Genomic DNA, 276,304 nt, shown 5'->3' on the forward strand with positions numbered 1-276,304 from the left:
GTCCCCGCCTGTGCCAGGCACACGGACACTCAGGGCGGCCGAGGCAGCAAGGCCTTGCTGGGAAGCACATCGTTTAGGACACAAAGCAGGCAGAGAGCCAGAAGAAGGCGGGAAGTCTCCTGCACAGGGCCTGGGGGGCAGCCAGGGCACCTGCAGGCGTTCAGTCAATACTTTCCGAGTGAAGGCGTGTGCGAGTGAAGGGCAAGGACATCCACAGCCCATTGAGCAGGAGGAAGATGAACTTTTAACAGGCGGTGTTGGCACAACTGGAGAGTCAAAGAGAAAGAAAAAAAAAGAGTTGATCTGCCTTGCAGACAATGCACAAGGGTAAAGCCTGAACGGTCAGAGGCTTCATTGTAGAAGCTGAAATGAAGCCATGTGGGCTCTACAGGAGGATATGAATGAGCTCCTCAACAAACTCTACGTGCCGAAAACACCCCCACCTGCGGCTGGAACCCGGAGACAAGAACTGAAGTCAACCAAGCAAAGCAAACAAATGACGACCTGGAAAAGAATTTGCGAACAGCAGCGCAGGTCAAGGGTTAAGGGCGCTGGTACCTAAGGAACGTCCAAGACCGGGAAGGTGACCGTCAGTCCCGTGGACAAGCAGGTGAAAAACGTGAGCAGCTCACAGGAAAACGGATTCACGATCTTTGCTCTCGTGAAAAAAAAAAATGCTCAACGTCACTCGGCACAAAAAAATGTAAATTTGAAGGTACACAGAGAGATCATTGCTTTCTTATCTGATGGGCAAAAATCCAGGCATTCCCGCAGGCTCCAGGGGCAGAGCTGAGGGAGAGCAGGTGTTTTTGGCATGTCACCTGCCAGAAGGGGGTCCTGGCAGCTTGAGGACAAGCACTCATATCATTTGGTTGGGCTGCTTGGTTCCACTTCTAGGAACTGGCCCACAGACACACAGGAAAACTAGAAAAGAACACACACATAAGGCTACGAGTTGTGACTTATTTGTATTGTGTGTGTGTGCTAAGTTGCTTCAGTCCTGTCCAAGTCTTTGCGACGCTTTGGACTGGAGCCCACAAGGCTCCTCTGTCCATGGGATTCTCCAGGTAAGAATACTGGAGTGAGTTGCCATTTCCTCCTCCAGGAGATCTTCCCGACCCAGGGATCAAACCTGGGGCTCTCACATCTCCGGCATCGGCAGGCGGGTTCTTTACCGCTAGCGCCACCTGGGAAGCCCTTATTTGTACCAGTGAGAGAATAAAAACAGCCTGCACGTCCCTCAGTTAGCTGAACCACGCTATGGTACAGCGCGCAATGTTATCAATGGTGTCACTAACGCTCCAGGGACAGAAGGAACCCCGAGAGTCACGTCATCAGTGTTGATACCGGCATTGCTGCTTTGAAATGACATATATGTGTAATATAAGCAGAAAATGTGGCATGGGAAGCTTCTTAGAAACCAGGATTTTCAGTACAAGAGAAAAGAGAGAGAAATATGAGATCAAAGTGCAAACCCATCCTTAAATTTGAATTGGGAATGTTAACATAAACTCTTCAGCTATTTTCTCAAAACAAGACTACTTTCTAGTTCTGACTGCTGAAAAGTTGTCTCATCAAAAGGAAGTATGCATTTCATTGCATAAAAATGATACATCAAATAAATGGGGGAGGGGTGGAAATAGTGGCAGATTTTATTTTCTTGGACTCCAAAATCACTGTGGATGGTGACTGCAGCCATGAAATTAAAAGACACTTGTTTTTTGGAAGAAAGCTCTGACAAACCTAGACAGCGTATTAAAAAGTAGAGACACCACTTTGCCGACGGGCTTCCCCTGTGGCTCAGACAGTGAAGAATCCGCCTGCAATGCAGGAGACCCAGGTTTGACCCCTGGGTCAGGAAAATCCTCTGGAAAAGGGAATGGCAATCCACTCCAGTATTCTTGCCTGGAGAATTTCATGGACAGAGGAGCCTAGTGGGCTACAGTCCAAAGGGTCACAAAGAATCAGACACAACGGAGTGATGTTTCTTTCACTTTGCCGACCAAGGTCTGCATAGTCCAAGCTATGGTTTTTCCAGTAGTCATGCATGGATGTGAGCTCTGGACCATAAAGAAGGCTGAGTGCTGAAGAACGGATGCTTTTGAACTGTGGTTCTGGGGAAGACTCTTGAGAGTCCCTTGGACTGCAAGGAGATCCAACCAGTCCATCCTAAAGGACATCAGTCCTGAATATTCACTGGAAGGGCTGACGCTGAAGCTGAAGCTCCAATACTTTGGCCACCTGATGTGAAGAGATGACTCACTGGAAAAGACCCTGCGGCTGGGAAAGGTTGAGGGCAGGGGGAGAAGGGGAGGGCAGAGCACAAGATGGTTATTTCACGTCACCGAGTCAACGCACATGAGTTTGAGCAAACTCTGGGAGGTGGGAAAAGACAGGGAAGCCTGGCAAGTTGCAGCCCATGGGGTCGCAGAGTCAGACAGAGCTGAGCGACTGGACGGCAACAACAAAGATGGCACAAAGTGAGCCTATTTTAGGATAAATATCTGCTTTTAAGTAACTACTGTACAACAGGTTAGATGGAAATGTAAGATGAGAAACCGCTACAGACAGGAAAATTGATGCTTTATATGAAAGGTTGTTATCGACCAAAACTTTCTAATTAACAGTATTATTAACTCAAGTGCTTTTCACTTTAATATAAGACCTTGTGGTTGGGGTCCCCCATGACCATTCTTTTTCCTTTTCGCAGTCATTCTTTCTGCTTGTTGTTTGAAATATGGCAATATGAATTCATTCTGCAGAGATTCTAATCTATGGTGTACATTAACTTTTTGTGTAAAGGCTGCTCTTAGATTTTAGGATGTTTTCAGTGCCAGGATCCACAGACAGCTTTGCAATCAAATGGAAAATGATGATCATTTGAAGCTGATGCATTTTTTTTTCTCTTTTGCCTCATGCTCCAAGTAAATGAGTGATAAAGTAAAAAAAAAAAAAAGTATGGATTAAAATATACCAAATATCTTTAAAGTCCATTTTATTCAAAAGAATACTACAGAATCCTCACTGGGCCTTGGTCAGAGGCTAGGGCTCATTATTTTGAAAAGGAATAAAATAAATCAGAAAGGGACAGAGTCAAGTGTTCGCCCTTCCTCCTGTGCACACACCGGACCTCAGGGTCACCGAGGCCCCATGTGCTCTAAGTATGCACTGAGGGCTTCCGGGCAGACGATGCGGAGTCAGGGAATTGCCTGCAAATGACCGGGAGTGGGGGCGGTGGCCGGAGGAGGCGAGACCAGCCTGCTCTGAACCGGCCCCTGTTGAGCTCGCTGGCGGATTCAGGCTCCGCACTGTGTGCTCTACTTTCGTGCAAGTCTCCGTATTCTGAGAATTATAATCAGTGGCCACCCGAGCACCTGGGAGTTGGGGAGACAGTTCTGGGGGTCCTGGCCCCGGCGTGGGACATTGGACTGAATGGGAGGCCAGACTACAAGGGGTCCCCGCAAGGTTCCCAAAAGCTCAGAGGAGTTGGGGGGCCTGGGGAGGCCAGAAGAACTGGGGGGTTGGGGAGAGGGAAGTGGTTGCATGAAGCGGGGCTGCGGCTCAGGTGAGGAGGGGCTCAGAGGGCAGGTGGGGGGCTGGGGGCTAGGGTGGGCAGGGCCAGCCCCAGGGAAGCATAGGCCTGGGCTCTCAGGGGGCCTGGCTCAGCCATGGGCTCCCCAGCTGCCCTTCAGGATCCCCCTCCTACAGCAAGGAAAGCCCCCTCCCTCCCCAGGGACTGCTCCTTTCACACCCGGGGCTTCTGGAGGCAGAAGCTGACAGGCCCACCTGGCTGGGTGCGGACCCGGAGGCCCCCTCCCTGCTTCTCAGGCTCCATGGGCCAACTCTGGGCCTCAGAATATTCTGGAAACACCACACTCACCTTCCTTTGGCAGCTCTTGGCCAAGACCCCTCAGCTCCCTATACCCATGCCGGGTCAGAAGTGCAAGGAGCCCAGAGGCTGTCAGGGACACAGAGAGAAACTGAGGCTGGGGTCGGGGGAGTGGTCAGTGTCCAGGCCAGGGATCTGCCCCAGAGCTGCCCAGCTGGCACTCCCTCCAGCTCCGCAGCTGGAGTGTCCACTCACCCCTTCCCTCCTGCAGAGCCCTGAGGGCCGCCCCAGGCCCAGGATCAGCGGCAAGGAGAGAGGGGAGGGGGACTAGGGGACGAGGATGGGGCGGGCTCTGCTGCAGGGGTGCCCACCGGCCCGGGACCCGGCCTCTCACCTGCCTCCTTTTCCTCCCTCTTGGGCAGGGGAGGACCCCAAGCCCACAGCACCCGAGGCCGGGTGGAGGCGGGCCATCTGTCTCCCCGCTGCCCCTGGGGGCTGCCAGATGCTCACTGAGCAGCTGGCCAGCCCGGGCGGTCCCGGCCCCGGGGACAAGCCCCGCAGCTCAGCTGGTGGCCCTCCGCAGAGGCTCCCACGCAGCCCAAGGTCCAGGCAGCCGCCACCCTCCTGTCCCAGGTACACGCTGGGAGTGGGGTGCTCTGTGTGGGCACCCTCGGGGGGTGCGGCACACAAGTGTATCGCACACGCGTGTCTGGCCGTGTGTCCACAGGTGGGGCACACAAGCCCTTTAGGGACCACGTGGGCAAAGGGGACACCCCACCCCACTCCCGAGGGCTGCCCAGAGCAGTGGGACCTGGGGGCTGGCAGCAGGGCTCCCGGAAGGCAGACCAGCTGGGACCCTGGGTCAGGGCCGGGTCATCTGGGGCTGGGCCCGCGGAGCCTCACCCCACACTCACCCCGCCCCACCCCGGACTCAGATCCGGCTGCCCGCGTGTTTCCTTTCATCTGAGGTTAGGTCAGCTGATACTACCGAGATGGGCTCATGCTCCCTGTTGTCACAAGTCCCCAGATAGCCATCAGGACTGGCCCCACTGATACAGAGCCCTGCTGGACACGCTCTGGGGCTAAGATATGTCCTCCGAATCCCACGCAAGTTTGGGCACTTGCTTTGTTCCGGGCAGTGGGGCAGGGGTTGGCTTCAGCACAAGGTGTTGTTGTGGTCAGAGCTGCAAGCACCCCAAGGTCCCCTCCGGCCACCCTCCCACTGGCTGCTGGGCCTTCCGCAATTCCAAGAGGACGCCTCAGGGACCAGCCCCAGAACCCAAAGCCCAGTGACCAGGGCCCCAGGCAGCTGGGATTACGCTAGGCAGAAAAGTCAGGCTCGGGGTTCGGGGTCAGCTTCGAGCTGGCAGGGCCACCTTGCGTTATTTTTGCTGGGAATTTGCCCCAACGGCTTATGAAACTGATTTGAATCTGTTCCAGACTGCCCGCACATCTGTTGCAAGGATGCAGGGACACAGCCTGGGCCCTCTTTGGTGAAATCACTCCAAAAAGGTGTTCTCTCAGACACTCACCCTGATCCTTTGGTTTCCTGGGTGACCTGCTGGTATGAAGTCGGGGACCTCTGAGCTTCATGGGATCCCTGGGACCTGGGTCTGCCCCCAGCTGGCCTGGGGAGTGAGGGCTGTGGCCTGACATACCCCGATTCTGATCAGCACGACTTGAGATCTTCCCATCCTCCAGGGCACCTGCATACCACCCACTGCCCGCCACCCTCAGCTGACCCTTTGGGGGCCCCAGGCTACCGTGCACCCCAGGAGCCCAGACGGTGTCTGTGTTGGGGCATCTGAGGAGCCATCAGGACTTTCCTCACTAGAGAGCCAGGCAAACGTCCCTGGACCCTGGGAGAAGGGGGCAGGAGACCTGGGAGGTGGCCTGTCCTTGGTTCTTTGAGGCTGGGGGTCCATTTCCTGGCCAAGGTCCTCGTCCACCTCACCAGCGCTGCTGAGCCGGCTCTTTGGCCGACCTGGCTGGCCCTCCGAAGCTACCCTGATCTCCCCATGCAGAACCAGAGCCTGTGCAGGGCCTGAGCTGAGAGTGGACTTAGAGAGGGCAGATGGGCGGGTCGGGCCGGGGAGGCTGGGGTGGAGGAGCCAACGGCAAAGCAGGGCTGACCGGAGGAGGACGAGGCAAGGTGACTCAGCCAGCCTGGCGGTATCCGAGGGGCGCCTACTGAGTTCCCAGCCTGGCTTGGCCATGGCGTGGGGGAGGCCCTGCCCGCAGGGAGTGGTGAGCGTCTCTGTGAGGCCGGGGGAGACGCCACACAAGGACCTCACACACCGCACAGTGCAGGGCTTTCCCCAGCTGCCTCCTCCTCCCGACCCCCACAGCGGCCAGAGCCTGGGGGAGAGCAGCCCAACCTTCCCCCATCTGTGGGCCCCTGAGGGCTGAGACTGACTCACCCATGGCTGAGTCCAGGCGCCCGGGAGGACTTGACAGGGAGTGAGTGTGTGACTGCAGAGAGGCGTGGAAGCACGGACGGGCGGGTGGGCGGAGGGGCGGGGGGGCAGGCGGATGGACAATGGATGGGTGGGCGGATGGGGTGGCTAAGAAAGGATGATGAGGAGATGAACCAGCCTCTGCACAAGTGTTACCTTCACACTGAGATGTCCCTTGACCATTTAAAAGTAGAATCTGCCCTCCATTCAGATTCTCAACTGCTCTATTTTAATCATTTAATTTTAAATGGTTTTAATTTTAATCATTTTTAAAATTTGTTTCTTACTTCTTTCTTTGTTGTCTGCACGTCGCCTGACCCACAGTGCTGGTGCCCGGAGGTGGCTCAGTAAATCCACGTTGAATGGCTGGACGAGCTGGCGGGTGATGGGACGGTGGAGGATGATGTGGAGGGAAGGCGGGCTTGGAAAAACAGGTGGGGATCGACTGAGGCCTGTGGTTTTGAACCTTAACCAACCCTCAGAAGGGAGAATCTGCTCCTCGGCCTCCTCGGGGGCCAAGAAGGAAGGGGGACAGAGGGACAGCTGAGGACTGCACCCACAGGGCAAGAGCACGTGTGTCCACAGACGCGCGCATGCACACACACACACGGGATATTCTCACACTTGCACGCACTGGATGCACATCTGGTGGTCCTTGCATCGGTGCGCCCTGGTGGCGCCAAGGCCAGCTCTGTTCTGAGTGCTCCCCCCCCCAACAGGTCCTGCAAAGCCATTTGATCATCGTCCCCACTTCACATGAGGACCTGGACCCACAGCTGTCCAAGGACTCAGTGAGGGCCGCCCAACCACCCCTCACAGAGGCCGGGGCCGCCAGCTAGCCTAGAGCTCCATGGTGGGACCCGCTCTCGGTGACTGGAAATGGGCTGCTTCTCGGGCGATGGGGTGATGGGAGGCACTCCCGTGTTCATTTTCATTTATTGCAAGACAATCGCTTTACGACGCTGTGTTAGTCTCTTCTGAACAACATCATGAATCAGCCATGCGTATACACACACCCCCTCACCTGGAGCCAGACGGTCTGGAGCGCAAAGCCAGGTGGGCCTTAGGAAGCATCACTATGAAAAGAGCTAGTGGAGGGGATGGAATTCCAGCTGAGCTGTTTCAAATCCTAAAAGATGATGCTGTGAAAGTGCTACACTCGATATGCCAGCAAATCTGGACACAGGACTGGAAAGGGTCAGTTTTCATCCCAATCCCAAAGAGAGGCAATGCCAAAGAATGTTCAGACTACCACACAATTGCACTCATCTCACACACTAGCAAAGTAATGCTCAAAACTCTCCAAGCCAGGCTTCAACAGTACATGAACCGAGAACTTCCAGATGCTCAAGCTGGATTTATAAAAGGCAGAGGAACCAGAGATCAAATTGCCAACAGCCGTTGGATCATAGAAAAAGCAAGAGAGTTCCAGAAAAACACCTGCTCCTGTTTTATTGACTATTCTAAAGCCTTTTTGTGGCTCACAACAAACTGTGGAAAATGCTTCAAGAGATGGGAATACCAGACCACCTGACCTGTCTCCTGAGAAATCTGTATGCAGGTCAGGAAGCAACAGCTAGAACTGGACATGGAACAATGGACTGGTTCCAAATTGGGAAAGGAGTACGACAAGGCTGTATATTGTCACCCTGCTTATTTAACTTATATAAAGAGTACATCGTGAAATGCTGGGCTGAATGAAGCACAAGCTGGAATCAAGATTGCTGGGAGAAATATCAACAACCACAGGTATGCAGATGACACCACCCTTATGGCAGAAAGTGAAGAGGAACTAAAGAGCCTCTTGATGAAAGTGGAAGAGGAGGGTGAAAAAGCTGGCTTAAAGCTCAACATTCAAAAAATGAAGATCATGGCATGCAGTCCCATCACTTCATGGTAAACAGATGGGGAAACAATGGAAACAGTGAGAGGCTTTATTTTCTTGGGCTCCGAAATCATTGCTGATGTTGACTGCAGCCATGTAATTAAAAGACCCTTGCTCCTTGGATGAAAAGCTATGACCAACCGAGACAGCATATTAAAAAGAAGAGACACTACTTTGCTGACAAAGGTCCGTCTAATCAAGGCTATGGTTTTCCAGTGGTCATGTATGGATGTGGGAGTTGGACCATAAAGAAGGCTGAGTGCCGAAGAACTGATGCTTTTGAACTGTGGTGTTGGAGAAGACTCTTGAGAGTCCCTGGGACTGCAAGGAGATCCAACCAGTCCATCCTAAGGGAAATCAGTCCTGAATATTCATTGGAAGGACTGATGCTGAAGCTGATGCTCCAATACTTGGGCCCCCTGATGTGAAGAGCTGACTCATTGGAAAAGACCCTGATCTGGGAAAGGCTGAAGACTGAAGAGAAGGGGACGACAGAGGATGAGATGGTTGGATGGCATCACCGACTCAATGGACAGGAGTTTGAGCAAGCTCTGGCAGTTGGTGATGGACAGGGAGGCCTGGCGTGCTGCCGTCCATGGGGTCACAGAATCGGACACGACTGAGCGACTGGACGGAACTTAACGAATCCCCTCACTCTCCCTCCCACCCGCCCCCCATTGCACCCGTCCAGGTCATCACAGAGCAGCTGAGCTCCCTGTATTACACAGCAGCTTCCTGCAGGCAGTGAGGGGAGGGGGGAGTGAGCTGGGGGGTGGCTCCTTCCTGGAGCTCCAGAGAACTCCAGAGACAGAATGGCGGGGGGAGAAGGGTCGAGCCCGGGCCGAGGGCTGTGCCTGAGGGTCCGCTCATCCCCTGCCAGCCTCTCCCTGCGTCTGTGATGGGTTAACACTCCCCCCGCCCCCTGGGGGCCCACGAAAGGACTGGCACCTGGCCGGGAGCTGGGTGACTGCAGGCGCTGCGGGTGGGCCCGGGGCCTCCCTGCCACCCCCGGCCCTCCGCATCCCAGTCCTGTTCCCGGGATCAGGGCCACAGACGAGGCTTCGCCTGCCTGATGCAGGGTCCTGGGCTGGGACGATCCTGAGGGTCACTCTGTGGGGAGGGTACTGGCAAGGGGCCTGAGGACCCTCGAGGCACAGCCTCAGAGCCCCAGACATTCTTGCAGGCCTGCCCGTCTCCTGAGTCCCAGGCGGGGAGCCGCAGGAGACCTGGGACGATGGGTGTCAGTGAGGTGGGGAGTGAGCCTGGGCTACTCAGCCTGGAGGGGCTTCCACAGCGTGGCCCACCGGGTCTCAGCCTTCCCCACAGATGTGCAGGTCAGCCCAGATGTGGCAGATGGCGGCGGCCTGCTCTGCCCTCTCCAACCTGGAGTGACCAGAGGTGGTGTCCCCCATGAAGGACCAAGGCAGGGTCCTTCCTATCCAAGGGCCTGAGTCCAGACCTCATGCAGACCCAAGGGAGGACCCCAGGCTGATGGGGAGACGCGGGGCCCCTCTTTGGGTTGTGGCTTCTGTCCCAGGAGACTAAATGCAGAGGTGGCTGAGTCTTCCTGCAAATTCAGCCTTGCGCGGCGCCAGCATGCATGGGCCGGGATGCCCCCTGTCCAGGGCGGGTGTGTGTCCCTCTCTCCCAGGCCTCAGCAGGGGGCACCTCCGTGGAGAGCCTGCCTCGGAGTGGGACCTGCCGTCCCACAGACAGAGGCCTGGGAGCTGGCACTCGCTCTGCCAGGCGAGGCGTCTCCCCACAAATGAGGGGTCAAGCGAACTCAGTCCCATCCCGAGTAGGGAGCCAGGAGGATGGGGGCAGCTGAGAAAAAGCAGAGCGGGAGTCACACCTCGGGAGGCCCCAGCCATGTCGGTGAGCGCAGGTGGCACCTGGCGTCTCCTGCCTGCAGTGGGCGCCCCCCAAGCAGAGCCCTCGAGGGCTGCAGCCCCCTGCCCCCGAGGCTCCCTCATGGCGGTGGCTCCCGCAAACGCCAGCCCGCACCCCTCGTCCACTCACTGGCTGCGTCGCCCCTGCAGCTCCGGTCCTGGGTCTGGGAGACTCCGTGGCCGACGGTCCCTGGCAGGAAGCAGGCAGGCAGCACCCGAGTTCCCCTCGGAGGGCCAGGCCTCCTGCAAAGTCGCGCCAGCTGACCCTGAGAGACCAGGGGAGCTGCTGAGCCTGTGCGGCGGGGGCGGGGCATGCGGGGAGACAACAGGGGGGCCTCTGAGGTTGGACGAGGCTGTGAGGAGGAGGCCAGGTGGCCGGAGAGGTGGGCAGTGGGCAGGCCAGGCCGGCGGGTTCCGGGCTGGGTGTCAGTGCTGAAGCAATAGGGAGCGATGGAGACTTGCAGGCATGGAGGAGCGGAGCCTGGTACTAGGCTGGGGGTGGCCAGAAAAGGGCATCCTGGGGGCAGCGGTAGAGGGCAGGGCTGGAACAGAGGGCGGGAGGAGGGGAAGTACCGTGTGCCTCCTGCCCCACAGGCTCGAAGTTCTGGGGAGACCCCCTCATCCTCCACATCGCCTGGGCGGGACACTGGCAGGACCCCCAGGGGGGCCGGGCCCCAGGCCAGCAGGCGTGTGTGACCCAGTCCCACCCCCTTGCCAGGGCTGGGTCTGGCCTTCTGCCCAGGAACCCCGAGGTCAGCATCTTCCCCCCAGAATCTGGTCCTCAGGCTCCCAGGCCCGGGATCTCAGGCGGCCCCTCCCCTCCCTGGGAGCGGGGGCTGGGGGGCTCCAGGCTACACTATGGCCGCTCCGGACCTTCACAGCCGTCGTGTGCAGAGACACAGCGGCCTCTGCGGGCCAGGCCTCATCTACCGGCCCCAACTCAGCCTGTGGTCTCGGGGTGCCCTCTGGTGGCCAATGGGCCCAAGCGGAGAGGACTTCGGCGGTCCCAGAGCTGGGCCTGGACCCGGCCTCCCACCCAGCCCTGAGCTCAGGGGGTGAGAGGTCCCAGGAGGGGCCCCTCGGGCCTTGGAAAGGGGCGCACGGACGTGTCACCTGCTCCCGTGAGTTACTGCAAACCCTAGAAGCGGAGCTGCTCGGATCCCCATTTTCCAGGGAAACCAACGCCCAGAGTTAGAGAGACAGGATTTGCAGGGCGTGAACCAGGACGTGGGCTCCAGGGCCCCGGGGGCCTCCCTGCGCTGCTCCTCAGTGGAGCGACAGTGTCCGTGCGAAGTCTGCTCGCTGACAGCCGCCTGCCCACCCCTCCAGGACAGCACTCCTGGGGGGCTGACACCTCTCTGCTTGGCGGGACCCAGGAAGGGAGGGGACAGTCTCTGCCCCCTCCAGGGACGGCTGGGCTGCACCCTCTGGGATCAGCCACATCCACCTGCTGGAGAAATGGAGGAAGCAGAGACACAGGAGAGGCGACGCGGCCAACCCCCACGGGACCGCCTCTCGACCCCAGGAGACTGGTGCTGCCCAAGGGGTCCCTGGGCCCATCAGAGAGGGACGGCTGGCCCTTGCGCCCGGTGGCTTGGCCAGAGCAGCCCTGTGGGCTGGGCCGGGCCGAGATCAGGTGGCGCCCAGCTCTGCTCACAGCATTGGCTGCCCAAGTGCCAGGCGTGGAGGGCAGGGAGGGGCAGGCGGGCAGGCTGTGGGCCCCTCCACCCATCCCTTGGCCGGCAGTCACACGTTTGGGCCTCAGGGAGAAAGCAGGCAGGTAGGAGCCCGGCCGCCAGCCCCGGGGGGGAGGAGGGGGTGCCCTGCCCCCCGGTCACTTCCTGCCCCGTGCCTCGGTTTCTCCCCTGGACCCTGGAATGAGTCTTGCCTTCCTGGGGCTGCAGATGGACGGTCCCTCCGTGGGTAAGGCGGGGTGTCTGGGAAGGAGCCTGCAGAGGGCCTGGTCCAGAGGAGCAGCCCCGGGGCCCTGGGGGCCAGACGCAGGGAGCTGGCGCTCATAGCCGGGGCCCGTCTGGTTGGGGGCTGAGTGCTGGCTGCAGAGTGTGGGACCCCTGGGCTCCCCGTCCTGGTCACCACGTTCTACCATCTCGGGAGGGAGGGGCAGGCCCGAGCGGCCAGGGGCTGGCCCCCGTGACGTGGCCCTGGGAGGGCCCGGGCTGGGACCCCTGGGGCCTGGCTGCCAGGTCCACGGCACTGGGGCCGCTTCCAGAGACCCCTGGCCAGGGGTGGCCGTCTGCCCCTCTGCCCGCTCCGAGCACGAGCCCCAGCACCTCCGCTGCCGGAGCTGAAGAGCTTGCCTCCATTCTGTTCTGCCTGTCGGGGGTGGGGGGTGGGGTTCCAGCGGGGATGACTCAGGACCCCCGGGCGCCTGGCCTCCCCCGCCCCCTCCAGGAACAGGGCCCTCGAGCCCGGACACCTGCTCATGCAAATCTGCTATTTGCATGTCCTTCCCGCTCCGGCCCCATTTGCCTGGAGCCCCTCCCGCCCCCAGCGCTCAGTGCCGCCCCCCGCCCTGGTGCTTGGGGCCACCTCCACCATGCTCAGTGACCCCCAGGACTCAGCGCAGGGCCCAATGCCCCTCAGCCCCTGGGCTGGGAAGCCAGAGGCCAGGGACCAGGCTTCGGAGTTGGGGGTGAGGGGTGTGGGGTGAGGGGTCAGGTGGTGGCCCCAGGGAAGGCAAAACTGGGGCTTCGGACCACCTGCCTCTCAGCAAGGAAAGGGCAGCGTGGGCTGGCGGGAGAGCACCACAGCACCCCTCCTGAGACAGAGGCCAGCCCCAGGCCCCTCGCCTCTGGGGGAGCAAGCCTGGGGCTCATGGACCGTGAGCACTCCAGTGCTGCCCAGGCCTCCCACACACCGGGCCAGGGCGCGTCCAGCGGTGGGGAGGGAGGCTACCCCCCACAAGCCCTGCCTTGTCCCCGCCAAATGGTGGGAAGGCTCCCCACGTCACTGCCTGCACTCTGTGGTTGAAGAGCATCCCCCAAGTTCACGTCCACCCTGAATCTCAGAATGCTTGGAAAGAGGGTCTTTGCAGAAGCACTGCGTGATGGTGAGGTCATAGGGAGGGGGGCGGCCCCTCGAGCAGTGACCGGTGTCCTTATAAGGAGACGGGGAGATGGAGGCAGAGACTGGAGGGACGCCGGAGCCCCCAGAGCTGGACGGGGTGAGAAGGACCCTGCCCTAGAGCCTGCTGAGAGAGTGAGGCCCTGTGCGCCTTGATTTGGGGTTTCTGGCCTCCAGAGCCTCCTGTCGCTTTAAGACGCCCAGCGGGTGGTCATTCGTTAGGGCGCCCTGGGACCCTCCAGCAGTTATAACCCCAAGGGTAGTAGGGCCAAGGAGGTGCCCAAGCCCAGGCCAGGCCTAGCCCCCCTTGCCCCTACCCCGGCTCTGCGGTCACATGCAGGCCCCCCACTCTCTGCGTGTGTCCCAGCAGCGGGCGCCCAGTGTGGGGGGCAGGGGGGGGTGCAGTGGGGGGGGGGGCGTGGATGCAAATCCTCCCCCACCCTCTCCCAGAGCTGGGAAGAGGGGAATTTGAATACGGCCTTTCCAAGCCGGTGATTAACGATCTTCTGTCCTGGAGGCCGTGTGTGGGGACGGGGCCTGGGTGTGGAGGGCAACACCCGGGCTCTGGGAGTGCCCCGGCAGCCGTGCCAAGGTCCCACAGGGGGCGGAGGACAAGGGGAGGTGAGTCCCTGCTCAGAGGCCGGAATCCCACCGCGGCGCGGACCGCTCTCCCCGCAGGGCCAGGGTAGCGTCCGCCCTGCTCTTCCCACTGCTGGGCCCGGCGCCCCCGGCCTTGGCCGCATCCCTGCAGCCTCGGTGTCCATCCTCACTCAGCTTCTTCCCCTCCTTCTAAGGCTACTTGGTCAGTGGGTCAGAGCCCATCCCGATGAGCCCCTCTCCCTGATCACATCCGCAAAGGGCTTACTTCCACAACAAGCGCATTCACAGGCCCCAGGAGCAAGGGCGTGGACGCGTAGCTTTGGGGGACGCGTCACTTTGGGGGATGCGGTGGTGGGCCCGTGCTGGGCTGCAGGGGCCCTGCCCACGCTTGCCGGCCCCGCCTGTGTGCACAGGTGGCCCTCTCTAAGAATCAAAGCGCTGGCCTGGCCCCGAGAACCGAGGGAGTCACTCTCCTTTCACAGAGGGCCCATCCTGGCTGGGCCCTGTCCAGGGCACCTCCCAGGGGATGGCAGTGGACGGGGCGGCCGTGGAGCTGGAGCTTCCCAGGGTGGGCCTGGTAGGGCAGGGCCTCTTGGGTCTGCCGGGACCTGGGGTCCCATCGGCTCTGCTCCTTCTGTGGACATAGGAGGGCCGGGGCAGGGGGCGGGGTGCTCTCCCCATGGGTCTGCAGAGGAGGCTGCTGGAAACAGCAGGTTGCGAGGGGCCATGCTGGCTGTGGCCAGGGGGCGGGGAGCTGGGTGGCTGGTCTGCGGTGGGTCCAGGAGGCACGGGGGCGTTTGCCATCAGGCGGGTTGATGGGACCCAGATCCTGTCCCTTGGCCGTTCCTGGGACCCCTCCAGGCACGTGGGCAGTGCTGGGCTGGAGTGAGGACTCGGTGGGCAGGTCTCTGGGAGGGGCTGGGGGTTAAGGAGGAGGCCCCGTCCCTCCACCTGAGCTTCGTGTACCTGTTTGCCTGCCGCCCCCTCTCTGCTGGGCAGCCGGCGCCCAGGGTGCCATGCCTATCCTGGGTTGGCAGGGCTGTGGTATGGTGGGGTATAGGGCGGGCTGCAAGATTTCCACTGCCTTTTGGGGTTTCCAGGACACCCCCTGCCAAAGGCTCAGCAGAAGTGGCAACGGACAGGCTGGCTCGTGGTGCTGGGGGAGGGTGAGTAGAAGTGCAGGGTGGGGAGGGAGCCAGGAGGAGCTTCCATCCTGGCCTGGGGCCGGGAGCTCTGGCAGCTTGAAGAGAGCAATGCAGATGGGAGGCAGGCAGAGACCGAGGGGCTACAGGAGGGCTGGGGTCACGGTCAGGGTTGGGGACTGCAGGAAAGGGCTTTGCGGCAGGTGACCCCCTTTCTGCCTGCACCCAGGCTTCCCTGCGAAGGTGGTGGGGCCTCCATCAGGAGGTGGGCTGGGGCTCGCCTCGCGTGCCCTCAGGGTGGGCTCGCCTCGCGTGCCCTCAGGGTGGGCTCTGTCCCTGCAGACAGGACCCCATGCAGGACGCCGGGGGCACCCGTCCTGGCAGCCCCGGGGGTGCTGGAGACACACGGGGGCCGAGCCTGGGCCGGGGTGAGATCGTCTTCGGAGGGTCTGGGAAGAAGCGAGGCAAGGTGAGAGCTGCCCCCACCTGGGGACTGGCCGGCACCACCCTCTGTGCTACCCTGGGCCCTGGGCCCTGGACGCCCATCTCCTCTGGGCCACTCTCTCATAAAGGGTCTGTTTGGAGCCCCCAGGAAGGCGGAACTCTACAGCTGGCAGCCCCCTCTGGCTTTTGCCTCCTACCCCAACACATGGCAGGTCCAGGCTCCTCCTCCAGCCAGCCCTGGCTGCTCACAAGTCGCCCAGTGGGTCCAGATGGCCTGGGGAGCCCTGGCCTTCAGCTGTGGCCCTGCCCCCACCCTCTGGAGCCCAGCCCACCCCTGTACCTAGCGCCCCTCGCCCTGCCCCCCTGCTCCCACCCTGCAGTTCGTGAGGGTGCCCAGCAGCGTAGCCCCGTCTGTGCTCTTCGACCTCCTGCTGGCCGAGTGGCACCTGCCGGCCCCCAACCTAGTGGTGTCACTGGTGGGCGAGGAGAGGCCCTTTGCGATGAAGCCGTGGCTGCGAGATGTGCTACGCAAGGGGCTGGTGAAGGCGGCTCAGAGCACAGGTGGGTCGGGGGGAAGAGGGTCAGGGCACAGGTCAGGGGGCAGGTGGGTCAGGGCACAGGCGGGTCAGGGTACAGTCAGGGCGCAGGTCAGGGGACAGGCGGCTCAGGGTGCGGGTGGGTCAGGGAGCAGGCAGGTCACAGCGCAGTTGGGTCAAGGGGCAGGTGGCTCAGGGCGCAGGCAGGTCACAGTGCAGGTGGGTCAAGGGGCAGGTGGCTTAGGGCACGGGTGGGTCAGGGCACAGGCGGGTTAGGGGGCAGGCGGCTCAGGGCGCAGGCAGGTCAGGGTGCAGGCGGGTCAGGGGGCAGGCAGGTCAGAATACCTGAGAGGCCCCACGCCAGCCCTCAGCCGCCATCCCCATGGTCGCCCTCCCTCCACGGCGCTGCGGGGCGGTGGGAGCCGCTCTGGGGTACACGGCCAAGGGACTGAAGGTCTCCAGACTCAGAGCCTCCCCCAGGAGAGCCGGGCCAAGTGTGGGGCCAACAGGCCTCAGTGGGAGACCCGGGAAGGCTGCAGCCCCCACAGCCTGCTGCCCACAGCCGGGCCTCCCCGACCCCAGCTATTGGGACAGCACGCTGGCCAGCTGGTTGGTGGGGTCAGAATTAAACTCCAGGACTTTGATTTCAGGGGCTGGGCCTTCAGAAAGCCCAGTCAGGGAGGGGGCTTTCTGCCCTCCTCCACCCCAGAAACGACTGCAGAAGAGACAGAGGCCCTGCTAACTGTCGGGCCAAGGGCTTCATGTGCTAGAAGGACGTCCTGGGCCCTGGGCCAGCACAGACTGGGGTCAGAGTCTCTGTCCAGAGGGCAGCGGGGCCTGCCTCCAGCCCTAACCCTGACCTTGGTCCTGGAGGGCGCCTGGGGGGGCCCCTGTGCTCAGGGACCCCTGTGCCCACAGGAGCCTGGATCCTGACCAGCGCGCTCCGAGTGGGCCTGGCCCGCTACGTCGGGCAGGCTGTGCGAGACCACTCCCTGGCCAGCACATCCAAGGCCCGCGTGGTGGCCATCGGCATCGCCTCGCTGGGCCGCGTGCTGCACCGCCGGCTCCTGGACCACGCCCAGGTGGGCGCCGGGCTCTGGGCGCTCGGGCCGTGGGACAGAGTGGGACGGGGGTGCCCCCAGAGATCGGGGCTGGAGGACGCGCCTGACAGAGGGCACTAGGGCCATCTCACAGGCTGACCACACCACACCATCTGTGACTGAGCCCCTACCTGCCAGGGCAGCAGTGGACAGACGAACCCTACCCTTGGTGGTCGGGGTGGGGGGTGGGGGCGGCGCTCACAGGCCTGGGAGGGAGTGAGGCTGCTCTAAGGGACAGAGGTGGTGCCCTGACGCCACGGGGTGGGGGGCGCTGGACCCAGAGCTGGTGGCGGGGGAGGGAGGCAGGGGGAAGGAGATGAAGGGAGGGGAGAGGGGATCCAGAGGCCTCCTGCCCAGTGAGAGGCCAGCAGAAGGCAGCATCTCCCAGGACCCGAGTGGGGAGGGGGCTGCCAGGCTCCCAGCCGGCACAGGCCTGGAGTGGGCACCTGGTTTCCGTAGACCCCACCCAGACTGGCGCCCAAACGCCGGGCCCGGCCACCACCCTGCAAGCTCTGTGACCTGGGGCTGACTGGTGTCCTCTGCCCCACACAGACGGGGGCCTGAGGCAGGTCCCCAGAAAGCCAGGCAGCCCCGTGAGTGGAGCCCCCTCCACCCAGCATGCAGGGTTCTGTCTGGAGGGTACCCTCCCTGGGCGCCCCCCACAGCAGCAGCAGCCCTCCCTCCATCTGGGGGAGCAGGCCGCGCCTGGGCCTCACGGCGTGTGTGCCTAGGGGGCCGGCCCTGTGCACTATCCCTCGGACAACGGAGGCGGCCAGGGCTCCTTCTGCCCCCTGGACAACAATCACTCCCACTTCATCCTGGTGGAGCCGGGGGCCCCCGGGGAGGGCGACGGGCCCACGGAGCTGCGGCTGCGGCTGGAGAAGTATATCTCGGAGCAGAGGACGGGTTACGGGGGTGAGGCTGCCCGGGGGCGGGGCTGCCCGCGGGGGAGGGGCGGGGGCGGTCCACAGGAGCGGGGGCTGCCGGGAACACCGTGGTGGGGGGTCGCCCGGGTGGACAGGGCTGAAGGACCACCAGCATGGGCTGGGACGGGCATTCCAGGCACCAAACATGCCAGAGCGTTGAGACCTGGGCCACTGGGGGGGGGTCCCGGGTGAGGGGGCTGCTGGCCAGGGTGATGGGGGGCAGGGCCTTGGGGAGTCCCTGCCGGAGGGAGCATTTCCCCCAAGCAGCAGAGTGCTGCCAGTGCCCCCCCCCCACTCCCACCCCACCCGACCAGAGGCCCGGCTGGGGGCTCCAGGCTCTAGCAGGAAAGTGAGACTTGCGAGTTTCCAGGGGCCTGTCTCCCTCCACCGCCGGCGGCTCACTGCCTGCAGGGGGCAGTGCTGCCCGAGGGGCGGGCTCCAGCGTGGCCAGGGCGGGTCTGAAAGCGGAATTTGCCAAAGCCCGTGTATTTATAACTAACATTTACAAACAATCACAATATACGTGGGATCGCTGGCAATATTTATAAGCAGGGTGTGTGTCTGCCAACTGAGCACTCTAGTGAAAACGCAACCTCAGCCGTTTAACCCTCACCTTGAGGACGCAGGGCTGGCCCGGGCTGCTGAAGCTGGGAGGCTCACACCCTCTCTGCCCAGGATCCTTCCCGCTCGGCAGGCGCCTTGGGAGTTAGAGGGGACCGTTCTCTGGGCCGGGGGCCGTCCAGTCTGTCCTGCCTCCTCCCGGCAGTTTGCCAAGCTTTCCCCACACAGCCCACCCGGCAGGTCCGGGCTTCTGGGGCTGCACATTCCAAAGTCTCACAGCTGGTTTTCTGGGGGTAAGTGACTGACCCACGCCCCTCCTCCTTCACCACCCTGAGGTGCTCTGGGGCCCTCGGATGGCCTGGCAAGGGGTCAGTGGAGCTTCCTGCCCTGGCCGGCGAGAGATGCCCGCCTTTGGAACGTGGTTGGCGTGGCCAGGGACCCGATGTTCAACTTGACGTTTAAACAGCCACGAAGCGAACACACTGGAGAGTGGGCTGTGGGCCTGGCATTCTTGTCCCGGGTGACAGGACAGCTGGGAGCCCCTCTGGAGAAAAGCCTCTTGCCTGGAGTTTGCCCAGAAACGCCGCAGGCTGGTGGTCTGAGGCCCGGGGGGTTACCCCACAGGAGGCCTCCGGGCCCTCTGCTCACCCGGGCACCTGGGTGGACGCTGTGCTCCATCTGCCCACAGGAACCAGCAGCATCGAGATCCCTGTCCTCTGCCTGCTGGTCAATGGGGACCCCAGCACCCTGGAGGTAGGGCAGGCGGGGATGGCGCCTGGTGCTGATCAGGCCCGGGATGGCGCCTGGTGCTAATCGGGCCCACTGTGCCCCCTCCGCCTGCCTCAGAGGATTTCCAGGGCCGTGGAGCACGCCGCCCCGTGGCTGATCCTGGCGGGCTCGGGGGGCATCGCAGACGTGCTCGCTGCCCTCGTGAACCAGCCCCACGTCCTGGCGCCCCAGGTGGCCGAGAAGCAGTTTAGGGAGAAGTTCCCCAGTGAGCACGTCTCCAGGGAGGACGTCGTGCGCTGGACCGGGCTGGTATGAGCCGCCGGAGAGAGGACCACGTGCTCGCCCTGCCCTAGACCCCAGCCCCTGGATTGCGTGTCCATGCCCAGCCCTGCTGGCTGCAAAGCCCCTGGGCTGGCCCCCGCTTCAGGCCCTTGTGGAGTGGTGACGCCTGGCTCTGAGGGTGGGGCTGCCCGGGGGACGGCGGGCTGGCATTCTGGCTGGGGGCCGCGGGGTCACCTCCGGGCCTTTGTCCTGGGGTCCCAGCTACAGACCATCGTGGCCCACCGGCACCTGCTCACCGTACATGACTTCGAGCAGGAGGGCTCCGAGGAGCTGGACACAGTCATCCTCAAGGCACTGGTGAAAGGTGAGGCCGGGCCGCGCCTGCCGGGGCCCCGCGGGAGGCACTGGGCGGGGCGGGCGGCCGGCCAGCCTGGCGAGGGCAGCCCCCACCCCGGGCTCTCGGCCTCCAGGAGCCTGCGCCCAGGGTGGCGGCCCTCTGCTGCGATGCTGCGAGTGCCAGCGTGCGTGGCCGTGTGCGAGCGTTTGAGTGTGCGCACAGCCGCTGCTCACTTGGGCAGCAGCACGTGTGACCCGACTGGAGGAACACAGCCTTCCAGGGCCTCCACACGATGATGACGTGCAAGTCCACGAGAGGCTCTGTCTCTGGAGGTTTCATGTTAGCTGTATTTTATCACAAATTCGTTTAACTATTTGATCATTCATCCCTGAGTTTTACTTATTTCGTCTGGGCCGCGCTTGGTCTCTCGCTGCCCTCGGGCTTTGCCCTGGTTGCGGTGTGCGGGCTCTCACTGTGGAGATCCCTCTCGTCGTGGACACGGGCCCCCGGGCGCCCGGGCCTCAGTGGTGGTGCTGCGTGGGCTTCACTGCACCGCGGCATGGGGCAACCTCCTGGAGCAGGGAGTGAGCCTGTGTCCCCCTGCATTGGTGGGCGGATGCTTAACCTCTGGATCACCAGGGAAGCCCTTAGAAAACTACAGTGTTCGGTTAATCCAAGGGTTTCAGTGCTTTTTCAATGTGGGCCACGCCTACGGTAGCTCCCGAGCATGTCCACCACCCAGAAGACCCACTAGGCCCCTGCTCCCCCCAGCCTTTGGCGACCACGAGCCTGCGTGTCTATGGATCTGCCCGCTGGGGGCACTTCCTGGACATGGGCCCACACACCCTGTAGCCTTGGGAGTCCTTCTCGGAGCACGATGCTCTGGGCGGTCGTTCAAGGCGCTGTAGCCGGTATAGGGGCGCCAGCCCTTTAGACAGCGACAGTCCACGTTTTGTTTCCCTGTCCCCCTGTGGAGGGACATTCGGGCGGCCTCCACGTCCTGGCTGTCCCTCAGTGTGTGTCTCGTTGAACGTAGACACCTGTTGCAGGGCTGACCGCTGGCAGGGGACACAGACAGGAAGGGGCTCTGTGGGGCAGGGGGCACCCTTGAGGACGGGAAGGCTCCTCCAGACAGATGCCTGCTCCCCACTATTCCACCCAGCCCTAGGGTCCCCTTGGGGTCCTGGAGCTCCCAGCAGTGGGGCGGGTGGAGTCTTGTGGCTCCTTGCCAGTACTCGGAGGGCGGGGAGGGAACCAGGGCATCGTTTCCATGGCCACACATCTAGGAGACCCACCTTGAGGGACCCTGTGCCCACTGGCTCTGCCGGCGCCTGGGCCCCCCTTCACCCACTCCGCCTTCCCTGCCCGCAGCCTGCAAGAGCCACAGCCAGGAGGCGCAGGACTACCTGGACGAACTGAAGCTGGCCGTGGCCTGGGACCGCGTGGACATCGCCAAGAGCGAGATCTTCAACGGGGACGTGGAGTGGAAGGTGATTCCTGGCTCTGGCCGGCACCGGGCGGGGACCCTGATGAGGGCTGGGGGCAGGTGGTGTCCAGGGCCAGCCTGGCCTGGCTGTTGCCAGGGGAGCCAGGCAGGCCAGGGCACCTCCCGTTGGGCCTCAGTCGTCGGCATCCCAGGCAGGATGGGCTAAACGTCAGTGGGCGCAGGCAAGGCGGGGCACCCAGGAGCTGGGGCTCTTGCGGAGGGTCCCCACGCCCCTCCCGTGGGCTCCCTTCTCCACGGGCTCCCTCTCACCCTCCACGCGGCGCCCCAGTCCAGTGACCTGGAGGAGGTGATGATGGATGCGCTGGTGAGCAACAAGCCCGAGTTCGTGCGCCTCTTCGTGGACAACGGCGCGGACGTGGCGGACTTCCTGACGTACGGGCGGCTGCAGCAGCTCTACCGCTCCGTGGCCCCCAAAAGCCTGCTCTTCGACCTGCTGCAGCGCAAGCACGAGGAGGGCCGGCTGACGCTGGCCGGGCTGGGTGCCCAGCAGGCCCGGGAGCCGCCCGCCGGGCCGCCCGCCTTCTCCCTGCACGAGGTGTCGCGAGTGCTCAAGGACTTCCTGCGCGACGCCTGCCGTGGGCTCTACCAGGCGGTGAGTGCAGGCAGGGGTGGCGAACGCGGCGGGAGGTGGGGGCGTGAGTGCGGGCGGGGGGCGGGCTGGGGGCGTGTGAGTGCGGGGGGCGGGGGGCGGGGGGCGTGAGTGCGGGCAGGGCCGTGGCCGCAGGCTGACACCCCTGCCCTCCAGGAGCGGGGCCCGGCCCGGAGGAACTCGGGCCAGAAGGGGCTTCTGGACTTGAACCAGAGGAGCGAGGACCCCTGGAGGGACCTGTTTCTGTGGGCGGTGCTGCAGAACCGCCACGAGATGGCCACCTACTTCTGGGCCATGGTGCGGAGGGCGGGAGGGGGGCTGGGGGTCCCGGGGGTGCTGGGAGGATGCTGGGAGAGGCCTGGGGAGGCTGGGAGGTGGCTGCACACTTAGGCCCTGCCTCCCAGGGCCAGGAGGGGGTGGCTGCCGCTCTGGCCGCCTGCAAGATACTCAAAGAGATGTCCCACCTGGAGACGGAGGCCGAGGTGGGCCGGACTCTGAGGGAGGCCAAGTACGAGCAACTGGCCCTGGGTGAGCACGGGGGTGGGCACCGGGGGCGGGGCTGGGTGCCCGATGAGGACAAAGCCCCACGTCTCGGGCCGGCCCAGCAGGGACACTCGGGGAGAGGGACATCCCCACGTCCCGACGGAGAGGCCCCCATGTCCTGACGGGGAGGCCCCCATGTCCCGACAGGGAGGCTGGGTGGGGACGGGCATCTCTCGCAGCCCCCGGGAAGGTGGGCGCAGGCGCACAGCCCGTCCTGCAGGTCCAGCTCTGCAGGGGAGGCGCCCGGCAGTCGGGCCTGGGCGTCACGCCAGTGGCCGCCCCCGCAGACCTCTTCTCCCAGTGTTACCGCCACAGCGAGGAGCGCGCCTTCGCCCTGCTGGTGCGTCGGAACCGCTGCTGGAACAGAACCACCTGCCTGCACCTGGCCACCGAGGCCGACACCAAGGCCTTCTTTGCCCATGACGGGGTGCAGGTGAGCCCCGGGGCGTGCTGTGGGTGTGGCCTGGGCAGAGAGCAGGTGCCCCAGCCAGCTCCCTCAGGCCCTCACCTGGCCAGTGTCCAGGCCATCGGGGTAGGCAGGTCCATTCCTGGAAGCCGCCCACCTGACTCCCTCTGCTGGCCACTCTCCCCACTAGCCCCAAGTCCAGCCCTTTCTCCACCTCTCAGTTCAGTTCAGTCGCTCAGTCGTTTCCAATTCTTTGCGACCCCACGGACTGCAGCACACCAGGCTTCTCTGTCGATCACCAACTCCCGGAGCTTACTCAAATTCATGTCCATTGAGTCACTGATGCCATCCAACCATCTCATCCTCTGTTGTCCCCCTCTCCTCCTGCCTTCAATTTTCCCAGCATGAGGGTCTTTTCCAATGAGTTGGTTCTTCGCATCAGGTGGCCAAAGTATTGACATTTCAGTTTCAACATCAGTACTTCCAATGAATATTCAGGACTGATTTCTTTTAGGATTGACTGGTTGGATCTCCTTGCAGCCCAAGGGACTCTCAAGAGTCTTCAACACCACAGTTCAAAAGCATCAGTTCTTCAGCGCTCAGCCTTCTTTATGGTCCAACTCTCACATCCATACATGACTACTGGAAAAACCACAGCCTTGACTAGACGGACCTTTGTTGGCAGACTAATGTGTCTGCTTTTTAATACACTGTCTAGGTTGGTCATAACTTTTCTTCTAAGGAGCAAGTATCCTTTAATTTCATGGCTGCAGTCACCATCTACAGTGATTTCGGAGCCCAAAAAGATAAAGTCTGTCACTGTTTCCATTGTTTCCCCATCTATTTGCCATGAAGTGATTGCATCTGATGCCATGATCTTCGTTTTCTGAATGTTGAATTTTAGGCCAACTTTTTCACTCTCCTCTTTCACTTTCATTAAGAGGCTCTTTAGTTCTTCACTTTCTGCCGTAAGTGTGGTGTCATCTGCATATCTGAGGTTGTTGATATTTCTCCCAGCAACACTGATCCCAGCTTGTGCTTCATCCAGCTCTGCATTTTGCATGATGTACTCTGCATGTAACTTAACTAAGCAGGGTGACCATACACAGCCTTGACGTACTCCTTTCCCACTTTGGAACCAGTCTGTTGTTCCATGTCCAGTTCTAACTGTTGCTTCTTGACCTGCATACAGGTTTCTCAGGACGCAGGTCGGGGGGTCTGGTATTCCCATTTCTTTAAGAATTCTCTACAGTTTATTGTGATCCACACAGTCAAAGGCTTTGGCATAGTCAATAAAGAAGTAGATGTTTTTCTGGAACTCTCTTGCTTTTTCCATGATCCAGCAGATGTTGGCAATTTGATCTCTGGCTCCTCTGCCTTTTCTAAAACCAGCTTGAACATCAGGGAGTTCACGGTTCACGTATTGCTGAAGCCTGGCTTGGAGAGTTTTGAGCATTACTTTACTGGCGTGTGAGATGAGTGCAATTGTGCGGTAGTTTGAGCATTCTTTGGCATTACCTTTCTTTGGGATTGGAGTGAAAACTGACCTTTTCCAGTCCTGTGGCCACTGCTGAGTTTTCCGGATTTGCTGCATATTGAGTGAAGCATTTTCACAGCATCATCTTTCAGGATTTGAAATAACTCAACTGGAATTCCATCACCTCCACTAACTTTGTTCATAGTCATGCTTCCTAAGGCCCACTTGACTTCACATTCCAGGATGTCTGGCTCTAGGTGAGTGATCACACCACCGTGGTTATCTGGGTCACAATGATATTTTTTGTACAGTTCTTCTGTGCATTCTTGCCACCCCTCCTTAATATCTTCTGCCTCTGTTAGGTCCATCCTTTATTGTGCTCATTTTTGCATGAAATGTTCCCTTGTATCTCTAATTTTCTTGGAGAGATATCTAGTCTTTCCCATGCTATTGTTTCCCTTTATTTCTTTACATTGATTGCTGAGGAAGGCTTTCTTATCTCTCCTTGCTATTCTTTGGAACTCTGCATTCAAATGGGTATATCTTTCCTTTTCTTCTCTGCCTTTAGCTTTTCTTCTTTTCTCGGCTATTTGTAAAGCCTCTTCAGACAATCATTTTGCCTTTTTGCATTTCTTTTTCTTGGGGATGGTCTTGATCCCTGCCTCCTGTACAATGTCATGAACCTCTGCCCATAGTTCTTCAGGCACTCTATCAGATCGAATCCCTTGAATCTATTTGTCACTCCCACGGTATAATCATAAGGGGTTTGATTTAGGTCATACCTGAATGGTATAGCGGTTTTCCCTATTTTCCTCAATTTAAGTCTGAATTTGGCCATAAGGAGTTCATGATCTGAGCCACAGTCAGCTCCCGGCCTTGTTTTTGCTGACTGTATAGAGCTTCTCTATCTTTGGCTGCAGAGAATATAATCAGTCGATTTCAAGGTTGACCATCTGGTGGTGTCTGTGTGTAGAGTCGTCTCTCGTGCTGTTGGTTAGGGTTAGGAAGCGGGTGTTGGCTGTGACCAGTGGGTCTCTTGGCAAAACTCTGTGAGCCTTTGCCCTGCTTCATTCTGTACTCCAAGGGCAAATTCGCCTGTTACTCCAGGTGTCTCTTGACTTCCTACTTTTGCATTCCAGTCCCCTGTAATGAAGAGGACAGCTTTTTTGGGGTGTTAGTTCTCCACTTCTGGTCTCAGCAAAAGTTAACCCTGCTAACCTGGAGCCTGGCCTCCCTCCATGGAAGGTGTTCCTTCTCCACCAGGAGGGAGGCTCTGGGGGCTCCAGGCTGGGAGGGCTGATGCCTTAGCTGAACCCTGAAGGGGTTCAGGCTGCTGCGGGCACTGGGGCAGGTGTGGAGGGTCAGGGCAACAGCACCCCTTTGTTTCAGGCCTTCCTGACCAAGATCTGGTGGGGGGATATGGCCTCGGGCACCTCCATCCTGCGGCTGCTGGGCGCCTTCTTCTGCCCGGCCCTCGTCTACACCAACCTCATCACCTTCAGGTCCGTCAGCACATGCAGCAGCCACTTGCCAGAGCTGTGCTGGTGGCGACACAGCCCAGCCTCCCTCCCACCACCCCCGCCTGCATCCGCGTGGCCCCTGTGCGCCCCCTCACCCCGGCATCCTCATGGCCCCTGTGCGCCCCCTCCCCCGCCCCACATGCTCCTGGCCCCTCTGCGTGCCCCCTCCCTGCATCCCTCTGCAGTGCATCCGCTGGTTGGGTGCTCGGGGCCGAGTGGGAGCCTTGGGTGCCTTCCCCACGACCCTGAGGGGCTCCTGTGCTCGCAGCGAGGAGGCCCCTCTAAGGACAGGCCCAGAGGACCTGCAAGAGCTGGACAGTCTGGACACAGAGAAGAGCCTGCTCTGCGGCCTGGGCAGCGGGTAAGGGCCTGTAGAGGGGGCAGTGGTGGGGAGCTGGACTTCCGTGGGCAGGGGTGAGCTCTGGACCCTGGGTGCCCGTCTTACCATTGGCCGTGGCCTCCTTCGGGCACAGGGCGGAGGAGCTGGCCGAGGCGCTGAGGAGCGAGGGTGACCGAGGCCGGAGAGCCGCCTTCCTGCTCACGCGCTGGAGGAAGTTCTGGGGGGCGCCCGTCACTGTGTTCCTTGGGAACGTGGTCATGTACTTCGCCTTCCTCTTCCTGTTCACCTACGTCCTGCTGGTGGACTTCCGGCCCCCTCCTCAGGGGCCGTCGGGGTCTGAGGTCGCCCTCTACTTCTGGGTCTTCACGCTGGTGCTGGAGGAGATCCGGCAGGTCAGTGGTGGGCCCGGCCCGGTTGCAGACGGAGTCCGGGGGGTTGCGGGTCACAGCCCGGCCCAGGAGGGGCCGTGCCCCGCGAGGGGGCACCCAGGCCGCCATCACTGGGCCGTCTGCCCCCGCCAGGGCTTCTTCACGGATGAGGACACGCGCCTGGTGAAGAAGTTCACGCTCTACGTGGACGACAACTGGAACAAGTGTGACATGGTGGCCATCTTCCTGTTCATCGCCGGGGTCACCTGCAGGTCTGGGGGCCCCAGGGCCTGGCGGGGGCAGCCCCAGGGGGTTGGGGGGCAGGGCTGCCTCCAGGATGGGCCCGCCCGGGCCTGGCGCCCGTGCTGTGCGTCCCGGAGGAAGCCCCAGCCCTCTCTGGGCACGGGTGGCCGCCCAGCCTGCCCTCCCGCCCGCCCAGGATGCTGCCCCGGGCCTTCGAGGCCGGCCGCACGGTGCTCGCCATCGACTTCATGGTGTTCACACTCCGCCTCATCCACATCTTCGCTGTCCACAAGCAGCTGGGCCCCAAGATCATCATTGTGGAGCGGATGGTGAGCCCGGGCCGGGGCGGTGAGGCTGGGCCCCGCCCGGCGGGTGCTGACCCTTCTCCCCCCCGCCCCCGAGATGAAGGACGTCTTCTTCTTCCTCTTCTTCCTGAGCGTGTGGCTCGTGGCCTACGGCGTGGCCACGCAGGCGCTGCTGCACCCGCATGACGGCCGCCTGGAGTGGATCTTCCGCCGCGTGCTCTACCGGCCGTACCTGCAGATCTTCGGGCAGATCCCGCTGGACGAGATCGACGGTCAGCACTCAGCCCGGACCGGGGGGCTCTGCGCGGGCCCCCCGCCCCGGGGAGTCACAGCACTGAGACCCCCTAGCAGCACACTCCTTTTGTACGACCCTGGACAGCCGGCCCTTCAGCAGGGCCTCTGGGGGTCACAGGAGACCCTGGCCTGATGGCTGACGGAGGGGAAGTCCCCAGGGCCAGCCCCCAGGCCCGGCACGCCTGCCAGGTCATGTCCGGGCTGATGGGTGCCAGCTGTGGAGGCCCCAACCTCGGGCCCTGGGCGGGAGACAGAGATGGAGCTGTAGGCAGAGAGGGCTGTGGGCAGGCACTGGGCACAGGGCTGGGCGCCCCCCTCACTGGCCATTGCCTGGTCTGGGCCCCAAGCTGGCCCTCCCAGCACGTCCCCACCGACAGTATACATGTGGCCCACCTGCTGGGGAGGCCCTCAGCTGGAAGGCTGCTCCTGAGGGCACCCTAGCTTCTGGGGACCCACCCGACATGTGAGACCAACACCCTGTCTGGCTTGTGTGGCCTGCCTGAGGGGGTGTCTCCAGGGAGGCCCCTGTATAGGGGTGGGGGTGGGGGCTGGTGGAAAGTGAAATTGCTCAGCGTTGTCCGACTCTTTCGGGCCCTATGGACTGTAGCCCACTAGGCTCCTCCGTCTATGGGATTTTCCAGGCAGGACTACTGGAGTGGGTTGCCATTTCCTTCTCCAGGGGACCTTCCTGACCCAGGGATTGAACCTGGGTCTCCTGCATTGAGGGCAGACTCTTTACCATCTGAGCCCCCAGGGAATCCTCCAAGAATTTCCTATGATAGTGCAGTGGCGGGCAGGGGGTGCTCGGGGAGCCTCGAGCTGGACCCAGAACACCTGTGTGGGCCCCGGCATGGCTGGGGTTCACTGAGGAGGAGGAGAAGGGGAACCAGCCCCTCCAACAAGTGGGGCCAGCGTGGGGGCCCAGGGCTCCAGCCATGCTGGGCCCTCCCGGGGTGTGGAGCGGGGGCAGGGGGTCCTTCACTCAGGCGGGTGTCACGGGGCGATCATGGGCGCAGAGCCCCTGAGGCTGACTGCAGCCGCTGATGAGGCAGGTCAGCACCCGTGACCTGGTAAATATTTGTCCATGGGACGAGGACGTGACTGAGACCGGCGGGCTCCGGGCTGAGGGGCTGTGCCGTCACGGGAGCTGCCTTCTAATTAGAGGGTTTTGCGGGCTCATTTCCTGGGCTGTTTTCTTAGTCCCCCCCACGTGTGCTCTCCGTTTTCCAGGCCATTAGTTTAATGGGCCCCTACCTGCCCTCCCCGGGCGGCCCCGCCTGGGGGACGCTGCCATGACCTCCAACTGCCCCAGTCCCACGGGGCTCCTTGGGAGGAGGCGGGACAAGTGGGCGCCCAGGACCGGGCAGGGGTGGGGTCCCTCCCACCCTGATGGCCACACATGGGTACGAGGGGACTCTGTTATGGTTTGGAGTCCCTAGGAGCCCGGGGTCACCTGGGCAGGACTAGGGGGTGCAGGCTCCCAGGGGTCCAGTTTTCAACACCACTGTAGCTGCCAGGCTGAGCCCCACTGTGGCAGTGCCAGCCTGGGCCAGTTTGCTGAGGGTCCCTCCCCCTCCCCGGGTCTCAGGGTGGACCCCCGGCCAGCCCTTCCCTGGGAGCCCACCGCCCTGTGGGCTGAGGGTGGTTCGCTAACTTTCAGGCTGAGAGGGAAGGCATCCGCAGCCTGCGGTCCCAGCTAGGGTCCTGGGAGGCCGCCGGAGCCGGCTCCAAGTGTCCCGGGCAGATCCCCCTCTGGGCCCCAGGAGGCCCTGGGACCACCCATCTCCCAGCTGGGCCTGGCGGCGTCTCTCAAAGTCCCGAGGGAGATGCAGGCGCCTCGTCACCACGGAGCTGCTTCCATCCGGTGTGCAGGCTCTCTAGGCTGCTCGGGGTGCCCAGGGCGAGAACGGATCCACAGGCCAGGAGGGCGGGGGCAGCGAGGGAGGGGTCTCACACAGAGCCGCCAACCCCCATCGAATACCGCACTCCGGACGGGCTCATCCCGTGAGGGAGACACACGGCTCGAGGAGCCGGCTCGTCCTTGAGCCTGCGGTAACCTGTGTCAAGGGCGTTCTGCCTTTGGGAAGGTGCAGACCTGCCCCGCCTCAGACTCCTGTGGCGGGCAGTGAGCCACAGGCCTGAGAAGTCCTGCAGGAGAGACCCCATGCCCTCGCCAAGGCCAGTGCCCCCCACGCTGGCTGTGAGCAGAGCTGTGGGTGGGGGTGGGGTGACACGGGCTGGGCTCTGCCTCCAGAGCCCGTGGGCCGCTGTGACCTCAGCCCAGCGAAGCGAGGGGACGCGGGGCTGGCACGGCCAGGCAGACCACCCAGGACCTGGTTGTCCCAGGACTTGGAGTCTGAGTGCCGAAGCCCGGACTGTGCCCAGGAAAGCACGGGGACTGGCTGCCTCCCCAGCACCCCCGCCCCGGGTGGCCTCAACCGCAGGGACACGACTCTGGACGCCCGAGGGTGCTGGCGGCTTGGGCCCGCCCCAACCCCCTGCGCCCGGCCCCTTGCAGAAGCCCGCGTGAACTGCTCCCTGTACCCGCTGCTGCCAGAAGGCTCGCCCTCCTGCCCCAACCTCTACGCCAACTGGGTGGTCATCCTCCTGCTGGTCACTTTCCTGCTGGTCACCAACGTGCTGCTCATGAACCTGCTCATCGCCATGTTCAGGTGGCTGCCCTGCTGCCTGGCTCTGTCCACTTAGGGGGGGCCTTGGTTCTGGTCTCCCTGGCCCAGACCTGCCCAGCCCCTCCAGCCCGCAGGGGGCAGTCGCCTCTCTGCCCTCAGGAGGGGCTTGGATAAGGGGTGTCACCCCAGAGCTGGGGCTCCCCTCTGGCGCTCAGGGCACCGAGGAGGTGGTGCAGGCCCGGCAGGTGTGTGCGGGCGGGTGCCCGGGTCTGCCAGGCTGCAGCAGAGGGGTGGTGGGGGACCCTGGGGGCGGGGCGGGGATTAGGGCCACGTGCCCACGCCACCCCCGGTCGCCCGCAGCTACACGTTCCAGGTGGTGCAGGGCAACGCGGACGCCTTCTGGAAGTTCCAGCGCTTCCACCTCATCGTGGAGTACCATGAGCGCCCCGCGCTGGCGCCCCCATTCATCCTCCTTAGCCACCTGAGCCTGGTGCTCAAGAGGCTCCTGCAGAGGGGGACCCCGCAGAAGCGGGCACGCCTGGGTGAGGCTCCTGCCAGAACCGCATGGACAGAGGGGCCCTGGGCGGGGCCAGGGGGCAGCGGGCTCCAGCCCCCTCTGCGGCAGCCCCAAGGGCCTACCCACCGCGGGGCCTCCAGGCCTGGGCCCTGCCCTGAGGCTGCCCGGCTCCACAGAGAGGGACCTGCCAGAGCCACTGGACCAGAAGGTGGTCACCTGGGAGGCAGTGCAGAAGGAGAACTTCCTGAGCGAGCTGGAGAAGCGCCGGAAGGAGGGCCAGGAGGAGCTGCTGCGGAAGGCGGCGCACAGGTGCGGGGGCGCCGAGCCCACAGAGCTGCCCGCGAGGGCCTGCGCCCTCCCTGCAGGGCCGGGAGGTGGTGGGGGCGCTGGTGGAGGGCCAGCTCAGGGCGGCTGGGAGATCTCTGGGGGTGGCAGGCTGCCTTAAGGCTGGCGTGGCCCCTGTCACTGGGTCTGGGCTGGGTAGGGACGTGGCCTGGTTCTAACAAGCAGCCTCTCACCCTGGACTGGGCTCTGCTGGGTCAGGCCTGCCCTACACTTGAGGGTTGGTGCCAGTACTCACGGGGTTCCTCCTGCTCTGGGGCGAACCTCACACCCACATGCCTGGTCCTGCCTGCGGGTGGGGACAGTCCTGACCGCCCTCCCACCATGCCCAAAGGGCCGGAGAACCCAGAACTCAGGCGCCCACAGAGGCTCAGTGACCCCCAAACACACCCGAAGGGACTGGGCATCAGGGCAGGGTGATGAGAAGGCCCCTGGTGTGGGGCACTGGCCTTCAGCAGCCTGCTGCCTCCCCGCTCCCGCCACAGGGTGGACGTCGTAGCCAAGTACCTCGAGGGCCTGAGGGAACAGGAGAGGCGCGTCAGGCATCTGGAGTCTCAGGTGGGTGGGCGGGCGGACCAGGGTGCCCTTCTCCCTGGGCAGGGCCGGGCAGGTGGGCGTGCAGTCAGGGCAGGGGCAGGGTGGAGAGGGCCTGGGGCTTCAGAACTTGTGCCTGCCCCTCCGGGAGGAGACCCTGCCGCTCCCTGGGGGTCCTGTGCTGAAGACCCCTCCCCGTCCACTCCTCACACACACACTGGAGCCTCTTCCCCCCTCTCCTCGAGTGACAGCCGCCAGAGCGGGCTTGGGGGCAGCTGGCTGGCAGGGCTGGGGGGGTGGATGCGGGCTCGGCCCCGGAACCCCCAGCCTTCCCTCTTCCAGGTCGGCTACTGCGCGGCGCTCCTCTCCTCCATGGCTGAGTCACTGGCCCGTGGCAGCGCCTACTGGAGTGAGTGTGATGGCCCCCATGCCCTGGGCACTCGGGGGGTGGGTGGGCACGGGCAACCCTCTGCCAGCCTGCAGGCCTGGGGGCTGTGTCCTCTGCCTCACCTTAGGCCTTCGCTTTCCACCTGCCCTGGGAGAAGACAGGCCCAGGTTCTGGATGGTCCTTGGCCATGGTCTTTGGAGTGGGTGTAGCCCTCTGTGGGAACCCACCGACTCAGCCGGGGCGTGGCTCATGGGCCCCACTGGCTGAGTCCCCCACCCACCCTGCCCAGGGCCAGCGCTCTCCAGAGCTGCCCCACCGGGTGCCCAGCAGCTGTAAAGGGGTCTTCCTTCCCCACCCCAGACTCTCAGAACTCCAGCACCGGGAACCCACCAGCCTCTGCTGACCACGGAGGAGCCCTGGGTAGCAGGGAGTGCCCAGAGGCTGGCCAGCCACCCTCCAACCCCTGAGCCACTTGGACATGCGCACAGGGAGCCCTGCATTCCCAGGGGCCCAGGCCTGGAGGGCACGGCCCTCGGCTAGTCATCCTAGGCCTCGTGGAGATGCCGGCACACCCCACCACGTCGAGCCCCCCAGGTGGGATGCACCGCCCTCGCCCTGCCCAGCACCTCCGCAGGCCTGGGAGTGCAGCGGTGCGTGTCACGGGCCCCCGAGCCCCATCCAGAGCCAACCGGCTGGGGCCAGAAGAGCAGGCCTCGCCGGGTGTACTGCTGGGGGGCCTCCTTTTAGGAGGGCAGCTGCCTTGGGGTCCACGCCCAACCTGTGTCACCCACCAAGAGATGTCTTTTTCTCAAATGCTTGGAGTTAGGATCTCTGTCTTTAAGACCCAGGCTGAGCGTTCAGTGTCAGCTCTGCCCCACGCCAGACAGCGCACACGGCGAGTGCCAGGCCATCCCGTCTGGGCAGTGGCGGCAGGTCACCACCCCTAGAGGACCCAGCGCCACCCCTGAAAACTGCTTTACGGTCAATGGAGCTGGGAAAGCACACCCACACCTGGGGCTGCAGTGCCAAGGCAGAGGGGACCCCAGGAGGCGTGTGTTTAGTGAAGCAAGTGACAAGGGACGGAGTCCAGGCCCCTCTGGGAACCCCACACAGGGCGAGCGGGCAGCCAGGCTGGTCTCCCCTTCCCTTGGGGACCTGGAGCCCTGGGGCAGGGGCACAGCGGCAGGGCCAGGCTGGGGCTTGGCAGCAGTCACCGGAGCCACCCGGGCGCCCTCTAGGGACCGGCCCAGCGCCCAGCACAGCGGTCAGCAGCCCTGGCGACGCCGGCCAGCCCCACACACAGGGGTCAGCGCAGCGTGCAGGGCCACCGGCCGCCGCTCCCCGGCCACGCTCCCACTCCGCTCTCCCCAGACCCACATCAGCCCCCGTCCCCAGCCCTCACGCCAGCAGCTGGGAGTCCTCCCTGGGACGGGCTGTGGTCTCAGCCTCTTGCTCGGGACCAAGGAGGGACTCGCCTCGGTCGAATAGAAGGACCTCCTCCTGACGAGTGCGGGACACTGGGGGCTGGAGGGCGGAGGGCCCCGGCTGCGGTCGCCGGGGGAGAGGTGGTCCACACAGACACACAGAGCCAGAGAAACACGTAGAGCCTTTACTGTCTCCCAGGTAGAGAATGGGTTGGGCCTCCATCGCCCCCAGCCCACACCCTGGCGAGGTCTCCATTTCCTGGTGGCACCTACAGGCAGCCGGCGGGCCAGCTTGCTGCCCTGGAGCCCTGAGCCTGCTCCAGCCCTGAAGCCGCCCCGGGGGCAGCGGTGGCCAGCCTTCCAGCACAGCCAGGTCAGGGAGGCGGCTGGGCGGTTTCCCGGTTCACACCTCCGCACCTGGGGCCTCGGGGCTGCCACCCTTGCTCCGGAAGTGGTCCCTGCTCCGCTTCTTGCTGCCATGGAAACCCACTGTCTCCACCAGTGGGGGGCTGCACCCAGAGCCGGCGTGGGCCATGCCCAGAGGTGCACCCACCTCCTGCAGGCCTCCTCGGGGTCCGCTCCACTCCTCAGCTTCGGGGCTCCCGGGCCTGGCCAGGTGAGCCAGCTCCACGGGGCCCTCGCCCCCCGCCGCTCCTGGAACCCCAGGGTCACCCCTGCCTGGCTCCCCGGCCTTCCTGGGTACCCTCCTCCTGTCGGGCCGAGCCTCGCTGGCTCGGGCGGGTTTGGTGAAGACAAGCCGGCCCTCCCCGCAGCTGGAGGGGTCCTGGTTGAAGGGAAGCATGCAGTTGCCGGGGGCGGCCAGGTTCTGCGGGCCCAGGAAGGCCAGGGCGGCGGCCCGATTGCTCTGCTCGCTGGCCTCGGCCACATCTTCCAGGCTGTACCTGGTCCAGCGCTCAGGGTGGGTCACGTAGTCAGGGACAGGGGGCGCCCTTGGGGCAGCAGGGCTCCCAGCAGCCCTGCCTGGGCCCCCCGCTGCAGGCTGGCTGGAGGGTGTCAGCAGCTGCCGGAAGCTGCCCCCGTCACCCGGGCTGGCTGGAGCCACAGCAGGCAGAGCCCGCCTGGCGGCCCCCTCCAGCCCATCAAAGATGCTGTGGCTGCGCTGGGAGAAGGTGGGGCTCGTGCCTCTCAGGTGGAAGGGCTGCACTGCCTCTGTGAGGAGGCCTCTGGGGGGCGAGGGGGGCTCATCGGGGCCCGAATCCCCGGACACCTCCCCAGGCAGCCCCCCCAGGGACAGGGCAGCCGCCCCAGCGCCATCAGGCAAACTAAGGTCAGAGTCCGAGTCGCTGAGGGAGCCAGTGTCCGGAGGCAGGGTGTCGGCCTCCGAGTCAGGGAAGTGTCGGCTGTCCCCTGCCTCTGCCATGTGTCCCCAGACCACGCCACACCTGCACCAAAACAGCCCCGGGAGTCCCCGGACACAAGCTCACACCCACCACCCCAGGCAGGATCAGCAGGAAGAGCAGTGTCCCAGGAGGAAGGGCCAGCCCCCATCCCCACCCCCGCCACACCGACCATAAGCCCTCCTCTTACCTCCCCGTCTGATGGGCGCCTGCTGGATGCTGGAGGGCAGGTGGGTTGAATGCTGACGAAGGTTCTTGGTGGCAAAGGCCCCCTGGTACGGCTCTGCTCAGCGGCTCGGTGACTGGCTAAGGGCAGGGAGGGACAGCCAGCCATCAGACCAGATGGCGGACAAATGGAAGTGGTGCCAACATCCCCGGAGTGGGCCTGGGTTTACAAAGCCCCCAAAACAGCCAGGCCCAGGAGCTGGTCCTTTTGACTTGTCACCTCCCTCAGTCCTCGCCAGGCAGGGTTGACTAGAGCCACTAGGGGACCCGCACGGGGTGGTCTGGTAGAGCAGCCGGCCGGGGTGTCAACCCAGGGTCACCAGCAATCCTCGCGCTCCCTCTGTCGGCCACGTGTGGTAGTGGCAGGCAGTACGCTCAGCTCAGTTGCATCCGACTCTTTGTGGCCTTTTGGATTGTAGCCTGCCAGGCTCCTCTGTCCGGAGAAGGCAAGGGCACCACACTCCAGTACTCTTGCCTGGAGAATCCCATGGACGGAGGAGCCTGGTGGGCTGCCGTCTATGGGGTCGCACAGAGTCGGACACGACTGAAGCGACTTAGCAGCAGCAGCAGCAGCAGCAGCAGGCTCCTCCGTCCATGGGATTTTCCAGGCACGAGTACTGGAGTGGGGTGCCCTTGCCTTCTCCGGTAAATAAGGAATGAATGAGTGACATGCAGAGCATGTAATTTTGTGCTAAAGCAGGCATCACCCTCCTCACACTGGCTAGCAGCTGCAGGGGTGAAACATTAAAACAAAATGGAAACTGAGGGTATTCCGGCCATTAACTGAGTAATTTTTCACTTCGGAGAAAGACTGTCACTGTTTCGTTTTGACACAGCGCCAGTGTTTCCACACACTAGCATATTCAATTACTTTCTAATGGATTACAAGGAGTCATGAAGGGTGATCACTCTTTTCAAAAAGTGAAATTACAGAATCGACACTGTATCAGTCACTAGTCTAATCGTGGTAACTGACACGTCCTGTGGTGGTTCCACGTGATAGCTTATTACGTTTTCAGGTCAGTGAGTGCTCAGAGGGACGGAAAACAGCTGACAGTCATGGCGGGAACTGCAGACTGGCTCACTGAACAGCTCGAACTGACTCAGTCAGACTTCACAAACATTTGCTGTGTGGATGAGGAGTACGTTTATTCACTGTGCTAACAACTGCAATAAAGAATTTTAGAGCTTGCTGCGGGATGCTGCCTGGGAGCAGGGCAGGCAGGAAGTACTCCACAAAGCCGGAGGCACCTGCCGGCTCTGTGGGGAGGAGGTGTGCTCCTGAGTGCAGAGATGCCCTGGCAGCTCCAGAAGGGACTGCAGCCAGGTCCTTGACATCTGAGGGTCAGGCTCTCAGGAAGCTGGCTCAGCCTTGCTTGGCAGAGGCCGGCCCCACAGCTCCTGAGGCAACCTCCAGCGACATCTGTGATCCTCCACACACCCTTCACTTTCCCAGTGGAGCACAGAAGTCCTGCCAACACCTGGTTAGCATTCCAGTGTCACCAAGCACCCTGAAACTTGTTTCCAGGCTCAGAGGACAGGCCTCAGCCTCCACCAACTTCCTCTTCCCACCAGGCCTCCCTTGCTTGCCAAGGGTGACTCTGTTGCTCCTGCACCCACCAAAGACCAGGCCAGTTGGACCAGGAGTGGCTCCGAGTGCCCTGCTCCAGGTCAAACGCAGGCGAGATCTCCATTCCTCTGGGCCTTGCATGACTCCCCAAATGCAGGAACAACTCCAGGAAAGGGGACACGAAGTAAACGCCAACGGTGTCTGTTTTAGGGCTGGCAGGACAGGAGTGGGGAGATAATTGGCCCGTCATTCCGTACACTGGAGGCAAAGCTGGAGCTTCGACCAGCCTCCGGCTTCCTAAATTTGCACTCCCGTCCCCTGGACGCCCGTGATCAGTGGGACACTCCGAGGGGAGCCAGGAATCGCGCCCCAAGATCGAGCATGCCAGGTCTGCGTCTCTTGAGTTCTCTGAGAACTTCCTGAGCTCACTGGAGGGCAGAGCCGAGTCCAGGCTGACGGAGGCGCGGTTTTCTCAGGGCCGGGGTCGGGGCTGGCCAGGTCCCAGGGAGCGCTGGCTTCCTTGAGGGTTGTCTCTCTCCCCTAGGAGGCAGAGCCTTGATTTTCTCCACTCCACGCGCCCAGAATCTCGGCGCGTGCCCAGCAGGCGCTCGTTGTCAGCTGCCTGAGTCCTGCGGCCAAGTCGGGCGGGGGCGGGCCAAGGGTGCGGGCCTCACGAGGGTCTCCCTGGTTGGGGCAGCAGACTACGGACAGTGGCCCGCTGAAGCCGGACGGGTCAGCAGCGCGGCCCTCCCACCAAAAACCTACCGGCTCACTTCGGCCTGGCTGCCTCCATCTTGAGCCGCGCTCAGCCTCGTGGGAAACCGAGTCCCCCGCTGGCCGATGGCCGCTTCTCCCGCGCCTGAAGAACTACATCTCCCACAAGGCCCCTGGCTCCCACGCCTGAGGCCTATCGGGAGTGATGACTTTGCGCATGCGCTGCCTTCCCTACAGGAAACCGTGGCGCTCCTTCGCGAAGAGACCGGAATTGACTCAGGAAGGGAGTCTGGGTGAGGAGGCAGGGCTGCGACTCCCAGAATGCTCCAGGGCTAACGGCCAGAGCCTCGTTCCTGGTACTGTAGCCCACTTTGCCGGAAGCTGCGAGAACCGGAAGTGCGTCAACGCATCCCGCGCGGTTCCCAGGCACTTCCGGTGCTGTTCCGGAGCAGCCGTCCCTGCTCTTTCGGGTCCCTGGAACCGGGCCGCGGGGCGTGTCCCGCGGTGTACATTTGTCCCGCCCACTGGACGACTCGGGCAGGCCGCCGCGTGGCAAGCCTCCTGAGGGAGGCGCCCCGGCCTCGCCTGCCGATCGTGACTGGTCATTTCTGCTCCGAAAGTGAAAGTCTCCCAGTCGTGTCCGACTTTGCGACCCTGTGGACTATTCAGTTCAGTCGCTCAGTCGTGTCCGACTCTTTGCGACCCCATGAATCGCAGCACGCCAGGCCTCCCTGTCCATCACCATCTCCCGGAGTGCACTCAGACTCACGTCCATCGAGTCACTGATGCCATCCAGCCATCTCATCCTCGGTCGTCCCCTTCTCCTCCTGCCCCCAATCTCTCCCAGCATCAGAGTCTTTTCCAATGAGTCAACTCTTCGCATGAGGTGGCCAGAGTACTGGAGTTGCAGCTTTAGCATCATTCCTTCCAAAGAAATCCCAGGGCTGATCTCCTTGCAGTCCAAGGGACTCCCAAGAGTCTTCTCCAACACCACAGTTCAAAAGCATCAATTCTTCAGCACTCAGCCTTCCTCACAGTCCAACTCTCACATCCATACATGACCACAGGAAAAACCATAGCCTTGACTAGACGGACCTTAGTCGGCAAGGTAATGTCTCTGCTTTTGAATATGCTATCTAGGTTGGTCATAACTTTTCTTCCAAGGAGTAAGCGTCTTTTAATTTCATGGCTGCAGTCACCATCTGCAGTGATTTTGGAGCCCCAAAAAATAAAGTCTGACACTGTGGACTATACAGTCCATGGAATTCTCCAGACCAGAATACTGGGATGGGTAGCCCTTCCCATCTCCAGGGTATCTTCCCAACCCAGGGATTGAACCCAGGTCTCCTGCATTGCAGGCGGAGTCTTCACCAGCTGAGCCACCGCGGAAGCACTTGCTGAACCTCAGCTCAGAGCCTTGACTCCCCTGGTGGATGGCCAGAGCGAGCCCCCTCGGCCAGGGCCGCACCCAGGAATCCAGGGTTCAGGCCATGCTGCGGCCCAGCCCAGGGACCCAGAGAGGAAACAGGGCCCATTTTAATGTGTCCCAACCTTCGGGCTTAAGACCTCCCTGGTGGCTCAGATGGTAAAGCATCTGCCTACAAAGCGAGAGACTTGGGTTCGATCCCTGGGAAGATCCCCTGGAGAAGGCAATGACACCCCACTCCAGTACCCTTGCCTGGAAAATCCAATGGATGGAAGAGCCTGGTAGGCTACAGCCCGTGGGGTCGCAAAGAGTCGGACACGATTGAGCGACTTCACTTTAACCTTGGGACACATCTTACGGCAGCTGATCCCATCACTTCATGGCAAAAAGCTGGGGAAACAGTGACAGACTTTATTTTGGGGGGCTCCAAAATCACTGCAGATGGTGACTGCAACCATGAAATTAAGACACTTGCTTCTTGGAAGAAAAGTTACGACCAACCTAGACAGTTTATTAAAAAGCTGAGACATTACTTTACCAACAAACGTCCATCTAGTCAAAGCTGTGGTTTTTCCAGTAGTCATGTATGGATGTGAGAGTTGGACCATAAAGCTGAGCACTGAAGAATTGATGCTTTTGAACTGTGGTGTTGGAGAAGACTCTTAAGTCCCTTGGACTGCAAGGAGATCCAACCAGTCCATCCTAAAGGAAATCAGTCCTGACTGTTCTTTGGAAGGACTGATGCTGAAGTTGAAACTTCAATACTTTGGCCACCTAATGTGAAGAACTGACTCACTGGAAAAGACCCTGATGCTGGGAAAGACTGAGGGTGGGAGGAGAATGGGACCACAGAGGATGAGATGGTTGGATGGCATCAGACTCAATAGACATGAGTTTGATGGATAGGGAGGCCTGGTGTGCTGCAGTCCATGAGCAGTCCATGAGTCACAAAGAGTCGGACGTGACTGAGTGACTGAACTGAACCGGGGACATGTCATCCCTAAAGGTGCCCACACTCAGGGCCTCACCAGGAATGAGGGGGTGCGGCCACCCCAGGCACTAATTCACATCGCAGCTTGAAGAGGGTCTCACGGCACAGGGAGAAGGAAGGAGGAGCAGGTTCCTGGGGCCATTTGTCTCCCAACCCACCAGCCCCCATTTGGATTTTGGAGGAGCAGGCCTACAGAAGCCCTGTGACCCCCAGTGCAGGGCTGGGTCCTAGTTTCCAATATCAGCCCCCAAGAAGGCCACTGGGAACCCTTGACATATGAATCCCAGCCAGGGCCTTGGAGTCTCAAGAGGTCAGTTTAGGGGACATTACCCAGAATTCCTGGTGGGGGCAGCAGCCTCTGGCTGGGCCTCAGCTCCCCGTGCTGGGCCAGGCGGGCTCCCCCAGGGAGTGGCTGAGGGCTTCACCTCCAGCCCCTGGAAGATGGGGCCACCCAGCCCCTTGACAGGAGATTACAACCAGCTAGACAGGAAGAGAAGAGACCCCTGGGAGGGAGTGGTGTGTCAATCTTCCACGGAGCTGACCGTCAGGAGGAAGGGGAGTCTTGCACCAGGGCCCGTTTTTTGGGTCGTCCTGCCCACTCCTCATAGGCCCCCCCTGGGCAGTAGTGCCAAGGAACGGGGATGGGAGTGAGGGCCAGGTGAAGGCTGCTGCTGGTGACACCAGGCCCAAGAAAGGGGCCCCACTGGCACCCACCAGCAGGGTTGGTGGCACACTCTGGGACCAGCAAGGTCCAGTGAGCTGAGCACCACCCATGCCAGGCTCCTCAGCCCCTGAGGCTGCCCCCCGGGTCTCAGAGGGCACAGGTACATGGAGGGGGCCAGACCGTGTTAGCATGCCTGGTTTTTCCTTCTTTATTGAATGACTTTTCAAGATGTAATTACAGTTGAAGGTGACGCGTTAGAAAGGAGAGGTTCGCGTGAAGGCATAAGGCTGCTCGTAGACCCGGCTCCAGAGACAGGTGGCCGGGAAGGAACAAGGATTAAAAAAAGGCTGAGCGTGTGTGCCGCTCACGGGAACGGCCCTTGGTGGCCCCCAGGAGAGGCCTGGCTGAGCAAGCAGAGCCCCCAAGCAGCAGAGGGGGCCCCTGCCCTGCAGTCCCCACAGCCCACTCACGCCCCCCACAGATGATGTCAGCCCCAAAAGGACAATTAACAGGGAGCTTCAGGACAAGAACAAAACCTCAAAAGTAAAAAAGCTGATAAGTGTAGCAGTGATACCAGGAGGTTATATACACAGGTGGCGACGGCCCCTGCTCGGAAGTGTCCGGGTCACTCCGGGGGGCGCTGCCGGGGTCCCCGAGGCCCTCCCTGAGGCCTCAGCGGCCGCAGCCTCAGTACACCGGGCTGTTCCGAATGCCGCAGCAGAGCACCATGCTCAGGATCATCTCGAATATCTGCGGGGAGGGGGCGGGCAGGCGGTCAGCTCCCGGAGACCCCCGGGGGGTCAGGGGCAGGTCAGTCAGCTCTCAGAGACCCCGGTGTTGGGGTGGGGTCCCCAAGCAGAGCCAGTCCGCCCCACTCACCATGATCACAGCAACCACGATGGCCGCGATGCCGATGAGGTACAGCTTCCCCGAGAAGAGCTCGTCAATTTTCCCGTGGCAGTCCTCCTGCAGGGGCGGCCAGGGGGCAGTCAGAGGTGCCCGTCCTCCCACCCCACGAGGCAGCAGCGCGGGGCCCCATGAAGGGGCACAGCCCCGCCCCCAGGGCCCCCCAAAAGAGGTGTGAACAGCGAGCATGCCAAAGGCACCCTCCCGTGCTCAGAGACCACGAGGCACTGTCGGGACAGGGCTGGCCCGGGAGACCAGGGCACCCTCCACGCGGGGCTCGGAAGTGACCACAGCCCCCAGGTAGAGCAGCCCCAACTCCAGCCACCACATGGCCCAGCATGACCGTGGCCCAAGGGAGCCCCGGGAGGCTTGGCCACCACCCAGGACCCACCAAGGGGCGGCAGCTGAACGGAATCACCACGCACCTTGAACAAATTACTGATGACGTTGCCGCCAGAGGGACACAGGCTGTTCTTGAGCACAGAGGTGGTCAGTGTGGTCAGCGTGTTGGAGCCACAGCAGTTAAGCTGCAGGGATGGAGGGCGCCCGCCGTCAGCCCTGGGCACGTGCCCCATGGGCTGCAGAGGCCCCAGGAGCCGCCCTGGCCCAGGAGCTGGGGGCTTGGGGCAGTCCCCTCCCGGGGGAGAACCACGCCGAGAGGCTCACTCCTCCTCACCCTTCCACTCAGCTGCCCTGGCCCACCTAGTTCCCTCCAGGGACCTCCCAGAAGACCCCAGGTCCCTGAGAGTGGGGCTGCCTGGCCCCAGTGCCCCTCCCGCTCCTGGCTCCGGCCCGGGCCTCTCCCTCGGTGCCCCAGCCCCCGGCCCCGCCGCACCGTCTCATGGAAGGTCTTCACCACGGCCTTGGCGTTGTTGGCGTCGTCGTCCACTATGGCCTGCTGCAAGGCCTGGTCATAGAACTGCTTCACGTCCTTGGCGATCTGGGGAAAGAGGTGCTTACAGCGCAGGGGGACTGTCCCCCCCCAAGACGTGCCTTCACCTGGCTCTTTTGGACAGTCAGGATGGACCCGCCCACCCGGAGCTGGGAGGGGGCTCTGCCTTTCACTTGGCCGCCACACCCCCTCCTCCAGGAAGCCCTCTGTGGCTTCCTACCTGAAGAGTCAGCCCAGAGAAGTGCCCACAGGCCAAGCCTTCCCCACAGCCTGAGCCCCTGCCCTCCACCTGGACATGGCTCACCTGGTCCTTGTTGACAAAACCCCAGATGCCAGCAGCCACCTCACAGGCAAAGAGGATCACCAGGCAGGTGAAGAACTGGAGAGGGGAGGGGCGGGCAGAGAGAAGGTCAGAGCAAGCCAGAGGGCCCAGGGCTCCCCGAGGCCGGCAGGGGCTCACCTGCCACAGACGACGAGCACCCCAGGGGCCTACGGGCGTGTGTGGGGCGCTCGGTGGTATCCACCCGCCCCAGCCCTGACGGGATGAACCGTGTGAAGCAGCCACCCTTCTCATCAGCCCCGAGGGACTGGGCTCCGGAGGACAGGGTGGCTGGGTGGGGGAGGGCAAGGCTGGCTCTGGGAGGTGGGAGGGGACAGGGGCCAAAGCCCGTGGGAAGTGGGGGGTCGCTGTGGGGCACCCGGCACCCTCCAACGGAGGCCCAGGCGCAGACTCCCCAGCCTAGGCCGCCCAGACGCCAGGCCCTGGGCAGCACGGCCAGGCCTCTGCTTCCCGAGGACACCTGAGGCTGGCCCTGGGCGGGGACTCACCCTCTACTGTCTCTGCGACTCGTTTTAAGAAAGAAGAGAGAGAAAAGCAACTTTGGGACTTACAACCAGGAACTAGGCAAAAAACTAGATATAGCGGCAGTCTGCCTCCATGGGGTCTGAGAACAAACTGGGGAGATCAGAGCTGGCACTCGAGGGAGGCTCGCAGGGCCGGGCTGGCACCGAACCCCTGATTCTGCCCCCGGCAGCCCCCGACCCCACCCCATACCCAGCCCAGGACCTTACCGTGCCCAGCAGGCACTGGGACTCCTGGATGGCCCCGTAGCAGCCCAGGAACCCAACGAACATCATCACAGCACCCACGGCAATAAGGATGTAGATGCCTGCAGCAGAGAAGAGGTCACACCCTCAGCGACCCAATGTCCCGGAGCCCCCAGCCTCCCAGAAGCCGTCCTGCCCGCGCTGGGCATACACACCACTGCTCAGGGCTCCGGAGGGCCCACCAGGTGCTGGCACCCACCCTGCTGGGAGGAGGTCAGATGCCCAGTGGCTTGGAGAAGAGCCTTGAGGGGGAAGCAGCCTGGCAGGGCCATGTGGGCACCTCTGTGGGCCTCAGTTTCCTCCTCTGTGACGTGGAGGGAGTCAAGCATCACCAGGGCCAGGACCGAACGGCCAGTGGTGAGTGTTCAGGGGCCTTCACCTGCCCCCGCCACCTGTGCGCACTGACCCCTGAGAGCCTCCAGGGCTTGGTGGGCCTTGGAGAGCCACCCGCATCTGAGTGTTCAGGGGCCTCCGCCTGACGCCGCCACCTGTGCGCACTGACCCCTGAGAGCCTCCAGGGCTTGGTGGGCCTTGGAGAGCCACCCGCATCTGAGTGTTCAGGGGCCTCCGCCTGAAGCCGCCACCTGTGTGCACTGACCCCTGAGAGCCTCCGGGGCTTGGTGGGCCTTGGAGAGCCACCCGCATCTGAGTGTTCAGGGGCCTCCGCCTGAAGCCGCCACCTGTGCACACTGACCCGAGAGCCTCCGGGGCTTGGTGGGCCTTGGAGAGCCACCTGCGTCTCGGTGCCAAGGGCCCGGCTGCTGGCCTGGGAGGCAGGGCGGAGCCCGGGGTCTGCCGGCCCCAACCCACCTGACTGGCACACGGGGTCAGCCGTCTCCCTGGCCTGCCCAGCACTCACCGCTGGCCACACGGCCCTTGCCTGAGTCTGCGGCCCACCCAGAAGGGGCCCTCGCCCCTTGAAATGCTGACTACGTCTCTCGAAGGACTTCCCACAACCCTAGTCCTGCCAGCAGACCTGGGCCCACCCCCCCAGTTGCCATGGTTATGCAGCAGGCGGAGCTAGGACACTAGGTCCCAGGGCTCTGGTGCCAAAGGGCCCACTGGCCCTGCCCGGCCGTCTCTGGAGAAGAAGTCTGGGAGGTGGGACCCACTGGCAGGCTTAGAAGCAGCCCGGGGACCCCTCTGGGCCAGAGCCTCTGGGCAACCCCAAGTGGGCCTGGCCGAGGGTAAGCCCTGGGGGCTCCTCACTTGGACATGGCCAGGTTCTGAGACTCCTGTCCCCATGCTCCTCCCTGAGGTTCAGTGGGACAGCCCAGGGTGCCAGGGAGGGGTGTCCTGGCAGGTGCCGGCCCCCAGCCCCCCTTGCCCGCCTCACGGGGCCAGCCTTCCCACTGTAGCAGGCTCTGGCTCTGACCCGTGAGGCTGGGGACCCTCCTGGGCCCTGAAGCTCGGCCCAGGTGCTGCTCAAGTCCCGCTAACCACCCCTCACTTCCCGGCAGTGGACACAGAGCTCGTCAGGGCCCATGTCTGTCCCCACCGCCCTGGCAGGCCCCGTCTGCATCCTTCTGCAGGCCAGGAGGTTCCGGAAGGCTGGCCCCAGGTGGGCAGGGACGCTGCTGCCAGAGGGGCTCTGAGAGGCCCCCACTGCTGGCGGCATGGTGGCACGGCAGAAGCTCGAGTCCAGGGGCTGGTGCCCGGCCTGCCAGGTGGTCCAGCCCTCCTTCACTCCTTCCCCGAGGGGAGCCCTAGGGCCCAGCGACGGCGTGTTGTGGCACGGGCTGGAGCCAGGCCCCCACAAGCCTCCCTGTGGGACCCTTCCCACCGCGGCCTGGGCCCGGCCCCCAGCCTCCAGCCTTCTACCAAGGTCTCCCCAGACCCCCGCGCATCTGCCCTGGACTGTGTCTCCAGGGGGCCACGCGGGGCCACCCAGGTCTGCAGCCTGCTGCCACCCTTGCCCCGTCCAGGCTGAGACAGGCAGCCTTCAGCTCCTCTCCCGGCTGCCAGGCCACACGCTGCGCTGAGAGCAGGAGCCAGCCAAGCCATGAGGAGAGGGACCCCCTTCCCAAACGGTGCGCCCCAGGGAGCCCACACCCCCTGCACCAAGACCTTGGAGAGGGGAACGGGGACAGAAGACCGGGGCCACGCGGGGGCAGGCCCTGGGGAGGGAGAGGAGAGGCCTGGGAGGAGCCCTGGGGAGAAACTCCCCTCGGGCGTCCAGAGGACACCCTTGCATCCTCAGACGTGTGGGCTAGACTGGCCGTGTTGCTCTGAGGGTGCCTGGCGTGGGGACAGTGGGGGCCGGGTCACGGTGCCCCAGGCACTCTCGGAGCATGCACACCCATGCTCTCCACCTGAGACTCAGACCTGAGGGGGCCCCTGCAGCCTGGGGGGTGGGGAGCCTAGGACCCTGCGGACAAGGGCTGGGGACCCTCCCTGAAGGGCTGGCCCCAGGACCACCCCAGACCACGGGCTCCAGCCCTTCCGGGGTGGCCCAAAAAGGACCCCCACGGCCCCGGGGCGGCCGACTGGGATGGTGAGTGTGGGCCACCCCCAGCCCAGGAGCCAAGCGTGCATCTCGAGTGTGGGGGCCCCCGAGCAGCTGGGAGGGACTGGGACCCCTTGCAGGGTCCACGCAGGATGGCGGGTGGTCACTCTACCCATGTGAGCCCTGCAGGCTTCCGGCCTGCTGCTCTGCCTGTGGGGGCGAGAGGGGCCCACCCAGGGGCCAGTCCTTTAAAGGACAGAAGCGACTCTGCACACCCTCCCCGAGCTCCCTGGGAGCCAGGCCCATCCTGGGGGGAGCGGGACCGGAAGGAGGGCACTGCTGCGCATGGCGGGAGGCACCCCTCCCCATCCTCCAGAACCCCTGCCCTGGAGGCCCCCAGCCCACACCCAGCCTGACACACACCCTGAAGGGCCGCGGCCTAATAAGGCAGCCAGTGTGGCGAGGGCCCCCAGGCAGCCCAGGCATCCAGCCCCACCCCTCCCAGGAGCCTCCCTGAAAGGCCTGCCCCCTGACATAGCGGCCCCGCCCCCACCCGCTGCCGGCTCCGCCCTGGCTCTCCCCCGGCCCAAAGGCGATCTGGTGGGGTCCCCACCGGCCCCACAACCCTCCCATCCAGCTTTCCCTGGGAGCACCCCGGCCCAGGCAGGCCCTGGGACAACTGCAGAGGGTACCCAGGCCCCTCAGGGTCCCCAGGCTGACGCAACCCCCTACCCCACCCCTGAGCTCTTCCTGGTGGGCCTCCTCCTCCCTGCTCCAGGGAGAAGCAAGCCCCACTCAGCCGCCTCCTCCTGGAAGCGCTCCCTGTCTGCAGCCTTACTGAGCTTACGATCTCACCCCCAGTGGCCTGTTCCTGCCGGCTCCCAGCCCAGAGCTGCCCAGGGTCTGCAGCCCATCCCCTGTCACTTACCCACATAGAAGGTGTTGGGGGCAGGCCGGTCTCCAAGCTCCAGATACAGGAGGTTGGTGGTCTGTGGGTCATGGCGAAGCCACAGGGCCACGCCCAGTATCACACCTCCGGCCAGCTGGGGAGAGAGCAGGGCACTGGTCACACGCGGCTCAGAGACTGGCCGTGGCGCGCGTGGATCCCCCAGAGAGGCGGGTCCCCGGCCCTCGCTCTGGCGGGTCAGCACCAAGGGCATGGCTTACAGGCTCTGGGCTCACAGGCTCTGGGCTCACAGACTCAGGCCCTGGGCTCACAGGCTCTGGGGTCTGGGCTGCCCACTGCCTCATGCCCCCTTGGTTTTCCAGACGCCCCAGGCAGGCTTTGGTATGGGGGACGGGGGGCTCATCCAGACCCTCCCACCAAGCACCACCGGAGACTGCGGGACAGGTTGCCAGATGAGACTCAGACACCTGGTTATTCACAAACACTTCTTTCGTATCGAGTGTGTCCCAACCACTGCCCGGAACACACTCAGGCCAAAAAAGCACTCACTGTTCACCTGGAGCGGAAGTTTAACTGATGCCCTGTATTTTACTTGCTAAATCTGGCCAGAGGCCACACAGGAGCCCGTGGCCTAGGGAAGGCCGAGCCCTCCTCCAAGGGGGTGGCACTGCCCTGAGCTAGCTCGTCCGGGAACTCCAAGGAGTGGATGCCAAGTCTCTGGTGCCAGGACATGGTGAGGGGTGGCAATCTGATGCCACCGGGCCCTGGCGGGGCTGGTGGCCGCCATCCGAGAGAGGGAGATGGCTGGGGGCGGGGCCGCCCTGAGAGTGGGCAGGAAAGGGGGCTCTGCGCAGAGCCTGGTGTGGGGCTGGGGGCTTCCGGCTGACTCACCCCCAGAGGACGGTGGCTCAAGGGTAGGTGGGGTCTGCCCTTGAGGGCACATCCAGGCCAGGCCCACATCTGAGCATCCAACCCGGCCAGGAAAGCAACCCCGGGCTCCCCGACCAGTGAGGCAGTGACTGTCTTTGGAGCTACGAGCGCCAGCTCCTACACAGACCATAGGCTCTGTGTCCAAAGAGGAAGAGAAACCAAAACACGGGCCCCAAGAAAACCACCTGGCCGGCCCAGTGCTGGCCCCCGAGCGGGGCCCATAGTCACCAGTGTGGGCCACGCTCAGCGGAGCAAGAGAGACTCAAGGCCCCGGCCCCATGGGCTGCCCCCAGGAAAGCCCCAAGCACCCCCAGGGATCTCTAGGCAGAGACACGGGACACTGCTGGGGTGGGAGGCTTGCAGCCCCACCCAGACCCTCCCACACCGGGCTGGCTCTGCGCACGATAAGGTGGGTACCGTTGGGGACCGTTGGCACCTGGCAGCAGCCCAGCTGCCCCTGCCAGGGGAGGCTGCTGGCACCCTCCCCGGAGCGGGCAGCACCCTCCAAACCCCTGCCCCAGGATGGAGGCGCTCCCCGCCCGCCACCACTTCCCAACAGAGGCCAGCACCTGGGACCAGCAGGCCCTGTGCACCCTGTGAAGGGCAGTGCCCCAGCCGCAGGTATCCTAAGGCTGCCCCAGGTGCCCGTCACACCCGCAAGAGGGCAGGAGGGCCCGGGGGACGAGAGCAGGGGAGGTGGGGAGGTGGGAGGGTGGGTGGCTCCGGAGGGAGTCCCGGCTCCTGGCTCAGCCAGCTGCCATCTGAGCCTCCAGGGGAGGTGGTGGTGAGGCTGAGGGTTGCCGTGGCAACTCTGGCTGGAAACCGCCACTTCTTCTGTTTGGAAACCGTGGTCCAGAGAGCGCTTCGGGAAAGTCCACCCCGACTTGGCCTCGGTGTCCCCACGGCAAGGGGCGGCGAACATGGAGGGGCCCCTCCTGCCCCTGGCTGCGCTGGGACCACCCATCTTTCCCTGCAGCCCCTCACCTCAGGATCCCAGGGAAGCCCATGTGGGTGCCTGGTCCTAACGGAAGCAGTGAGGGTCACGCCTGCCCCACCCCCAGACACCGAGGCGGGGAGTCCGGGGGGCAGGCAGAGCCCCCACTTCTCCTGCCTCGGGAAGGACTTCCCAGCACAAACTCCAGGATGTGCAGGGGGGCTGCGGTCTCCAGACTTCCCTGTGCTCCCCCACCCTCCGGAGGGGCGGACAGGGAAGCCCGTCCTGCCCACAGGGCAGGGGGAGCCTGGTGCTAGATGCCTCCTCCTCAGCCATGCCAGGCCCTGCACATGCCCACTCGGAGGGGCCTGGGGAAGGCAGTGGGCAGGGACCAGCCCAGTCCGGGGGGCGGTGAGCGCTCACCTACAGTCACCTACAGAGGACGGGCAGAGGAGCACTGCAGCCCCCCAACCCCACCCCAGGAGGGCGGGCGGGGTCCCAGAAACCCCAAGTCTGAAAGAAGCCTGCTCTTCAAAGATGAGCGTGCACTGGCGCTGGCAAATGGCTAACAAGGACCGGGATCCAAAAGGCATCAAGAACTTCCAAAGCTCAGCAAGAAAACAAATAACCCGATTTTTAAAAAACAGGCCAAGAAACCGCATGAAAACCTAAGCCTGAACACACACTTCACCACAGAAGAAATGCTCACAGCAATAAACACACGGAAAGATGCCCAACGTCACTGGCCCCAGGGGAGATGAGAACGAAACACGGTGAGGCGGAAGACCAGACCAGGTGCCCGTGGGGGCGGGGGACCCAGAGACAGAGCTCCAGCCGCCAGGGCGCTCCCCCCGCAGGCCTGTGCCCGGCCCCTGCACCCCCAGGTACTGCCCTAAGTGGGGGTGGGGGTGGACATTCATGCCCATACACATGTGCTTTCCCGGTAAGCCCCCAAACCAGGGACAACCCACCTTCCGATTCCCTTCATACAAAAAGTACAAGAGGGACTTCCCTGGTGGCCCAGGGGTTAGGACTCCATGCTCGCAACGCAGAGGACACAGGTTCAATCCGTGGTCAGGGAATGAAGGATCCAAAACCTCTTTACAAACTTAAGACATTCAGACGTGGACAACAGTGATAGGCCAGTGGCTGCCTGGAGCACGGAGGGGTGTCCTGGGGGCAGGCTCTGGGGCTCTGCTGGGGTGAGGGCTGTGCACATCCTCCTGGGGGCAGGCTCAGTGTCCACAGGTGCCTCCCACATCAAAACCTACCAGGTCCTGTGAAACTGAAAGTGCCAGCCGCTCAGCCTTGTCCAGCTCTTTTGCAACTCGAAGGACTGCGGCCCGCCAGGCTCCTCAGTCCATGGGATTCTCCAGGCAAGAATACTGGAGTGGGTTGCAAGGCCCTCCTGCAATGCCCTCCTGTCCCAAGGATCAAGCCAGCATCTCCTGCATTGGCAGATGGGTTCTTTACCGCTAGCGCCATCTGGGAAGCCCTACCAGTTCAGGTCAGTCGTGTGTCCGACTCTGCGACCCCATGGACCGCAATACACTAGGCCTCCCTGTCCATCACCAACTCCGGAGTTCACTCAAACTCATGTCAACTGAGTCGGTGATGCCATCCAACCATCTCATCCTCTGTCGTCCCCTTTTCCGCCTGCCTTCAATCTTTCCCAGCATCAGCGTCTTTTCCAACGAGTCAGCTCTTCGCATGAGGTGGCCAAAGTACTGGGAGATTCAGCTTCACCGTCAGTCCTTCCAGTGAACACCCAGGACTGATCTCCTTTAGGATGGACTGGTTGGATCTCCTTCCAGTCCAAGGGACTCAAGAGTCTTCTCCAACACCACAGTTCAAAAGCGTCAGTTCTTCAGTGCTCAGCTTTCTCTACAGTCCAACTCTCACATCCATACATGACTACTGGAAAAACCATAGCCTTGACTAGATGGACCTTTGTTAGCAAAGTAATGTCTCTGCTTTTGAATATACTATCTAGGTTGGTCATAACTTTCCTTCCAAGGAGTAGGCGTCTTTTAATTTCATGGCTGCAGTCACCATCTGCAGTGATTTTGGAGCCCCCCCCAAAATAAAGTCTGACACTGTTTCCACTGTTTCCCCATCTATTTGCCATGAAGTGACGGGACCGAACGCCATAATCTTCCTTTTCTGAATGTTGAGCTTTAAGCCAACTTTTTCACTCTTCTCTTTCACTTTCATCAAGAGGCTCTTTAGTTCTTCGCTTTCTGCCGTAAGGGTGGTGTCATCTGCGTATCTGAGGTTATTGATATTTCTCCCGGCAATCCTGATTCCAGCCTCTGCTTCTTCCAGCCCAGCATTTCTCATGATGTGCTCTGCCTATAAGTTAAAGACCCAGTTTCCCCCTCAGTCAGTCTCTCCCATCAGGAAGCTTCCATAAGCCTCTTGTCCTTCTCTATCAGAGAGTAGGCAGACTGGAAACCACAGTCACAGAAAACTAACCCATCTGACCACATGGACCACAGCCTTGTCTGACTCAATGAAACTAGCAGCCATGCCCTGTACGGCCACCCAAGACGGACGGCTCACGGTGGAGAGCTCTGACAAAGCGTGGTCCCCTGGAGGAGGGAATGGCAGACCACTTCAGTGCTCTTGCCTTGAGAACCCCATGAACAGTCTGAAAAGGAGGAAGCCCTATAGTTTGCCGAGAGAAAATCTTTCAGGAGTCAGTGTAGACCCTGAGCAGCCACCAAAACCCAGGGCTGCTGGGCAGAGCACACAGGTACTCGGCACACAGCTGTAGTCCGGCCTTCCTTGGGGGCTGGGTAAAAAAGAAAGCGAAAGTTTGTCACCAGGTCATCTCCAACTCTTCGTGACCCCACAGACTGCAGCCCACCAGGCTCCTCTGCCCGTGGGATTCTCCAGGCAAGAGTACTGGAGTGAGTAAGTGATTCCCTTCTCCAGGGGATCTTCCCAATCCAGGGGCTGAACTTGGTCTCCTGCACTGAAGACAGATTCTTTATCGTCAGAGCCTCCAGGGACGCCTTTCCTTTTGAAGACACGCTGTTTGCGGCTGCCCTGGGTCTTCACTGCTGCAAGGCCTTCTCTGGTTGCAGGGGGGGCTTCTCATCGCCGTGGCGCCAGCTCTAGGGCACAGGCTCACCCGCCGCGGGCCATGGGCTCCGTGATTCCGCAGCATGTGGGGTCTTCCCAGATCAGGGATCAAACCCATGCACCTCCTGCACTGGTAGGTGGCTTCTTCACCACCGAGCCCCCAGGGCGGCCCCCAGGTCGTAAGCCCCCACACCCAGATCCCTGTCTACTGGACTTCTAAGCAGCAAGTCCCGAAGGATCCCGGCTGCCTTCTTCATCGAGGTCAGGACCCGAGGCTTCCAGTGGCCAGCAGGAAGCATCTGGAAATGTTGAAATCTAGTCCACAGAACTGAGGTTTACTGTCAAACGAGGGACTGGATAACTAAGGACATGCTGCTACAAAACAGAGTCCGGTGTTGACGGAAAGCACGCCGTCTTGGTGTTGCGTGGGAACCGGGACCTCCGGCTGCAGGTCACCTTGGACCCCGGGCGTCTTCCTGCCTCCAGTGTCCTCGCGCACACACTGAGGAATTCACGGTGCACACGCGGACACAGGCAGAGTGTGCGGATGACGCCACTATGTACGGAGCACGCCCGACAGCGCTGGCGACTGCTGCGACGGCCGTCAGGAGCGTTGGGCAGGCCAGTCCCTGGTGGGGTCCGCACGGCCTCCTCTCCCCTCTCCCGCCAGCCGGCCTGTCAGAAGGGCTGCCGCCAACTGCTCTTGCACCTGAGCCGCCCCCAGACCCCAAGATGCTCCTGCCGGGGGCGAGGCTGGGCAGCAGTTCGGGAAGGGGCTGGCTGACCCACTGCTGGGATGACCAGAGGGCTCCACACTGGGGGACGGCACGGGCTGTTTGCAGTGCTTTGAAGGTTCACTTTCTGTTTCTCTCTTCTTCCCTCCTTTCCCAGAATTAATAAATAGCGTCAGCTAGGGAGAGGGGGTGGGGGAGCTGCCAAGTACACTGGGTTCCTGCCCGGCCAGTCTGTGTTTCCAAGAAGCAGCTGAAACGGAGAAGGAGCGGGCGTCTCCCTGCTGCCCTCTCAGCTGAGCCCGCTGCCCCCCACCAACCCCACCAGGCCTCGGGCACCTCGCCACCCCCAGGCACCAGCCACCTGGTCGCCCCAAGTGCTGCCCACACGCTCCAGGAGTGACAGGACATTCGTGCACCCTGCGCCCCCTTAATCGGCGGCTGGGCCCCAGCAGCCCCCCGGTGCTCATGCCCTCAGTCCAGCGCTGTCAGGGAGGATGGCTGTCTGACCCAGGAAGTGCCCAGGCGGCTCGGCACCCGAGAGGTCCTGGGGCCTGGAGACCCGCCCAGGAGGACAGTGAAGGCCACAGGAAGGAAGCGAGGCAAGAAGTGCCCCCGCAGACCCTGGGACAAGTCAGGGGGCAGAGGCGCAGCCCAGACACTGCTCACGGGCGTGGAGGGTCAGCAGGGCCAGAGGGCACCCCGCTCGGGCGGGGCCGGGACGCGGTCCCGCAGGCTGAGCCTCCACCTCCACCCACCACAGGACAGACACGGCGACATGAGGCCTGACTGCCCTCCCAGAGTCCTGCCGTGCCCTCTGGGAACAGGGCCGCCCAGCTCAGGGCAGGAAGGAAGGAAGGACAGAGGAGCAGGACCCTCGGCTCAGCCGGGAAGCGGAAACCCCTCTCCAGCCCCCTCGACCTCAGGAAGCCAAGGGCCGGCCTCTAAAAATAGGCGTGGGGGTGGGGAAGGATTCAGGGCCACCCGGGCCCCACCAGCGGGGGGATCCCAGAGCTCCCTCCTGCTGGGAGGTGAACACAGGGCCTCCACCACCTCCCGGGGTCCAGCAGAGCAGGCCTGGTCAGTTTCTGGGCCAGTTCCAGAGCCTACCACCCACTGAGGGCAAAGAGCCCAGGAGGTGGCCTGCTCCCCCACCCCACCGGCTGAAAGAGCCCCTCGTGTGGGATGGCCCTTTGCCCCCTCGGCCCCTGTGCGGGGGTTGGGGAGGGGCGCGTGTAGACACTGACGTCCCGAGGCTGAGCTGCAGGGGCCACACACCCATCAGACGGATGGGCTGGGGGCCCGCTGCAGAGGCAGGGCAGGTGAGCGGGCCCGGGCAGGGGGCAGAGGCAAGCAGCGGGGCCCTGGGCAGCTCAGGGTGTCCAGCCGGCACCTGCTCGCCACAAGGCCGGGCTCAGCCGCTCGCCCTGGGGGAACGCCACGCCACGCCACACCCTGCCGCTGCCTGGAGACAGCCGGCCTTGAACCCCCGCGGCTGAAAGAAGGGCCCTGGCCTCCAGTCTGCTTCCCCCACTTCCTCACGTGGGCCGCTTGGAACCTCAGGCTCCTCGTCGCCCCGGTGGGCCGCAGGTGTAGGCAAGGGGAAGGCGCTGGGGAGTTTCACATGGGCTAGAGCTGTTATCTCGGGGACAGAGGGGAGGACTGTCCATCCAGAGGGCGGGCAGCTGAGCCCCTGGGCTGAGGAGCAGAGAGGACCTCGGCCGTGTGCGAGGGAGACACCCCCGTGAGCCCTGAGCAGGCAGGACCGCAGAGGGCAGTTCCCAGGCCCACCGCCCCTTGCTAGCCCCCACGTGCCTAAGACCCACACTATCGAGTTCTGGGGCTCGGGTCTCCCAGCACCCAGGACTGGAGGCCGGGCAGGCAGGCAGCCTGGGGTCCTTACTCATGTTCCCCCACCACGATGCCCAGGGCACCTGGTAGCCCCAGAGTCACAGCCTGAGCCGTAGCCGGCGACTGGCTGCAGCACTGAAGCGGATTCAACAGCCGCTGCAGGCGAGGCAGGGCTCCGGGGCGCTGCTGGGCGCTCCCCGAGGGAGAGTTATGGCCCAGGCCGACCTGGGAGTGGGGGTCGTGACCAAAGACTCGCTGTGAGGGCAAGGGGTGCCGGGGGGCCGCCCGCCCACCCCCACCCGCTCCGCACGGGCCTGGCTTCCTGTCCCTCGCCTTCTCCACAGTCATCACGTCTCCCTGGCAGTGGGGGCGCAGGGAGCAGCACCTTTCTGAATGTATAAGGACCACCGCTTCCGTGGAGAGGGGAAGGGGGCCCTGCTCCCCAGGCCTCTGCGGCGACCCCGACCCACACCCAGGCTCTGAAGGCCCCTGCCCGAAGCACCCTCACCACCGATTCAGGCACTTGAGGAACCCGACGCCACCCCCAGCCCCAACTCCAAGGTGCCTCCCTGTCCGTGGAGCCCAGCAGGCCTCAAGGCCAGGGAGGGTGGTTGCCCCCAGCTGGTTGGCCACCACCTGCAGGGCCTCCCCCAGCGTCTGGGTGCCCACCTGGAGGCCCCGGGTGGTCTTGTGGGAATCAGTGCCAGCTTTGCTGTAGGGAGGAGGGGTCCAGGCCCCACAGAACAAAGTGTGTGCAGGGGGGCGGGGGCGAGGGGTGGCACCGAAGTCCAGAGGCTCTGGGAGGAGGCCTGCGGGGTCAAACCACATCTGGCGGACGGGTAGAAATGGCCCAGGAGAGACTCTGCTAACCTGCCATAGTGAATCTGCTCCTGCAGGGTGGGCGGTCCTGGCCACCGGCCGGTGCCGCCTCCAAGGTGGAAAATATCCAGGCCTGGCCGCAGCCTGGCCCACGTCCCGGGGGGCAGGCAGAGCCAGGCTCCCGCACCCCCACACTGCCCCTACCCGGGGCCCTCTCCAAAACGCAGCACCAGTGCAAACGTGCCCTCGGCCCCTCCCTCAGGCGCTGGACTCTAACCCTGACTGACCACGGCCCAGGGTCCCCCGTCATGGCTCTCAGGCGCTGGGAAGGTGTGTGGGTAGATTATTTGGGAGGAGGGTGGTTTGGCGGGAGCTTATTTCTATCTGGCCTTCAAAGCAGTAAGAGATAGGAATCAGGGTGAACTCAAATTTCCGGAGGGAGACTGAGCTGGGGGCCACGGGCAGCAGCCCACGGGGTGATACGCGAGGGCACTGGAGAAGAGCCAGCAGGGTCCCGGGCTCCCTGGTGCCCAGACACTCCCCCTGGGGCAAGCCTGACCTGGGCACAGACCACAGACTTCCTCTTCTTGGCCTGGCCCGGATCGACAGCCGTAGCCCAAAGTTCAGCAGCCAGACGCCCAGGGTCACCAGGGGAGGCCACCTGCCCTTTTGAAACAAGGCGCAGAAAGTCCCTGCCCCCAGCAGAGCCCGCCTGGGTCTGGCCCCTCCCCCGGGAAGGAAGGCGACAGAACCGCTAAGTGACAGACAGCCATGTGCCGTCTGGAAGCAAAAGGCTGGTGTGCAGGGCCTCTAACCAGCCCCGCCCCAGCCTGCCCCGGCCGCCTCCTCTGGGAGGAGGCCTGACTGCATGAGGGCGGGCAGGGGTTGGGGGTGGGGGTGCCAGGTGAGGCTGCTACTGTTGCAGAGGGGAAGCCGTGATCACACCCATTTCACAGATGCGGTCAGCGGGCTACCACGGCTCGCCCAGTCTGGGGTGGGCAGGAGCACAGGGCTGGGAGCCTGCACAGGCCTTGAGCCTCCCCAGCAGCAGGGCCCCGAGTCCCAGCCGCCCTGCTGGGGAGCTCCCAGGTACCCCCACACACGCCCTAGCGGGCAGGAGCTCCAGGCCCCGGCTCCCCCAGCTCGGGCCAGGCCTCTCCTCCCCAAGCCCGGCCACCTCACAGCCCTCGGCCACCTCCACGGGGGCTCGGGGTCTGGTGTGGAGACGTGGGTGAGCACATGTGTGTGTGGGGGTGGGGACAGAGCCGGTGTGTATGTGGGTGAGAGAGAGCCCGTGTGTGTGTGTGTGTGTATGTTTGAGAGCCTGTGTGTGTGTGTGAGCCTGTGTGTGTGAGCCTGTATGTGAGCCCGTGTGTGTGTGTATGTGTGACAGGCCGTGTGTGTGTGAGTCCGTGTGTGACAGCCCATGTGTGTGTGTGTGTGTGAGAACCCATATGTGTGTGAGCCCGTGTGTGTGTGTGAGCCCGTGTGTGTGTGTGAGAGACCGTATTTTTGTGGGTGTATGTGTGAGACCGTATGTGTGGAGAGCCCGTGTATGTGTGAGCTCGTGTGTGTGTGTGAGCTCGTGTGTGTGTGAGAGCCCGTGTGTGTGAGCCTGTGTGAGAGCCCATGGGGTGTGTGTGTGTGTGTGTGTGTGTGTATGTTTGAGAGCCTGTGTGTGTGTGAGCCCGTGTGTGTGTGTGTGTGTGTGTGTATGTGTGACAGGCCGTGTGTGTGAGCCCGTGTGTGACAGCCCATGTGTGTGCGTGTGTGTGTGAGAGAGCCCATATGTGTGTGAGCCCGTGTGTGTGTGTGTGAGCCCGTGTGTGTGTGTGAGAGACCGTATTTTTGTGGGTGTATGTGTGAGAGACCATATGTGTGGAGAGCCCGTGTGTGTGTGAGCTCGTGTGTGTGTGTGAGCTCGTGTGTGTGTGAGAGCCCGTGTGTGTGAGCCTGTGTGAGAGCCCATGGGGTGTGTGTGTGTGCAAGAGCCCGTGTGTGTGTAAGCCTGTGTGTGTGTGAGAGTCCGTGTGTGTCTGTGTGCGTGCACGCGAGCGCTGGCATGTGGGGGCGGGCTCCTTCCAGGACCCCATGCCAGCAGGCCCGTGCAGCGCCTCCCACGGGGACGGCTTTACTCTCTGCAAGAAACTTGCGAAAGTGCCCAAAGTGCCCGGATCGGATCCAGATCAGCAGCCTCCACCTCCCAGCCTGGCGCGGGTCGGGCTGGCCCTGCAGGGTGCTCCAGGCCCCCAAGTGCCAGAAGCCCCCTCCCCGAGTCACGGCCTACACCTGCCCAGGAGAGCGGTCTCCCCTGAGGCCACCATACCCAGCACCCAGCTCCTAAACTAACAGGACCCCCAGTTCAGAAGGGGGGGGCCAGGACCAGGCCAGCAGGCTCCACCGGGGCCCAGGCCCTGGCTCCACACTCTTGGCTGGGGGTGGGGGTGCAGAGAGGGGCTCCCCGCTCCCCACCACGGGTGGGTGGGGCCTCCGTGCCCTGGAAGCTAACTTCTCAGAGCTCTGAAGGGCCTGCCCAGGGAGGGGAGGGGAAACAATTCCTCGGGCCTGAATAGAGTGGCCCCAGGGGAAGTGTCAGGCCTCCACCCCCGCTGCCTGGGAAACCTGGGAAATTACCAGAGGCAGCTGGGAGGAGCTGGGGGTGGGGGGAGTCTGCAGGGAGACCTCCCAGGCCGCGAGGTGGGAGGGGCTTCTCCGGGAAGCTCCGTCTTCTTCCTTGACCACCACCTCCCACCCGGGCCCTCCCAAGCTCCGCACTCAGGGGAAAAGCGTGAAGGCCGCTGGGAGAGGGGGTCTGGTTGACACCCCTTGCCAAGGCCAAAGCAGGCGATTACTAAATCAACACCAAGGCTAGCCCCTCAGCAAAGGTTGCCAAGGCCCCTGGCCCATCCTGCCAGCCTCCCTGCTCCCACCCTCAGGGCAGAGGCTGAAGGCCCTGGGCCCCCACGGGTGCCCCTGCAGGCAGGATGTCACACCTCCACCCCAAGTCCAGTCTCTGCCCTCCCCAGCCAACACCTCAGGGTCCCGGGACCGGACCCCGGGCCGTCCGGAGGGCAAACAGAGGTCTCCAGGCCCACACGGTTCTCCAGGAGCCATTTTAAAACTTTAGCCTCCCCATGTCGACTTGACATCCAGCAGACAGTCCTCGTCCTCCCGGCAAGGGCTGAGCAGCCTGGGGCGGTGGAGAAGCAATGAGGGGCCAGGAGGTGGCCCAGGTCCCTGCCCTGGGACCCCAGAGGGGTGGCAGCACACAGCTGCCAGAGGGGCTCCCGACGCCCATGCCTGGGGGCCGCCGGGACAGCAAAAGAGCTCCACGCCCCTAATTCCAGCACCAACAGGAAATGCAAACAAAAGCCAAAGCTTCACCGGCACCAGCCAGCAGTTAAGGCTCATCAGGAAACACAACCCAGGCTGGCCGCCCAGAGGCCCCAGGAGACCCTCCAGCACCCCTCAGACGTCTCACCTGTGGGCACCTCTTTCCAAGCCCCGAGATGGGCATCCACCCCGCCCCAGCACCCTCAGGCTCGGAGTCGCCCCGCTCTCCGGGCCCTGCCTGTGCCAGCTCGGAACACCGCTCAGCCCCTCGCCCCTCACAGCCTCTGCAGCGCCCCAGGGCGGGGAGGGGCTGGAATCTACCTCTGGGTGACGAGGCTCGGCCCCCCCAACTGGGGACACCACTATGCGCACACTGGCCCGCGGGCCACCCGGGTCCAGGGCGCTTCTTGTTTGCGCTCTGCCCGGGCACGGACCCCCAAACCGACCCCCAGGGTGGCGACAGTAAACAGGAGGGTGAACTGAGCCGGGCCCAGAGTCGGGTGGACCGTCCCCAGGACTAAGGCAAACTGCAGCGCGCCACCCCACCTCCCCCCGCCCGCCCGCTCGCCAGCCACTGCGCCGGGCCGGGCCGCCCATCTAGGGGCGGTGGCCCTGATGAGCTCATGGGGGCGGGGCGACTCAAGCCCCGCCCTCGAGCCCCTCTTTCCCCCAGAAGCAGGGTGGCCCCAGAAACAGCGGTCCGGAGAACTAAGCAGTAGCCGGGCGCTGGGCTCGGGACGCGCACCCACCGCACCACCACCATCACCAGCCGGGAACTGACCCCGGGTCCGCGAAGGGCCCGGCGGCGCGGTTCTGGGTCCCGACGCGCAGAGGCCCGAAACCCGTCTTAGAGCCTCCAAACCCGCCGTCGAGGGACGCGGCGGCCCCGGACGACCCCCACCTTCGCGACTCGCCGGCCTAGGCCCTCCCACCCAGCCAGACTGGGCGCACACAGGTGGCCCCGCAACTTGGCGGCCCGGCTGCGCCCCCTTGACGGGGCCCAGCCGAGCGCGCGGCCTGCCGGGCTCGGGGAGTGCCCTCCCACCCCGGGGCAGGCTCACCCAGAAGACGAAATTGAAGACGAAGAGCAGGTATTTGATGCACTTGGTGCAGCCCTCTACCCCCATGGCGGCGCGGGCGGCGGGCGGCCTGCGGGGCGCGTGCCTGTCCTGGGTGTCGGGTGCGGGGCCTGGGGGCCTGGAGAGCGGCTGGGGGCCTGGCGGGCAGCTGGGGTGCGCAGACGGAAGGCGCGGGTCAGGCGCGGACGAGGGGCGCGGAGGGACGCGGACGCGGCGAGCTGGAGGCCTGGCCGGGACGCGCCTGAGTCTTCGCAGCCACTGCGCGCTCACTCTGAGCTCGGGCGCGCGCCCCGCTCCGGTATTTATAGGGCGCCGAAGCCACGCCCACAGTCTCCGCCCCGAGGCCCCGCCCCCGCCCCTGCTGCTGGAGCGCGGAGTGGACGCAGCCCCAGCCCGCAGCCTGGCTCCCGGGGAAGGGGCGCACGACCCTCCCCCTGTGGCTCGCACACTTCGGGGTGTCAGATACGACAGTCAGGACGCAGGGGCCTGGGCGCGCAGTGCCAGGAGCCGCACGCATCCCTGGGCTGCGGGCACGCTCAATTCCCCGAAGGGCCGCGCGGGAGGACTGGCCTGCAGCCAGGGAAGACTCACTTCCCCTCCTCCAGGCTCCTGGGGACGATCCTAGAAGGCGCCATGGAGGAGGTGATGCACCGGCCAACAGCTAAGCGCAGACAGCAGCGCGCTTTGTTCACAGCGCTTTTCGGGACAGAAAGCCGGGTCGGGTTGGCAGTGAGGCCACCGTGGAGGAGGCCCTGGCGTGAAGATCATAGAAGCCGAGTCTAGGCCGCTGGGCCCTTGCCCCATGGAAACGGGGAATCGCTGAGGGCTGGTAGAGGAGTCTGTGCTGGAAAGGTCACAGAGAGAGTGTCCCCGGCCAGTGTTGCGTCCAAGAGGCCCAGGCCACCTCTGGAACATGCAGCGTGTTTCACACACACCCTGGTGGTGCCAGTACCCACAGCCCTGCTGTCTCCTGAGTTCCCTGCTGCCCTCACTGCCTGAGCTAACCAGGGGGCAAAGAGGTGATTCGTCAAGCTTTCTGCCCAGGTGACCGCAGCTGGAGAGACAGGGGCTCTGCCTCTGCGGTCACCCTGGCACGAGTAACTACTGACCGCTTGAAACGTGGCCAGCGCCACCGCCTGGGGCTGACTGATTTTGCTCATGGTGCAGGGGTTTGCATTTCAGTAGCGGAAGAAGGCCAGTGGCTACTGTGTCGTATCCATCGATACTGTGTCGTATCCATCGAGAGGCTCTGCTAGTCCTTTCTCGGCGGTTTATTTAAAAATTTGTTTCAGCTTCACGCTTCTGGAAGAGCCAGGAGCGCAGGTGTGGGGTTTGTGCGTGATGAAGGTTATAACCAAAAGAAGTAATGTCTTTGAGGGGTCTGCCTGGATTCTTTTTGCTGACCAGGAGGCAGAACAGGGCTTCAGTTTGAAGAGTCACTTGTCTAGGTGGTTTCCCTGGTGCCTCAGATGGTTAAGAATCTGCCTGCAATGTGGGAGACCTGGGTTCAATCCCTGGGTTGGGAAGATCCCCTGGAGAAGGGAACAGCAACCCACTCCAGTGTTCTTGCCTGGAGAATTCCATGGACAGAGACTGCTGGAAACCGCAGTCTGAGGACAGGAGGAGGTGCCAGGAGTCCATGAGGTCACAAAGAGTCGGACACGACTCAGCAACTAACACTTTCACTTTTGTCTAGGTGCCCTGGGCACCCTGTCCTCCCATCCTCTCCCTGCAGTGATGCAGACATTCCCTGCCAACGTTGTGGGCTGTCTCTTCCCTGGGCCTTCTAGGAAGGGGGTGGTGGGGAAGAGAGCCCAAGCTCAGGGAGCCGCAGAACCGTGTGCCTGCGTCCTTGGGCCGCCACCCCGCTTCTTCTGTCTGCTGCTTCAGTCCTGCGGGTGCCAACTATGTGCCAGGCGCTGTGAGCAGCTGGACAGCCAGGCCCCCTTCGCTTGAGGACCTCAGGCCCTGGTGAGGGCCACAGATGCCACCCCACGGTGGTCATGGCAGTGCTGGGAAGGGACACTGTTCGGAGGATGCTGGATGGAAAGCCACTGGGGGCTGGGGGGCGCTCCTACTTGGGGTTCCAGGAGAAGTCAGTGATGGAGCCAGCCCTGTGGGGTGCTTTTGTTGTTCAGCCGCTAGGGCTAAATCATGTCCGACTCTGCAACCCCATGGACGGCAGCACACCAGGCTTCCCAGTCCTGCGCTATCTCCCAGAATTTGCTCAAACTCATGTCCATTGAGTCAATGATGTTATCCTACCATCTCATCCTCTGTCACCCCCTCTTATCCTGTCCTCAATCTCTCCCAGCATCAGGGTCTCTTCCAATGAATCAGTTCTTCGCATCAGGTGGCCAAAGTATTGGAGCTTCAGCTTCAGCCCTTCCAATGAGTATTCAGGGTTGACTGAATGAATTAATCCAATTCAATCCGATGTATATTTAGGATTGACTAGTTTGCTCTGCTTGCAGTCCAAGAGACTCTCAAGAGTCTTCTCCAGCACCACAGTTTGAAAGCATCAGTTCTTCAGCGCTCAGCCTTCTTTATGGTTCACCTCTCACATGCGTACATGACTCCTGGAAAAACCAGAGCTTTGACTAGACAGACCTTTGTTGGGGTATTGAGGGGAGCGTTTCAGGCAGAGGGGGAGGTTGGAAACAGGAAGCTACTGGGTGTAGCAGAAGAATGTGGGGAAAGGGCTAGACTCTAAGGTCTGAGGTGGGGGCTGGTGGTGAGGTCAGGGTGAGGCCGGCTCTTGGTCCTGAAGGATGGTGCTGCCCTGGATTCTGGCCCCAGTGGAGGTGACTGGAGGGTTTCCATAGTAGAGCGTCAGGCCTGGCCCCGGAGGAATTGGCTCTCGTGGTTACAGGGCTGGGAATGAACTGCGTGGGCATGCTGGTGACCCAGGAGGGCCAGTTTGGTGACGTCACCCTGCCTGAGTCTGGAGGCCTGAGCCCCAGCGATGCTGGAAACCGCAGTCTGAGGGCAGGAGGTGCCAGGAGCCTCCCCAGCTCACGGGTGGGGCCGGAGGAGGGCGTGTCTTCCTCTCCCCTGTGTGTTCCGTTCAGGCTTCCGTTCAGCACCTGCTCTCCTGCATCCACGTTCAGTACTGACCCCGCCTGGGAGCACCCCCAGACTCCCCTAGAAGGCGTGCCCCTTCAGGGCGGTCCACATCTCAGGCAGAGGTGGCATGTTGTGTGTGCCAGTGTGAGCTGGGGACGGGGGGCACCCCAGAGGCACGGCCTGGGGAGGGGGCGAGGGACGCCCCGGGGGCACGGCCTGGGGAGGGGGCGAGGGACGCCCCGCGGGCACGGCCTGGGGAGGGGGCGAGGGACGCCCCGCGGGCACGGCCTGGGGAGGGGGCGAGGGACGCCCCGGGGGCACGGCCTGGGGAGGGGGCGAGGGACGCCCCGCGGGCACGGCCTGGGGAGGGGGCGAGGGACGCCCCGGGGGCACGGCCTGGGGAGGGGGCGAGGGACGCCCCGCGGGCACGGCCTGGGGAGGGGGCGAGGGACGCCCCAGAGGCACAGCCTGGGGAGGGGGCGAGGGACGCCCCGCGGGCACGGCCTAGGGAGGGGGCAAGGGACGCCCCGGGGGCACGGCCTGGGCAAGGCTCCTGCCGTCAGCTGGGCCGCAGAGCTCCCATTCCAGCTCTGGGCCGGGGCACCTGGACAAGCTCCCAGATGGGCTGCATTCGAGAATGAGGGGGAGGGGACAGGGCCTGCCAGCCTGGGAGGGGAGTCCCCCTACCCCCCTACCTGTGCCACCCCTGCCCTCCCCTGACTGCCCCAGGACAGACGGGGAGCTGATGGGGGGTGTGGCCAGCAGCTCGGCAGGGCCCGCAGGCCTTACGGCCCAGCTGGACTTGGCCTGGGTCTTCTCCTCCCAGTGACTTGGGACTGGTTCGTCCATGTCCCATCTGCAGTGAACGCGACCACAAGCCCCGGCACTCGGAGCAAGGCCGGGCTCCCGAGAGGCAGGAGGCCAGTGCCTTCTTCAAGTGTGGTTGGCAAAGAGGCTTCTCTGCCCGGGGCTGGTGACTCACAGCTTTTCTGGGACACGCATGCTGTGTGTGTGTTGTGGGAGGGGGTGTGGGATCACTGAAGCCGCCTCCTTGCCTTCATCTCCTGTGGATATAAGCAAAGACCACCTAAAGGAGAAAGGCTGTTTCTGCAAAGCCCGCTTCATAGGGAGTCTGCCACCCTCGCTGCATTTGACAGGGACTCAAGGCCGCCCTCAAGGGAGACAAGTTTATATTAAAAAACAAACTAACAAACAAAAAGAACTTAACCTCTGAAAAAGGTACTCTGCCATATTAATAAAAGAAAAAACAAACTATATGATCATCTCAATAGAAGCGGGAAGAGCATTTGACAAAACCCAACATTCTTTCATGATGAAAACACTCAACACGCTCAAAATAGAAAGGGACATCTTCCATTGGATCAGGGGTGTTTACAAATGACCACAGCTGACATCACAGCTAATGGTAAAATCTGGCCATGTCCCTCATGAGATCAGGGACAAGGGAAGAACTCCAAACCCTGCCACTTCTCTCTCTCTCTCACTCTCTCTTTCTCTCCTTCTTTTTCCATATATATGTATTTTTTTTTTATTGAAATATGGTTGACTTACAATGTTGTGCTGATTTCTGCTGTACAGTGAAGTGATTCGGTTATACGTACATTGAACATATATTCACAGGATGTTGAATATAGTTCCCTCTGGTCTACAGTAGGAGCTTGCGGTTTATCCATCTCACACATAATCGTTTGCATCTGCTAAGCCCCGTCCTTCCCTCCCTGGTCCACCTTCCCCTTGGCAACCACAGGTCTGTGCTCTGTGTTTGTGAGTCTCTTTCTGTTTGGTACGAACTCATTCGTGTCGTATTTTAGATTTCACATGTGAGTGATAACACATGCTGTCTGTCTTTCTCTTTCTGACTTACTTGATCATCTCTAGGTCTGTCCGTGCTGCTGCATACTCCTGCCACGTCTGTTCAACCCTGTCCTAGGAGCTCTGGCCAGAGCATTTAAGCAAGACGAAGGAATAAAAAGACACCCATAAGGGAAAGGAAGGCATAACCTATCTCTATTTGCAGATGACATGATGTCTTGTATGGAAAATCCTAAGAAATCCACATGCAGAAAGTTAAAACAATAAATAAATACGTTCAACAGTTGGCAGAATACAAGATCAATATACAGGGACTTTCCTGGTGGTCCAGTGGTTAAGAATCTGCCTTGCAATGCAGGGGACTTGGGTTCAATCTCTGGTCGGGGAACTGAGATTCTGCACGCCGCAGAGCAGCTAGGCCTGCATGCGGCAGCTCCCATGTCCCACAGGCCACATCTAGAGAGTCCGTGTGCCCAAGGAAAGATCCCACGTGTCGAAACAAAGACCCCGCGTGCCACAACTGAGACCCAACACAGCCGAGAAAAGAGAGATCGATACACAGAAGTCAGTTGTACTGCTATACACGAGCAATGGGCAATCCAAACGTGGAATTAAGAAGACAGTCCCATGTGTAACAGCAGTAACAGAATACCAGGTAAGAAGCGCAGCGAAAGAAGCGCAAGACTTGTACACTGACAACCACAAGACATCGCCGAAAGCGACCAGAGGAGGTCTGATGAAACGCGAAGACGGCCGGCGCTCACGGACCCGGAGCTGCGGCAATATGGTCGCGCTGCTCCCCCAGACTGATCTGCAGCTGCGATGAAACCCCCCATCAAAACTCCAGCTGGCCTTTCACAGTCTGACCCCAACATTCTTGCGGGGATGCAAGGGCCCCAGAATAGCCGAAACAATCTTAAAAAAATAAGACGAAAGCTGTTGGAGCCACATTCCCGATTCAAACTTACCGCAGAGCTACAGAGATCAGGGCAGTGTGGCGCTGGCCGAAGGACAGACAAGCGTGTCAGGGGAACGGCATCGAGAGTCCAGAAATAAACATTCGCATCCATGGCCAACCGGTTTCCACAAGGACACCCGGACGATTCGAGGAGAAAAAGAATAGTCCGCAACCGGTGCCGAGACAGCTGGAAATCCAAAGGAAAAGAATGAAGGGAGCGCCATACCTCACACCATACACACACATCAACTCAAAACACGGACCTCAGTGTAAGAGCGGAAGCTATAAAACTCTTAGAGAAAAACGTTCATCTTCATGATCTTGAGTTAGACGATGATTTCGTATATAAAAGCCCAAAGCACACGCAAAATTAGAAAAAACAGTCGGTAGCAAGTTCCCTGGTGGTCTAGTGGTTAGGACTAGGTGCTTCCACTGCTATGGCCTGGGTTCAATCCCTGGTTGGAGAACTCAGATCCTACAAGCCATGGGGTGTGGCTGAAAGAACAGAAAAAGGAAAAAAATAGGTAAATCGGACTTGGTAAAAATTTTAAACTCTTGTGTATCAAAGGATACTGTGTATTGAGATTATATGATTTCAAATCTACTCTTTTTTTTCCAATCTACTTTTGACAGTTTAAGTGACAATGTATTAATCCATTGATTATGGCAAAGACAAATGGTTTTAGAAGTAAAGTTGTTTGGAGAGGAGGGATAAACTGGAAGGTTGGGATTAACACACACACACTACTATAAACAAAATAGATAACCAACAAGGACCTACTTATAGCACACGGGACTCTACTCAGTATTCTGTATTAACCTGTATGGGAAAAATCTGAAAAAAAAAAAAAAATATATATATATGTATAATCGATTCACTTTGCTGTATGCTCGAACCTAGCACAACATTGTTAATGCACCAACATAACATAAAAATTAAAAACAAAGCAAGCAAGAAAGAAGTAAGGCTGTTTTGATATAAGAATGAGCTGTGTCAGGACGTCATTGTATTTATCAGAGCTCAGCTGCTCAAAGGGCCCCTGGGGGCTTATCAATAAGAACACGTGAAAAAGCCACCGTGGTGCCCGGACATTAGGGCTGTAAATACCAAGAGTCTGTGACAGCTGAGCCAGACTGCTGATCCATCTCTCTGAAGCCCTTGGCTTGGTAAAGGTGACTCCTTTATGAGAAATGGTGACGAATGGTGCAGCTGTCTCGCCAAGGAGATCAGCCTTCCATCCGACAGCAGCGCCGCGGTTCCCCAGCAACAAGAGAGGCTTATTTTTGCGCTGGCAGCTGGACATCGCTCTGGAGGAACCAAAACTTTATTCAAAAGGTACATCTCGGCTGAACTTAGACTTTATGCTTTTTACCGCCCTTTGGCAGGAACAATGGCGTAACCTGTCATTTGCCTGGAGGATGTTATTTCTTTGTTGGCTTATGAAGAGACATTTCCCTGTATGCTCATGACATTATTGTTCCTATGATGGTGCAGTGGTGATGAACCCACCTGCCACTGCCGGAGACGCAAGGAACGTGAGTTGGATCCTGGGTTGGCAAGATCTCCTGGAGAAGGAAATGGCAACTCACTCCAGTCTGCTTGCCTGGGGGATCCCATGGCCAGAGGAGCCTGGTGGGCTGCAGTCCACGGGGTCGTAAGTAGTCAGACAAGCATGGCATGGCAGTGAACCTGTGCTAAATAAAGCGTTGGCAAAAATAATCTCAGTCCCTGGGCATGATCTGCCACCCCCTAACAAGACACCATCATCGAGAAAGTGGGGGAGGTGGGGCACAGCCCGGGAAGTGGGAGATGGTATTGAGATGTCTGCTACCTGATAAGAGACTAGTATCCCCAAGATGTGAAGAATGCGTAGCAACAGCAAAAAGGCAAACAACTCAACTTAAAAATGGACAGAAAATCTGAATAAACTTTTTTTGTTTGGACTGAGCAGCTTGTGGGATCTTAGTTCCCCAAACAAGGAGAGAACCCACACCCTCTTCAGTGAGAGTGTGGAGTCCTAACCACTGGGCCGCCAGGAAATTCCCTGAATAGACATTTCCCAAAGAAGATGGGTCATGTGGCCATAAGCACACGGAAATATCTCAGTGCCATTAATCATCAGGGAAATGCAAATCGAAACCACTGTGAGTCATCACTTCACACCTGCTGGGATGGCCACCACAGGAGAGACGGACAGTACCAAGTGCTTTTAAGAAGGTGGAGCAGCCGGAGCCCTCAGACGCTGCTGGTGGGGATGTGAAACGGTGCAGCCCTTGTGGAGAATAGTCTGGCAGTTCTTCAAAACGCTAAAGAGAGTTCCCACATGATCCAGCAAGGCCGCTTAGGTACATTCCCAAGAGAAACGAAACCACAGTCCATTCAAAGATGTGTCTGGCATTGTTCATAACAGCTAAAGGGTGGAAGCAACTCGTGTGCCCATGGATGGATGAACAGATACACAAGTGTGGACCAGCTGTACCGTTCAGCCATACACAGGAAGGAAGTCGTGACACAGGCCACACAGTGGGCAACCCTGAACCATGATGCGGAGCGAAAGAAGCCCGTCACAGTAGGCCATGGGTTATATGGTTCTGTGCGTGGGTAATGTCCAGAATAGGCTGTCAACCGAAAAAAAAATATTTACCACCTAAAAGCTGAGAGTTATGTTCTATGCTGTGAGTATTTGTAAGACCTTCAAGCCCAGGAGAGGGGGAGACAGTGTCCCCAGTGACCCTGAGAGGAGGCGAGGGGAGGAGCCAGCTTATAGAAAAGGTTTGTAACAAGGGCAGGTGGTGCACGTGGGCTCTTTTCTTGGGGTGTTGAAATGTTACATTAGGTAGCACAGCTGTGTGGGTGTATAAAGACCCCTGAGCTATGTATTTTACAGTAGTGAATTTGATGGTACCCGAATTGCATCTCAATTAAAGCTGAAAAATGTGAGAACTGATCCGTAAAGAAGGCATCAGTTCAGTCGCTCGGTCGTGTCCGACTCTCTGCGACCCCTTGGACTGCAGCACGCCAGGCCTCCCTGTCCATCACCAACTCCTGGAGTCTACCCAGACTCATGTCCATTGAGTCAGTGATGCCATCCAACCATTACCGAAGAACTAACGTTTTCTGACTGTGGTGCTGGAAAAGACTCTTGAGAGTCCCTTGAACCGCAAGGAGATCAGGCCAGTCAGTCCTAAAGGAGATCAACCCTGGATACTCACTGTGGACGTGGGGCTCCTGCTGGTCACAGGCTGAGGCGTCTGGTTACTGCTCGGCCGCAGGAGCCCTGACAGGGTGGAAATCTTAGCCCAGAGGAGCTGAAGGAGGTCCCGCCTTGGGGAGAAGCACAGAGAGGGTCTGTGTCCGGTTTGGGGGGTGGGGGCCTCAGGCGGAGGGAGGCCGGGCCCCTTAAACTTGTCCCCGGCCTCCTGAGCCCTCAGCTAGAGGCCCCTGGGGTCTTCCGCCTGGTACAGTCCCTGGTACCATCTGACCTTCATGTCAGTGAGATCCGGACACAGAGGGGTGGCTGAGTCCCGGCTGCCCAGCTGAGACCCCAGGGAGACACGGGCGGTGCCCACGTTCACTGTCCACCGCTCGCTCCCACATATGTGGGGAGGGGGCCCCGAATCACGACGGGTCGACTGGGAGTGGGACATGTGGTCGGAGGGGGCTCTCTCCATCCTGAGACTGGGAGCACCCAGACCCCAGGGGCCCCATCTGGTGGGTGCAGCAGAGAGTGGGGTCTGAGACGTATCCTGCTGGTGCTTCCCACTGACGAGCTGGTGGGTCTTTCCAGAGGAGGCCCGGAGGCCCCCAAGCAGCCCGCTGTGATGAGGAGATGTTGGCTGGGGAGGGGGGCAGGGCCCTCAGGATCCAAAGCTTGGTGGTAGGGGTGGGGTGGTTAATACGGCTTCCATTCTTAAGATTAAGGAAAATGAATAGCAATCAATGCTGCCTACCGAAGGACTCAGCTCTGGTTTCTAAATCAATACTAAATAATCAAATAAACTGGGAGAGAAAATTTAAAATCAAGACCAGCAGAAAGAGGTGGGAGGGCAGCAGTGGAGGGGGCAGGGGGCAGGGACAGGTCTGGGGTCTCAAGGGCCCCCGCCAAGAAGCTGACCCCAGGCAGCAGGGCTCCGCAAGGACCTGGAGGAGGGTGGGATGCTCCCCGTGTTCAGATGCCTTGGGGATGACTCGGGCTGGATTCAAGGCCGGTGGGGGTCTTCAGGGGCCCAGGTGGGTGGTGAGGAAGAGGCAGTGAAGGCCTGACTATCGGGGGGCAGGCCAGGAGGCTGGCAGGAGGGGCACCGAGGCACTTAGCTGCCCTATGGGGGTGGAGAGGCCGTTTCCTGAGGGGGGCAGGGTGCAGGGCAGGGCCTGGATCTGGGGGCTCGGGGTCCGATTGGGCCTCAGCATTGGGGCAAGACGAGGCTCCCCCTGCCGTCTGTCCTTCCATCTCCCCAGAGTGCATCATTCAGGAGAGGTGGGCGTGGGGAAGCGGGGGTTGGGGGCACCTGCCGGCATCTCATCCACGCCTCCCCCCCATTCCCCACTGGGTGCCCAGCCTCGGGTGCTATGCTGAGCTGATGCCAGGGCCTGGGTGCAGCCAGGTGGCCTGGGACCTCAAACAGCAGGCTCAGGCCAGGCAGGCGGGTGTGAGTCCCGCAGCCCGTCCCCAGGGGGTCCTCCTGGGGCCTGGTCCCTTTCACCACTTGGGCCACGTCTTGCTACAAGCTCCCACTCGGCACTGAGGTCTGGCCGGCAGCCCCCGCTCTCACTGGCTGTGGGAGTGCGCTGCACAGACCCAGTGAGGCTGAGCCCAGGCAGTGCCGGCCCGGTGGAAACTGGCCCCGGGCGTAGGGTCTCTGACTTCTGGTCTCTGCCCGGCTCGGCCACCCTCCCAACCCCACACCCGCTGGGCGCCTTGCGTCTCTCTGGGGCCTCCCTCCACCTTGCTGATCTCGGGGCCACTGGATTGGGAACCCCACTCAGGTCAGCCTCCCAGGCAGAGCAAGGGGCCCAGCTGACCCAGAGCTCAGTGCACTGGGTGGACGGGGGCGGGGAAGGGCTCCGAGCCCCCTCAGCGTGGGGCTAGGGAGAGCGAGGCTGGGCCCCCTCCAACGTGCCGGAGCAGAACCAGGGGAGCAGGGAGGGGAGCCCAGGGAGGCCCCAGCCTTGCCTCCCGACCTGGTCTGGGCCCTGCTGCACCCTGGGGGCGTTCGCAATGTCTGCTGTGGATTGTCGGGGTTCAGCCAACGTGTGTAAATGAGTAAGCGGAGCCCACAGCCCTCCACCCTCCTGGCCTGGCTGCCCAGGGGCAGGTGGGCATGGCCCTGAGTGACTGACCACCAGCCCGCGGGGCCGCCCTCTTCCCTCAGACCCCCGCCCGGACCATGTCCCCCTCCCTGCTCCCTCCACCTCACAGAGCCCCGGCCGTGAGCAGCTGGGGAGCCGTCTCCCTCAACGTGGCCAGCTCCATGCTGAGCCTGATCACAGGTCCAGCTCCGCCTCGCTACCCAGGAGGCCCTCCGTGCAGGGTGCACTCGGGCGCGGCACCCTCTGGGCTTGGGGCGGGGGGAGGTCTTCTCTGTCTCGTTCTCTAAATCCAGGCTCCATGTTCCGCGCCCCCTCACGCCATCCCCTGGGTCCCCTGGGGCCGGGGTGGAACTGAAGGCCTGCAGGTCTCCGCGGGCGTTGCCTGTCTGGCCCACCCATGGAGCTCCCCCCCCCCACCTCCTGAGCTCCGCCAGCCCCTCAGCGTCCCTCCCAGGCCAGGGGACACCCTGCCTCCCCGCACCCCGGGTCCGCTCCGAGTGCGCCCTGCCCTGCTCCTCTGTCTGTGCTGCGGGCTCTGGGGTCCCGCGGAACCGGCCGGGGGGCTTTCTCTTTTCCTCGGCTCCAGGTGACGCCCTGCCAGCACCGCACCCCCAGTTCCCCCGGGTCCTCTCTACCTCTTTGATTTTCTGTCTCCAAAGTGGTTTCTTCATATCACCAGGAGACTAGGTTTCGGTGGTGAGGGAGCTGGGAGGACCCTGTAGTGACCGGGACAGACCTCCGGCCAGAGGCTCAGGGTGGGGGCAGCTCCCAGGACAGACCCGAGAAGTGCAGGGCGCAGAGGCCCCCTCCCAGAGGCCCCCACCGCCCGGGGCGCGGAGTGTGGCCCTGGGGTGCCGCCTCCGGTGGCTTTAGTCCCTTTGCTTCTAACGGTTGGGCTTTCCCCAGACTTCCTGCTCAAAGTCCAGAGACTCGGGCACCCTGTGCCTCCTAGGGTGTTATCTTTTCACCTTTGACCAGATCAAAGGATGCTGGCGAGACCCTGAACCCCTGCAGGGCCCTGGGATCCAGGGTTGTGAAGGACAGAATATGTGTAAGGAAGGGCCTGGGTTCTGCTGCTGCTGAGGCTGCATGGCGCCCCCTGGCAAGGCCTGGACTGGGAGGCACAGGCCTGGACAGCCTTATGGCTCCGGTGCCTCATGCAGAGGAGCCGCCACCTCCAGCCTTGTGATGTCTGCCCGCCTCCCTCTCCAGCCAACCCTCTGCGTCGCACCTGCTGCTCTGCTCCCACGATAGTGAGGGTGAGGCTGTGGGTTGAATTGTGTCCCCGACAAACTTGAATGTTGACGTCCTAACCTCCAGTACCTCAGAATGTGACTGTGTTTGGGAATAGGGCCTTCGTGGAGAGTTATTGAAATCCGAAGGAGATTACTCGGCATTTGGGGTGGATCCTAAATCCAGGGGCAAGTGTTCTCTGCAAGGGATGCAGAGACTGGACCTCAGGGAGAGGGCACGTGGAGATGAAGTTGGAGGCCAGGGGTGGGCTTCTCCAAGCCAAGGAACCCAGCAAACCGTCAGGAGCTGGGAGACAGGCCTGTCCTGATAGTCCCTCACAGCCCTTGGAGGAATCAGCTAAGCCCACACCTTGACCTTGGACTTCTGGCCTCCAGGCTGTGATATTTTGTTACACAGTAGCCCTAGATGACTATGACACTTAGATTTGGTTCTTCTTTTTTTTAACTGGAGTATAATTGCTTTGATCTCCTTGCTGCCCAAGGAACATTCCGTTGTCTTCTCCAGCACCGCACTTTGTCAATTCCAAACGAAATGAACCGTGACTACTCACTGGAAGGACTGATGCTGAAGCTCCAATACTTTGGCCACCTGATGCAAAGAGCCAACTCATTGGAAAAGACTCTGATCCTGGGAAAGATTGAAGGCAGAGGAGAAGAGGGTGACAGAGGGTGAGAGGGTTGAATGGCGTCACCAATTCAATGGACATGAACTTGGGCAAACTCTGGGAGATGGTTAGGGACAGGAATGCCTGACATGCTGCAGTCCATAGGGTCGCAACGAGTCCAACATATTTAACTTATACGCCGAGTACGTCATGAGAAACGCTGGGCTGGATGAAGCACAAGCTGGAATCAAGATTGCTGGGAGAAATATCAATTAACCTCAGATATGGAGATGATACCACCCTTTTGGCAGAAAGTGACAAAGAAATAGAGAGCCTCTTGATGAAAGTGAAAGAGGAGAGTCAAAAAGTTGGCTTAAAGCTCAACACTCAGAAAAAGAACATCATGGAATCCAGTCCCATCACTTCATGGCAAATAGATGGAGAAAGAGTGGAAAAAGTGTCAGACTCTATTTTGGGGGCTCCCAAATCACTGCAGATGCTGACTGCAGCCATGAAATTAAAAGACACTTACTCCTTGGAAGAAAAGTTATGACCAACCTGGACAGCATATTAAAAAGAAGAGACATTACTTTGCCAACAAAGGTCTGTCTAGTCAAAGCTATGGTTTCTCCAGTAGTCATGCACGGATGTGAGAGTTGGACCATAAAAAAGCTGAGCACTGAAGAACTGATGCTTTTGAGCTGTGGTGTTGGAGAAGACTCTTGAGAGTCCCTTGGACTGCAAGGAGATCAAACCAGTCAATCTTAAGGGAAATCAGCCCTGAATACTGCTTGGAAGGACTGATGCAAAAGCTGAAACTGCAGTATTTTGATCATCAGCTGGGAACAGCTGACTCTTCGGAAAAGACCCTGATGCTGGGAAAGATTGAGGACAGAAGGAGAAGAGGGTGTCAGAGGAGGCAATGGCCGGATTGCATCACTGACGCAGAGGACATAAACTTGGGCAAACTTTGGGAGATGGTGAGGGACAGAGAACCCTGGCGTGCTGCGGTCCATGGAGGCGCAAAGAGTCAGACGTGCCCGGGCAGCTAAACAGCAGCAGCAGCTCTTCACATCAGGGGCCGCACTGTCGGAGCTCCCGGTTCAGCATCAGTCCTTGCAGTGAATATTCAGGACTGATTTCCTTTAGGATGGATTGGTTTGATCTCCTTGCATTCCAAGGGACTCTCAAGAATCTTCTCTAACACCACAGTTTAAAGGAATCAATTCTTTGACACTCAGCCTTCTTTATAGTCCAACTCTCACATCCATACATGACCACTGGAAAAAGCATAGCATTGACTCTGTGGGCCTTGTTGGTAAAGTGGTGCCTTTGCTTTTTAATATGCTATCCCAGTTAGTCAGTTCAGTCACTCGGTCATGTCTGACTCTTTGCGACCCCATGGACTGCAGCACACCAGGCTTCCCTGTCCTTCACCAACTCCCAGATCTTGCTCAGACTCACATCCATCGAGTTGGTGATGCCATCCAACCATCCCGTCCTCTGTCGTCCCCTTCTCCTCCTGCCTTCAGTCTTTCCCAGCATCAGGGTCTTTTCCAGTGAGTCAGCTCTTCCCATCAGGTGGCCAAAGTGTTGGAGCTGCAGCTTTAGCATCAGTCCTGCAATGAATATTCAGCACTGATTTCCTTTAGGACGGACTGGTTGGATCTCCTTGCAGTCCAAGGGACTCTCATGAGTCTTCTCCAACACCACAGTTCGAAAGCATCAATTCTTCGGTGTTCAGCCTTCTTTATGGGGCGTGTCACAGGGGAGTGTGTTCAATATCCACACACTTATTCAAATTCTCTGTGAGGCAGCACACTCAAGACCCTCTTCTATGTCCTCTCCCAGTGCCCAGCGAGGTCCTGCGGTTTCCTCCGTGTCTTGTACTCGTCATGTCTGAACTAGCTCAGGGCTTACGGCAGCCTTGGTCCCAAAGTGGGTGGGAGATGGAATTTCACACCATTAAAAGGACAGAAGCCACATGAGGGGGTTCGTGTGTCAACCTGACTGGGTCATGGGGAGCACAGATATCTATTCAAACATTCTCCTGGGTATATCTATGTTTCTAGAGGAACTCAGTGTTGGAGTGTGTAGACTGGATAAAGCAAGAGGCCTGCCCCTGAAGGTGGGCCTTGTCCAATCATGTGAAGGCCCACAAACAGCAAGAGGCTGAGTGAGAGGGAACTCCCCCAGCCTGGTCAGGAGCCCGGACCCAGGGACAGTCTTTGCCTGCCTTCAGACTCAGGCTGAAATGTGGGCCCATTGGCTTTTGCACTAGAACTGGTACCGTCTGCTCTCCAGGTCTCACTCACCGACTCCAGGTCCCGGGGCTTCCCAGCCTCCCTGGTGGTGTGAGCCAGTTCCTTGTCATCAGAACCCTGCTTCTGACGCTGTATCTTTGGGGCTGCTACAGGAGTCTGACGTCAGCCATCCCTGGAGGCAGGTGTGTGGATCTGGAGGGGACCGGCCTCTGGGACTCTTCTCCAGCCAAGCCCTGTGTCCATCCCAGGCGGGACTGAAACAGGCGGGAAGCGGACAGGGCACAGCCTTTGAGAGAATGGCATAGCCCGAGGACGTGGCAGAAACTGACTAGAACCGAATGGGCCCGAGACGGTGGGCGAGCCGACTTCCACTGGACCTGGAGTCTCAGTGCGCTGTTGCTGTTCCGTCGCTCAGTCGTGTCTGACTCTTTGTGACGCCGTGGACAGCAGCACGTCAGGCTTTTCTGTCCTTCACCATCTCCTGGAGTTTTCTCAAACTCATGTCTATTGAGTGAGTGATGCCATCCAACCACCTCATCCCCTGTCGTCCCCTTCTCCTCCTGCCCTCAATCTTTCCCAGCATCAGGGTCTTTTCCAATGAGTCAGTTCTTCTCATCAGGTGGCTGAAGTACTGGAGCTTCAGCTTCAGCATCAGTCCTTCCAGTGAATATCAGGATTGATTTCCTCCGGACTGACTGGTTTGATCTCCTTGAAGTTGTCAACTGAAAATGTACGATGTGAGCATTGTGAGCTGAGTTCTATTTGGGGCAAAACAAGGGCTGCAGTCCAGGGGCAGCACCTCAGAGAGCTCGGAGAGACTGCTCCAAAGCAGCAGTGCGGGAAGACGGTGCCTAAGGTCTTGGTGAAGGGGGGGTTCAACACCACGAAGCAGTCGTTTTACAGAAGGTTTTTGTTAGTTGTGAGGCTCTGAGGTCACCATGAAGGGACTTAGTGCTTCTCCAGATATGAGGAGATGCGAGGATTGAGATCATGAAATCTGTTCCTGAAAACATCCAACAGTCTAAAGACCTGTCCCACCAGATTCCCTGGAGCACAGAGCGCCTCAGCCCACCCTGAACTCACTCAGGGGCCGCTGAAGGTCAGCAGCTATGGCAGCTTGGGGTTTAATCTCCGTAGAGCAGACTGCAAACATCTTTGTTTAGTTGTTGGCAACGCTCTTAGTAAGTGCCAATTTGTAGCTGACACAGTCCAAGGGACTCAAGAATCTTCTCCAACACAACTGTTCAAAAGTATTAATTCTTTGGCGCTCAGCTTTCAGTCCGATTCTCACATCCATATATGACTACTGGAAAAAATCATAACTTTGACTATATGGATCTTTGTTGGCAAAGTAATGTCTCTGCTTTTGAATATGGTGTCTAGGTTGGTCATAGCTTTTCTTCCAAGGAGCAAGCTGCCTCTCCATTTCATGGCTGCAGTCACCATCTGCAGTGATTTTGGAGCCCAAGAAAATAAAGAATGTCACTGTTTCCATTGTTTCCCCATCTATTTGCCACGAAGTGATGGAACCGGATGCCATGAATTTTGTTTTTGGTAATGTTGTATTTTATCCAGCTTTCTCCCTCTCCTCTTTCACCTTCATCAAGAGATTCTTTAGTTGCTCTTTGCTTTCTGCCCCTGCGGTGGTTTCTTTTGCATATCTCAGATTATTTATGTTTCCCCTGGCAATCTTGATTCCAGCGTGTGCTTCTTGTAGCCTGGCATTTCTCCTGATGTACTCTGCATATGAGTTAAATAAGCAGGGTGACAATATTCAGCCTTGACGCACTCCTTTTCCTATTTGGAACCAGTCTGTTGTTCCATGTCCAGTTCTAACTGTTGCTTCCTGACCTGCATACAGATTTCTCAGGAGGTAGGTCAGGTGGTCTGGTATTCCCATCCCTTTAAGAATTTTTCAGTTTATTGTGATCCACACAGTCAAAGGCTTTAGTGCAGTCAATGAAGCAGAAGTAGAAGTTTTTCTTGAATTCTCCTGCTTTTTCTATGATCCAGTGGCTGTTGGCATTTTGATCTCTGGTTCCTCTGCCTTTTCTAAATCCAGCTTGAACATCTGGGAATTCTTGGTTCACGTATTGCTGAAGCCTGGCTTGAAGGATTTTGAGCATCACTTTGCTAGACTGTGAGATGAGTGCAATTGTCCAATAGTTTGAAAATTCTCTGGCATTGCCTTTCTTTGGGACTGGAATGGAAACTGACCTTTTCCAGTCCTGTGGCCACTGCTGAGTTTTCCAAATTTGCTGGCATATTGAGTGCAGCACTTTCACAGCATCATCTTTCAGGATTTGAAATAGCTCAGCTGAAATTCTGTCACCTCCACCAGCTTTGTTCATAGTGATGCTTTCTAAGGCCCACTTGACTTCACATTCCAGGATGTCTGGCTCTAGGTGAGTGATCACACCATCGTGATTATCTGGGTCATGAAGATCTTTTTGTACAGTTCTTCTGTGTATTCTTGCACCTCTCCTTAATATCTTCTGCTTCTGTTAGGTCCGTACCATTTCTGTCCTTTATTGAGCCCATCTTTGCATGAAATGTTCCCTTGGTGTACACACACACACACACACACACACACACACACACACACACACACACACATATATAAAACATATATATACCAGGGCTTCCCTTGTGGCTCAGCTGGTAAAGAATCTGCCTGCAATGCAGGAGACCTAGATTCAATCGCTGGTTTGGGCAGGTCCCCTGGAGAAGGGAAAGGCTACCCGCTGCAGTATCCTGGTCTGGGAATTCCGTGAACTCCATGGGGTGGCAAAGAGTCGGACACGACTGAAGGACTTTCGCTTCACGTCATCTCACGTGTATACAGACGTATACACTCATGTTCCCGTGGTGTACAGTCTCAGTATACACTATTGTGACACCTCAGCAAGACAAGTGACACGCCCCCATGTGCCAGGACAGTTCTAATGACAATCGTCAAAGACCAAAAAGTGGGTTGTGGCGCATTTCCTGGAAATCTCCACCCTTTCCCCCAGTAGAATAACCCTTCCCCTCATTACTACTCTATGGAATTACCCAGCCCAGACGAGCTAGCCACAGCATGTTTCAAGGCCACTCTCACCTCCTGAGATGGCCCGTGCCCTGCCTGCGGAGTGTGTTTCTTTTTGAATAAGTCGACTTCCTGCCTATTACTTTGTCTCTCACTGAATTCTTTCTGAGATGAGAGATCGAGAACCCGAGCTGCATTAACTCCTGAAACCAGGTGTGTGATCTCAGTTAAAGGACGAGTTTTGACCATGTTTGAGTCCCAGCCTCATGGGTTCAAATCCCAATCTGAGTGCCGTGGTCTCAGGACAACACGCTCAACAGCACTGGCCGCCCATCTCCGGTGACCTTAGCCCCACTTGTGAGAGCCCACTGTCGCCCCTCAGACCTCGCCAACCTTGGGCCCGCCTCCCCTGAGGCTGAGGACCCCGGCTCCCCGCGCCCGTCCTGCCCGCCCGCTCCCCGCGCCCGTCCTGCCCGCCCGCCTCGCGTTCCTCTCACGTCTGCTTCGTCACGTGCTCTCCTGCCATTTCTTGTCCTCACGTCTTAGTCCCCAGCCTACAACACCCGTCCTTCACGCTAATCCTGCCCTTGCTCCTGTCGATGTCGAAAGCTCTGCGTCTGTGCCCTGGTGCCAAATTGAACTGCAGAGACAGAGTTCTGGGTGACGTAGAAAAGAATGGCTTTACCAGGCAGAGGGGGACACATGGGCTTCTGCCCTGAGAACCTGTGTGCCCCCACCCTGGGGCGATTTGATGAGGAATTTGATAGTGATGGTTCAAAGGCAGGGTTGCTAATAAGGATCAGGGTGTGTGCAGGCCCTGCACTCAAGTGGTAAAGAACCTGCCTGCCAACGCAGGAGATGCAGGTTTGATCCTTGGGTCAGGAAGATCTCCTGGAGGAGGGCATGGCCATCCCCTCCAGTGCTCTTGCCTGGAAAATCCCATGGACAGAGGAGCCTGGTGGGCTGCGGTCCAGGGGTCACACAGAATTGGACACGGCTGAGAAGCTGAGCACAGGGACAGGCGGGTCTCCTGATGAGCTTCTCGGGTTCTCAAGGTTGTCAAACTGCAGCCTTCTCTGGAACGAAGGTGCTAACGCCTGCCATTTGTTTGGGGTTTAAGAGGTCAAAGATACTGCTCTGTGTGTCTCTTCGGGTGGAACCAGGACCCTGCTCCAAGCCTTCTCCATTGTATCTTGGCTGCTCCTCCCTAGTCTCCGCATCCCTGCCCTTCCCTGATTAGCAACTGTCCAAAAGACTTCCAAGCCCAGGATCCCCGCAGGGGTCTACAGGGCGGGGTTTCGGTAGCCATCACATTCCCCTGGTGGGGGGACTTTGTCCGAACACAATCGCTGGACCCCAGACTAGCGTTTCTGAGTCATGAGGTCAGCAGGGGTGGGGGTTGGGGGCGGGTTGCCCTGAGGATCTGAATTTCTACCCTGTTGAGGGGCTGCTTGCTGGTCCAGCCACCACTCTGAAACTAGATTCTGTTGCAGTAACAAAGACACCCTAAGCTCTCGGCGCTTTTCTTTCCTCCCACACACAGTCGTATATGGATTGACTCTTCCTCATCTTCTTTCTTTTGGAAACTTGTGGCCTCCAAGGTCACCTTGCAAGGGGGGACCACATGGGAAGTAGCTTGCTTCCCTTCCCCTGCAATCCCACTGGTTGGAACACAGTCACGTGACCCCGAGTGACCGTACTGGAGGTGGAGGATTGCAGTCTTTCTGTTTGCCCGGCTCCTAGCCGTACCTCTTCCCACAGGGCCCCCTGCCCACCAGATGGCTTCTCACACGCACAACACGTCCTCGCCTGCCCCACCTGCAGCTGTGGCCACGCCAGGTCTAGGCCACCAGCTGGTGACATGTCAGGTTGGCACGTGCCTCCTCCTGGTCCTGCAGCTTTTGACTTGAAAGGTTGACATCGTGTTGGTGACCCCAGACCCTCAGCCTCATCTGTGCTCACACTTCTGCTATGGGACCTGGGGGTGCCTGCCCGCTGTCGTTGGGGAGTTTTGCCCTTGACTCTAGTCTTAGTCATATGACTCACTTTTGTTCTCATCAAGATGACACAGCCAGGCTGGCCTCCAGGAGAGGCACACGTGGCGTGGAGCCAGGCCTGAGGACAGCAGCCGACGCCCCAATGGGGCCGTGAGCCCAGGCAGTCTGAGCCCTGCTTCAGGCACTGCAGAGCGCGCCACCCGGCATCCGGGCGGCCTGCTGGGTATTTGCTCATTTTGGTGTTCTGCAGCAACAACAGTCAGAGAATTTTCCCGTATTAGTCACGTGGGAGGTGACGGAATTCCAGTTGAGCTGCTTCAAATCCTGAAAGATGATGCTGTGAAAGTGCTGCACTCAATATGCCAACGAATTTGGAAAACTCAGCAGTGGCCACAGGACTGGAAAAGGTCAGTTTTCATTCCTATTCCAAAGAAAGGCAATGCCAAAGAATGCTCAAACTACCACACAATTGCACTCATCTCACATGCTAGTAAAGTGATGCTCAAAATTCTCTAAGCCAGGCTTCAGCAATACGTGAGCCGTGAACTCCCTGATGTTCAAGCTGGTTTTAGAAAAGGCAGAGGAACCAGAGATCGGATTGCCAACATCCGCTGGATCATGGAAAAAGCAAGAGAGTTCCAGAAAACATCTATTTCTGCTTTATTGACTATGTCAAAGCCTTGACTGTGTGCATCACAATAAACTGTGGAAAATTCTGAAAGAGATGGGAATACCAGACCACCTGACCTGCCTCTTGAGAAATCTGTATGCAGGTCAGGAAGCAACAGTTAGAACTGGACATGGAACAACAGACTGGTTCCAAATAGGAAAAGGAGTACGTCAAGGCTATATATTGTCACCCTGCTTATTTAACTTCTATGCAGAATACATCATGAGAAACGCTGGACTGGAAGAAACACAAGCTGGAATCAAGATTGCCGGGAGAAATATCAATAACCTCAGATATGCAGATGACACCACCCTTATGGCAGAAAGTGAAGAGGAGCTAAGAAGCCTCTTGATGAGAGTGAAAGAGGAGAGTGAAAAAGTTGGCTTAAAGCTCAACATTCAGAAAATGAAGATCATGGCATCCGGTCCCATCACTTCATGGGAAATAGATGGGGAAACAGTGGAAACAGTGTCAGACTTTATTTTGGGGGGGTTCCAAATTCACTGCAGATGGTGACTGCAGCCATGAAATTAAAAGACGCTTACTCCTTGGAAGAAAAGTTATGATCAACCTAGATAGTATATTCAAAAGCAGAGGCATTACTTTGCCGACTAAGGTCCATCTAGTCAAGGCTATGGTTTTCCTGTGGTCATGTATGGATGTGAGAGTTGGACTGTGAAGAAGGCTGAGTGCCGAAGAATTGATGCCTTTGAACTGTGGTGTTGGAGAAGACTCTTGAGAGTCCCTTGGACTGCAAGGAGATCCAACCAGTCCATTCTGAAGGAGATCAGCCCTGGGATTTCTTTGGAAGGAGTGATGCTAAAGCTGAAGCTCCAGTACTTTGGTCACCTCATGGAAAGGGTTGACTCATTGGAAAAGACTCTGATGCTGGGAGGGATTGGAGGCAGGAGGAAAAGGGGACGACAGAGGATGAGATGGCTGGATGGCATCACGGACTCAATGGACGTGAGTCTGAGTGAACTCTGGGAGTTGGTGATGGACAGGGAGGCCTAGCGTGCTGAGATTCATGGGGTCGCAAGGAGTCGGACATGACTGAGCGACTGAACTGAACTGAACTGAAGTCACGTAGGCCAGGTTGTGCTGTGGTGACAAATAGGCTCCAGACCTGAAATGACGTGGCCCTGGCTTAGCAGACAGGCTGCTGGTGTTACCAAACCAGACCTGCGTCCACCTGCCCGTGTGCAGTACGGCCAGTCTGCCCACACCGCGTCACGGTGGAGGAAGGAGCAGCCGCTATTGCAGGCTCCGAGCAAGGAGTCCAGGCGGCTGCTGCTCAAAGGCCCAAACTCCCCAGAGGCTTCCAGGGTGAGGGAGGGGGTCTTTGGGGAGGGTGGTCGGCTTGTGGACACTCTTCCGATTGGTTGGTGGTGAGATAACTGGGAGTCAGCATCATCGGCCTTTGGGTTCCAACGGGCCTGGGGTCTCCATGCAGGTGGGCAGCACCCAGTTAACTTCCTCCACCTGGTGGGAGTCTGTGGGTTTAGTCACTCCGATGTGTGCGACTCTTTGTGATTCCCTGGGCTGTAGGCCGCCAGACTCCTCTGTCCATGGAATTCTCCAGGCAAGAATACTGGAGTGGGTTGCCATTTCCTTCAGGGGATCTTCCCGACCCAGAGATTGAACCCAGGTCCCCAGTGTTGCAGGCAGATTCTTTACCATGTGAGCCACCGGGGAAGCTCAGTATCCGCAAAACAGCTTAGAGGATATGGCTCAGCCCTGGAGGAGGGGCTGAAGGTCCTTGACTCTGTTTAGTGGCTGAACTATTATTATTTTGTCTTATTTGAATTTTTCTTTGTTTCTACATTTTCTCGTTTCTCTGATTAAATTTATCCTGTGACTAAAGTTTCTCTATAGACAAAAGGCAGGTGGAGGACATTGAGGCGGGGGGCAGTTCTGTTGTGGGAAGCCCCCTCGGGTCCTGCTCAGTTACGGTGGCCGTGAGAGCTGACAGCAGAGGCTGGAGCTATGGTTCACGTGATCCGGGGCATTTGGTAAAGAGCACCTCGTGGTCACTTTGCAAGTGGGCCGTGAGGTGACCGAGCCAACAGCCAAGGGTGGAGGTTGGAAACAGAATGCTGTGTGTGTGTGTGTTGGGCACGGTGTGTGTTGGTCGCTGTTGGCCTTGTGTGTACGAGGAAGAGGTGGGTCCACTTTGCAAACAGAAATGAAAGTGAATGTGAGCACATATCCAGAAATTCGGAACTGGGCAAAGTCAAAGCTTGGCAACAGAGGCCCAGGAGAACGTCTAAGCTGGGGCAAGCGGGACAAAGGTCAGAGGAAGGCTCGGACCTGTGTAGCGAGCCTGAGGGCCCAGGTGGCTGCTGCCAGGGCAGAGAAGTGTGAGTGCGCACGGCCCCACGCGCTCAAGGCTGCATCAGCAGCTGGTGGCAGCCCTCCTCCACCTGCAGCTTGGCCGACAGGACAGGCGCTGGGCAAGGGGACGGGAGGGCCAGGCCTGGGTGGTGGGGTGCGTATGTCCCGCCCACCCACACACACCAGCCTGGAAGGGAGAGGGCGCCGTGCACACCCATGTCTCCTGTCGCATCTCCCTTTCGTCACAGCCTCACACTCCTCCAGCCCGAGGCCACAGCCGACCCGTCACCCCTCCCCAGCCGGGACGCTCAGGCGTGCTCGCTCCCGGCACAGGGCCCCACACCTCCCAGCAGCTGGACGCTTGGTTTCTTCTGCTTGGAGTGTCACCCTCCTCGACGTGCACATACACCTGCAAACACAGCCATGTGCCCACGCGTGTGCACACAGATCCACGTGTACCCCCCCACACACCCCGTGTGCATACGTGCCTGTGTGCACGCAAGCAACCCACCGATGTGCACACGCACGTCTGTCCACACATGCACGCCAGCGTGCTCACGCCCGCGCTCGTCACTGCCCTGGCCTTCCGGCCTCAGCCTGGAGCTTGCCCACCAGCTGGGCTGAGACCCCCGCAGCACCCACCGTGGGCCCACCCCAACCCTGTCTTCCTTCCTCCACGTCCCTGGCGGGTCTTCCTCTGTCACTGCTGGTGTTGCCGGCTCTGGGTTGGGCCCTGGTGCCCGGGCAGGCTCTGTGGGCTTTGGTGCCTTGGGCAGAGGGGCGCCCGGCTGAGTGCACGGGGCTGAGACAGACCATGGCCTCCAAGCTGGTGCTGCAGCTGATTGTGGGGTCAGGGCTGACCCTGGGGACCCTGGGACCCCTCCGTGGAGGCTGTGAAGGGACCCCCAGGCTGGGCCACAGGTGCTGGACCTGAGAGTGAGCTCATGGCCCAGAGCTGCTGCAACTCAGACACCAGGCAGCCCGGGGTGGGGGGCGGTGCTTGGGGGACCCCAGTCCCAGCTTTACTGAAGCCTTCAGCTCCGGGGCTGAGGGCAGGATGGAGGCAGCAGCCGGTGGGTCCAGGGTTCTGATCCTGAGCAGCCCAGTGGCTGTTCTCTGGTGCCACCTGGGCCCCCACCCCACTCCAGCATCTTTGTGTCAGGATCCTTGCAGCCTGGAAGAGACTTGGGCCCAGTGGAGGGTGGCATGGGGGGTCCCTGAAGCTGCCAGTGGGTGGGAAGGGGTCCTTGCCCAGCCAGCCGCTTGCTGTGGGGATGGGGATGTGAGGGACCTGCAAAGCAGACTTCAGTCCCCAGGGGCTTCTCAGACCTTGTCCCCCGAGGCCCTTGAGCCCGCAGACGTGTTGGCTCAGACAAGACCCCCAGCCTCGGTGTCCCCAGAGCTGCTCGGAGGTGCCCGACAGCCCCCAGGGGAGGGTGAGCTCTCGGGTGCGGACACCTGGGGCCTGGCTGTGGGGCTGCTGCATGACCACGGCTCCTGAGCCTCGCAGGGCATCGGAGCCAGGACCGGGGCCTCCCTCGCTGCGCTTGTCCCTGGACTGGGGGCTTTCTGTTCGCTCGGGCCAGGAGGGCAGAAGCCACTGGTACCCACCCGTCCCCCTCCCGCGTGATGTGGACTTGAAACCCCCCTGGTCTGAGCGCCCGAGTGTTCGTCCTCCCGGGTCACTCTGACCGTCTGGAGAGGCGCCCGGGCCTCTGTGGGCCGCGGTACAGAGTGTGGCGGGGGAACCCCTGGTGGGGGCTCCTCAGAGGTTGCCCCTTCCCGCCACCAGCCAGGACCCCAGGGCTGCCCCCGACTGTGCATCAGGCTTCCTGCCCCGCTGCCCTGCCCCGTGTGAGGTCCACAGATGGGCAGGGAGGGCTGTCCCCGCCTGCTACGGGCCCGTGTCGTCCTTGTCCCCCGAAGCACGGCGTGTGTGCTCCCAGGACAGGAGCCAGTCAGCACCTGGAGGGGAGGGTGGGCGCCGAGTGACTTCAGGGACCCGTGTGGCCCCCCAGCACAGGGGCCGGGGGCGCTGAGGGGATGGCCTGGCCTCTGCGTCCTGTCCACGTTTGAGAAACTGGGCTGCATTTTCACACACGCGGAAGGTGTGTCTGTGCAAGCGACAAGACGGACAGCAGCGCCCCCAGGGTCCCAGCAGGCCACGGCCGTCACCCACCAGGGTGACCCGGGGCCGGGGGGCTTACCGGTCGGTGCTGAAGAGCTGAGCAGCCAGCAGTCGCCCACCGGAAGGAAGAGGCTCCGGGGCTGGAGCCCAGCAGAGCCTCAGCGTGGGCTGCCTGCCCGCCTGTCTGCAGGTGCGTCTGCCGCCTCCAGACTGCAAGAGGCCGTCTGGGAGCCGCGGGCGTGGGGAAACCCGGGGGCTGGCCCGTTAGAAGGGCCGCGGTGTGCGTGCGTTTCTGTCGGTGTTCGGTCGTGCCCGACTCTGCGACTCTGTGGGCTGCAGCCCCACCAGGCCCCTCAGTCCGTGGAGGAAGGACAGCCGGAGACCAGACTCTAGCCTGTGCGCGGGAATGTGGCCCAGGGCCCAGGCCTGTCCCGGGAGCCCGCAGTGCGGCGAGCGTCCCTGGCTGACCCGGGGCAGGGGGAGGGGGCGCCCACGGTCACGTGGGCAGGACGCGGGGCCTGGAGCCTGCCCTGCGCTCTCACCCACGGGACCGTCTCCGTGAAGGCGAGGACTCAGGAGGCCAGGAGTCAGGAATAAGAGAGTTTAAAGCCTTTACCCCAAACGATGAAGGGCCGATAGCAATGCCCAGCAACAGCAGGAGGTGATGAGGTGGGGCAGGGTGGATGCGGCAGGGACCCAGCCCCTGGCTTTCCTGGAGAGATGGACCTAATGATCAAAGTCTGGCAAGTTGGGTCACGAAACAATGAAACCAATGAAAACGCATGAGGAAAGTAAAAGGGGCCTAGGAACAGATTCAGCGGGAGATTAAAAGGATGGTGAGAGTGTATCCGATTACTGTGGAAGCTTTTTATTTATTTCAGTAAAACTAGGCATGCAAGTATCACACAACCCAGCAATTACACTCTAGGGCATTTCTGCAAAAAAAATGAAAATTTCCGTCCACTCGAGACAGGCACACAGATGCCCATAGCAGCTTTGTTCGTCACAACCCCTGGTTGGGGGTGGGGGGGTGTTCCATCACCACGTCCACTTATCTGAGTCTCTGGACCCCAGTGTGGGGTGAGTCCAAGTCTATTCTGAGAGTGTCCGCCCGGCTTACTGTCAGACCCCCAGCTTAAGGACTCAGCCCCTCAAGACAGTCCCCACACCTGTCCCGAGTCCAGACCGCCTCTAATTATAACTGAATTGGGGGTTCCACCCCCGCCCCCCAGCTTTGACCATCTCCTAGGACGGCTCACAGAACCCAGGAAAGGGCTTCACTCACTAGCACCTGTTTATTATAAAAGACACAACTTGGGAACAGCTGGATGGATGCGGCGCTCAGGTGAGGAGGGGAGGGAGGGGAGGCCGTGGAGCTTCCGTGACCTCCTGGGGACACGGGCCTCCTGGCCCCTCCACGGGGCCCCCAACCACACCCCAGCTGCAGGACTGAGCCTCCAGCCGCTCTCCCCGCCCAGGGGTCAAGGGACAGGGCCGCCAGGGCCAACACTCTAATCACGCCAGGTCCTTTCGGAGACCAGGGCTCATCCTGAAAGGACCTAGGGGCCCCCAGATACCTGTCGTCCCCTTAGCTTACAGAGCATGCTCATTACTTCACAGATGAAAGGGTCTTATTTATTTGATTCTTTGTTTGGGGCACTCTGTGCAGGATACAAGATCTTAGTTTCCTGACCAGGGACAGAGCCCCCGTCCTCTGCAGCGGAAGTGCAGAGTCCTAGCCACTGGGGAGCTAGGGACGTCCCCGGAGACACCACAGGCTCTAACGACTATGTGTCAAAGGCCAGAACAAAGGCCAAATGTCTGTTTTTTTCTTGTATCACAGGCCACCCTCGGGTCACCGACTGGATCCCTTACAGCGAAACGATCTGGGCGCCTCGCTAGAATCAGCGCAGCGCATTGTCACATCAGGTGGGAACATCCCCCAGGGCGAGGCCCCTCGGGCCCGCAGGCCGATCTGGTCAGGCTCCAAAGCAGGACTGGCCTTGGTGCTGCGGCCTGACCTCTCGGGCCTCTGGTGAGGCCGAAACGAGGACCAGCGTCGCCAGCTCTGAGCCTCTCTCGGGCGTTGGTGTAACACCGGTTTCCTTCCTCACATCCCAGGACCTGTGGGTTCATCCCGTTGCCCCCAGCTGCTGTCCCTTCTCTCCCTGGTTCCCAGATGAGCTGGTCTAGATTTCAGCTGGGATAGGAGCCCCGAGAATGCCTCCCCTCAGTCCACACTTGTCTGGGCGGGTGCAGGGCTAGCCACGTCTGCCGTCAGCCCAGGTTGGCCGAATGGGGCGGCGCGGCTCCACTGGCCGCTTTAGGCCCAGAGGTGTTCAGGTTGAAAACCACAGTTACATCCCTAACCTGTGGGTCATCGCAGAGTGCTGGGCTGAGCTCCCGGTGTTACACAGACCTGTTTTACTCATTGTAGTGCCTGAGGCCACAGAAGAGTCAGACAGGACTTAGCGACTAAAAACAAGGGTATTTATATCAATTCCAGTCAGGGGGTGGGGCGGGAGAGAGGTCCAAGAGGGAAGAGATGTACGGTGCATATCGCTTCATTGGACAGCAGAAACCAATAGAAGATTGTAAAGCAATTCTACTCCCATAAAAAGTTAAATTGAAATTTAAACCACAGTTGCAGTTTCTTGCGTAAGAAACCAGCCCCCCACCCCCTGCCGCCCTCACCCCGCCTCTGGCCCTGGTCCTTGCAGACTCAGTCTTTTCAGTATTGCATCAAGTAGGGAAAAAACTGAAGTGATTTGGGGAAGAAAGAGCAGGGCCTGCCCCCTGCCCCCAGCCCGGCAGGCATTGCACAATGGCGCCAGCATCCTCTCCGCCCTCGCTGCCCCGGATCCGCCGGGAGACAGAAGTGCCGGTCCAGGGGCGTCGCCGCCGGGCCCCTCCTGTGCTCCACCGGCCGGTCCCTCAGACCTGCGCTGCCAGGCTGCACATTCTGGGCCCTACAGAGTTCCTCATTCGGAAGCCGCGGCAGTTGGCCGGCCAGATTGGTGCAACCCACCTCTTCCGGTTTCTTGGGGCTCTGAGTGTCTGTGTCTGGGTCAGCCAGACACCATCCGGGCCGAGCGTCTGTGCCCGTTGGGACCCCCGTGCAGACCACTGGCTCCCAGCCTCAGTCTCACCTGCCAGCTTCCATCAGGGCCTCCCCCCCCAGCCCGGCCCTGAAAACTGGCCACATGGCCATCAGCCACCCCCGTCTCTTCCCAGGGTGCCGTGCCTCTGAGGCTGTGGACCCCATTCCCCTGCGGTGCCCCCGCGTCCGCCCACCCCGGGGGCCCAGGTGTATGCCTCAGGTGAGGACACGGGGATCCGCTTGCCGATTCCAGTCACTTCTGAGCCCGCGACGGGGTTGTGCTGAGGGGCATCGACCTGCCTACTTGAGCACAGCCCAGATCCCCACAGAGATTTCCACGGGGCTGTGTCCTTCCCGGACGTCCCTGTAACAGGCCAGGTTTCCACGGGCCTCCTGCCCGACCAGATGGCCAGGTCTTTTGCTCCTGCCTACACGTTGGTAAAAACCCAAATGTCAGGACCTTCCCTACTATCCGGTGCTTCGAGGAGAGCACGTGCCAGCCTGCTCAATGCCAGGCTGGGCTGCTTACAGCTCGGCCAGAGCGGGGCCATCCAGACAGGATGTGGCTGCCATCTGCACACCGAGCCGCTCTCGGTCAGCGAGGGGAGAGCTGCAAGTTGGGCCGTGTCCCAGGGACAGCACGGCCCAGCAGCTCCTGCCGAGGTCAGTCCCGAGGAAGCAGACGCTTCCTGTGCGGGGGCGGGGGGCGGAGGCTTGTGTTCCCCAGGTTGCACCACCCGGTAGAAAGTGTCTCCACGTCATGCTGGAGCTCTTTGGGGCACCTCTGCGCCCTTAGAGGCCTCCCCCCCGTGTCATCCTGGACGTTGAGGGGATTTCAGGTTTCGTGATCTCTTTTTTTAATTCACGTGTTTTATTTTGGGGCTGTGCTGAATCTTCGTTGTTACATGCCAGGCTTTCTCTGGTTGCCATGCTCCAGCTTCTCATGGCGGTGACTTCTCTCGTTGCGGCTCGCGGGCGCTAGAGCTCAGCGTCAGTTGTGGGGACACACAGGCTTAGTTGCCCTGTGGCCTGTGGGATCTTCCCGGGCCAAGGATCCAACTGGCGTCTCCTGCATTGCAAAGTGGATTCTTGACCACTGCACCACCAGGGAAGCCCTTCGTGATCATTTTGCATCCTTCAGCCACCAGGGTAGCTCCAGTGGGTGTTTGACAATAAGGCATACACAAGCGGGTGTTTGATAACTCCACGCAGACGGAAGTTCTCTCGTCTGAGGTCCCGGTGGTCATCACTAGGAGGTGCCCACGGCTGCTGCCCTGAGCCCCTGTCTTGGTTGCACGCAGGGCATCGCTCAAGGACCTGCCCGCCTGGCGCCCCAGCTTCTGCTCCCTTGGGGGGGTGGCTCACGTCATCTCACTGGTTCCCATTCAGAGTATCCAGTGAACACGGCTTGAAGGACGGAGTTATGAGCTTTACAAGACCAGGCAGGAGAAACATCCCTGAGCCGGGCACCACGTCCACCCCATCCCCCAGCACAATCAGGTGGAAGAGGCCCAGTGGCATCACATAAAGCCTGTCCAAGCGTCCCGAGGCTTCTCCGAACTTCGACCTTAATCCCATCCACCCTGACATTCCTCCCAGTGGCCTCCACTGGGGTCCATCTACAGGCCTCGGTTCCATAACACCAGGCAGGGGCTGCATCCCTTACTGCGGCATAATGCCCACATCATAACCCACCAGGTAAAGGGGGCATGACTGCTGCAGCAAGAGCCCTGCATGCTCACCACGCTGTTCTGACTGTTGGCTTCTCCAGCCCGGGTCGGTCCCACCGTGCGCAGGGCTCTGGCACTGAGGACTCCTGGGCTCGTCCCTCCACCCCTGACCCTGATGTCCACTCCGGACAAGGCTCTGGGGCCCCAGCAGAGGGTTGAGCTGAGGGGCCCTTTGGTCCATTTTCACCTTCTTCTTTTATACTTGGAGTATAGCTGATTTATATACACAGCAAAAACAAGACCGGGAGCGGACTGTGCTTCAGGTGATGAACCCCTTATTGCCAAATTCAGACTTAACTTGAAGAAAGTAGGGAAAACCACTAGACCATCAGGTATGACCTGAATCAAATCCCTTACAGTAGAAGTGACAAATAGATTCAAGCGTTTAGATCTGATAGACAGAGTGCCTGAAGCACTATGGACAGAGGTTCATGACATTGTACAGGAGGCAGGGATCAAGACCATCCTCAAGAAAAAGAAATGTGAAAAAGCAAAATGGTTGTCCGAGGAGGCCTTACAAATAGCTGAGAAAAGAAGAAAAGCTAAAGGCAAAGGAGAAAAGGAAAGATATACCCATCTGAATGCAAGGTTCCAAAGAATAGCAAGGAGAGATAAGAAGGCCTTCCTCAGTGATCAGTGCAAAGAAATAGAGGAAAACAATAAAATGGGAAAGACTAGAGATTTCTTCAAGAAAACTAGAGACACCAAGGGAACATTTCATGCAAAGATGGGCTCAATAAAGGACAGAAATGATATGGACCTAACAGAAGCAGAAGATATTAAGGAGAGGTAGCAAGAATACACAGAAGAACTGTACAAAAAAGATCTTCAGGACCCAGGTAATCACGATGGTGTGATCACACCTAGAGCCAGACATCCTGGAATGTGAAGTCAAGTGGGCCTTAGAAAGCATCACTACGAACAAAGCTAGTGGAGGTGATGGAATTCCAGTTGAGCTCTTTCAAACCTTAAAAGATGATGCTGTGAAAGTGCTACACTCAATATGCCAGCAAATTTGGAAAACTCAACAGTGGGCACAGGACTGGAAAAGGTCAGTTTTCATTCCAATTCCAAAGAAAGGCAATGCCAAAGAATGCTCAAACTACTGGACAATTGCACTCATCTCACACGCTAGCAAAGTAATGCTCAAAATTCTCCAATTCAGGCTTCAACAGAACTTCCAGATGTTCAAGCTGGATTTACAAAAGGCAGGGGAACCAAAGATCAAATTTCCAACATCCATTGGATCATCAAAAACGCAAGAGAGTTCCAGCAAAACATCTTCTGCTTTATTGACTACGCCAAAGCCTTTGTGTGGATCCCAACAAACTGTGGAAAATTCTTCAAGAGGTGGGAATACCAGACCACCTGACCTGCCTCCTGAGAAACCTGTATGCAGGCCCAGAAGCAACAGTTAGAACTGGACATGGAACAACAGACTGGTTCCAAATTGGGAAAGGAGTATGTCCAGGCTGTATATTGTCACCCTGCTTATTTAACTTCTATGCAGAGTACATCATGAGAAACGCTGGGCTGGGTGAAACACAAGCTGGAATCAAGATTGCCGGGAGAAATATCAATGATCTCAGATACACAGATGACACCACCCTTACGGAAGAAAGTCAAAAAGAACTAAAGAGCCTCTTGATGAAGGTGAAAGAGGAGAGTGAAAAAGCTGGCTTAAAACTCAACATTCAGAAAACTAAGATCATGGCATCTGCTCCCATAACTTCATGGCAAATAAATGGGGAAACAGTGGTTGACTTTATTTTGGGGGGGCTCCAAAATCACTGCAGATGGTGACTGCAGCCATGAAATTAAAAGATGCTTGCTCCTTGGAAGAAAAGCTATGACCAACCTAGACAGCATATTTAAAAGCAGAGACATTACTTTGCCAACAAAGGTCCATCTAGTCGAAGCTGTGGTTTTTCCAGGAGTCATGTATGGATGTGAGAGTTGGACTGTGAAGAAAGCTGAGTGCTGAAGAATTGACACTTTTGAACTGTAGTGCTGGAGAAGACTCTTGAGAGTCCCTTAGACTGCAAGGAGATCCAACCAGCCCATCCTAAAGGAAATCAGTCCTGAATATTCATTGGAAGGACTGATGCTGAAGCTGAAGTTCCAATACTTTGGCCCCCAGATGAGAAGAACTGAGTCATTGGAAAAAGACTGTGATGATGCTGGGAGGGATTGGGGGCAGGAGGAGAAGGGGACGACAGAGGGTGAGATGGCTGGATGGCATCACTGACTTGATGGACATGAGTTTGAGTGAGCTCCGGGAGTTGGTGATGGATGGGAAGCCTGGCGTGCTGCGGTCCATGGGGTCGCAGAGTCGGACACGACTGAGCGGCTGACCTGAGCTGGCTGCTGGCTGGTTTGCGGTGTTGCGTCAGTTGCGGCTGAGCAGCAAAGTGAGTCAGCTTTACATAGACACATACCCACTCTCTTTCAGACTCTTTTCCCATATAGGTCGTTACAGAGTACTGAGTAGGGTTTCCGTGCTATACTCATTATTAGTATCTATTTTATATTATTGTTATCTTATTAGTTATCTATGTTGTATATGAAATATGTTGTTGGAGATGACTCTTGAGAGCCCCTTGGACAGCAAGATCAAGCTGATCGATCCTGAAGGAAATCGGTCCTGAATATTCACTGGAAGGACTGATGCTGAAGCTCAAATCCTTAGGCCACCTGATGTGTGAAGAGCTGACTCATGGGGCAAGACCCTGTTTCTGGGAAAGACTGAGGGCAGGAGGAGAAGGCAGCCACTGAAGATGAGATGGTTAGACAGCATCACCGACTCAGTGGACATAAATTTTACCAAACCCTGGGAGATGGTGAGGGACAGGAGGCCTGGTGTGCTGCAGTCCGTGGGGTCACAAGGAGTCAGACGCGACTGAGCGACTGAGGAACAGCAAGTGCAGCACCGTGAATCCCCGTCTCCCAGTTCATCCCTCTTCCTCCCTGGAAGCCATACTTCTGTTTTCTACATCTGTGGCTCTATTTCTGTTCTGTAAATAAGCTCATTGTATGTTTTAGATTCCACACAAAAGCAATATCATGCATTTGTTTTTCTCTGTCTGAATTGCTTCACTCAGCATGACAGTCTCTAGGTCCACCGTGTTGCTGTAAATAGCGTTATTTTGCTCCTTTTTGTGGCTGACTAATATTCCATGGTATATATATACACACCATGCCTTTGTCCATCTGTCTGTAGATGGACGTTCGGGTTGCTTCCGCGTCCTGACTATTGGAACTAGTGTCAACTTCTACTCTGATTGAGCTGCCTGATCGCTGTCCCCAGAGAGTTTAGCTGTGCTTCCTCTTTGGGACTGCTGCCTTCCTGCTTCTAGCTTTCCTCCAAACTGGCGGAAACAGGCCAGACTCGTTCAGGGCCCGTTAGTGTTCGGAGCCCAGCAAGGCCTCCTTTTGGCTTTGAGACATCCTTTGTTTTGCCCCCCATCAGTGTCCCTTTTATTAATCTATTTCTTAATGAAGATCTAAAGATCCCACCCTCCTGGGGAGAGTCCTGGGGTCCGGCCGTCCCTTTCTCCATCTTCTTGTCGGTTAGTTACGTTTTGAGTAGTGACTGTAAGACCCGGAAGGGGGGGAGGGTCAGCTGAGACAGCGGTTTCTGCCATCAGGCTCTCTAGAGGAGGGGAGAAGCGTGCCCAGGATCTCCCCATATATTTCTTTGCAACTTCTGTAAAGCCATAATTATTTCAAAATAGAGTGTCGGAAAAAAAGTTGTAGGCTGTGAAATTTGAAAACCTCAATGAAACAAAAGCATCGATAGAAAAGTATGGATGGACCGAACTGACTCAAGAAGAAGTCAAATCAAGAGTCTCCCTCATTCATGATAGTCTCAGTTGAAGGAAAGTGTCTTTCTAGAGAAGGGTCATCTGAGGGACCCAGAAGGAGTAGAAATACAGCATGTTAGCTCTCTGCGGTTGTGCGAGGCAGCTTGGCCCCAAATGTGGTAGAGCAAGTCCCCTGCGTGCAAACAAGCTCTGTTCTGAGATCACGCTCGTAAGTCTAAAAAGGTCAGCCTGGGTATCCAGCTAACATCATCAGCTATGTAGTCTTGTACTTTAATAGGTTTATAATACTTTTCACACAAATAATACATTTAAAGAAAAAAACCAAAAATGAAGAAAACATTTTAAATCTTATAGCTGTTGTTCAGTTGCTAAGTCATGTCTGACTCTTTGTGACCCCATGGACTGCAACATGGAGTTTACTCAAATCCATGTCCATTAAGTCAGTGATGCCATCCAGCCATCTCATCCTCTGTTGTCCCCTTCTCCTCCTGCCTTCTATCCTGCCCAGCATCGGGGTCTTTTCCAGTGAGTTAGCTCTTCACATCAGGTGGCCAAAGGATTGGAGCTTCAGCTTCAGCCTCAGTCCTTCCAATGAATATTCAGGGTTGATTTCCTTTAGGATGGACTGGTTGGATCTCCTTGCAGCCCAAGGGACTCTCAAGAGTCTTCTCCAACACCACAGTTCAAAAGCACCAATTCTTCCCTTACAGGACAGCCCTCCATACGGTCACCACTCCCAGCAGAGTGAGCAAAGATGATACGAGAATGGAAGCTGGGTCTAGCCTCAGAAGACATCTCATGACTGTTCCTCGTTCAGTTGTTGGAGGTAAGTCACTCACTAGATCAGCCCACATGCTCTGGACAAAGGGGGTTGCGTGGGGGTGTGGCCAGGAGGAGGCAGGGCTTGATGAGACTAATTTATATGCTGCCTGTCACAACAGATGGTAAAGAATCTGCCTGTAATGCAGGAGACCCGGGTTCAATCCCTGGGTCAGGAAGATCCCTTGGAGAAAGGAATGGCTACCCACTCCAGCACTCTTGCCTGGAGCATCCTGTGGACAGAGGAGCCTGGTAGGCTACAGTCCATAGAGTTGAAAAGAGCTGAACACGACTGAGTGAGTAACACTTTTGCTATCACAACAGCCGCTTGCCATGTGGCCACATCTCGTGTCACAATCAATTCAACAGACGCTGCAGCCAGGAGGAGGGTGCCTGCTGGGGAACGGTTATCACCAGGACAACCGTGGACTGCTTGCTTGTGGCAAAGGAGAGATAAAATTACAGTGGAAATGGCTGCTGTCCCCTCTGTGACAAGCAGGCCCGCGCTTCCCAAGCAGGGGCAGCAAGGACCCCACGCCTCACCTGTGCAGGGTTCCCTCCAAGGCGGGTGACTTGCCATCTCACCAAGCCTTCAGCGATCACTTCCAGTTACAAGAGAAACAGGGGAGAGAGGCACCAGGAGGACGTCACCTCCAGAACCCGGGACCCTCGGGCCACTGACCCGCGCTCCTGAAATGGGGTCATGGCTCAGGGAGAAATGCAGAGGGTGGAAGGAAACCGCTGTAAATCAGAAAAGACTGAGGAGACACACCCCGGGCAGGGGGCTCGACAGACTCTAGGCGTGAACAAGCCAGCAGTAAGAGCTAAAATGGAAGCGTGGTGGAGATGGAACGAAGATGGTGTTCTCAGTGCCGTCAGGGAATTACTGCTAACGTGGCCTCCTGGCAGCAGGATTGTGTGTCTGCTGGGAAATAGCTTCCTTTTTTGGAGATGAATGCAGAACTACTTGTCTATTCAATTTCTGTCGTGACATGGGATCGACTTCAAGAATCTTACGTACACACATATCTTAAAGTAAACACAGGTGTGTGTATGTGTATATGTGTCTATATATACAGAGAGAGAATGGAGAACGAGGTATTTATTCGGGAGAGGGGCGCATCTGAGCTCCGGGAGCAGGTCAGCAGGCAGGAACCCAGGCTGGCTCCCTGTGTTTCGCTCTTGAGGTTGAAATCCTTCTTCTGGGAAAACTCAGTCTTTGCTGTGAAGACCTTCGAATCACGGGCAAGGCCCACCCACTCGATGAAGATGGTCTGTTTTATTCCAGATCTTCTGATTGCGATGTTCAATCAGACTTCCCTGGTGGTCCAGCGGTTAAGAATCCACCCGCCAATGCAGGGGACATGGGTTTGATCCCTGATCCAAGAGGATCCCACATGCCCTGGGGTAACTGAGCCCGGGAGCGCACCGCTACTGAGCCCTCACTCTGGAGCAGGGGATCTGTCACAGGAGAAGCTGCCGCATTGAGAAGCCTGCGCCTGCAGCTAGCGAGGAGCCACGCACAGCAAGGAAGACTCAGTACAAACACACAAAAATGGGAATCTCATCAAAAACTACCTTCACCGCAACATCTGACCGGTGTTTGACCAAATAGCTGGACACCAGGACCTGGCCGAGCTGAGACATAAAACTAGCCTTTCCCGTGGATATATGTGTATTCATTATATTACTCTTTCTACTTCTTTTCTGTATTAAAGTTTTCATCAAAAGCTAAAAAACAAAGAACCTTTGTTCACAGAAGTCACTATAAGGAAAGTGAAAGTCAGGTCGCAAATATGAGACAATATTTACAATCCACGTAAGTAACAAATGACTTCTACCCAGTAATACAAACGTCCCCACGCCTCAGAAGAAAGAGACATAGGATCTGATTTTTTTTAATGGGCAGAAGACATAAACAGACATTTGGCAGAATAAGAAACAGAAATGGTCAGCAATCATGCAGGCGGGAGCAAGAAATTAACACCTCCTGACGCACAGAGAGTTTCAGGTTTGGGGCAAGAGCACGCGTGCGCTGCTGTGAGCAGCGGAATCGGAGCAAGCAGTGGGAGGACCGACGGGCCGTGTCTGGGAGGCTGGCTTCTGCACACGCAGCGATTCGGCACCCTGCCTCTGGACGGGACCCTGGGTCGGGTCGCCAACCTGTGAGCTGTGCCCCATGGCGGGTGCGAAGTGGGAGTGAACCTTAAAATCAGGTGGTGGTGTAAAGGCAGCCCCAGCTTCAGGTGCTGTTTAAGTCTTTATTGAAATTTTGTTATAATATAGCTTCTGTTTTATGTTTTTTTATGTTTGGGTTTTGCGGCCCAAAGCATACGGGATCTCGGCTCCCCAGCTAGGGACTGAAGCCACATCCTCTGTGTTGGAAGCGTAACCACTGGACCACCAGGCAAGTCCTGCTCCAGGTGTTCTTAGTCCGCACGAACCTACGCACGTGCCCGCCCCGGCCCCCATGTGGCTGCCCGGCCGGCGAGTACCTGGCTTTGTTTTTGCATTTCTAGGTCTGCCCTAAGATGCAGAGGACCAGAGGCTGGACACCTGTGCCTCCACCTGCAGGGACAGCAGTGCGCCCCGCGTCAGGACCACTCAGACACTGGTTTCCGTCGGCTCGCTCCACAGGCCACTGACCGTGAGTTCACCCCTGCCCCCCAGACCCCTGCCGATAGATCTGGAGGAGGCATGGTAGGCCGCTTGGGTGAAAACCGCATGGCAGAGCGCGAGTAAGCCCTGTGAAAAGAGGTCTCACAGAGCCTGTGCCCCCGCGCCCTGGTCCCCTGTGCACAGGAGGCGGAGGCCTTGTTTGGGCGTCTGCTTTGCTCTCACCTGCATCCAGGCGGCACGTCGGGGTGCTGACTTTGAGTGGTGTGCAGAGTTGGTGGAGGTGCCCCCCGGGTCACAGGACTTGGTCCTTGGGACCCAGGGACCCCAGGGCCCCAGCAGCTGCTGGGGAAGCTGAGATGCGGAAGGTCAGTGCCAGCCTGTGCAGGCACACAGCCGCGCCCTTGGCCAGGACCTCACCTCCCTGTGGGACTCCTCGTTCGGCTCCCCTCTGGGCCGGGGAAGAGGTGGACCACTGCACATGGGGTGGCAGGGTGACCCGAGCTGCCTGTCTTGAAGGGGGTGTCATTTGTGCACCGGGTCATGTAGTTGGGCTGGCCAGCAGCTCCCCATTGCCCAGTGAGGTTGGGGGTCTGGACTCTTGTAAGGTCCCTGGAGCCCGTGGCAGGCAGGCAGTGTCTCCTTCCCCATCCTGCCCGTGCTGCCTGCAGGGAGAGGAGCCGCCCGCGGGCCCAGCAGGACACCCCTACAGCCAGATGCCCAGCTTGTCGCAGTGGCGCGTCCAGCTCTGCACCACAATGCCGGGCCTCCGGGAGCCCGGCCTGCCCCCTGGTAGCAGGTTCACTGACGTGAGACCCCTTGTGGGCCAGGAATCTCCAGAGAAACCGCACCAGTGGGGTGCATGCGGGCTCACTCACTCAGTCGTGTCCGACTCTTTGTGACCCCCTGGACTGTAGCCCACCAGGCTCCTCTGTCGATGGGATTCTCCAGGCAAGAATGCTGGAGTGGGCCGCCTTGTCCTCCTCCAGGGGATCTTCCCACCCAGAGGTGGAACTCCCATCTCTCGAGTCTCGTGCCTTGGCGGGCTGGTTTGTTTATTTTTTTTTTTTTTACCACGGGGGCCATCGGGAAGCCCACCAGTGGGGTATCTGTCTCTACACCCATCGATCCGTCCTTCATTCACCCACCCTTCCATCTCTCCATCCATACACCCGTCCACCTATCACCCAGCTATTTACCTACCTACCTCTCTATAAAATATGTACTACCAGGAAATAGCTCGCGTGGTTACGGGGCTGGGAATGACCTGCCGTGGGCACACTGGTGGCCCAGGAAGGCCAGCTTGGGGACGTCATCCAGCCTGAGTCTGGAGGCCTCAGCCCCAGCTGACATCGTGAACCGCAGTCTCAGGGCAGGAGGAGGTGCCTGGAGTCGCCCCAGCTCAGGGGGTGGGGCCAGAGGAGGGGCGTTCTCCTTTCCCCCGTGTGTTCCGTTCAGGCCTCGGGGGACCGGCTGGTGCCCCCCAACACGGGGGAGGCTGCCTACTTTCCTGCGTCCACAGTTCAGTGCCAGCCTCCCCAGGAAACACTACCCCCGCAGCCGCCCCTGAAGTCACGTCCCCTCCGGCGGGTCATGCCGGCACACTGCTGAACACGGCCCTCCCGCCACGGGAAGGGCAGCGGCGGCTCCACCGGCCGCCCGCGCCCTGCATTTGGATGCCCGGTGCCTGCGCCCGCACTTCCCTTATTCACCAACCTAACGCCGTGCTGCTGGGCTAGCTCTTCCCGGATCCCTGTTTCTGGGCAAGGACCTGGCCTTACAGAAAGAGGAGCAAGGCAAGCGGAGGTGCCCTGGGCTCCCCGAGAGCCTCCCCGTACCCGGCTCCTCAAGGAGGAGACCCCATGGGACGGCGGCCTAGCCCTGGCATCGTTTAGGGCCGCGGCGGGGGCAGCGGGGTGACAGTTGCCCTGTGTCCTCTGGACATGCTAGCCGATGCCGCCATCTCCCCCAAATCAGGATGCACGGCGGCGGAGGCCGCGGGCGGGGAGGGCCGCTTCCTGTGACTAGAATGAATGGGCTGCTCACATCCTGCCTCTCGCCCCTGTCGGTCCCTGCTCACCTGGTTTTCAGTCCCAGCAAAGGGATGCTTTGAGCAAAACAATGGTGACGTCGAGTTGGAAGGGGGAGAGTCTCCACCTGGCCCACCAGGGGCTCCTCGGCCAGTGGACTAAGGGGCCCCGAAGGGGGCCGCGGTGATGGGGTCAAGGGGAAATGGGGTCCTGCTCCTGAGTGAGGGCGGGGTGAGGGGGTGATGAGGGTTCATGGCAGAGGTCACCACCGGGAGGACGCCTTCGTTCCCAGCACCCTCCCCACGAAGAGCGGCCCGGCAGCAGGGGAAGCCGGTGAGAGGCCCAGACGGGGGTGGGCGTGGGAGGGGGGCATGCGGCGGCCGCAGCTTCCGGCGCAGACCCTTCTCCTGCGCGCTCATATCCGATTCTAGATTCTACGAACTCTGACCAGGACACACCCCTCCCCTTCCTCTTTGGTTTTCGCCACGCTGCGCGGCCCCTGCACCGCCCGACTGCCAGGGAGGTGTCTGATACCAGCCCATTCCCTCTTCCCACCGCTGCTGGTGCCTTCCTTACAGTTTATTTTGTAAGATGAGAAGAGCAAAACCGGGAGAGGAACACGCCTCCCCAGAGGCCTTGGACGGTTACCAAACCCAGAACCGCGGAACCGCCCCACCAGCTTCCGGCGGGGAAGCGCTTCTGTCCCTGGGGAGCCGTCTTGTTCTGGGAGGTGTACTGCGGAGTGTGTGTGACTGCAGGCAGCGGGCATTGGTCACTTTGTCCGGGTTCGGCTGCACCTGACAGACGCTGCTCCTTACTGGGGAGGAAGCAGACTCTGCAGGTTTCGGTGGGGCGGGGCTGCACCCCCTTGGTAGAAGCTCAACAGGCCGTGTTTCCTTCTTTGGCAGCTACGACGGGGCCCCAGAGCTGGGCTGGGCCAGTCTGGTGTCCCGCCCAGGGCTCTGGGGCTTGAGCCGAGGATGCCAGTCGGCAGGTGGTCGGGTGGTGGGCACAGGGGCGGCCACAGGCAGGATTTCTCAGACGCACCCCCGGGGCCGTGCGCATGGCGTCACTACATGAGTGATTTCTCCCGTCAACAGGGAAGTCACCCGGTTGGCCTCACGTATGCACCTGGGCCTGCAGATAGTCCTGCTTGGAGGGTCAGAGGGGAGCTGGAGCCCTCCTGCCTGGGACGTGAGCATGGGGGGCCATATGAGAGGGGAAGTGGTCTCCGGAGACAAGCAGCCCGCGGGGGCGGCCTCAGTCCTGACGCTGTGCAGAACTGAACTGTCCCCAGTCTGCCCGAGCCTGCCTCGGATCCTTCCATCTCCCCAGAGCCTGGGCGTAGGGGGCCAGGGAGCCCTGCCAAGCCCGCCCTCTACTCCCTCTGCCCGCACTCTCAGCCCCCAGCCTCTCCCCAGAGTCTGCGGCTGACCCCCGCTCCCCCAACCCCCGTCTGCTTCAGTGGAGGTGCTGGTCTGGTCAAGCCTCCTCTCCCCCCACCCCCACCACGTGGAGGGAGACAGCTCCTCCCCCCCCAACGAGGGTCACATGCGAGTTGAGACCGCAGCATCTCCGCTTCCGTGGGTAGGCGGGTGGGTGTCCCGGAGCAGCAGAAGCTGACCCGAGTGTCTGCTTGGACTCAGACGGCCCCCGGAAGCGTCCGCTTTGGACGGGCGCTGAGACGGGGAGCCCTCCTGTATGCGTCCATAGACTCTGGGCTCCTGGGGAGGGCAGCTGCGGGCCCTGAGGGGCAGAGGGATGGTGAGGACGCAGAGGGGCTGGGCCCGGAGGGCAAGCAGGTGCCCAGAGTAGAGGGGCCGGGTCAATGGTGGAGGAGCCCGCAGCGTGGCTGGAGGCAGGGGGCTGTCCTGGGGGCCCCAGAGATGCCGCTGTTAGACCTGGGGTCTGTGGGGGCGGGCAGGGGGCAGAGCCTGCCTGGCGGAGAGCTTGCTGCCCCCCAAGCGCCTCCTCTAGGATATCAGCCTGGGCCCTCGATCCAGGGGCCCCACAGCTGGGCAGAGGCGGGAGCGGGAAGGGGTGGTGCTCTCGCCCCCCCACCCCCACCCCGCCCGCACCTGCAGGCCCGTAGGACCCTTCTGGGGAGGTGGCGGTGGGGACGGGTGGTAGGCGGGCCTACCGTTGGCTCACGGAGTATCTGCCCGAGCGGATGCTGAACCAGATGAAGGAGCTAAGCAGCATTGCGTACACCTGGTGGGGCGGGGCAGAGCACGTGTCCCAGCAGCTCTGGGGGCTCACCCCCACCCCTGGGGGAAGGGAGTCGGGGAGGCCCCGTCACGCCCAGGCCTGCTCTTCCCTGGTCCCCGTGCAGGGTGAGCCCTGCGGGTCCCCAGGACCCTGGGGGTGGGGGCCGCGGGTGTCGGTGAGAGCTACCGTGAAGGCGAGGCCCAGGCCGATCAGGGTGGAGACGACGTTCCCCTGCGCCCTCAGGAAGCTCTGGATCCCCTGCAGGCAGTCCTGGGCAGAGGACAGCGTGTGGGCCCAGCCCGCCCCTGCCGGCCGGGGCTCGGCGCCTCTGCAGGGGCGTGGGGCCGCAGCGGCCACTGGGACCCAGGCTAGGGGTGCCGCCTGTCCCGGGACAACCGCCCCGGGCTCCGGACAGGTGCTGAAAACAGCAAAGACGCTAGGATGGAAGCTGCCTCTGTGCGGATGATGGGCTCCAGAGGCCCAGCGGGGCCTGCCTCTGAGTGGCCCCTGAGCGTGGTGTTGGGCTGTGTGTCTGTCCCTCCAGGGCAGGCCGAGTCCCAGTTACTCCGGGTCCCAGGTACCCCACTGAGGGTGAGGAAAGGGCACTGGCTAACAGGGAGGGGCGTTCTTGCTGCATCCGGAACCTCCGCGGCCTCCCCAGGGCATGGTGTCCACCGAGGCACCTTGTCTCCAGGGAAGAGGGAGGGGAGGGGCCCGCCCCTGCTCTGAACCACTCAGAGGCGGCCTTCGGCTCTGGGGAAGGACTTGGCGTTTGGGGGCAGGCTGGGGCAGGGGGTGCGGTGGGGCAGGCAGGGTTGGGTTCTGAAGCCCGAGGTTGAGGGGAGAGGACGCCGGCTTGGTGTCTGTCTATCCATCTGCCCCTGAATCCCTTTGACAAACTCTCATCCCCGCCCCCACGGCTGCACTTCCTCTTGGAAGGCGACCGGGGGTCCGCCCTCCTGCCCCCTCCCTCAGGAGTCCCTCCCCACAAGGCCTTCACTGTCTCCCATGTCACCTGCCATCTCAGAAGGTGCAAGAAGCTGGCCTTCACCCCCACATTGTAGGCGAGGACCTGGGGCCTCCCCCATCCCTCCTCTGCCCTCACCACTCCTCCCACCCCCCACAGCACCAGGGCCCAGGGCGCTGTGTTGGCTCCATCTGGGCTGGGCCTCCAGCCATTTGCATCCTCCTGTCTGTTTCTTGGAGGGTGGCCAGGAGCCTCTTGCCAGAGATGGGGTGAGTTTGTTCCTGACCGGTGGGGGAAGGGAGCCAGGGGTTGCGGGGAGGGGAGGCCACTGTCATCGGGAAGAAGAGGCTCCCTGCCTCCGAAGCCCTTGTGGCCAGATTCAGGCCCAGGCTGACCTTCCAGGAAATGTCCTTCCGGCTTCAGGGACCCCGGCACAGGCGGAGCTGTCCACCGTGCTCTGCGGGCGCTCGGCACAGCTCAGCCCCTGGGTCTCCTACCTTCCCCTGCCCTTCTAGGGGGTTCTGACGGGAGGGTCTCAGTCCCCGAAGCTGGGAGCTGTGCGAACGAGTGAGCACCCGGGCCCAGCCTGGGCAAGTGAACCCAGCCCAGGCCAGCCGCCTCCCTGGGATGGTCTGGGGGGCCAGTGGGTGGGTGTCGCCCTACTCTGGGGCTGAGGCCCCAGGGATGGCGGCGGGCCCCTCCTCTCACCTGTCTGGCAGCCTCCTCCCCCTGACACAGGCCAGCTTCTGAGCCCTCCAGGAGCCCGAGGGGTGAGCGCTTGCCGCAGCACCGGAACTGCAGGGGCGGAAGAGGGAGGCGGTTTGCCCTGAGAACCCCAGGGGCAGAGGGGAAACTGAGGCACGACGTCCTCCCCCCCGCCCTGCCCCTGGCCAGGACGGGAGCTCAGGGCCGGGCGGCTGGCTCTGTAGGGGGCACCCAGCTCCCAGCAGCATGGCCTCCAGCTGGAAGTTCACGTGTGGACGCGGGCTCTCGCACTCTGCTCCAGCCCTGCGGACTCAGAAGCCGGGCCTCCCAGGGCGGAGGAAGACAGGCGCGCTCTGCCCTGCGCCTTGCCCCGCCGTGGCATCCGTGACCCGGGCCCTCAGCTCTGCACCCGGCCAGCTGGCTCTGGGGGGCTGCTCCCTTGTGGCCCTTTTCTGGATGGCAGGCCGCCCCCGCAGGCTCACCGTGTCCTGGATGGCCACCAGCTCCTGCCGCCCGCTTCCGGACACGCTCCTCAGCGCCCGCTCATAGGCCCGGTCGTAGGCGTCGAGCACTGCGTCCTCCACCTGTGCAGAGGGCACCGGAAGGCCGTGCTGGTGAAGCTCACATTCCTGACGGACCCCCCGACGACCCTCAGGTGCTGAGCGGTGCTCAACCGGCCTCCTCCTCTTGCTCCCTCGGGACTGGGCCCCCCAGGAGCAGGGCCTGCATCCCCCAGGTGCTGGTCACAGGGGTTCCCATGCTCCAGCTGTGGGGACCTTTCCCCAAGAATGACTGTTGATGCCACTCTCGCTCCTGGGGGTCCTGCAGGGTAAACCAGCTGTTGTCTTACGGTGGGAGGAGGGCCTGGCCTAAGTGTCCACCTGCTTCTGTTGATCTGAATATGGACAGTGGGGAGGGAGAGCGGCCTGGGGGAGATGGCCAGGGGCCGCCTCGTGCCAGAGTTCAGCTCACAGGGATGCTCCGGGTATTCCCCCAGAACCATCCGGTACGTTCCAGAAAGCCCAGGCAGCCGGGGTCCAGGAAAGGCCTAAGAGCCCAGGGCTGGCCATGGGCACCAGGGCTGACAAGGGCCCTTGGGGCCGACCGAGAAGAGCAGCAACGAGGGCCTGGCCGGCTCTGCCGTCGCTCTGTGCCCACTCCCCAGGCCCCCTTCCGTCTGCCCAGCTAAACGTCCCTTCCTGTGCCTTCTGAAGTGCCCTTTCCTTGCCAAGTTACTTCTCCAGAGGCAGTCTGGAATCGTGCGTCCTCCAGGGAGTCTGGTGATTGTGCTGGGGTCGCTGGTCTGGCACGGGCAAGGCCTCTGAGCTCCCCTGCCCTCCTTCCCCGCCTCAGAGACCCTGAGCCCTGCCTCCCTTCCCTTCCTGCCCCCGAGTCATGTGCCCGCTGGGATAGGTGGGCGGGTGCTCGGGGGTACCCTGCTCTGGCCACTCACCCCGCCCTCCAGAAGGGAAGCGGCTTCCCCACTCCCAGCCTGGGGGACTTGGGGGCAGGCGGGCGGGGGGTGGTCTTGCCCAGTGCTGCCCGAAGCCCCTGTAGGGACAGGTGGATCTGCACCCCCAGCATCACCCTCAGAGCTCGTCGCCCTCTTGGTGAGACTCAGATCTCCGAGCCTCCCAGATGCTCCAGCCACTTTGTTCCCTACCCGAGGGGGAGGTGGGCAGCGTCCTGGGCGGGGGGCCAGGCGCCAGGCCAGCCACGCCTGCAGGAGGCCTGGCGAGGGACCCTCTCCTGGGGGTGGAGACCGGCTGGGCTGTCCTAGTCTCCATGGGAGGAGGTCTCGGGGGAGCCTGTGGGGGGAGCAGAGCCAGCCTGGGGTCAGGGGTGCAGGAGGCCATGACGAGGGCCAGCCCCCCTTACCCCCAACTAGGCCCCAGGGAGACCCTGGCCCCTCTGAGGCGAGGTGCTGCTACCAGGAACACTGGCTGGAGGGCACGCCCACTGGGACTGAGCTGTGGGTTCTTCCCTCTTCTACCTCCCCACCCACTCCCGACCCCAGAAGCAGCGTCCACGAGGTCCTCCTTCGGGTGAAGAGGTGGTTCCGACAAAGCCACACTCCTGCCCGAGACCCCTGGCCTGGACGTGGGGGCCGGTCTGACTCTCCCGAGGCCTGGTGCCTGGGCTCAGGGGCCCTGTGTGTCTCTAGGAGAGAAGTCCAGGGGTGCTGGGAGGTCTCAGAGACCCTTGGGCCCTGAGGTTTGGGTGCTCCCTGGAGGGCGCCCTAACCCTTAAGCCTCATCTCCCAGGGCTCCGGGGAGACCCCTCAGCACGGGGTTTCTAGGCTGCTGAATGCAAAGCAAGGGCCTGGGGTGTCCCTGCTGGCCCAGCTCCCCATGAGGACCCCTCCCAACCTTGCCACTGGCCACGCCTCCCATGGGCTGCTAACCCGCCTGGCGGGGGGGTGCCTGGGGGCCAGGGCCGTAGGAGCTGCAGGCGGTGCGCACAGCAGCACCCCCCCCACCCCGGGGCCCAGGGCCGCCTCTGGCAGCTACTGGACCATGGGGGCGGGGAGTGGCCTCGAAGGGCGGGGCCCAGCCCGGGAGCTGGGGGACGGGCAGCCTTTCACCAGCTCGGGCACCGCCGCACTCAATCCGTGCCTGAATTATTAAGCGGGGCCTGGCAATTCATCACCCGCATTCCTGTCTGGGGACTGGGCAGAGCGGCTCTCAGGCGCCCTCAAGTCCTGTATTCACAGCACGACCGCCTAGTCCTGCTGAATGCCCGCCAAGCTTCAGGGCACCTACCAGGGCCTGAGGCTGGGAGGGGGGCCCGGGGCCGGGAGCGGGGGGTGGTCAGGGCCTGCAGGATGGCTCTGGGGCCACCAGAAGTCATGGGCATCCTCAGGTAGATGGGCCATCTGGACCCCGTGTTTCAGGATATCTCAGGGGGTGCCAGGGGAGAAACGGGGGTGAACAGACCTCTTAGAGCAAACCGCGCGGCCCTTTGAGGGTCTCTGTTCCTGCCTCTAGGAGGACCCCATGGAAAGAGGGATTTGCTGGCCAGGGTTGGCCTTGACGCCAAGGCCCCCCAGGTGCCCGGGGTCAGGGGCACAGGACAGGCGGCTCCTCAGCCCCTGCCACCTGGGGCCCGCACCCTCGTGAATGCGGGTGACGGAGGTCAGACCTGGGCTCCGCGGCTGCAGGCGGGTTCCGCTCGTCCCTTCCCCCCTGCTCGTTCATTCCCGCACACAGGGAGGTCTTCACACTCCTTTACAGACGAGGACACGGAGACCCAGGAAGGTGGGCCGATCGCCCAAGAGCGCGGGACGCAGGGCTGACCCCACCTAGGCCCCCCTGCGCCCACTCAGGTGTGGCAGGAAGCCCCAGCCCCCACTGGGGCCAGCCAGGGCCCTGAACACTGGACCCCAAAGGCCAGCGGCAGCACAGCACAGACCAGAATGATTTCTGATGGGGGTGGCGGGGGCCATGCAGGGAGGAAGCCCAGCTGGGTCCCGTCTGCTTCCACCCCTTCCCCTTCCCAGAGCGGGAGCCCCAGAAGGGTTTTGGCCTGTGGGCCCTGCCCCTGCAGAACCGCCAGCCCTGGGCTTGGAGCTGTAAACACACAGTGTCAGAGTCAGGAGAGGGGGCTGCAGCCGCCCTGGCGGAGCTGCCCGGCCGGGCACCCTGGCAGCCGTCGTGGCAGGGACCACCCGCGTGGTGAGCCTGACCTCGCCTGGCCCAGCAGCTCCCTGGGGGTGGGCCAGCAGCTCGACACTCCTTGGTCTCTGAGAGCCGAGGCTGCCTTTCTGGGCTCCAAGCCCCCCAGAACCAGAGGGAATGCCCTTTTCCCCTCTGATCAGGGGTGGGTGACCCCAGATGATGGCAGGGTGGTGGTGAACAGTTTGGGGTGATCTTTGCGCAGCTACAGGAAAAGAGGCTTTGACTCAGGGCTAAGAGTCCCGACGGTGGCCCCCTCTTGCTCCGGCTCTGCCAGGGTGACCTGGCCCCTCCCCACCCCCATGGGCCTGAGCCCCTCCCTCTGCAGACCGAGAGGATGGCACCGCCCTGCAAGGTCTGGGGATGCCCCCTCAACTCCGAGGAGTTCAGCGGTGGCGGGGGGACGGGGGAACTAGGCCCGCACTGCGGGTAAGGCAGGGCAGGGCCAGAGTGGGTAAAGAAAGAGGGTGGAAGTGTGAGGCGCTCAGTCGTGTCCGACTCTTGTGACCCCGTGGACTGCAGCCCACCAGGCTCCACTGTCCGCGGAATTCTCCAGGCAAGAATCGTGGAAACCAGGGCTCGAATGCGGCTCTCCCGCGCCGCAGGCAGACTCTTTACCCACTGAGTCTCCAGGGAAGCCCTCCGGGCCTTAGAGTGGGTAGCCACACACCTGGAAGCACGCAGCACGAGCTGGGTCTCCTGACCCAGCCGTCCTCTGCATGTTGCATGAATGTCTTGGGGTGCCCTGCAGCCAGGGGCCGGGGCCGCCGGGATCCGCGATACACGGTCACACGTAGGCCGCTGGTCAGCTGCCTGCACAGGGTTTTGCCTGGAAACCCAGGGTCCTCCAGGGCCCCCGAGTGGCTAAGTCGGTAAAGACTCTGCAATGCGGGAGGCCTGGGCTCAGTCCCTGGGTCAGGAGGACCCCCCCACCTGGAGAAGGAAACAGCAACCCACTCCAGTATTCTGGCCTGGAAAATCCCGTGGCCAGAGAAGGCTGGCGGGCTACAGTCGCAAGAGTCGGACACGACTTAGAGACTAAACCAGCGCCCAGCAGTGTCCTCCAGCAGGACTGGCCGTGGTCTCCCTGGGCTGGTCCTTAAGGGGTACAGGGGAATCTGAAGCCCAAAGAGAGGAGGCAGGCGTGCTCGGGGTCTCAGAAAGTCCGTCCAGACAGGGCTTGTGGGGCTGGGCTCCCCAGGGACTGCTTTGGGGTCTGGCCTGGGCTGGCCTCCCACAGGCGAAGCCTGGGCCTGGATTCTCCTGCCTGGCTTGTGTCCGCTCCCGGGGACTGGGTGGAGGCCTCTGCAGGCGCTGGCCACTCAGCCAGGGAGCAGCGAGGGGGTGAGAAGCCCCTTTGGGAGGGGCACCCAGGGGCTGCCCTTCAGACTCACAGCTCGGCTGGGGAGCGAAGCTGAGCCTGCTGGGGCCACAGGCAGCACTGTGCTAGCCAGCCTCGCTCTGCCCTGGCTGGGATCGGCCACATGGACCCGCGGCGCCCCCTCCTCAGCCGACTCTGGACCCTCCTGGCCCCACCAGTCCTCGGCCTCTGCAAACAGAAGCCCATCTGGGGCTGCGTCCCCCATCTCTCTGGATCTCTCGGGCACCCATTTCCTCTGTCTGACCACAGAAGTTCTGACCTGGTCTGGGAGGACTCAGCTCTGCTCATGGACTTGACCAGTCCCGTTTCCCAGGCAGGCTTTCAGCTCTGACTCAGGGCCTGGTGTTCAGGCAGAATTTCTGGAAGGCCAGGCTGCCCCCGCCCCTGTCACTTGGGAGCGGTCCCTCCTGAGCTGTGGTCCTGCCCTCCTCCCTGGGGTAGCACCCACCCTAGACCCGGGCCCGCAGGCTTCAAGCCCTGTTGTCCGGGGGCCAGCATCCCACGTGACTGCGTTATCTCAGAACTGGGGCCTCCCTCCCTGCCAGCTTCGAGCTGCCCTGGGGTCCCTCAGAACCAGCAACACCCAGAGACATAGGAGTGGGTGGACGGAGGAAGGAGAGGAGAACGGAGCCCCCCGAGAGGAGAACGGAGCCCACCCCGAAAGGGACCCACACCCACCATCGCCTGTCCCGCAGCCCCTGCGGCGAATAGGCCTCTCTCCCAGCCAGGCCCGGCCCCGGTCAGAGGTGCAGCCCTTGACGGCGCGTTTTCTGGAGCTGACCCCCCCAGTCAACCCTGCGGGCCTGGGAGGCTCCCCTCCCTCAGTCCCCCAGGTGCCATCTTCTGAGCCCCGGGGGTCCTGCCCCGGGAGCTGCCGCTCCCAGCCCAGCAGAGGGCCAGCCCGCAGGCAGAGAGTGTCCCCAGCGTGGCCCCCATACCCGCCGGCCGCCCCCGGTGGCCGCGGGAGAGGGAGCAGGGGCCCTCCCCCACGGGACAGAGCCGCGCTCACCTGAGTGGGGCTGTGGGCCCTCCAGAAGGCCGCCTGCACCAGGGCGCAGAACACCAGCGCGAAGCTCAGGAAGGCCTGTGAGGGGCAGGGGAGGAGGCACGCTGAGTCTGGCTTTGGCTTCCCAGGGCCCCAGGGAGGCGGCGGTCAGGCCCCGGGATGAGGAAGAAACCTGCCCTCTGCGCCTGCGGCCGGGAAAGGCACTGACCCCAGACGGGCCGGGCGGGCCTTCCCTGAGCCCGAGATTCAGATTCAGAGCAAGCGCCCCCTTTCAAGTGGTCTGGCCTGGAGGGGCGGCTCGGGGACGCTGGCTGCACTTGGAAGCGCTGCGCTTAGTCGCAGTCCTGTCCGACCCTGCAACCCCATGGGCTGGAGCCCGCCAGGCTCCTCTGTCCGGGGGATTCTCCAGGCAGGAATACTGGAGTGGGTTGCCATGCCCTCCTCCAGGGGATCTTCCTGACCTGGGGATCAAACCCGGGTCTCCTGCATTGCAGGCAGATTCTTTACCGACTGAGCTATCAGGGAATCGCTTGGATAGGAAGGGCCTTTTCCAGAAGGGACAGCTGGTTTTGCTTGGTTTTCTGAAACAGGCCTCCCAGAGGTTCCGGAGCTGGCGTTCTAGCCAAGAGCATGGCCCGCTGGCCACCCTGAGATGGGTGACTCCCAGCAGAGGTGCTCCTCTTCCCACCGGTGTGCTCCCCAGGACCCAGCAGGCCTGTCCACCTCCTGCCCATGCCCGGGCCTCGGGCTCTGGTGGACCTTTCCTCACAGGGGTTCTGAAGCTGATGAATATTTGCTCCCTCCCGGGAAATACACACACGTCCGCAAAGCTCTTTTGCGGGTCGTTTCAGAGGCTCACCCCAGGCTGCCCCGGGGACGGCCCCCGCTGTGGCCTGGCTGGTACTCTGTGCTGGGGATGCTCCCATTCAGGCCTCGGGCTGAGCCTCCTGCGGGAGCTCTGGATGGTCAGTCCGCCTGCTGACCACCTGGCCCAGGGGTCTGGAGTCCAGTATCGCTCCTTCCCGGGAGCAGGACTGTCTGGGGCCGGTGTGGCCAGGCTCTCCCAACCCAGGGCCTTGCTGGGGTGACACCAGAGTCCACGGCCAGCACGGGGTCCATGGCCAGCATGGAGGCACACCCAGGTGCAGACGGGCACACAGGCAGTGCCCGGGCTGGACGGGGACGAAGAAGACTGTTCTGCTCCACACTTGGTTGGGGGGCTGCGTCCAGGAGATGGGGGGGTCCAGCCCACCGGCTCCCAGACTCCATGCAGGGACGGGGACCTTCAGCTCCGCTCAGGGGCGGGAGGCCCACCAGCTTCCACCCCACGTTTCCTCCTTCTTGCCCAGGGGTCCACCAGGCCTCAGTCTCCAGATGGCTCTGGGATGCCTCTTCCTCCCCTCCCTCCTCCCGCTCCTCCTCCCTCTCTTCCCTCCTTCCCTCTCCCCCTCCTCCCTTCCCTCTCTTCCCTCCTCCCTCCCTCCTCCCTTCCCTCTCCTCCTCCTCCCTCTCCTCCTCCCCCTCCTCCTTCTCCTCCCCCCTCCTCAATTCCCTCTTCTCCCTCCTCCCTCTCCCCCTCCTCCCTTCTCTCTTCTCTCCCTCCTCCCTCCTCCCTCCCTCCCTCCTCCCTCCCTCCCTTCCCTCTCCTCCTCTCCCTCCTCCCTCTCCCTCCCCTCCTCCCTTCCCTCTCTTCCCTCCTCCCTTCCCTCTCCTCCTCTCCCTCCTCCCCATCCTCCTCCCTCTTCCCCCTTTCCCTCCCCCTCCCCCTCCTCTCTTCCCTCCTCTCCCTCCTCCCCTCCCCCTCCTTCTCCTCCTCCCCTCCCTCCTCCCTTCCCTCTCCTCCTCTCCCTCCTCCCTCTCCTCCTGATTCCCTCTACTCCCTCCTCCCTCTCCCCTCCCCTCCTCCCTTCCCTCTCTTCCCTCCTCCCCTCCCCTCCTCCTCCCCTCCTCCTCTTCCTCCTCTCCTCCTCCCCTCCTCATTCCCTCTTCTCCCTCCTCCCTCCCCTCCTCCCCTCCTCCTCCCCCTCCTCCTCTTCCTCCCTCTCCTCCTCCCCTCCTCATTCCCTCTTCTCCCTCCTCCCTCTCCTCCTCCCCCTCCTCCTCCCCCTCCTCCCTCTTCTACTCCTCCCACTCCTCCTCCTCCCACCCCCAGGCTGGCCAAGGGTCCCTTTCCCCATCTGGAAGCCATTGCCCAGCACTGCCTCCCAGGCTGGAGGCCCGGAGCCAGCTCAAGGGACTAGCATTTTCCAGGAACTGTTCCATTCCCCGGGAGAGGGAGCATCACTCCAGCCCGCCCGCCTGCCCGCCCGTCCGCCTTGCACGGAGGGTCCTGGGTGGCACATGGGCCGCCTGTGCGCTGAGGCATTGGGTGCCGTGGGCCCCATGCCCGCCGCCCTCTCTCCTGATTCTAAACAACAACATAAATAAATCCAAATGGCTTCCTTGGCGCAGCGGCCAGCCCTGCTCTCAGCCGCTCATTTCCTGTGTGCGAGGCTCGTTTGGGAGGGGGCGGGGGCAGGAAGGGGAGCAGCAGGAAGATGGGGGGCAGGACGGGAAAGATCGCCCTCTCCTAGCCCTCCCGGGGGGCTCGCACGCTCCTGACACACACAGAGGCGAGACACAACACCGCACCCCGGGGTGCACACAGGCCCCCCGCTCACCGGGTGGGCGCGGGATGGGGTCCCCCAGCCCCCTGCTCCCCCTAACCCGCCCAGGGGCAGTGCTGGGCTCCCGTCTTGTGCAGCAGGAGGCCGGTCGTGGGGCCCAAGCCGCGTCCCGGGCAGGGAAGCAGGACCGAGGCCCTGGTGCTCCGGGGTCCCTGCCCCAGAGCAGGGCGCAGAGCGCGGTGGTCGGGGGAGCGGGGGAAGAGCCCGGCCAACAGGAGCCTTCGGCAGAAGCAGCTTCAGCCCGCGGCTTTGCGCCCAGCCCCATGGCGCCCCCTGGCGGCGGACGCGGCAGGCTGTCCCCGCCGGGACCTCGGGGTCTGGGCCCGCTGCCCGCAGCCTCGACCTCCAGCAGTGAGCCCCTGCGGCAGCCCCAGGCCTCCGCGCTCCCCTCCGGGGGACAGTCCGCTTGCCTGGCCGGATGCCCCGGGGCCTCCCTCCCTCCCCAGGCCAGGTTGGTAGCACGGCCCGCACTCCTGTGGGGTCCTGGTTGGGGTCCAGCTGCCAAATGGGCCTTAGCACACCAGGGCCCGGCCCGGCTCTGGGAGGCGACTCTGCCCCGGGCCCTGGTGCGCCGCTCAGTGGTGTCCGACTCTCTGCGACCCCGCGGACTGCAGCCTCCTCTGTCCATGGGACTTTGCAGGCAAAGATGCTGGAGTGGGTTGCCATTTCCTCCTCCAGGGGATCTTCCCGACCCAGGGATCAAACCTGGGTCTCCTGCATTGCAGGCAGATTCTTTACCCACTGAGCTGCCTGGCCTTGGAGATGTCTGCAACCCAGGAGTCGCTCAAGGCGTTTGCTGACACTGCTGGCCGAGAACCCCGCCAGCCGTGGGGATCCAGAAGGCTGCCAGGGAGCCCAGGGCTGTCAGCTTCAGGGTACGCCTGGGGAAACACAGCCCCCAGCAGGAGCTCCCGGGGGGGGGGCACCCCATGAACTGCTCCAAGGGTAGGGGTGGGGTCTGCAGGCAAAGAGAGCTGGCAGCGGGAAAGTGGGACCGCAGTGACCCGTGGAGTCCCAGGAAGGCTGGACTTGGTGTTTTGGGGAGCCTGAGAGGGACTGGGGGTGCAGCTGGCAGCCCAGGGCACCAGCCAGAAGCTGAGGCCCCGGTTCAGGCGAGAGAGGGCAGCTTGAGCCCACAGCGGGCACCACAGTCCTTGGGGAGGCGGGGCTGGCAGCTGCAGCAGGACAGGCCGCTGGAGGAGCAGGTATGCGGGCAGCAAGGGCCCCTGCAAGGGGTGAGATCGGGGCAGGGGAGGGAGCCCCACCACCGGCGGCTGCCACGGAGGGCGTGCCGCTCGGGAGGAGCCCGGGGTCTAGGGGCCACGGCCAGTCCTGACCTACAGGGGACCGATTGGGCCCGGCCTCGTCCCAAAGGGAGGAATTCATCCGAACTGTGTTCCCAGAGCCTCCTGTGTCACAGAACCAGACTGTCCCGAGCCTCTGACCAGCACCTAAGGCCAGGAGGGCCAACGCTGCCTTTCAAAGCCCCCGTGGATGATGGGGGTGAGGTAGAACGCCCATCACACCACCCCTGGGGCAGGGTGCCCAGGTGGAGGGGTCCTGACTCTCCTGGGTGGAGGGGGTCCCGAAAGTCCCAGGTTGAGGCGTCCTGACTCCCGGGTGGGGGTGTTCTGACTGTCCTGGGTGGAGGGATCCTGACTCCTGGTGGGGGGGTCCTGACTCTCTAGTGGAGGGGTCCTGATTCCCGGGTGGAGGGGTTCTGACTCCTGTGTGGGGGGTCCTGACTCCTGGGTGGGGGGTTCTGACTGTCCTGGGTGGGGGGGTCCTAACTCCCGGGTGGAGGGGATCCTGACTCCCAGGTGGAGGGGTCCTGACTCTGGGATGGGGGGTTCTGACTGTCCTGGGTAGAGGGGTCCTGACTCCCAGGTGGGGAGGTCCTGACTTCCAGGTGGAGGGGTCCTGACTCCCAGGTAGGGGGTCCTGGGTGGGGGGTTCTGACTGTCCTGGGTGGAGGGATCCTGACTCCCTGGTGGAGGGGTCCTGACTCCTGGGTGGGGGGTTCTGACTGTCCTGGGTGGGGGGGTCCTGACTCCCGGGTGGAGGGGGTCCTGATTCCCGGGTGGAGGGGGTTCTGACTCCTGGGTGGGGGGGTCCTGACTCCTGGGTGGGGAGTTCCGACTGTTCTGGGGGAGGGGTCCTGACTCCCAGGTAGGGGATCTTGGGTGGGGCGTTCTGACTGTCCTGGGTGGAGGGGTCCTGACTCCCGAGTGAGGGGGTTCCGACTGTCCTGGGTGGAGGGGTCCTGACTCCCAGGTGGGGAGGTCCTGACTCCCAGGTAGGGGGTCCTGGGTGGGGGGGTCCTGACTCCCGGGTGGAGGGGGTCCTGACTCCTGGGTTGGGGGTCCTGACTCCTGGGTGGGGAGTTCCGACTCTTCTGGGGGAGGGGTCCTGACTCCCAGGTAGGGGATCTTGGGTGGGGCGTTCTGACTGTCCTGGGTGGAGGGGTCCTGACTCCCGGGTGGAGGGGTCCTGACTCCTGGGTGGGGTGTCCTGACTCCCGGGTAGAGGGGGTCCTGACTCCTGGGTGGGGAGTTCCGACTGTTCTGGGGGAGGGGTCCTGACTCCCAGGTAGGGGATCTTGGGTGGGGCGTTCTGACTGTCCTGGGTGGAGGGGTCCTGACTCCCGGGTGGGGGTGTCCTGACTCCTGGGTGGAGTGGTCCTGACTCCCGAGTGAGGGGGTTCCGACTGTCCTGGGTGGAGGGGTCCTGACTCCCAGGTGGGGAGGTCCTGACTCCCAGGTAGGGGGTCCTGGGTGGGGGGTTCTGACTGTCCTGGGTGGGGGGGTCCTGACTCCCGGGTGGAGGGGGTCCTGACTCCTGGGTGGGGGGTCCTGACTCCTGGGTGGGGAGTTCCGACTCTTCTGGGGGAGGGGTCCTGACTCCTGGGTGGGGGGTTCTGACTGTCCTGGGTGGGGGCGTCCTGACTTCCAGGTGGAGGGTTCCTGACTTCCAGGTGGAGGGGTCCTGACTCCCAGGTAGGGGATCTTGGGTGGGGCGTTCTGACTGTCCTGGGTGGAGGGGTCCTAACTCCTGGGTGGAGGGGTCCTGACTCCTGTGTGGGGGCTCCTGACTCCTGGGTGGGGGATTCTGACTGTCCTGGGTGGAGTGGTCCTGACTCCCTAGTGAGGGGGTTCCGACTGTCCTGGGTGGAGGGGTCCTGACTCCCAGGTGGGGAGGTCCTGACTTCCAGGTGGAGGGGTCCTGACTCCTGGGTGGGGGGTTCTGACTGTCCTGGGTGGGGGGGTCCTGACTCCCGGGTGGAGGGGGTCCTGACTCCCAGGTGGGGGGGTCCTGACTCCCGGGTGGGGGGTCCCGACTGTCCTGGGTGGGGGCATCTTGACTCCCAGGTGGAGGGGTCCTGACTCTGGGATGGGGGGTTCTGACTGTCCTGGATGGGGGGGTCCTGACTCCCAGGTCGGGGGGTCTTGGCCATCCCACACCCCTTGGGCTTTGCTTTCCTTAGGGACACGGGCGAGGTGGGCTCCCTCGGCTCCCAGCTCGGAGCACTCACCGCAGCCATGAGGCCCCCGGCCCCTCTCACAGTGGCTGCGGCGCTCAACACGGCCCCCAGGGTCAGGAGTGCAGCCAGGGCGATTCCAGCGGAGAAGGCTGGGGGCAGAGAGAAGTGTCAGGGTGCCCAGCAGGGGTCCTGGGTGCGCAAGAGGAGGCTCCTGGGGGCCCTGAAGGGGCCTCGTCTCCTCCGCATGGATGTACCCCACCTTCCTGCTCTGCCCCTCCCGCCCGCCCCCTCTCCCTCCTCCAGGGGCCATCAGAAGCCCGTCCCTGCCCCCAGGCCCAGCTGACAGGCTGGTAATCTTATCAGTCCAGGCCCGGCCCCAGGCTTCCTGCTCCTGGGGCTCTGGGGTTTGGGGCTCGAGATAAAAACGGGAGGCCTGGGGCTAGGACCGTGGTAACCCCGCAAGCCTCTGCTTTCACTGTATCTGCCCTCCTCAGCCTCTGGTGGTCTCTCCCGGGGCCAAGACCCCCAGGGGTGGGGCTGGGGGGATAGGATGCCATCTCTGTGAGCTGTTCAAGGCCTCATCGTGGGCGAGCACCCCTTCCTGGACATGGAGGACGGGGCCTGGACACCTCCCGACATACCCACGCTGCCCCAGGGGCCCAGGGAAGACGCAGGCAGAAGCAGGCCCTGCCCAGGGGAGCTGGGACCTCACGGCAGCCCCTCCTGCCTCTGACCCCGCTGCCTGCCCCAGCCCCGCTCCTCTCAGCAGTCCTCACCCCAGCCCAGGGCTCCTCCCCAGCCGCCTTTGCTCCTGAAGCCCCCTCCCCAGCAGTGGCCGCCCACCGCCCCACTCACCCCAGTGGTGCAAGGCCTCATAGGTGGTCCTGTCTGTGGACACGGAGCTGATGACGGCAAAGTGGGGCCCAAAGTAGCTGAGCACAGCTGTGGCGGCCATGGCGGAGCCCAGGAGCTGCGGGCAGGCACGTCCAGCCGGTGGGCGCGGGGCTGGGCACCGACCCCCACCAGCCGTCTCCGGCATCCTGGTCTCATGGGACAGGGTCAGCTGCAGGGCTTCCCAGTGTTCCGGGGGTGGCCTCAGGGGGTCTTTGCTGCAGACACCTACCCCCACACCCTCACACACAGACATCCCTCACAGAGACCCTGCCACACACACACACACCCCATCACAGACACCCACCACACATACACACCCCATCACACACAGATACCCCGTCACACACACAGACACCCCATTATACACAGACACCCACCACACACAGACACCCCATCACACACACAGACACCCCATCACACACACACACTCCATCACACACACAGACACCCCATCACAGACACACACACCCCATCATACACACAGACACCCACCACACACAGACACCCCATCACACACAGACACCCCATCATACACACAGATACCCCATCACACACATAGACACCCCATTATACACAGACACCCACCACACACAGACACCCCATCACACACACAGACACCCCATAACACACACAGATACCCCATCACACACACAGACACCCCATCACACACACACAGACACCCACCACACATACACACCCCATCACACACAGATACCCCGTCACACACACAGACACCCACCACACACAGACACCCCATCACACACACACAGATACCCCATCACACACACACACCCAGTCACACACACAGACACCCCATCACACACACACAGACACCCCATTATACACAGACACCCACCACACACACACAGACACCCCATTATACACAGACACCCACCACACACAGACACCCCATCACACACACAGACACCCCATCACACACACACAGACACCCCATTATACACAGACACCCACCACACAGACACCCCATCACACAGACACCCCATCACATACACACACACTCCATCACACACACAGACACCCCATCACACACACATACACACCCCATCACACACAGATACCCCGTCACACACACAGACACCCCATTATACACAGACACCCACCACACACAGACACCCCATCACACACACAGACACCCCATCACACACACAGACACCCCATCACACACACACACCCCATCACACACACAGACACCCCATCACACACACAGACACCCCATCACACACAGACACCCCATCACACACACACATACCCCATCACACACAGACACCCCATTACACACCCTCTTGCACACACATACATCCCACCACACACGCACAGACATCCCATCACACACACACACACCCCAATCACACAGAGACACCCCATCACACACAGACACCCCATCACACACACAGACACCCCATCATACACACAGATACCCCGTCACACACATAGACACCCCATTATACACAGACACCCCATCACAAACAGACACCCCATCACACACACAGACACCCTATCATACACACAGATACCCATCATACACACACACCCCATCACACACAGATACCCCATCACACACACACACACACCCCATCAGACACCCTCTTGCACACACATACATCCCACCACACACACACATACATCCCATCACATACACAGACACCACACACACACACAGACACTCCATCACAGACAGACCCCACCACACACACAGACACCCATCACACACAGATAACCCCTCACACACACAGACACCCCATCACAGACACAGACCCCACCACACAGACTCACATTCACATCCCCCCCTTGCCAGCACAGACACTCACTGTCCAGCGCCTCCAAGGGCCCAGAACCTCCGATGGCCCCCTTGGTGGACCCCCCCCCCAGCCCTCTCAGCTCCCCCTCTCTGTGAGAGCACTTCCAAGGGCAGGAGGCCAGCCCCCAGCCCGCTCCCCTGGGGGACCCTCTCCGACCCCAGTTCCCCAGCCACCCAAGCCCCTCAGACCTCCAGCAGGCCCCTTGCTGCCCAGCAGGAAAACGCACACCACTTGCGGGGCACCTTTCGCCGCCGAGACTTTGCCCCCAGGACCCCAGGTGCAGGCCCACGGGGGCAGGAAGGCGGGTGTGTGTGTTAGGGGGAGGACCCACAATTTTGGAGAACCAGGAGCATGGCGCACCCCACCCCCGCCACCTCCTGCCCAGCCTGCCTGTTACCAGAACAAAGAGGCTGGTGGCCAGCATCTGGCATTTGGCTACCCTGACTCGAACGCAAGGCTCCATGGAGGTTCGGCTGCTCTCCTCTGCTCTCCACTCCCTTCCCCAGCCTCTCCTCCCTCCCCCTCCCCTCCCTCCCACTGTGGTTTTGGTTTCCAGCTGGGTGGGGACCTCAGATAGCAGTTGCCCGCTGAGGAGCTGGGTTAAGTTGATCACCCATCTGCCTGTCAGCATACCCAGGAACTGCGCCTCTGGGTGGCCCAGAAAAAGGGCAGGGAGGAAGGGGAGTGGGGGCAAGGTCAGCTTCCGCCCTCCTGCCGCCCCTCCCCTGACCCAAGCCCCCAGGACACGAGCAGGTAAATGAGGCCTCCCTGAAGGGTGTGCCCTTGCTCCTGGCAGGGCCATGGAGGACCCTGGGAGGAAGTGGGCGAGTGAGAGAGGGTGCCTGGGTGGGGGTGAGCTTCCCGTCCTGGGAGTGTGCAAAGGCTGGACCCGCAGTGAGTCCTGCCTGGGGCTGCTGTCTTTGCAGGACTTTGGGGGAGAGGCCGTATATGAACTTCTCTATCGAAACACTGTCTTACGAAACACCTTTCGAAATGTTCTGTGACATCAAAATTTTCCAAAAAGCCACTTGATTTTTGATGCTTCAGCAGCACAGATGAGTAATTTAGAGTGGAGTGTGCAGGGGGAGGGGGCCGGGCCCCTCTCTGCACCCACGTTGAGGCTCTGTCGGAACACGAGTCTGTGATTAAATCTCCTGACGCGACCCTGGGGCTGTGCTCGTGGGCGGCTGGACCCAGCGCAGCCTGGGGTGGGGCACGTGGTGAGCCCCCGGTCTGGGTCCCTTCTGGGCCAGCTGGAGCAGCAGGGTCCCCCCGCTGCGGTCCTCCAGGGCTGCCTGGGCACAGCTCCCCTCTCGTGCTGAAATCACCCCTCTCCCACATCTCATCATGTGGGTCCTCAGGGCACTCGGGGGCCTCAGCTAGGGAGGACAGGTGCCCCAGACAGCTGTCACTGTTTCTGCGGTGACGCCTTGGCCTTCTAGAAGCCAGCAGAGTGCGGCCTGTGCTAGCCAGCAGCTCCGCCACCTCCTTCCTCTCCCTGTTTAGAGCCGGGGCAGCCAGGACCCCTCATCCACCCCATGCCCCCAGCTGCCCCTTGGCGCCGAGAATCCTGCCCCGCGTCCACAGGGGCAGGAGGGGGGCCCCGACGTCCCAGCCTGGGCTTTGAGCTGGTGAAGCCAAGCTGCGGCCTGAGGGGCCAGCGGGAGTGGAAGTCCTGGATGGGGGTAGGAGTCGGGCCGTGGGCTGAGGGCTGGCCGCCTGGACCCGCCCTCCTGCAGAGATGAGACAGTCGCCACCGTGCTGGCCTCACTTCTGGAACTGTCTGCCTCTGACTTGGAAGCAGATGTCCTGACCTTTTCCCAGAGGTCAGAGCTGGCTCCTTGACCTGGCTTGCCGAGTGCTGACGCTGCGCCGGGCCCCTGGCCCAGGTGACCTGACCACGTTTCCCCACATCAGCCCCTCTGCGGGCAGGAAACGAGGCTTCCCTGGGGACCGGGCTGCTGGGGACTGAGCCTGGCCCAGACCCCCTCAAGTCCAGGCCTCTGATTGAGGCCCCCTTGCCCTGGGCCCGCTGCCTGGACAGGGAGCCTGGCCCACGTGGGGAGCCATCCACACCTGCCCCAGGAAGCCTGTTTCCACTCCCTCTGGCTCCAACAGCCAGTCAGAGACAGGAAATGACGTCTGGAGGGGAAGTGCTGGCCTCGCCCGGCTCCCTGACCCTCAGCCCCTCGCCGTCCCCTCTGGCACCCAGGGTGCCCACCCCTCCTGAGGGCAGGGCAGGCTCGTGGGAGCCAGCAGGGCGCAGAAGGCAGCAGCTTCTGTCGGAGGTGCTGGGCCGGGGGACAGATGCCCACCCTGCACGGGCCCTGTGCCAAGGGCCCCGCCTGAGCCGCCTGGGCCGCTCCTGTCTCTGTATCCACGGGGGGGGGGGGGGGGAGGGGTGTGTGTGCGTGTCTGTATCCACGGGGTGTGCGTGTGCGTGTGTGTGCGCGTGTGTGCATGCGTGCGTGTGCGTGTGCGTGTGTGTGCGTGTGTGTGTGCACTCACGTGCGTCTGTGTAACGGTCTTTGCCGGCCAGTGACCTCCTTGTTTCTCCCTCTTCCTGGCCTCATCTAATAATTGTTCGGTTAATAGGAAGCTGTCTTGTCAAGGGAGCTGGCTGACCGGGCTCCCTGTGGCCACGGCTGCGGCGCATTGAGCGACCGGCTAAGTAACAGACTGATGAGAACCCGCGATGCTGAACGACATCCGTGATCCGTGCTGGTCCAGAGGTGATGAGAACCCGCGGTGCTGAACAGACATCCGTGATCCGTGCTGGTCCAGAGGAAGGATGCCACGCCAGTGGGGGAGGAGGGAGACGGCCTGTGCAGAAGAATCCAAAGGAGCGTGCGTGGAGCCTCCCCCGTCGGGGGGAAGCACCTCCTTCCGGCCCTGCCTCGGGCTCTGGCCAGCGCCCCTCAGCCAGGAGATCACAGGCAGCACCGCCAGGGTGAGCCGTGTCGGGGGCTGTGTCGATGGGACGCGACAGGTGGGCACTTCACGCCTGCGTCTTCCTGCCCAAACGCACAGCCCTGGTCTGACTGCAGCCCAGACAGCTGGCAAACCCCAGCAGAGGGGTGTCCTCCTGTGCCCCTGACCCCCACGCGGCCAAGGTCATCGAAGCTGTCATGGCCCAGAGGAGCCCAAGGAGACGGGACAGCCAGTGGGTGTGGGTCCTGGGGTGGGGCACAGTGTGGAGCAGGGCCAGCAGGCAAGGACTCGAGAACGCTGAGAACCACGTGGGCTCTCGTCAGTAACAGTGGAGCCCTGGGGAGTGACCCGTCGTGACCGACACCCCGCACTCCGCTCAGACACTGGTATTGGGAGGCGGTAGGCGTATGGTGGTATCGGTGAACTTATCTTTGCAACTCTCCTTTGTAAAACTATCCTCAAAGTTTATTTAAAAAACGTGGTGTTAGCTGCCGCCTCCATCTCAGGGCGCAGAGGTCCCCAGGCTCCTTGGGGTTGGCTCTGCCGGTCCGCTTCCTGGGGCGTTGAACTCTTGGCCCCAGGCCTGACTGAGCCCGACTCCACTAACTGCTCGTCACCAAGATTTTCACGGACTCGGTGATGTCACTGTCCCCCTCTGCCCCCATCTACCCACTGCCCTGTCCCCTGCCCACCTGTCCCCCATCCACGAGTTCCCCTGCTGACCGGCCCACCTATCCCCTGTCCCCTTATCTACCTGCCCACCTGTCCCCCTGCTGACCTGTCTGCCTGCTCACCTGCCCACCTCTCCTCCCTCCTCGCCCCTTCGCTCCCTTCTTCACTCTCACACCCTTTCACGCAGTTGTGGCTTCAGCCACTTGGCCCCTTGCTCCTGTCTGCTGTCTGCCGCCTGCCTCCGTTTACCTGGGCAATGGCCTCTGGGAATCCGCGGGGTGTTAGCCATGAAGCAGGCCGCTCCTACCACGAGGCAACTTCCCTGGGCCAGGAGGTGGCAGCCTCTGCCCGGCTTCCTAACAGCTGCCCCAAGGGAGACATCCCTCCTCCTTCTCCATCGGAGGCGGTGTTCGGCCTCATGGGCTGGTGACACGGCCCCCTACCCAGGAAGGAGCCCCCGGGCCAGCCGTGAGCGCATTGCCTCCCCTTAGCATGGCGTGTGGGCTCTGCGTCCTCCTAGGGCGGGTCTGGGGCTGAGAAGGGCCCCAAGTGCAGTCTCTGGCTTCCTGTCTGCTCTTTGGCCTGATTCTGACGTTGTCACAGCCGCCCAGACGTGTCCGCCCTGGGCAGCATCTCCTGGGGAGGGCTTTCTTCCCGGACATCTCACATCTGGTCAACTGTGTGAGCTCCGGGGCTCCTGACCAGCTTTCCCTCCACAGGGTGTCATGTTGGCCCATTACCTCGATGACATCCTGCTGGTCGGGTCCCGCGAGCAGGAAGCGGTGGTCATCCAGATGCTGTGTTACCGCGGGCCACGCTGGAGGGTGGGAAAGAAATCCGGCAGAACTGGCTGCCTGCTACCTGGTGACCTCAAGGGGTCCGGGGCGTGTCTGGGGCACTTTGAGGCCCACATCTGGCCCTTCCTGCTGCTTAAGAAGATGCCTGATGCCCAGGGGGCCTCTGGTTTTGTGTGTATGTCTTTTAACATTTACATCACTTCATGGCAGATCAGTTCAGTTCAGTTCAGCCGCTCAGTCATGTCCGACTTTGCAACCCCATGAATCGCTGCACACCAGGCCTCCGTGTCCATCACCAGCTCCTAGAGTTTAGCCAAAGTCATGTCCATCGCGTCGATGATGCCATCCAGCCATCTCACCCTCTGTTGTCCCCCTCTCCTCCTGCCCCCAATGCCTCCCAACATCAGGGTCATTTCCAATGAGTTAACTGTTCGCATGAGGTGGCCAAAGTATTGGAGTTTCAGCTTTAGCATCAGTCCGATAGATAGGGAAAAATGGAAACAGTGGCAGATCTTATTTTCTTAGGCTCCAAAATAACTGCAGATGGTGATTCCAGCCATGAAATTCAAAGATGCTTGCTCCTTGGAAGAAAAGCTGTGACAAACCTAGACAGCATATTTCAAAGCAGAGATACCACTTTGCCAACAAAGTTCTGTATAGTGAGCGCTATGGTTTTTCCAGTAGTCGTGTATGGATGTGAGAAAGTGAAAGTGAAGTTGCTCAGTCATGTCCGACTCCTAGCGACCCCATGGACTATAGCCCACCAGGCTCCTCTGTCCATGGGATTTTCCAGGCAAGAGTACTGGAGTGGGGTGCCATTTCCTTCTCTAGGGGATCTTCCCGACCCAGGGATTGAACCCAGGTCTCCCTCATTGTAGACAGACACTTAACCGTCTGAGCCACCAGGGAAGTCAGGTGTGAGAGTTGGACCATAAAAAAGGCTGAGCGTTGAAGAATTGATGCCTTTGAAATGTGGTGTTGGAGAAGACTCCTGAGAGTCCCTTGGACTGCAAGGAGATCCGAGTCCATCCTAAAGGAGATCAGCTCTGCATACTCACTGGAAACACTGATGCTGAAGCTGAAGCTCCAATCCTTTGGCCCCCTGATGGGAAGAGCTGTTTCACTGGAAAAGACTGATGCTGGGAAGATCGATGGTAGGAGAAGAAGGATTATCAGAGGAAGATTACCTGACGAAAGAGGATAAGACGGTTGGATGGCATCACCGACCCACGGAACATGAGTCTGAGCAAACTCTGGGAGCTAGTGAGGGACAGGGAAGCCTGGGGTGCTGCAGCCCACGGGCCAGAATGAGCCGGACATGACTGAATGACTGGACAACGACAGATGTGTAACACAGATGACTAATGAGAACCTGCTGCATAGCGCAGAGAGGTGCTCAGTGCTTTGTGACGACCTACACGGGAGGGAGATCCGACAGAGGGGACATATGCACACGTACAGCTGATTCCCTCTGCTGTGGCAGAAACTAAAAACGGCACTGTGAAGCAGCTACACTATAAAAATTTTTAAGTCCAACAATAAGAAAAATAAATGAATGCGTGGCAGATGAACAGCAAAGAATGGGTGTCCCACCAGAGACCAGCCCAGACGGTGCAGCTGGGCTTACAGTTTCACGCTGTGAAGTCGGGCGCACTCAGTCCTGTTCCACCGTCAGAGAAGGGGTCATGCAACACAAGCGAGGGCAGGTTCCGAGGATGCAAGCTGGTCACGCGAGGAGCGGCTGCCAGGCCTGCTGTGCCCACCCCCCGCTCTGTCACCTCTGGCCTCGTGGGACCTTCCCATGACCTGGTGACCGAGCAAGGGAGAACCAGGGCCTGTCTCTCCAGGGGTTCTGCTCTATGTGGAGTGAACAGCCCAGAGCTCCAGGAACTCAAGCAGCATCTCTTTGTTTGACTTTGCCTGGAAGGAGAGATCGGGGTCTCAGGTCTAGAGACATCATAGCTGTGAACAGTTTGGCTAGTCGGTCAGGGACTTGGAAGGGGCACAGTTGGAAAGTTGCTGGCAGGAGGTCTGGGAAAGAGGGGCGAGGTTAGACTTCCCCAAAGGACACAGAATGGGGAGGCGTTTGAGGCCCGTGTGAACGCCGAGCTGCCGCCGCAGCCAGGGAGAATCTCAGTTACCAGGCAGTCTGCTAGCCCTTCTGCAGACCTCTGCCAACCTCTGTCCAGAGGGCTCGTGGCTGCCACGGTGGAGGTGATGGGCGGGTTTGGCACATGGACTGCCCGCTCCACAAGGCTGTCCACCAAGGGCCTCTCGAGAAGCACCAGAGACAACACCAATGCCCCTATGCGGTCCGGGAAGTCTGGACACCATCCTGGGGCCGTGGGTGAGGCGGCTGCTTCCACATGGGAAGGGCACCAGGCAGCTTCCCTAGAATAGACGCTCCGAGTATGGAGTCACTTTCCTGCCCCTACGTAGCTGCAGACATACCACCTGCGCCCAGTGGGACGCCTAGCCCACGGTCACAGGCTGACAGCAAAGAAGCCCATTCCCCAGCCAGCGAGGGGCTCAGGCTAACTGACTTGTAGGTTTCCCGAGAACCCCCATCACCCTGAAGCAGCTGGCCCAACAGGACAGTGTAACGAGCTTTTGAAGATGCGCCTGTAGCACCTGCTGGGGGTGCAGGGCTGGGGTGCTCTGAATCAGTGTTTTCTCTCTTTGCTCAGATGTGTGGTTCTGGGAATCATGAGGGAGAAATGGCAATGAGCTCTGTTACCCGAATGAAATGCCTCTGGTGTGTCTTTGCCTCCTGTCCCCACGACTCTAGGTTTCTTGGTCTAGAAATTCAAGTTCCCAAGGGAGGAGGGTTCCCACCAAGGACGCAAAAAGAGTCCATTAAACCTGGGCCACCATGGGGTCGTCTTGCCAGAGAATCAACAGGCAGAAAAGAGTGATGACGAGGTTGGGGTGATCTGTCCCATCGGGTGGGAACTGGAGCTTACTCCAAGGAGATGAGGGTGAAAAAGAACATGTCTGGAAGGCAGCAGTCCCCTGGAGCACGGAGATTCCTGGTCCTGTGATGGAAATCAAATGGGAATTATAGCCATCGGCCCAGGCCTCTCAGGAATGAGACCTTGGATTGACCCAAGGCAGGGAGCCAGCGTCGGCCGAGGTGCCTACGGAAGCCAAGAGGATGTGGAGGTGGATGTGGGGGAGGTGCTGCCGAGCGGTGGCCGCCAGGCTAAGCACAGAGCTTGGAGGGTGTGACTGTGGTTCACGGCCCACCATTCTGTCTCTGCAGGTAAATCATAAAACGTCAGAGTGGGAATGTGACCGGGCCAGGACAGGGGCGGACGCCACCCTGGGGCAGATAAAGGGGCCTCTTCCCTTTCAGGGGGAGGGGAGAATGCTTCTGGTGGTGCAGGGGAGAAGTGTGACCTTGCTTTGCCTTTATTCAGAAGTTGCGTGTGTTGCCAGCTCAGTTGTGTCTGACTCTTTGTGAGTAGCCCTGCAGGCTCCTCTGTCCAGGGAATTTTCCAGGCAAGAATATTGGAGTGGATAGCCGATTCCTTCTCCAGGGGATTTTCGTGACCCAGGATCAAACCTGGGTCTCTTGCATTGCAGGCAGATTCTTTACCATCTGAGCCACTGGAAAAAGTTAAGTACAGTCAAAAAACAAACAAACAAACAAACAAACCACACATAGCATTTTGTATGACTCTCTGTGTGTGAAGCCTGGCTTGGAGAATTTTGAGCATTACTTTACTAGCATATGAGATGAGTGCAATTGTGCGGTAGTTTGAGCATTCTTTGGCATTGCCTTTCTTTGGAATTGGAATGAAAACTGACCTTTTCCAGTCCTATGGCCACTGCTGAGTTTTCCAAATTTGCTGGCATATTGAGTGCAGCACTTTCACAGCATCATCTTTCAGGATTTGAAGCAGTTCAACTGGAATTCCATCACCTCTACTAGCTTTGTTCGTAGTGATGCTTTCTAAGGCCCACTTGACTTCACATTCCAAGATGTCTGGCTCTGGATTAGTGATCACATCATCATGATTATCTGGGTCGTGAAGATCTTTTTTGTACAGTTCTTCTGTGTATCTTGCCACCTCTTCTTAATATCTTCTGCTTCTGTTAGGTCCATACCATTTCTGTCCTTTATCAAGCCCATCTTTGCATGAAATGTTCCCTTGGTATCTCTAATTTTCTTGAAGAGATCTCTAGTCTTTCCCATTCTGTTCTTTTCCTCTATTTCTTTGCACTGATCACTGAGGAAGGCTTTCTTATCTCTCCTTGCTATTCTTTGGAACTCTGCATTCAGATGCTTATATCTTTCCTTTTCTCCTTTGCTTTTCACCTCTCTTCTTGTCACAGCTATTTGTAAGGCCTCCCCAGACAGCCATTTTGCTTTTTTGCATTTCTTTTCCATGGGGATGGTCTTGATCCCTGTCTCCTGTACGATGTCACGAACCTCATTCCATAGTTCATCAGGCACTCTATCTATCAGATCTAGGCCCTTAAATCTATTTCTCACTTCCACTGTAAAATCATAAGGGATTTGATTTAGGTCATACCTGAATGGTCTAGCAGTTTTCCCTGCTTTCTTCAATTTAGGTCTGAATTTGGTAATAAGGAGTTCATGATCTGAGCCACAGTCAGCTCCTGGTCTTGTTTTTGTTGACTGTATAGAGCTTCTCCATCTTTGGCTGCAAAGAATATAATCAATCTGATTTCGGTGTTGACCATCTGGTGATGTCCATGTGTAGAGTCTTCTCTTGTGTTGTTGGAAGAGGGTGTTTGCTACGACCAGTGCATTTTCTTGGCAAAACTCCATTAGTCTTTGCCCTGCTTCATTCCGCATTCCAAGGCCAAATTTGCCTGTTATTCCAGGTGTTTCTTGACTTCCTACTTTTGCATTCCAGTCCCCCATAATGAAAAGGACATCTTTTTTGGGTGTTAGTTCTACAAGGTCTTGTAGGTCTTCATAAAACCGTTCAACTTCAGTTTCTTCAGCATTACTGGTTGGGGCATAGACTTGGATTACCGTGATATTGAATGGTTTGCCTTGGAAATGAACACAGATCATTCTGTCATTTTTGAGATTGCATCCAAGTACTGCATTTCGGACTCTTTTGTTGACCATGATGGCTACTCCATTTCTTCTGAGGGATTCCTGCCCGCAGTAGTAGATATAATGGTCATCTGAGTTAATTCACCCACTCCAGTCCATTTTAGTTCACTGATTCCTAGAATGTCGACGTTCACTCTTGCCATCTCTTGTTTGACCATTTCCAATTTGCCTTGATTCATGGACCTGACATTCCAGGTTCCTATGCAATACTGCTCTTTACAGCATCGGATCTTGCTTCTATCACCAGTCACATCCACAGCTAGGTATTGTTTTTGCTTTGGCTCCATCCCTTCATTCTTTCTGGAGTTATTTCTCCACTGATCTCCAGCAGCATATTGGGCACCTACTGACCTGGGGAGTTCCTCTTTCAGTATCCTATCATTTTGCCTTTTCATATTGTTCATGGGGTTCTCAAGGCAAGAATACTGAAGTGGCTTGCCATTCCCTTCTCCAGTGGACCACATTCTGTCAGGCTTCAGCAATACGTGAACCATGAACTCCCTGATGTTCAAGCTGGTTTTAGAAAAGGCAAAGGAACCAGAGATCAAATTGCCAACATCCAATGGATCATGGAAAAAGAGAGTTCTAGAAAGACATCTATTTCTGCTTTATTGACTATGCCAAAGCCTTTGACTGTGTGGATCACAATCAACTGTGGAAAATTCTGAGAGAGATGGGAATACCAGACCACCTGACCAGCCTCTTGAGAAACCTGTATGCAGGTCAGGAAGCAACAGTTAGAACTGGCCATGGAACAACAGACTGGTTCCAAATAGGAAAAGGAGTACGTCAAGGCTGTATATTGTCACCCTGTTTATTTAACTTCTATGCAGACTACATCATGAGAAACGCTGGACTGGAAGAAACACAAGCTGAAAACAAGATTGCCGGGAGAAATATCAATAACCTCAGATATGCAGATGACGCCACCCTTATGGCAGAAAGTGAAGAGGAGCTAAAGAGCCTCTTGATGAAAGTGAAAGAGGAGAGTGAAAAAGTTGGCTTCAAGCTCAACATTCAGAAAATGAAGATCATGGCATCTGGTCCCATCACTTCATGGGAAATAGATGGGGAAACAGTAGAAACAGTGTCAGACTTTATTTTTTGGGGCTCCAAAATCACTGCAGATGGTGACTGCAGCCATGAAATTAAAAGACGCTTACTCCTTGGAAGAAAAGTTATGACCAACCTAGATAGTATATTCAGAAGCAGAGACATTACTTTGCCGACTAAGGTCCATCTAGTCAAGGCTATGGTTTTTCCTGTGGTCATGTATGGATGTGAGAGTTGGACTGTGAAGAAGGCTGAGCGCCAAAGAATTGATGCTTTTTGAACTGTGGTGTTGGAGAAGACTCTTGAGAGTCCCTTGGACTGCAAGGAGATCCAATCAGTCCATTCTGAAGGATACCAGCCCTGGGATTTCTTTGGAAGGAATGATGCTAAAGCTGAAGCTCCAGTACTTTGAAGGACGAATCACACAGGAGGTGTCCTTTTGTGTCTGGCTTTTTGGCAGTAGGGCCAGAATATTCTACACAGCTGCACTGCTCTCCCTGATGGCCATCAGCCTATGGCCTCACTCATCTGACCTCAGTCACCATCAGCCGGACTCGCCAGTCCTGTCTGTGGCATCCACTCTCCCCTGCAGAGACAGGGAGAGGGGCTAATCCATTCCAGCACCAGAATTGGCCGCTAGATGGGGACAGTCAGGATCAACCATGGAGAAACCCTAGAAGCTAGAGGGAGGAAGGGATCTGAGCAAAGATCAGCAAGTACGGTAAACTTCCAGGAGCACTGACGGTGGTGGTGAACTGCAGTGTGTGCGTGTGTGTGCATGTGTGTGCACGTGTGTGCGTGTGTGCGCATGTGTGTGCACACGTGTGCATGCGCGCATGCTTGTGTGTGCGTGTGTGTGCGTGTGTGTGCGTGTGTGCTTGCGCACGTGTGTGCGTGCGTGCATGTGCGTGTGTGCATGTGTGTGCACGTGTGTGTGCATATGTGTGTGTGCACACGTGTGTGTGAGAGACACAGGCAGTGTGTTTCTCTGTTTTCCTCTCTCCATGGGTCTGTCTGCAAATCCTCTGTCCCTCGGCCTCCTTGACCTTAGATTTCCACGCCCCACCTCCGTGAGACCTTGGGCTCGGCTGGAGAATCACCCCCCTGATGCCCGGGTCAGTTCCACTTCTCTCACGGGTCCCTCACTCCCCGCTGTCCGTGTTTGAACCCAGAGTCACACGAGCTGTCCCCTGCTCTCCGGGCGCTGGCAGCAGGTAAACGTGGTCCCAGTTATCCACATGGCCACGAGAGGACCACCTGGAGGTTTTACCTTTTAACAGGGGATTAAATGTAAGTCACCAGTTTACAGTTACTTTACAGGGTGAAGTTGATATTTTGCTCTTTGTAATTTTAATTTTGTGGGGAGGAACCTTGAAACTGAAAATATCCTGCCACTATTCCCACTTTCCCCCCCTGCTTTAGCATTGATTGGTGATTTACACCTACGTCAATCAGCACCGCGATGCTGTGAAATGGACTATCAGAGGGGACCCTGAGCGTGAGGGGGGGAAAATGAACCCGAGCTAGTTGGTCAAGAGGAGTCACAGAGGGAAAGAGAAATGGCAGGAGGAAATATTTGAAAACGTAACCGAATCAAGTACCTCAGAAGGAAAGAAACACGACAAAAAGCTCTCAGGGGCCAAACAGGATGAAAAGGAAGAAGCTAGATTCTTCCTATCATAGTGACACAGAGGTGAAAGTTCTGGAACGTTCCCGAGTAACCTGAAGATGGCCTGAACGGATGAGCTTCGTATGGTTCTTCTCAAGAGCAGTGCTGGGCACAAGGAGAAGTCAAGTATGGAAAGTTCAGAGGACCAACAACTTTTCACAGAGGACTTTCCAGGATATCATTATCACTTAAATGTGAAAGTGGAATCAAAACACTTTCAGAGACACCAAACATCAGAGCATTTAGAATGTTTGCCACAGTAACACCCACACTGGCAACAAGGTTCTCAAACAATAAGATACATAAATTCCAGAAGCTGCTGCAAGGGGCATGAAAGTGGGAGAGACCAAGGATCTGCTCTCCACGCCTGGAAAAATCACCCACGGGAAGACAGAGCAGCTTACGAGACATCACCTCTACCTGTACCAAGACCAGGAGCAGCTAGAAGTTCATGGGTCAGGAATGCGCCAGGCTTCCCTGTGCTAAATTCTAGGCTCTGAGACCCTGGTGGAGGTTGTTGAAGTGAATAGACAGACATTTCTTGTAGAAATGCCTTAATATGACAAAAATGTCAAACCTCCTGAAATTAACCCAAACGTATCCAGTGCCACCCTGATTCGCGTCTCAGCTGGGAGTGTGAAATACTTGGTGCACGTACTCTAATGCGGATCACTGTTCAGTTGCTAAATCGTGTCTGACTCTTTGCGACTCCATCAGTTGCAGCATACCAACTGTCCTTCACCGTTTCCCGGAGTTTGCTCAGACTCACGTCCACTAAGTCAGGATGCCATCCAACCATCTCATTCTCTTTCACCCCCTTCTCCTCCTGCCCTCAATCTTTCCCAGAATCAGGGTCTTTTCCAATTAGTCGACTCTGCATCCGGTGGTCAAAGCATTGGAGCTTCAGCTTCAGTGTCAGTCCTTCCAATGAATATTCAGGACTGATTTCCTTTGGGACCGACTGGTTTGATCTCCTTGCAGTCTGAGGGACTCTCAAGAGTCTTCTCCAGCTCCATAATTTGAAAATATCAGTTCTTTAGCACTCAGCCTTCTTTATGGTCCAGCTCTCACATCCATACATGACTGCTGGAAAAACCATAGCTTTGACTATGTGAACATCTGCCTGCAAAGTCATGTCTCAGCTCTTTAATATGCTGTCTAGGTTGGTCATAACTTTTCTTCCAGGGAGCAAGGGTCTTTGAATTTTGTGGCTGCAGTTACCGTCTACAATGATTTTGGAGTCCAAGAAAATAAAATCTGTCACTGTTTTCACTTTTCCCCATCTATTTGCCAAGAAATGATGGGATCAGATGCCATGAGTTTTGTTTTTTGAATGTTGATACTGAAGTATAAAGGTCCATGAGTAGGTAGATCAGCTTTGAATAAAAAGGACAAGAAAGAGGGCCTTGCCATGTCTGATATGAAGGCAACCTGATGGAGCCTAATAGGAAAACCCCAAACGGCATGGGATTGTCACCCAGATGAAGCTGGAGAACAGAAAGCTTGGAGAAAGACTCTTGTGTTCATTTACTCCATGCTTAGAAACATTAATCTGTTCATGACAGTCCTTTTGGGAAGTGAAAAGCCATTAAATGCGAAAAGAAATCCATTAACTTTAATGGTAAAAATTATAATGTGCTTCATCCTAACCTGATAACTTCCGAACATTCACAGATAAAATACCAATCAAGGCATGAAGATGAATTAGTTTGAGTTATAAAGAACACAAGGATTTTAAAAGTTTGTCAACTTAAAAAAAAATCTGCTGGGATTTTGATGGAGATTGTATCAGATCTATAGATCAACCTGCACCCATGCGGAACGATATGGCAGGGCCACATGAGCCTCGGTTGGCCTCGGAGAGCCAGTCCCCAGCAGCCCCCAGTGGCCCCCAACAGCAGGCCACTGCCCGCGTCTCTCCAGCAGAGTGGTGTGCCCTGCTGTGCGTCGGCACGGGGGTTCGGTGCAGAAAGCCCTTCCCCCTGGACATGAAGGCGGCTGCCCCCTCGCCCGTCGTGCGCTGCTCCTTTGTGGGGAACCTGGCTCTAAATCATTAATAGACGACGTCCTTCCCGGTCCCGGCTCCGTGCAGACCCAGAGCAGCTCCCTCGCTGCCATCTGCTGACAGTCAGCCCTTGACATAAGGGTTTGTAAAAAAAACAGAGAAGAAAAAAACAAAAACCAAGCAAAACAAACAGAAAAAGAAGATTGAAGAAGAAACGAAAAAAGATCAGATCAATGTGGGGGAAGATAATATCTATTGGATCTCCTAATCCATGAATATAATCCTTATGATTATACAGTGGAAGTGACAAGTAGATTCAAGGGATTAGATCTGATAGACAGAGTTCCTGATGAACTATGGATGGAGGTTCATGACATTGTACAGGAGACAGGGATCAAGACAATCCCCATGGAAAAGAAATGCAAAAAAGCAAAATGGCTGTCTGGGGAGGCCTTACAAATAGCTGTGACAAGAAGAGAGGTGAAAAGCAAAGGAGAAAAGGAAAGATACAAGCATCTGAATGCAGAGTTCCAGAGAATAGCAAGGAGAGATAAGAAAGCCTTCCTCAGTGATCAATGCAAAGAAATAGAGGAAAAGAACAGAACGGGAAAGACTAGAGATCTCTTCAAGAAAATTAGAGATACCAAGGGAACATTTCATGCAAAGACGGGCTCGATAAAGGACAGAAATGGTCTGGACCTAACAGAAGCCCTGGTGGCTCAGACGGTAAAGCGTCTGTCTACGATGTGGGAGACCCGGTTTCTATCCCTGGGTTGGGAAGATCCCTTGGAGAAGGAAATGGCAATCCACTCCAGTACTCTTGCCTGGAAAACCCCATGGACAGAGGAGCCTGGTGGGCTACAGTCCATGGGGTTGTGAAGAGTCAGACACGACTGAGCGACTTCACGTTCACGTTAACAGAAGCAGAAGAGATTAAGAAGAGGTGGCAAGAATACACAGAAGAACTGTACAAAAAAGATCTTCATGATCCAGATAATCACGATGGTGTGATCACTCACCTAGAGCCAGACACCCTGGAATGTGAAGTCAAGTGGGCCTTAGGAAGCATCACTACGAACAAAGCTAGTGGAGGTGATGGAATTCCAGTTGAGCTGTTTCAAATCCTGAAAGATGATGCTATGAAAGTGCTGCACTCAATATGCCAACAAATTTGGAAAACTCAGCAGTGGCCACAGGACTGGAAAAGGTCAGTTTTCATTCCAATCCCAAAGGAAGGCAATGCCAAAGAATGCTCAAACTACCACACAATTGCACTCATTTCACAGGCTAGCAAAGTAATGCTCAAAATTCTCCAAGCCAGGCTTCAACAGTACATGAACCATGAACTTTCAGATGTTCAAGCTGGCTTTAGCAAGGGCAGAGGAACCAGAGATCAAATTGCCAACATTCATTGGATCATTCAAAACACAAGAGAGTTCTAGAAAGACGTCTGCTTCTGCTTTATTGACTATGCCAAAGCCTTTGGCTGTGTGGATCACAACAAACTGTGGAAAATTCTTCAAGAGGTGGGAATACCAGACCACCTGACCTGCCTCCTGAGAAACCTGTATGCAGGTCAGGAAGCAACAGTTAGAACCAGACATGGAACAATAGACTATTTCCAAATCAGGAAAGGAGTACGTCAAGGCTGTATATTGTCACCCTGCTTATTTAACTTATATGCAGAGTACATCATGAGAAACGCTGGGCTGGAAGAAGCACAAGCTGGGATCAAGATTCCTGGGAGAAATATCAATAACCTCAGATATGCAGATGACACCACCCTTATGGCAGAAAGTGAAGAAGAACTAAAGAGCTTCTTGAGGAAAGTGAAAGAGGAGAGTGAAAAAGTTGGCTTAAAACTCAACATTCAGAAAACTAAGATCGTGACATCTGGTCCCATCATTTCATGGCAAATAGATGGGGAAACAGTGGCTGACTTTATTTTTTGGGGCTCCCAAATCACTGCAGATGGTGACTCCAGCCATGAAATTAAAAGGTGCTTGCTCCTTGGAAGAAAAGCTATAATCAACCTAGACAGCACACTAAAAAGCAGAGACATTACTTTGCCAACAAAGGTCCGTCTAGTCAAGGCTATGGTTTTTCCAGTAGTCATGTTCGGATGTGAGAGTTGGACTATAAAGAAAGCTGAGCGCCAAAGACTTGATGCTTTTGAACTGTGGTGTTGGAGAAGACTCTTGGGAATCCCTTAGACTGCAAGGAGATCCAACCAGTCCATCCTAGAGGAAATCAGTCCTGAATATTCATTGGAAGGACTGATGCTGAAGCTGAAACTCCAGAACTTTGGCCACTGGATGCGAAGAACTGAGTCATTTGAAAAGACCCTGATGCTGGGAAAGATTGAGGGCAGGAGGAGAATGGGACCACAGAGGATGAGATGGTTGGATGGCATCACCGACTTGATGGACATGAGTTTGAGCAAGCTCCAGGAGTTGGTGATGGACCGGGAGGCCTGGAGTGCTGTAGTCCATGGGGTCGCAAAGAATTGGACACAACTGAGCGACTGAACCAAACTAGAGTAGGTTTGTCATAGCCCTTCTTCCAAGGAGCAAGCTTTTTATTTCGTGGCTGCAGTCACCATCTGCAGTGATCATGGAACCGAAGAAAATGAATTCTGTCACTTTATTTTATTTTTGTAGATTTGGTCAGATTTCTTCATTGATGACTGTGTTTTCTATGAATTAAAACATTTTGCTCTCACTTTCAGCTGGGTCCTTTTTCTTGCCATATTGCACCAACTAAAACTTTCAGAACAATGTTAGACAGAACTCTTGACAAGAGACATCCTTGTCTTACTCTTGATCTTAGGGAGGAATCAACCAGTTTTCCACCATTAAATCTGAGGCCCTTTATTAGGCTGAGAAAGTTTCCTTTGATTCCTAGTTTGCTGGCACTTTTAAAATTATGAATGGCTATTGGATTTTGTCAAATGTTTTTTTCTGAATCTATGGAAATAATGATATGGCTTTTATTTTGAAACATAATGTTGTCGCTTAATTGAGTTGACTTTTAAAAATGTTGAACAAGCTTGTCTTTCTAGAATTGCTCCCCACTTGTATTGCTGGATTTGAGCTGCGAAGCTTTTCTTTGGGTTTTTGCTTCTTGTGTTCATGAGGAATATCTGTAGTTTCTTTTCTCGTGTTTGTCTCTCTTTGGTGTCAGCACGATGCTGGCGTCATAGGATGAATGGGGAAGTATTCATCCTTTTTAATTGTTCTTAGTGGGTTTAGATAGAATTGGTTTTATTTCTTCCTTACATATTTGAAACAAGTCACCAGCTATTCTATCTAAGCTTGGAGGTTTTTTGAACAGTAAGTGTTTTTTCCCTTAACTACAAATTTAGTTTACTAAATAGATATGAAGCTACTTTGGTTATTTCTTTTTGAATTAATTTTGACAGTTTGTGATGAGTTTGTGTATAGAAATACAACTCATTTCTGTATGTCGATTTTGTACCATGCAACTTCGCTGAATTTGTTGGTGAGTAATAACCGTTTCTGTTTTGTTTGTCTTTGATTTGTGGAATCTGTAGGGTTTTCTACATATAAGTTCAGGTCATTTTCAAAAAGGAGCAGTTTTACTTCTTCTGTCGTGATTTGGCTGTCTTTGATTCTTTTCCTGCTTGACTGCTCTGGCTAAGACTTTCAGTACTTTGTGAGTAGGGCTGCGGCAGTGAGCACCCTTGTCTTTGCCCTGATTTTAGAGGAAAAGCTTTCATCTTTTCATCATTGAGTAAGAAGTTAGCCGTAAGATTCTCATATGTGGACGTAACCATGCTGAGGTACGCTCCTTCTATACCCACTTTGTTAAGAGTTTTTTTATTTATTTTTTCATCATGGAAAAATGTTGTCAACTGCTTTTTCTGCATTTATTGAGAGAAGAATATCATTTCCATCTTCCATTCTGTTAATGTGGTACGTCACATTGACTGACTTGTGTGTGCTGAGGCATCCTTTCACCCCAGGGATGAATTCCGCTTGATCATTGTGTACGATCCTTTTACTGTGGGTTGAATTTTGTTTGCTGATATTTTGTTGACAATTCTTGACTGTATATTCATCAGGAATGTTGATCTGAAGCTGTTTCTCCTTGTAGTTTCCTGATCCGGCTTTGGTATCAGGGTGATGTGATCTCCTAAAATGAGTTTGGGAGTAGTCCTTTCTCTTCAATTTTTGAAAGATTTTGAGAAGACTTGGCAGTCATTTTTCTTTAAGTGTGTAGTAAAGTCCATTCTGAAGGAGATCAGCCCGCGGATTTCTTTGGAAGGAAGGATGCTAAAGCTGAAGCTCCAGTACTTTGGCCACCTTATGCGAAGAGTTGACTCATTGGAAAAGACTGTGATGCTGGGAGGGATTGGGGGCAGGAGGAGAAGGGGACGACAGAGGATGAGATGGCTGGATGGCATCACCGACGTGATGGACGTGAGTCTGAGTGAACTCCGGGAGTTGGTGATGGACGGGGAGGCCTGGTGTGCTGCGATTCATGGGGTCGCAAAGAGTCGGACACGACTGAGCAACTAAACTGAACTGAACTGAACTTTCATCAGTGAAACCATCTGGTCCTTTGTTGGGAGGTTTTTGATTAATGTTTTTAATCTCCTTGCTCACGTGTCTCTTAAGATTCTCTGTTTCTTCAGATCCAGTGTCAGGAGGTTGCGTCTTTCTAGGGATTTATCCATTTCTTCTAGAAATAGAGGCGCTGCTCTCAGTGGCCCCCCGATACTCTTTGCGTTTCTGTGGTTCCAGCTGTGACGTCTTCTCTTTCTTCTGTAATTTTATTCATTTGAATCCTATCTTCTTTTTTTTTTTTTCTTGGCTAGAGGTTTGTCAATTTTTCTTTATGCTTTCAAGAACCAATCCTTAGTTTTGTTAATCTTTTCTATCATTTTCTTATTATTCATTTCATTTATCTCTGCTCTAATCTTTACTATTTTCTTCCTTTTGTTAAATTTAAGCTTAGTTTTTTTCTTTTCTATCTCTTTGAGACGTACTGTTAATTTAGGGGAAGATTTTTCTTTTTTCTTAATGGATGTGACTCCAGGTTTCTTTTGATTAGTTTGACAGAATATCTTTTGAAATCTGTACCAATTATTCATTGCTGCTTAACAAATTTCCCCAAACTTAGTGGCTTAAAATAATAAAATTTTTATCTCATAGCTTTTTTTGGACAAGGAAACTGGACCTGATTCATCTGGGTGCCTCTGAATCAAGGATTCCCATGGGGCTAATTTTTTCCTTTTCCTCAGGCCCCAGTAGGGCTTATCTTGGCAGAGCATCGAACTGTTACTAACCCTATTTTTATTTAAAATTTATATTTTAACTTGCATGAACTTTTAACTTGAATTTGTGTTTTTTAAAAATACTGCAATAAGATGTTGTTTCTCTTGATTAATGAGTTTCTTGCATGCTTCCTTGTATTACTGACTGAGGCAAGTGCCTCACTCACCTCGTCTTAGACTCAGCCCTGGATGTGTCTCGCAAGATACTCAGGGCCTCTTCAGCCACTATCTATAAGAGCATTGTCTGGCTTTTAACATATTTGTGTCTTTATATTTGATGTGTATTTCTAAAAGGCAGCATAGAGTTAGATGTTTCTTTATTGTCCCTTATGACAACATCTGCGTTTTAACTGGGATGTTTAGGCCATTTACACTTAAGGTTATTATTGATTTGGTTAGGCCTGTCATCCAACTGTTTGTTTCCTTTTTACTTATCTGCTCTTTGCTCCTTTTTCTAGCTCTAAAAAAATTAATTGCATATTGTAATTTAATTATGCTGTTAGTTCCTGGCACCTAATCTCAGGTTGGCTTATTAACTAGTACTGTTGGCTTATTAACTAGTACTGTTGGCTTATTAACTAGTACTGTTGGCTTATTAACTATGACCTTCATGGTCTTGTTTCAGTAGCTGCTTTAGGATTTGCAGTTCATGTCTTAAATTTATAATCTGCCTTCAGGTGACACTATGCCGCGTCACACACAGTGTGAGCCTCACAAGGAGCTCTTGCACGCCTCCCTCCTGCCCTTTGTACTGCTGTTGTCACGCAATTTACTTCCGCATATCTCACAACCCCACACCGTGTCGTTACCATTTTTGCTTAAACACTGACTTATCCCTTAAATTTATTTTTATTCTGGCTGTGCCGGGCCTTCGCCGTGGCACGCAGGCTTTCCCTAGCTGTGGCTCGTGACTCTCTCCAGGGGTGGCTGCAGGCTGAGTTGCTCTGTGGCACGTGGGATTTGAGTTCCCCACGTGGGGATTGAACCTCCACTCCCTGCCCTGGAAGGTGGATCATTAACCATTGGACCACCAAGAAGTTCTGCGACTTAGCTTTTTCATTTTTAGGTGTATTTAGGTAATAACAATTTAAACATGTTTACTCATACAGTTGGGCTTCTCAGGCAGTGCCAGTGCAGGGGATAAAAGAGGCTCAGGTTTGATCCCTGGGTCAGGAAGACCCCTCGGAGGAGGGCATGACAACCACCCTGGGTACTCTTGCCAGGAGAGTCCTGAGGACAGAGGAGCCTGGTGGGCTACAGTCCACGGGATCACAGAGTCAGACCTGACTGAAGCAACTTAGCTCACTGATACATTTGCCGTTTCTGATGCTCTGCATTCTTTGTGGACATCTATAATTCCACCTCATGTAATTTTCCTCCTGCATGAAGGATGTTCTTTTTTTTTTTTTTTTTTTTGGCTGCCCCATTTGACATGTAGGATCTTAGTTCCCTGACCAGGGATTGAACTCACGTCCCCTGTATTGAGAGAGCAGAGCCGCTGTGCAGCCAGAGAATTCTCATGAAAGACACTCTTTAATATTTTTCTAGTGTAGCTCTGCTGGTGATTAATTGTTTCAGCTTTTAAACGTCTGGAAAAAAGCTTTGTATATCTGAATTTTTGCAAAATAGTTTCACTGAGTATAGAATCCTAGGGTAACAGATTTTTTTCTATATATATTTAAAAAATTATATTCTTGCCTTGTTACCAGCGAGAAATCTGTATTTTCTTTATTTTTATACCTTTATGAATACCTTATTTCCCTGATTTTTTTTTTCTTTTTTGGCCATGCCACATGGCATGTGGAACCTGGACCACAAGGGAAGTCCCCAATAGGTGTTTTAAAGTATAGATTTTGTTATTATTCAGGCATGGCAAGGCTAACAGAGCCGAAGATGAGCCTTGAAAAGACAGTTACAGTTTCTGAGAGGAAGGGGCAGGATGGGATGCTGGGGCTGGGTCAGGAGGCAGAGGGGGTGGAGAGAGGGGGAAGTGCGGAGAGGAGACTTTTCTGCGGTTTCCGCAGATGGAGTTGGAAAGGCTGGGTGAACAGGCTTAATGCTGGCTGGTTTTAATAATCCCAGGGTGCTCCAGGGTACAGGGGCCCGCCTGGCTGTCTGGTTCCTGATCTGGGATGATGAGGGCAGGGGCTGGTGGTCCTGAGCGTCAGATCCTATAGAGGAGGTGGTGGGTCTGTGCTCTGCCTGAGACGGTTTGCCGTGTCTGGCTTTCATCTCTAGGAGCCAGCCCCTCCCAGGGATGGGCAGTCTCTCCAGGGTCCCTGGAGCCCCAAGATGTCAAAGCACCAAATACAGACTAGAAAATGCGGTATTACAGTGCAGCTTGGTGCTCCCTGTCCGGGCCTGTTGCGGCCCAGCGTGGTAGCGTGAGTCACCCATGCGTTCAGCATTTGAAACGCGGCCAGCCCAACGTAAGTGTAACAAAATACACATCTGATTTTCAAACCTGATGAAAAGAAATGGTGAACTATCTACTTAATGGCTTTCGTATCGATTATATGTTGAAATGTTATTCATTTGGATATATTATTAAAATTCATTTCTTTGTTCCTTTTCTTTTAATGTGGTTACTGGGTAATTCAAAGTCACATTTAAGGTTCACATTGTATTTGCCTTGGGTGGCCTGTGGCTCTTCTAACGTGTTTCCGTGGGGACTTCACAGCCCTCGAGGTGGGAAGGGCCTTACACCCCTCTTCCAGATGGGAACACCATACTCTTCTCTCCAGAGCAGGCTTCGAGTCTGTTCTCCCAGCAGGGGTGTTTGAGTCATTGTGACTGATCACCGGGAGCTCAGCTTCCACACAATCCTGGGACGTCTGGGAGGGTGTTTCCAGGTGAGACTGGCATTGCTTTGTGGGTGCAGGAGAGCAGGTGGCCTCCCTGTGTGGATGGGCACCATCCCACCCAGCGAGGCCGGACCAGAACGCTGCTAGAGGTAGGAGGACCCCTCTGCTTCCTGTCTGGTTTCTCAAACTGGACACTGACCTTCTGCCTGCAGTGGTTGGACTTGGGCTACGTCTCACCACTGGCTCTCCTGGGTTGCCCTCTTACAGACAGCAGCTGGTGGACTTCTCAGCCCCCATAATCAAGTGAGCCAGGTTCCCAAGATCAATCTGTATCTCTCATGGTTCCTTCTCTAGAGAACCCTAACTCTCAATAACAAAGACTTGGGTACTGAGAGTGGTGCCAGAGGGTACAGAATGTTAAGAATGAATTTTCTGAATTCCAGGTTCCTAGGATCAGTTTGCTAACCTGATGGGGTTTATAGACACCACTGGCTCTATTTCCAGCCAGAGTGAAAACGCTGGTAGTCCACGATGGGATCTGGCAAGAGAGATACTCGAAGTATTAATATCTGCACCTTCCGCATCAACCACTCACACGAAGCAAGGAGCTGCACTACTCTGTAGATGAGACTTTCGAACATCTTCGGAAAGCTGGAGAATGTCATAACATTGGCTGGTGTCTCCTGGTGCCTCTGGACAAACTGGTTCAAGAAAAGTGCGAGTCTGAGGTTTCAAATTCCCAGCTCAAGAGTCTCATAAATAATCTTAAAGATGATCTCAGAAAATAACCTCATAGTCATAAATAATCTCATAAGTAATCATAAAGAGCTTCCCTGTATGGCCCGAGGAAAGCCTTATCTCCTGCTGCAAGATCGAGATTCCTGACAACCACATGCCCAATCTCATCCTGATTTACCATGTGAATTGAGCTCCCAGCCTTGCAGGGCGTCTACCGGTAAAGTAGGAAGACCAGGAGACGGTGTGTTGGGGTGAGGACACGTGCAAAGATCCTGGAGGAATGAGGGATCCTGAGCCCTCAAAGTCTCCTGAGTCCTCTTTGCCTGTGGAAGAAGTCTCTCCAGTGCCAATGAGTAGGAACCTTCCCACCTCCGTCTGGAGGGGTTGACCCTGCATCGCCTGGGGAGATGCTAACAGTCCCCTGGAGATGGTTGCCATGGAGGATGCTGCTGCTTCTCCTCAGGACGCGCCTTCACCACCTCTTGGCTTCTAGATCCATAACTCGACTCAAGTCCCAGCAGGTCCCCAAAGGTGAGGGGCCAAGTGTGACTCAGGGCGAGGTGCTCTGTGCTCCAGAGGGAGTGGAGTCTTCTGATCTATACAGACAGAAGCTGAGGGGACTCAAGAGATGGATGCTGAAGGTGTAGGATGCTGGAGGATGTGGTCTGTGGGACCGAATTTGTGGACATGAGCCTCTGAGCAGAGATTCTGGATCTCCTGCTGCTGCTCCGGAGAAGGGGGTGGGGCTCTCACTGTCTTGCTGCTTGGCTGGGACAGGGGCCAAAACATGGCCTGCCACGATGGCCCGAACTGGAGGTGGCCTACCTCCTTTGTTCAAAGGTTGGGGGATATAGGATGTGAGAGTGGGTTTGTCGAGTAAGACCTGCCCACCCTCCTGGGAGGGCCCAGGAGGCCCTCTCAGCATGACTGTGGGGAGCGCACCCGTGGGGAGCCCCAGCACCAAGGACCACATCCTCAGAGGGCTGCACCCTCTGCCATCCAGACCTCGGGGTGGGAGCTGTGGCCACTGAACTGGGAAACCCAAGTGAGCAGGGCCACTGGACCCCAGGCTGGCAGGAGCCTAGTGGGGGCAGCCGGAAGCAAGGTGGGCACGGTGGCTGGGATGATCATCAGGGGCAAGACAGTGGCCAGAACAGTCGGACTGCGCTGACCCATGGTCTTAGCTGCTTGGCCCTGGTGCTGGTGGGGAAGCCTGCCGGGTTCTTACCTGGACAAGGAAGAAGTCCTAGGCCGAGTGAAGCGATGTCTACCTGAATCATAAAGACAGAGGGTCACGGCCACTCAGTGAGGCCCCAGGCTTAGCCAGTTTTCAGACCCAGGACCTCGAAGGAAGGGGAGGCCAGGTCACCTTGGGGACGGACCCAGGACAGCCCTGGAAGCAGATGCTGTCCCTCCTTCCCCCAGCCTTCCCCGAGGACCTACTGCTGCTGGCAGGTGAGTGTGAGCCGGGGAAGAGGAATAATGAGAGTGTCCAGGGGCCCCTAGACACTGGCTCTGAACCCATACCCACTCCAGGAGACCCAAGCCTCCCTGGGGACCCCCCATTCAGATGGTCCCCTGGAGGTCAGGGGGTCGGGGCCGCTGCAGCTCAGGTCTGTCCACATCAGGCTCACCGAAGGCACAGCTGGAAGATAAATCCTCAGCAGCTGGCAGAGTCCTCACATCAGTTCCCTGACTGTAGAGTGAGGGCTACGATGTGGGGAAAGGCCAAGTGGAAACCACTGGAACAGCCTCTCCTGAGGAAGACAGCACACCAGCCAGCAGCTCTGGTTGGACTGCAGAGGTCAGTGTCTCCACCTAAGACTTGAAGGGTGGAGGGGAGAAGGGCTGGTGATTCCCACCACATCCCATTCTATCCGGCTTACGCAGAAGACAGTGGGTCTTGGAGAAACAACAGTGGGTCCTCTTAAGCTTAATGAGGTGGGGACTTCAACTGCAGCTGCTGTATCAGACGTGGTTTCATTGCTTGAGCAAATCCACACATTCCCTAGTGCCCAGCCTGCAACCCTGGATCTGACCGGCGCCGTTCCCTTCATCCTTGTGCCTGAGGCCCAGCAGAAACAGTTCGCTTTTACACGGCAAGGCCAGCAGTACACTCTCGCTGTCCTACAACAGGGGTAAGGCAACTCTCTAGCCCTGGGTCACAGTTGAATTCACAGGGGTCTTGGCTACTTTTCCCTTCCACGAGACATCGCACTTGTGCATGACACTGATGGCAATTTACTGATTTTTGAGCCTATTGAGCAAGAAGCAGCAAATACTCTAGGCTTACAACATTTGTATATCAGAGGGCAGGAAATAAAACCAATGAAAATTCAGGGGCCTTCCATTTCATTAAGGTTTCTAGAGAGCCCAGTAAAGTGGCAAGATATCCTTTCTAAGGTGAAGGATAGAGTATTTCATCTGGTCCCTCCTGCAACCAAGAAATGGAGACAATGTAGTCTTCATCTGGCGTGCTACTCCGGCCCATGGACCGACTGGAGGACTGCTGGGTGGGGTGGGGGGCTCTGCAATAGGTCTAGGCTGTGCGCTCCTGGAGTCAAGTGATCCAGCAGGTCCAGTGGGCCCTGAAGTGTCAGGGCAGAGACGGACGCTCTTTGAGTCTTCGGCAGCCCCTAGAGATGGATCACAGGGCAGACCCTTAAGATTTGGGAGCAGGACTTTGCCATCCGCCCTAGAAAACTGCTCTCCTCTTGAGAAAAATCTCTAAGGCTGTTACTAGCCTTAGCAGAGACTGCTAACCACAGGTCACCAAGTTACCACGTGACCTGCTCATCATGAACTGTGCTCTCTTTATCTGACCCACCAAGCCAGAAAGCTGGGCGTGTAGGGCAACACTCCACCATCCGATGGAAGTGACATGTCACTGAGCCTGCCCAAGCAGGCCTTGAAGGCAGAGGTTAGTGACCTGAAGAAGCGGCTCCAATGCCCACGGCTCCCAGCCCTGCTACACTGCCTTCTCTCTCCCTGCCTGAACCTATGGGCTGGGGGGAAGGGGGTGGTTTCCTAGGATCTACCCACAGAAGCAGCAGCACCTCGGTCTCGTTTACAGATGGTCCTGTGTGACATGCAGGCTCCCCCCACCAGAGGCAGCCATCCCTCAGGGGCACGGGGAAGGGCAGTCCTCCCAGGGGGCAGAGCGTTGGGCGGTGCACCTGGTCCTGCACTTTGCTTGGAAGGAGAAATGGCCAGATGAGTGGCTATAGCTGGACCCATGTGCTCTGGGCAGTGGTTCGGTTGGGTGGGTAGGGACTCAGAAGCAACATGACTGGAAAATCGGTGACAAGGGAATTTGGGAAAGAGGTATGTGGATTGGCAAGAACCCCGAAAATATTCATGTCCCACAGGAGCGCTCACCAAAGGGTGGACTCTGCAGAGGATTTTAGTAACAGAGTGCACAGAAGAACCAGCCTGTAGATCCCGGCCAGCCTCTTTCCCAGCCACCCTGTCGTCGGGCAGTGGGCTGAGTAAAGAGGCCAAGGCGGCAGGGATGGGGGGAGGCACGGGTCCAGCAACATGGATTCCACTTACCAAGGCTGAGTGTCCAGTCTCCCGAGACCAACACCAAACCCCTGATTTGGCGCCATCCCCCAGAGGGGCCAGCCAGCTACCTGATTAATTATATCGGCATGTAACCAAGCAGGACGCTATGGGGGCTTCCTGGAAGAGAGCCCTCCACTATGCCTTGTCTGCAGAGAAACTTCAGCCTCCCAAACCTTCCCTGAGTTCCAAAGAGTAAATTTAATCACAGAAGTCAGGAAATGCAGAAAGAAAGGAAAACAGTCAAACGAGACAAAATAATACTAGTTTAGCCATTAAACAGGAGAAGGCAATGGCACCCCACTCCAATACTCTTGCCTGGAAGATCCCATGGACGGGGGAGCCTGGTGAGCTGCTGTGTGTGGGGTCGCACAGAGTCGGACACAACTGAGCGACTTCACTTTCACTTTTCACTTTCATGCATTGGAGAAGGAAATGGCAACCCACTCCAGTGTTCTTGCCTGGAGAATCCCAGGGACGGGGGAGCCTGGTGAGCTGCCCCGTCTATGGGGTCGCACAGAGTCGGACACGACTGAAGCGACTTAGCAGCAGCGGCAGCCATTAAACAGAGTTAAGAAGCTTGGGTTCCTCCTTCAGGGCTGTAGATGATATTCTGAGCCATGTCCTTTGAGCTGCTTTGCAGACACTGAAATCCTCACCAGGTGGAGAAAGTTAACTGCACGCTGCCCACCAGCACAGAGACCCCACATGGGTTGGAACCAGAGGGTGGACGATGTTGGCTCTGATTAGCTCATCACCAACCACCCAGAAGAATGTCCATGAGCTGGTCACCCACCCCACAGCCCCCCTCCCTTACCCTCCAGGGAGTTCAGGCCCTTTGGGCACCAGCTGCCTGGATTCCTTGCTTGGCACCTGCAGTAGACTGCAGTTTCCTTGCCACGACCGCGTGTCAGGAGTGATTGGCTTTGCTGCTCCCGGGTGAGTGGCCCGTATCCAGTGACGGGACTGTTTTCATCACGGGTCCCCAGGTGGCTCCTTGGTAAAGAACCCGCCTGCAGTGCAGGAGACCCCAGTGTGAGTCCTGGGTCGGGGAGATCTGCTGGAAAAGGGCCAGGCTGCCCACTCCGGTATTCCCGGGCTTCTCTTGTGGCTCAGCTGATAAAGAATGAGCCTGCAATGCAGGAGACCTGGGTTTGACCCCTGGGTTGGGAAGATCCTCTGGAGAAGGGAAAGGCTACCCACTCCAGCATTCTGGCCTGGAGCATTCCAAGAACCGTATAGTCCGAGGGGTCGCAGAGAGTCAGACGCAGCCAACCGACTTTCGCTTTCACCGTGGAAGAGGCAGTGTTTTGTTCCTACGGGGACAGACGCCCATGCTGGATGCGGCTTTGCCTTCTCCACATTCAGAGCTTGTGCCAAAGCGAATCGCAGCGTGCCTTATCCACCTCGTGGCATCCCACACGGCGTTGCTTCTGATTAGGGAACAGAGGGTGGCGAGGGGCCCCTGCCTGTGGAACTCACCACGTTCCCCACCATCGTGAAGCAGCTGGCTTGCCAGGCGGTGGAATAGCCTTTTGAAGGCTCAGTCATAGTGCCAGCAAGGTGGCAATGCCCTGTGGGGCCGGGGCGGGTTCTCCAAGAGTCTGTATGCGCCCTGAGTCAGTGTCCACGGCCCGGCGCTGACTCAGCGGAGGCTCCCGGGATCAAGGGGTGACGCGGCAGTGGTCCTGACTGGCAATGGTGGGCCCCCGGCGTGACGGGTCCATCCTGTTCCTGAGACCACGCGTGCTCCTGCTCAGAGCTCTCAGTTCCACCAGGAGCTACAGCACTGAGCCCACGGAACCAGGAGTTAGGGCTCACCAGCCACTTCGGGGTCCTCGTGTCTCAGAATCAACAGGCAGAGAAGGGACTCCCCATGCCGGCCGGGGCGCCTGAACCCAAAGTGGGAGGCTGGGCTCTGCTCCCTCCTCACCGGAGGAGAGAAAGCGCACGAAGGCGCCGGGGGTCTGGGACTGAGGCCAAGGGAAAACGACAGGAGCCCAACCCAGGCAGGACCACTGATGACCCGACCCTCTAGGAACGAAGGTTTGGCTCAGCCACCAAGCACAGAACCACAGCCAGCTGGACTGTGGGGCTCGCTGAAGGCACAGGAGCACGGAGCAGGCGGTGGGAGAAGGTGGTTAATATATTGACCACAGCCTCACGACCGGTTATAGAAACCAGAACTGTAGCTGTGGTGTTTATTTCCCCCTTCTCAATGGTTACTGTTCAGCCACTAAGTCATGTCCAACTCTCTGCGACCCCATGGACTGCAGCACGCCAGGCTTCCCTGTCCTTCACCGTCTCCCGGAGCTTGCTCAGTCTCGAGTCCGTTGAGTCGATGATGCCATCCAGCCATCTCACCCTCCGTTGCCCCCTTCTCCTCCGGCCCTTCTGCTGTGTCACGGAGCCAAACAAACTTGGGTTTGCTCTCCTGCGTGCAGCAGAGCCAGTCTACGGATAAAACGTGGTTGTGGTGAAGGAAAGCGCCGCATTATTGCAGGCGCCAAGCAAGGAGTCCAGGCAGCTAGCGCTTAAGAGGCCTGAACTCCCTGAAGACTCACAGGGAGAGGGAAGGGAGTGATGAGTGATCAGGGTGAGTGATCGGCTTGTGGACGTTCTTCTGATTGGTTGGCAATGAGGTAATTGGGAGTCGATATCAACCTCTAATTCAAACAAGCCTGGGCTCTGCCGGCTTGTAGGCAGCAGGCAGTCAACTTCTCCTGCCTGGTGGGGTTTTCAGCACCTGCAGAACAGCTCAAGGGACATGGCTCAGAACACCATCCGTAGCCCTGGAGGCGTAACTAAACGTCCTCGACTTGAGTGGCTGCACTGTTCTTTTGTCTTGCCCAACTGTCTCCTTTCTGCGTTTCTCATTTCTCTGACTCCATCTAAAGTGTTTCTGCACACGAAGTGGCAGGATGTGCGGGGAGGGAGGCTCCGTTCTGGGACGGCGCCGTCGGGTCCTGCCTGGAGAGGCAAGTGTGTGCATCTCTGTCTCCTGTTTCCTCTCGTCTTGTCACACAAGATGCCCCGACTGCAAGCCACAGCATTTAGGCCTGGGAACTTACAGCAGTGCTTGAGGGTGTCGGGGGAGGGGGACGCACCCCCAGGCCCCCTCCTCCTCTTCTGGGGCAGGAGGGTGTGTGTTTCCATCTGTAGGCAGGACAGCTGTGCCACACGAGGCAGAACTATGACCTTTCTGCTGTTTTTGTCTGGAGCTCAGGCACGGATTCAGGAGCTGGGTGCAGGTGCCGCGTTGACAAGGGGTGGATGTGTGATGATCAGTTTTGAGTGTCAACCAGCCCAGTCCACAGGTGCCCAGACTAGACTTTATTTCCGGGTGTGTCGGGGGGTGTTTCTGGATGGGGTGAAGATTAGAATCAGCGCCCACTGCAGTGTGGACAGCATTACGGAGTTCGCTGAGCAAGCGCTTGAACGGAACAACGGATGCAGTGGGAGGAATTCGCCCTTCCCCCTCCGTCTGTCTGCTGGAGTTGGGACCACCTAGCTTGCCATCTCCCGCCGCTGCACTGGGGCTCACACCACTGGCCCCCAGGGTCTCAGCTCTCCACACTTGGACGGGATCCCACCAGCACACAGGCTTTCTGGGTCTGCCTCCTGCAGATGGTAGACATGGGGCTTCTCAACTCTACCATCGAGCCACCGGGTTCCTCATCATAATCTTGTTACATATTTTCTGCTTCTCTGGAGAATCCCGACTCGTCGTTGGTGGGGATCATGCTTGACGTCTGGAAGTACTTCATGTCCCATGGCTCCTGGATTCCAGAAGGTTCTGGACTCCCAAGTGACGTGGGCACACAGGTGGGACTCCTGCACGAAGGCTGCAGGACAACCTTCGGGCTTGGAAAAGCTGCTGGCTTGGCCCAGATCGGCTACCTGCCTCCCACCCGTGCCCTGACCCAGAGAATGTACTTAGGCAGCCAGGGAGGAAGGCCCTGGAGGGGTGGACAGAGGTGGGCAGCAGCCCTGGGCCACAGGAGGAGTGAGGAGCCCAGGCCAAGGCAGCTGGCAGTCAGCCCCACTTGCCCTCACCCAGGCATGGAGCTTGCCCGGCCTCTGCCTGGCCAAGTTCCGCCCCAGGGGAGGCCCCAGAGGGTCCAGACAGCTCCATCACTCCGAGAAGGGGGACCCAGAGCCTCTCTGCGCCTCACGTGTCCCCAAGGTGCCCCACACTTTCAGGGTCTGCACCCCAGTCCCATGGAGCCTGTGATTTCAGAGTGGGCAAGTGCTCAGCCTCAGTCACCCCGGAGCAGGGATTGGCATGTCCCCCTGGAGCAAGAGGAAGCCGGGCTGCTGGGGCCTCCCAAGGTCAACGGCAGAGCTGGGCCTGGACTGCTCCCGTCCCTTGGCCACCGCCCACCCCTGCAGTGGCCAGCTCCTTCTGATCCTCTCTGCTGGATGTGAGGTCCCTTTAGCGAAGCAGGGTCATGCATGGCCTGGGCATGGGCGGTGCCCCGTGGACACAGAGAGAAGGGAACCTGTCTTCCCACGTGGAGCCCTCATATGGACAGCCAGGATGAGGGCCACGCTGTGCACAGCATGGCACAGAGGGACCCAGACAGGGCTCTGGTGACGCAGCCTCAGAGCTGAGCGTGAGGCCGGCGCAGAGGGGGGCCCAGGCTTAATCCCCAGGGCCCGGGCATGATCTGACGCGCCGGGGTAATGACCCTCCTGCTTCCAGGCAGGGGACAGGCAGGAGGGGGCAAAGCCGGAGCCCAGGAGGCTGGGGAGAGGCAGAGGCAGCCCCCAAGACTGTCCGGGGCCTGGAGACACCGTGGGGCTTCAGGCAGGGCCCTGTTTGCAGGACTTGGGAATTCTCCTTGGCACCCTTGGCACGGGCAGGCAGATTCCTATCTGGCTGGGGGTTTGCCAAATAACCCTCAGGGAAGGAGGGGGCAGCTCTTAACCAGAGAGGGGCTGCAGAGGCGAGCCAGACCTTCCACTCTGAAGGGACCTGACTCCCATCTGGATTGCCCCACTGGCCAGAGGGCTGACTGCGCACGCATTCCAAGTCCTTTCTGAGTCAGCTTCTTCCTGAGAAATAGGGCCCCACACCCACCTGGCTCCTGGCAAGTGCTAGACTCCAGGTCACTTCCTACAGCAGGCAAGCCGACCAGACTTGCCAGAATCCTTCATGGGGACAGGAGCCAGAGGGCGCCACCAGGCAGGCAGGAAACCCTCGCCACGGTGCCCTGCGGGATCCTCGGGAGGCGCCCCAGCCCCCCTACCCCTTCCCCATGCCAGCAGAGTAAGTCTGCTCGAGGTAGCTGGGCCCGCCCCTTACCCCCGCCCTCCATTCCCAGAGGTCCTGGCCCGAAGGGTCTGGTCACTTTTCGGGAAAAACCTGCTGGGTTTGGCCTCCCGAGGGCATAGCCATTTGGCTGGCCTTCCCAGGCCTCGGGGCAGGACAAAACTCTCCCATTAACGGCGCATATCCAAAGTCCGTGCCCCCTCAAATCCCGAAAGGTACCCCCGTCGGTCAGAGGGAAAGGCGGCTGCCCCCCCACCCCGACTTCCCCCACCGGCCAATCCCAGCGCGGGAGTAGGTGGCCGGTAGGGAAAAGGGTCATGAAGGCGGGTAGACGTCCACGGGTGAGCGGCCCGAGGGAACCGGTCCAAGAAGGGAGGACGATTTGAGGGGACTATGGAAAGCAGAGGAAGCTTTGAGAGCGGGGCGGGGGGAGACGGGCAGAGGGGAAAGGCAGGCGGACTGCCCCCGGGGTCCGAAGCAGTCTGAGCAAATCTCCAGGCCCTTCGCCTCAAAGATGCGCAAGGCCGGGGGCAGACTGCGCAGGTGGCCGGGGCCCGGGGGAGCGCACCCCAGGAGCCAGGCCCCCGCCCCGCGCCCCGCCCCAGCGCGCCGAGCCTCCACTCCTTAAGCCCCGCCCTGGCGGGAGGACGGCGTGGCCCTCTCTCAGGCCCCGCAGAAGAACAGGTGGGCGCCCTGCCAGGACAGGTGCGCGTGGGAGCGCGCCCACCCGGGTCGCGGGGAGGGGCCGGGCGGGGCCGCGCGGGCGCCCAGCTTTGTTAGAGACGCTCCGGGAGCCACGCGTCTGGCGTACACGCTGCCTCCCAGGGGCCGGGCGTGGGGCCGCGCCCGCCGCGATTGGCCGAGCGGGCGGCCCGCCATTGGCTGAGCCCCCCCACGCCCCGCGGCCTCGAGGGGCGGAGCGCGGGTGCCGGCTGCCCGGCGCGTGCTGCCCCCGGGGGTCTCACGCGCCTCCGGGATGGCTGCGCCGCCGCGGTGGTAGACACACCTCCCCTCAAAGGCGGGCGCGGCGGGGGGCGTACCCAGGACCTGTGAACAGCAGCTTCGGGGAAGGGGCGGCGGTGCGCACGCGGCACCCGCGGACTGCATCTGGGGGGCGCACTGGGGGCCTGCTGGGAACGGGGACGCGCTGGGGGCCTGAGGGCTGTTGCTGGGGGACTGGGTGCGGTCTTCGGAGGCTCACCGCTCGGTCTTTGCAGACTGTGCGCCAGGGGTTGGGCGAAGCGCGGCGCGAGGGGGAGGCAAGGGAAGGAGGGCGTGAGAAAGGAGGCGGCGGCGCGGAGGAGGGTTATCTAGATATTTAAAAACGCGCCGCCTGCGTCGCTCAGGGAAGACCTGGCGAGCGACTGACGGCACGCGCGAGTCACGAGCCCCCCACGCTCCTCGGCGCGCACTGCCCGCCCTCTCCCGGCCTCCTGCGCCTTGCTGTCCCCGGACCCTGGACCACCTGGGGTCGCGTACCCCAGGGAGTCTTGGCAGCGCAGTGCCCGATCGTCGCTGAGACTTGATCGGCTTTCCTCCACCCTCGGTTCTTTGCCCTCCACCTTTTTGCGGCGCACAGAGACTCGGGGGAAGCGCGGGGCGAGTGGATGCAGACGCGATGGACAGCCGCGCGCTGCCCCGGCCCGCGCCCCCGGCGCCTGGTGTCCCGGGCTGCTGCGCCGTTCGCCGGCGACCGGAGTCCCCAGAGCTGCTGCGCTGCAGCCGCCGCCGCCGGCCGGGCGCGATGGACCCCGGCAGTGGAGCGGCGGCCGTGGCGCGGCGCAATGAGCGCGAGCGCAACCGCGTGAAGCTGGTGAACTTGGGGTTCCAGGCGCTGCGGCAGCACGTGCCGCACGGCGGTGCCAGCAAGAAGTTGAGCAAGGTGGAGACGTTGCGCTCGGCGGTGGAGTACATCCGTGCCTTGCAGCGCCTGCTGGCGGAGCACGATGCTGTGCGGGCCGCGCTGGCCGGGGGGCTTCTGGCCCCGGTCGCGCGCCACCCCCTGCCCCGCGCTCCATCGGGGACCCCCGCCACCGCCGCCTCGCCCTCCTGCGCCTCGTCGTCCCCGGGTCGTGGGCGCAGCTCGGAGCCTGGGTCGCCGCGTTCCGCCTACTCGTCGGACGACAGCGGCTGTGAGGGCGCCCTGAGCCCCGCGGAGCGCGAGCTGCTCGACTTCTCCAGCTGGTTAGGGGGCTACTGAGCGCCCGGCCCCGCAAGGTAGGCTCCGAGAGGCGGGAAGGAGGGAGGGTTGGAGGTAGGACCGCTGGGCGCGGTGGAGACAACGGCCTCGCCGCTCGCGTCCCCGAGAGCCGGCGAGGCCGGAGCGACGGCCTGGATTTCGCTCCCTCTTTATTCCTCCCCAGACTTCTTCAAGCCTGTGCAAGACTAGCGTTTGTTTGTCCGGGATTGCAAAACTTCCCCCTTGCTGCTCCGCCGCCGTAGGGGGAGCGGGGAGACGGAGGGCTGGGGCGGGTGAGGCCCCGAGTGTTTGCGGATCTCGGGGCAGACTAGGGCGCTGGGAGGCGGAGAGACTTTGCATTGCAAATTGCGCGCCCGGCCCGGTGGCAGAAATGAGTCGGCGGGGCGCGGAGCCCTGACTCACCCCGGCTCCGAGCGCTCGCCCCGCCCGGCGCCCGGGGCCGGGCCACACACCGAAGCCGAGGCTCCCACGGAGACCTGGGCTCCAAAACCCACCCAGAGAACGAAACTGCCGACTACGCTTGTGGGGGTGGGGGAGGGCCGGGCTGCGCGGGGTGTCCGGGGCCGGATCCCGCACTAACGCTCGTGCCTGTCCCCCCTTCCCTCCCAGCGATGGGGAGCGCGCTCACCCCTGCGGAGCCAGCCGGTTGGAAAGGCTCCCGCCTCCGTGTTCGTCGTTCCGCGGGCCAAGCCACCACCGAGCCAGGGATCCAGCCGACGCTCCCCGGCCATCCAGCCTGACCCAAGGCTAGTGTGCAAGCGGCCCGCCTGACCTCCTCCTCCCAGCGGCAGCTTCCTCGGACCCCAGCCACCCTGTCCGCAGAGACCTTCCCCTGGACTGGGGCTGCGGAACCGACTCTTGGAGGTTTGAAGGGGAGAGGGCTTTATGACGTCGCAGATGTTTTTTACGAACGCATGCACTTGAACTGCTCAGGGACACTGGCGGTATGAAGGCTTATTTTTGTGCAAAGAGCCCTTAGATTTAGAACGCAATAAAGACTGTTTATTCCCTCCGACTCCCTCTTCCTGGAAGTTGTGAACCTGGCTGAACTCTCCCTTGCCACAGCCCTGGGGCAGAGTCCCTGGTGGGCGTCCCCTTGCAGCTCGGCCAGCTGGGGAGAGACCAGCCTCAGGAAGCCTGTTTCAGGGAAGATGGCTCTATACATAAACCGGTGCTGTGTATCAGTGGTGGGGGCGTACCCGCTCCATACCCCTGAGGCCCCCATGATCCAGGGGAGGGTCCTGTGTGGGTGCGAGGGTGGTGGCTTCGACCCTGGACCCAGCAGGCCCACATCTGTGGTCGCGTCTCCCTGGACCCCGTGCCTCCATCTGGGGGTTGCTCTGCCAAAGCAGTTGATAGGCCCGGGCGGGCCCGGGGCTCCTGTCAGGCGCTGGGGCCTCACCGCTGGGACGCTGAGGTCTGCAGGCTGCTGACTGGGGTCGGGCTCTGAGGCAATGCCCAGCATAGGGCTCAGCCTGCGGAGGTCTGGCCAGTGGGCCCCCAGGCTGCCCTCTGTCTCGGGGTCCAGGTTGCTGCGGTCCGATCCCCGCTGTCCGCCACCAGCTGGGTGACCCCTGGCAGGGCTCTCCACCTGGCAGTGGGGGGACCTACAGTTGCGGGAGGGCGGGGCAGAGGTGTCTGGCCGTGTCCAGCCCACCATACTCGGCCCTCTGCTGCCACACCTGTGGCTCCTGGCCACGTGTGCCCTGCAGGCTACAGAGGCCTGGGCCCTGCCCACCTGTTTGCAGGTGGGGGCTGTGAGGGCCTCCTCTGAGAGGAACAAGGAGGCCTCCCCAGGCTCCCTGAGCTCAGAGGTGATTACTCAGCCCTACCTTTGACCAGAGCCTCGGCGGCTTTGAAGTCTCACCCTGCCCAGAGCTCTCTTTTATTGCACAGGTTGGGGTGGGGAGCCGACAGGGGTCCCCCAGGCTGCTTTCAGATGCTGAAGGCACCCCTTCCTCCCGCGGGGAGTGGTTGGGTCACGGCCGTTGGAACCCGGGCAGGTTGGGGCGACTGGTGTTGGCAGAGCAGATGTGTCCCGGGTGAGCAGGGAGACATGCTGGGTGGGTCTGACGAGGCTCAGGCTTGGCGGGGTCAGCAGAGCAGCTATGGCTGGGGAGTGCGGGGTCAGAAGTGACCTGGCTTCATCCAAGGGACAGACGAGGCATGTGACGTGGCCACCCAGCAAGGGCCAGCCTGCGGCCTTCCCCAGGGTCCACAGCGTGGTCAGTGACCTCGCCGAGCCTCTGGCTCCGGCCTCTGCTGAGTCTCCTTACCTTGACCCAGGGAAAGGCATGCAGCTCTCAGGACACGAGGTGGTTGTGGGCAGGGTAGTATCACACATGGGTGTTGGCTGGCAGGGGGGTGGGGGGCGCACGGGAGGGGCAGGCCGAGCGGGACTGGCGATGAAATTCTGCCAAGGGTAAGAGCTGCCATTTTTGTGCTTCTGTTTTTACGGAAAATCGTTCCAGAGCTTCCGCTGGACGTGTTCTCTTTGCCAGGCACGGAGGATGGGGTGGTGCCTGAGGAATCCCCACCCTCATGGAGCTGACATTCTAGCAGGGCACACAGGCTCTGTCTAACTCACAAGTGACATTGTTGTATCAGGCGTCCAGCATCCGGCCTGGTCAACGATGGACATGCCAGATCTGGGAGAAGGCTCTGAGAAGCCCCCATCACCAGCAGCAAGAACTGAACACAAACCCTCGGCTGTCCACGCACCCCTCCCCACCCCCACGTGGTTCTGAAGCAGACCCCAGACATCACACGGTTCCACCCATAAATTCTCCAGATGAGCTTCCAAGGGGAACCCCAGTACCTTGACCCCCCAAATGAACAACAGCTCTTCTCATTTTGTCAAACACCCAGTGAGTGGCACAGCCCTCTGATTGCCTCTGTTTTCCACGTTTGTGATTTTTTTTTTGACTGCATGATTGTGGAACGTCCCTGACCATGGATAGGGCCCGTGCCCCCTGCGGTGGAAGCAGAGTCAAGTACTGGACCCCTGGGAAGTCCCTGGTTTTATAACAAGGAGCCGGTGCAGATCCGCCCTGGGGTTAAGCCTCTCGTGAGCACCCCTTCCCCAGCCGCCTCAGGAGGAAGCGAGGTCATCCGTGTCCCGGCGTCGCTGCTGGTGCTCACTGGGTACTGGTCCTGCGTCTCCTGTGACTGGAGAGGGTGGCTCGGAAGCAGAGGCGAGATCGGACTCCCGTTTGGTTTCTGGCTCCTGGGCTCAGAGCATGTTCCTGGCTCTGCATCCCATGTGGTGGCTGATCACTGATTACCTGAGCGGGCTCATTTTTAAGAGAAGAGTGGGCTGTGTTTGACCAGGCAGGATGACAGCTGCCCACATGGGCATGCTGGCCTGCCTGCTCACCCTAGGCAGAAAGCGCCCCATCCCCCGCCAGCTGTCAGTAACCGGGTGCCGATCGCGGCCCCCTTTACAGAACCGGAAAGCACAGCTCTGAAAGACGAGGCGCTGGAGGTCATAGAGCCTGAAGGTGACAGGGCACGGTCCTCAAACAGGGACGGCTTCATTCCTGAATCCTCGCAGTGGCCCCCTTCCAGGAGGGCGGGGCTGCCTGGGGCTGTCCTGGGGGGCACACTTAGCAATTCCATGTTCCAGACCAGCACGTTTGCTCGGGTCCCCACCCTCAGCTCCGTGGTGGGGGCAGTGGGGCTCTCCTGGTGGCCTGTGGCCCAGGCCTTACCCCCCGCTGGAGGTCAGAAGCCGATTTTAGATCGAAGGAGCCTGGGGCTAGGTGGGGACCCCCACTGTGGTGGGGGGAAATGGTGCCTTGGGGTAAAGCTGGGTGGGACTGGGGGAGTCTTTCCTAGGGGTGGGCAGGTGGTCTGGATGGCCACAGCCCCCAGGGGCTCTCTGGGGGCGCCGTGCCGCGGGAGGTCAGGATGTTGTCTTCGTTATTTGTGACAATGGGTTTCCTGAGGAACCCTGAGCCAGGAGCCTCCCTGTGGCTAAAACTCACCTAGTCAGAGAATGGTGTGTCCCTGGAGGCCACCCACACGGGGCCACCCTCTCAGACGCTGGAGTCCAGCACGAGTGCCCCCTGGCCTCGTCTGCTCTGCCAGGTCCCACGCCTGGTCGTTCTGGAAACCACTGGGCACCTTCTCTGTGTCCAGCTGCAGCATTGCCCAGGGAAGCCCTGCCCTCAGGGGACCTGTGTCCTGGGCACATGGCACTGCTGGGCCCTTGGCGGACACACTGGCTCCAGGGAAACATCAGGGGCCCTGGGTGTTGTCGGGGTCACGTAGCATCTCGGAGCTGTGCCCCTGAAATGGAGCCTGCAGTCCTGGCCTTGCAGATCTGTTGCCTGTCCGGTGTGCTGGGACCAGTGCGTCCCGAGAGGGGCAGTCAAAACTGCCATGGTCCTGCCTGTTCCAGGGCAGCCCCCCCCGCCAGAACCCCCGGCCCAGGGCTGGCTTCCTTATCTGCGGGGCCCTCCTGCAGCGTGAGATCACAACGAGACGCCCTTGTTCAAATGTGGGGGGAAAGTGACGCTAAAGGTGCAGAAATAGCTTTTTCCTTTATTCCACGGCCTATCTTGACGTAGTGGCACAAACTTACTATTTAACGCCATTCAAGTAAAGAAAGTTAATAATTTATTGGCATGAATTTCTATACTGTGCGATGCTAGTCTTGGATGTGGAGTTAAGCATGTTAACTGCCACGCAGAATCACCGAAATGACGCCGCTGAAGTGTTGCAGCTTACACGTGATTTTGCTGCTACGGAATAGCGGAGACGCTGCAAAGACTACATACCCGCGTTCTGCTGCACCTGCGCCCGTCAGCTGCGGCCGAGGAAGGGCTGAAAGGAGGCAATTCTGGGTTCACCCGTCCCCGCTTTCGTCCTGTGGTTGGTTATTTTCCACTTAAGCGGTCGCCGGTGCAGGCGGCCACTCGAGGAAGGAGGGATGGTGGGTGCCACGCGTGTGTGTGGAGCAGGTTCTGGCTGGGCCGAGGACAGGCCCCTGCGGCTGTGGCACCCGCCTGCTGGGTGGAGGAGGCAACCCGCGGACCTCGGGTCCCCCTGGGCCCCATGGCACGGGTCCCCGGGAGCGCTGGTTCCTCCAAGGGGCTCTTCCTGGAGGCGCTGGTTCCTTCCTCGCACGTGGCCCGCATCTCTCTGCATCCGTGCGTCCTCTGCTGGCCCTTCACCTGTGAACAGTGGTCTTTGCCCTGGTGTCCGCCAAACTCCAACGACTGGGAAGCTGAGCCTGGTGCACACCGCCCCCTACCCTTCGCCGCCAGCTGGGTCGGGGGAGCCACGTGGGGAGGCAGCCGGTGCAGTGTGCATCATCTGACCCTGCTCCACGGAGACGAGTGGCCTGAACAAGGGCGAGCCTGAGTACGGAAGGGACCGGGCATCAGCCGTGGGGTTCACGGGCTCACCTTCCCTCTCGACGGAGACTGAGGGTTGAGTGGGCATTCGGGGCAGGGGAGGGGCCAGGCAGACCCCTGCTCAGTGCCGTGGACGCTGGAGTCCTCACCATCACGCACAGCAGCAGTCCCGTGTGGCCTCGGGGTGGAGGAAGAGGGACGTGCGGGGGGCTGTATCCCCGAGGAGCCGGTGTGGAGAGGCCCGGATTGGGGTGGGGGCTGCGTCTGCCCCCACGGCCTTGCCCAGGCCAGCCCTGCCTTCCTACCTGCGCTGGGTCCCTCTAGGCCCCTGAATCCTAGCTGGGGGGGAGGCCCTGGGGGAGGGCCAGGGCAAGGGAGGGTCCTGGGGTTCCGAGGCCACCAGGCCACGAGAGGACCCCGCGGATGGAAGGGGCGCAGCCTCAAAGGCGCTTTGAGAGGGTGAGGCTCTATGGACCCAGAGGGTGCGAGGGGGGTCCAGGTAGGCCCAGCAGAGCCCCTGCTGTTTGTGGGGGCAGGGGGCACTTGGGGGTCCTGAGGGAGAGCGGGAGGAGGCTGGAGCTGACCTGGCAGGGCCAACAAGAGAAGGGTCTCAACTGTGGCTTTGTGATGGGGGCGCTGCTGGTTGGAGGAGGCCCTGGGAGATAGAAGGGGTTGCAGACTGTCGCTAGTGGGTGAGGAGGAGGGGGCCCAACAGGGCTTGTGGACCCTCTCCGGATAACACCGGTCAGGGTAGGGGCTGTCTAGGGGCCTCCCGGGGATGGGCTCTGGAGGACGAGGTCCACCCTGGTCTTTGCTGCAGCAGAGAGGAAAGTGGACCGGGGGCCTGTGGGCTGTGAGTCCGCCTCGAGCTCTTTTGGGTCACGGTGTGGGCAGGCCCCTCAGGAGCCCCTCGTCCTCCCAGCCCTCTCGAGGGGTCTTGTCCCCACTTCCAGGCCCCAGGAGGCTCAGCAACAGGCCCGAGGCTCACAGAGACGCCAGGTTCTGAGCCGACAGCTGAAGCTCCGGGCACAGCTGCCCCCTCCTGCCGCCCCTCCTGGCCCCCACCTGCCTGAAGGGCACCATCGTTGGTGCTTCTGCTGGGATCACTGCCAGGGAGGGTCTCGTCTGCAGAATGCCAGCTCTGGCCTCCCATACCCTGTCTTCCAACTGGGGGGACCTGGGGAGGCACACGTGGTGAAGGGGGAGCAGATGCCTGGCTGGGCTCTGGGGGCAAGTGCCTGGCCCCTACGCTGGTGCCCCCAGCCAGGGCCGCGTGCAGGTGGACGGAGCCTCCCCGCTTCCTGCAGGGGGACCCAGGACCCCCTCCAGCCCCACCCCCACCCCAGGGCAGATTGTGATTAATGAGGCAGATCTATCAGCCCAGGGCAGCGGGGGTGGGGGGGGGTGTGGAGGCGGGCAGACCAAGCATTTGTCTCGGGTGCCAAGGAAACTGCCTTCAGCCTGGCCATGTGCCCCCAGCAGTGCCCCCTGCGGAGCCTGGGCCCCTGCAGCCCCCCTTACACGTTGAAATGGGCCTTTGTCACCAGAGCGCTGAAGCTCAGCTTCTCAGAGGGGGGCACCCTGAGAGCACCCCAGAGCAGCCCCTGCCCAAGGCCACTCACCAAATGGCGCGAGAAACCAGGGTGGGTGCTCACCCCCTGCTGCATGCCACCCCCCGCGACTCTGCCACAAGCCCCGGGGGAGGGGTGGGGACTCTGAGCCAGGTCCTGTCTGCCTGCCTCCCTTCAGCAAGACCCTTCCTCCGTGGTGACCAGGAACGCCAGGACCAGCGCTAAGGCGCCTGGGGTGGACTTGGCGAAACTGAGGCAAGAACCCAGGGGCCTTGACGGCCTTGGAGGCAGTGCACTCATCAGCCAGCGATGTGGGGCAGCTCAAACAGCTGACGTTCGTCATCTCCAGTCCTGGAGGCTGGAAGGCCAGGACCTGGTCCCTCCCCTCTCTCCTGGGTGTGCAGGTAGCCGTGTCCTCACTGAGTCGTCCCTCTGAGTGTGTCTGTGTCCTGGCCTCCTCTTCCTGTAAAGACCCCAGTCATATTGGACTAGGGTCCACCCTCGTGACCTCCTTCCACCTTTATCACCTCTTTAAGGGCCCAGCTCCAAATACAACTTCATTCTGAGGTCCTGGGGGTCAGGACTCTAAAGAGGACTTCGAGGGGCACGGTTCAGTCCTTCACAGGCAGGGCTTTCCAGTGACCCCAGCCCCTCCCCGCGGGACCCCAGCTGCACATCTTCTGCTGGGACAGCCCCACCCCTCGGGGCCCTGTCCGCACCCTTGCTGCAGCCTGGGGCTGGCCAGGAGACGGGCACCATCGGGCAATGGTCACTGCTGAGGACGGAGGGGCCTGGGTGGCCTTGGACGAGCTGCCTCTCACCCTGGGGCCCCGGGGAGCCCACAGGAGGCCAGGACAGGCTCCAGGCCTTCCCAGGGAGGGTCCCTGTGTGCCCAGTACCTGTGACATGGGTCCCGACAACCTGGAAAGGGCAGGTGTCCCCTCAGTGGGGGGATGGGCCGGTATCAGGCTGATGGGCATCCTCAGGACGCTTTCTTCTCCCCGCTGTCTCCCTCGTGTTCTGCGTGGGGTACGGCCCGGGGCCCCACGTGGGTGGCCTCCCCCTGGTTCAGGTTTGGTACCCAGAACTATCTGCGGCGGTGCTGGCCGCCACCTAGGGCTCCCCGAGTCCTTCCCCTCACCGCGGACCGGCATTTGCCTACAAGTTCAGGCCTGGCCACAGAGGCGGGCCATTGCCCTCATTGATAAACGTGCAAATCCCTAAACGAAGTCCAATTAATATCCAAACGAGGGTCTGGGAGCAGCTCGGGCTGCCTGATGAGGCCGCGCTGGGCTTTATCTTCAGCCTCAAATATTTGTCTCTCATTTGAATGCCTTTTGTGGGATTGAAAGTGGGCGGGGCTCCATCAGGGGAAACCCGGCCTGGCAGGCCTGGTTTGGGGAGTCACCCCTCCCTCCCGCGCTTCCTGCAGCGCCTCCTGGGCCCCGTGGCCTCTCCCTGACCATTCCCTCCCCACCCCCGCCCGGTCAGAGGCCTCTCCTCCAGCGGGCCTCTGTGCTGCTCACACCCTCCTGCGGGGCCCAGGGGAGGGACTCGGGCACCAGGGGCTCAGCTCTGCCGGGCGGTGGTGTGGAGCGGTCCCACACGGAGGGCACGCGTCATCCTCGGGGTGTGCGCTAGCCAGAGGCCGCGGTGGGCGACTGAGCGTGTGCAGCCACGTGCGTGCTGGTGTGCTTAGCACGCACCCGACCCCTCCCTGCTCAGCTCAGCCTGCTGTGCTGTGCCCATTTTACTGGCCTGGAAGCTAGGACTCTTGGCTGTCGGACGAGTTTCTGGGGCTGGGAGTCGCGGCAAGGCTGGCTGGCCCAGGGCTCTTACCACGGAGGGGGTGCACAGAGGCTGCTCTGTCCGGGGGCATGGGACCAGCCAGGGTGGGCCGCCCTTCCAACAATCTTCTTCCCACTGTCGTCTCCCCTGGCAGTCGCCCCTTTACCCTCGACCGCCCCTCAGCTTGGGCACGACCCCTCCTCCCGAGCCCTCTCCTTCCAGACGCTGGCTCTCTTCTGGGAAGCCTTCCAGGGCTGCCTCGCCCTGGTCTCAGTGGTCGGGGCCAATAGGGCCTCCTGTGAGCTCTCTCTGGGAGACAGGGAGAGAGGTGAGCGGGGTGGGGGAGAGACAGGGGAGGGAAGCCCAGGGGACCCCCCTGCACCCCTGGGCCCTGTGTGTGCTCCCTGCCCCTGTGGCGACACCGCCTGGCTCCTGTCCTGCTCTTCCTGGGGTGCAGGGAGCCCTGGGGCTCGGCTGGAACCTAAGGAGGGAGAGTTGGGGGATTCCAGAGCAGGGAAGGGCAGGGGGCCAGCACCTGAGGGCTCAGAGTTATGACCGGTCTCTGAACGAAGCTGGGCAGCAGGATTTTGGACCCAGACTGGCTGCCCTGCAGGGCCTACTGGGGCCTCCTCACCTGGGGAACAGGCCAGAGGGCACCTGGGGAGCCCAGGGGAGGGGGCTGAGAGGCTGTGGTCGAGACTGGGGAGTCCCCCGGGGAGAGTGGAGTGGACGGGAGGGACGAGCCCCTGCCGGGGGGACACCAAGGGGCAGTGCGGGCCCAGCCCAGCTGCCCAGGGCATTGGTGGCCCAGCCCTGCCTGCCCCCGGCAACATGGGCTGCACTTTTCCTCGCCGCCTCTGTGGCCAGAAAGAAGAAGTGGAGTTGGGAGTGGGGCACGCAGCCTCGAGGTGGGTGCTGGGCTGGAGAGACAGCCTTTGGGAGTCACTTTGGAGCCCCGTCTCCGGGATGTCTCACCCCCGGCTCCCCGGCCCACCACCAGGGGCTGTCTGCAGCGGGAGACTGCTCTGGACCCAGTGGGCCCCCTACTTGCCCAGGGTCCCTGAGGCCCTTCTCCTCTGCCTGCTACGGCCCTGCTGGAGGGTGTGCGGCTCTGCGGGGCGCTGCCTGGGCAGTGTGTCATCTCCTCTCAGGGTGTAATTTACCTAAAATGCACCCGTCTGGAGGGTCTGCTCACAAATTTTGCATGTGTTTACACGAGTGTAACCTCCATGCAGGTCACCACGAGAAATGTTCCTGGCCTGGCAAGCGGCCCCAGGACCCCCGCCCTCCACCCCTAGTCTGACCTGGATCACCAGGCACACCGCCTGCTCCTGAACGTCAGGTCAACCTCACCACACAGCCTGGGCACTCAAGTGTCCTGCTCCATGCAGGCTCCTCTCGGGGTGGTCAGGGCACTGGGACTTCGGTGTGCCTGTGTGTTGGTGTGTGAGAGCTCTTGTGCCCAGGTGGGGAAAGGCCAGGCTCCATCACTGACCTGCGTCTGCGTCCTGTGGCCGTGCTGGTCCAGAACCACCAGCCCTGCCCTCCACCCATGGGGCCATTGGCCGGGGCCGCGGTCAGTGTGCGTGTGTGTGCGCTGGGGGACGCTGGGCTTCTGTTCATGCCCCACGGGGTCAGCATCCTCATCCCCATCCTGCAGGATGTTCAGGGAGGCCCCTTTCTGCCGCCTCTGCTCACATCCCTGTTGGAAGGAGTCGGTGTCAATGAGATCAATGGATGCACCGATTTTAAATGAAAAAGAAAAAGAAGCCAGCGTGCCGCCTGAGGTCTGACCTGCCATGTGGTGCTGAGCCTGGCAGGCTGGGGGCACAGGGGGTGAGGACCCTCCCTCCTCAGACTGGCCCACCCTGGTCCTCAGTCCCCAGCTGTGGGGACCTGGAAGGGAGGTGGATCTCTCGGGACTCTCCTGGGAGTCCAAGCTTGCGTTCCCGCCGGCCCGGAGCCCCTGTGGGCACTGAGAGGGGACCTGAGAACCTCCAGACAGACGGGGCGCCCTCAGGGGAGGGGTGCAGCCAGGCCTGGGCCCCCGCGGCCCCCAAGCCCACTTTCCCTCCCTCCCCGGCCCCTGCCTCCCCCAGGGCAGCCCCCGCCCCTGTAGCCCCGGCCCGTGCTCGGTCAGGTCCAACCTGTTCTGGGCAGGGCCAGCCACCGGGGGTGGATTCCAGCTTTCTCTTCATGCGCCACTTCATCTGAAGGCTCACAGCCTGCCTCCACCCAGCCTGCTCCTACACACACACCCACACACCCAGAGACATATGTGCACACACACACACGGAGGAACACACGATGCACACATCACAGACACACACACACACCCAAAGACATATGCGCACCCACATACACACGGAGGAACACACGATACACACATCACAGACACACACACACACCCAAAGACATATGTGCACCCACATACACACGGAGGAACACATGATGCACACACCACACACACATACACATACACGCAAAGACATATGTACACACACACGGAGGAACACACGATGTGCACACCACACACACACACATACACACGGAGGAACACACGATACACACATCACAGACACACACACACACCCAAAGACATATGCGCACATACACACACGGAGGTACACATGATGCACACACACATACACACACACACAAAGACATATGCGCACACACACACAGAGGAACACACGATACACACACCACAGAACACACACATACACACAAAGACATATGTACACACATACACACGGAGGAACACACGATACACACATCATAGACACACACACATCCAAAGACATGCGCACGTACACACATGGAGGAACACACGATGCACACACACACACACACACACATACACGCCAAGACATATGTACACACACACACGGAGGAACACACGATGCACACACCACACACACACACACAAAGACATATGCGCACACACACACGGAGGAACACACAATACACACACCATATACATGTGCAGAAAGACACACACTCACATACACTCAGACTCAGATACATATATACACACAAAACATTACATAGTGATATAGATATACACACTCAGAGACACATACATATACGCGCATAGACACAGACACTATACACACAGACACACTCAGACACACACACACAAATACACACACAGACACATGCACACAAATATACACATATATAGACACACACTCAGACATGTACACATACATACACACGCATAGACACAGACACTATACACTCAAACACATACACACAAATACATACGCACACACACTCAGACATATACACATACATATACACGCATAAACACAGCATTACACACACAAAGACGCACACACTGAGGAACACACAATACACACATCACATACATGTGCAGAAAGACACATTCACATACACTCAGACTCAGATACATATATACACACAAAACATTACACAGTGATATACGTATATACACTCAGAGACACATACGTATACACACACACTCAGAAACGTACACATACATATACACACATAGACACAGACACTGTACACACAGACACACGAATACACACAGACACACTCAGACACATGGACACAAATATAGACATATACAGACACACACTCGGACATATACACATACGTATACACACATAAACACAGCATTACACACACTCACAAAGACACACGCACACACTGAGGAACACACAATACACACATCACATACATGTGCAGAAAGACACACACATTCACATACACTCAGACTCAGATACATATGTACACACAAAACATTACACAGTCATATACATACACGCACTCAGAGATGCATACATATAGACACACAAACATATATGCATAGATACACACGCTCAGACACATATACTTACATAGACACACACTCCACACACAGACACACACTCAGACAGACATTGCACACACACACACTCAGACATGTACACACACAGACACAGACATTACACAAACAGACACACACAGACACAGACATACACACACACACTCAGACACAGACATACACACACATGCTCAGAGACACACACGTATATAGACACATATGTTACGCACAGACATGAATACACACGTACACACCCAGACAGAGGGACATACATAGATACACACCATCTGAGCCACCAGGGAAGCCCCCTCATAAGACATTATACGCACACACACTTACATTACACACACGTATGTATACACACACATCACACACGCATACACACACGCACGACACATACATATACCCATGATGCACACACATGCACACACATGTTCACACATGTGTATACATGTGCACATATACACATACAAGTTGGACACAACTTGGTGACTGAACAACAGCAACATACACACTCAGAGACCCGTACGTATATACACACACAGACATTGCACACACACACACCCAGACACACACGTACACACATAGAGATAAAGCATGTTCACACGCAGAGACACATACAGTACACACACACACACATACACACAGAGGCACACACATTACACATGCGCGCAGACACACCCACGTGCACACACAGAGGCACACACACAGACGGACACACGCCTGGAGCACGCGTGGCCTAGCTGCTCTCAGACTGCACCAGAAGGGCCCTGGCTTCTCCAGCTGGCGGGGAAGCCTGGCACCTGGGGCTGCCTCTGCCCTCCTGGCCCCCACCGGTGCCGAAGACCCCACCACCCAGGAGCACAGGTGTGCACCCCCAGCACCTCTCGCCCCCTCCAGCAGCGTGGGCCCCACCACCAGCTTCACCCTCGCCAGCCCTGGGAGTGTCCTTTCTGTCTGTTTCTGTTGTTGCTTTATTCCTGGCCTTTGAAATAGGCATGTCCTGCTGCCGCTGTGGCTTCACCTTGCATTTCCCCCGTGACTGATGGTGCCTTCCCGTGTGTTTATTTGGCGTCGTATATCTGCATTGCTGGTTTTTAAGTTGGTTTATTTTCTGATTATGAGCTTTGAAAAATCTTCGCATATTCTGGGTACAAGTTCTGCACCTGATACGTGATTTGCAAGTATTTCCTCCCAGTCTGCCGTTTGCCTTTTAATGTCTTAACATTGCCTGCTGCAGAGGAAGAGTTTTAAATTCAACAAAATCCAGTGCATCTCTTTTTTTCTTTTAAGGTGTCACATCTGAGAACTCTTCACCTAACCCAGCGGTTCTCAACTAGCAACCTTTCGTCCCCTTGGGGGTATCTGGCAATGTCTGGAGATACTTTTGCTTGCATATTGTCAGGTACTTGGCTAAATATCCGATAGCGCACAGGACACATCCTTAAAACAAACAGCTGTGTGTGCGCTCAGCCACTCACTCATGCCTGTCTCTCTGTGACCTCATGGACTGTAGCCCACCAGGCTCCTCCACCTGTGGAATATTCCAAGCCAGAATGCTGCAGTGGGTTGCCATTTCCTTTTCCAGGGGATCTTTCCGACCTAGGGATCGAACCCGCATCTCCTGTGTCTCCTGCCGTGGCAGGTGGATTCCTACCACTGAGCCGCCTGGGAAGCCCTGCAAAGAGAGCTACCTGCCCCCATGCCAGCTGCGCTGAGGCTGGGGGCTCTGGCTGTCCTGGTGGCAAGGATTTCCTTCTGCTTCCTTCTGGTTGCTTTATGGCTTCATATTCTACATAAAGGGCGGTCAGTCAGTCAGTTCAGTCGCTCAGTCGTGTCCGACTCTTCACATAAAGGGATGTGATTTCTTTTCAGTCAGGGTTTTCGTTTTCTGCACCTGGTTGCGCAGTTGATCCAGTATCATTTGTTGAAAGGCTACACTTCACTGAATTGCCTTTGCATCTTGGCCAAAGCACAGTTGAGTTAGCTGCATTTGTGTGTGTCTGTTTCTGGGCTTTCTGCTACGTCCTCTTGGCCTATGAGTCTTTCCATTCACGGTGGCACACTATCCCGATTGCTGTCGCTTTTAGTAAAATCAGTAACGAATAACATAGTAAAATGAAATATGGATTCATTTACAAATGGAAATGTGGGAAACTCAGGAGTGGTCACAGGACTGGAAAAGGTCAGTTTTCATTCCAGTCCCCAAAAAGGGCAATGCCAAATAGTGTTCAAACTACTGCACAATTGCGCTCATTTCACTTGCTAACAAGGTAATGCTCAAAATCCTTCAAGCTAGGCTTCAGCAGTATATGAACTGAGAACTTCCAGATGCACAAGCCGGATTTAGAAAAAGCAGAGGAACCACAGATCAAATGGCCAACATCCACTGAATCATAGAAACAGCAAGAGAATTCCAGAAAAACATCTACTTCTGCTTCACGGACTGCACTAAAGTCCTTGACTATGTGGATCACAACAAAGTGTGGGAAAAATTTTAAGGAGAGAATATGAGACTGCCTTGCCTTCCTCCTGAGAAACCCATATGCGAGTCGAGAAGCCACAGCTAGAACGGGACATGGAGCGATGAACTGGTTCCAAGCTGGGAAAGGAGTGCATCAAGGCTGCACATTGTCACTCTGCTTCTCTAACTTTCATGCAGAGTACATTGCGCAAAACGCCGGGCTGAATGAAACTCAAGCTGGAATCCAGTTGGCAGGGACCTGGGGAAGGAAATGACAACCCACTCCAGTATTCTTGCCTGGAAAAGTCCATGGATAGAGGAGCCTGGCGGGCTGCAGCCCATGGGGTCACATGACTGAGCACCCCCCCATGCATGAGGGGGGAGGGAGATGGGTTGGTAGCAATAAACTGATAGGACTGAAAAAAAAGATGGCGGGAAAAATCTCAATAACCTTGGATACGCAGATGATGCCGCCCAAATGGCAGAAAGGGAAGAGGAGCTAAACAGACTTTTGATGAAGGTGAAAGAGGTGAAAAAGCTGACTTAAACCTCAACATTCCAAAAACGAAGGTCATGATGTTGAGTCCCGTTGAGCACATGTGCTAAGTCACTTCATTCAGGTCCGACCCTTTGCAGCCCTATGAACTGTGGGCCGCCAGGCTCCTCTGCCCCGGGATTCCCCAGGCAAGAATACTAGAGTGCATTGCCATGCCGTCCTCCAGGGGATCTTCCCAACCCAGGGATCAAACCCATGTCTCCTGTGGCTGCTGCACTGCAGGAGGATTCTTTACTGCTGGCCACTGGGGAAGCCCTGCAGCCATGATATTAAAAGATGCTTTGTTCTTGGAGGGAAAGCTACCGCAAACCTAGACAGTATATTAGAAAGCAGAGACTTCACTTTGCTGACACAGGTTCGTATAGTTGAAGCTATGATTTTTCCAGTAGGTATGTACAGATATGAGAGTTGGACCATAAAAAATGCCTGAGTGCCAAAGAATTGATGCTTTCAAACTGTGGTGCTGGACAAGACTCCTGAACAGCAAGGAGATCAAACCAGTCAATTCTAAAGGAAATCAACCCTGCATATTCATTGGAAGGACTGATACTGAAGCTGAAGTTCCAATACTTTGTCCACCTGATGCAAAGAGCTGATTCATTGGAAAAGACCCCAAATGCTGGGAAAGATTGAAGGCGAAAGGAGAAGGGGGCAGCAGAGGATGAAATTGTTAGGTAGCAACACTGACTCAGTGGACATGAATTTGAGCAAACTCTGGAAGATAGTGGAGGACAGAGGAACCTGGCGTGCTGCAGTCCATGGGGTCACAAAGAATCAGACACGACTTAGTGACTGAACAACATCAAATATACAGAAATAGAATTAGTTCTGAGTATTGACTTTAGACTGAGATCTCGCTAAATTCTCTTATTAGCGCTAGTTTTCTGTAGGTTTTGCAGGAGATTTTCTATATAAAACATTCATGTCTTTGTGAATGGAGATGGGTTTTTTTTCCTTTCCAATCTGTATGTCATTTGTTTCTTTTTCTTGTCTTATTACACTGGCTAGGGCCTCCCTGAAAGCTCAGCTGGTAAAGAATCCACCTGCAATGCAGGAGACCCTGGCCCGATTCCTGGGTCAGGAAGATCCACTGGAAAAGGGCTAGGCTACCCACTCCAGTATCCTTAGGCTTCCCTTGCGGCTCAGCTGGTAAAGAATCCGCCTGCAATGTGGGAGACCTGGGTTCAATCCCTGGGTTGGGAAGATTCCCCTGGAGAAGGGAAAGGTTACCCACTCCAGTATTCTGGTCTGGAGAATTCCCTGGACTGCATAGTCCATGAGGTTACAAGGATTTGGACATGACTGACTGGCTCTATACAGTCAACAAAAACAAGACCAGGAGCTGACTGTGGCTCAGATCATGAACTCCTTACTGCCAAATTCAGACTCACATTGAAGACAGTAAGGAAAACCGCTAGACCATTCAAATATGACCTAAATCAAATCCCTTATGATTATGCAGTGGAAGTGAGAAATAGATTTAAAGGCCTAGATCTGATAGATAGAGCGCCTGATAAGCTATGGAATGAGGTTCGTGACATTGTACAGGAGACAGGGATCAAGACCATCCCCATGGAAAAGAAATGCAAAAAAGCAAAATGGCTGTCTGGGGAGGCCTTACAAATAGCTGTGAAAAGAAGAGAGGTGAAAAGCAAAAGAGAAAAGGTAAGATTCAAGCATCTGAATGCAGAATTCCAAAGAATAGCAAGAAGAGATAAGAAAGCCTTCTTCAGCGATCAATGCAAAGAAATAGAGGAAAAGAACAGAATGGGAAAGACTAGAGATCTCTTCAAGAAAATTAGAGATACCAAGGGAACATTTCATGCAAAGATGGGCTCAATAAAGGACAGAAATGGTATGGACCTAACAGAAGCAGAAGATGTTAAGAAGAGGCGGCAAGAATACACAGAAGAACTGTACAAAAAAGATCTTCACGACCAAGATAATCATGAGGGTGTGATCACTCACCTAGAGCCAGACATCCTGGAATGTGAAGTCAAGTGGGCCTTAGGAAGCATGACTATGAACAAAGCTAGTGGAGGTGATGGAATTCCAGCTGAGCTATTTCAAATCCTGAAAGATGATGCTGTGAAAGTGCTGCACTCAATATGCCAGCAAATTTGGAAAACTCAGCAGTGGCCACAGGACTGGAAAAGATCAGTTTTCGTTCCTATTCCAAAGAAAGGCAATGCCAAAGAATGCTCAAACTACTGCACAATTGCATTCATCTCACACGCTAGTAAAGTGATGCTCAAAATTCTCCAAGCCAGGCTTCAGCAATACATGAACCGTGAACTTCCAGATGTTCAAGCTGGTTTTAGAAAAGGCAGAGGAACCAGAGATCAAATTGCCAACATCCACTGGATCATGGAAAAAGCAAGAGAGTTCCAGAAAACATCTATTTCTGCTTTATTGACTATGCCAAAGCCTTTGACTGTGTGGATCATAATAAACTGGAAAATTCTGAAAGAGATGGGAATACCAGACCACCTGACCTGCCTCCTGAGAAATCTGTATGCAGATCAGGAAGCAACAGCTGGGACTGGTCATGGAATAATGGACTGGTTCCAAATAGGAAAAGGAGTGCGTCAAGGCTGTATACTGTCACCCTGCTTATTTAACTTCTATGCAGAGTACATCATGAGAAACGCTGGACTGGAAGAAACACAAGCTGGAATCAAGATTGCAGGGAGAAATATCAATAACCTCAGATATGCAGATGACACCACCCTTATGGCAGAAAATGAAGAGGAACTAAAAGCCTCTTGATAAAAGTGAAAGAGGAGAGTGAAAAAGTTGGCTTAAAGCTCAACATTCAGAAAACGAAGATCATGGCATCCGGTCCCATCACTTCATGGGAAATAGATGGGGAAACAGTCTCAGACTTTATTTTGAGGGGCTCCAAAATCACTGCAGATGGTGACTGCAGCCATGCAACTAAAAGATGCTTACTCCTTGGAAGAAAAGTTATGACCAACCTAGATAGTATATTCAAAAGCAGAGACGTTACTTTGCCGACTAAGGTCCGTCTAGTCAAGGCTATGGTTTTTCCTGTGGTCATGTATGGATGTGAGAGTTGGAATGTGAAGAAGGCTGAGCACTGAAGAATTGATGCTTTTGAACTGTGGTTTTGGAGAAGACTCTTGAGAGTCCCTTGGACTGCAAGGAGATCCAACAAGTCCATTCTGAAGGAGATCAGCCCTGGGATTTCTTTGGAAGGAATGATGATAAAGCTGAAGCTCCAGTACTTTGGCCACCTCACGCGAAGAGTTGACTCACTGGAAAAGACTCTGATGCTGGGAGGGATTGAGGGCAGGAGGAGAAGGGGACGACAGAGGATGAGATGGCTGGATGGCATCACGGACTCGATGGACATGAGTCTGAGTGAACTCTAGGAGTTGGTGATGGACAGGGAGGCCTGGCGTGCTGCGATTCATGGGGTCACAAAAAGTCAGACACGACTGAGCAACTGAACTGAGCTGAACTGAGTGGCTTTCACTTTCACTTTTGGGCCTTCAGTACAACACTGAATGGGAGCATTGAGCGAGGGTAGCCAGGCCTTCTTCCCAGTCCTGGGGGAAGCACTGAGGCTTTTCCCATTTAGTATGTTAACTTTTCTTTTTTTGAAGATGCCTTTTATCAGGTTAAAGAAGTTCTCTTATATTCCTGCTTTTCTAAGAGGTGTTTTTTTTTTTTTAAAAATTATGATTGAATATTGAGTTTCTTTTTTTTTTTTTGTAGGTTTTGATTCCTGTATTTTGAACCTCTGTTGTTTGGAATATGCACATGCGGGATTGTTCTCTTCTCTTGGAAAACTGATCCTTTTATCACTGTGATGTCTGTCTTATCCTTTGTAATATTTCTTGTTCTGAGGTCTACTAGTCTGAGATGGATACAGCCCCTTCCGCTCCATTCCGAGAAATGTTTGTAGACATGCTTTCCCTAACCTACTCTCAGCCTCCTCCTGACTTTTTATGAAGTGAGTTTCTCATAGACTGCATCTAGTTGAGTCTTAATTTGTCTATTCAACTTGATAATCTCTTTTAATTAGTGCATTAAGATTGTTTAAATTGAATGAAAGTGAAACTGAAGTCGCTCAGTCGTGTCCGACTCTCTGTGACCCATAGACTGCAGCCTGCCATGCTCCTCCGTCCCTGGGAGTCTCCAGGCAAGAATACTGGAGTGGGTCGCCACCTCCTTCTCCAGGGGCTCTTCCTGACCCAGGGATCGAACCCAGGTCTCAGAATGAATGGGATTACCTATATGTTAGGATTGAATTTTACAATCTCTTTAGCTCTTTTCCACTTTTTCCGTCTGTTGTTTCCCCCCTTTACTACCCTCTTTAGGGTTGACTATTGATTCATATTTCATTCTATCCTCCCTGTTGCTTTATATCTTTTTTCTAAAACAATTAGCAGTTGCCCTGTGTTTTGTGAGACACGTCTTTAATTTTTTTTTAATTTATTTATTTTTGACTGCACCGACCCTTTGGTTAGCTGGGTCTTCGTGCCGCGTGCGGGCTTTTTCTGGCTGCAGCGAGCGGGGAGTGCTCTTGTTGCAGTGGGCAGGCCTCTCCTGCCGCGAGCACAGGCTCCAGAACTCAGGCTTAGTAGCTGTGGTGCTCGAGCTTAGCTGCTCCGCTGCGTGTGAAATCTTCCTGGGCCATCCATCGGACCCTGCATCGGCAGGCGGATTCTTATCCACTGCGCCACGAGGAAAGCCCGGTACACGTCTTTACTCAATCTACGGAACGCTGTCACGGTGCTCGGCAAGTCACGCAAGGAATTTACAATGGCGTATTCTCAGTTCCTTATTTGTGCTATGGTTGCCCTGAATTATAGTTGCATTATGCTACAGACGTATATTACGTTACTGCTGGTTTTTTTCTTTACGCTGAGGAAGAAATAAATCTCATTTTTGCTGTTGTTTGTTCCATTTCCAGGGCCCTTTCTTTCTTCGTGCAGATCCGAATTCCCATATGGCATCATGCTCCTTCTGCCCAAAGAACTTCCTTTAATATTTCTTATAACAAAGATTTTGTAGCAATGGCTTTTGCTTTCTTATAAAGATTTTGTTGTTGTTTAGTTGGTGAGTCGCGTCCGACTCTTTGCAACCCCGTGGGCTGCGGCATGCCAAGCTTTCCTGTCCTTCACTATCTCCTGAAGTTTCCTCAAACTCATGTCTGAGTCAGTGATGCCATCCAACCATCTCATCCTCTGTTGCCCCCTTCTCCTCCTGCCCTCAATCTTTCCCAGCATCAGGGTCTTTTCCAGTGAGTTGGCTCTTCACATCAGGTAGCCAAGGTATTGGAGTTTCAGCTTCAGCATCAATCTTCCAATGAATATTCAGGACTGATTTCCTTTAGGATTGACGGAGTTGATCTCCTTGCTGTTCAAGTGACTCTCAAGAGTCTTCTCTAACACCACAGTTCAAAAGCATCAATTCTTCTGCACTCCGCCTTCTTTATGGTCCAACCCTCACATCCATACGTGACCACTGGAAAAACTGTCGCTTTGACTATATGGACCTTTGTCGGCAAATTGATATCGCTACTTTTCGATATGCTGCCTAGGTTTCTCATAGCTTTCCTACCAAGAAGCAAGTGTCTTCTAGTTTCGTAGCTGCAGTCACTGTCTGGAGATTTTGGAGCCCAAGAAAATAAAGTCTGTCACTGTTTCTATCTTTTCCCCATCTATTTGTCATGAAGTGATGGGACTGGATGCCGTGATCTTAGTTTTTTTGAATATTGAATTTTAAGCCAGCTTTTTCGCTCTCCTCTTTCACCTTCATCAAGAGGCTCTTTAGTTCTTCACTTTCTGCCACAAGGGTGGTGTCATCTGCATATCTGAGTTTATTGATATTTCTCCCGGCAATCTTGATTCCGGTTCATGATTCATCCAGCCCGACATTTCACGTGGTGTACTCTGCATATGGGAAATAGATGGGGAATCAGTGGAAACAGTGTCAGACTTTATTTTGGGGGGCTCCAAAATCACTGCAGATGGTGACTGCAGCCATGAAATTAAAAGACGCTTGCTCCTTGGAAGAAAAGTTATGACCAACCTAGACAGCATATTAAAAATCAGAGACATTACTTTGCCAACAAAGGCCCATCTAGTCAAGGCTATGGTTTTTCCTGCGGTCATGTATGGATGTGAGAGTTGGATTGTGAAGAAGGCTGAGCACTGAAGAATTGATGCTTTTGAACTGTGGTGTTGGAGAAGACTCTTGAGAGTCCCTTGGACTGCAAGGAGATCCAACCAGTCCATTCTGAAGGAGATCAGCCTGGGGATTTCTTTGGAAGGAATGATGCTAAAGCTGAAACTCCAGTACTTTGGCCATTCATGCGAAGAGTTGACTCATTGGAAAAGACTCTGATGCTGGGAGGGATTGGGGGCAGGAGGAGAAGGGGACGACAGAGGATGAGATGGCTGGATGGCATCACGGACTCGATGGACTTGAGTCTGAGTGAACTCTAGGAGATGGTGATGGACAGGGAGGCCTGGCGTGCTGCGGTTCATGGGTCGCAAAGAATCGGACACGACTGAGCGACTGAACTGAACTGAACTGAACTGACTGCATATAAGTTAAATAAGCAGGGTGACAATATACAGCCTGGAAATACTCCTTTCCCAATTTTGAACCAGTCTGTTGTTCGATGACCCTTGCTTTTTCTGTGATCTAAAGGATGTTGGCGATTTGATCTCTGTTTCCCATGCCTTTTCTAAGTCCAGTTTGTACATCTGGAAGTTCTCAGTTCACCTACTGCTGAAGTCTAGCTTGGAGGATTTTGAGCATAAAGGCTTTACTTCTCTCTCTTTTTTTTTTTGAAATATATTTGCAATGAGTGTAGAATCCTGGGTCAAGAGACTTTTGTCCCTTTTCTCCCCAGTTTACCTGGTTTCTGATAAGAAGTACGCTGCTAACATTGCCCTTTCCCTCTGAACAGGAGGTACCTCGTTTTCCTGGCTACTTTCAAGGTTTCCTCTCTTGTTGCGGGTTTTCAGTGTCTGAATCTGATATACTGCGGGTTCTTTTTTATGACATTTGTCTTGCTTGGTGTTCTCCGAGCTTCTTAGATGTGTGGTCTGTTGAAAGTGAAATTGCTAGCCCCTCAGCTGTGCCCGACGCTTTGCGATCCTGCGGCCTGCAGCCTCTGTCCGTGGGTGTCTCTGGGCCAGCTCTGGAGTGGGCCGCCATTCCCTTCTCCAGGTGAGATTTGCTTTGTCAGTGAGTCTGGGAGCGCCATCCGTCCTGCCGTCCGCGGTCCCCGTGCGCTGGCCCTCCCCTCCCCTCCCTCTGGGATCCACCGCGTCTGTGCTGTCCTTCCACCTGGCCCACAGCTCTCGGACGCTTTGTTCTGTTTTTCTCCCTCTTTCACTGTTTTTCTTCTCGTGTTTCAGTTTGAGTGTTCTCTGAGGCTGCATCTCCAGGTTCCCCGGTTCTTTCCGAGACTGTGTCAGCTTTACTGACTAACCCATCCTTTCTGTTATGGTGTTTTCCCTTCTAGCATTTCCGTTTGATTTTCCCTTCGAGTTCCCACCTTTTGGCTGAAATCTCTCTGGTCTTGCATGTGGCCCTCCTTCCCATTAGAATCTTTAACATATCGATCACATTTACTTAAAATGTCCTGAGAGTCTATTTCATGCTGAGTCTGGCTGTTCTCACGGCTTTCTCTTGACAGGGTGATGTCTTTTCTTGACTTTTTTTTTTTACAGCTTTATAGTTCTTGTTGAAACCTAGACATCCTATAGCGGACAGTGGAGACTGGGGTAAATAGGTTTTTTAAAAATAATTTTTAAACAATATTTATTTATTTGACTGTGCTGGGTCTTGCAACATGCAGTCTCTTTCACTGTGGCATGAAAACTCTCAGCTGTGGCATCTAGTTCCCTGACCAGGGGTTGAATCTGGGCCCCCTACTTTGGGAGAGAGGACTCTTAGCCACTGAACAACTAGGAAAGTGTCCCAGGGTAAATAGTTTTATGCCTGGAAATGAGGATATCCTTCTTTTTGATAGGGTTTTCCTGGTAGCTCAGCTGGTAAAGAATCCGCCTGCAACGCAGGAGACCCCAGTCCAATTTCTGGGTCAGGGAGATCCGCTAGAGAAGGGACAGGCCACCCACTGCAGTATTCTCAGGCTTCCCTGGTGGCTTAGCTGGTAAAGACTCCGCCTGCAGTGCAGGAGACCTGGGTTCCATCCCTGGGTTGGGAAGATCCCCTGGAGACGGGAAAGGCTGCCCACTCCAGTATTCTGATCCGGAGAATTCCATGGACTGGATAGATTGCCGTCGGTCTGGTTGGGAACGGAGCTGGGTCTGGGTGTTGTGTTGCCAAGGTCACCCTCCGAAACACCACCGCCCGCATCACATTCTTTCTGCGTCACCTGTGTTCAGGGTGCAAGTGGCTCTTCCGGGCAGGCGTCAGCTCCAGCTCCAGCTCCAGCCGGAAGGATTACCTTTCTGCTGGGGCTCGCTGGTGTGTCTTTCTGCACCCCCAGAACTTTGCCTGTGATGTTCCTCCGTCACCTGCCACTCGTCAGCCTGGTGGTGGGCCTGGGGCTGTTCTGGTTTTTGATTTCCCCTGTATCCCGTGGATAAAGCCTTCTCAAGTCTCCAGTCCCAGGGCACGTGTCTTATCTCTCTGCCGGGGCTGTGGGGTCCCCATGGCTCTTTCCCCAGCTGCAGTGGGTCTTCACCGGGGCCCCGAGTGTGACAGTGTGTCTGCCCTTGCCCCATCATCCCAGGCTTGTGCCCCAGAGGGGAGATGGCGGGGTAAGTAGCCTGGGGGCTTCCCTGCCTTTGGTGTGGTATCTGCTGGTCCACCGCCCCAGGCCCACGCACAGGGGGTGCGCTCGGGGGGCTCCTGCCCGTCTCTGTGAGCGTCCCCAAGGCCCATGGGGTCCTGCACGTGGCTGAGCATTTCCCTACGTCCGCATCCTCAGGGCTCTTGTACCCTCTCCCGAGCCCTCGCTCGCTCTCATGAATTCCTGGAGACGGTCAGCCCATGCTTCTCCAGGGTCCTCTGCCCCAGGTCGGCGGGTGCGCTTGCAGGGAGCCTGTGACCCCAGCTCTCCGGGGTCCCCAGGAATGCTGTGAATTTCAGGTTGCTTGGTGCCTCCTGTTTTGTCCTTGTGGAGGGAGGGGTGCCCTCTGCGTCCCAGGCATAAGTGGGGAGTCTCCTCTCACTTCTGCTTCTGAGGAGCCTCACAAGCCCCTTCCCAGGGGGGCTCACCTCGCCCTTTTGAGGGGCACCCGCCCATCCTTAGCCCTTTGCACAGATGGGACAGCCAGGGGCTGAAGGGGCGGGCACCCAGCCCAGCACGCTGTAGGGCTGGGGTCAGGCCGTGTCTGGGACACGTTCTCAACCTGCAGGCTCTGGCACTGCCAGGGGTTCGTCCTCGGGGGGAGCCTGGGGGAGCCTGGGGGTCTGGGACTTCTGCTGCTTCTTGGATGCCCCCTGGCCTGGCCCCTCCTGGGGTCACCGCCTTTTCCCGGGAGCCTCTGATACCACCTGGGCTCCGTAGGTGCCAAGGCCCATCCCTGGGAGTACAGGCAGACTGGGGTGTTGGTGTGATGTATGGGCACTTCGTGAGAGCCTGGGGTCAGCCAGGCCAGCGGAGGCGGGCCAGGTTTCAGGTTCCCCTCAGAGCACCCCACCCTCCTCCCCACCCTTGCTCCTCTGTCTCCCACTCCCACGGTGAGCCCCAGGGACCACAACTTATCGTGCTGGCTGTGGGTGTTGTGCCTCTTCAGTGAAGTGTCTGTGGGTCTCCGAGGATGCCCGCGGGGGTGCCCCGAGCCCCAGACACCCCCTCCCACCCCCGTGGGTAACGGTACCCTTGTGCAGCCCCCGGACCGGGGGCAGCTCGTCCTTTAGTGCCCCCTGCTGGACGCACCTCCCCTCCAGGAACCAGGACCTGTACACCCACAGCCTAAAGCTGCTGGATATGTGTTCCCAAACCTGCTTCTCTCCACTCAGATGAATGGCCAGCACAGCCCCTGAAACTATGACCACTGAAAGGCTCCCCCCGCATCTGCTGTCTAGCCCACGACTGTCAGTGACCCCGGGAGGGCGGCGGTGCGGGAGCAGCCCCCTGGTCTTCCGTGAATGCAGCTCGCCGAGCGGTCAAGGACCCACACTCGGGCTTTCCCTCCTCCACCCGCGGATCTGGGGGGCCTCCCTAGAAGGCAAGGGCCGTAACCTGAATGCACCACGGGTGGATGTCGTGGGGCGGGGTCCTTGTTTCTGCGGCTTTCCTGGGCCTTCCGCTCGACCCAGTCACAGACACAGCTCTGTTTCCTGAGGGACCACTGCCCAGCCGACCTGACCTCACGACTTGGTGGCTCTGACAGAAGGCAGTGGGCTTTCCTAACGGCTCAGTGGTAAAGCATCCGCGTGCAGTGCCGGAGCCGCGGGAGACCCGGGTTCAGTCCCTGAGTCAGGAAGATCCCCTGGAGGAGGGTATGGCACCTCACTCCAGTATCCTGGCCTGGAGAATTCCATGGACAGAGGAGCCCGGCGGGCTACAGCCCATAGGGTCACAGAGAGTCAGAGATGGCCGCACTAGTCAGCATGCATGTGTACACAGAAGCCAGCTCGCGGCGGGCGTTTGTAACCACGTGCTCCCTTGGGATCAGCGGGCAGGCGCTGGGTCTCTGCGGGGGGCTCCCGCCTTGCTCCAGAACCCGGGGGCCCGTGCGGTGTCTCTCCTACGGCTTTTGCCAAGGGCTCTGCGTGTTGGGTGTCTTTCTCCACAGCAGACAGCCTGGGTACCAGGGAATGTGCTGAGTGTTATGGCAAAGATTAGGAGCGTATTAGGGCCTCAGTCTTCGTGTGCCTCTGTGTAGGGTTCCCCTGTCTTCCCTGTGCATCCGCAGTACTTGCCCCTCCTCGTCCATCATGCCCCGTTACCACAGTGCCATCCATGCAGGGAATGAGAACGATTATCTGTGAAATGTCCAGAGGGCATTTTCCCTTTGGACAGAGAGCCGGAGTCCTGATGTGTTCCCGGGGCGAGACCCTGAACACACGCTGTTGCCCACTTGTGCGAATGCAGGCTGCTTCTGAGACCTGCTGAGAAGAATCCGTCGGCAGCTACGCGCTGTGCTCCCGACACTGGTAAAGTGCTCTTGTGAGCACCCCCGCTCCACCCACGTCTGCATTTGGGGCTGCCCCGACATACTTGGTTAAGTGTGAGGGTCCACAGGCCCGAGAGGACGGAGGGTGAGCTGAGCAAAGACGAGGCGGGGATCGCTCCCCGGGCGTTAAGTCTTTGAAGGTGTCCTTAGTCTCAGGCACTTCCCCTGAGAAATTATACCTCTTATGGCTTTATTGCAATATGACTGACTTCGAGTAGCCTGTACATAGTTAAAGGGCACAGCCTGGTAAGTTCTGACCTACGTGCATAACTGGGAAACCGTCTCCACAATCGAAAGAGTGCGTGTTCTCATCAGCCCGAAAGTTTCTCTACATTTTGTAGCCTTTTCTCTCGCCCCTCTCCCTGACCTTGGGTAACCACTGATCCGCTTTCTTTTTTTCCGATTTTTTAAAATGGAAGAATAGTGGATGTGCAGCATTGTATGAGTTACAGATGTACCGGGCGGTGATTCACAGCTTTTAAAGGTTACGTTTATAGTAAAATATCATCTGGACTCCCTGCACTGCGGCTCGCTTTAGAGTCCCTCTTCGTCCCCTGCCTCTGTCTCGCCCTCCTCCCTTCCTTCTCCCCACTGACAACCGCTGGTTTGCTGTCTACATCTTTGAGTTTCCTTCTGTTGTTATATTCGCCGGTGTGTTGTATTTCAGGGCCTCCCTGGTGGCTCAGACAGTAAAGAATCTGCCTGCAACGCAGGAGAGCCGAGCTCGATCCCTGGGTCAGGAAGATCCCCTGGAGAAGGGCATGGCTAGGTGTGTTTTGTGAATCCCGCACATAAATGCTGTCGTACAGCGTCTGTCTTTCTCTGTGCGTCTTATTTCACGTAGTGTGACACCCTGCAAGCCCACTCATGTTGCTGCGAATGGAAAATCTCATTTTTAATGGCCAAGTAGTACTCTATAGATGTCTATGAAGAAGTGAACGTCACTCAGTCGTGTCCAGCTCTTTGCGACCCCATGGACTATACAGTCCATGGAATTCTTCTCCAGGCCAGAATACTGGAGTGGGTGGCCTTTCCTTTCTCCAGGGGATCGTCCCAACCCAGGAAATAAACCCAGGGCTCCTGCATTGTGAGCAGACTCTTTACCAGCTGAGCCAGCCACAGGGGAAGCCCAAAGTGAAAGTCGCTCAGTCGTGTCCGGCTCTTTGCGATCAGGCGGATTCTTTAGCAGCTGAGGGTGGAGGAGGCCTGTGGCTGTGTATGGATGTGTGATGTTCCCGTCCTCTGTCGATGGACAGTTAGGCTGTTTCCTTATCTTGACTATGGTAACGTACGCTGCTCTGAACGTTGGGGTGCACGTATCTTTTTGACTTAGTGTTTTTGAGGTTCGTTTTTTTTTTTTTTTTAATATACAGTATACCCAGGCTTCCCTGATGGCTCAGAGGTTAAAGCGTCTGCCTGCAATGCCGGAGATCTGGGTTTGATCCCTGGGTCGGGAAGGTCCCCTGGAGAAGGAAATGGCAACCCACTCCAGTATCCTTGCCTGGAGAATCCCATGGATGGGGGAGCTTGATGGGCTACAGTCCACGGGGTTGCGAAGAGTCGGACACGACTGAGCGACTTCACTTCACTTCACTTCACTTCATGGTGATTCTATTCTTAGTTTTTGGGGGGGACCTCTATACTGTTCCCCGATGGCTCGGGAAGATTTGCTGGAGAAGGGGTAGGCTGCCCACTCCAGTAGCCTGTTGGGCACGGCTGGGCCGCTTTCGCGCGCTCCGCACTGTTCCGGGTGGTGTCTGCCCGGACGCGCATCCCCACCAGCGGTACGCAACGGCTGCCTTCGCTCTGGCCCTCTTGGCCGCTGGCCTGCTTCCTGTCGCTGAAGATGAGCTTCCGTTCCTCGAGTTTGTGCCCGTGGAATCTTGCAGTGTGCATTCTTGAACTACAGTTCTTTTTCTCTGCACACTTATTTTGAGATTCATCAGTATTGTTCAGTGAATCCATAGGTCATGCCTTTTTAACTGATGAGTGATATGAATGAATGTTTTATTTTGACATTTGCTTGTTGAAGGCATTTGGGTTGTTTCAGTTCGGCTACAAACAGTGCTGTCAACATCCACGTAAACATCTCTGTGTGGTTACTTTTATTTCTCTTGGGTAAATACGTAGGCTTGGAACGCCTGTGTCATATGGTTGGTGTCTGCTTAGCTTTTTGAGAAACTGCCTAACTGTTTTCCAAAGTGGTTGTACCATTTTCCATTCCTATCAGTAGGGTGTGAGAATCTAGTTTCTCATATTCTCACCAAAACTTGGTATAATCATTTTTTTTTAATTTCAGCCTTTCTTATAGCTGTGTAGTGATATCCCATTATGATTTAAATGTGCACTTTTCTAATGACTCATAATTTTGAGCATGTTTTCAGGGGCTTACTTACTGTCTTTTGGGGCAAGGTTTTTTTTTTTTTTTTTTTTCCTTAATTCTTTGTCCAGCTTTACAGGGTCTTTGTTTTTCTATTACTGACACTTGAAAGTTCTTGGTATATTCCGGATACAGTTCCTTTGTCAGAATATGATTTGCGGGACTTCCCTGGCGGTGCAGTGGACGGGATTTTTCCTGCCAGCACAGGGGACGCAGGTTCGATCCCTGGCCCAAGAAGATCTCATGCACTGCGGAGAAAGTAAACCCGTGCGTCACAACTGCAGGGCCTGCGGGCTGCAAGTACTGAAGCCCGTCGGCCTGGAGCCTGACTCGGCCACAGGGGAAGCTGCTGCAGGGAGAAGCCTGGGACCTCGGCAAGGAGCAGCCCCCACTCACCGCGGCCGGAGAAGGCCGCACGGCAGCAGAGACCCGGCGCAGGCAAACACCGATGCAAAGGAGCACGACTGACGCATAGCGTCTGTTGGTCTGTGGCTTGCATTTTAACGCTCTTAATGCTGCCTTTCAAAGTCCAGACGTTCAAGATTTCCGTGGAATCTGATTTATCCATCCATCTTTCTTTCCTGAAGTTGTTTTGTGTCTAACACAGGGTCACAAAGACCCTCTCCTTCGGTTTCTTCTAGACGTTTCGTAGCTTTAGGCTCCACGTTGGGTCTCTAATTCATACGACTTAATTTTTGTAGCCTGTGTGAGGTGTGGGTCTATTAATCTCAGTTACGTCAAGTGAGTCACATACTGTGTTCAAATCCCTTATATTCTTATCAATTTTCCGTGTACCTCCGTCCATTGTTGAAAGCTGGATGCTGACTCTCCTGCCATGACGTGAATTTCTTTCTCCTAATTTGATCAGTTTTGCTTCATTTGTTTGTCGCTGTGTTATTAGGTGCATACGCGTTTAGGACTGTTACACCCACTTGAAGAGTCGACCCTTCTCTTTTATGAAACGACCTTCTTTATCACTGACAACAGTCTTCACTCTCACTACTTTTCTAACATTAATGTTGCCGTTCCAGCTTTCTTTTGATTAGTGGGAGCTTGGCTTGTATATTTTCATCCTTTAACTTTTAATCTACTTTGCGTCTATTTGGGTAAGAAAGTGCATTTTGGGGACAGGCAGCGTATAGTTGTGTCTTGCTTTTTCATTCAATCCAACAATCACTCCCTGTTAATGCGGGTGTTTAGACCATTTATGGCACCCCACTCCAGTGCTCTTGCTTGGAGGATCCCAAGGATGGAGGGGCCTGGTGGGCTGCAGTCCATGCAGTCGCTAAGGGTCGGACACGACTGAGGGACTTCACTTTCACTTTTCACTTTCATGCATTGGAGAAGGAAATGGCAGCCCACTCCAGTGTTCTTGCCTGGAGGATCCCAGGGACGGGGGAGCCTGGGGGGCTGCCATCTATGGGGTCGCACAGTCGGACAGGACTGAAGCACCTTAGCAGCAGCAGCAGCAGCTGCAGACTATTTATATTTACTGTGATTGTTGATAGGTTGGATTTAAATTTGATAAGGTTGGATCTTACAGTTTGTTTTCTATTTGTTCCATCTTTGAGTTTTTTTCATGATTTATCTGTTTCCTTTGTTGGCTTATTATCTGTAGTCATTTGTTTTATTTTTGTGGTTGCTTCAGGATGTTTCCTGGTAGCTCAGCAGGTAAAGAATTTGCTTGCAACACAGAAGACCTGGGTTGGATCCCTGGGTTGGAAAGATCCCTTGGAGAAGGGAACGGCTGGCTATTCCAGTATTCTGGTCGGGAGAATCCCATGAACTGTACAGTCGCGAAGAGTTGGACATGACTGAACAGTCTTCCCTTTCATTTCTCAGGAGGTCTCATACAAATATCTACCTTACGGCAATGTGTCTTCAAGTGATATTATACCGCACCTCATATAGTGTAAGAGCCTTACAGTAGTATATTTCCTTTTCCCCCTCATCTTTACATTATGTTATCATACAGTTCACTTTTACGTGCTATAAACCCCACACTGTATAGTTATCAATTTCATGTAAGTCACATTGTAAAAAAAAAAGTTTATTTCAGAATAGTTACAATTTTAAGAAAATTTTAAAATCAGAACACAGATCCTGTATATCCCACACTCAGTCTCCCGTGTCCTTAACATCTTACATTTTTTAAGGTGCATCTATCACAACTACAGCTATATTTAAAGGGTATTTAGGTAATGGAATAAAGTACATATTTACTTATGCAGTTTCCACTCTGTGCTCTTTGATTTTTGGTGTCACTTTCCTTCTGTCTGAAGAATTTCCTTTAACATTTTTTGTAGTGAAGTTCTGCTGGGAATTAATTTTCATAGCTTTTGTATGTCTAAATTGTTTTCATTTCATTTTGGAAAGATATTTTCTGGACATGGAATTCTAGGTGGACACGCTCTTTCTTGCAATCCTGTTCCGCCATTTTATCATCTCTTATATCGTTTGTGATTTCCTTCAGGATTGACTGGTTTGATCTCCTTACTGTCCAAGGGACTCTCAAGAGTTCTTCTCCAGCATCACAATTTGAAAGCATCAATTCTTTGGTGCTCAGCCTTCTTGATGGTCCAACTCTTATCTGTACGTGACTACTGGAAAAACCATAGCTTTGACTATAAGAACCTTGGTGGGCAAAGTGATGTCTGTTTTTTAGTACATTGTCTGGGTCCGTTGTAGCTTTAACCCCATGAAGAGTGTTCTGTGTGGCTTTGGGGAAATGCCCCTCCTAGGTGGAGAGCCGGCTTGCCTGGAGGAGACTCTGTGTGTGTTTCTCAGTGATTACGTTTCACCTCCCCACCCTGCAGTCAGAGCCAAGAATGGGCCTTTCGGAGCTCTTCCCCATGAGAACCTGGAAGAGTCCCAGGAAGTCCAGACTGTGTCCTCCAGGAGCCTGGCTCACACTGTCGTCCACACTCAGCCCCCGGCAGCTGGTCAGCGGGGCCACGTGTGTGCCTCTGGCTGTTCCTGGCTCATGGCCTCTGTCCCCAGAAGGCAGGTCTCTGCTGTGACTCATCAGATCTGCGGTTTCTCCTAACTTCAAGGGAGATGTTTTGCTTCGTAACCTCAGGTCTTTGCTGGATCTGAGAGAAGTTAATGATTTTTCAGCTGGTTTGGCTTTTTCTTATGGAAGGAGTGTAGCTCTCTATGTGCTGGCGCTGAACACAGAGATCCATTGCTTTTTCAGATATTGCCCCTTTCCCATCCCTCCCACGAGAACTCTGATTACTCGTCTGTGAGGCCCCCTGAGGCGGCCCCCCGATGAGCTGGCCATTTGCTCACATTCTTTTTCCTCTCTTGCGTTCAGAACGCTTTCTCCTGGTCCATCGTCGGGGACCACGGCCAGCGCGTCTCCACCTCTGCCCTGGTCCTGTTGACGTCTGGAGTCCACTGGCCCGGTTTGCGTGGTTTCCGTGCCTCTAGCTGTCTGTGTGATGCAGTCACGATAACTGGTCACTGTCTCGCTGGCCCCGCCTGCCGATTCCAGCAGCTGGCGCGCTCTGGCTGAGCCGTGCTCCCCTTCTCTGTGGGTCTCGTCTCTCCCTGCTGCCTTGCACTCTGCCCAGCTGCTCATCCACGTGGATGATGTGAGTTTCGCCGTGCTGGATGCCGGGTGTCTCTGCGTGGGTGTTTTATTCCGGAATGTAGTTCTGGTACTCCGGGAAGGATTGTCCCTTTCAGGTCCTGCTTTACAACGTGCTACGCAGGTCCAGATCACCGGGCTCTCTGGGGCTAACTGCTCCCAACCGTGGATGCAGGCCTGTGGGTCTGCTGGCGCCTCGTGACTCATGAGGCTCCCAGGCTGGTTGGCAGGCTGGCCATTTTTGCTCTGAATGGACAGCAGGGCCTCTTGCCCGCATCCCCTGGCGCATTCTTCCCCAGCCTTGGGCCACTGCCTTCCAGCCTGTGCTGGTCAGTTCTCTGCTGCACATTCGAGGCCCCTCTGCAACGCTCTAGGGCTCTCTGTCCATACAGCACTTCCTTCTGTCCTGAAAACCAAGCTGTCTTGGTCTCCCTGGACCCCCAGCTCCATCTTCCCCACTCAGGGTCCCGCCCTGTCTCTGCTGTGCCCGGGACACTCTCGAGGCCATAAACTGGGGTTTGGGGGGTCACCTCGTCTGTTCCCCAGCCCTTGGGAAGCACTGTCTTATACATCTATGGGCTTCCCTGCTAGCTCAGTTGGTAAATAATCCACCTACAATGCAGGAGAGCCCGGTTTGATTCCTCGGTTAGGAAGATCCGCTGGAGAAGGGATAGGCTACCCGCTCCAGTATTCTTGGGCTTCCCTTGTGCCTCAGCTGGTAAAGAATCTGCCTACAATGTGGGAGACCTGGGTTTGATCCCTGGGTCAGGAAGATCCCCTGGAGAAGGGAATGGCAACCCACTCCAGTATTCTTGCCTGGAGAGTTCAATGGACGGAAGAGCCTGGTGGGCTACGGTCCACAGGGTTGCAAGACTGAGGGACTAACACTCCCACTTAACAATTTCCTCCGTCTTGGCCAGAGGTGGATGACGGCCCTCTGGCTTTGGGGCAGGGGCAGCAGTCTGGGGACTCCACCAGCTCTCACCTGCTACGGAAGGTCAAGAGGCCATGTGCAGGCCCGCCCCTGCCAAGTGCGTCCGTGGTGATTATTCAGCAGGAGGGGCCGGTGGACACAGGCGGCCTGTGGAGACAGATCTGGGTGGGACAGCTGCCTCCTGCCTCCTGCGCCGCTCCTCCAGCGGTGCGAGTGTCTCGGCGTGAGTGGGGACGCAGAGCGGGTGCAGCGGCCCTGCAGACCCCGGGCCCCTCAGGCCCTTGGGGACTCAGCCTGACCCGGCAGCTGTCGGTCCCTGGAGGGGAGGGACCGACGGACACGCGCCTGGGTGCTCTCGGTTGTGTGGTGGTCCTCCCACGGGGCCCCCGCTTCCCTGCCTGCTGATGCCTGGGTCTGAGAACGGGCTCGGTCTGGGAACTGGTCGGGCCCGCCCTGGGAAGGATGGCCTCCGCCCGGGTCACCTGCACTCCTCTCCCGCTCGCCCACCCCTCTCAGCTCCCTGCAGACCCTGCAGGGCAGGCCCGTGGCGCCTCTTCAGCTTTGCTGCCTGCGCACGTCAGCTCAGGGCACCGTCACGAAGGCCCACAGCCGGGCAGCTTAGGTAGCCCAGTTCACCGGCTCCAGGCCTGGAGGCTGGAATCCCAGACCTAGGTGTGGGTGGGGCTGGCCCCCCTGAGGCCCCCCCTCCTGGGCCTGCAGAAGGCCGTCTCCTCCGCGTGTCCTCTCAGGGTCATCCGTCTGGGTGTCCCAACCTCCTCTTCCTATAAAGACCCCAGTCACCTTGGATTAGAGCCCACCCTCAGTTCAGTTCAGTCGCTCAGTCATGTCCGACTCTTTGTGACCCCATGAATTGCAGCACGCCAGGCCTCCCTGTCCATCACCAACTCCTGGAGTTCACTCAGACTCACGGCCATCGAGTCGGTGATGCCATCCAGCCATCTCATCCTCTGTCGTCCCCTTCTCCTCCTGCCCCCAATCCCTCCCAGCATCAGTCTTTTCCAATGAGTCAGCTCTTCGCATGAGGTGGCCACAGTACTGGAGTTCCAAAGAACACCCAGAACTGATCTCCTTCAGAATGGACTGGTTGGATCTCCTTGCAGTCCTAGGGACTCTCAAGAGTCTTCTCCAACACCACAGCTCAAAAGCATCAATTCTTCGGCACTCAGCTTTCTTCACAGTCCAACTCTCACATCCATACATGACCCCTGGAAAAACCATAGCCTTGACTAGATGGACCTTAGTTGGCAAAGTAATGTCTCTGCTTTTGAATATGCTGTCTAGGTTGGTCATAACTTTCCTTCCAAAGAGTAAGCATCTTTTAATTTCATGGCTGCAATTACCATCGCAGTGATTTTGTAGCCCCAAAAAATAAAGTCTGATACTGTTTCCACTGTTTCCCATCTATTTCCCATGAAGTGATGAGACCAGATGCCATGATCTTCATTTTCTGAATGTTGAGCTTTAAGCCAACTTTTTCACTCTCCTCTTTCACTTTCATCAAGAGGCTTTTTTTAGTTCCTCTTCCCTCTCTGCCATAAGGGTGGTGTCATCTGCCTATCTGAGGTTACTGATATTTCTCCCAGCAATCTTGATTCCAGTTTGTGTTTCTTGAAGGAGTCTTTGGGCCTAGAAAAGAAAACAACAGTCTCAAAGGCCCTTGCTGAATCATCTAACTTCAGAGAAAACAAAACAGGACTTTAGGCCCCGCCCTGATGCTCCAGGCCGGTTGCATCTATCTGGGACTTATTACCCCCTGTCCAGAAACCTTCCACCCCCTACACCTGCCCAGAAGACTTATCACCCTCTGCCCAACTACAAATGCCATCTCCACTAAAGAACACCCCAAACACCCCGCCTGATTATCGTTTCCCGTATCGCTTCCACAAGCCTCCCTATAAATATGGAGCCTCCCCGATCCCTCTCCACGCTCAGCCGGGTTGTTAGGCCGATTGTCGCCCCTCCTTGCCTGAATAAAGGTAACCTAGTTCTATTGAGGTCGTCTCTCCTCTTTCTGCCTCAGCCCGAACTATACCTTACACTTCTTCCAGCCCAGCGTTTCTCATGATGTACTCTGCATAGAAGTTAAATAAGCACGGTGACAATATACAGCCTTGACGTACTCCTTTTCCTATTTGGAACCAGTCTGTTGTTCCATGTCCAGTTCTAACTGTTGCTTCCTGACCTGCATATAGGTTTCTCAAGAGGCAGGTCAGGTGGTCTGTATTCCCATCTCTTTCAGAATTTTCACCCTAGTGACCCCATTTTAGCTCTTTAAAGGCCCGGCTCCCAGCGCAGTCACCTTCTGGGTGCTGGGGGTCAGGCCTTGGGCTTGTGAATCCTGGGGTCGCAGGTCAGCCTGTTTCTGCCCATCAAGAGCCCGTGGCCTTCCTGTGCTGGCAGATAGCCGCTGCCCTGCTCTACTCTGGGATTCTCTCTGCCCCGTTGCAGCCAGAGCCCAGCTCTGTCACAGCAATCCCACCCCCGCCAGCCTGGTCTCTGGGGATGACCCTTGCCGAGGCCCTGGAGGTGCTGGCGTCCCCACCGGCCCCTCCTGCTGCCCGGGTAAGCAGAGCGTGCTGGGGGCCTCCTGTTGGCACAGCTGTGGGTGTCCTGGCCTCACACACAGGCCGCGTGAGCCGCCTGCCTTTCCAGCCCTTACTTCCTTCGCTGTGTGGGCGCAGCCCTGGCCTCTGGGCACCCTTTACCACGAGCCTCTGCCCCTCCCTGCCTCTGAGGGCCATCACTGCGGCGAACTCAGGGTCCCCACTTGGGGGTCAGATCCCGTGCCCCAGGAAATGGGCCCTGGTAAACAAGCTCTCCCACCCCCGGGCAATGCGGCTGCCTTGACCTCCTCCAGGCCCGGGGTCCCCACTGGCCAGCCCTACGGCTCCTTGGGGGTATGACCCTCCCACTCTCGTCAAGGCCAGCCCTTCCCAGACGGTCACGCTGAGGCTGTGGCTGTGGGTCTGGGGGCCAGGCAGGGCGGCGGGGTGGACACTGAGGAGGGCACCTGCCTCGCTTAGGTCCCCACTTTCCAAAGGGGGCTTCTCTGCTGGCCCAGGGGCTGGGGAGTCAGCTGCAAACATCTTAAGTGGAAGGGTCTCACAGCATCTTCCTTCCTCGTGGAGATGCTTGCCCAGGGCCTGCGGGCCTCCCACAGCCCATCCTGGGCTGCCTTGGCCCTGCCGCCTCTGCCTGTGGGTTCTGCCAGGAGGCCCTGGGACTAACACTCGCCTTTCAGCTGCAGATTCCAGATTCTCAGATCTGAGCTGGCTGCCTGACCCATTGCCCTTGGGTTCAGCTCTCCCTGAGGTTCTTAGGGGCTGCAGACTGGCGCTGGCTGGGGGTGCCCACCCAGCTCTGTGCAGCAAGGTGAGTGGGCATGGCCTCCCAGGGCAGCTGGGAGCAGTCGACAGCCCGCCTCGGTGGCTGGGGGAGCGGTGCATGGCAGGGGTTTCCATGCCCCAGAGTCAGGGCCCGCAGGGAGAGCCTTCAGGTGGGCCAGGCTCAGGGACACTGCCCTGGACCCCCGGGCGCCGGGCAGCCTGCCGCCCTGGAGCCCCTCCTGAGCATGTGAGGCAGCCGGGCCCAGCCAGGCTCAGCGTCCCAGCCCCGGGCGGGCGGGCCGCAGGGGCGTGTGCGTCTGCACGTCCGTGGTCTCCCTGTCCCGGCAGGTCGGTTGCCCGGCACACCAGCTGCCTGGGGCTTTGAAGTGTGCGGCGTCTGTCTGAACCTGCCGGCCTGGGTGGACGCGGCTGAGGACGTGTGCCGGGCCTCGGTGTGGTTGTCGCTGCCCGCAGGCGGCGGGAGCCGAGGGTGGGTCCCAGCGGGTGTGGCTGCGGGTGTGGCTGCTTGCGCCCCTCGGGGGCTGGGCACGTGTCCCTGCGTGCTGTGTGTGCCTGTGTGTGCCGGCAGCTGCGGTGCCCCCGGGAGCTGGGGTGGGGAGCCTGGGGAGGGACCAGCTGTGCCCAGGTTCTATCTCCCGCGAGTCACTCTGGGTGCCAGGTGGTCATAACCACACACACACACACACACACACACACACACACACGTCTGTATCCTGCCTCTGCTTCTGGGGGACTTGGAAGGAATCCAAGAGGGAGGAGGCAGTTCAAACCACCCCCTAATCCCAGGAGGTGCTGTCTGCCCCGGCCCACCCCCCAGAGCTCCCAGGGGACCGTCCCCCTCTGGGCCTGACCAGGCAGGGTCCAGGCAGAGGGAGCCCGGAGCCACGCAGGCTCTGACGGACACCTGGCCTGAGGCCCAGCTGCAGGCACCCTGCCCCTCCTGGGCCCAGTGTTGTCAATGGTGTGTGGGGAGCCCCAGCGGCTGGCACCCCAAAGCATTTCATGTGGGGAGGCTGCCCATCCCCACCATCCTCCAGGAAGGCGTCCCGCCAGCCTCGTGGTATCAGGGAGCACCTGCGGTCTGTGCTGACTCAGCGGGGGTCTGAGAGTGGGGCTCAGGTCCACGGCGGGGCATGGACACCTGGAGAGCCACCGGCCTGAGCGGAGGCTCCTCTCCAGCGCTCGCCTCTCAGCCTGGACCGGCTGGCAGCTTCTGCGTAGGTGTCCCTCCCGGGTGTGCGTGTCTGTCCCGTGTCTTCTGAGCCCCTCGCAGGCAGCACCAACCGCGGCCCATCTCCAGCCTCGACTTCTCCCCAGCAGGCTGCCCCCACCACGGCTCCTCGGCCCGTCCACCTGAAGGTTAGCACGCTTCTCCAGACAGATTTGGGAGCCTGCTCCTGGCGCTCCTCCGCCTTGGACAAGGCCCTGGGGGTCTTCCGTCTCCTTGTGTGGGGATCCGTCTTCTGCTTTCGCCTGCCATTTCGCTCCCTGAACACCCACATACGTACCAACTCGCCGTCCTCTGCTTCCTCCCCACCGGGATGACTAGGCCTGCTTCGTCCGTGCCATCTCGCATGCCCGAGCGGCGCCTGGCCTGAGTGTGAACCAGGAGTGAGGAGCAGGACACAGGCCTGGCCTGGCGGCCGGGAGAGCTTCCCAAGGGAGTGGTGCTTGAGAAGGGTAACTCAGCTGGGACACAGCACGTAGAGGGCCCCGTGGCTCGCCAGGCATGTCCTTCAGAGAACAGAGAGGGGCTGGGCTTGGCGTGTATCACCCGGCCAGCCTGGGGAGGCCCTGGGCCTCCAAGCACAGGTTGGTACATGCAGCCTGGCGTGCTTGCAGAGGTCACTCTGAGCTCCTGGAGGGGCTGACGGCAGGTGGGGGTGTTTAAGGGGAGACACAGCAGGCGTCATCACTCCCCTGATGAGGCCCTGGGATTGCAGCTGGACAAAACGCACGGGAGGAGCCGACGGACAGGATGCGGGGCAAGAAAGAGGCGGCTGCCGATGGGGCAGGCCAAAAGCTGGTGGAATTGTGGCATCGAGGAGGAAAAGCAGTGCGCAGAGCCCGGGGCCCTGGCCTGGCGCCGAGCCTGCCTTGCTGCCCATCACCGGAGGGGGCAGTCAGAGGGCAGGTGGCTTCTGGGGTCAGAGTCCAGGCGACAGGACTGAGTGGCCTGGTGAGACAGCCGGGGGCCTACGACTGGAAGGCTGGGAGATTTGGCATGGGAGCCCACCGAGGCTCTCGGCAGGTGTGGGGGCAGCTGGGCGGGAGAAACCCCGAGAGGGCTGGGGAGGGTGAGGAGCAGTCACAGGGGTGGAGGCCAGGGCACACTTTTGGCAGAGAGCTGGCCCTTCGGCCCCTGGCAGGAGCCCGTCTGCACGCGTTGGGGCACAGCAAGATGGCAGGAGGAGATGGAGTGGGCGTCTTCACTCCTCCAAGACGTTCCTGGTGAAGAGCTTGGGGGAAGTTTCGGGGGGTGCCTTCAGGGCAGGGCTTTTTTTTTTTTTTTCTGATGGGAGAAAAGTGAATGTGTCCAAAAGCCCTCTAAAGAAATGAGCCGGTGTTCAGGGAGAGACACGCGGAAGACGTCCGTGCACATCACAGGGGAGAGCAGCCCATCTGGGGAGGCACAGGCGGCTTCCAGCCCCGTGAGGTTCTGGGAAACGCAGAGCTACGCATTCGTGAAAGACCAGGGGCTGGGGGCGGGACGAAGCGTGAGCACAGATGGTTTTAGGGCAGGGGAGCCTGCCACGTGACGTGACAACGTGAATACACGCCCTTGTATGTTTGGCGCCACACGCCCTTCCCGTGTGGTGCCAAAGAATCTGCCCAATAACGCAGGAGACACGGGAGATGCGGGTTCGATGCATGGGTGGGGAAGATCCCCTGGAGAGGGAAACGGCACCCTCTCCAGTGCTCTTGCCTGGAAAATCCCCTGGACAGAGGAGCCAGGCTGGCTACAGTCCCTGGGGTCGCAAAGAGTCTGACGCAGCCTGGTGACTGAAGGGCAGCAGCGACAGCTAGAATTCCAGCCCTGGAGCGAGCCCTCACGCCAGCTGTGCGCCTCGGTCAGCAGCCCATTGGTGCGAATAGACAAAATGTGGTCCCTCTACACCGTGGGATCTTACTCGGCCTTAGAGGACACTCAGACACACGGCGCGGCGTGCATGAACCTGGAGGACACGATGCTCAGTGAAAGCAGTTAGACTCTGATTCCACCCACGTGAGGTCCCGGGAGGGGTCCCGTCCATAGAGACGGGGAGCCAGCGACTGAGGGAGGGGAGGAGAGTGAGCGTTTCATGGAGCCAGAGTGTCCGTCTGGGAGGATGGCGGTGCTCTGGAGGTGGGTGGAGGCGGTGCCAGCGTGACTGCGTGGCTGTGGTGTCCGTCTGGGAGGATGGCGGTGCCCTGGAGGTGGGTGGAGGCGGTGCCAGCGTGACTGCGTGGCTGTGGTGTCCGTCTGGGAGGATGGCGACGCTCTGGAGGTGGGTGGAGGTGGTGCCAGCGTGACTGCGTGGCTGTGGTGTCCGTTCGGGAGGATGGCGACGCTCTGGAGGTGGGTGGAGGCGGTGCCAGCGTGACTGCGTGGCTGTGGTGTCCGTCTGGGAGGATGGCGACGCTCTGGAGGTGGGTGGAGGCGGTGCCAGCGTGACTGCGTGGCTGTGGTGTCCGTTCGGGAGGATGGCGACGCCCTGGAGGTGGGTGGAGGCGGTGCCAGCGTGACTGCGTGGCTGTGGTGTCCGTTCGGGAGGATGGCGACGCTCTGGAGGTGGGTGGAGGCGGTGCCAGCGTGACTGCGTGGCTGTGGTGTCCGTTCGGGAGGATGGCGACGCCCTGGAGGTGGGTGGAGGCGGTGCCAGCGTGACTGCGTGGCTGTGGTGTCCGTCTGGGAGGATGGCGATGCTCTGGAGGTGGGTGGAGGCGGTGCCAGCGTGACTGCGTGGCTGTGGTGTCCGTCTGGGAGGATGGTGACGCTCTGGAGGTGGGTGGAGGCGATGGCTGTGTGACTGCGTGGCTGTGTCACGTTCGCCAAAGGTTCCTTCGAGTGTGTCTGCACCACCTTGTAAAAAACCCAAATGCACTCTTTGGCCAACTCAGTGCTTAACCTGATCGCTCAGCTGGTGAAGAATCCATCTGCAGTGCGGGACGCCTGGGTTTGATCCCTGGGCTGGGAAGATCCCCTGGAGAAGGGAAAGGCTGCCCAGCATTCTGCCCCGGAGAATCCCACGGACGGTACAGTCCACGGGGTCACAAAGATCCGGAGACGACTGAGTGGCTGTCACTTTCAGCACTTAAAGCCCCTGTACACTTAAAAAATCGTTAAGATGGTACGTTCTATGTTTTGTATATGTTATTACAATAACATTTTATGCATCACTGTTGACCCGTCAGTGGTAACAGATGTACCCGTGGATGGAAGTCGCTAATAACAGAGGACACCGCGTTTGGGGACCAGGGTGGGATGCGGGAACTCTGTGCTTTTTCCACTCAGTTTGCTGTGAACCTGAAACTGCTCTTTGAAAAGAGCTATTAGTTCTTTTTAAAATTCTGCAGACTTGGGTCCAGTTGAGGGGGGATTTGAGGACTCTGGAGGGAGGTGAGGCCCTGTCAGGAGAGGGAAGCTGGGGGCAGGGGAGGCTGCAGAGGGTGAGGCGGCCCCCCAGGAACATCTTGGCTCCCACCGGGGGTGAGGTCAGTGGGAGGCAGGGGCACCCCCCCAGCACAAAGCCCAGGCCTGCAGGTCAGTGGGTCAGGGGCCTGGGAGGGGAGAGTGGGGCCAGGTGGCTCCTGGGGACGGGGCAGCTCCGCCCTCGGAGGGCAGTGCCCACCTGCCATAGAACTGGGTGCACCATGCCCCCTGCTCACTCAGGTGTCCTGGGGACCAGCTGGCACGAGTAGGTCTTCAGTGAAAAGGAAGAGCGAACAGGATGGAAAGGACAGGGGCAGTGTGGTGGTGGGGAGGGCCCCTCCCGAGGCTGCAGCCGATGCTGCAGGCACACAGCCACCCAGAGGTGGACTTGTTCTCCTAGCCGTCCGGGGAGACTCAGGCCAGGGAAGCCAGGTCACCAGGTCATCACAGGCAGAGGTGAGCTCTGAGCCAGGTTGCCTGGCTCGCGGTTTGTGCTTCCCGCCCCGAGCCTCTCCAAGTTTCCCACGCTATGCAACCCACAGTCTGTCCATCTAGCACGGTGCTTTTTTAAAAAAAGATGAGGTAAAATTCACAGGGCCTAAGATTAACTATTTTATTGGGCAGCAGTAGTTATGTATGGATGTGAGAGTTGGCCCATGAAGAAGGCTGAGGGCTGAAGAATTGATGCTTTTGAACTGTGGTGTTGGAGAAGACTCTTGAAAGTCCCTTGGACTGCAAGGAGATCCAACCAGTCAATCCTAAAGGAAAGCACTCCTCAATATTGATTGGAAGGACTGATGCTGAAGCTCTACTACTCTGGCCACCTGATGCAGAGAACTGACTCATTGGAAAAGACCCTGATGCTGGGAAAGATTGAAGGCGGGAGGTGAAAGGGACGACAGAGGATGAGATGGTTGGATGGCATCACCGACTTGATGGACAGGAGTTTGAGTAAACTCCGGGAGTTGGTGATGGACAGGGAAGCCTGGCGTGCTACAGTCCATGGGGTCGCAAAGAGTCGGACACGACTGAGCGACTGAACGGAACTGAACGGAGGGCACCATTCAGCGTCACAGCACGGTGCAGCCAGCCCCTGCTTCTTGCTCAGAGGCGTCTCTTCTTTCCTTTTAAAAATACTCGTTCGTTTACTTGGCTGCGTCTGGCCTTGGTTTTGGCACTCAGGGTCTTTGGGGCCTCCTGTGAGCTCGGTCACTGCGGTGCAGACTCTCTAGTTGTGCCGGGCGGCTCCAGAGCGCACACTCAGGCTTCAGTAGTTGCGACGCAAGGGCCTAGTTGCCCCACTGCTTGCGGAATCTTCCCGGACCAGGGCCTGAGCCCATGAGCCCTGCATTGCAAGGCAGATTCTTAACCACTGGACCACCAGGGAGGCCCTCAGAGATGTCTCTGTCACCCATAAGCACTCACTCCCCACTCCAGCCCCCAAACCTCCAGTCTGCCTTCAGTGTGCAAGTCTCCCATTCTGGATGTTGCCTGTAAACCTAGCTGAGTTTGTGGTCTAAAGCCCGGCTTCCCTGGGGCTTATCCATGATGCCACGTGTGCCAGGACCTTCTTTAAGGCTGAGGGATACTGCCTTGTGGGGCTGGACCACAGCTGGATGGACACTGGGTTGCTTCCCCTCACTTGCTGTGAACACGGGTGAGCAAGTGTGTCTTTGAGACATGGCTTCTGACTCTCACGGGTCTGCGCCTCGGGGCCTCGCTGCTGGGTGGCATGGTGACTCTGCCTAACTTCTGAGGACCTGCCTTGTTTTGCCTTCTGTGTGCCCTCTGATGGATGAGGACAAGAGGCTTATGGAAGCCCATTAACATCAACATTTCAGGAATCAGCAAACTAAAATGGACTGGAATGGGTGAATTTAACTCAGATGACCATTACATCTACTATTATGGGCAAGAATCCCTTAGAAGAAATGGAGTAGCCCTCGTAGTCAGCAAAAGAGCCTGAAATGCAGTACTTGTGTGCAATCTCAAAAATGACAAAATGATCTCTGTTCGTTTCTAAGGCAAAGCATTTACTATCACAGTAATCCAAGTCTATGCCCCAACCAGTAATGCTGAAGAAGCTGAACGGTTCTATGAAGACCTACAAGACCTTCTAGAACTAACACCCCAAAAATATGTCCCTTTCATTATAGGGGACTGGAATGCAAAAGTAGGAAGTCAAGAGATATCTGGAGTGACAGAGAAATTTGGCCTTGGAGTACAGAATGAAGCAGGGCAAAGGCTAATAGAGTTTTGTTAGGAGAACACGCTGGTCATAGCAAACACCCTCTTCCAACAACACAAGAGAAGACTCTACACGTGGACATCACGCAGATGGTCAATACCAAAATCAGATTGATTATATTCTTTGCAGCCAGAGATGGAGAAGCTCTATACAGTCAGCAAAAACAAGACTGGGAGCTGACTGTGGCTCTGATCATGAACTCCTTATTGCCAGATTCAGACCTAAATAGATGAAAGTAGGGAAAACCACTAGACCATTCAGGAATGACCTAAATCAAATCCCTTATGATTATACCGTGGGAGTGACAAATAGATTCAAGGGTTTAGATCTGATAGAGAGAGTGCCTGAAGGACTATGGACGGAGGTTCAAGACATTGTACAGGAGACAGGGATCAAGACCATCCCCCAAAAAAGAAATGCAAAAAAGGCAAAATGGCTGTCTGAGGAGGCCTTACAAATAGCTGAGGAAAGAAGAGAAGCTAAAGGCAAGGGAGAAAAGGAAAGATACACCCATTTGAATGCAGAGGTCCAAAGAATAGCAAAGAGAAGTAAAAAAGCCTTCCTCAGTGATCAATGCAAAGAAATAGAGGAAAACAACAGAATGGGAAAGACTAGAGATCTCCTCAAGAAAATTAGAGATACCAAGAGAACATTTCATGCAAAGATGAGCACAATAAAGGACAGAAATGGTATGGACCTAACAGAAGCAGAAGATATTAAGAAGAGATGGCAAAAATACACAGAAGAACTGTACAAAAAGATCTTCATGACCAAGATAATCACAATGGTGTGATCACTCACCTAGAGCCAGACATCCTGGAATGTGAAGTCAAGTGGGTCTTAGGAAGCATCCCTACGAACAAAGCTAGTGGAGGTGACGGATTTCCAGTTGAGTTATTTCAAATCCTAAAAGATAATGCTATGAAAGTGCTACGCTCAATATGCCAACAAATTTGGAAAACTCAGCAGTGGTCACGGGACTGGAAAAGGTCAGTTTTCTTTCCAATCCCAAAGAAAGGCAATGCCATAGAATGCTCAAACTACTGCACAATTGCACTCATCTCACACGCTAGTAAAGTGATGCTCAAAATTCTCCAATCCAGGCTTCAGCAATACGTGAACCATGAACTTCCAGATGTTCAAGCTGGATTTAGAAAAGGCAGAGGAACCAGAGATCAAATTGCCAACCAGAGATCCAATTGCCATTGGATCAGAGAAAAAGCAAGAGAGTTCCAGAAAAAAACATCTCCTTCTGCTTTATTGACTACGCTAAAGCCTTTGACTGTGTGGATCACAATAAACTGTGGAAAATTCTGAAAGAGATGGGAATACCAGACCACCTGACCTGCCTCCTGAGAAATCTGTATGCAGATCAGGAAGCAACAGTTAGAACTGGACATGGAACAACAGACTGTTTCCGTATTGGGAAAGGAGTATGTCAAGGCTGTATATTGTCACCCTGCTTATTTAACTTATATGCAGAGTACATCATGAGAAACGCTGGACTGGATGAAGCACAAACTGGAATTAAGATTGCAGGGAGAAATATCAATCACCTCAGATATGCAGATGACACCACCCTTATGGGAGAAAATGAAGAGGAACTAAAGAGCCTCTTGATGAAAGTGAAAGAGGAGAGTGAAAAAGTTGGCTTAAAGCTCAACATTCAGAAAACAAAGATCATGGCATCTGGTCCCATCACTTCATGGGAAATAGATGAGGAAACAGTGGAAACAGTGTCAGACTTTATTTTGGGGGGCTCCATAATCACTGCAGATGGTGATTGCAGCCATGAAATTTGAAGACGCTTGCTCCTTGGATGAAAAGCTATGACCAACCTAGATAGCATATTCAAAAGCAGAGACATTACTTTGCTGACTAAGGTCCGTCTAGTCAAGGCTATGGTTTTTCCTGTGGTCATGTATGGATGTGAGAGTTGGAATGTGAAGAAGGCTGAGCACTGAAGAATTGATGCTTTTGAACTGTGGTGTTGGAGAGACTCTTGAGAGTCCCTTGGATTGCAAGGAGATCCAACCAGTCCATTCTGAAGGAGATCAGCCCTGGGATTTCTTTGGAAGGAATGATGCTAAAGCTGAAGCTCCAGTACTTTGGCCACCTCATGCGAAGAGTTGACTCATTGGAAGAGACTCTGATGCTGGGAGGGATTGGAGGCAAGAGGAGAAGGGGACGACAGAGGGTGAGATGGCTGGATGGCATCACTGACTCGATGGACGTGAGTCTGAGTGAACTCCGGGAGTTGGTTGTGGACAGGGAGGCCTAGCGTGCTGCAGTCCATGGGGTTGCAGAGTTGGACGTGACTGAGTGCCTGAACTGAACTGAGCCTGTTTGCCCCATTTTACACTCCCAACTGCAGTGCGTACGGGCTGCTTGTGCCCCTTCTGTGCCCTGGCCTGGGGGTGCGCAGTGGGCGGGTGCTGCTGGCCCCGTGGTGAGGCTGCGGGAGTGGCTGCCTTGGTGGCTCGGGGACCTGGGTCCTGGCTCCAGGGTTCTGGAGACTGGTTCCAGAACGAGGGGGAAGGTGTGCTCCCTGCCCTCTGCGGGCCCCAGCGCAGGACCTGCGGAGTGAGGGCCGGTGTGCCCAGGCCTTACCCTGCGGCTCCCCACCCGGCCTGAGGCAGGCGCTGGCCTTACCCTTGTTTACCCACTAACCGGCCCGAGGCGGTGGGGCTTCAGACAATGGTGCGTCTGTTCCCCGCGGCCAGGGCTGCCGCACAGGTCCCTGGCACAGTCATCAAAGCTCCGTGATTAAGTCTATTAGGGAGGGATTTGTGCAAACACAGAGGCAGGTGCAGGGCCCGGCCAGCTGCCGGGCCAGGGGCTCCCCGAGGTGGCCATAAACTGCCCGGCAGGCGGCCCGCCCGCCAAGCTCTGCCATCCACCCACCCGGGCTGCTGGTTTCGCGGCGGGCGGCCTGCACACCCTCCTCCATTCACTCCCGAGGGCCGCCTGGAGGCCAGCGGGCCAGAGGCTGGACAGGCCCTCGGGGCAGGGCCAGCCTACAGCCTGTGTTCCAGCAAGAGTGGGCCCAGTCCCTCTGAGCAGATCCCGTGGTGAAGCAAGCCATCACCCGGTCCCCAGCAGACATCTTCTCACGGGCCTGCCTGGGCCCAGGGTTCAGCGGAGCTGCGGGCTCAGTGGGAGCTATGACTGGGGCCAGCACCTTTGGGGGGCGCTGCTGGCATTTCCTGCCAGAAGCCAGTGCCAGGGACGGGCCTGGGGGCAGGGCCGCTGGGGTCCAAGGGGCACCCAGTCCCTTCTCCAGGCACCCCCTCTTCTGCTTCCAGACTGGAGCTGCCGGAGCATCAGGCGATGGGGCGGGTGCCCTCTCCTCAGCCGTCCTATCCTCCGAGGGTGGACCTGCCGTCCTGCAGGGACAAGTCCGGACGACAGCGGCCGGCCCCCACTGCCCAGGCCTTGTGCTCACGGGCAGGGCCAGGGAGAGTGGCTGGGGGGCAGGCTGTGAAGGGAAAGTGGGCCTGGGGTCAGGGTCCCGCCCACCCTCTGAGCAGGCAGGCGGGCGGCGCATGCCTGGGAGCCCTGCTGGTCTGTGGCCCCTCTCACACCTGCTCCGTCCTCCACCTGTGACCTCCCCCAGACACGCCCCAGCCAGGGGGCACCCTTGGGCAGCAGTGTCCGGCAGCCCCAACCCTGCCACAGGGCCTCCACCCGCCCTGTCCTTGGAATCACGGCTCAGCACCAGCATAAGGAACCCGGCTGTCTGGCCTGGTGACCCCCTCACTGCCCCACTCAGGCGGAGACCTCCCACCACCAGAGGGTCTTGCTGGGTGGACGGCGGAGCCCTCTGGAGTCACTTCCCACCCGGAGTGCCGTCTTATCTCCCCTCCCACCTGGGTCTTCTGGGACCCCTCCTCCAGGAAGCCTTCCCTGGTGTACCAGGCCTGTTAGGTCCTGGACGCCTGTGGAATGGACGGCAGGGCCAACTGCAGGGCCCAAGTCCGCTGGTGGCCTGGGCCTGCCACACAGGACTCGGAAGGCAAGTGAGCTCACCTTAGCAAGGGGGGCAGACAGCCCCACCTCTCTGAGCCCCACCCTCTGTTTATAAAATGGGCTGAATCAAGACTTCTGTGCCACCAGGGGCTCCTGGGAGGCCTTGGCTGTGGAGGGTCTGCCGGGCCAGGACCCCCAGATGGGGATTGCTTCTGTTCCCTGAAAGCCCCAGGCCCTCCTGACCTGACCCCCAACACTGCGGGCTGCTGGCTGTCCATGGCACTTCTTGCCTCGAGGGCCTCTCTGGGGGAAGTCCCTGCCTGGCTTCCTCTGGGGGAATGAGGGGTGAGCCAGCACCCTTCGTGACCTAACCTTGGAGGCCAACGTGGTTACTTCTGCTGCTTCCTATTGGTTAGAAGTGAGTCCCTGCACAGGGGCCTGGGAGGCAGTCAGTGGGCGGCATAGAGGCCGTGGTCACTGCAAGAAGGACGGGTCTGGGCTGCACCCACGGGGTCACCCAGGGCCTGAGAGGGTGGAGGAGCGGCTGGGGAGAGCTGCGCGCACTTCGTCCCCCGTGGCAGCCGCCTGGGCTGGGGTCTGCTGCCCTCTCTGGGGGGTGGGTTTAGGGCCCAGGCCTGCGATTGGTTGCAAACTCTGACCCTCAGACACCTGTGGTCTTGGGGACGGGACACAACACAGAGGCCCTTGGGCTGGGCAGAGCAGGTCAGACGGAGAGAGGCCACCCTGCCCTCCCGTCTGCGCAGGGCCGTCCCTGCCTTGCCGGGCACCCTGGGAGGACGTCCCAGGCCTGGGCACTGTCCACGGGACCCTATGGGTCACAGGGGCCTTGGGGTAGTGAGTGCCTAGTCCCTCGGAGCATGCAAGGGCAGAGACTGGAGCCCACCCTCCTGGGAGGGGAGAACTCAATGGCCATCTGGGAGGAGCAGTGGGCGGGAGGGGAAGGGAGGCCGGGGGGGCAGGGACCAAGGGCCCCAGTAGCGTCCCGAGCTGGCTTCACCAGTGGCCATGGGCCATCCCAGCTTCTCTAGGCCCCGGCCCCTGCCTGGGCTGGGAAGGACACGCAGCCCAGCCCCAGGGAGGGCACCGCTGTGCCCACAGCTCCCCTAGCCCGGCCCTCAGCAGTCCGAGGCACCTCTGTCCATTCTGGGTGGTCTGGGTTTGACCGCTGCCCTCTGGGGCCCGGGGCGCCCTGGCCCTCAGGGCCGGAGGCTCTGCCCGGCTCTTCCCACCCCACAGATGTCCCTCAGGCTCTCCCTGACCCCTCTCAGGCCTGACCCCGTGTTTTGGTGACTTTTCCAGAGTGTTCCAGCCCCGCTGCCCTCTCCCGTCCCTGCTGGGCGCTCTGTCCCCACTGGCCCTGGCCTTCCATGCTCGCAGCCCCCGCCGCTGGGGTCTGGCCCCTGCCTCAGGTTGCCCGCCTACCTGTCTGTCCGTCCGGCTGTCCGCAGGGCGGGCTGCTGGCCTGGGTCCCGGAAAGGAAAAGGGCCTGATGCCACTGCAGACGGACAGGCTGGGACAGGCAGCGGCCTGGCCTCCGAGCTGCGGAGCCGGGCGCAGGATGAGTTATTTCTGGAATGAGGGGCCAGCCAGGTTCGGGGAGCGGGTGGGCCGTCAGGACTGCTCACAGGTCTGGGGAGTGACCCCACTGTCTGCCTGGTAACCAGCTCGCCACCCAGCTCACGCGCGGTCCCCATGAGGAGGAGCTGGTCTGAAGGGTCACCCACTCCCTGGCCAGCAGCACGGGCCCCTCCCCGCTCCGCTGCCCCTCCTAGCTTCTCAGGCCTCAGGCCCACCGGGCCTGCCTATGGGGCTCCAAGGACCCGTCCCACGCACAGACCCAGGCCTGGCCGCAGCCCCTCCAGTAGGGGGTGGGCAGGCCTGCTGTGAATGGCTCTGAGAGCTGCCGCCCAGGCAGGCAGGGGTCTTGGGCCCTGGCATGGCCCGTGCGTGCCTGGGGGCTGGGGCCGGGGTCCTCCCCGTCGCCTCCCTCAGTACTCTGGCCCATTTCCCCTCTCCCACCTGCTCCCCTCCGCTCCCCACCACCAGCCCCTCCTCCTGCTGCCCCGGGATCAGGCAACTCTGCCGCCTGGGGCCTTCGCACGCGCTGCCCCCTCTGCCTCCAGAGAGCCTCTCGCCTGCGCAGCAGTGCCTCGTGGGCTCGGGCCTGCGTCCCCCGGCCCAGGCGGGCTTTTCTCCAGCACCAGCTTCTGACATCTCTGCACGCTACGTTGCTTCAGTCGTGTCGGGCTCTTTGTGACCCCCTGGACTGTAGCCCGCCAGGCTTCTCTGTCCAAGGAATTCTCCAGGCCAGAATACTGGAGTGGGCTGCCGTTTCATTCTGCAGAGGATCGTCCTGACCCGGGGATCAAGCTTGCATCTCTCATGTCTTCTGTGTTGGCAAGTGGGTTCTCTACCGCGAGCGCCCCCGGGAAGCCCGTTCCTGTCTCTTGGTGTTGTTCACTCCCCCAGTTACGTCCAACTCTTTGCGACCCACGGGCTGCAGGACTCCAGGCCTCTCTGTCCTTCACCATCTCCCGGAGTTTGCCCAAGCTCATGTCCGTTGCATCGGCGATGCCATCCAGCCGTCTCATCTTCTGACGCCCTCTTCTTCTGCCCTCAGTCTTTCCCAGCGTCAGGGACTCTTCCGATGAGTCAGCTGTTTGCATTGGATGACCAAGATACTGGGGTTCCAGCTTTAGCCTCAGTCCTTCCAAAGAGGAATCAGGGTTGATTTCCCTCAAGAGTGACTGGTTTGGTCTCTTTGCTGTCCAGGACCCTCAGGGACTCTCAGGAGTCTTCTTCAACACCACAGTTCGAAGGCATCAATTCTTTGGCGTTCTGCCTCACAACCATATGTGACCACTGGGAAGACGTAGCCTCGGCTATACGGACCTTTGTCAGCAGAGGAGCGTCTCTGCCTTCAGCACACTGTCAAGGTGTGCCGTAGCTTTTCTGCCAGGAAGCAGCTGTCTTCTGACCCCGTGGCTGCAGCCACCGTCTGCGGTGAGGCCGGAGCCCGAGAAGAGGGAGGCTGTCCCTGCTTCCGCCCCCCCGCTCTGTCTGCCATGCAGCAAAGGGGCCGATGCCATGATCTTGGTGTTTTTAATGTTTAGTTTTCAGCCGACTCCTTCACTCTGCTCCTCACCCTCACTGAGAGGCTCTTTAGTCCCTCGCTCCCTGACATTAGAGCGGTGTCGTCCGCATATCACATCCCCAGAGGACCCTCATTTGTTTGTTTACTGTCTAGTTTCCTCCCCCAGAGGGTGGCTGTGTGCTCCCCACACCGACAGCCGGGTCTGACCCACAGGCAGGCACTCAGCTCAGCCCTGTTCCTGGGGGGCCCGCTTGCCCTTGGGGCCCGGCCGCCACGCCGGGAGGAAGCCCAGGGTGACCCGGGAGCCACGTGTGTGCAGCCGTGCCCGCTGACAGCCCGCCCGAGGTCCTAGCCACAGCCTGTGGCACCCACCAGCCCTTGAGCGGGGAGGGCTTGGAGCTGAGAGAGCGCTGCCCGCTCCCCTGCCCACAGGGACCCTGGGGGAGAGCTTGCCCTGAGGGCGGTGGCTCCACGGCCACTCCTGTTTGAAGGCCCTGGTGTTGGGCAGCAGAGAGTGTGGAGGCAGTGTCCGACACTCGGCTCCCCCGCCCATGTGACCTTGCACCCCCAAGTGGCTCCACCCGCTGGAGCCCATGACCCCAGGGGGCCACCCTGCTCAGCCCTGTGCTCCTGCCGGAAAAGTGGGGATCCCCCCCGGGGTTGTGAGAGGAGGAAATGGGGGGTGATGTGCGTGACAGACGGGGGTCAGCCCCGCGGGGCCCGGTCCCCGGTCATCAGGGCTCTGTCTCACTGTGAGGAAGGAAACCGCCCGCCCCGCCGCCTGAGCTGGGCTCCTGGTCCCGGCCCGACACCCTGGGGCCGAAAGCCCCGCCTTTCTCGAAGCCCCTGGACCTCGGTCAACACTGGGTGGTCGTGAGGTGACCCAGGGTTGTGTCCCAGCCCCCAGGAGGCCACCAGCACCCGACCAGTTGGGAGTAGGCCCTGGTCTTGAGTGCGCCATGCCCCCACCCCGAGGCGTTTCCCAGAGGCCCCTGAGGCGGGTGCCCTGGGGTCACCATGGGGGGCCTTCCTCCAGACCCAGGGCGGGGCCAGGCTGGAGGCTCCTCCCTCTGGAGACGGAGCGCTGGGCAGCTCCGAGCCCCTCTGCAGGTTCTTTATGTCCCCAGACGGGCAAGGGTGGGGCCCAAGGCTTCCTCCCACCCCTTTGAAGGCAGCTTAGCTCTGTGGCCGCCCCTCAAGGCAGAACCCGGGGGGCACGGAGCTCACCCAGGTCTCCAGGGAGGTGTGTGGCTCCCGGCCTGCCCACCTCAGGGGTCTCCAGGGTGGGGAGAGCTCAGTGGAGGCTGACCTCCAATGGGGTCTGCTCACACACAGCCCCCGGCATCCCGTGTGGGTCCTGGCCCTGAGGAGTGTGAGGATGGGTGGTGAAGGGCGCCCCGGGACCTCCGGTTCCCCCAGGCAGGAGGAGCCAGCTGGGGAGGCTCCAGGCTCCCCCCAGCAGCCGCGCAGCATGGGCAGGGCCCGTCTTATCAGAGCATCCGCCCGCCGACCCACCTGCCGCTGCTGGCGAGATGGGGCACGGGCCATAAACCCGTTTGTTCCCCTGAATGAGACAGCCAGCGAGAATACAGCCTCATAAAACAGCAGAATCAAAGCTGACTTATCTCTGCATTTTGCTATAAAATCTCAGAACCAGAAGGGCAGCGGCCTCTTTGTGGTGCAGGCCGGCAGGGATTTCCGGGTGCGCGTGGCCACGCGGAGGCCTCCACTGCCCACACTGGTGCGCGCCGAGGGGGTCCTGCGGGAATGTCCCTCTAGGACGGGTGCCGGCTCGGGTTCCCCCGTGGCCTCCCATGGCGCCGGGGATGCCGTGAGCAGCTCCCCGTGGGCCTCCCCAGACGCTGAGACGCTGATGCTGACCACAGGCGTTCACAGCCACCCTGACCTGGGCCGGGCGGTGGCCCTGCCTACTCTGGGCTCGCGTCTGGTGGGGTCTCCTGGCCTGGAGCCTGTGATCAAACCCCTCCCGGTCCCTGCAGAAGTCCCCCACCACCTCCTGGGACGCCCAGACTCTCGGGAGACCTGCAGGGAGGGCGGGCCCTCTGCGTGGAGAAGTACTGGGCTGGAGCCTCTGGGGACACCGGGTACCCTGCCCTGGGAGGGGCCACCCCAAAGCTCAACGCAGAGCCCGCGTGGGTGCCCAGGTGGAGGCTCCCCGGGCCCCTGGGTCTGCCTCGTCCCCTTGAGGGGGCCAGTCGGCGGTGTGCCCGCTCAGGCCTGGGCCCTCGGGCAGCCAGGCAGCTGCTCTGCAGGCCTGGGGTCTCCATCAGAGACGTGTGTGTGCCCGGTGGTGCCGGGAGGGGCACACACAGGCGTGCACTCGTCCGCTGACGCGCACAGCACACACCTGGGCCACGAACCGGCCTGTGCGCCCACGTGCGTGTCTGGGCCTCTGGTGCGGCCACGTGCTTGGACACGTGTGCTGGCCCCACGCACGCACTCGGGGCGCCACGCTCGCTGCACGCTTCGCCTCTCTCCCAACCAACGCCTGAGCCCCCGGCTGCCCCAGAACCCGCGGCCCTTCCCTCCAAACAGGACCAACTGGTTATGACACTGGATCGCAAACCTCCCCGAGAGGGGAGACGGAGGGGTGCTGAATGCTGGACCGGGGCCAGGACCAGCCTGCCCCGCCCCAGGCTGCCCCCACTCTGGAGCTGGACCCCGCGGGCTCCCATGCCCTGGCCCCTGCAGGCAGGTGAGGGCCTGCGCGCAGGGGCCAGGAGGACCCTCCCCAGAGGGCACTCCAGGCACGGGCCAGGGTGTGGCAGGGGCTGTCCTGCTGTTGCCAGGCTGCCTAGAGGGAGTCGGGCTAGTTCCTCTGAGCCCTGGGCGGGCTGGTCTGAAGGGAGGGGTCTGGCACGGTCTTTGCTGGGGGTATCAGGTGAATGCAGGTCCCCAGGAAGTGGGGAGTCTGGCCTCTGCCTCCCACCTGCCCGGAGATCCTGCTCCCTTCTTGGGGCAGAGCCTGGGGGACGCCCAGGATGGAGCCCAGGGGGCTTTCCACGGCCCCGCGGAGGAATGGGGTGAGGAGGGCCCTTTCAGCGGGGCCTGAGAGATGGGAGCAAGAGACACAGGCAGCGGTGATCTCGCGTTCCCCAGGGGTCTTGGAGAGCCTTTCCAGGGAGCTGGAAAGGTGCAGGGGTGTACACAGTCCCTGGTCTGTCTGTCCCTTTACACTTAGCCCCAGTGCGCAGGCCAGCGGAGGGCTTGGCAGGTCACAGGTCAGCCGCTCTGCAGCTTGCCTGCCCCAGCTGCGAGGACCCTGGTGACCAGGGCTTTGGGGGTCGTGTTGACTCTCTACCAGGTTTGACTTTGGGAAGGGTTGGGCCTTGGTGAGCTGGAGGCCCGTTGGGCCAATTTGCAAAAGTCTGTCTTGGAGCTCAGGAAGCTTGGTGTTTACAGCAGGGATGCAGATTCAGAGGGCTGCATGCGAAGAGCTGACTCATTGGGAAAGACTCTGATGCCGGGAGGGACTGGGGGCAGGAGGAGAAGGGGACGACAGAGGACGAGATGGCTGGATGGCATCACGGACTCGATGGATGTGGGTCTGAGTGAACTCCGGGAGTTGGTGATGGACAGGGAGGCCTGGCGTGCTGCGATTCATGGGGTCGCAAAGAGTCGGACACGACTGAGCGACTGGACTGAACTGAACTGAACTGAACACAAGGAAGGCCTGTCCCCTCGGTTTCTCCATCCATCCTCTGTCCTTCATGCGCCCACTCATCTTCCATCCCTGCACCCTCCCTTCCTCCTCCCCTCCATCTACGCATCGATGCATCCACCCCCATCCATCGACCCATCCACCCCCCCATCCATTGATCCATCCACCGATCCATCCACCCCCCAACCCGGCGACCCATCCACCACCCCACCTGTCGACTCATCCACCCCCCCACCCGTCGACCCATCCACCCCCCCACCCGTTGACCCATCCACCCCCCACCCGTCGACCCATCCACCCCCCATCCGTCCATGGATCCATCTCTCCACGTGCCGTCCATCCGCCATCTTTCCCTCCATCCGTCACCCGTTTGTCCCCTCTCTCCCTCCCTCTCACATTCGCGGGTCTCTCTATGCCTTGATCCATTTGTTATCCATCGATCGATCCATTACCTCTCACCCTTTTTACTGGGCAAATGGACGTGAGTTAAAACACACCTTACTTCTCATTAGATCATGAAGTGTGGGGGCAGAGTCCGCATGTCTCTAGAAGCCCTAAGAGGCAGCACAAAGCAGGCTCCCCGGAAACCTTCGTTGGATGAATGAACGCATTTGCGAGCAACTGGACTCTGGTGTCAAACCCGTTGCTTTGAAAGGATCTGCTGCTCACCCAGTGAAGGGGCCCCGACGTTGGTGATCCAGGGTGTGGGGCAGTGCCCTAGCCCCCCACCCATGGCTCCTTGGCCCGCCCGACAGTGTGGGCCCCCCTGGCATGGGCACTGGGTGGGCAGTTCCCAGGGGACTGACGGGCTTGGGTTAAGTCGGCTGTGGCGCTGTGTTTGCTTTGCAAGTGGGTGGTCCCTGCCCATCGCGTAGGTTCTTCTCGTGTGTGACCAAGGCCAGGGGCACACGCAGGTGCTGGACACGCGAGGGGAGAGTGGGAGGATGGGGTGTGCGTGGAGAGGCTGTCAGGGGGCAGGGTGGGCTCGGGGAACAGACCCCAGGTCAGGCTCTCCCCAGCCAGCCTTCAGGCCAGGAGACGGGCAGGTGCGGGCAGGGCGGGGGCTGCCTCGGGGGTGAGGGCTGTGAGCTTGTCAGAAGGACCCTTCCCACCAGCCCCCGAGGACCAAGCAACTCGGGGCTCTGGGCCTCGGGGTGTCTGGGACTGGAGTCACCCCCAGCTCGCCGGCTGGCCCAGCAGTGACTGGAGGAGTGGACAGTCCGCCCAGCTAGGGGAGCGGCCGGTGCAGGAGTGGCCCAGTGGCCGGTCAGACTCCGGCCTGGTGGTGCTGCCCCATGGCCCCCTCGGCCCAGGCGGTGGCCGCCACCATGGGAACTCCCGCGGCTGCCCAGGGGTCCCCGGGGGACCGTCGCCACACTGGAGATGGTGACAGGCAAAAGACACCTGGCGGGCTGGGGCTCCGCCCAGAGGCTCCGGTCTTTGGCGACTTGGGTTGAGGAGGGAAGGGGCCCCAACGTTGGTGATCCAGGGTGTGGGGCAGTGCCCTAGACCTCCACCCATGGCTCCTTGGCCCGCCCGACAGTGTGGGCCCCGCTGGCATGGGCACTGGGCGGGCAGGCGGCAGGGTGTAGGGTCAGCGAGGCCTCATGGAGTGGGGCTTCCTGCAGGAAGGACCAGGCTTCTGGCTGTGCAGGGCCCTGGGCTCTGCTGGCCTCCCGCCCTCCTGCCGTCCCAGCCAGGCTCCTGCAGGTTTGCAGGCCAAGTGCAAAGATCTGAGCTCCGCAGAGCCTCCACCTGCCCCCAGGCGGGAGCCCCCGGGGCTGGGCCGAGTCTGATGCTTCTGCTCCGAGAGGTATCCGCAGTGGGTGCCCGGCAGCCGCAGCAAGTGGCAACAGTCCCCCGGGCTGTCCGTCTGCGGCTCTCAGGCGGCCCTGGGCAGGTGGGCCTGGGCAGACAGGCTGGGCTGAGGCAGTCAGGTCTTGCCTCCAGCTGTGGCCAGGATCCTGGGCTGGGTGTGCCTTTGCGGAGAGCTCTGGGTCAGCCCTGGACAACCAGGAGGGGACTGTAGACGTGGGTGACTTTGGGGCTGACAGGGGCCTGGCGCCGAATGCAGGGGGTTGCTGCCCCCAACCCCGGGACGCGATGCTGGGTTGGTGAGAGGTTCAGAACCTCGGCGGCTTCCCCCTCTGTCCTCCCAGGACTGGACGGCCCGGGCTGAGAAGGGCCATTCGACAGGCCTGGCCCCCAGGCCCATGCAGTGGGGGTCGCCCTCCTCCCAGGGCCGTTAAGAGAGGTGCGCCTTCTCTCCGGGACCTGCCCCTGGTGGGGGCCCCGCCTTGTTCCCGGAAGGGCATGGGCCTGAGCCCTGAGAGTCCCAGGAGGGGCCACCTGCCGCCCTCCGGCCCCCAGGGAAGCACACTGGGCTTGAGGCTGCCTCTGGGGATGGACAGCTGTTCCCCAGGTACGTGCCCCGTGGGAAACGATGGGGTCCCTGCATCCCCCAAACTGGGCTCTGCCCTGGGAGGGAGCGGAGCTCAGGGGGTCCTGCGGGGGCCCGGGGGTGGCCCGGCCCTGCCGATCCCCCACTGGGAGCCTGCGTGGGTGCCTGGTGAGCGGGGGCCCGGGCACAGCCCCTCGCCCACAGCCTGGGCCTCAGTCTTCCGCCCGTATGAGTGAAGGGCCAGTGTGCATCCGTGTGTGTGTGCGTGGGCACACGTGTGAGTGGGCACGTGGTGTGTGTTGGTTCTGCCCCGGGTCCTCAGGCCTGGCCCCGTTTATCATCATGGCAACAGTGGAGGCACACGGCCGTGAGGTGGCCCTGGGCTGGGGTCCGGGGGCGCCCCGACCTGTGGGAGGCTGGGGGGGCTCTTGGGCCCCCTGCGCCCCACCTGCTCCTGGAAACAGGGGTGACCCTGTTCTGCCTGGCCCCACGCCTCCCCTCAACAGGTCCTCCTCCCCCTCCCGGGCACCTGTTGACCTCTGACCCCTCCCATCCCTCTCCCAGCACCCAGGAAGCCAGTGCCTCCTCCCCGTTGCTCTGGGCCACTGAGTCCAGAAACGGGGCCAGGTCTCCCCCATGTGGCCACCAGGCCGCACTGCAGGGCAGTCCCTGATCCAGCCTGCAGACCTGGTCACTCACTCCCTGACTGTATGTATACACGCGTGTGCCTGTGTGTATACACGCGTGTGCCTGTATGCATACATGTGTGTGCCTAACTGTATGTATACGTGTGTCTAATTGTATGTATACACGCGTGTGCCTGTTTGTATACACGCGTGTGTCTGTGTGTATGCACGCGTGTGCCTGTGTGTATGCACGCGTGTGCCTGTGTGTATACACGCGTGTGCCTGTTTGTATGCACGCGTGTGTCTGTGTATACACGCGTGTGCCTGTGTGTATGCACGCGTGTGCCTGTGTGTATACACGTGTGTGTCTGTTTGTATGCACGTGTGTGCCTGTTTGTGCATATACACGTGTGCACCGAGTTGTACGTAGACATGTGCGTATGACAGAGACAGGGAGACTGTCGAACTGGCCCCAAGCCAGCTGGGCTGTAGCGGCAGGACACAGATGGCCCGCCCTGCGCTAGACGGGCCTCCACCCAGCCCGGCCCAGGCCCCCCCACACGGGCCAGGTGGGCACGCGCCCCTGCAGCCTCATCACGTGGGTGTGAGGATGGACGCCACCCGCCCCAGCCGCCGTCCCACAGAGGCAGGACACCGCCTCCCGCGACGCCTCCTCCCCCAGGTAGCAGAGGAAGCTGGTCCGGGGGGTCCGAAAGCTGGGTCCCGCCCCCACTCCCTGGCCCTGCGGACCCCGTTTGCTCACCTGTCAAGTGGAGGTGATGACAGTGGAGCCCCCAGTGGGCAGTGGTGCCCTCAGACTCCCAGGGCTGGGTGGGGGGAGGGGGGAGGCGGGCAGCCGTCCGAGGACCTGCCTTTGCTCAGGTCAGGTCGGGCTCGGCTGGCCTGGCTGGCGGGGCTGTGGGGGTCCCTGGGCGAGAGCTGGCGGCCCCCTGCTCCTTCCTGAGTGTCTGGGGCTGCTTCTGACTTGTGCTGCTGACCCCAGCCTGAAAAGCAGGACCTGCAGACCGCCAGTGTAGGGGGTGGGGGCCCCCGGGAAGACTGCAAACCCGCCTCCAGCCCTAGGATCTGAGATCTGGGGACCTGGCCTCCACCGTGGTTCAGCCCAACGCCCGTGGCCTTGAGCCCCAGAGGAGCCCAGACATCTCCCTGGAGGCCTCCGGGCAGGGCTCCCCTGACACCCAGGCGCCTGCCAGAGCCTCCCGCGCGCGGGGCTGCCCGTCTTTCTGCCCAGACACCCTCTCCCCTCTGCGGCCCTGGGTGGTGGGCCAAGAGGGAGGCCACGCCGCAGATGGCCACGAGGGGGCGGCAGCGCACAGGGAACGCCCGGGAAGGCGGGACCGTGAGGGCGGCGGCTGAGCTGCCGGATGGAGGACGCTCCGGCGGCGGCGGAGCCTGGGCCCCAGGCCACCCGACCGCCAGGCGGGCAGCCAGGCCCGCGTGTGAGGTGCTGGGGTCCCCGGGACAGGCTCCGGGTGGACTGGGGGCCCTGGGAGAGCCTGAGGAGCCCGGCCCAAGGCCCTCACCCAGCACGTGCACACATCCTCCCCAGAAACCGCCCACCAGCTCAACTGCACAGACCCCAGTGTGCACGCAGAATCCTCCCAAGGACCAACCACACACTCGCCCCGCACAGACGCACCCACTGCACACACCCCTCATATACCCACAGACACACCCACTGTACATGCCTCTCATATACTCACACACACCCCACACACACACCCCACACACACACCCCACACACACACCCCACACAGACACGCCCACTGCACACACCCCTCATATACTCACAGACACACCCACCGTACATGCCTCTCATATACTCACACACACCCCACACAGACACGCCCACTGCACACACCCCTCATATATCCACAGACACCCACACACACCCCTCCATGGACACGCCCACTGTACACACCCTTCATACCCTCACAGACACCCCCCAAACACACCCCTCTCGCTGGTGGGAGAACTTCGTGCCCAGAGGGGCCTCCAAGCTCCTGTGTCCCCGACCCCAGCCCACCACTGCAGGAGGGCGCTGGAGCTGACGGCCACGGGTGGGCCCAGGTCCTGCTGGGCCACAGGCCCGAGAGCCCCACGCCCGCATCTGCTGTCCCTCCCCCTCCCCTGGGCCTGCTCGGAGCCTCTCGCTGCCGCTGTCTTTACTCTGGGCAGGAGCACGTGCGTGCATACACACCCCCACACTCACCACCCCCCAAAACCCACCCCCCCACACACGCAGTTCAGCAAGAGGATGGCAGGGCCCAGGATCCCACAGCTTGTTTGCCCAGGGGTAGGAGCCCGGGGCTGAGGTCCAGAGGGTCGCTGCCCCCTTGTCTTGGACGGTCCCAGAGGGGGCAGTGTCGGGGAGAAGGGCCTCCTGGTCGACCCCTTGTCCTCCCTGGCACTCAGGGCAGCAGAGCCTCGCTGTGGCCCAGAGCTGGCGACAGCCAGCGGGCCTGGGCTCAGTCCCTGCCCCGAGCCCCCGGCTCCCGGCCGTTGCCGTCTGTCCCTGCTGCTCGCCATGCCTGCCTGGGCCTCTCCTGCTCCCGCCAGCCCCCAGCCCCTGGCCCCCGGCCCCCGCCGGCCCCTGGCCCCCACCTGCACTGCGTCCTCTGCGGTGCTCCCATTGCCCTTCCTCCCGCCCCCGTGCCCCCCCCCCCCCCGCCTGCGGCTCCTGGTGGAGGAGCAGTGTCACCTGCCAGGATGACACAAACCAGGGCCAGCGGGTGGAGGGCCAGGGAGCGGAGCGGCTCCGAGGTGCCCGCAGGCAAGGTCGGGACGTGAATCGGGAGGCAGCGCCACATGGCCCGTGCCCGCACCAGCAGGACGGCCGGGGCTGGGGGTCACTAGGTGCTGTGAGCCGACTCAGAGCGCCACCCTGTCACCTGCCAACTCCCCACAGCAGCCCCCAGGGCCCCTGCGGTGGGGCCGCAGCGGCCCTTTCCTGAGTGGGATCAGAGCTGACAGTCCACGCCTGGGAGGGGCCTGCGGGCCTGGGGCCGAGCCCACCCCCGCCTCTCCCTGCAATACAGGCAGACAGCCCTCCCCAGCGCCCCTCACCCTCGGTGGGCAGGGACTGTGGCTGGCCCCGCGAAAGTGAAGCGGAAGTGGGGAGCGGAGCCTCTGCCCGCCACCAGCCCCCATGAGCTCCACTTGCCCGGGGCGGGGGGACCACTTGGCAAGACACCCCTCCCCTCGTCAGGCAGGGGTGTGTTTGCAGGTGCCTGAGCTTCCTTGCTCCTGCGGGCGGGAGTGGGAACTGGAGACAGGCCTCCTGGGCAGGGACCTTCACCCCACAGGGGTCTTCACCAGGCGCAGGCTGGGCGGTTCCTTGCAGGAGCACCCCTGCCCGGGGCTCCGATGCTCTGGCCATCGCCACCTCCTCCCTGCGATGCAAACGTTCCCTTTGGGTGTGGAATATGGGTGCTGGGATGGCGGGGAGCCGTGGTCCCTGGGTGGGGGGCCGTAGAGAGTGGGATCGGGTCAGCTTGGAGGGGAGCCCCTCAGCCAGGGCCCTCCACGCCGGGGGTTTATTATGAGCTCCCTGGGCTCACAGTCAACACCAGCATCCGCTGAGCCCTGCGCCTGGGCCCTGGGACAGCCCATCGCCTCCTGCCTTAAAGAATAAGAAGCAGGAAGAGCTGAGGGCCAGCGTGCCCCCTCCCCCAGGGGGGTTTAGCACCATCCTGAACAGGGGTGCCTCTCTGCGCCCTGCACACGGGGCGTCCCCGGAGCACCCCAGTCTACCTGGGCCCCTGTGGGCTGTTACACATTTGTCTGTCTGCATTAGAAGCATCTATTATTTTCTCCTTCATGCATTTCTGTACCTTTTCAGTTTGTCTAACGAACACGGGTTGTTTGTCATCAGGAAACATGAAAAGAGGCAAATGTGTAAAAAAGAGGGGATGGGGGAAATCCGGTCCCTCTCTTTGCCCCTGCAGAGGGGCCCGGGGCCCAGCTCTGAGAACCTGGGGGGCTCGGTGCAGACCCGGGCAGGGCCCTCCTCTCCCCGACCGGCCCTGGTGCCCACAGCTCCAGCCCACCCAGGTGGCCCAGGAGGGATGCTCTGGGCTTTCTCAGCACCCAAGGGGCACCGCCAGCCTGGGGTGGGGCTGGATTTCCATGTTCCTGCGATGATTCCCTGGAGCGTGTGCGAGGACTCAGCAGGCTAGGCTCCACGTGGCCCTGGTGCCGATCCTGGACTGATAAAGGGGAAGATAGCCGCCTGCCCTGACCGTTAATGTGCAGCTGTTTCCGTAGATACTGGGTGAATGTGCGTCATGAGATGGGCGATTTCCAAGCCTTCTTAAACGGCAGTTCGGGTGAAATCAGCCCCTCACCCTCCAGGCAGCGGCCGCGAGGGGCGTGCTCCCGCATCCTCTGGGCGGTGTGCGGGCACGCTGGGCCGGTTCAATCGTGCAGGTGGGTGGCGGCGGGTGTGATGCCCTGTGGGTCCCGCTCTCGGATGGCGCTGAAGACTCTCGAGCTGGCGTGGGGCGCAGGTGGGCAGGGCAGCCGCGTGGGGGCTCAGCCCGGGCCGCTGTTGTTCCGCTCTCGTTCACTCCACTGTGTAACAGGAGACAGCACGTCAGTATTTAGAAAATCAATAAACGGTCCCGACACTTTTAATGGAAAACGCAATAAATAGAAGCTGAGCTGGACGGGCTGGAGCAACAGAGCTCTGCGCCCTGCCCGCCGAGCTCCGGGCTGTGTCCGCCCTGGCGGGGAGTTGAAGCCCTAATCAAATCAGACCTGGTGCCTGGAGGCTGGCAGCCCGCGTCCCTGAATCCAGGGAAGGGCCCATCCTTCCCTCTCTGCCCCCTTCTGTGACCCCAGACAGTGGCCTCTGTGAGGAGAGAAGGGCAGGGAGGGGCTCCATCACCTGGCCCCTGGGGAGCCAGTCTGGGGCTCTGTAACCAGGGAACCCCCTGCCCTGGGACCCCACTCCACTGTCAGGGGGAGCCCGTCTGGGGGGCCCTGCACTCCGGGCGGTTCTTGTGCGCCCAGATGGGGTGTTTCTCCAGCAGAGGGAGGCCAGGCTGCCAGGGTCCTGCCTCCCTGACCCCTCACTGGACCCCCAGAGAGGGAGAAGGGTCCCACAGCTGCCCAGCTCCTGGGAGTGTGGCCAAGGGAAGGATGGCTCAGCCCTCCCACTGACCTCTGGCCATTGCCCTGGGCTTGCTGATCGGATGGGAACCTCCAAATGGGCCAAAGAAAGTGAGCATGGAGTCAGCCCCTCCCCGCCGCCTGCTCTGGCGCCTCTCCTTAAGCCCTCTTTCCCCTCTGTATGTTGGAATACGGCATCCAGGCACCTCACAGAATCCAGAGCAGGGTTCCGGTGGACAGGTCCCTCCCCTGAGACTACAGCTGTTGTGTGCGGAAGGACCCTTGGGCGCCTGTGTGCGCACACACGGGCACATGCCTCGGTGTTAATCTCCTTAGCAGCTTATCACAAGGAGTAGGCCCTCCGAAGCCGGCCCCGGGCGTCCCCTCAGCACTGATCTGTGGGCCGATCATCAGGCCAGCCCACACCCTCCCTTCCTCTGCAGCTCCGAGGCCACCGTGTGTCAGCGGCCCCTCTGGGAACCTGAGCGGCTGGAGTCTCTTTCCTCTCTGGAGTTGGTGACTTCGCGGAGGACCAAGCCGGGTGGAGGTGCTGGGTCCCTGGTGATTTGGAGAAATATTGTCAGAGTGGTCCCAGTCTGTGTGGTGCCCGCCTCCTCCTGCCCGGAAGCCCCGGGAGGGACGGCTGAGAAGGCCGTTTTGCGGGGCAGCTTATAAAACAAGCACTCGCGGTGCAACTGAAGCAGGCCAGCGCGCATGTCCACCCTTACTGATGTTCACAATCACCCGGACATTTTGCTTCTGGGTCCAGGGAGGCCCCTCCTCTGGGCTCTGAGGATGGTGGGAGGAGGCAGGCAGAGGAGAGGGGCCGCTCTGAAAAGGCATGGCTGGGCGAGCCTGGGGGGTCGGGGTTGCCATGGCAGCGAGCTCCCGCGGCCATGGACGCACTGGGAGCCACGGGAGGTGCTTGAGAGAGTGACCAGACGCGCTGTGGCGAGACCACCAAAGCCCCGGAGTCAGACGGCGGCTGGGGGCGGCTGGGCGGAGCCGAGAGGCCTGCAGACTCGCTGTGAAGGCGCTGGCCCGCCGACGGGGCAGCATGGGTCTGGGTCTTGCCCTGCACACACCGCGGCATTCGCCTGTGACCCCAGAAGCCTGTGGGCATGCGGGGAAGGAGACCAGCCCCCAGGCCGAGCGCTCGGAACCCTAGGAGCGGGGCTGGGCCGACTGGGTGGGAGGCGGAGCCCCGAAAGCGGGACCTCATCTGGGCGAGAGGGGGCCGCGTGGGGGGGACGGTTCTGTCCTCGTAGGTCCCCTTCCGGGCACAGGGGAAGAGCACGCGCAGGGGTGAGCACACAGACCGCCCACGGCCTGGAGGGCCAGGGCCAGGCTTGGGGGCTCCAGACCCCGGGAGACCAGGAGGCCAGGCGCCGACGGAGCTGCAGCCACATGGAAAGGACTTCCTCCCAGAGGGGGTCGGTCGACATCGCTGCCCCCGACCAGCACCCCAAAATGAGGTCCTGTGCGCCCCAGGCCACCTTGCCGCTCTCTCCACGCCCACCCCAGCCCTGCCCCAGCTCCGTCCCTGAGCCCCTGCTTCCCAGGGCAACTGGCGGGTGGACCCAGGTCCTGCAGCTTGTTTTGGAGGGGCTCTGACGTCCTCAGGGAAGCAGAAATGACTCGACCCGAATCCCGGCCTACCGCACGAGCCCCTAGACAGTCTGAGGGCTTCTCACGTTACCGAGGTGGCAGATGGCTGCCTCCCTCCCCCTCCAGAAAGTGGGGCCCTGCCCCTCCCTCTTCAGGGTCCCTGGTGTATCTCAACACCTGTCACTCTGCCTCTTGTGACCCCTGACCCTTCTGACGATCAAGACATCAGCGTCCTCCCAGGAGGTCACGGCCCCGTACCCCGCTCCCCAACCCCAGACCAGCAGGTCCTACCTGTGGTTTGCAAAAGAAAAACAGCCGAGCCTTGACTTGTTCTTGTCCGAATGCCAGGCGGCGCGAGTCGGTGAAATTGGGGGCCTCCCATGTGGCTGCCCAAGGGGCTGTGGCTCCCTCTTGAGGGGTCTCTGCCCCACTTGGGGTGGGGCTCCCAGGTAAGACCCAGACTGCAAAGACCATGAAGGGGAAGGCTGACCCCTCACATCAAAGCCAAACCCTCCTGGTGAAAAGAGGCTCCATTAACCAAGTCATAAGCAGACAGGTCCCATCACTCCATGGCAAATAGACGGGGAAACAATGGAAACAATGACAGATTTTATTTTCTTGGGCTCCAATATCCCTGCAGCTGGTGACTGCAGCCATGGAATTATAAAATGCTTCCTTCTTGGAAGAAAAGCTATGACCAAACTAGACAGCATATTAAAAATCAGAGATATTGCTTTGCCGACAAAGGTTGTTGATTCAAAGCTATGGGTTTTCCAATAGTCATGTCTGAATGTTCAGTTCAGTTCAGTTCAATCACTCAGTCATGTCCTACTCTGCGACCGTATGGACTGCAGCACACCAGGCCTCCCTGTCCATCACCAACCTGTGGAGCTTCCTAAAACTCATGTTCATTGAGTCAGTGATGCCATCCAACCATCTCATCCTCTGTTGTCCCCTTCTCCTCCTGCCCTCAATCCTTCCCAGCATCAGGGTCTTTTCCAAGGAGTCAGTTCTTCGCATCAGGTGGCCAAAGTATTGAAGCTTCAGCTTCAACTTCAGCATCAGTCCTTCCAATGAGCACCCAGGACTGATCTCCTTTAGGATGGACTGGTTGGATCTCCTTGCAGTCCAAGGGACTCTCAAGAGTCTTCTCCAAACTACAGTTCAGAAGCACCAAGTCTTCGGCGCTCAGTGTCTTTATCTTCCCTGGTGGCTCAGATGGTCGAGCGTCTGCCTACAATGTGGGAGATTCGGTTTCAATCCCTGGGTCGGGAAGATCTCCTGGAGAAGGAAATGGCAACCCACTCCAGTATTCATGCCTGCAAAATCGCATGGATGGAGGAGCTTGGTAGGCTACAATCCATGGGGCTGTAAAGAGTCAGACACGACTGAGCTACTTCACTATCACTATCAGTTTCTTTATAGTCCAACTCTCGCATCCATACATGACCACTGGAAAAACCATAGCTTTGACTAGACGGACTTTTGTCGGCAAAGTAATGTCTCTGCTTTTCAATATGCTGTCTAGGTTGGTCATAGTTTTTCTTCCAAGGAGCAAGCGTCTTTTAATTTCGTGGCTGCAGTCACCATCTGCAGTGATTTTCTGGGCCCCCAAAATGAAGTCTCTCACTGTTTCCATTGTTTCCCCATCTATTTGCCATGAAGTGATGGGACCAGATGCCATGATATTAGTTTTCTGAATGTTGAGCTGTAAGCCAACTTTTCCACTCTCCTCTTTCACTTTCATCAAGAGGCTCTTTAGTTCTTCCTCACTTTCTGCCATAAGGGTGGTGTCATCTGCATATCTGAGGTGATTGATATTTCTCCCGGCAATCTTGGTTCCAGCTTGTGCTTCATTCAGCCCGGCATTTCACATGATGTACTCTGCATATAAGTTAAATAAGCAGGGTGACAATATACAGCCTTGATGTGCTCCTTTTCCTATTTGGAACCAATCTGTTGTTCCATGTCCAGTTCTAACTATTGCTTCTTGACCTGCATACAGGTTTCTCAGGAGGCAGGTCACGTGGTCTGGTATTCCTATCTATTTCAGAATTTTCTACAGTTTGATGTGAGCCACACAGTCAAAGGCTTTGGTGTAGTCAATAAAGCAGAAGTAGGTATTTTTCTGGAACTCTTTTGCTTTTTTGATGATCCATTGGATGTTGGCAATTTGATCTCTGGTTCCTCTGCCTTTTCTAAAAACCAGCTTGAACATCTCAAGTTGTCAGTTCACATAGTGTTGAAGCCTGATTTGGATAATTTTGAGCATCACTTTGCTAGCCTGTGAGATGAGTGCAATTGTGCAGTAGTTTGGGCACTCTTTGGCATTGCCTTTCTTTGGGATTGGAATGAAAACTGACCTTTTCCAGTCCTGTGGCCACTGCTGGGTTTTCCAAATTCGCTGACATATTGAGTGCAGCACTTTCACAGCATCATCTTTTAGGATCTGAAATAGCTCAACTGGAATTCCATCACCTCCCCTAGCTTTGTTCATAGTGATGCTTCCTAAGGCCCACTTGACTTCGCACTCCAGGATGTCTGGCTCTAGGTGAGTGATCACACCATCGTGATTATCTGGGTCATGAAGATCTGTTTGTATAGTCCTTCTGTGTATTCTTGCCACCTCTTCTTAACATCTTCTGCTTCTGTTAGGTCCAGACCACTTCTGATCTGTATTGTGCCCATCTTTGCATGAAATGTTCCCTTGGTGTCTCCTTTGGTGTCTCCTTGAAGAGATCTCTAGCCTTTCCCATTCTGTCGGTCTCCTCTATGTCTGTGCATCAATCACTGCACACACACGTGCCTATGTGCCTGTGAGCACACGTGCGTGTGGGCGTGTGTACTTGTCTGTATCTGAAAGAGAGTCTGCTGTCTGTATAGTTCAAATTAAAAACGATGACACAGATGTGGGCAAATGGGGGCCTTGTGCACAGCTGCTGGGAATGCACGGTGATGCGGCCGCCGTGGACAGCGGGATGCAGGGTCCTCAGAATGTTAGACACGGAATCCCCACGGGACCCAGCAATGCCGCTCCCGGGCCTGTTCTCGAAATAAGTGCAGACAGAGTCTCAAGCAGATACGCGCACACCTGTGCGCGCACAGTAGCTTCATTCACAACAGCCGAGGGTGGAAGCAGCCCGGGGCCCTCTGCAGGAGGCGGGCGCACAGAGCGTGGCCCCCCGCGCGACAGACACTGTGGCTGTGTCAGGCAGCTGGTCGTGCCCGACTCTCTGCGCCTTCATGGACTGCAGCCCACCAGGCTCCTCTGTCCACGAAATTCTCCAGGCAAGAACACTGGAGCGGGTTGCCACGCCCTCCTCCAGGGGCCCTTCTCAACCCAGGGATGGAACCTGGGTCTTCTGCATCACAGGCAGATTCTCCACCATCTGAGCCGCCAGGGAAGCCCAATGGAACACTCAGTTCACTTCAGTTCAGTTCAGTCGCTCAGTCGTGTCCGACTCTTTGTGACTCCATGAACTACAGCACGCCAGGCCTCCCAGTCCATTACCAAATCCCAGAGTTTACTCAAACTCATGTCCATTGAGTCAGTGATGCCATCCAACCATCCCATCCTCTGTTGTCCCCTTCTCTTCCTGCCCTCAATCTTTCCCAGCATCAGGGGCTTTTCAAATGAGTCAGTTCTTTGCATCAGGTGGACAAAGTATTGGAGTTTCAGCTTCAACATCAGTCCTTCCAGTGAACACCCAGGACTGATTTCCTTTAGGATGGACTGGTTGGATCTCCCTGCAGTCCAAGGAACTCTCAAGAGTCTTCTCCAACACCACAGTTCAAAAATATCAATTCTTTGGTGCTCAGCTTTCTTTATAGTCCAACTCTCACATCCGAACATGACTATTGGAAAAACCATAGCCTTGACTAGATGGACCTTTGTTGGCAGAGTAATGTCTCTGCTTTTTAATATGCTGTCTAGGTTGGTCATTACTTTCCTTCCAAGGAGTAAGCGTCTTTTAATTTCATGGCTGCAATCACCATCTGCAGTGATTTGGGAGCCCAGAAAAATAAAGTCAGCCACTGTTTCCCCATCTATTTGCCATGAAGTGATGGGACCAGATGCCATGATCTTCGTTTTCTGAATGTTGAGCTTTAAGCCAACTTTTTCACTCTCCTCTTTCACTTTCATCAAGAGGCTTTTTAGTTCCTCTTCACTTTCTGCCATAAGGGTGGTGTCATCTGCATATCTGAGGTTATTGGTATTTCTCCTGGCAATCTTGATTCCAGCTTGTGCTTCTTCCAGCCCAGCATTTCTCATGATGTACTCTGCATATAAGTTAAATGAGCAGAGTGATAATATACAGCCTTGACATACTCCTTTTCCTATTTGGAACCAGTCTGTTGTTCCATGTCCAGTTCTAACTGTTGCTTCCTGACCTGCATACAGGTTTCTCAAGAGGCAGGTCAGGTGGTCTGGTATTTCCACCTCATGGAACATTACTCAGCCTTAAAAAGAAGAGGAATGTTGACACCAGCTGCAACATGGTGAACCTTGTAGGCGTCATGTTCACTGAAAGAGGCCAGACACAGAAGGACCCCTCCTGCCTGCTTCCTCTTCTGCCTGTGATCCCTGGAGGAATCACATCCCTGGAGACAGGACTTAGGTATGTGCACCCGGGGTCGGGCAGGGGCGGCGAGTGAGGGTTCAGGGCTGATGTGTGGCCGTTGGGAGGAGGAGTGATTTCCAGAAGTGGCTGCGGCGACCGTGTATCACAGCGAATGGACTTGATGTCCCTGAGCTGCGCGCTGAAAATGGTTGAGATGGTAATTCGTTTTATGTGTATTTCACTGCAATTTTCATAAATAAATAATTACTTTACAAGCACAGTAATATAAAGGGCCTTTGGGATGGCAGCTGGGGGAGTGTGGGAGGTGGGGCTGGGGCGCAACCCCGGGACAGCAGGAGGGGCGGGTGGGCTAGAGGTGTTGAGACAGCGGTGGGGAGCCTGGTACAGGAAGGGAGGCTGGGGGTTCGCTGGCCCACAGGCCCCTGGCTGGTGGGGGGCTCCAGCCCCTCTACTTTGACACCTGGGGCCTGATTGAGCCCCTCACCCCCCCAAATCTGTCTCTTCATTTAACAGAAGCGAGGGCCCCGCGGTGCAGGTGCTGCGGAGACGAGGGGCCTGGGGACACCAGGACCACCCTCCAGGGGAAAGACACAGATTTATGACAGTTAGTCACAGCAAGAGACGGCACAGTCACGGCCGTACAAGTGCTGTGGTGGCCAGGGTCCAGGAGCATCCCCTCGCCTGGGGAAGCGGGAGGGGTCCCGCGGCTGTGCCCGGAGCTCCCCAATCCTGCCCCTGCAGCCCAGCCCCCTCTCCAGGAACCCCCAAGGGCCGCCGTACACAGCGCCCCTGTTGCCTTGTGGTGGTCCAGGGCAGGGGTCCGGCCTCCCCTGGGGTCAGCCGAGGAGAGGTTTGTGCCCAGGGGCTGGGCCCAGCCCTGGAGCGGCCGAGGGGGCAGGAGGGCAGGGGCCACTACGAGCGGTCACAGGGGCTGCTGGGGATGGTGGTCTGCACGCCTAGCCCTGCCCCGCTCCCGGCCGGCTGGGCTGGGAAGGGGCTCACCCAGCTCTCCTGGGCTCGGTGTGGCCTCACCCCAGCCTATTTTCTGAGGCTCCTCATGGCCCTCCCGCCCCTGGGGAGCAGCCAGGCAGTCAGAAGGACTCAGAGGAACCCCCACCCCCTCATCAGGGCTTTCTGAGGCCCAGAAATCGGTGGAACTCTCAAGAATTTGGAAATCTCTCCCAGAAACCTTGGGGTGAGGGGATGTGACCCCCCTCTCTCCCATCCTCTGGCACCCCACCCCAGTGGGGCGACCCCTGGCTGCTGTCTCCCTGGAGCGTGGGGGGTTTCTCTCTGTCCCACTTCCCCCGGCCATGCTGGGTGTGGGCTAGGGACACTCAGGACTCGGCCTGGGGGCTGGAGGCCCCGGAAGTTTCACACACGCCTTGTCAGGACCCTCCACGGGCCTCTCCCAGCAGCCACGAGACCCCTGACGGAAAGGGCCCTGGTGCAAAGGCAGGTGGGCATGGGAGTGGGCAGAGGGCCTGGATGGAGGAGAGCGTGGCCTGTCCGCCCCGCTGGCCTCCCCTGGTGGAGGGGCAGGCAGGGATGGGGTGGCAGCCTCGGCTTTTGGGGGCTCTGGGAGACCCACCCTGGTGCAGAGTCCCAGGCCCAGGGCGACGTCCCCAAGCACACGGGCTTTGCCCCTGTCCACCCACGCTGCAGGGGGAGCCAGAGCTGCCTGGACACGTTTATTTTATAAAACACAAGCTTAGATCCAGGTGAGCCAGCTCAGTCTCTGCCGAGCTCACCGTGGGCCTCAGAGGCATCACAGAGAAGAGCAAATAAGCCCTGTCTAAATATCACAGCCAGCCAGGTCAGCGGCACGCGGCCTGGAAATGTCAGCCGGCGGCGGGGGCTCCTCTGAGCCGGGATTAGCCCGAGGCAACTGGGGGGGGGGGTTGAGGCGGGGCCCCCTCCCACCCAAGACCCCGGCCGGAATCCGGGCAGAGGCGCAGAGGGTCACAGCTGCCCGGCCCCTGCTTCCAGCCCCTCGGGTCCCTGGAGAGAATGTGCTCTGCAGGGGCGCGGGCCTTGGCCCGAGTGGGGACACACACAGGCCCAGACTGAGAGCTCAGGGTCAGGGGCGGTGGGCAGTCCCAGGGAGAGGTCTGTCCATCCCGGACACCAGCGGGGAGGCCGGTGCAGAGGGGCCAGCAGGGGCCCTGTCCCAGCCGTCTCACTGAGGTGTCAAGCGCATGGCTTCTCTGGGAGTCCCGGGCTCCCAGCAAAGGCCCCACCCTCCTGGGGGGAGGTGCTGTGTGTTTGAAGAGCCAGCAGGCCACACCCCACACCTCAGTTTCCCCACCTGGAGCGCCACATGCCGGTAACCAGTTCTGGGCTCTCAGAGCCAGAGGGAGCTCACAAGAAGGGAAACAGGAGTTCATGGCTGGACTGTGTCTCCCAAAGGACCGGGGAGCTTCCTGAGGCCGCCTGTTCGGGCAGGAGGCAGGCAACACTTCTGTCGTTGAGCCCAGAAGATGTCCGGGTTGGGAATGAAGGGGGACCTCAGAGCAGCCTCCCCGAGTGTCCCTGAAGCAGGACCTCTGGGGAGGGAGCTGCCCTGCCATCCCCTCCCCTGGGAGGAAAGGCAGTGAGGCTGGCAGGGGAGGGGTGGAGTCAGATACAGGCAGCCCCGGGACCCCAGCCCAGCTGCAGGAAGCACCAGGGAGGCCTCCCATGGGCCCGGGGTGGGTAGGTCTGAGGGGGGCCCAGAGAGGCTGGAAGCCTGGCACAGCTGGGTGGAGCAGAGCCTGGGACACCGACTGCCCAGACGTCCTGCCTACAGGGTGAGCTGCTGTGGCCTGGCCCACACTGACCACAGCACGGCTGTCTCCTCCCACGTCTTGGCCACGATACTTCTGCTGATACAGCCCCGGGTCACGGTGAATGAGGTGGTGCTGGGAGCCAGGCTCTCCCCCACAGGATGTGTGGGAGGCTGGGGGGCGGAGACGCAGGATGGGGCAGCCCCTCGCCGTCGAGGGCTCTGGGTGCCTGAGCAGCCGCAGGGCCAGGTGACCGGACACAGGCCCGGGCCCCAGGGCGGGAGGGACTCTGGTCTTGCCGTTAGAGCTGATTGCTGTCAAAGCGCAGCTGCCTGGGCTGACTAATGCCAACTGAACTCGGCTCTTATTGCTTTTCTCCGGCTAATTTGTCAGAGGGCTGAGAGGACCAGGGGAGGGGGCCGTGGGGGAGGGCCCCCAGGCGGGCTGAGTCAGTGGCACGGGGACAAGGCGGAGGGGGTCTGAGAAGGGACCCACAAGAGCCAACAGCATCTGGCAGGACCCGGGGCCGTGGCTGTGACCTGTGGTGAGGGTCTGGAGGGCCGTGGAGCCAGGGGCTGCCCTGTGTGCCGCTGACCTCGGCTGGCCAGGCTTGCTAAGCCCCTGCTGCACGCCGTGTGCACACATGCTTGCCTGCAGGCACACGCACACGCATGAACACACAGGCCAGCAGGTCCGCAGGTGCAGCTCCCGACCGTGGGACGCACACCGGCAGCAGCGTCTCGGCTCCTGGTCCCACCTCACCTGCAGCTCCGCCCCGCAGCGCCCGTGCCCAGCGCTGGACCGATCTCTGCTGGGAGGGTCCTGGGATGGGGACCCTGGGGAGGTGCGGAGGGCTCCTCGGGAGATGTGAGAACACCAGCGCCCGTGTGGGTGGGAAGATGGGGTCTGGAGCGCGAGGGGCTGAGCCAGGACCCCCGCTCACCCCCTAAAGACATCTCCAGCACCAAACCAGGGGCCTCCTGCCAAGGCCAGTCCCAGCCATGAGAAGACACAGGAAGGGAGCTCAGAAAGGGGGCAAGAGGAGGGTGTGCCTGGCAGGCCAGGGGCAGCCACTGGGCCTGAGGCCCTGGCTGGGATGGGAGCTGGGGGGTGGCGCTCCCAAGCCGGCGGGGACACGTGGCCCACTCTGCCGGCTCTCTCCCGACTTCCAAACACCCAATTATCCCTGGGCGCCTCGCATCGACCGGCGGGGCGGCCAGCCCCAGGCCCGGCTCTGCCGTCCCCTCTCTCCCTGCGACGCTCATCAGGGCTAATTGCTCTGACATTTCAGCGCTGACAGGCCCGGGTGCCAGGACATCACGGACCTTCTCCCCGTCTGGGTGGCGGTGGGCGGCTTTTCCGGGCCTGTCCCCGGGAGGGGTCCGGCGGGAAGAGGCTGGAGGCGGGCAGGCGGCTCAGGTGGGGTCTGCCCCTGACCCCAGCGGGGAGGGTGGGATGCAGGCCTCCGTTCCTGCAGCCCTAGACCACTGGCCCAGGCGGCGGGACACCCGAGGGCCCTCGAGCCCCGGAGGCGTGCGTGCCATGTCCGCGTGCGTGGCGCACAGCACTCGGGGGCCCAAAGACCACCTTCGTCACACCTTGGAAGTGACCTTTAGCCCCCAGATGACGGGACAGTCTTCCCGGCGGCTCTCCGGAAGGCTCCTGTGCTTTCTGTGGGGGCCCCTGCAGAGCCCCGGGATGGGGACCCCCAGAGCTTCGGCCCTCTGGAGAGGGTTTAGGGAGGAGAGGAAGGGCTGGGGTCCCACGGCGCTGATGCCTGCGCCTGGGGGGTCAGCCCGAGGCCTCGCGCTGGCCAGCGGGCAGGAAGTGGGGCTGGGTGCTGCTTGCCCTGGCCCTGCCCTCCGCCAGTGCCCGCCCGATGCCAGGAGCGGGTACACTATCATTACAGGCTATTACCTCCTCCGGGGCCTCGCTTGTTGAGAAAACACTCCAGCTCAGCGCCTCCTAATTGCCCGGCAAGACAGCTGTGATCACCCAGCGTGACTGCGGGGGTGGGGGTGCTTGGGGAGGAGGGTGGTTGCAGCAGCAAGGGCCAAGGCCCAGAGCCGGCTGGAGGGAGACCCACGGTGGTGCTTCGGGGGGCTCCGGAGAGCTCTGGTGCCACAGTGCTTTAGGTCTCCGTGCAGCGAGCGGCAAAGGGAGAGATGAGGAGGGTCTTATTCAGAAAGGACGCTGGTGAGGCTCACAGCTGGGCAGGCGAGAGGTGCTGCGCCCAAGAAGTTAGCGGCGACGGTTTTCTAACCCAAAGGAAAGTGGGGAAGGGGAGAAGACCACCCTCCTCAGTTGGGAGTGGACGTCACGCCTCCATCTTCAGCTGTTCCTCCACGTCCGGCAGCTGCTCCACTTGGCCCTCCATGGCCCGCCGGGACTGTCGTAGCACCGGGAAAATATCGTTCCACGTCTCAGTGCATTGAGGGTCTTTGCTTTGAAATGTCACCTTTCCATAAATTATTGTTTCCTATGTGTGCGGAGAAGCATGTCCTAGAGGTGACTGATGTCCAAGCTCACCTGTGGGATGCGGGTCTCCCGATGATGTTGTGTCCTATCTGGGGGCATCCCTCACGCTTGTGAGGTTCTGTTGTTCAGCCAGCCTGCTTGCTTTCGCGGTTAAGCCCACCTGCTCTCTTAAGTTGTTATTGACTTAATGGGGGTATCCCATAGCCTGTTCTTTATTTACCATCCCCTAGCGGGATTAGCTGTTTAATTACCGACTTTGTCCCTTCACTTCACCCCTGTCGGAAGGGTGGAGACCTGGCCTTGTACCACATCCCTGTGCCCCTCACCTCCACACCTCGCCTCTCTTCCCAACTCACCCCCAAGCCCGGCCTGCAGTGCTCAGCCCTCCCGCCCCGCGGACGTGTCCAGGCTGCAGGGCTCCCTCGTGCCTGACCTCCCCTGGGGACCCCTGTCCAGCCCCACCCTCCTCTGGGCTGTCTGCCTGCCCAGCTTGGGTCCATTACATTTCTCCCCTTGGGGCCTAAGCCCCCTTAGCCCCTGGGACGGACACTGCTGAGTCCTTAAAAGAGCCGTATCTCAGGAGATGGGAAACCTGGGCTCAAGACTCACTGTGTGATCCAAAGAAATCGCTCACCTCGGTCTTCCTGTCTGCAGAATGGGCCTGTGAAGGTCCAGACCCATGAGCAGGCAGGAGAGCAGGGTGCAGAACCAGGGAGGAGGTTGGCGGGGGCAGGCTTGAGCAACCCTGGGTCCCCTTAGCATCCGGGGCAGGGGAGGGTACTGCACACAGGGGGTCACGGCGAAAGGACAGGGGCGCCTCTGTGCTCTGGGGGACCCGGCATCAGGCCTGGGGGTGGGGGAGGGCAGGTGAACGGGAACGGCTTCCCAGGACGGGAGTGCAGATGGGCACGTGGTCAGGTGTGGACTGGGGGCCGGAGGGCCCGACCTGGCTTCTGGAGTGTGTCCACTTGCCTGCTGCCGGGGGTCTCACCTAGGGGTCGCCTGGCCCCAAGGCAGGCCCGGAAAGCTGGCTCCACACAGCTTCCATGCAAGCACTGGCTCAGGGCGGCAAGGGGATTAGAAAGAGCATTTGTATCGGCAGAGACATTTGCCGAAAGGTTAAGTCCACACCCGGAGGCGAGGCCGTGCTCCTCCTGTGCGGCGTCTGGCGGACATGTCACCTCCCAGCCCAGGGCCCCCGCTGGGCATACGAGTACCAAGGGGGGACACGGTTGAGTCCGCGGGCTTCTGGGGGAACAGGGAGCCTGTCCAGGGCTGCAGCCTGATGCTGTGCGTGGAGGCCGGCCACCCCAGAGACCACCGGGGACCTAGGTAGGGCAGCTCTGGCCTGCGGCAGTAGGGCGCCCACAGCCTCCACCTTGTCCCACCGGGGTCTCAGGCAGATCCTTTCAGCTCTGCTAGGAACGCACATCCCTGTGGAGCCGCCTCTGGACGGGGCCCTGGGGGCTGAGGCCACTGTAACATGTTCTCCCGGAGCGCAGGGTCTGGGAGGTGAGACAGGCAGCGGCCGGTGCGACCGACGGGGACACAGTCATGGGCCAAGCCAGCAGAGCTCCTGCCTTTGAGGAGTGTGCCGAGGGGGAGGAATAAGCCAGGAGAGCAGAGAAGGGGGGTAGGTGCGCATCAGGGGCAAGAAGGGGCAGGCACTGCAGAGTGGATCGTAGCTGAGCCGGCTTTGTGGGGTGCGTAGGAGCGCGCCAGGAGAAGAAACAGGTGGGGGCAGCATTTCAAACGGGGCACCACGGAGCCCAAACTCTTCTGGAGCCGGAAACGGGGATTTTGGGGAGCAAGACCCACAGCGGGGAGGTGAGGAGAGTCGCTCAGGAACTTCCAAAGGGCAATGGGGAGTCACAGAAGATTGTGGAGCAACAGTGTCACGGTCAGACCACTCGGGGAAGCTCTAGGAGGTGAGGGGTGTGGCTGGCCACTGATGAAGAGTGGGTGCTTCCTTGGGGTCCGAGGGGTGCCAGTGAGGTGGGTGGAGAGCACTCATCACCAGCCAGGGATGGGCCTGCAGGAGTGGAGAAAGGGAGTCCAGGGCAGCCGGCTCCTCTGTGTCCAGAACGTCGCCCTGGGCGGCCAGACTTGAGAAAGTCCGCCTCCGGAGGCTGCCCAGTCAGGCAAGCCAGCCCCCCAAGGCGGGCCTCCCTTGCTCCCCACTGCCACTTCCTGGAGGCCCTGGCACAGGCGAGCCTTGCGGAACCCACAGGGCCCAGGGGCACAGGGAGACACCCCCTCCAAGAGTTCCCTTTTCAGAGAGAAGAAGCCTTCCTGAGGGTCCCCGGAGCCGCCCGTGGTTGGGGAGTGCTCACAGCCAGGAGGCCCTCCAGCCCACCCAAAGCTGAGTCTGAACGTGCCTGGGGACGGGCCAGGCTGCAGCGTAGACACTGCAGTTCTCGCACCTGCCTGGCGCTGAGGTGCGTCCCACCTGGTCCCCTGGCCTCTGGGGCGGGGGGTGGTCCCACTAGAGGGGCCTCATGCCTGGAGCTCAGGAGACGCTGGGCGGGAGCTGCCCCAGGAGCCCCGTGGTGCAGGGACTCCCCCGAGAACGGCCGCAGGGGCCAGAGCATGGTGCTCATGGCTGGGGTGTCCCCGAGGTGGGGACCCCCCCAGGAGAAGCAGTCAGAGGGCCTTAGGGGGACACTGGAGGGCCAAAGGTGGGCTGGCGGGGGCGAGGGGGGCGGGAGATGGCCGTGAAGGGCAAGTGTGACAGTTATTAGAGGCTGCATGGTCCTGCCTCCCTCACCTTCCTCCACACTGGAGGACAGGCCCTGCTGGAACGTTCTGGGCCCTGCTGGGCGTGCTTGGGGGTCCGGGCACAGCGGGCTGGCATGGGGGCAGAAAATGCTCCTGCCAAGGGCATCGAACAGAAACAGACCTCAGGACCCCGCTGGGAAATGTGGTGGGGTGAAGATCTTCCGGAAAAGCAAACTGCCTCCAGACAGCTGTGGTCTGAGCCTGCGTATCTGGACCGATGACCACCAGAGGTCACGGTTCTGTGTGCCGGACACCCTGGGGTGTCTGCAACACCGCCTCCCTGTGAAGCCGCCCGCCACCCGCTTGGGGTGGGCTGAGGGGCCCGGCTGCACCCCGCCCTGCAGAGCACGCCCCCGGAGCCCAGATGATTCAGAGGCGGGCAGGCCACCCGCCCGGGGGCCTGCGACAGTGGATGCAATTAGATTTAATGGGATAGAGCCCTTTCTCGGCGGCTCCGTGCTCCGCGCCCACCCCGCCTCCCTCAGGCGGCAGCAGCGGGAGGGAGATGTGAAGGAGGTGGAGGTGGGGGACCTGGGGGGCTCTGACGTCAGCCCAGCCTATAAAGGCCGCCGGGCAGAGGGCTGTGGAGACAGAGCCCGGACCTCGCCGGCACCATGCCCACCCCCAGCGCCGCCTCGCCGCAGGCCAAGGGCTTCCGCCGGGCCGTCTCTGAGCTGGACGCCAAGCAGGCCGAGGCCATCATGGTAAGAGGGCAGGCTGGTGCCCACGGGCCAGAATGAACCTGAAGCCCAGGGGTGACCCCCAAAGTCTGGCGGGTGGCCCCAGGCTCAGGGTCCACACGGACACCCGGGCCAAGGCCGGGCATCCAGTCCTGGCCACGAACGCGTCCTGTGCCGGACCTGGACGGTTGAATCTCTGTGCGGGTCCTGCTGGACCCAGTGTGTGTGTGACAGGGTCCCAGGCCCGGCAGAGGCTCATGGGGCGGGGGAGGTGGGCTAACAGGGTGCAGCCCCCGTTCTGCTGAGCGGAAGACAGTCTGTGCTCAGGGCCATTCCCACCCACGACCTGCCCGTCCGCCTGTCCACCCACCGTCCTTTCATCCACCTCCCACACGTGCTGTGTCCCACGTGGACTCTCCAGTCTTGAAATCCCCCTCCCGTCTCCAGCAACCCTGAGCCTCTGTGGCCGCCAGGAATGGCCACCACGGCACGGCCCACCCCATGGGAGCCCCGAATTCCAGGGAGCCTGGAGGAAGGGTCTCCAGCTCAGTCTCAGGGATGGGCTGGGATGATCGGCTCGTTTACAGAGCTTTAGTGAAAACGTGGGTGGAGTTCTGGAAATTAAATGTGCAGGCACTGTCTCAGGGGACCCGCTGTGCGGTAGAGGGTTGTTCCTTCTTCTGGGGGTCCCAGGGAGGTGGCCCCCACCACGGAGGCCCCTGACTCTGTCCACACCCTGCCTGAGGTCGGCTGGGTGCCGAGGAGGGGCTTCTGTGTTCAGGGGTGGACGAGGCAGACACACGGACCCCGGGGGCTCGTGGTCTCAGGGTTACAGATGGCGGGTAAGGTGCTGTCAGGCCGGCCACGAGGAGGGTCATCCCAGACTCCCAGACGCCGTGTCCTCTGGCCCTGGGGCGGCCCCGGACAGCTCCTGACCCACCGCCTCCAGTCCCCTGAGCTGGTCAGGTGGACGCAGAGGCCACCCTCGCCCCCGGCCCCAGGTGGGGCAGTGCTGGAGCCGGGCCCGGGGCTGCGGGCAGGCCGAGGGCGGGGGCAGCTGGCACGCCTCTCCCCACAGTCCCCGCGCTTCGTTGGGAGGCGGCAGAGCCTGATCCAGGACGCACGCAAGGAGCGGGAGAAGGCAGAGGCTGCGGCCTCATCCTCGGAGTCCGCAGAGACGGGCAGCCTGGTGGAGAGGGACGGGAAGGCGGTGCTGACGCTGCTGTTTGCCCTGCGGCCCACCAAGCCCCCCGCGCTGACCCGGGCCATCAAGGTGTTTGAGGTGAGGGGCGCTGGGGGCCATGGGGGCCTCAAGGAGAGGTGCCCCTCCCGCCCTGGGGGCTCTCGGAGCCTGGCCCCCCGCCCACCCTGCGCCCACCACCTCACTCCGGGTGGGGGGTGGCGTGGGTCCTGCAGAACGGCTGGTCCCCACGCCTGCAGGAGGCCTGTCCCCGGCAGCTGCTCTAGTCCAAGCAGGTTGGGCGGGGGGCAGGGACTGGCTCTCCCCACAGACGCCCGAAGACTGGACCACAGAGCCTGCTCAAGCTCCCGCGTGGCGGTGTGGCCTGAGGGCCTGGGAGATGGAGGCTCCCTGGTTGCTGGCGCCGCCCACCTGAGGGGGAGGGGATCCTTCCTACCATCCCTCCCCCCCCTACCCTGCTTGGCGGGCACCAGAGCCCCCTGACCAGGCTGCAGTGGGGTCAGCGCCCACCCTCAGTTGCGGGGGTCTGGACAGGGCCTGGACGAGGCCAGCAGGGAGGGATGTCAGGCCGCCTGCAGGTGGCCGGGGGCACACAGAGGCCCCGTCCGGAACGCTGGGTCTGGGGGACCCTGAGACAAGTGCATAGGCCGGGTTTTCCAGATGAGACCTGCCAGGGCAGCGGGCGTCGCCCGAGTCTGGGAGGTGGTCTGTGTGCTCCTGGCCGCGGGGTCCCGGGAGGGGCGGGGCAGCGACATGCGCCCCCTCCTCTGTCTCCATCAGTCCATCTGTGTCTGTCTGTCCCTCGCTCACCCCCTCGCCCCCAAGACATTCGAAGCCCACCTCCAGCACCTGGAGACCCGGCCGGCCCACCCGCCGCGGGCGGGTAGCCCGCCCCTGGAGTGCTTCGTACGCTGTGAGGTGCCTGGCCCCGTGGTGCCCGCCCTGCTGAGCTCCCTGCGCCGCGTGGCGGAAGACGTGCGTGCCGCCGGGGAGAGCAAGGGTGAGGCGGCCCTCCGCCCCACAGGGGGGCCGCGCGCCCTGGAGACAGGAAACCGCAGGGACCAGGGCACAGCCGGGGACCCGTCCCTGCTGGCCCGGGTGGGCAGCCTCCTGCTCAGCTGTCGGGGCCTGGGTCACCTCCAGTCCCCACCCCCATAGATGGAGCGGGAGGCTGCGGCCGCGGCCCCTCCCCGTGTGCCCAGCACTCACTCCTGTCCTTCCGCCTCCCCCCGCCCCCGCGGCCCCCCGAAGTCCTCTGGTTCCCGAGGAAAGTGTCCGAGCTGGACAAGTGCCACCACCTCGTCACCAAGTTTGACCCTGACCTGGACTTGGATCACCCGGTGAGCGGGCTTCCCCAGGGCTGATGGGCGGTGGGCGTGGGCCTGGCTGAGGAGGGCGGGTCTGTGGGCTGCTCGCCCCCCGAGCCCTGGCTGGGTGCAGGCCCCCAGGGCCTGCGGGGTCACCAGCCGCGTCCGGGCGGGGCGGGCGGGGCGGGGCGGGGCGGCCTCCGACCGCGTCCATTCCGCCGCCAGGGCTTCTCCGACCAGGCGTACCGCCAGCGCAGGAAGCTGATCGCCGAGATCGCCTTCCAGTACAAGCAGTAAGGGACCCCCGTGGGGGTGCGACCTCTGGGACCCAGACCCCATCCTCGGGCCCCACACTACGCCCCATCCTGGGAAGGGGCGGGATGTCCTTGTCAGGAACACCGCCGCCTCCGCTGTCCCCGCGGTCGCAGCAGGGAAACCTCGGCCCAGAGACACTGAGCCGCGCACCTCAGCCACACAGCCGGCGGGCGCTCAGCCTGGGCCCCTCCCGTCCACCCCCCACACGTCCTCCCCGAAGGGGCCTGGACTGACTGCAGACCCCTCCCCAGAGGCGACCCCATTCCCCACGTGGAGTACACGGCCGAGGAGACCGCCACCTGGTGAGACCCCGTGGCAGAGACGGGGCAGGGTGGGGACAAGGGTTCCGGGCAAGACCCACGAATCCCCGTGGGAGGCAGTGGCCTCCAGGAAGACAGACTACGTCCGAGTGGAGGAGGGACTTCCCGGGACCCCCCACAGCTCCCCCCCAAACCCCCCAAAGCCGCACCAAGTGGCCGGCTTCATGGGCCAGAGAGAGGCCTGCAGCGTGAGACTGCCGGGGGCCTGCAGGGGGCAAAGCAGAGCCCTCGGGGTGGGGGCGCTGCTGGGCGCAGGGAGGGTGGGGAGCAGGCGCCGGCCTGAGCCCCTGGCCCGCAGGAAGGAGGTCTACTCCACGCTGCGGGGCCTGTACCCCACCCACGCCTGCCGCGAGCACCTGGAGGCCTTCGAGCTGCTGGAGCGCTTCTGCGGGTACCGCGAGGACCGAATCCCGCAGCTGGAGGACGTCTCCCGCTTCCTGAAGGGTGCGGTGCCCGCCGGGGCCCCCGGGGGCGGGCAGCGTGCGCCGGGCCACGCCCTCCGCCCCACCCCACCCGCCGGGCCCTGACCGCCCGCCCCCGCCCCAGCAGAGCGGACAGGCTTCCAGCTGCGGCCCGTGGCCGGCCTGCTGTCCGCGCGGGACTTCCTGGCCAGCCTGGCCTTCCGAGTGTTCCAGTGCACCCAGTACATCCGCCACGCCTCCTCGCCCATGCACTCCCCCGAGCCGTGAGTGGCCAGCCCCTGCCCCGGGCCTGCGGAGGGGGACGGGAGGGCGAGCCTGGGGTTGGGGGGGCAGGTTGCCCGCCCTGGGGGGCCCCAGCCCCACCCACTCTCCGCCCCCAACACAGGGACTGCTGCCACGAGCTGCTGGGGCACGTGCCCATGCTCGCCGACCGGACCTTCGCCCAGTTTTCCCAGGTGTGTCCGGGGGCCTCGGGAGCCCGGCCACCCCCCGGGCTGGCCACCAACAGGCACTGCTGGTCTCTCCCACCACCCATTCCCACCCCCCAGAGCTACACAGTGCCCACCTGGGCCGTGAGACTTCAGGGTGCGTGCGTGGTCCTGGAATAGAGGGCTGGTGGCCAGGCCCACGCGGGGAGACCACCTTAGCTCAGTGTCCAGGAAGAACCCTCCCAGGGAGCCCACGGTCCCAGGGCCCAGGCTGCGGGCCGTGTCCCGGGCCTTGTGCTGCCACCTGCTGGCTCTCCCAGGAACGTCGGGGAGCGGTCCCCCCGGCCCCCAGCGGATCCCAGGAGGCTCTCTGCACCCTAGCAGCTTCCAGGAGACCCCCGGGCAGGGGCACAGACACCCCCAGCACCCTCACCGCTCCCCCCTCCACAGGACATCGGGCTCGCATCCTTGGGAGTGTCGGATGAGGAAATTGAGAAGCTGTCCACGGTGGGTTGGGTCCCCTGCAGGGCCCTGGGCTCAGGCCGGGCCCTCTTGTGCAGGCTGAGGTCTCCACTTCTCACGCCGTGACCCCCCCCCCCCACCGCCCCAGAGCCTGGCTCAGCTCTGCCTGGGGAGGGGGCGGTGCTGGGGCCTTGGTGAGCTGGTCAGCTGTGCTGACCACAGCGTTTCCCACCGACCCCATCAGCTGTACTGGTTCACTGTGGAGTTCGGGCTGTGCAAACAGAATGGAGAGGTGAAGGCCTACGGAGCGGGGCTGCTGTCCTCCTACGGGGAGCTCCTGGTGAGAATCCCCCTAGGGAGGGGCCGGGCCAGGTCCTGGCAGGCAGGGCCACCTTGGCCATCCTCCTGGACTCAGGCCGCCCAGGAGGCTGAGCAGGGCGCTGGCCTACTGGGGGGCGGAAGAAGCGGCCCCCACCCCTTCCCACGCGCACTGTCCCCAGGCCTTGGGAGGACCCCCGAGGGGGGTGCAGGTGTGAGTCTGGCCCTGGGGCTGCAGTCGCCTCGGGTCCTGAGAGCCCGGCCCCCCGCCTCCCGCCAGCACTCCCTTTCCGAGGAGCCCGAGATCCGGGCCTTCGACCCTGACACAGCGGCCGTGCAGCCCTACCAGGACCAGACTTACCAGCCCGTCTACTTCGTGTCTGAGAGCTTCAGCGATGCCAAGGACAAGCTCAGGTGGGCTGGGGCTCCCGGGCAGAGACCCCACCCCCGCCCCCCGCAACACTGTGCCTCCGAACTGGGCAAGCCAGTCAGCAGGCCGGGCCTGCGGACCCATTTCACAGGGGAGAAAGCTGGGCTCATCTCAGTTACAGCACCCCTCCTGCAGCGAGACCCCCTACAAGGCTGGGGAGGGGAGACCTGCAGGGCTGGCGGCCAGGCCAAGGCCAGACTTTCAGAAGGGGAAGCTTGACTCTGAAAGACAGCTGTGTCTGACTTTGTTAAGACGGGTCCTTCCTGGCCTCCTGCCCCCTGAGCACCTGGGGCTGTGGTGGGAGGGGACAGAGGGGAAGGGCCTGCTGGGATGGCTGAGGGCCAGGTGGGGAGCCTGGCGGGCAGGGAGTTTCCTGGGCTGGGGGCGCAGTGACCAGCATTCCCCAGGGGGGGTGGCAGAGCCCGACACACCCCACCCGGTCACCCTTGGGAGGGGCCTCTTTCTAGCCAGACTCCCACCGTCACGAGGGAAACTGAGGCCCAGGATCTACTGAGCCTGGAGCACAGGGGCTGTGGCTCTCAAGCGCGAGCTCAGGGACAGGGACGTAATAGACTCTCCAGAGCGCCTGTCTGGAAGCCTTCCTGGAGGAGGGGGCCTGGCTGTGCCTCCCTTGGGAAGGAGCAGGGCGGGATCGAGTGCCTGGTAGAGGTTCGCTTGGAAAAGGCCTGTGCTCCCCACCGTAAATACCCCCCAGCCCTTGCAGGACGTCTTGGTCCCCAGACTTGTCTGGGTGGCTGGACTGAATGAGCTTTGGGGGCCCAAGTGGCTCAGAAAAGTCCTGGGGTCTCTGAACCCTCTGTGATGGAGGAGATGGGCTCCAGCCCTCCAGCTGCACCCCGCTAGTGACTGAAGGTCCCTGCCGGCTGTCCCCCTCCCCCCCGCAGGAGCTACGCCTCCCGCATCCAGCGCCCCTTCTCTGTGAAGTTTGACCCGTACACACTGGCCATCGACGTGCTGGACAGTCCCCGCGCCATCCGGCGCGCCCTGGACGGCGTCCAGGATGAGATGCAGGCCCTGGCCCACGCTCTGAACGCCATCAGCTAGACGCGGGGCGCCACCCGCAGGCCCCAGCGGGCTGGCCTGGGGCTCCCAGCCTGCCCCCGCCTGCCCACATGAGGGGCTGGCTCACAGGGTGCCCCAAGAGCCCGCAGAGAAGCCCCTGCCAGAGGGCACCTGCCCGGCGCTTGCCAGCTGCGTGTCAGCCTCCTTGTCCCGCCTGCTGCCCCTGTGCTGCGCTGCCCGCTTGCAACCTCAATAAAAGAGAGACTCGGCCCTGAGTGCCCGCCTGGGGTCTGTGTCCATGCCGTGGGCTCAGCACACAGCCCCGGGCCCCCCTCACACTGCCCCAGTCCCGCTCAGAAGCTCCCCCGCTGCCGGCCTCCTCCAGGCAGCCCAGGGTCACCTGCTCACCCAGAGGACCCGCAGAGGGCCGTGGGAGTCGGGCTGAGCTGTCCCGTCTCGGTAGGGTGACGGCCTGGAGGCGGGGGGCTGGTCTGGGTTCCAGGGGCAGGGCTCTCAGCTCTGGTCTCCAAGGCAGAGCTGCAGGCTGGGCCCTCTGATCCTCCTACCCCACCCGCCTAGAGTGGGACCTGGGAACGGCCCCCACAAAGGACGTGCCAGCAGGGAACTCTGCTGGGCTGGCTCCGGGGGGCCTCTCCGGGCCTCAGTCACCCAGCAAGGCGGGCGGGTGCTGGATTCTGCGCTCCGCTTAGTTGCCGGGTTCGGACACAGCCTCCAGCTAGAGCCTCCAGCTTTTCCTCCAGGACTGGCCCTCGGAGCCAGCAGCCTGGGGCTTCCCGGGAGGCGGTTGGCGCCTTACTTCCTGCGCAAGGCAGACACCAGCCTGTCTTCCAGGCCCTCTCTCTCCCTCTGGTGCCCCCCATTGCCCCCTCGTACTGCCAGGACCCTGGCGCAAAGCTCTGGGGACGTTAATCCCAGAAATTCCTTCACGTTAAGACCTTCCAGGCAACACCCTCCCCTCTCATCCTCCCTGGGGGTCTGTCCTTCCAGCCGCGTCTCAAGTACCTGGTTGTGACCAGCCCTTCCCTAGTCATGTCCCACAGCCTGTGCGGCCCTCAATGGGGTCACCCCTGGAGTGACGTGCCCCACTGAGACCCCGGGGAAGGGCTGATGGCTGGCTCCCCTCCCTCCTGCCCCGCTGGGCCCTGGGCTTTGCCCTCCCCCTGGGTCTTCCCACGTCCAGCCCCTGCCCGGCACACCCCTCTCAGAGAGGCCACGGGATCTCTCCTGGCTGAAGGGGGGCTTCCAGACACTGTGATGTCCTGGGAAGGCAGGGCCCAGCCCCTTCCTTGCAGTCGGGGAGCCGACAGGGTCCAGGGCTCCCCCAGGGGCCCGTCAGGGGGGTGGGGGCACCGCAGGGGAGTAGCCAGATAACAGCTGAGGGACGTGATGGGGCTGTGGGGTGCGTCAGATGGGCTCAGCCCTTGGGGACGTCCCTGGTGGCTCAGTGGTAAAGACTCTGCTGCCAGTGCGGGAGACACAAGATCCCTGGTCTGGGAAGATCCTGTACTCCTCGGAGCAGCTAAGCCCGAGTACCGCAGCTGCTGAGTCAGTGCCCTGGGGAGCAGGCCCCCTCTCCAACTAGAGACACGAAGCCCCAGGGTGGCCAAACGCTAAATAAGTAAATAAACGTATCAGAAAGAAAGGGTCCAGCCGGGAAGAGGTGGGCAGGGGCTCCAGGGAGAGGGGTGGGGCCTAGAGGGCAGCTGGGCGGGCAGGTGGGGGCCCCTGCGGCCTCTGAACGGAAGATGAGAAGCGGGGCCAGCCTGAGGGGCCTCACGGCCGTGGGTCCCTGGGCTCAGCCCCTCAGCGTCCCCTGGGAAGCCGGGGGTCTTGCTGGGCTGTTGTGCTGGGGTGGGTGGGTGGGGCTGGGACAGTGGCCAAGGAGAGACATGCCCGCTGCCCACCCCACGGCTTGGACCATCGCTGGGGCCTCGGGGGCAGCCCAGGGACACAGCAGGGGTCCCCCTTTCGCCCCACTGCCTGGACTAACGTGGATGATGGGCCCAGGCAGGGCCGGGCGGAGGACTTCGCCCCCAGCGGTGCGAGGGGACAGCTTGGCATGGATTGGGCCCCTCATTAAGACTCTAATGACCCCACGGCCCCGAGAGGTGCTGACGGCCAAGGAGAGGCTCCCACAGCCCTGGCAGCGGGGAAATGATCCGGAAACTGCAGCCTCAGCCCCCGGGCCATCTGCCGCACTCCTGGAGGCCCTGATGAGAGGCCAGGTGGTGGCGGGCTCAGGGGCTATAAAGCCGGCAGGCCGTGGCAGCCCCCTGCCCTCAGGACCGGCTGCATTCGAGGCTGTCAGCAAACAGGTCCGTCCTTGGGCTCTGCGTCCGCCTGGGTCTGGGGCTGCTCCGCTGGGGCTCAGGGCATCAGGGCCCAGGTCCACCGAGCAGCAGGAGGATGTGCGCTCTCTCAGAGCACCCTGGTGGGGGGCACCCTGACTGGGAGCGCTGGGTTAGAGGCCCTGACTGGGGATGCTGGGTTAGGGGCCCTGACTGGGGGCGCTGGGTTGGGGGCCCTGGTTGAGGGGGCTGGGTTTGAGGGGCAGGCACTAGTTGAAGGGGCTGGGCTGGGGCCCTGGTTGAGGTGTTGGGTTTGGGGGGCAGGCGCTGGTTGAGGGCGCTGGGTTGGGGGCGAGCCCTGACTGAGGGTGCTGAGCGCCCTGCCCCAGCCTCAGCCCCCGCTGCTGCCCAGGTCCTCGCAAGCCCGCCATGGCCCTGTGGACACGCCTGGTGCCCCTGCTGGCCCTGCTGGCGCTCTGGGCCCCCGCCCCGGCCCGCGCCTTCGTCAACCAGCACCTGTGCGGCTCCCACCTGGTGGAGGCGCTGTACCTGGTGTGCGGAGAGCGCGGCTTCTTCTACACGCCCAAGGCCCGCCGGGAGGTGGAGGGCCCCCAGGGTGAGCCCCCGCTCCCCCCCCCCGGTCCCCCGGTCCTCCCGGCCCCTACCTTGGCCTCCCGCTGGCGCCCAGCAGGAAATCAAGAGAGATTTTTAAAAAGGAAGACCATGTCCTGTCCACGTCCTGGAAGGGACCAGCTCCCTAGGGGCTAAGCCATGACGACCCCCAAGGGGGCCTCACCCCATCTATCCTGCCTTCTTACCCGGGCCCCCTCGCCTCCTCACACGAGGGCAGCTCTAGGGGGGATCTGACGATGCGAGGCCAATCCAGGGGCCGAGGGTCTCGGTGGGCAGCCCTTGGTGGCGATGGAGTGGTGCCCATGGGAGACGCCCCGTCACCCGGAGAGAGGGCCCCGTCCCGGGTGGGCTGGCGGGGGGTGGAGGGGAGGGGGAAAAGGGCGCCTGGGCAGGGCCCCGCTCCAAGGCCAGGTAGGGCGGGCAGGGGGGCGTCCGCTACCTGACCATCTCCCTGCAGTGGGGGCGCTGGAGCTGGCCGGAGGCCCCGGCGCGGGCGGCCTGGAGGGGCCCCCGCAGAAGCGTGGCATCGTGGAGCAGTGCTGCGCCGGCGTCTGCTCTCTCTACCAGCTGGAGAACTACTGTAACTAGACCTGCCCCGCCGCCAATAAAGCCCTGACGAGCCCGCCGCGTCTCTGTGTGGCCTGGGGTCCCGGCGCCCTGGGGAGGGGGCGGGGGGGGAGGGGGCGAGGAGGGCGGGGCCCCCGGCCCGAGACCCCTTTCTGGTCTCACTGCGTCGGCTTTTCTGAGCTGCCTCCACACGTGCTGGGTGCACGAGGCGGGGCCCTCCAAGGTGGCGCGCTCCCGTCTTCAGGGGTCCTGCTCACAAGGTGGGCTCCACAGGGCACCTGCCCAGGCCACCACCCGTCACACCCAAGAGCCCGGGGCTGCCGGGGTTGGCCAAGGCTCCGGAGGTCAGCGGGTGACCTGGCTGTACCAAGGTCTGGTCGGCCTGCCAGCCGGCCAGGCCAAACCAATCTCCTCCTCTCCTGAAGGCGCCACCCGGGCCGGGGCTTGGGGTGGCTGGGCCTGGGGCTGGGCACCTGGGCTCCCGTGGCTGCAGACCACTCAGATGCCAGCCTGGTGCCCGGCTGGCGGGGCAGTCCTCTGTGTACCCCAAAGGCTCTCACCCTGTCACCCCCTCCTCGGGGCTACATCAACACCCCCCAGGGCCTCCAGAAGGCCCCGCCCCTTGGGGATGGCCAGGGTTGTGCAGGCAGGTGGCCGGCCGGACACTGGACCCGGAAGAGGAGGGAGTGGGGGGGCTGGGATGAGCAGTGATCTGCCCGTAGGCTCACGCAGGTGGCCCTGTGCGCGCAGATTGGGGCAGGGGTGCCCCGCAGGAGCTGAGGTATGTGGGTGCCTGGAGCGGCCTGGCAGGGGGCAACTGGGGCTGGGAAGTGGGCTGGTCATCACCAGGCTGCCCTCAAGGCCCTGCCAGCTGGTGAGACCCTGGGGACCACCTGGACACTCCCCCTCCCCCTCTGGTGCCAACAGACTCTGTAGAGAGGGCAAGGAGGCCTTTAGGGTCCCGGGGTGCATGGGGCCGTCCCAGTATGCCCTGGTGCAGGATGCCCTGGGTGACATGGGCTGGGGGCTCGGGGGAGGGGTGCACGGGGGCAAGGCTGTGGGTCACGGTCCCCCGGAGGGGCCTGCCTCCCTGCCGCCTCCTGAGACCCGTCCCAGCCCTGAGACCAGGGACCACCCCCCCCGAGTCTCTTCCACCAGCCCCTGGGCCTGGGTGATGTGGTTTTGAGCAGGAGGGCTGGAGGCCCTCCACACCCCTGGCAGGGACAAGGTCCCAGAGGCAGGGTGGCCACCTGGGCCCCTGGGGCCAGGACAAGGTCAGGCTGTATCTCCTGTGCGGTGCCCCTTGACCGCTGAACCCCAGACACCCCTGCTTCCCGGAGCCTGCACGCCCCCCGCGGCAGCCCGGCCCACGGACCTTGGCTCTGCCACCCACCCAGGCCCCGGCTCCGCCCCTTCTGGGAACTGGCGGCCCGACCTGGGCTGCCCTTGGGAGCTGGGCCTCACTGGCCCGGGGGCTGACGGTGGCCGCCCGCCGTGTCCAGCCCTGTGTGTCACCCTGGCATGGCCACGGGGGGTCCAAGGACCGAGTGCGGCCCCCCGCACACGTCTGGTTCACTCCCCCGTGTGTCTGTTCCGCATTGCACTGTCCATGCACGGCGGGGCTGGGGCTGCTCCTCCTGTGCTCCTGGTGGGGACCTGGAGGCTGGAGTCAGGCCCCCTGTTGTCCACCCACTAAGGACGTTTGCTGGGGTGGCTGCCTCCAGGCTAGACCCCAGATTGTGTCCGTGCCTGGCACAAGAGACCTGGCACCTACAGCTGGCCATGTCTGCCTTCTCCGGGTGGCAGCACATATTTTCTGTCTTGTATTCCCCGGTGGACGCTAGGATGCTGGGGTGGGCCCCTGCCCTTGAGGGCCCCAGTGCCTACTGAGGGCCAGGCCGGGAAGAGGGAGAAAGACCAGGATATGGTGGCTTGAGGTCCTCCAGAAGGCCCCGTGCAGAGCCCAGGCTGAGCCCCCAGCAGAGTCTGTGTCCAGCTAGACTGGGAGTCCTCACCTTGGAGCCCCCTTGACCCTGGGAGGGTGGGTCCCTGTGCACACCAGGCGGGCAGTCAGAGCGGTAATTTGCAGGTAGAACCAGCAGAGGGCACCAAAGCCTCACTTTTGCGGCACTTCCTTTGCGCTGGGCGCCAGTCCCAGCGGTGTGCCCTCTGCAGGGGTCTGTTGCCCCCGCTGCCTACATGACCAAGGGCAGGCACGCAGGGGCTGTGCGGGATGCCCAGCAGGCTGGCTCCCGGGGGCTCTGGAGGCCGCAAAGCTTAGGAAGGAGAGACGGTGCCCGAAGCCTCACCCCACCTGCTCAAGCCACCCCTCTAGAGCCCAGGCTCTCTGGGAGAGCAGCTGGACAAGGTGCCAGGTCCCCAGCATTCTGGACTATGTCTCCAGGAGAGTCTGACCCTCTGGCTGCAGAATCAGACCTGGACCGGGAGGCTGTGGGGGTGAACTCCCCCTCTGCCCTCTTCGCGGCTGAACAAACCCAGCCTCTGCTGAGAGTCTCCCGGGCCTGGGGGAATTGAGGCTGGGGGCAAGGGGGTGGTTGTCGCCGTCAAAGCATCCCTTGCTCTACTCGTAGCCACCTCGACCCCTGGAGCCAGAGGCTCACGCGAGACGGGGGCTTTGAGGATAGGAACCGGGGCCCAGGAGGCCACAGGCGGGGGTCCAGCTGGGTCAGGGTTCTTTCTCGTGTCCAGGTCCGTCTGCTGCCCAGTGCTGGGAGCAGAGAGAGGCCAGTTCCAGAGAGGATGTTGGGGGCAGGGGGTGGCCAGGGGTCCGGGAGCTGTGGAGAGAGCCAACAGATAAGCGGTGGGGGTGGGCACCCGCCTGCCCCTCCCTCGGTGCTGTGGTTTCTGGCTTCAGCGCAGGGTGGCGAGGCAGAGGCCCCTCCCCACGGCCCCCTCCGCAGGCAAGCGCCAGCCCCTACGCCTCAGGTCCTCAGCTCACCTCCCCCCGGGCGGTCCCCTGGCCCCTCCCCGCAGAGGCTCAAATGCCCCGCTCTCTACCACCTGCTGCTGTCCGGGATCTGACCCAGGCAGCCCATGGAGGGGTCCCCGATGCGGCCCCCAGAAGCTGGGCCTGGGATTCTCACCACACAGTGCCCACCCTCCAAGGCGCAAGGCTGAGATATGGGATCTGGGGGCCACCCTTGGGCCCTCAGGGTTGGGGTAGAGGTGGGTGCAGCCTCCGAGGCCCCCCTCACCTAGAGATGCTCAGACCCTGGGTCATCCGCTCCCAGTGGAGCCCAGCTCTGTGCTTTGCCAGAGACGAAGATGGGCCTCCAGGCCCCCAGCCCGGGGGTCCAGAGCGCATGAGCCCCGGGCGGGCCCACCCTCCACAACCCTCAAGGCCAAGGCTGCTGAGCCATCGGAACCTCGCGGCGCCGGGAGGGGCGCATTCCGCCCGCCTCACTCTGACCCCCTTCCCAGCCCATCTGTGTTTTTAGAAAACAGAGCCGGCATCCCCAGGTGGCTGTGCAGCCCAGGGCTGTTCACACTGTGTCTCAAAGCACACGGCTTTCTTCAAAGTCCGGCCTCACTTCAGAGCTTGACCCCATTCCAGCCCGGCCTCCCCCGGAGCACCCTGCCTGCCCCCCACACCCGAGGCCCGCTTGCCCGGGACCTTGGAAGTCCCCTTCCCTCTCTGGGCCTCAGGTCCTGAGCTGGGGTCAGGCTCGATAGGAGGCTCGGTGGGCAGTCAGAATAGGGCAGGGAAGAAGGGAAGGTGGGGGCCCAGCTGAGCCCAAGGCCCTGAGTCCACAGCCCGGGCCTCCCTGGCCTCCCGACCCTCCGCGGTCCTCCGTGGCCCCTCAGCCTCCTCCGGTCCCCTACACTATCCACGGTCTCTCAGCCTCCTCTGACCCCCTTCGTCCTCCATGGAGTCTCAGCCTCCTCTGCCCCCCTTTGTCCTCCATGGAGTCTCAGCCTCCTCTGCCCCCCTTCGTCCTCCATGGAGTCTCAGCCTCCTCTGCTCCCCTTCGTCCTCCGCGGTCGCTCAGTCTCCTTTGACCCTCTCAGCCCTCATGGCCTCCCCAGCCTTCTCCACCCTTTGTAGCGCCACCTGAGTCTCTGGCTCACCTGCCCACGGAAGGCCTCCAGTGTCAGGGAGAGGGAGGTGGTGGAAGGCGGGCTTCCTCCTTGAGGCCTAGATGACAGGTCTGTGTTTGGCTGCCTGCTGGGGGTGCTTCCTGGACCCAGGTCCTGCTTTGGGGACAGAGAAGCAGAGAGGCCAGGCTCAGTGGCGGAAGAGCTCGCAGAGAGTCAGGAGACCGGAAGGTCCAGCGTGCCGCCCTCCCGCCGCACAGGTCGGAGGAGGCAGAGCAGGCAGGCTGGGAGGCATCCTAAAGGAGGTGTCCCGTGTCCCCATCCGGCGCCTTGACCTTAAGATCAAGTCCACGCTCGCTCTCACTGCCGCGGGTGCAGACCAAACCTAGGGATAGCCGTGGGGCAAACACAGCTGGTCCCGCCTTCCCTGGCTCCAGCTGGGAGCTGTGTTCATGCAGAGACGCCATCCTCCAGGTCTGGGCACAAAGACGGCCAGGTTGAGGTCTGGAGGACACAGGGGGCCAAGTCCTGCGGGTGCCCCAGCTCCCCAGAAGCCCTCACCGTGCTGAGGCCAGGAGGGTCCACTCCGGGCCAGTGCAGGGCTGAAGGGTGAGAGCTGGTCAGCAAGGCAAGCTGGGCTTAAGTCCTTGCTCTGACTGCGTGGTTTGGGTACAGTTACTCAGCATCTCCGAGCCTTGGTTTCCTCATCCATCAAAAGGGAAACCACGGAGATTCTCCCTGCTGTGGCTGAGGGTCCAGCGAGGTGACATGTGTGAGTGAGGGGCCCCCAGGCCTGTTGCCGTGGCGACAGCGGGCCCTCTGAATCGCATCCTCGGCCCCCGCCCAGTGGAGCAGGCCATGGCCTCAGACGTCCTCCTCAGCCCCAGCACGTGCCGTGTTGGAGCCTGTGGGCCGGGCGTGTGGGCGAGGCGGGCCCAGGGTGGGCGGCCCACACAGGGCATCCGGACTCCGGGCTCTGCGTCTCCAGCAGGTTTCTCCCTCTCTCTGGGCCTCAGGGCTCCGCAGGCCCACTGCTCCTCTACGCAGCAGAGGCAAGAGGCAGCTGACGCACTTTCCACGGCAAAGGAGCCGGCTCCAGGGCTCCCAGGGTGCCCCGTGGGTGCGGCTGCCAGGCGGACCAGCCCCCCAAGGGAAGAGGCCCAGGGCTCGGGGGCCTGCAGGGCCCCCATGTCTTGAAATGAGGTGGAGGGCTGGTTGGGGGAAGGAGAGTGCGTCCCAGGGGGGCCGGGGGCTCCTGTGTGCCTGGGCCAGACTTCTGTGTGCTCAGAGGCCAGGGCCAGACTCCCTCCCGCCACACTCCGGAGCCCTCTGAGGTGGCAGGTTTCACCTGCAGGGGATGGAGGAGATGACGGGTGTCCCAGGACCAGCCTGGCAGTGACTCAGCTACCGACACCCGGGAAAGAATGCCCGTGTGGTCAGGGGAGTCGGGGCAAACGTACCTTCGCACTGAGACAGCGTAATGATAAGCAACGATACACAGGTATCAGCAGGTGGATTGGGCTGGGCGCCGACCTATGGGCATCCAGGCACCAGCACGGCAGCCTGTGAGGTCAGAGGGACACGGATGCCTGGGGGCGACAGGTTCGCTCTGCAGCCTCTGGGTCCCCTGCCACCCCGTCCTCCCCCGGTCCTCCTGCTCTTTTGCCCAGGGCGGCCTCACCCTGGCCTCTCCGGCCGCCTGCATGGAGGTGTCCAGGTCACCTGGTTCCCGACGGTGCGGGGCTCTTGGGACACCTAGTGATGTTAGGATGTCAGGATGGGGGCTCTTGGGTTTGGTGAAGCGGCTCCTCTGTTAGCCTCCCGGCAATATCGATTTCTAGAAAAGCCAGGTGCTTTCTAATAAGGCTGTGGTTGCATCTCTTGATGTGGCCGCGAGGTGTCAGGCTTGGGTCAGGTTTGGAAGGTAGTTCAGGGAGCGGGAGTCAGATGCCAGAGTCAGCCCCCCACTGCCGCCCCCGCGCTGGTTTCGGGGACCCTGCCTGAGGAGGCGGCTGGGGGCCGGCTGGGTATCAGATACCTATCTTATATCTATCTGTATCTATCTGATTGTATTCAGGTATGAACACAGTGCAGTTTTCTCTAATTCCCAGAACACAGTGGATGTTTCAGGAAGGCGTCCCGGGCTCAGCCGCTTGGGTCACCCACCTTGCCACACCCTTGGGGTTGGGGAACCCTCAGGACCTCCCTCCACCATCGATTCTGTAATGCCAGGGCGGGGCCCTGATGAAAGCCTCAGATCCGAGTGCAACGGTGCAAGGCCCACCTGAACCCCAGCAGTGCAGGGGGCCTCTCTCTTGTGGGAAGAATGTTACTGGTTTGCCCCCCAGCCCCCTTCCCAGGGTGCCCCAAGTCACCCCTCAAGACCTTTCGGGCATGCGCTGTAATTCTAAAAGTGGCCACGAGGTGTCAGCATGAGGCCGCTTAAGCAGCCAAATGGAGGCACCTTGCAGAAGGGACTGATTTCTGAGAGCCTGTCAAGTCTCTCCTGCATAAACAGGATCTGACCAGAACCCCAGGCCGGGGTAGCCCCCTCCCAGGCCTAAGAGACAGTGGAGCAATGAAGTTTATGTCGTGAGGTGTCCCCTGCACCCCAAATGTGCCTCTTCCATCCCACTTCACTGTCTCCCCGTAGGCCTTGTGGTCCCACCATAGATGGTAAATAGAAGGTCAAGCTCAAGGTCACAACCCTCATAGCCGCTTTGCCTCCAGTCTTGCCTCAGTGGCACCAAGCTCTGGTCAGTCCCCCGTGGGGCCTCCCCACCCGGAGCCCCTTTCTCTGCTTGAACACTCTGGGGTTCAAGGTTCTGATGGAGTAAAACTGCCCTGTATAGGTGTGGTCCTCTCTGGGGCTGTGCCAGAAACAGAGGTCTGGACCAGGGGCAGGGCTCAGACCCAGTGCATTGGTTTAGAGGTGGGGACTCCCACATTTCCAGGAGTTTGATCTGTGGGTTTGAGATGCTTCTCCCCTTTCAGCCCCTTAGCTGCCCACCTTCTTGCTTCCTTTTTGTCTTTATTGAATCTGTTACAATATTGCTTCTGCTTAATGCTTTTGGTCTTTTGGCCTTGAGGCATATGGGGTCTTAGTTCCCCTGACCAGGGACTGAACCCACAAGCCCTGCACTGGAAGGTGAAGTCTTAGCCCCTGGACCACCGGGGAAGCCCCCACCTTCTCAATTCGAGGATTCCCCCTTTGGTGGGCCTCGCATGCAGCCTCAGTATCTGGCATGGGGTCAGCCTTTTCCCCTCGCTGGCCCCACCTTAGGCGTGGGGAGCCCCAGCTAAGGCTTCCCATATGGATCTGCAAGCAGCTCCCTTGGGACATCTGGGCACCTTGCAGCAGATGCCAGGGGGCGGGGGCATGTGGCACAGGCTGTGAAAACTCTAAGCCATAGAGTCCCCAGACAGGGCCAGGGTGGCAAGAGCAAGTGACTGCTTCACCCCTAAAAAATGGGTATTTCACACACTGACTCCCCTCTGTGTGCGTTGGGCCTGACTCAGGACCTCTGGTACCATTGCGTTCCTCATCTGCCCAAGAGCCCAGGGAAACGCCCACCTGCCCTCCTCCCAGAGGATGGTATGGCTCTGGGACTTTTGTGTCTTGTTTAGGACACTCCCACCAGATCTGAGTCCCCCCACTCCCCCAGCCAAGTCTGACTCTCTTCCCCACTGAAAGCCCTGTCCTCTCAGCAGATGACCTATCACTCCAGCTAAGAAGGAAGTTCAGATGAGGGCTTGAAAGATGAAGGGAGAGGAGAGAGTTAAGCGCCAGCACAGCCTGGCAGTCGGGGGCACAGGGGCACAGGGAGGCTGGGGACCGCGATCTGCAGGGAGCCGCACACATCGTCGCCTCCGAGGACACCTTGGTTCTGCCTCCTGCTCCACCTGAAGGCTCAGAGAGGAGGTTTAAGTTCCCAGTGAGACTTGGTCCCGGCCGCGTGGGCCTTCACTCAGCTGTTGACTTTTCTGGGTCCCAGGCTCAGCTGGGGTTCTGGCCGAGCTCAGAAGGCCGTGGACCCCAGTCATCCCTCCCAGGGGTGCCTGTGAACAGGATGCGTTGCTGGCCACCTGCCATCTCCCGCTTGCTGCAGCACCCTCGGTGTCTTGCACCGCACCTATGGGGTGGGGAGGGGGTGGCGTCAGACGCCACCAGGGGAGAGAGAAAGCCCCCAGGTGAGCCCCCTGTCTCTGGAAGAAGGGCGAACCTGGCCGCCCTGTGTTGCAGCTGCATTGGGAGCACCTGAGGAAAGATTTTTCTGACTGTTCTCGAACCCTGATTTTTCCCCAAGATGCCCCGCCCCCATTTTACCCATGCCACGCCCACTGGCCTGCCCGGTGATTGCCAGGTGTCAGTCAACGGAGGCCCCGCCCACCCTCAATCCCCCTCCGCAGAGCCCCACCTCCCAGCTGGCAGCGACTACTTCTGGCTAATGCCCATGCCCACTAACGCCTTTCTGCCAGGCTAAGGGTGGGCCAAGTCTCCACCCTCTGATGCGCCATGCCTTCACGTGGGAAGGGGCCAGAGCCGGCTGCTCCAGCAGGCCCAGCACCACCAAGTTGGCGCAATTCTACCTAAATTTGGAGGGGCTTGGGGAACGGCATGGGGTGGGGATGAGGTGAGGGGCACACTCTAGGTTCCGCTGGCATTTGGGCAGGTGCTCCGTGGTGGAGAGGCTCTTCTTCTGGGGGCCATTACAATGCATGCTCTAAAAATGCCCTTCACTGTCTCTCCAGCCTCAGTCTCATCCCCCTCCTCTGCCTCCCAGTCAAGCCTGCTGGAGGGTCTGAGCACCCCCTGCCTTGGCAGCGACTGCTACTATTGGCCCAGCCAGCGCGCCCAGCAGTTCCAGCAGAGAGCCTGGGGCACCAGCGACATCCCGGTCCTCTTTATCCACCACCCCAGAGAGCTTCAGCAACAACGCGGCAATTAGGGCGCAGGCGCCTGGGCGTCCCTCCCCGGCACGGTCCCCTCTAGGTGGTAAGAAGGCTGCCTTCTGAGTGCCCAGGGGTAGGGGGCTGGGGGCAGTTAACAGGAGCGGGAGGGCCTGCGCTGCCAGAGGACTCCAGCGAGCTTCCACTTTGGAGCAGACAGGACAGGTGGGGAGGGAGCCCTTCAGGGCAGCTGCCCAGAGCCACAGGGCCTTTTGCATGGAAAATACACTTTCCTTCTCTGAGCTGGCGAAATGGGAGGGGTGGGCTGGAGCATAAGGCCACTGTCTTCAGCTTGAGGGCACAGCTGCTGTTGGAAAAGTAAAAGAATTTTCCTGTGTGAGAGGTTCCCTCTGGCTGCGACCCGCCTTACCGGATCCCAACCAGAGACAAGCAGGACACTGCAGGGGCGCTGAGGCCCTGGGTTTGGGAGTTATTTTCATACCACGTAAAAAGTAAAGCTTCCCTCTGTCCTCACTCCCTACACCACCCCTTCCCCCAGAGAATCCCACCATGTAATTGGAAAGGATGGTGAGAAGGACGTTGAAGGGGCGCTGCCCCTTGAGGCCCCAGAGCGGGATCTAAAGAGGAACGTTCCTGACAGGGTGCCGGTTGCCCTGGGCCACCCCCCCCCCCCAGCCTCCCCTGCCCTGGGTCATTCTTGTTTTGCGCGTGGAGTGTGCCTCCCCTCCACCCAGACTCCCCGTGTGGCGTTTGTGGGGAAGGGGTTCACTTTCCCAGAGAAGCAGTCTCCCCCCACCCTCAGCTGCCTCCCCATGGCAGAGCTGTGTGTGTCTGGCTCCCTCCTCGCTTCCGTTCAAGGTGGGGATGTGCTGGGGCAGAGGGGGCAGGCTGTGTGTGCAGCCACTAGCCCCCAAGCTCAGGCAGAAGTCCGCCACAGGGCGGGGCAGCCTGTCCCATGGACGGGTCCGTGGGCACCTCTGCAGGCCTGCCCATGGGGAAGTCCAGCTATGGGGAACTGTGGACACTTCTCTTCCTCCCTTCTTCAGAAAAGGCAGAGCTGGGCGGCCAGAGGGACAGGCAGGGGAGCCGTCACCCAAACCTGACAAGGTGACCCGAGGGCCTCTCCACCTGACAGCCAGTGGAGGGGCAGGGGCCAGGGCCCTGGCTGGGTGTGTGCACATGTGTGGATTTGTTTTAAGACACCATCTTAAGAACACCCCTCTCTCCCCCAGGGGACGAAGAGTCACTGTTCACCTTGAGGACGAGGAGGCGGCCTTCAGCTCCCAGCCCCAGGGCCCCACACCCAGGCCAGGTCAGCCCTTTGCCCAGGCTGCCCCCCGGCCAGAGCCTGCAGCAGGCCAGAAACCCCAGCCCGGGAAGTCAGCTGCTGTGACCCGTGGCCCTCAATCCCCACCTGCTCAGAACTGAGGCCCACGGCCCCAGCCCGCAGAGGTGAGTGCTCCTGACGCTCCCAGGCAGGACCGCATGCCTAGTCAGCGCCACAGGCTCTGGACAGGGGCCTGCCATCCTCCAGGGCTCAGAGCCCCCTCGGGCAGCTCCTGTGGCCATCACCCCTTTCCCAAGGAGTGGGGCCACCAGGGGGCTAGGGTCATATCAGGGTGACACAGCAGGAATCTGGGTTCCAGTGGTCAGCTCCTGGGGGCTCAGCTGCAGGCAGGGCAGGCCCCCTGCTGCCTGGGCAGAGTGGTCCTCAGAGGTGTACTCCTGGTAGGGCAGAGGAAGGGGGAGCAGGCAGCCCAGGGGAGAGTCAAGGGTGATGGGTGAGGGCAGAGCTGGAGGAAGGAGCGTGCAGAGATCTCCAGCAAGTTGAGGGGGAATCCTGGGAGGCCCCGGGAAGCTGGGCTCAGCTGGGCATGCCAGACCCGGCCCTCCCTGCCCTGGGCCGCTGCTGTGGGGCCTCGCACGGGTGGTTTGACCTCTCTGTGTCCTCATCTGTCAAAGTAGGGGGACAGTCACAGGGCGGTTGGTTACTGTGCGAGGTAATGACAGAGGCTACCAGCTGGGGGAACGGAGGGGGACAGTGGAAAGGCTGGGGGGCGGCCAGAGCCTCCTCTGACACCGCTGGATGGAGCCGGGGTGGGGGCAACAGGCTGAGCTGCCCCAGAGCGGGCTCGATCCAGGGTCTCTGGAAGCGGAGGAGCGGGGGCTGTGTTCCCGGTCCTGACCCCAAAGCCACAGAGGTCACTCTTCAGGGCTTGCTGTGGGGGACCCAGCAGGTGCTCCCTTGCAGGCCGATTTGCCCACCGGAAAGAAAGAGAGAGAGAAACCGAGAATGTTTTTCAAAGGTGTCCTTAGTTCAGACGCTACATAAATTGGTACAACCACAGTCACGCCTGGGTCCTTGCAGCTTGGGGGCCGGGTGCCCCACACTCCTGCAGCCGACGCTGGTCCATCGGTCAGGGGCTGGCGGTGCCTGGGGCGTTGGGTGACTGGTGCTGCCGTCGGGTCCTGGCCTTCTGTCTGGCTGGGGCCTGGGTCCCCGGGCTTCCAGCCTTGCTGCTGGGAGCAGGCGCATCCCTCTGACATCCAGGGCAGGGTCTTCACCCGGGCAGCGCCCGGGCACCCTGTGGGGGCTGAGGGAGGGGGCGCTCAGGGGACTCCTGGAGAATGAGCCGGGTTTGTAAAATGCTGGGCTTGGTCCCAGGGAGGTGGGGAGCGGCCAGCTTGGAGCCAGAGCCGGGGAAGGAAGCGGGGAAAGGGAAGGCAGGCTGCAGGGCGAGCGGGAGCAGGGAGCCGCTGCAGAGCCGGAGCCTGGAGCCAGGTCGGGGTGCGGGGCTGGGCTTCCTGGGGTGAGTCTGAGTCTTCGGGGTGACTGTCCTCTTGGAATATGGCTGGCACTTGGCGGGGGTGGGGGGTGGGGTGCAGCGCAAACCAGGGCTGCTGCAGAGCTGGAGGGAGGGGCAGGTGATGGTGCTTGGGGCCAAAGTTTCCACCAGCCAAGCCCTGTGCTGGGGGAACCCCCAGCCCCACAACATACCAGGGCTGTGCCCTTCCTACTGCGGTGGGGGACTAGAAGTTGGGGCGACCTGGGTGGCTGGTCTGGGCTGGGGGTGGCCAGTGCCCTTTCTGAGCCCCACGGTGACCAGGATCTGCCCCCAACAACCCTACCCCTTTAGCCGCACTTGTGACTAAATAAGGCGAGGGCTCAGCCTGCAGGCCTGCACAAGGAGGAAGTGCCTCTGTGCCCCCTCCTGGCCCGAGGCCAGCCCAGCACCCCAGGGTGGCCTCAGCTTTCCTACCTCCAAGGTCCAGGCACGTGTCTCCCAGCACTGGGCCGCAGCTTCTCCAGGGCTGGCGCCTGTTCAGGACTGAAGGCAGGGAAGGGTCCCCAAAGGGCTCCCCCCCACCAGCAGGAAGATGCCCAGAAAGCTGACTGGCACAGGCCTTACCCCGGCCCCTCTGCCGTCCCCAGCCTGGGAAGCAGGCCTGGAGGAGAGGTGGGGAGCCGGGAGCAGGGCGAGGAAAGTGGAGACCCTCACCCAGGACTTGAAATCCGCTCTGGGGTCCCAGGGATCTGAGGTCTGCAGACAAACACTAAAAACACTCCTCATCCCCAAATGACAACTGCCACATACAGGGGAGCCACCCTCCCAGGCTTCCCTGGGAGGCCCCCTCCTTGCCCTCCCTTCTATAGGCACAGGCCTGACCGCCAGGGCCTGGGGACTGCAGAGGGCTGGTGGGGAGGGAGCGGGGGCAGTGATGGGGGGGGGGGACAGGCCAGATGTTCTTGGAATGGACACGGGGTGATTGATGTGGACTGGAATTTGAAGGGGGAACATTCCCCACGTGCCTTGGGCTCCGGGTGGGAAGTGGGCTGCTTTTTTCATGGTGTGTGTGGGGGGGTCCTCCCCATCTTGCCAAACTCCTCTGAAAGAGCTGCCTCAGCCCTGCACAATCCGCACACCTGTCCAAGGGCATTAACCCCTGCCTCCCCAGAGGGTCAGGGTTTGAGGCGCCTCCTTTCTAGCTGGGGCCCCTTTGTGGGGGCAGGTGATGGCTGGTTGCTGGCCCTGAGACCCCATCACCCTGCTGCCCCCAGCAGCACCCCCTTGCTGGCAACACCCTCAACCCACAGATGCGCAGGGGGTGGCCGCCCCCTACCCGCAACACTGCCTAATTCCAAAGGGGTGATCCGGTTCCCACCAGTGTGGTGGGGCTGAGTAGGGTTCAGTACTCCTCTTGTTTGTCTTAAGGAACTCGACTTTCACAGCCGGGAGAGGGAGGCTTGCGGTGAACGTTCTCTTAGAGAAAACGAAAGGAGACCCCTGACCCCCACCACCATCATTCCTGTCTCCCCCCGCCCCCCCGCGCCCCCATTCTCTTCCTCTTCCCTAGTGCTTCAACTCTCCCGCGTTATCAAACCAAAATTGGGTTCGCCTTCGTCGAGGGGCCCGAGAAGGCCCGGACGGCGCTCGCGGAGCGCCGGGGACGAGCGGGGACGGCCGCCGGGGGTGCTCCGGGGCCCCCCAAACCGAGCCGGGGACGAGCCTGCCCGCGGCGGTCGCCGGGCCGCGGCTTCGCCTAGGCTCGCAGAGCGGAGCGCGTGGGGCGCAGCGGCGGCGGGGAGCCCGCGGGCCTCCTCGGAGGCAGCCGAGCAGGGAGCCCAGAGCCCCCGGAACGCCAGGGAGCAGCGCCCCGGCGCTCCCCCGCCGCCCCGGGGTGCCTCCCTTCCACCCGACGCGCTGCCGCACGGAAGCGCTGTCAGGGGCCAGGAGGCAAAACCGGGAGAAGCGACGTGCCAGCCGCGCCGGGCGGCGGGCGTCCCAGGGAGCCCCGCGTGCTGCCCTGGAGCCGCCGCCGCCGCCGCGTGCAACCCGCGCCGCGATCCCCGGGGAGGGCGCCCCCGCTCCGCGCGAGTCCCCGGGGCGGCGGATCCGCAGCGGCGCGGTGCTTCCCTGGCTTGGAGCTCAGCCTCGCAAACGAAGCTCTCCATCCCCAGGGTCCCAGACCACCGAGCGGCATCCCCCGCTCCTGCTGACGGCAGGCGTTATTTTATTTTATTTTTTCTGGGCTTATTCAAATTTAAGGTTTCCTCCCTGATCTCTCCCAATACATTCAGCATTTCTCCAAGTAACAGGATTTTTTGTTTGTTTGTTTGTTTTTGGACATTAATTTCTGGGGACCTGAAAACACATAAGCCCCTACTGGCTTTTCCAGGTTTACACTAAGGCCTGGGTCCCCAAACTTACTGAGTGTTTTCTCCCACCCAGGCTCTTCATTTAACATTCCCCCCCCCATCCCACCCCCACCCCCAGGTTCTACAGAGTTACACAGTGCCAAACCCTATTCAGAAAAATTTAAACATTAACTCCAGGTTCTGGGCTCAGGCTGACTCCCCAGGATGAACCCGGTGTTTTTTTGGCATTAAGGCATCTTTACCAAAGAAGAGGACTCTTTCCCTGTGTCCCCATAATTTTGGTCGACAGGGGCTCCCAAGCTTACTGCCCCTGTCCCGGCTCCCCCTTGCCAAAGCCCTGTTCCCCGCTTCATTAGAGTTCAGGACATAATCTGCTGAGTTCTACAAATGTCTTGGCCCCAAACTGGGTTATCTAAATTTTAGGGAAAGAATCCCAGGTCCCCCCACCCCTGCCACCCCCTCACAACAGACGGAGCAGTTTCCCCAGGACCCTCAGAGTTGGAAGGTTGCTGCCTGTGCCTCACCAAAATTTACGCATTAAACCCAAAGCACAGTGACCCTCTTTTTGAATCATAAACAGTGTGTGCTCTGATTTCCTGAGTTCCACAAAATTGAGAAGATGGTTTCTGGTCCCCAAAACTCACCGAGCAATTTTTTTGGTGGGTCATAAAGACATAGGGCACTCATTTCTGGGGCTCTCTAAGCTTCCTGCCACTAATCAGGTTCCTTGAAATTTAGACGCTGTTACCCAGGCCCCCCAAACACACACAGCACTTATCTGAGGTGTGCTCAGTTGTGACCGTGGGTCAGGCCGGTCCCCCCAAATCACATCTCTCTCAGGTCCCCGGGGTCAAACCAAGCACAAAACAAACCCTTGCACAGAGCCTATATCTTGTTTTACCAAGTTCTTTTGAGTGACCCAGTAACCAAATATTCTGAATATTTTCTCCGCCTCATAACATTCTGAATATTAAAAAATTCCCTGGGCCCCACGAGCTTACTGACAAGAATCCGGGTTTCCTAAAATTCAGCACTGATCCCAAATTCCAGACCAACCCAACCGATACTGGACCTTTTCCCGGTGCCCTCTGTTTGGACACACTGGGCTCTCAATATTAGGCATCGCCCTCTCTAAGCTCCCCAAACACATTCAGTGTCACAGAAAGGCACTATTTCTCGGGTCCAGAGCATTTCTCCAGGCACTCACCGAGTCACCCCAAACCCAGTCAACACTTCCTGGGTCTCAGACACTGCCGATCTGCTGTAGACCACCAGGCCCCACCACCTAGGAATTCTTAATCCTTTCCCCCTAAAACTTCGATATTGACCCTCTGTTCTCCTGGGGACTTTGAAAGACTCCTTTGGAGCCCAGATTCAAAAATTATTTTCTGGGGCCTCCGGATTGCGATGCTGCCTGCTAGCCCTCCAAAATAAACTGAGACTTTTTGCCCCTTCTCCACAAAACAACTGAACTTTTTTGAGCACTGATTTATGGGTCCCCTGATTTTATGATCCTTACCCTGAGTCCTAAATTTAGGCAATTTTCCACAGGCCTCCCAAAATGAAATTGCCCAGATACCGAAAAATACCCCCAGGTCCTGGAAATCTCAGGTATCCTAGGCCTGCGTCCTATAAGACTCCTTGCTATTAACCAGGTTCCCTGAAATTTAGATACCAGTCTCTACTGAACATTTCCCATGGATCCCCCACACTTTCGCCAGTGCTTCCTAGGGGTCCCCAAATGCAGACAGTGCCCAGGAAAATATTTTTTTTTCCTGTTCACCAAAAATAAACTAATCGAAACCCATTTAAAAATTAAAATATTAAAAAGACATTGATTTTCTGCCTTCTCCAAATGTACTGATCACACCCTAGGTTGCCCCAAATTTAGACTGTGTTTCTTGAGTCTCTCAAGGACATTGAGAATTTTTCCAGGAGCCACAATTATGGAAGTGATTTTCCTCGGGCGCTGCAAGCGTCCGCTAACCTGAATTTCTAAATCTTGGAAATGATTCTCCACTCCTCTCCACCGCACCTGGATCCCCAAGGCCCACCCACTGTTTTTCTTCCCCGAATTTTAGACCCTTTGCCCTTTTGGAACCTCCCAAGTTCCACACTGAGGATTTTGCTCCGGTCATGGACATCCGCAGACCTACTGCCCTACAAATGGGGCTGCCCCACGAGCCTGCTGACCTACATGCCTGGGTCCTCACAGGGTAGCCTCGGCTCCCCTGTCCCCCGGCTGCACGGAGCGGCCTCCGCGGCCCCCAGACTCGGGTTCTTTTTCTGGAGTCTCGAACTTAGTCATTAATCACAGCTCCTCACCCCGACGCACCCTCCTTTGGGTCCCCACTTCAGGACCTTCGTTCTCTGCCTTGCAAACCAGGCGGCTCCGCACTGCGTTCCCGGCAGTTGGGCATTGCTCCCGGCCCCAGCGCGGTCTCTGCAGCTTCCGCGGCCCCGCACCCCGCGGGCACCGGTTCTGGGCCTCTCCGCGTCTGCTGCGAAGTCCCCGGAGCTCCTTGGATGCGGGAAGTTTCTCTCGTCCTCCTCACACACATTCGGTCGGGCAGCTTGTCCGCCAGGACGTAGGCAGGGCTTCTCCCGCGTCCAGAACGACTGGGCATTGCCCCCAGTTTCCCCCAAATTTGGGCATTGTCCCCGGGTCTTCCAACGGACTGGGCGTTGCCCCCGGACGCTGGGGACTGCCCCGGGGTCTCGCTCACCTTCAGCGCGCCTACCGCCCGCCGCAGATCGCTCGCTCGCTGCCTCGACTCCTCCGCGCCCGCGGACGCAGCCTTCGGCCTCCAGCCTCGCGGTGAGCTCCCCGCCGCCTCGCGTCCGGGCCTGGCTCCCAAACCCACCCGCCGCCGTCCCGCCGTCCCGAGCGGCTGCTGGGGACACCGGCGTGGGGCGCGGGAGCCGTGCGGCGGGCCAGCCCCTCGGCCGCCCCGCGCGCTGGGTCGAGCCCCGGAGACCCGCGCCGCTTTCCTTTGCTCTGTGCAAAGATCACAACGAGGGTTAAGCGCCTCGGCGACCTCCAAGCGGGGCCGGCAGGGCGCAGGGCAGGAGGGACGCGGAGGAGAGGCGCACCCCCGCTCAGGCGGCGCGGCGCCTCCAGCCGCCCGGGCGCCTCCAGCCGCCCGGCGGAGGACTCGGGTAGGCGCGCGCCGAGCGCGGGAGACGTGATTGATGGCGGAGCGAGGGGGCGAGCCGGCCTCGGGCTTCCGCCGCCGGCAGCCCCTTCCCCTTGGAGAGGCGCGCGTGGTCGGGGCTCCTGGGGCGGGCGGGGCGCGGGGACTCGTGCGTGGTTTTGACTTGGTAAAAAGAAAAAAAAAATCACACCGACTTCTTACATCGTCCAAACCCTCTAGGAGATGGTTTCCCCAGACCCTCAAATGACCGTGGTGGCCCCCGGGGCTGAACCCGAATCTACGCAAGTCCAACGCATAGAGGACGGGGGAACCATTATCCGGATATTTTGGGTGGGCCCCAAAGGCGAGCTGCTTAGACGCACCCCGGTGAGCTCGGCCATTCAGGTAGGATTTGAACGACGTTTCCCGCCCTGCTCGTCTCGCCCCTGGCACACAGGCGCAGCCCGGGCCGGCCCCATGCCTGGCCCAGATTCGGGCCTGGCCCGGCTGGCCCTCTCCACGTTCCGCACCTGGCGTCCGCCGAGGCTCCTCCCCGGTTCCCGTGCGGCACCGGGGGGCGCTCGGGCTCCGGCTGCAGCTCGAGGTGCTGCGCCTGCTCGGGCAGGTGGAGGCTGCGCGCCTCGCCCGCGCCCAGAGACTCCCCACTTCCCCAGCAGGTCCCCGGCGGGACTCGGGGACCCGCCACCTGGGCCCGCACACACAGGGCACCGTCGCCGCCTAGCCCCCCGGTGGGGCGCGGGGATCCGGCCGTCGCTAGGGCATGTGACGCCGCCCACCCTGGTCGTCCCGGGTCCCCCGTGTGCTGTGTCGGGACTCTGGCACCCCGGAACCTCAGACAGGGCCCCCAAACACTTTAGAATAGTGATTCTAGATGTCTTTCGAACTCTGAGGATCCCTGCCCCCACTCCAATCTCGTCCCCGCGCACCCCACAGCCCCCCCCCTCACCGCTGCCCCCCGGGACCCCAAGCCTGGCCCCCCCTTGGCTCGAGTTGCAGAGGCGGTTCGGGGGCGGGGCGAGGACCCCTCGAGCGCCCATTGGCGCGGGCACTCGGCCAGCGGGGCCCGAGCGGGCGCCGAGCCGCGGGTGGCTCGACTATAAGAGCCGGGCGTTGGCGCCCAGAGTTCGCCTGCTCTCCGGCGGAGCTGCGTGAGGCCAGGCAGGCCCCCGGCCCCCCCTTCCGGCCGCCCTCGCCTCCTGGCCCTCGCCCGCCAGCGCCTCCACCCGGCTGGCGGCCCCGCGTCGACGCCGTCCGCTACGCTGCTGACCCCCATCGCGGGCGCCGTCGGCGGGGCCGCGCTCCGCCGGCCTGCGGATTCCCCGCCGCCTCCTCTTCGTCTACCTCAACGCCCGTCCCGCTTCGCCCGAGGAGGCGGTCCCCCCCGCAGGCAGTCCGGCTCGCAGGCCGCCGGCGTTGTCATCCCCCGCGCTCCCCCCCGGCCCTCCCCCGGCGCGCAGCCCGGCCGCTCCCCCTCCTCGCTGCGTCCCGAGCGGCCCGGGCGCCGCCACCGCCACCCCCCCCCGAGGCCCGGGCTCGCGACGGCCGAGGGCTCCGTCGGCCCAAGCCGAGCTGGGCGCCCGCGGCCCGGGTGACGCCTCCGCTCCGCCCCCCTCAGCACCTTCCCCGGCCCCCGACGTTGCGCCCTTTCCTCGGCTTCTCTGCGCTCCCCGGCCCCTCTCCGGCCTCTGGTCCCGGCCCCCAGTCTTCTTCCGCAGCCTTCCCTTCGCTCCCTCCCGTCCCCCCCAGCTCCTTGCCTCCAACTCCCTCCCCCTCCACGCCCGCCCTCTCGCCTTCGCCGTCCCAAAGTGGATTAATTATACGCTTTCTGTTTCTCTCTCCGCTGCACTCTCCCGCTGTGAGCCTGCCCGCCTCTCGCTGTCCTCTCTCCCTCTCGCCCTCTCTTCGGCCCCCCCTTTTCACGTTCACCCTGTCTCTCTCACTATCTCTGCCCCTCTCTGTCCTTGATACAACAGCTGACCTCATTTCCCGATACCCTTTCCCCCCCTAAAAGTACAACATCTGGCCCGCCCCGGCCCGCAGACAGCCCGTCCTCCCTAAAGAATCAGACGAAAATTTCCCCCCCCCCAAAAACAAGCCATCCCCCCGTTCTGCCCCGTCGCACATTCGGCCCCCGCGACTCGGTCAGAGCGGCGCTGGCAGAGGAGTGCCCGGCAGGAGGGCCTTCGCCCGCTGTTCGGTTTGCAATACGCAGCAGGAAGGTGGGCGGCTCCGGTGCCGGCTTCCAGGTAAGCGGCGTGCGGGCCGGGCCCGGCGGGGCGGCGGGGCCCGGGCAGACGGGGCTGGGGTGCTGGCGGTGGCGTCCCCCGGGGCGAACCCCGCGCTCTCCCTCGCGCGGCGGAGGAAGGGGCGAGGGGTGGGGGGCGGGGGAGGGACTTGGGGAGCGCCGGGGGAGGTGTGAGCTCTGTGCACGCCGACTTCCTGGTCGCCTTGCGGGTGCAGGGGGCTGTTACTGAAAGTTTGTGATTTGTGCCGTGCGGGGGCAAAGGCGGGCGTGGGCGGGGGCTGGGGGGGGCGGCGGCCGTGTAATGAGAAGGGGCGCAAATCTCAGAAACCCACCCTGGTATGTTGACTCGCTGCCAGCAAGACCGAGAGAGGAAAACTAGGTGGGCGGGGCCAGGATGGAGCGAGGGGGGCCGAGTTGGCGAGAGAGTCCCGCCAGACGCCACATTCCCTCCGCGCCCCCCCACCGCCTCCCTCTCCCGGTCCCCGACATTTCCAACCAGGAATCTGGGTGGAGGGGGGCTGGTCCAGAGCTCAGAGGGGCCCGGAATGGACCGTCCGGAGAGGGTAACTGCCCCTGCCCCCGTGGGCAGATGGAAGTTTCCATACAAGGAGGTGGAAAGCAGCCCCCTCCGGAACCCCCCCCCCCCATTTCCTTGTGCCGAGATGGGCTGGGGGTGCGGGAGGAGCCCCCCTCCCCCGCCCTGGTACTTTGCTAAGAGACGCTAGGGCTAGCGGTTGGGGGTGCAGGAGAGGAGGGGCTGGCTGGGAGGACGGAGGGGGCGGGAGCGAAGGGGGCGGGGGGAGTGGTCAGCTGGGAGCGGGGTGGGGGCAGGGTGGAGCCCGGGCTGGGAGGAGCCGGCCCAGACATAAAAGCTGAGGCACTGACCAGCCTGCAAACTGGACATTAGCTTCTCCTCGGAGGCAGCCTTCCAGACTCCTCCTCCTCCTCCTCCTCCTCATCCTCCTTCAGCCCCAGCGAGCCTCCTGTCCAGCTGCAGGTAACCGCGGCTCTGGAGCCAGGACCCCGCTGCGCTGCGGCTCCCGCCCGCCGCAGCCCGCTTGGCTCCTGCCCGCCGCCCCTCACTCAGCCCCCCACCCCTCCTCTCTGCCTCTGCCCCCCACCCCTCCTCTGCCCACTGGCTCACCTGGCCTGCGTGGCTGCCTGCCTCCTGTCCAGTCTCGGCTCTCCGCTGGTGTCCTGGACTGGACCCCACACCAAGTGGCTGGGCTTGCAGAAAGATGGAGTTGCCGCTCGGACAGCAGGAATTCCTAGCTGGCCAAATTTGTTTTCAGAATTTGGAGGGGGCGGCCGTGGGGCAGCGGGGAAGGAGGCTGGGGTTTCATCCAGCGAGGGGTGGTGGGCGAGGCGGCCGTTTAGATCTTCCGTGGAGCTGGCCCCTGCTCGTCAGGAGCTTAAGCGCGACTGAGTTTCCTCCTCAGTCCTCTCATTTCCTACACGATTTATTGCACCAAAATTCCAACAGGCAACAACCTTGCTCCAGGCTGGGAAGTCGTGTGCGGCTCAGCGCCTGTGTGTTCACTGGGTGCAGTGTCTGGGACGGACACATGTGGGCAGCCCACCCGGGCCCTTGCTTGAGTAGCCCAGGGTGCCACGGCTGAGGGGCGCCGGGCCGTGGCTGTCCCCCCAGAAGGGGCTTGGAGCTGGGCCTGCCGAGGACAGGCTGGGAATGCCTGCCTGGGGGGCTTCCACCTTTTGCAGAGGCGGAAGTGGCTGCTGTGTCTAAAGGGAAGCCAAGATCCTTCCCCTTTACGGGGCCTATTTACCCCAGTCTTCAGCCTCGCAGCCTTGAGAGGGGGTGTGTCCTGAGGTGCATCTCTTCCCCCTGATCGGCCCTGAGGGAACCTGGTGTCTGATCCCCCCACCCCCCACCGCCCCGGGGTGGGGTGGGGCCTGACCTGCTCTCTTCAGCTCTCCGATTGGGGTTTGGCATCCCAAGAGGGGAGCGGCTCTGGTGTTCCTGGAAGGACTTTGAGGCCCTTGGCCATTGGGAGTGCGATGCAAGGCCTGGAAAGAACGCTTTTGGTTTTCATGTGTGTTTTGGGGACCCCAGGGAAGACTGGGGTCCAGGGACTAAGAGACGCCGGAGAACGAGGCTCCCGGGAGCATGGCTGGCACCCCGTGCCAACCACCAGACCCTTGACCTTTGCTCACCGGCAGGCCGAGAAGTTGGGAAAGGCCGTCTGGGAGGGAGAGGCGTGGGGCCGGGACCCCCCGCCGCCGCGTTGGGAGGGAGGCTGGTCCTCCTGGCGCCCTTGCCCGGCTGGGCCTCTGGGGTGCACATGTTCTGTGCTGGGGTGGGGCCCTCTGCCATCTTGGCTGGCTCAGGGAGGCTCAAGAAGTGGCCACTGCCTTGTGCTGGCCCCGCCCCCATGACTTCATAGGATGGAGGCCAGGTCCAGTGTCCAGCACTGGCCCTTGCCGCTCTGGGTGTGGCCAAGCCTCGGCAATAATACGAGGGGGACAGTGATCCCCACGTGAAGGTACTGACCAGCACTTGGGGCCCATCAGAGAGGCTCCGCCCCCAGCCCTTCCCTCCTCGTGGGGTGATTTCTGCATCCCACCAGCCTCAACAGAGAAAGCTCTTGTTGTTCCTGTAATTAAAGCAATTAAGATTAAGGAGAAAGCCAGGCTTTAAGTCTGCAACGGGGCTTGGACTTAGAAGGTGGCTGGGCTTAGGGTCCCAAAGGGAGCAGCCGGCACGTCCTGGCTGAGCCATCCGGGGGCCTGCCGGAGGGCGGGCCGGCCCTGGGCGGGGTGGTGGGCTCACGCCTCTGTCTCTCCCGCAGACATCAATGGGGATCACAGCAGGAAAGTCGATGCTGGCGCTTCTTGCCTTCTTGGCCTTCGCCTCGTGCTGCTATGCTGCTTACCGCCCCAGCGAGACTCTGTGCGGCGGGGAGCTGGTGGACACCCTCCAGTTTGTCTGTGGGGACCGCGGCTTCTACTTCAGTGAGTAGCTCCCTGGGGCCAGGGGAGGGGTGGGCGCAGCCGGCCCTGCGTAGATGCTGGGGTCCTCCTCACAGTCCTCAGTCGCCTCTGCAGGCCCTCCAGCCTCCCTGGCTCGGGGGGCTGGACCCAGGCTTCTAGCCACACGACTTACAGTCAAGGGAGAATGGACAGGTGTGTCCACAAGTGGCCAGACCTGGAGCCGCAAGTGCGGGGGGGGGGGGGGGGGTGGAGGCGGCTGAAGGCCCAGTTCCGGTGTGGCGGGGGGCGCAGACAACCCTTCCCCTCCTGCTTCTCCCTGACCTGCCCGCGGGCAGCTGTGGGCACTGGCTTCCTGCACCTTTTCTCCACCTCTTGGCGATGGGCACGTATCTGTGGACTCTTAGATTTGAGATGGAATCAAATGGGTTGAATGCCGTTAAGAATAAAAGCACTTGTCACTGGGGGTGTGAGTGTGCATGCTGGGGGGTGCGTGGCTCCATCCACGAGGGGGGCCCGCTGCCCTGGTGGGAGGCAGAGGGCTCGGGGCCTGGGCGGGACCCACACTTGCGGGCGGCTCGTGGTGCAGCCGCCTGCCTGCTGGCCCAAGTGTCTTGGCTGGTTCTCATGGTTTCGGACCGGGGACGCCTGGCTGGGCACACGGACCCCTCTGCCCTCCTCCGCCCTGCAGCCCCGTGCAGCAGGGCGTGTCCCCGATGGAAGGGACCTCTCCTTCAGCGTGGGCTCTTGCCCTCACTCCCCGTAGTCTGGGCCTCCGGTTCTTTACTGTCAGGAGAGTTGGGAGAGTGTCCACGTGGTTTCCAGGGGAAATGGGGAGCAGGGGCAGCCTGGCCCTCAGGGTGGGGCACGTGCGCTCCCTGGGCTCAGCCAGATGCCTCTTCGGGCCGCGGGGGTTGGGGCGGGGCACTGCTGGGACAGCCGGGCGAGGGCCGTGAGGCTCGAACCCGGCCCACCACGCCCACGAGACACCTTCCTCCACAGCCTTTACTTACCCACCCTCTGAAATGGGCCGGAAACGCCCGTCTTGGCATGCCAGCGCTTCGCTCTGAAAACCACACCCTCTTCTCTGCGCTTCCGAGGCCCCTGCTTGCCCTGGCTTCTCCCGTGGCCTCTCTCTCTGCCACCCTTGGGGGCAGGAAGTGGCACCGCAGCGCCTAGTGCTGGCCGGCCCTGGCACCAGGCTTGCCTCCCTGACGGGTGGGCTGGGCTGAGCCCCCAGCCCTTTTGACCCTGCAGCCGGACCCCTTACTGGGGGCTCCCTTCCCGCCCCCCCCTCCACGGACGGCGGAAGGAAGGCGGGGACTTCGCGTGGCCGAGTCTGGAGCCCGCGGTGGGGGGAGGGGAGGGCGGGAAGAAAGGAGGGCGTGGTCTGTGCAGCTCCTCACTCCTCTCCTCCCGTCTTCTCCTTCTTCCTCCCATTCCTGCCGGTCTCAGCGGTGGCGTCTCTAGGGCCACGGGCACCTAGGCTCCTGGTTGGCTCAGGGGCGGCACCTGGGTCCCAGCTGGCCTTCGGGCCGGGACCCCGGGGTCCCGGGACGCGGGGCCGGGGCCCACCTGATGTTCGAGGAGGAGGCGCAGGACGCCAGGGGCTGGCTCTGGTCACTCACGCTCACTGTCCCCTCTGTCCTTTCTGGGCCCGCCTCTCGCTTCCTTCCTCCACTCCAGGCTGCGGCTGGCTGTGCCTGCAGGGCCACCGGGTGTCCCGTCCCAAGGGTGGGGGCGGGGGGCTGGCCGAGGACCCCCGCCTCTGCCAGGTGCGGGCACTGACCTGTCCTGCCCTTCCTCCCTGGGGGACCACCAGGCCGACCATCCAGCCGCATAAACCGACGCAGCCGTGGCATCGTGGAAGAGTGTTGCTTCCGAAGCTGCGACCTGGCCCTGCTGGAGACTTACTGTGCCGCCCCCGCCAAGTCCGAGAGGGATGTGTCTGCCTCTACGACCGTGCTTCCGGTAAGACAGCCCCCCAGCTCCAGCCCAGCCCCGGGGGGAACCCTCCCCTCTCTCCCTCTGCAGCCCCGCGGGGCTGTCCCCTTGGAGCCAGGGGACCAGGGCACAGCCAGCTGCTGAGCTGAGAGAGCAGCCAGGGAGTCCTTTACACTCTGCCCACTGGGGGCGCTGGCCAGCAGCGCGGGCGGGCACTGGCCTGTCACACCTGCCATCACACCTGGGGCACCCGGGGCAGCTCAGGCGTTGCCCCGCCGTGTTCCCTGGGGCCTGGGCAGCCCCTGACTCACTCTTCCTCTCCCAGGACGACTTCACAGCATACCCCGTGGGCAAGTTCTTCCAATCTGACACCTGGAAGCAGTCCACCCAGCGCCTGCGCAGGGGCCTGCCCGCTTTCCTGCGAGCACGCCGGGGTCGCACGCTCGCCAAGGAGCTGGAGGCGCTCAGAGAGGCCAAGAGTCACCGTCCGCTGATCGCCCTGCCTACCCAGGACCCTGCCACCCACGGGGGCGCCTCTTCCGAGGCATCCAGCGATTAGAAGTGAGCCAAAGTGTCGTAATTCTGCCAAGTGACACCATCTACCTCGCGCCGTCCTCCTGACCGGGACTGCCCCACTAGGTCTCTCTCTGAAATCCCTGTACCGTCCTGTCTGCGGGCTCCCCTGACCCAGCCTCTGTGCCCCAACCTCCCCACGTCAGGCAAGTCCCCCTCGGCCCCCTCCATCTGGCCGAGGGGATCAGAACAACATCTCTAAAAATGTACAAAACCAATTGGCTTTAAATATCCCCCCAAATTATCACCCCCCAAATTACCCCCAAATTATACAACCAAAATTGCAATCATAAACCCCTCAATCAGCCCCCTTGAAATGAATTGGCTTTTTAGCAACACCAGAAAAGCAAACTAGCTTTCCAAAAACTTCTTAAAAAAAAAAAAAAATCAATTGGCTGAAAAAAATACTAAAAATAAATTGGCTTAAAAACAATTGGCAAAATAAAAGAATTCGGCCCCCCCCCCCTTCCTTCTCGTTCCCTTTGGATCTGGACTTAAATTGGCTTTGATCTAATCATCTAAGAGAAAGGAAGGGACCAAATTTCCAGGTAGGCTTGTCCCTGCTGGCCAGCCATCTCCGCCCCCCTCGCCAGGCCCTCCCCGGGCACTGGCAGTGTGACACCAAAGACCCCAACCCGCTCCTCCTGCAAGCTTCCATCACTGGGACCCTACAGAGCAGTGAGGGGACGCTGTGAGACCAGAGGAGGGGAGCGCGGAGCAGAAACACCGAATCACGCAGGTAAAATCAAATTGGCAAAACACCCCCACACTCCAAAATCTGACATCACAATCCGTACCTTGGAAAGCACATGCAACCCTGCACACACACACATCCACGCACACACACAGCCGCACACACACAGCCACACACCCACACACGCACATCCATGCACACACACACCCACATAGCCTCACATGCATCCATGCACACGCACACACACACACATCCACGCACACACACACATCCACATAGCCTCACATGCATCCATGCACACGCACACACACACACATCCACGCACACACACATCCACATAGCCTCACATGCATCCATGCACATGCGCACACACACACATCCACGCACACACACATCCACATAGCCTCACATGCATCCATGCACATGCGCACACACACATCCACGCACACACACACATCCATGCACACACACCCACCCACAGCCTCACATGCATCCATGCACGCACACCCACACACACACCCATGCACAAACGCCCACATAGCCTCACATGCATCCATGCACACGCACACACACACATCCACGCACACACATCCATGCACACACACACCCACAGCCTCACATGCATCCATGCACACGCACGCACACACACACATCCACGCACACACACATCCATGCGCACACACGCACCCACATAGCCTCACATGCATCCATGCACGCGCACACACACACCCCCCCACACACATATCCACGCACACACACCCACATAGCCTCACATGCATCCATGCACGCGCACACACACACCCATACACACACATATCCACGCACACACAGCCACATAGCCTCACATGCATCCATGCACGCGCACACACACACCCATACACACACATATCCACGCACACACAGCCACATAGCCTCACATGCATCCATGCACACGCACACACACATCCACGCACATATACATCCATGCACACACTCACATAGCCTCACATGCATCCATGCACGCACGCCCACACACACATCCACGCACACACACACACCCACATAGCCTCACATGCATCCATGCACGCACACACACACACACACACACACACACACTCTCTCTAGGGACACCTGTGTCCAGCCTTGTGCAGCTGAGACCGAATTCCATCCCAAATTATTCTCTGAGCTGCCCCGTGATGAGGTTTTCCTGTTCCGTGCTCCCCTCTGGTCCCCTGGGACGCGCCATGGTGGGAAGGTGTGTCTCGGGCTCAGGCAGGTGGTTCCATCTTTCCGAGGAGAGGATGATCCCCACCTCTTCTCGGCACCTGTCCTGACCCCACAGCCCACAGAGTGTAAGTCCTGGGTGCCCCCAGACCCCAGGGGCATCCACGCACCGATCATCGTGCAGCGCGAGGAACGGTTTGGCCAGGCAGGAGATGGCTGCAGCTGAGCGAGACGAGCCCTACCACGTGGCCTGACCCCCTGGGTGTGCTCCTGCAAGATCTGGGGAGCCCTCTCCCCCGAGCACACCTAGGGATCATCTTTGCCAGCCTCCTGGGGAAGCCTCTCAGAAATGAGGGGCCCCCCCCTGGAGGCTGGCAAAGGTGACGGGGAGTGTGGGAAGTCTGGAGGATGGCGGGGTGGGTGGGGGGCAGTGGGGGCTGGGTGGGGGGACATTCCGAGGCAGGAAGTGGTCCAGCAAGATTTCGGAGATAAACGTTCGGGGGGAAGGAACGGCGAGGCACTTGCAGAGTTACAGACGGGAATCAGAACCCAAATTGACGCCAATTGATCTATCTCCCCTCTTTAATTACTCCTGGGGCATCTTTCCTTTTTTTTTTTTTACCCCTCCTTAGCTTTTTGCGCGCTCTTTTATCAGTTTGCTCCCACCCCACGTAACAGGGGGGCAGTGACCAAGGACGAGGAACACACAGTCACCACCGTCACCGCGGCCCTGCCGCCATCCTGCCCTCCGCCATTTATCGCCCTGTTTTTGATTTTTTTTTTTTAATCTGTCCCTGTCGCTTGGGTTGAGTGGAGAGTGGAGCCTCTGTGGGGGTGTCGGCCACTGTGCCCCCCAGAGAAGTCAGGGGAATGGAGACGGCCGCTGCCCGGCCTGGCCCCCGGGGGACGGTGGCTGGTCCCCCGGGGGTTCTGAGGGGCGGAGGAGGGGGCGGGGAGGCGTCTCTCCAGGTGTCAGGAAGGTGCTCGGTGGTCACCAAGGTGGGGCCCCTGGCCTGCCCAGCGGGCCAGGGGGGAAGGGGCTACAGATGTGTGAGTGAAGGGCTCCAGCAGGCGGGAGCAGGTGGCCGCCTTCCGAGCACTTGGGGAGGCTCCCCCCGTACCCCTCGGGGACAGCTTGCCCGCCTCCTCAGCGCCCCGTCTTGCCCCCAGGAAGCTCAGAGCTCCGCGGGGCTTCCTGGCGTCCAGGCGGGGTGAGGTTGGGTGGTAGGAGAGGCCGGGAGAGCCGGGCCCTGCAGAGCAGAAGAGCTGCGCAGTTTTTGAGCGCTGGGTCGCTTGGGCCCCGAGGCCCTCGGGTCTGGTGACACGACGCGGCCACCACTTTCGGCACCTCGGGCTGTGGCAGGGACCCGGGCGGCTGGGGGCTTACCTCACCCCCGCCTCTGCCCCCAGTGCAGTCCCCCTGCACAGCAGCCCGGCTAGTGAGCTAGAGGCCCGACACCTCGGGGCCCCGGTGACGGGGCTGGCACGGCCCAGGGGGCGGCTGTGCCAGTCCACCCCAGACACAGCGGGCAGCTCTCCGTGGGTCAGCTCCATCCCGACCCGGGGCCCCTTCCGACCTCCGCGCCCAGCTCGTGGCCCTCCATCCTGTCTCTTCCCCAAGTCCCCCAGCTGTCTTCAGCGGGACCCCCCTCTCGGGTCTCTGAGCCATCACGCGAGGACCCCCACGCGCAGAACACCTAGAATCATCGTGCCCGCCGCCCCATCCACCGCGCGGCTGTGTTCTCCTCCTCTCGCCCGTAACCTGCTGTTTCTGGCAGAATCCACAGCCTGGGTTTTGTCTTTAACCTTTATCGCTCGCAATCCCAATAAAGCATTTAAAATTATTTTCTCTGAGTCCTCTGCTCTTTCGTTGGGGTACCTGGTCGGGGGAGGGAGGGGAAGTCTTAGTCCTGGGAAGAGGGTAGGATAGGAAGAGGGGGCAGGGAGACCCTCAGGGGGCACCTCTCTGGGCCCTCACAGTGATGGGGTGTAGGGAGAACCACCAGACGGCCTGCTGCCCTTGGCAGTTGGGAGGGGGCTCCGGGGCCATCTCAAGGCCCAGATCCTCAGAGTTCAGGGGTGGGCAGGGTCCTGGGGGCTTCTGCAGGAGCCCACTAATGAGGAGCAAAGAGTCTTCACTGTCGGTCAACCCCAGGGAACTCTCCCAACCTCGGGGGACAGGGTGTAGGGGGTCAGCCAGGCTCTGAAAGCTTCTGGACACTGTTGCCATTGCCAGAGATGGAGACCCAGGGCTGCTCACATCTGGAGACTCTCATCACCTGTGTGCCCACCTGCATGAGCAGACGGGAGCCCCTGCCCCCAGGACAGAAGCCCTTCCCCGCTTGGCCCTGCACCAGCACCCAGACCCCTCTGACTTCTAAGTACCCACGCTCCTCAGAAGACAGTGAGGCTGGCCTAGAAATGCTTGAGGGCTGGCCACCCTCCCCCGCTTATGTACCCCCATGCCCTTGGTCAGCAGGTCCGCCGGTGGGCAGAGGGCAGTGGCTGGGCCTGGTGCCGGGCAGCCTCCGGTGGGCAACCAGGGCTCTCTGCCCCATCTGGGTCGGGGAGGCCTTGCACATAAACCCACTCGCTCCTCTGATATTTACCACTTGGCCTGGTGCTGAGCTGTGGCCTCGGGGGGTCTCGAAGGGTGTCTCCAGGGGTAGCCACGCTGCTCATGCCCACTGAGAGCTCAGTGTGGTTGGGGGGGAGCTGCCTGGAGGAGGTGGGATCAAGAATGATGGGAGCACTGTGCTGGATGGGGGAGCGTCGTGAGCTGGGGTTGGGGTGTGGACCCAGCTTGGGACCCTCTCCCCAGCACCGCCTGCCGCTGAGACAAGCTCAGAGCTTGTCTCCCACCAGCCCTGTGCGTGCAGCCCAGCGCGGTGTCCCCCCCACCTCGGGACCCTCGGGTTGCTGGGTCCACGGGCTCCCTTCCCCCCAGCTCTGGGCAGCCCATCCTGCTCACCCACCGCAGCCGAGTCACCCCTGCCTCTGCCCACACCCCGCTTCCCCCAAGACCCCTGTGGCCTCCCTCTGGTGGGCAGCCCTGGGTGCAGCCAGCCCTGCTCTGGTGGCCCTTCTGAGTAGCCCCAGCCTCAGCTCACTGCCCTCGCCACCCCCACCCCGTTTGGCTGGGTCCAGCCAGGTCCCAGGTGCCCTGGTGTGCCCAGTCTCCCCTTTCTGCCCCTCCGCCTTCTCTGCAAACTCTCAGGGCACCCTTAGGGCTCCATTCATCCATTCACGCCCATGCGCAGCGCCCCAGACTCTGTCACGGAGGGAGAAGCTGGGATGATTTTCAGGAGGAGAGAGTGACTCAGGAATGCGGGCCTGGAGCAGGCCAGGGTGCGGCCCCCTGTGGGGAGGGTGAAGAACTGGGGCATCTTGGGCTGGGATTGGGGCTGCCGCAGGGGGAGGGGGCCTGCGCGGGGAATGAGATCAGAGACCACCATCGTTCACTCAAGGAGTATTTAGGGACTTCCGTCGGGGTGGGCTAGCGGGTTGAATAGTGTCCTTCCCAGAAAGATATGTCCAGTTCTAAGCCCCAGAGTCCTCAAGTGTGCCCTGGTTTGGGCAAAGGGTCTTCGATGTGATGAAGTGAAAGGTCTGGAGATGAGACCATCCTGGATTTAGGGAGGGCCCAGACCCAGGGACAGGATGGGGGAAGGATGCAGAGGAGGGGCTGTGTGAGGATGGGACAGAGACTGGGAGGACGCGGCCACAAGCCAGGAACCCCAGAAGCTGGACGAGGCAGGAAGCAGGAAGGACCCTCGCCTGGAGCCTCTGTAAGGAGCCTGGCCCTGGACACCTTGATTTTAGCCCGGTGAAACTGACTGCAGGCCTCTGGCCTCGGGGACTGGGCAAGACTGCATTTCTGTAGTTGTAGGCCATCCTGTTAGTGCCATTGAGGAAACAAGTTACACGAGGGCACACTTCCAGAGACCAAGGGTTCTGCAGGGACAGAGTGCGGCGGGGGGCCACATCTCCCACCGGTGGGTCCCTGCGCGTCTCCACTCCTGACCACCACTCGCAGGCCAGGTGGCCTTCTGAAACATAGACCTTCCCGCCCCTGGTCTTGGCTTCCTTGCAGACAAGCAGATTCCTCGTGATGGCTTGGCCCGGGGCTGGCTTAGCATGCGTGGTGTCACTGCCTGAGGGCCTGGGCGCCGGCTGCCTCTGTCCGGATTGGGACCGCTGTCCTTGCGGGCGTCCGGCTCCCTGAGCACCCTCTCAGGAGCGCGCCCTGTGCGCCTGTCCCTCGACCACCTGCTGAGTGAAGGGGACACGGGAAGGGCCCTGGGCCTGAGGGTGAGCCCCGGGAAGGACTGCGTTTGCTGAGCTGGAGGCCCTGGGCAAGCACCTGGCTGCTCACCCCACTGTGTCTCCACGGGCCTCTTCACCTGGGCTGCAAAGTGGCGCCTACCGGGGCCTATGCCGCCCCTCAGTGCGCTGTAGACCCCCGGCCCAGCATGCTCACGGCTGCCACCCTCGCCTGCTCCAGGGCCCTCTGCCCTCCCCTCTAGGCCCTCGGCTACACCAGCCCCTGGACACAGCTGCTTCCAGCCTGGGTCTCTGCTCCAGCCGCTCTCGATGTGCGCCTGGAGGCCCCTGGCCTGCTCTCCCCATACGGTCCTCCATAGCTCCCACGGGCCGCCGGGCAAAGTGGAGTGCAAGCCTCAGGCCAGGCCTTCCTGGGGTCTTAAGCACCCAGCACGCTCTGGCTCCTCGGGGGTCACGTCTTGGTCCCCATGCCCCCCTACCCAGCTCCCAGGGCCCCTCCTCTGCCTGCCCCCGCTCTGCCCCTCACCCTTCCAGCTTCACAAAGCCTGGCTGCTCTGCCTCCTGGGCCCTCTAACACCCTGCACCCTTTCCAGTGTGCTGCGCTGGCTCACCACTCCCCCTACCCCTGGGTCTCTGGGGCCCGGAGCCGCCCCTCCGTGCAGACAGGGGCCTGGCGTTCAGCCCCCTGCCTCTATCCCCAGGCCTGCCACACCACAGGTGCGTTGTCCCGCCCATCATCAGGTCCTCCCGAGCTCTCCAGAGCTCTCGGGGGAGCCCCCAGGGCAGAGCCAGCCAGGAAGAAGGCCCTGGAGGCTGGGGGCAGGGACCCCATCACACCAACCCCTGGGGAACCCCTCGCCTCCCAGCCCGTCTGCTCCCCTCCTTCAGGGGAAGAGCCCCGCCCTCCCACGTGACCTCATCCCTAGTAACCCGCGTCCACCTGCCTGGCGGGTCCCGGCTCCCGGGGTCCTTGCATCTCCTGTGGCCAGGGCCTGGCGCCCAGTGGGCACTCCTGCTCAGGTGTGGCCACCCCAGGAGGCCCGGCCCTACCTGCCCAGCCCCCTCTGGCCTCATTAGGGCAGCTCCAGCCTCTCCCTCCCCAGCCCAGCCAGCCCCGGCCTCCGTGGCCAGAAACCGCAGAGAAAATGCCTGTTTGTGCCAGTTATGCCGAAAGCAAAACAGTTTGTGGTTTGTGACCCAAATTTTTTGCCTTTTTTTTTTTTTTTTTTTTCAGAACATAACAAAGCTCAAGACAACTCCCCCCACCTCCACCCCCCAGGCAGACAGAAACGATCTGTTTATACTGGCCCTCGCCCCGGGCCGGGCCCTCCGCACTGGGCGGCCTCGCAGAAGGGGTACTGGGCCTGGCCAAGGGGGGCGCCCCCAGGCTGGGATGCTGGTGGCGGGGGGCACGCTGAGGGCTGAGGGTGCGCCTCCGCCTAGCTGAAGAGGGATTCCACAGGGCCCGCACAGAGGACTGGGAGGGCTGACGGGGTCCCCGGAAGCCCCCAGCTGAGTCTGCCATCAGCCCCAGGCCCTAGCCCTTCTCACGGACCCTCGGGGTGACCAGGTTCAGCCCATGAGCCGCCTGCCCTCCCCGCATGGCACCCCCTTTTCCCCACTGCCCCTTGTCTTAACACCCCAGGGGTGTGTCCCCTCATCCAGTTCAGTGTGGAGACCTCGGCGGGGGGCGCGTCCTCTGTCTTGGGGGCGGGCACCCGGGGGGGGGGGTGCCCGTGTGCGCGGAGCGGCAGGTGTAGACCCTGGGGTTCCCAGCCCAGACGGGGAACTGCGAGGCAGGGCTCCTCCCAAAACCCAGCAGGGCCAGGCACGTGGGGGCCAGGCAGGACGCAGGGCGCCCTGGCCCGGGGGAGGCAGTGGACCCCTCCCCACTCTGACCACTGTGCTCCGCCCCGCCCGGGGGACCCGTCCCTGTGTGCAGCTCTCCCCTGGCCCCTCGCCCGCGTGGCATCTCCCATCCTTCGGTTACCCCTCGCCCTGCCCCGGGGCCAGGGAGCCAGAGCCTGAGGAGAGGGAGTTCCTGGGCCGAGGGCTCGGGTGTCCTGCGGGCAGACCCACAAGCACCAGTGGGGCTGAGGCGAAGGCCCCTGGAAGCCCCTGCACCCGAGGAGGCCCACCAGAGGGGGAGACTTTGCTGCTGACGCCGAGGCTGGAAGGGCGTTCGAGGCAGAGGGAACAGCCTGGGCGGCTTTGGAGCGACCTGAGGTCTCAGGGGCAGAGCCGCTAAGGTGCAGTTCTGGAGACCAGGAGGAGCTTGAGGGTGGGGGTGGGGGTGGGGCTGGAGGGGACAGAGCTCCCAGGGAGGCGCAGGACGGGGAAGAGCTGGGAGTGGTGGCCCAGTGCCCCTGCACCAAGGCGGGTCCAGGCCCCCCACTCCTGGCAGGTGGTGGAGGCGGGGAGGGCCGCCTGCCCTCAGCCCTGGAGACGCGCCGGGTCTGCTGCTGCCAGGCCGGCAGCCCGCGCCCCCTCATCCAGCCCAGCGTCATTTTGGGAAGGCCTGGCCCTGCACCTCTGCTACCCCCTCCCTTCCTTGTCATCCCTGGCCTCCCCGAGATCAGGACCAGATGTGCCGCTGAGCAGGAATTCTAGCTATTTGGTTAACCAGTCACTCCAGGGAGTTTCTGATAAGGCGATTTGGTTCTCAGCGGAGTCTGGGAGGGGGAGGAGTGAGAACAAGCGGCTCCCGCCCCCACCCTCCTTGAGTCCCGGGGCCTGGGATGCCCGCCGGCCAGGGTCTCGTCCAGCCAGGCCGCTCTGAGGAAGAAAGGCTTTCCAGGCCTTTCCAGGCCGCCTGTGCCAGCAGGTGGGTGCTAAGGCTGCAGGGGTGTCCGCCCCCAGGGGCCTGGGTGCAGAGCTTCAGTGGGAGGGGAAGGAGCCCACACCGGGGCGAGGTGGTGTGCTCCCTGCTGTGACGCCTACGGCACCCCTGTGAGTGCGCCGCCTCCCAGCAGCTGGTCCTCCCCTCTCTCATTTTTTATCCACTGACGTTGGTGCCAGACTCTGAGCCGGGCCCTGGAGCCATGGAGATGGGTAAGGCTCCGTTCCCACCCTCGAGACGATCGTAGTGAATGAGGAACCCGGTGCATCAGCTCACGGGTAACAGGGAGAGCAGGCCTGCAGTGGCGCCCGGGTCAGGGGAGTTACCCCGGGGGTCTTCCCACCTGAGACCCTGGCCTTCTCCTCCAGGCTGCCTCCTCCCAACAGCCACTGAGCGCTCACCCCTGCGCAGGCGGTGGACCAGCCCCGCTTGGAGCTTGACGACCCCAAAAGTCATCACTCAGACTCACCCCCCGGGTCTTGGGACAGCCTCTTACCTTGTTCCACTCTGCTCTTATGGTGGCTTCCTGGGGCCATCTTGACCCTCTCTCTGGTCTCCCAGCCCTTAAACACTTAGCTTACATCCCCGTGGACCCCAATACCTCGCCCAGGATCTGGTGCAGAGTAGAGGCTCGGCATGGGCGCCCTGAGTGAACAGATGGGTGAGTAGGCGTGTGGGTAGGTGCCTGTGTGTGTGCATATACGTGTGTGTGAATTCACATTTTTGTGGGTAGGCGGGGGGGTGGGCGGATACACAGATGGACGCGTTGATATATATAGGGGTCGATATACGCGGGAGACGCAGGCTCAGTCCCCGGGTCGGGAAGATCCCCTGGAGAAGGAAGTGGCAACTTACTCCAGTGTTCTTGCCTGGGAAGTCCCATGGACAGAGGAGCCTAGGGGGCTATAGTCTGTGGGGTCACAGGGTCAGACACCACTGAGCAACCAAACAAACCAAACAGCAGCAAAGGGGACTGCGGGCCAGCGGCCGTCTGCTGTGCTGCTCTTGAGGCTGCGCCCAAGGGGGACGAGGGGCAGTGCAGAGCCTGAGATTCACTGGACGTTTGTCCCCGTAGCCACGCTACATGCTGACTCACAGAGAAATCCGTCTGCTCTTAGAGTCAGGAACACAGTAGGGACTGAAAGATATTTGTGGATTAAATGGAATTTGAGGATCTTGTCTAAGTGATCAGGGGCCTTCCTGGGGGCTCAGACGGTAAAGAATCTGCCTGCGATGCAGGAGGCCCGGATTTGATCCCTGGGTCGGGAAGAGCCCCTGGAGAAGGAAGTGGCAACTTACTCCAGCGTTCCTGCCTGGGAAGTCCATGGGCAGAGGAGCTCAGGCAGCCACAGTCCATGGGATCGCAAAGAGTCAGACACGACTGAGCAACTCACACACAGCAAGGGAAATGCATCTGGAAACTGTCGTAAGGACCTAGAGAATCTGAACTCATCAATAAACAGGCTGCCAACTAAAAGCTATAAAACCCTATCCTAGGAAAAGGCACAGGGCCCAGAGAGTTTTATGGGCAAGTTTTTTTTTTCTTCAGTGTTCAAGATCGGCCCTCTACTGTACAAGACGTTTCAAGCATAGAAGATGAACATGGTTATGAGTCATTTTCTGTGTTCACATAACCCTGATACCCAATCAGGAGAGCACACAGAAAAAGGAAAAACCACAGACCAAGTTCACATGTGAAGATAGACACAAAAGTTGTAAATAAAGGAGCGAGCAAATTAAATCCAGCAGTGTGTTGAATTAGAGTAATATACACCCTGGCCAAGCAGAGTTTACTTCCAGGAATGCAAGGATGACTCAACATTAGGAAATCCATTAATATCATTGTGTTAATAGGCCATATGATAGAAAAGAGAGGAAAGTCATACAGTAATACATTAATAGATAAGTGCCCAAACACGTTCCATAACATTTAAAACGCAATCCCCATTATAAAACTTGTTTACCAGGGAAGGCATAGACAGGAATTTCCTTAACACCAGAGAAGAAGCTCGTGTCCTCCGTCTGCTGCCTCTTCCCACCCTGCTAGCCCATCGCCCTCTGAAATCCACGCCAAATTCCACACAGCCAGATTCGCCATCCGTCACCCTCTGAAACCCGCCACCATCCACGCAGCCAAATTCACCATCCATCACCCTCTGAAATCCACGCCAAATTCCACACAGCCAGATTCACCATCCATCACCCTCTGAAATCCATCACCATCCACGCAGCCAAATTCACCATCCATCACCCTCTGAAACCCACCACCATCCACGCAGCCAAATTCAGTGATTTCAATTAGACGTGGCCTATCAGGCGCTTTAGCTGCCACTGCCCTCTACTCTCCACACCCCATCCTGAAACCCCTCTAGGTTACACTTCCTGTGTGAAGCTTACAGGCTCTAACAAACCAGCCCCCTTGCAGATAACAGTCAGAAACCTTGGACAACAAGCAATCAAGCAAGTGAAAAGCCACCCAGGGGCTCCAGAGAGTTAGCAAAAAGCAGGTCGTTTTGGAAGGGCAGTCACAGTTCAGGCATCCTGAACCCCAATCTTTCTGGGCTTGAGGGACCAGGAGAAGGGGCCTGGGGCAATAGGTTAGCTGAAGAGTGAGGCGGGAATCCCAGAAAGAGCCACGGGAGGGGACATTACAGATTTTATGTATAAACTCTGCTCACGTTCCTGGCCTGAGGCGTCTCTGCAACATAACAGTCACAAAGTGCGTGATACGAGTGAAGATGACGTGGCGTGCCTGGGGGCTGAGGAATAGGCGTTTTCCTCTCAAGGGGAAAGACGTTAACCGGGGCCAGCTCTGAGGCCACTCAGATACTGGACTGGTCAGACACAGCCTTTCAAAGAGCTAGGATAGTGATGCCTGTGGAGATAAAGGCAAACACAGGCACATGAATGAAAAGATGGGAAGTTTCAGCACATAGAAAATGCTAGAAACATCTAAGTGGATGGGGAGGGCAGGAAAATACAGTATCTGAGATTAAAAAAATCACTGGACGGTATTAGTGGCAGAATGGAGATGATGAGAGAGTCTGTGAACTTAAAGACAGGCCGGGAGACGTCATCCAAGGTGAAGCAGAAGCAAAAAAAGAAAATTTGATTTTAAAGAACAGAAACTCAAGGTCATATGAATGGCATTAAAAAGTCTAACACACAGGTGATTAGGGTCCTAGTAGGGGAGGCAACGGAGGGCAGAAACG

At 59.8% G+C, this 276,304-nt stretch overlaps 9 protein-coding genes across 32 annotated transcripts; 5 read left to right on the top strand and 4 right to left on the bottom strand.

Moving 5' to 3' along the window:
- Positions 1-11,779: 11,779 nt before the first annotated feature.
- TRPM5 (transient receptor potential cation channel subfamily M member 5) lies at positions 11,780-32,616 on the top strand. Of its 4 annotated transcripts, none has more exons than XM_042237931.2 (26): positions 11,780-11,839; positions 14,844-14,909; positions 15,228-15,354; positions 15,710-15,890; positions 16,784-16,947; positions 17,697-17,880; positions 19,141-19,205; positions 19,299-19,490; positions 19,725-19,827; positions 21,172-21,290; positions 21,576-21,899; positions 22,053-22,193; positions 22,301-22,424; positions 22,727-22,872; positions 25,712-25,824; positions 26,111-26,203; positions 26,316-26,574; positions 26,704-26,822; positions 26,990-27,122; positions 27,196-27,370; positions 29,911-30,064; positions 30,383-30,564; positions 30,716-30,848; positions 31,367-31,439; positions 31,758-31,824; positions 32,093-32,204. In XM_042237931.2, exons 3-26 carry the CDS (start codon positions 15,238-15,240, stop codon positions 32,137-32,139), a joined length of 3,408 nt encoding a protein of 1,135 aa, XP_042093865.1. In that variant the 5' UTR covers positions 11,780-11,839; positions 14,844-14,909; positions 15,228-15,237; the 3' UTR covers positions 32,140-32,204. The 4 variants fall into 4 exon arrangements, with proteins under 4 accessions (XP_042093865.1, XP_060260129.1, XP_042093863.1 ...); XM_042237929.2 differs by having other exon boundaries at positions 11,781-11,839; positions 32,164-32,616; XM_042237930.1 differs by lacking the exon at positions 11,780-11,839 and having other exon boundaries at positions 14,672-14,909; positions 32,164-32,616.
- A 782-nt stretch (positions 32,617-33,398) lies between these two features.
- Positions 33,399-37,195, bottom strand: TSSC4 (tumor suppressing subtransferable candidate 4). Of its 2 annotated transcripts, none has more exons than XM_027959593.3 (3): positions 37,146-37,195; positions 34,776-34,891; positions 33,399-34,630 (listed from the first exon to the last, which is right to left on the bottom strand). In XM_027959593.3, the coding sequence occupies exon 3, from the start codon at positions 34,606-34,608 to the stop codon at positions 33,631-33,633; it is 978 nt and encodes a 325-aa protein (XP_027815394.1). In that variant the 5' UTR covers positions 34,609-34,630; positions 34,776-34,891; positions 37,146-37,195; the 3' UTR covers positions 33,399-33,630. The 2 variants fall into 2 exon arrangements, with proteins under 2 accessions (XP_027815394.1, XP_027815395.1); XM_027959594.3 differs by having other exon boundaries at positions 36,431-37,195.
- A 3,667-nt stretch (positions 37,196-40,862) lies between these two features.
- On the bottom strand, positions 40,863-59,245 carry CD81 (CD81 molecule). Its single transcript, NM_001127281.1, is given in 8 exon segments — positions 40,863-40,925; positions 41,055-41,141; positions 41,507-41,608; positions 41,917-42,021; positions 42,278-42,352; positions 43,045-43,142; positions 46,455-46,569; positions 59,180-59,245. Coding segments are annotated over 8 exon segments (711 nt in total).
- Positions 59,246-64,264: 5,019 nt separating this feature from the next.
- LOC132658362 (collagen alpha-1(I) chain-like) lies at positions 64,265-71,036 on the bottom strand. The gene is made up of 2 exons (XM_060404189.1): positions 66,565-71,036; positions 64,265-65,549 (listed from the first exon to the last, which is right to left on the bottom strand). The coding sequence occupies exon 1, from the start codon at positions 71,034-71,036 to the stop codon at positions 70,038-70,040; it is 999 nt and encodes a 332-aa protein (XP_060260172.1). The 3' UTR covers positions 64,265-65,549; positions 66,565-70,037.
- ASCL2 (achaete-scute family bHLH transcription factor 2) lies at positions 66,138-152,679 on the top strand. Of its 12 annotated transcripts, XM_060404149.1 has the most exons (9): positions 66,138-85,989; positions 86,488-86,573; positions 94,009-94,124; positions 94,240-96,764; positions 102,098-103,298; positions 112,096-112,245; positions 112,774-112,878; positions 114,323-114,366; positions 120,161-151,750. In XM_060404149.1, exon 9 carries the CDS (start codon positions 151,083-151,085, stop codon positions 151,662-151,664), a length of 582 nt encoding a protein of 193 aa, XP_060260132.1. In that variant the 5' UTR covers positions 66,138-85,989; positions 86,488-86,573; positions 94,009-94,124; positions 94,240-96,764; positions 102,098-103,298; positions 112,096-112,245; positions 112,774-112,878; positions 114,323-114,366; positions 120,161-151,082; the 3' UTR covers positions 151,665-151,750. The 12 variants fall into 12 exon arrangements, 2 of the variants coding, with proteins under 2 accessions (XP_060260132.1, XP_027815529.2); XR_009597868.1 differs by lacking the exons at positions 112,774-112,878; positions 114,323-114,366 and having other exon boundaries at positions 120,161-139,659; XR_009597867.1 differs by lacking the exons at positions 112,096-112,245; positions 112,774-112,878; positions 114,323-114,366 and having other exon boundaries at positions 120,161-139,659.
- TSPAN32 (tetraspanin 32) lies at positions 99,328-118,200 on the bottom strand. Of its 6 annotated transcripts, none has more exons than XM_042237934.2 (9): positions 118,150-118,200; positions 115,707-115,821; positions 114,903-115,000; positions 108,708-108,782; positions 103,126-103,227; positions 102,647-102,733; positions 101,158-101,241; positions 100,904-100,974; positions 99,328-100,509 (listed from the first exon to the last, which is right to left on the bottom strand). In XM_042237934.2, exons 1-9 carry the CDS (start codon positions 118,180-118,182, stop codon positions 100,311-100,313), a joined length of 864 nt encoding a protein of 287 aa, XP_042093868.1. In that variant the 5' UTR covers positions 118,183-118,200; the 3' UTR covers positions 99,328-100,310. The 6 variants fall into 6 exon arrangements, with proteins under 6 accessions (XP_042093868.1, XP_042093867.1, XP_042093870.1 ...); XM_042237933.2 differs by lacking the exon at positions 118,150-118,200 and adding an exon at positions 117,963-118,050; XM_042237936.2 differs by lacking the exon at positions 118,150-118,200 and adding an exon at positions 117,754-118,050.
- A 76,581-nt stretch (positions 152,680-229,260) lies between the features above and the next one.
- Positions 229,261-235,850, top strand: TH (tyrosine hydroxylase). Its single transcript, XM_027959751.2, has 13 exons — positions 229,261-229,373; positions 230,428-230,631; positions 231,376-231,550; positions 231,802-231,890; positions 232,083-232,150; positions 232,424-232,474; positions 232,791-232,936; positions 233,042-233,177; positions 233,300-233,369; positions 233,793-233,849; positions 234,049-234,144; positions 234,403-234,536; positions 235,458-235,850. Exons 1-13 carry the CDS (start codon positions 229,284-229,286, stop codon positions 235,615-235,617), a joined length of 1,476 nt encoding a protein of 491 aa, XP_027815552.1. The 5' UTR covers positions 229,261-229,283; the 3' UTR covers positions 235,618-235,850.
- Positions 235,851-237,871: 2,021 nt separating this feature from the next.
- INS (insulin) lies at positions 237,872-239,141 on the top strand. The gene is made up of 3 exons (XM_027959829.2): positions 237,872-237,911; positions 238,297-238,500; positions 238,975-239,141. Exons 2-3 carry the CDS (start codon positions 238,314-238,316, stop codon positions 239,103-239,105), a joined length of 318 nt encoding a protein of 105 aa, XP_027815630.1. The 5' UTR covers positions 237,872-237,911; positions 238,297-238,313; the 3' UTR covers positions 239,106-239,141.
- Positions 239,142-239,806: 665 nt separating this feature from the next.
- On the top strand, positions 239,807-267,813 carry IGF2 (insulin like growth factor 2). 4 transcript variants are annotated; one of them, NM_001009311.1, is given in 5 exon segments: positions 239,807-239,865; positions 249,284-249,503; positions 261,417-261,579; positions 263,378-263,526; positions 263,825-264,459. In NM_001009311.1, coding segments are annotated over 3 exon segments (540 nt in total). In that variant the 5' UTR covers positions 239,807-239,865; positions 249,284-249,503; positions 261,417-261,422; the 3' UTR covers positions 264,059-264,459.
- Positions 267,814-276,304: the final 8,491 nt, after the last annotated feature.

Source organism: Ovis aries, chromosome 21, assembly GCF_016772045.2.
Source record: "Ovis aries strain OAR_USU_Benz2616 breed Rambouillet chromosome 21, ARS-UI_Ramb_v3.0, whole genome shotgun sequence".
In the NCBI taxonomy this organism is placed as follows: Eukaryota; Metazoa; Chordata; class Mammalia; order Artiodactyla; family Bovidae; genus Ovis; species Ovis aries.

What these genes read in the sequence shown, in the direction of transcription:
- TRPM5 (XM_042237929.2), top strand. Translation starts at nt 15,238, where the DNA reads ATGCAGGACGCCGGGGGCACCCGTCCTGGCAGCCCCGGGGGTGCTGGA. An exon ending in CTGGGAAGAAGCGAGGCAAG is followed by an intron (nt 15,355 to 15,709) that starts GTGAGAGCTGCC and finishes CCCACCCTGCAG; the next exon opens with TTCGTGAGGGTGCCCAGCAG. An exon ending in CCCGCTGGACGAGATCGACG is followed by an intron (nt 27,371 to 29,910) that starts GTCAGCACTCAG and finishes GGCCCCTTGCAG; the next exon opens with AAGCCCGCGTGAACTGCTCC.
- TSSC4 (XM_027959593.3), bottom strand. Translation starts at nt 34,608, where the DNA reads ATGGCAGAGGCAGGGGACAGCCGACACTTCCCTGACTCGGAGGCCGAC.
- LOC132658362 (XM_060404189.1), bottom strand. Translation starts at nt 71,036, where the DNA reads ATGAAGAAACCACTTTGGAGACAGAAAATCAAAGAGGTAGAGAGGACC.
- TSPAN32 (XM_060404148.1), bottom strand. Translation starts at nt 118,028, where the DNA reads ATGGAGCCTTGCGTTCGAGTCAGGGTAGCCAAATGCCAGATGCTGGCC. An exon ending in GGGCCCACAGCCCCACTCAG is followed by an intron (nt 103,228 to 108,707) that starts GTGAGCGCGGCT and finishes CCCTCTGCACAG; the next exon opens with GTGGAGGACGCAGTGCTCGA. An exon ending in TGGTGGCCATCCAGGACACG is followed by an intron (nt 102,734 to 103,125) that starts GTGAGCCTGCGG and finishes CCGCCCCTGCAG; the next exon opens with TTCCGGTGCTGCGGCAAGCG.
- ASCL2 (XM_060404149.1), top strand. Translation starts at nt 151,083, where the DNA reads ATGGACAGCCGCGCGCTGCCCCGGCCCGCGCCCCCGGCGCCTGGTGTC.
- TH (XM_027959751.2), top strand. Translation starts at nt 229,284, where the DNA reads ATGCCCACCCCCAGCGCCGCCTCGCCGCAGGCCAAGGGCTTCCGCCGG. An exon ending in TGCCGCCGGGGAGAGCAAGG is followed by an intron (nt 231,551 to 231,801) that starts GTGAGGCGGCCC and finishes GGCCCCCCGAAG; the next exon opens with TCCTCTGGTTCCCGAGGAAA. An exon ending in GATGCCAAGGACAAGCTCAG is followed by an intron (nt 234,537 to 235,457) that starts GTGGGCTGGGGC and finishes TCCCCCCCGCAG; the next exon opens with GAGCTACGCCTCCCGCATCC.
- INS (XM_027959829.2), top strand. Translation starts at nt 238,314, where the DNA reads ATGGCCCTGTGGACACGCCTGGTGCCCCTGCTGGCCCTGCTGGCGCTC. An exon ending in GGAGGTGGAGGGCCCCCAGG is followed by an intron (nt 238,501 to 238,974) that starts GTGAGCCCCCGC and finishes ATCTCCCTGCAG; the next exon opens with TGGGGGCGCTGGAGCTGGCC.
- IGF2 (XM_027959249.3), top strand. Translation starts at nt 256,587, where the DNA reads ATGGTTTCCCCAGACCCTCAAATGACCGTGGTGGCCCCCGGGGCTGAA. An exon ending in GGACCGCGGCTTCTACTTCA is followed by an intron (nt 261,580 to 263,377) that starts GTGAGTAGCTCC and finishes GGGGACCACCAG; the next exon opens with GCCGACCATCCAGCCGCATA. An exon ending in CCTCTACGACCGTGCTTCCG is followed by an intron (nt 263,527 to 263,824) that starts GTAAGACAGCCC and finishes TTCCTCTCCCAG; the next exon opens with GACGACTTCACAGCATACCC.